At 40.9% G+C, this 288,358-nt stretch overlaps 1 protein-coding gene across 1 annotated transcript; it reads right to left on the bottom strand.

Annotated features, from left to right (window-relative positions):
* Positions 1-46,810: 46,810 nt before the first annotated feature.
* On the bottom strand, positions 46,811-268,661 carry antxr2a (ANTXR cell adhesion molecule 2a). The gene is given in 18 exon segments (XM_059988717.1): positions 46,811-49,657; positions 127,602-127,682; positions 128,096-128,260; positions 136,675-136,770; positions 137,316-137,357; positions 141,006-141,101; positions 151,268-151,346; positions 177,684-177,753; positions 182,046-182,144; positions 189,269-189,329; positions 204,948-205,028; positions 214,025-214,093; positions 215,040-215,147; positions 227,674-227,755; positions 267,454-267,525; positions 267,752-267,823; positions 268,088-268,295; positions 268,298-268,661. Coding segments are annotated over 18 exon segments (1,548 nt in total). The 5' UTR covers positions 268,326-268,661; the 3' UTR covers positions 46,811-49,618.
* Positions 268,662-288,358: the final 19,697 nt, after the last annotated feature.

Raw genomic sequence — 288,358 nt, 5'->3', positions numbered from 1 at the left:
GCCCAACAAGCTAGTACCTTCTGTACAGATCTGGCCCAAAGCCCTCGAAACCTCAACTATCGATCTACTTTTCTAGATGGCTCTGAAATGCTGTCACTATGCCAACCTCAACCACAATTTCTGGTAGCTCGTTCCAAATATGCACCTGACTTTGTATGAGGAAGCTTCTTCTGATGTTGCCTGTAAATCTAACATCAGTGACATTAAACCCATGTTCTCTTGTTGATGGAAAACAGCTGACATTCATGGGGAATTACACTACCACTATCTACATTAGGATCTGATCTTGGTTTCAAGGCTTCTGCATGCATGCGCAGTCTGCAGGTGCTCTAGTGGAGTGCTTTGGCACTGGGTATCGAGGTATCTACTGATATAAACTTTCATGGTTTGGGAACTTTTCCACATTGGAGCTGGAAATATTTGAAGTATCCTCCAGTGAACTATCTATTGTTTCAAAAGCATGCTCTCTGGTTCTGTCACACACCCCACCACCCTTCCCACACACACACAAGGCTGCTCCAAGCAGGTTGATATTTTGATGAGAACATGACCACAGTATTCTTTTGAGCTGAATCTCTAGTACAAGCCCATCACAGTGGTGGCTGTACTCACTGCCCTGGCTGTAGGTCACTCATACCCTGTTACTCATCAATGTTGATCCACCGTTAAGCTAACAACTACACAGAGGGGCTAAGGGGTTCGTTAGAAATTTTATCATCCGGGGCAGTGATCCCGAGTCTTCATACTTCCGGCTCTTTAACCTAGCCTGATTTTATACCTGAGCTATTAATAGGAAGCTTGAGATAAATCATTGTGTTAGTTGCACATGTCTGAACTCTGCAACACTTCATCTTCTAAGATAGTGATCCTTGAACAGTGTCCTGCACGCGTTTGGAAGATGTGCCTGTCATGGCTGACCAGGGACATGCTGACAGCCAGAGCTCTGTGCCATTGACCTAGAGGCAGAAGTTCAAATCTCATCAGAACAACTATGGATTTTAATTTCAAATTATTAAATAAATCTGGAATTGAAAAGAAGCTAGACTAGGCAACTGTTAAATAATTAGGTGTAGGTATAATTAGGTATCCATGTGGTTCACAATTGGCCTTCAGGGAGGGGAATTTGCCAGCCCATCCATACGTGACTCCAGACTTGCAATGTGTTTGACTCTTGACTGACCTCAGTCCAGAAGCAATGAGGAATGAACAATGAATGATCATGTTACTACTTCTGTTCATGTACATGATCAAGTAACTGCATAGTCTGTGTATGACTAGACTAGTTCCTGGTTGATGTTGATATCTGGCAGCAATTGATGTAGGTGGGCACACAAGGCCAATAGTGCAGTTGATATGTTATTTGGAATGTATTCACTGGCCTTTATTATCCATGTCCATTATTAATATGTCCATTATCCATTATTGAATGTTACATAACACAGCATCCATGCCCTCAGGGCCTGATCTCCTTAACCATTTCCTCTCCTTATTTTTCTAAAGATCCTGTTGCTTACAGTAGAGACAAGCCATTAACTCCTCCTGCACAAAGGCCATCATTGTGGCATCAGAAAGTATTGTAGGTCCCTCTGTTTTACATTAGATGATTTTGGAATGGGGCATGAAGAGATGAAAATATTCAATTAAAGCGCAGAGAATTATGTTTCATTCTTTTCACAACTGCTTGACCTTCAGTCAGACACCAAGAATGGGAGGTGGCTCTTTGTAATACGATGCAAATTTCAGTGGGACCTTTAGTTGGATATTTTCTCTTCCAATCTCATATATTCACAAGCCCTGCCTGTTGCAGGAAAGATCACGTTAAGTATCAACCAAAATTTGGAAAGGATGGATCTGAGTAATGTGCGTTATCCCCGATCTTGATACCATACCATAGTTGATAGTTGATCCACCTGCATCAAACTTTACAACTCCCCCCTCGGAGTGTCAGACACCCTGAGCCAATAGGCTGGTCCTGGACTTATTTCCACTTGGCATGATTAACTTATTATTATTTAATTATTTATGGTTTTATATTGCTATATTTCTTCACTATTCTTGGTTGGTGCGGCTGTAATGAAACCCAGTTTCCCTCGGGATCAATAAAGTCTGTCTGTCTGTCTGTTAGGAGAAGATGAAACATTACATATAGAACATAGACGAGTACAGCACAGGAATGAGTCCTTTAGCCCACAGTGTTGTGCCGAACCAGCGAAAAAGTAAATCAAGAACCATCCCTCCTGCCTATACAAAGTTTATATCCCTCCATCTTCCTTCAATCCATATGCCTAACCAAGCGTCTCTTAAAAGCCTCTAATAGATTTACCTCCACCACCATACCAGGCAGCGTGTTCCAAATATCCCCCTCTCTCCGAGTAAAGAGCTTACCCCTCACAACCCCTTTGAACCCATCCTCTCTCACCTTCAAAGCATGCACTCTGCTATTAGACATTTCAGTTTTGGGTAAAAGATACTCCTTGTCTACTCAGACTGTGCCTCTCATAATCCTATAAACTTCTACCAGATCTCCCCTCAGCCTCCGCTGCTCCGGAGATAACAACCCAATGTTAGCAGGACCAGAATTAGCACTTAGGAACTCAAATTTCTAGAAAATGTCTTGCTGTGCATCAGCCAAGGAATAGAGTAAAATGCAACAAATTCCTTGATTGTGGGGATGCAAGAGAGACTGCAGATGTTGGAAATCTGGATCAACACACACAAAACCCTGATAGAATATAGCAAGTCAAGCAGTATCATTGGAGGAAATAAACGTTTGACATTTCTGGTAAAGATCTTCTATCAGGACAGGAAAGGAAAAAGGGCAGAATCCAGAATTAAAGGGTAGGGGAGATGGAGGGGCATAAACTGGCAGGTGACAGGTGAATCCAGGTGGGACTGGCTTAGGTTGTAGTTTTTGCCTCCAAGACTAAGTGTCCTTTAGAAGTCAACAAAATGTTTGCAGCAGGAATTCTTGAAGTATTTTGATAAGTTTTTTGAGGATGAGGGGGCTCATTTTCCTCTAATAATTGCTTTCTGGTTAAAATGCTAAGGCTGCTATACAGTCCTAAGTGACTTTGGTCCAGTTCCATCTGGGTTGCTGCAGGGGTTTTCAGTAATGTGAGTCAATATGAAATTTGCGCTTGCTTTCTGCAAACAATCAGTGCCATCTGAAGTCGAGCAAGCATTTCCTTTGGTTCCCCTTGAATAATCTGAATACTTGAAATTAGGCTAACATCAACAGATTGTAAGACTCCAAGAGCCCCCCCCCCCCCCCAAGTGCAGGGCCTCACTGAGCGCACATGTAGAGTGCTTCACTCTACCCCTCCTTCCTTGTGAATGGCAACAGCCAAGTTCTGCAGAAACTCTGGGAGTTCAGCTTTACTTCACCAAATTCCCAGCTGTCCGAACTATACAGTCCCATTTCTTAGCGTGGGGTATGGTTAGGACACAGATGTGCTGCAGTCCTGAGAGAACTGCACATTCTAGCCTGCAACTAACTCCAATAACAGCCTTTGGTTCAGAGGCCAACAGATTGTATAGTGGTATCTCAGCCTTTCAAGGGAGGTGGACCTGAGGTCACCCATTGCCTATTGACATGATTTCACACTCCATAGTTAGAGAGCTTTGTGTTAATGTCTTTCACTGCTTAATTCACATCAGGCTACATTGCCTAATATATCAGTAATATTTGCAGTCAGTCCTATCAAGGCTGTTCCTGTGTCTGCATCTCTGACCTCTTCAGTATAGTTTGGACGGAGGCTCTAGTGAAACATTTTTTGGGCTGACCCACCTACCTATACATACTCCCGTACAATCGTGCTTGGTGAATTATCCGTTATAGATCTCACCAATTGTAACACACAGATGGTCAGCTTTGAAATTCCTACTTCAAATGTGATGGCAGAATATAGTATTAATGGTAAGACTCTTGGCAGTGTGGAGGATCAGAGGGATCTTGGGGTCCGAGTCAATAGGACACTCAAAGCTGCTGCGCAGGTTGACTCTGTGGTTAAGAAAGCATTCGGTGCATTTGCCTTCATCAATTGTGGGATTGAGTTTAAGAGCTGAGAGGTAATATTGCAGCTATATAGGACCTTGGTCAGACCCTACTTGGATTACTGTGTTCAACTCTGGTTGTCTCACTATAGGAAGGACGTGGAAACAATAGAAAGGGTGCAGAGGAGATTTATAAGGATGTTGCCTGGATTGAGGAGCATGCCTTATGAGAATAGGTTGAGTGAACTTGGCCTTTCCTCCTTGGAGTGACAAAGGATGAGAGGTGACCTGACAGAGGTGTACAAGATGATGAGAGGCATTGATCATGTGGATAGTCAGAGGCTTTTTCCCAGGGCTGAATTGGTTAACATGAGAGGGCATAGTTTTAAGGTGCTTGGAAGTAGGTACAGAAGAGATGTCAGGGGTAAGTTTTTTACACAGAGAGTGGTGAGTGCGTGGAATGGGCTGCCGGTGGCGGTGGTGGAGGTGGAAATGATAGGGTCTTTTAAGAGACTCCTGGATGGCTACATGGAGCTTAGAAAAATAAAGGGCTATGGGTAAAGCCTAGGTAGTCTAAGGTAGGGACATGTTTGGCACAGCTTTGTGGGCCAAAGGGCCTGTATTGTGCTGTAGGTTTTCTATGTTTCCTCTGTTTCTGTGTTACTTAGAAGGTTAAAAACATGCAAAGGAACTCCATCTTCCCTGTCGATAGGAGTACCAGCTCCACCACATGCGACAACATTATTGAGTTCAAAAGTCAGCAGGTTGAAGATGATACTAAGGTAAGGTAGGAGGCATTGTGGATAATGAAGCAGGTTTTCAAAGCTTGCAGGGAGATTTAGGCCCGTTAGAAGAGTGGGCTGAACGATGGCAGATGGAGTTTAATGCTGAAAAGTGTAAGGTGCTACATTTGGTAGGAATAATCCAAATAGGACATACATCGTAAATGGTAGGGCATTGAAGAATGCAGTAGAACAGAGTGATCTAGGAATAATGGTGCATAGTTCCCTGAAGGTGGAATTTCATGTGGATAGGGTGGTGAAGAAAGCTTTTGGTATGCTGGCCTTTATAAATCAGAGCATTGAGTATAGGAGTTGGGATGTAATGTTAAAATTGTACAAGGCGTTGGTGAGGCCGAATTTGGAGCATTGTGTACAATTCTGGTCACCAAATTTTAGGAAAGATGTCAACAAAATAGAGTACAGAGAAGATTTACTAGAACGTTACCTGGGTTTCAGCACCTAAGTTACAGAGAAAGGTTGAACAAGTTAGGTCTTTATTCTTTGGAGCGTAGAAGGTTAAGGGGGGACTTAATAGAGTATTTAAAATTATGAGGGAGATAGATAGAGTTGACGTGGATAGGCTTTTTCCACCGAGAGTAGGGGAGATTGAAACAAGAGGACATGAGTTGAGAGTTAGGGGGCAAGAGTTTAAGAGTAATACAAGGGGGAATTTCTTTACTCAGAGAGTGTTAGCTGGGTGGAACGAGCTTCCAGTAGAAGTGGTAGAGGCAGGTTCGATGTTGTCATTTAAAAAAAATTGGATAGGTATGTGGATAGGAAAGGAATGGAGGGTTATGGGCTGAGTGTGGGTCAGTGGGTCTAGGTGAGAGTAAGCGTTCGGCACGGACTAGAAGGGCTGAGATGGCCTGATTCCGTGCTGTAATTGTTATATGGTTATATTACAAACTTATAGAACTCTGATTAGGCCACATCTGGAGAATTGCATACATTTCCAGTTGCCCCACTTTTGGAAAGATGTTGAGGCTTTGGAGAAGGTGCAGACGGGGTTCACTCAGAAGCTACCTGCTATCCTGAGAGGCTGGATGAACTTGGGTTGTTTTTCTCTGGAGCATCAGAGGATGAGGGGAGATCTGATAGAAACTTACAAGATTACGAGAGGCACAGAGAGTGGTCAGAGAGAATGTGTTTCCGAGATTTGAAATGTCTAATACCAGAGGGCATGCATTGCACGTGAGAAGGGGTAGGTTCAAGGGGGATGAGAGGGATAAGTTTTCACTCAGGAAGTTGTGGATCCATGGAATGTGCTGCCTGCTATGGTGGTAGTGGTAAACACATTAGAGGACATTTGGATGGGCACACGGATATAAAGAAGATGGAGGGATATGGACATGCTGTAGGTAGGAGCGATTCTAGATGGGGGTTTTGATTGACTTTTTAGCTGGTTCAGCACAACATTGTGGGCTGAATGGCCTGTTCCTGTGCTGTACTCTTTTGTGTTCTGAAATAGCTGAAGACTTATAAAACAATCGGAGGGGTGTGAAGGACAAGCTGAGTAACATCACACGGCAATGATTGAAGAGTAATGCAGCCTATCCTCCCCCTCTGCAATAAGATGTAACAGAGTATTATTTCCAGTCCTATTGATCTCCTTGGGTTCAGCTGTTGCACGTGCATATGAAATGCAGTGAGATGAACGATGACTGACTTGTGCTCATACCTTCACTCTCACTCTTTCCAGCAAATTGGCTTCTCTTGGATTGAAAGCTGCGGAGATCATCCTCAGTTACACTGAAGGATGTTGAAGTGAAAGACTCCTGCTGAGAGACATAGAGGAGTCTTTAAAGTTATTTCCATTCATTTGGGGGATCTGGGCATCACTGCTAAATGTGATGAGAAATGAAATCAGATCTCCGAATTGTTCACCCAGGCCTTTGGTTAACTAGTTTAGTAGTTTAACCACTCTACCTCCTCCAGTTTGTTCAATCAAATTTTTCTGCAGCAGATTTTGAAATCAGAAGTAAAAGCAAAGCAAAGTCTAATAAAGACTCTGATTGTGCCTGGAGACGAGGAATGGGAAGTGGGAGGAGGAAGTAGAAACAGTGTTCAAGGGATTTATAAAGAGAGAAGTGGGATCTTTGCCATGACTGTTCGGATGAGGTTATATATCTGTTGGCGCACTAGTGCTCCCTAGCGCACTGATTCACAACAATGTTCTCATTATTGTGAATGAATGAGAAACCGATCAGTTGTTGGAACTTTACTGGTACCCAGCAGGGTACCGTCACCGTTCCCATTCTGCCTTCCCCTACAACTTACTTTCTCTCAAGTGCTCATTGATCTTTTTTCGGTCCTTTTACGAACTACCTGAATGAAGAGTAGTTTACTGTAATCAGTTAAGCTACGAGCCAGTCTCTGAGATGTGAGAGGAAAGCAGAATAGCTGGCAGAAACCCACATGGACACAAATGCAGAACAGGCAAACGACATCCACAGCATCCAAGGTCACAATATTGCAGTTGACTCTCCAGTTCAAACCCTTACAGACACGTGCAGCCCTCTACTTTACAAACAGCATCTTCTCAAGCTGCACACAGCTGTATTGGGAACTGCACTCACTCTGCTGGAACTCCCATAGCAATGAATGGTCCAAGACTTAGGATGGTGAGGATGCTGCAGATGCTGGCGTTGGGCAGCAGTGCCGCTACTCAATGCTGGGGTGGAAGAGCAGCATGATGTTGGATGTGGTGGGATCTGCTGCTTCTTCTTCTGTTTGTTTAATGACAATAGATGCCATAGATCTGGTGGAACAGCTGCTGTCCATTTCCAGCACCACTGCTTTGACCATAAGCTAATAGATTTGATGGGGTTTAGGTTGGAGAAAGAGCAAATTCTGTCATCGCTCATTAATAAGCTCTGTAAGGCAGACTATCGATCTGCTTACAAAGAATGGCTGGTGTATCACAGTGAACAGGGACACACTGGGAACTCAAGCCACTATTTAAAAAGCTGATGTAAACAACCATCATTGAGATGCTTGGGGAGAATGTAGTACTCTGTTGCTGAATAATGACAGGATATGGCTTGCTTAGCTGCCCAATTTAACCCCAGGTCAGGGCAGCTCCCTGCTCTCAGATATTTGCATGTTAATTTCCTGGTGCAGTAAGATCCCCCCTGAGACGATGTCCTTCCTGGCACAGACTTACTCTGTGAGGACCTGTGTGACTGCGTACTGAATGATGGAGCAGGGAGGAGTGGTCCATGCTCCAATAACTCCTTCCTCACTCTCACTGTTAATAGGGAGCAGGATGACTTTAACCGTCCCATTTGACTATTCCCCCCACAACTGGCGAGCTGCCGATAAAGAATGTGATTAGTGCTGGCTCCTTGCCAGTTCAATTTAAATTATGCCTGGCCCTGAAAATTGTTTGGGACTCCCGCCAATTGCATTGGGCGGATAGACAGATGTCATGGCTATTGCCTGTTCGATGTATGCTCACAACGTAAAAAATTCCTCTATGGAGCATCTGTTATACTGTGGGAATGCTAGGTTGAAGCCAGTGTGAGTTCTGTGCTGAAGGAAGTCTGGCTGACCTCAACAGAGAGACTCCTTACGCAAGGTTCCAATTCGATTTTGCAGCAAAGCACACAGTTCATGTAAAGCCAATCCATTAGATGATGTGCGTCATAACCACAGCATTCATGCTCAATGGACATTACTGACACAAATATCCTTCCATATTACAAGATCAGCAGTCTTCTCATGACTGCTTTATAGTTTCCAGTTTGTAGCTTTTGATCACGTATGCCTGAAATTGACTGGCAGACCAAACCATATACATTGAAACACACCACATGAGTGATCAGATTGAATTTGTCCTGGTGCTGTTAGTGTGCAACTTGTAAAAGTGTGAAATATTATGTTTATCCACCAGGTCATGTTAAGTAATTCCAGCGGTCCCATGCACCAGCTGAAACTAAACTTCACCAGCTCACACCGAGCCTAAACCTCTTAGAGGGGAAATGAGCCATGAATCCAAGCACCGCTGGAAGCTGGATTCAGAGTACAAATTAGGAAAATGAAAAGATTGGCAGCCCTGGCATTTCTAAAGCCCATCACAGGTTTGGGGCTGGATAAGCTGGCCAAAGAGGGGGATGGCACCAAGGACTGAATGAAGCACCAGAGAGGAAGTGGTAGCTCTGTGTCTTGAGTACCTGTTCACAATGCTTCAACCCAGAGAAAGGTCAGCGGAAAGAGACTCAACTTTCATCTGGTAATAACTTCAGTTTCCAGACATATATCTCCAACAGGCAACATGCACATTCAGCACTTCACACACAGATTCTGTACGTGCACACGCATACACGCCTATGTATATTTACATATGTGTACATTCACTTATATGCTAGACATTGATATAGCTCCACTAGTCTGACGTCTTAGACTGGTGGGACTATACCAAATTCTTAGGCTGGGTTTCCCTGAGGCCATTGTGCTGGTGATTGTACCACAGAAGCCAAGGCCAGAAGAGGATCAAAGTCCAGTGATGATAATTGTAAGTTCCTTCTCGCAACCCAACTGCCTTGTGCAATGGAGTTGGTTTAAGCACCCCTCTCATTTTCTCTAGTCCTCCCTTAGGATAGTTCAGATGCCTTGCTGGACCCCTTCACAGTTGCCTGTATCTTCTTCTTTTGCAGCAGGGAGGCCATTGATTTGCGCAGATATATACACCAAGAGAGCAGTGCGGAGAAAGAGTTAACATCCAACTCACCTCAGTGAGCAAATTTCAAAGTAAATTTTATTATCAGAGCACATTTGTGTCACCACATACAACCCCGAGATTCTTTTCCCTACGGCCATACTCAGCAAATATATAGAATAGGTGCAGGTTCAATGAAAGATCAAGTTGAGTATCGAAGACAAAAAACTACATAAATACAAATATAAATGAATGCCAATAAGTAATGAGAACATGAAATAACAAGATAAAGAGTTCTTAAAGTGGCATCCTTGGTTGTGGGAACATCTCAATAGATAAGTGCAGTTACCCCTTTTGTTCAAGAGCCTGATGGTTGAGGGGTAGTAACCATTCTTGAGCCTGGTGGTGTGAGTCCTGAGGCTCTTGTACCTTCTACCTGATGGCAGCAGCATGGCCTGGGCGGTGGGCATCTCTGTTGATGGTTGCTGCTATTCCACAATAGCATTTCATGTAGATGTGCTCAATAGTTGGGAGGTCTTTACCTGTGATGTACTGAGTCGAATCTACTACCTTTTGTAGGATTTTCCATTCAAGGGAATTGGTGTTCCTGTACCAGGTTGAGATGCAGCCAGTCAATGCACTCCCACTACATAGCCCGTGAAAATAAATATGTGAGCTATATACATAGTGCTCTATAAAATGTCCATAACACCCAAATGCAACAGTCACCTGCCCTTTCATGGTCAGAGCCATTCATGAACAAGAATATTCCTGGAACTCTATCAGTAGAAAATAAAACATGTTGGTCACCTAGTAAATTTTATCTCCAGATGCATTTAGCTTAGAACAGAAAGCAGTACAGCACAATATGGGCCCTTTTGGTCCATGATGTACCAACCAAGATAAATCTACTCTATGATTAGTAACCTTTCCCTCCTGCACAACCTATAGCCCTTCATTTATCTTCCACGCACATGCTTATCTTATTGTAGCAGTCCCTACCACCACCCCTGACTGTACAGTCCAGGCATCCACCACTCAGTGGAAAAATACCTACCCCATCGTCTCCTCCACTGAAGATTAGCACACCATACATCTTCTGTATCAACTTGCTTGGCAGTGAGAGATCAATGTATGTGGACCACAAGATCCCTCTGTTTCTCCACACAGCCAAGAACCTTGTCATTAACCCTGCACTCTGTCTTCAACTTTGATCTTCCAAAATGTATTACTTCATTCTTTTCTGAATTTAACTCCATCTGCTACTTCTCTGTCCAGCTTTGATCTTGTCTATATCCACTTTAAGCCAAGACAACCTTCCACACTATCCAGACCTTCCAACCTTCATGCCATCTACACACTCAATAATCCATCCCTCCATTTTCTCGTGTGTCATTTATAAAAATTACAAGAAGGAGAGGTCCGAGACATCGATCAGACGGGATATGGTAGAACTGCAGCACGGGAAAATACTCAGATGACAAACTTACTGAGCTAGTTTTACTCCTCCATCTTTGGCCTCACTTAGAAGGGAGTTCTTGCATATGGTTTCTGTTCTTGGAAAAGAAAGTGAAGACACTTTCAGAGATTCCAGAGGGACAGCAGCTCCAAAGCTGACTTCAACATGAGACCTTTCAGTAAGTTATGAACCTCTTGAAACAGAGCGGTGCAGGGAAAGAAACTCAATTTCATCGGGTAGCTCTCAATTGCATTGCTAAATGATTGACTGCAGTCTGCCCCCTTCCTTTCCAGTCACAACAAAGGGACTCGGTCCAAAGCATCATCTGTTTATTCCCCTCCATAGACGCTGCCTGACTTGCTGAGTTCCTACAGAATTTTTTGTGTGCATTGCACAATGTTTCCAGCATCTGCAGACACTCTTGTGTTTGCGAACGACTTGATGATACTTTTCACCAGCTATGAGTTGCATTCTAAGGTCGGCTTACACTGCATGAGCACTTTTATGTTGCAATTCATTCTTATAGTTGTTAAGAAATAGGTGCCGACTGAATTTCAAATACATATGAACAATTAGAACTCTAACTTCATAATATGTCAGCAGCTAACCTCTGAAAATCATTCCACAGACCTCTATCTGAACATGAATATCTACTTCATTTTGTTAATATATACAAACCCCATTTCCAGAAAAGTTAGGATATTTTCCAAAATGCAAGAAAAACAAAAATCTGTGATATATTAATTCATGTGAACCTTTATTTAACTGACAAAAGTACAAAGAAAAGTTTTTCAATAGTTTTACTGACCAACTAAATTGTATTTTGTAAATATACACAAATTTAGTATTTGATGGCTGCAACACACTCAACAAAAGTTGGGACAGAGGCATGTTTACCACTGTGTTACATCACTTTTCCTTTTAATAGCACCTTTTTAATTGTTTTGGAACTGAGGATACTAATTGTAGTAGATTTGCAATTGGAAATTTTGTCCATTCTTGCTTGATATAAGACTTCAGCTGCTCAACAGTCCGTGGTCTCCGTTGTCTGATTCTCCTCTTCATGATGCGCCATACATTTTCAATAGGAGATAGATCTGGACTGGCAGCAGGCCAGTCAACACACGCACTCTGTGTCTACAAAGCCAGGCTGTTGTAGCCCATGTAGAATGTGGTCTGGCATTGTCCTGCTGAAATAAGCATGGACGTCCCGGGAAGACACGTGGCCTTGATGGCAACATACATCTCTCTAAAATCCTAATATATGCCTCAGAGTCAATGGTACCTTCGCATACATGTAACTCACCCATGCCATGGGCACTGATGCACTCCTATACCATCACAGATGCTGGCTTTTGCACCTTTTGCTGATAACAATCAGGATGGTCATTTTCATCTTTGGCACGGAGAGCTCGACACCCGTTTTTTCCGAAAACTAGCTGAAATGTGGACTCATCTGACCACAGCACTCGGTTCCACAGTCTTTCGAACCATCTGAGATGAACTCGGGCCCAGAGAACTCGCCGGTGTTTCTGCATAGAGTTGATGTATGGCTTCCTCCTTGCGTAATACAGTTTCAAGTTGCATTTCTGGATGCAGTGACGTACTGTGTTAAGTTACAATGGTTTTCTGAAGTACTCCTGAGCCCAGGTGGCTATAATTGTCACAGTACCATGACGGTTTCTTAGGCAGTGCTGCCTGAGGGCTTGAAGATCACACGCATTCAACAGTGGTTTCCAACCTTGCCCTTTACGCACTGAGATGTCTCTGAATTCTCTGAAGCTTTTCACAATATTATGTACTGTAGATGTTGAAAGTCCTAAATTCTCTGCAATCTTGCATTGGGAAATGTTCCTTTTGAACTGACTAACAATTCTCTCATGAATTTTAGCACAAAAGTGTGAGCCATGACCAATCCTTGCTTGCAAAGACTGAGCTTTTGATGGACACTACTTTTATACCCAGTCATGATACCTCACCTGCTACCAATTAGTCTGCTTAATGTGGAGTCTTCCAAATCTTATTTTAATTTTATTTTAACTCTGTCCCAACTTTTGTTGAGTGTGTTGCAGCCATCAAATTCTAAATTTGTGTATATTTATATAATACAATTAAGTTGGTCAGTAAAACTATTGAAAATCTTTTCTTTATACTTCTGTCAGTTAAGTAAAGGTTCACGTGAATTAACATAGCACAGATTTTTGTTTTTATTGCATTTTGGAAAATATCCCAACTTTTCTGGAAATGGGGTTGTACATGTTCTGTTATTTCCTTCCTCCTCCCAAAACCTGAAATGCTCGAGCAGCAATAGCACCAATTTGTGCTTGGTTTCACTTCAAAACCTCTGTCAAAGAGACAGTCAGATAGACTTCGCTGCACTGCTTGGAATGGATACCTACTATCAATATTTGAAAATTCGATTACTCAAGCCTTAGTGATAAGTCTGTAATTATAAGCCTAGTGAATCACCCCCAAAACAACCTTGCAATATGTTATTGCCAGGAAATTAAAGCATTCTCAGCCTTTTAAGAGTGTCATATCTGAAGGGAGTTTCTTAATCCTAAATCTCAACTGAGAGCTGATGAACAGTTCTAACTACACACAAAGCAGACCAAAGTAATTTTGTAATTTTCATTGTACCAGATGCACTTCTAGTCCTTCCAAGATCATACAAAGATAAAACAAACTGAATGAAATGTCTCATTTCCTTCTATCATTTTGTTACAAGAATGCTTCTCTGGCAGTGTGTGTTGAAGGCTGGTTTTGATCCATATGATAGTGCTTTGATTGCATTTTAGGCTTATGTTGTATAATCTTCTCCAGCTGTCATATTTATGCAATACCAGATTGTACTATAACATACTGAGAAGTAGCTCGAAGAGGGTTGGAGAACTACCCTGGCTCATAAGTTTTCCTAAAAAGTTTATAAATGCTTACATGTGTGTTTTGTTGTGCATTTCCTCTTGAATTCTACATCTAGAGATGTATCTTTATTAATATCTTTATCTTTATTAATGTGTGCAAGAAAACAATATAACAAATCTCATAATTCCATCTACACTTACATATATTACAACTAGAATACTGTATATTTCTTTGTATAAGTATTCTATTGTTTACTTCCTGATGATAATTACAACACACCAAATCAAAATCCCTTGATGATTTTGTATTGCCTGAACCCTTGCAACTTTATGATTAAAATGTCTAATATTAGGGGGCATTTGATGGGTGAGAGTCTAAGTTCAAAGGAGGTGTGCTAGACGTTTTTTAACATAGAGAGTTTTGTGTGACTAGAAAGGGTTGCCAGCGGTGGTGGTGGAGGAAATATGATAGAGACATTAAAGAGGCACTGAGACAAGCACACTAGTGGGCAGAGAATGAAGAAGTATGGGTGTTGTGTAAGCAGAAAACATTAATAACTAGCTAAATTAGTTTGGCATAGCACGATGGGCTGAAGAGCATATTCCAGTGCTGTACTGATCTAAGTTCCATATTCTATTAATAACAAAGATGAGGAGGAATTTATTTAGCCAGTAAGTGGTTATTCTGTGGAATTCATTGCCATAGATGGCTGTGGAGGCCAAATCATTGGGTATAGTTAAAATGGACGTTGTTATATTCTTGATTTGTGAGGGTATTAAAGATTACAGGGAGAAGGCAGGAGAAGAGGGTTGAGAGTGAAAATAAACCAGCCACAATGGAATAATGGAGCAGACTTGATGGGCCAAATGGCCTGATTCTGTTCCTATGTCTTATGGTCTTATTGTTTTAATGTACAGTAAAATATTAACTGTAAATCAATAAAAGTATTCTCAAATGTTTTAACTAAATAACAAAAGAAATTTGCAAGCATTATCCACAAGTATAGTTGTTTCTTTCTTTTGAAGTGTTCAAAGGATTCAAAGTACATTTACAATCAAAGTATGAATACAGTATACAACCCTGAGATTTGCCTTCCCTCTAGACAGGAAAAAAAGAACAGTGGAACCCATTGCTTTGTGAACCGTCTTGTGGGCAACACTCTTGATAGTATTGTTTGCTGGTGCCATCTTCCTTCATAATCTTAAAGAATATTTTTCTTCTTCCTTGTTATTACTCATGACGAGTAGGAATTGAACATGGAGAGTGATCAGTTTGCTTCATCCAGGGGCTGTTTGTAAAAAAAAAATTATCTGCATCATCTCCTCAAATAAACATTTTTTATATCTTTTCTTAAAAATACCTGCTCTGACTTTAAAAGAATGACTTTTATGAATCAGTGTTAATAGCATTGGCTTCACTAGTGGTTGGACAAGGCTTTTTAATATTAAACAACTAAATGAAATCCCTGACAGAACTTCAATATTATCAATGAAGCCTCACCAACCGGAAGCACCTAGGACTCATCAGTGGTAAACTCTGGAATTGCAGAAGGTAGGTTCATTCTGGAAGGCTTGTTAACGGACTTTCAGCTTTAGTGTCTCTGAGAACCTGAATCCCAGAGCTGTGATGACATTATACTGACTGGAAAGTGCTGCCAATTGACTTCAAAGAAGGTTTGGTGCTGTGGTGCAAGAAATTCTGAACAGAAATTCCTTAATTTTGCTTTATGCCATGGCTGATGAACCTCACAAGAACTGTGCACCAAAAACATATCAACTTCCACTTTGCTTTTATTCCCATATAAGCCTGCTCATTAACAGATGGGCAAAAAAGTCACAAGGAAAGTGAAAAAATATTTAGTGCTTTCCTGACATATATGACAAATAAACTCTTCTTGGTCTTCCAGTAGGGTACAGGCATTGACTATTACCAATGCTTCAACGACAAATTCTGGCATCCTCCTGGAAGAAGATGGTAGGGCTTGTCATCGAAACGTTGGTTATAGTTAATAACTGTACTCAGCTAGAAGCCCAAGAAGAGGTTATTCATCACAAGGATAGTATTGACAAAGGCCATGCTATAGACATTAAAAAAGAGGAGGACCTGGAGCTTTTGGAAAGCATCAAGTTGGATAAGTCACCAGGACTGGACGAGATGTACCCCAGGCTACTGTGGGAGGTGAGGGAGGAGATTGCTGAGCCTCTGGCAATGATCTTTGCATTATCAGTGGGGACGGGAGAGGTTCCGGAGGATTTGAGGGTTGCAGATGTTGTTCCCTTATTCAAGAAAGGGAGGAGAGATAGCCCTGGAAATTATAGACCAGTGAGTCTTACTTCAGTATTTAGTAAGTTGATGGAGAAGGTCTTGAGAGGCAGAATTGATGAACATTTGGAAAGGTATAATATGATTAGGAATCGTCAGCATGGCTCTGTCAAAGGTAGCTCATGATTTACGAGCCTGATTGAATTTTTTGAGGATGTGACTAAACACATTGATGAAGGTAGAGCAGTAGATGTAGTGTATATGGATTTCAGCAAGACATTTGATAAGATACCCCATGCAAGGCTTATTGAGAAAGTAAGGAAGCATGGGATCCAAGGGGACATTGCTTTATGCATCCAGGATCTGCTTGCCCACAGAAGGCAAAGAGTGGTTGTAGATGGGTCATATTCTGCATGGAGGTCAGTGACCAGTGGTGTGCCTCAGTGATCTGTTGTGGGACCCCTTCTCTTTGTGATTTTTATGAATGACCTGGCTGAGGAAGTGAAGGGATGGGTTAGTAAATTTGCTGATGACTCAAAGGTTAGGGGTGTTGTGGATAGTGTGGAGGCTGTCAGAGGTTACAGCGGGACATTGATAGAATACAAAACTGGGCTGAGGAGTGCCATGTAGAATTCAACCCAGATAAGTATGAGGTGGTTAATATTGTGTTGGCGCGTGGCCGAGTGGTTAAGGCATTGCTGCGGTGATCTAAAGGTCGCTAGTTCGAGCCTCGGCTAAGGCAGCGTGTTGTATCCTTGAGCAAGGCACTTAACCACACATTACTCTGTGACGACACTGATGCCAAGCTGTATCAGCCCTTGCCCTTCCCTTGGACAACATTGGTGGTGTGGAGAGGGGAGACTTGCAGCATGGGCAACTGTCGGTCTCCCATGCAACCATGCCCAGGCCTGGGCCCTGGAAATTTTCCAAGGCGCAAATCCATGGTCACTCAAGACCAACGGATGCATATGATGATTAATTTTGGTAGGTCAAATATGATGGCAAAATATAGTATTAATGGTAAGACTCTTGGCAGTTTGGAGGATCAAAGGGATCTTGGGGTCCGAGTCCAGAGGACGCTCAAAACAGCTGCACAGGTTGACTCTGTGGTTAAGAAGGAAATGGTGTATTGGCCTTCATCAATCGTGAGATTGAGTTTAAGAGCTGAGAGGTAATGTTACAGCTATGTAGGACCCTGATCAGACCCCACTTGGAGTACTGTCCTCAGTTCTGGTTACCTCACTACAGGAAGGATGTGGAAACTATAGAAAGGGTGCAGAGGAGATTTATAAGGATGTTGCCTGGATTGGGGAACATGCCTTATGCGAATAGGTTGAGTTAACTTGGACTTTTCTCCTTGGAGCAACGGAGGATGAGAGGTGACCTGATAGAGGTGTATAAGATAATGAGAGGCATTGATCGTGTGGATAGTCAGAGGCTTTTCCCACTGAAATTTAGTTTCAATATAATTATGGAGAAGGATAGGACTGGACCCAGGGTTGAGATTTTTGATTGGAGAAAGGTTAACTTTGAGGAGATGTGAAAGGATTTAGAAGGAGTGGATTGTTTTATGGGAAGTATGTAATAGAGAAATGGAGGTCATTTAAAGGTGAAATTTTGAGGGTACAGAATCTTTATGTTCCTGTTAGGTTGAAAGGAAAGGTTAAAAGTTTGAGAGAACCATGATTTTCAAGGGATATTGGAAACTTGGTTCAGAAAAAGAGGGAGATCTATAATAAATATAGGCTGCATGGAGTAAATGAGGTCCTCGAGGAATATAAAGAATGTAAGAAGAATCTTAAGAAATAAATTAGAAAAGCTAAAAGAAGATACAAGGTTGCTTTGGCAAGTAAGGTGAAAATAAATCCGAAGGGTTTCTACAGTTATATTAATAGCAAAAGGATAGTGAGGGATAAAATTGGTCCCTTAGAGAATCAGAGTGGACAGCTATGTGTGGAGCCGAAAGAGATGGGGAAGATTTTGAACAATTTCTTTTCTTCGGTATTCACTAAGGAGAAGGGTATTGAATTGTGTAAGGTAAGGGAAACAAGTAGGGAAGTTATGGAAACTATGACGATTAAAGAGGAGGAAGTACTGGTGCTTTTAAGGAATATAAAAGTGGATAAATCTCCAGATCCTAACAGGATATTCCCAAGGACCTTGAGGGAGTTTAGTGTAGAAATAGCAGGTGCTCTGACAGAAATATTTCAAATGTCATTAGAAATGGGGATGGTGCCGAAGGATTGGTGTATTGCTCATGCGGTTCCATTGTTTAAAAAGGGTTCTAAGAGTAAACCTAGCAATTAAAGGCTTGTCAGTTTGACATCAGTGGTGGGTAAATTAATGGAAAGTATTCTTAGAGATGGTATATATAATTATCTGGATAGACAGGGTCTGATTAGGAACAGTCAACATAGATTTGTGCGTGGAAGGTCATGTTTAACAAATCTTATTGAATTTTTTGAATAGGTTATGAGGAAAGTTGATGAGGGAAAAGCAGTGGGTGTTGTCTATATGGACTTCAGTAAGGCCTTTGACAAGGTTCTGCACGGAAGGTTAGTTAAGAAGGTTCAATCGTTAGGTATTAATATTGAAGTAGTAAAATGGATTCAACAGTGGCTGGATGGGAGATGCCAGGGAATAGTGGTGGATAACTGTTTGTCAGATTGGAGGTGATGTGCCCCAGGGATCTGTACTGGGTCCAATGTTGTTTGTCATATACATTAATGATCTGGATGATGGAATGGTAAATTGGATTAGTAAGTAGGCAGATGATACTAAGGTAGGTGGTGTTGTGGATAATTAAGTAGGTTTTCAAAGTTTGCAGAGAGATTTAGGCCAGTTAGAAGAGTGGGCTGAACGATGGCAGATGGAGTTTAATGCTGGTAAGTGTGAGGTGCTACATTTTGGTAGGAATAATCCAAATAGGACATGCATGGTAAATGGTAGGGCATTGAAGAATGCAGTAGAACAGAGTGATCTAGGAATAATGGTGCATAGTTCCCTGAAGGTGCAATCTCATGTGGATAGGGTGGTGAAGAAAGCTTTTGGTATGCCGGCCTTTATAAATCAGAGCATTGAGTATAGGAGTTGGGATGTAATGTTAAAATTGTACAAGGAATTGGTAAGGCCGAATTTGGAGTATTGTGTATAGTTCTGATCACTGAATTATAGGAAAGATGTCAACAAAATAGAAAGAGTACAGAGAAGATTTACTAGAATGTTACCTGGATTTCAGCACCTAAGTTACAGGGAAAGATTGAACAAGTTAGGTCTTTATTCTTTGGAGCGTTGAAGGTTGAGGGGGAACTTAATAGAGTATTTAAAATTATGAGGGAGATAGATAGAGTTGATGTGGATAGGCTTTTTCCACCGAGAGTAGGGGAGATTCAAAGAGGACATGAGTTGAGAGTTAGAGGGCAAAAGTTTAAGGGTAACACGAGGGAGAATTTCTTTACTCAGAGAGTGGTAGCTGTGTGGAACGAGCTTCCAGTAGATGTGGTAGAGGCAGGTTCAGTATTGTCATTTAAAGTAAAATTGGATAGGTATTTGGACAGGAAAGGAATGGAGGGTAATGGGCTGAGTGCAGGTCATTGGGACTAGGTGAGAGTAAGTCTTTGGCACTGACTAGAAAGGCCAAGGTGGCCTGTTTCCATGCTGTAATTGTTATATGGTTATATGGAAATTGCTAACATGAGAGGGCATAGTGTTAGGGTGCTTGGAAGTAGGTACAGAGGAGATCTCAGGGGTAAATTTTTTATGCAAAGAGTGGTGCATGCGTGGAATGGGCTGCCAGTGACTGTGGTGGAGGCAGATACAATAGGGACTCCTGGATAGGTACATGGAGCTTAGAAAAATAGAGGGCTATGGGTAACCCTAGGTAATTTCTAAAGTAAGTACATGTTTGGCACAGCATTGTAGACCGAAGGGCCTGTATTGTACTATAGGTGTTCTATGTTTCTACCTGTTTTTATTGAAAGGTTGCTTCCTGCCCACGTTAGGGCCACCTGTACAGATATAGTTGTTGCAGTAGCAGCTCTTTTATAAGCAGGGCCACTTGTATCTTTTCTTTTGAGTCAGCTTGAACAATTACTCAGTCTTCCTGCGAGCATAACTTCTCCTTAAACAGCAGATCATAAACACAAGAGATTCTGCAGATGCCCGGAACACACACAAATTCATCAGCCCTTAGGTTCCTGAATAAAAGCAGATAACTACACTTACTTGCCCCATCATTGAGATGTTTCTCACTTAAACAACTATCTCATTATCTCCTGTTTTCATTATTTATTGCTATTTCAGAATCAGAATCAGGTTTAATAACATCAGCATATGTCACAAAATTTGTTGCTTTGTGGCAGCAGTATATGATAAATTTAGAAAACAAACTATATTACAGTAAATATATATATATATAAATGTGTTGGTGCATGGCCAAGTAGTTAAGGCATTTGTCTAGTTATCTGAAGTTCGCTAGTTTGAGCCTTGGCTGAGGCTTGGCTTACGTGTGTGTCCTTGAGCAAGGCACTTAACCACACATTGCTCTGCGATGACACCAGTGCCAAGCTGTATGGGTCCTAATACCCTTCCTTTGGACATTGGTGGTGTGGAGAGGGGAGATTTGCAACTGCCGGTCTTCCTTATAAATAGCCTTGCCCAGGCTTGCGCCCTGGAAACTTTCCAAGGTGCAAATCCATGGCCTACACACTACACACATATCTATAAATAGTTAAATTAAGTCATTTATAAACAGAAATTAAACAAAAATTATTTTATTTATTTATATTTTCATTTATATTTTGTCTTCTGCACTCTGGTTGATCTTTCATTGAGCCAGTTGTAATTACTATTTTATAGATTTTCTGAGCATGCTCACAAGAAAATGAATCTCAGGGCTGTATATGGACAAATATAAGGATTTGATATTAACATTTACTTTGAAATTTGAACTTTGATTTCCAGGAAGTGATATGCGATATGTGAAGCGCAATGGTCAATACATTTAAAGTCAAAATTTGTAAATACAGTGATTAGATGACAGTGACAATTATATTTTGGATGCATTCCATAATCATGTTCAATACCATTCCATTATGTTTATGAAAATGCTTCTGGAATTGAAAGGCTTAACATATGAGGGGTGTTTGACGGCTGGAATTCCGAAGAATGGGGATAGAATCTCACTGAAACTTATCAAATGTTGGAAGGCCTCAAAAGAGTGGATGAGGAGAGGATATTTCCTATGGTAGGGGAGTCTAAGACCAGAGGACACAGCCTCAGAGTAGAGGGACATCTATTTAGAATGGAGGTGAGAAGGAATTTCTTTAGCCAGAGAGTGGTGAATCTGTGAAATTCATTGCCACATGCGGCTGTGGAGGCCAAGTCATTATGTATAGCTAAGACAGAAGCTGATAGATTATTGATTAGTCAGGGCATGAAGGGATACAGGGAGAAGGGAGGAGATTGGGGCTGAGAGGGAAATGGATCAGCCGTGATGAAATGGTAGAGCAGACTCAGTGGGCCAAATGGCCAGTTCTGCTTCTAAATCTTATGGTTTTATTTTCTTTTTAGCCAATTATGCCAAAATTGAATATTTGGCCGTGTTTCTCACCAAGAATGAAGCGCATTATGATCTACCGTTCATTTCTATTACAGCAGTGAAGTGATCCAGCAAGCTCAAGTCAAGTCAAGTCACTTTTTATTGTCCTTTCGACCATAACTGCTGGTACAGCACACAGTAAAAAACGAGACAGCGTACTTCAGGACCATGGTGCTACATGAAACAGTACAAAACCTACATTGAACTACGTAAAACAACACAAAAAAAACTACACTAGACTACAGACCTACCCAGGACTGCATAAAGTGCACAAAACAGTGCAGGCATTACAATAAATAATAAACAAGACAATAGGCACAGTAGAGGGCAGTAAGTTGGTGTCAGTCCAGACTCTGGGTATTAAGGCTTGGGGGAAGTAACTGTTACGTAGTCTGGTCGTGACAGTCCCAATGCTTTGGTGCCTTTTCCCAGATGGCAGGAGGGAGAAGAGTTTGTTTGAGGGGTGTTTGGGGTCCTTCATAACGCTGTTTGCTTTGCAAATGCAGAGGAAGCTCCTCATCAGTCAGGTCACCCGCTTCTTCCAGAGCTCCCAAAGCCCTTTTGAGAAGCAGCAGATTTTAAATCCTGTCTTCCACTAGTAGGGGAGCCTAGTAGTGACATTTGCTAATGTCCTTTAATCAAATACCCTCATTGATTGGACTGAGGAGAGGATTATGTCAGAGTGGATGTCCACGAGGTTTTTTCCTCTGATCTAAGGAGTCAGGGCCAGGCATCAAAATCACATTACAGTATTATAATCCTGATGGTTTGTGGCCTTGACAGCTACTGTTGATCGAAGAGAAGATTTGACCTCTGTCATTGATTCACGCAGCTCATGCTCTAATCAATTGATCTTAAAGCGTGATCATGCTGTGGCTGTGAAACAATTTCATATTCACATCACAGAACTCAGCGATGGGCTTGTGGCAGAAAAGCAGGTGTTATGATTATTAACCACCAGCTACATCCGATAGGCTAGTTGGTGTTATGATTATTGCATCCGATAGGCTGGCTGCCCCACTTCATTAATTGGAGTGAGTGGTAGATTTCATTCATTTTGTTAATGTCAGATTTTTTAAAAATGACTATCACCCTCATTGATAGCAAGCAAACCACACAAGACAATACCATTATGTTAACAGTTGTGTAAATTTCATACAGCAATCGAGCGAACTATCCAACTGAGTAAGCTCAAGGCTGACAACAGACAGCTAGGGTTGTTTATAATGAGGAATTCTTCAATGAGAAAGAATAATTAGATTCTGCACACTCACTGCTCAGTATTCTCTGTAAATTCAAGTGATCTCCTAAACATTACAGAAATTAAACTATGATTAGAGGCATAACTGTTATCAGAATTCTGCTTCATATTGCAAGCAGAGGTTTTTACGATCTGGCAGAAAATGCTGAAATTATTCATCAGAAAATTATTCATCAAACCTGATCCACCAAGTTACCTGTGAACAATTATCGTCTCTTTCATAAACCTAAGACCAGGTTTAAATTGCTCTTTAACTATAGTTTACTATTTGCCTCAACTACCAGCATTTAAACTAAGCAGATGCCAAGCACCAGTTTCTGCTATCCCACATCCTGACAGTATACAGCATTACACATTGGATGGCCAGTGAAAATGCTTATGGCTCTGAATAATCAGACCTTGAACAGCAAGGTCTCACTCCCTGTACACCAGGATGATTTGGGTTGTGCAACCATTGTCACCCATGCTCTCAACTGGCTGCATGTATCAGCTCAGGGCACAAAATCATTACTTCATTGTCTCCAAACAATTGATACTAGAGCGTACAATCATCACAGCGATATTTGATTCTGTGCTTCATGCTCTCTGGAGAACAAATCAAAGTAAATATAATAAAAATTTAAATTATAAATCCTAATTAGAAAATAGAAAATGGAAAGTAAGGTAGTGCAAGTCAGGTCCGGATATTTGGAAGGTACAGCCCAGATCCGGGTCAGGATCCGTTCAGCAGTAAAGAAGCTGTTCCCAAATCTGGCCATACGAATCTTCAAGCTCCTGAACGTTCTCCCGAAGGGAAGAGGGACAAAAAGTGTGTTGGCTGGGTGGGTCGTGTCCTTGATTATCCTGGCAGCACTGCTCTGACAGCGTGTGGTGTAAATTGAGTCCAAGGATGGAAGATTGGTTTGTGTGATGTACTGGGCTATGTTCACGATCTTCTGCAGCTTCTTCCGGTCTTGGACAGGACAATTTCCATACCAGGTTGTGATGCACCCTAGAAGAATGCTTTCTACAGTGCATCTATAAAAATTAGTGAGGGTTTTAGAGGACAGGCCAAATTTCTTCAGCTTTCTCAGGAAGTAAAGGTGCTGGTGGGCCTTCTTGGCAGTGGACTCTGCTTGGTTAGACCAAGTCAGGTCATTTGTGATATTCACCCCAAGGAACTTAAAGCTTTTAACCTGTTCCACCTGCGCACCACCGACGTAGATGGGTTGTGCGGTCTGCTACTCCTTCTGAAGTCAACAACCAATTCCTTCATCTTCCTTTGTCTTTTTCATTACTTTCTGGGGGTATAATTATATTGTGGCTGAAATAGGTGCTGACCTAGTAATGGGACAACATGGGCAAGTGGTGCAGGCGGAGGGCTGTGGACATGACCTGCACCCATGGGAGCTGCGGGATCTTCAGATATGCTGAGCTGCCAGTGTAACACTGTATCTGTGGATGCAGTGGGTGACGTCTGTCTCCAAGGACTCGGACGCAGTGTTAAAGTGATGGAGTGGGCTTTTCCTTGTGCTGCACTGGACCCAGAGTAACAATTATTTTGCTTTCCTTATGAAATGAAATAACGATCTTGAATCTTAACAGTTGAAGGTCGTTCTCCCAACAGCACCACTGTTCAAAATGCCCTGTCACTCACTAAAGTCTATCAGCTACGACTCACACTCGTCACCCCCACCCCACAGCTTTTCACTGCTGCACACCCATGTCAGCGACATCACTCAGACAGATACTGCAACTGCATAGCCTGCCCTGATGGATGAACTGGTACCAAGGTGCGTGTGTGGTGGGGTGGGGTGGTGTTGGTTCCTGAGGTGCAGGAAGTTTTGATAAACAGTGGTATCAGTGTGCTTCAACCCCTATCTTCTGCAGAATGGCAGTGGTGTCCAGTGGTGGGGCTGTGTCGTACCTTTTCACTTCCACTTTTGCTTCATCTCCAAATCCCTCTCATTTAAAAACTAGGGAAAGCACAATGATGAAGCCCTTCCTTTGGCCCCCTTCTCCCTTTGTAATATTGTCATTTCTCTCTTCCAGCACTGAGAATACAGCCTCCCCACCATTCCATCTAACCCTCCAGTCATCAGCTCAGGTCATAACCATGTGCACACGAGGGGTGATTGATAAGTTTGTGGCCTAAGGTTGAAGAAAAGGAGTCCATTTTAGTCAATAGAGAACAGAAAATGGCACTGAGTCAATGTGACAGATGCATCATAGGGCAGTCTGTTATTAAACCTGTGATGTCAAGGAGCTTCTTTGCACAAGTTTCGAGCCTGTTATTTCCAGCACAGAAATGCTTACCAAACCATTACAAAATGCTATTCATTCTGACACTGAATGTTGAGGCTGATGTCATCATGTTCGGGGTCTAGGGGGAAAAATGGACTTACTTGTTTCATTGCCATTAAACAATATTTTCCAACGCACTCAGTTCGAAAGGAGGTTCAAGAAAATTATTCCAGGATTGAAAGTCTTATCATATGAGGAGCGTTTTATGGTTCTGGGCATCTACCCACTAGAATTCAGAAGAATGAGAGGTGACCTCATTGAAACCTATTGAATATTGAGAGGCCTCGATAGAGTGGATGTGGAGAGGATGTTTCCTATGGTGGGAGTCTAAGACCAGAGGACAAAGCCTCAGAATAGAAGGATGTCCTTTTAGAATGGAGATGAGGAGTAATTGCTATAACCAGAGAGTGATGCAATGTGTGGAATTAGTTGCCCAAGGCTGCTGTGAAGGCTAGGTCATTGGGTAGTTTTAAGGCAGAGGTTGATAGATTCTTGATTAGTCAGGGCATGAAGGGACATGGGGAGAAGGCATGAGATTAGGACTGAGAGGAAAAATAAATCGGCCATAATTAAATGGCGGAGCAGTCTCAATGAGCCAAATGCCATATTCTGCTCCTAAATCTTTTGGTCTTACAGGATTGCAAGAATGCTACCCTCGGTAAACAGCAGTAGTTTTCTGGACCAGAATCTAGCGTTCTCTTTTTTTAGCATTGTCATTCTCTCTGTGCCCTTGATACCAACCCATCTCTGCACATGTGGAGATACAGAACATATCGGGGCATTTCAGGAATAGAACTAGATGAGGTCACTCTCCAGAGTCATCTCCAGCCTCCTCTGCTGCGAAGGGCACCAGCAAAGTATGTAGAACTGGAGCAAGGTGAACAGGAAACAGTGAGATACTCAGAGTAACTAAGTGACAGCTTTAGGGGGTTACTTTACAGTTGTTGGACTATGGCAGAACAGTTTAGTTTTACTCTGTACTCAAGACTTTGAACTGTTGGCTGGTATTGGCAGGGAGGAAAGGAGTGCCACCGTTATCCCATCATTGAAATGTTCCCACAACCAATGGACTAATTTTTAAGGACTCTTCATCTCATGTTCTCAATACTATTGCTTATTTGTTTATATTATTGTTGCTACTTTTCACATTTGCACAGTCTGTTGTCTTCTGCACTCTGGTTGAATGCCCTAGTTGGGCAGTCGTTCATTGATTCTGCTATAGTTATCATTCTATAGATTTGCTGAGTATGCCCACAAGAAAAAGTATCTCAGTGCTTTTTTAAATCAAAATATGCTTTACTCAAAAATAAAATTATGTACAATAAACCATTCAGTGACTCTCAGTCCTTTACAAATGATTCCATTACAGTCTTTACATTCCCATACTTTTGCCACCCACGTGGCACTCTGTTATTCCATATTTACGTACACTTGTTCAGGGGTATACACCCCGCCCCCCTACCCTTCAACTCCCGCGGGAGAAGAACCCTAGTCCTTCCCCACCAGGCCCTTGCAGTGGCTGCACCAAGTTTGATTCCGTCCCTCAGCACGTACTCCTGCAGCCGAGAATGTACCAGTCGGCAGCATTCCCCCACGGACATCTCCGTGTGCTGGTAGACCATCACGTTTCGGGACGACCAAAGACCGTCTTTGACCGAGTTGATGATCTGCCAGCAGCACCGGATGTTGGTCTTGGTGTGCGTCCCCGGGAACAGCCCGTAGATCAGAGAGTCCTCTGTTACGCAGCTGCTGGGGATAAACCTCGACACAGCCCCTTCCATTCTCCTCCACACCTTCTCCGCGAACCCACAGTGTGCAAAGAGGTGGGTCACCGACTCCTCCTCACTGCAGTCCTCCCGTGGGCAGAGGGGTGTGGAGGCGACGTTCCGGGCGTACAGGAGGGATCGGACTCGGAGGGCCCCTCTCACCACCAGCCAGGCGAGGTCGTGGTGCCTGTTGGTGAGGTCTGGCGATGAGGCATTTTGCCAGATGAACTGGACAGTCTGCTCAGGGAGCCACCCCACTGTGTCCATCACATCCTTCTCCTGCAGTGTCTGCAGGACCTTACGTGCTGACCACTGCCTGATGGCCCTGTGGGCAAAGGCGTTGACCTGAAAGAACTTCTCTACGAAGGACAGGTATGGCGGCAACGACCAGCTGACAGGGTGTTGTGCGGGAAAGGGGCCAGACCCATCCTTCGTAGCCAGGGCAACAGGTAGAACCTTGGCACATAGTGGTACTTGGTGCCCATGTACCTGGGATCCACACACAACCTGATGCAGCCACACACGAAGCTGGCCATCAGGGTGAGGGCGACATTGGGGATGTTTTTGCCCCCGTTGTCCAGGGACTTGTGCATGGTGGTCCGTCTGACCCGCTCCATCTTGGATCCCCAGACGAATCTGAAGACGGCTCGGGTGATTTCCGAGCTGAAGGAGCGGGGGACTGGCCACACCTGCGCCAAGTACAGCAGCCCTGAGATCACCTCACACCTGATGACCAGGTTCTTGCCCGCTATCGATAGGGAGCACCCTCCCCACAGCCCCAGTTTCTGTTTGACCTTGGCAGTCCGCTCCTGCCGGTTCTTGTTGCACGCCTCGGCCCCTCCGAACCAGATCCCCAACACCTTCAGGTGATCAGACCAGATGGTGAAGGGGACGCTGGATCGGTCGGGCCAGTTGCCGAAATGCATGGCTTCGCTCTTCGTGTGGTTGACCCTGGCCCCCGATGCCTGCTCGAACTGTTCGCAGATGCCAATCAGCCTGCGAATTGACCTTGGATCAGAGCAGAAGACGGTGACGTCGTCCATGTACAGGGAGGTTTTGACTTGTGTCCCTCCGCTGCCTGGCAGTGTCACCCCTCTTATGCCCTCATCCCTCCTGATGGCTTCGGCAAAGGGTTCTACACGAACAAGACAGGGGAGAGGGGGCAGCCCTGCCTGACTCCAGACCTGATTGGGAAACTGTCTGTTTCCCACCCGTTGACCTGGACTGCGCTACAGATGTCCGTGTAGAGCAGTTTGATCCAATTCTGGATTCCCTCCCCAAATCCCATTTTGGAGAGTACATCCGCCATGTACGTGTGCGATATCCTGTCGAAGGCTTTCTCCTGGTCCAAGCTGACCAGGCAGGCGTCCACCCCCCACCCCCGTCCTGCAAGTAGGCGATGGTGTCCCTCAGCAGCGCGAGGCTGTCTGAGATCTTCCTGCCCGGTACAGCACAGGTTTGGTCCGGGTGGATCACCTGCTCCAGTGCAGACTTGACCCTGTTGGTGATAGCCTTGGACAGAATCTTGTAGTCCACATTCAGGAGTGAGATGGGCTTCCAATTTCTAATGTCTTCCCTCTCCCCCTTCTGCTTGTAGATGAGGGTGATGATGCTCTTCCTCATGGGTTCTGACATGCTGCCGGCCAGGAGCGTAGCGTTGTACACTTCCAACAGGTCAGGGCCCATCCAGTTCCACAGAGCCGAATACAACTCGACCGATAAGCCGTCGCTTCCGGGAGTCCTACCCGACTCAAAGGAACGGACGGAGCCAGTCAGCCCGTCCAGGGTCAGCGGCTGCTCCAGACTCTCCCGTCGCTTCCGGGAGTCCTACCCGACTCAAAGGAACGGACAGAGTCTGTCAGCTCATCCAGGGTCAGCGGCTGCTCCAGACTCTCCCGTCACTTCCGGGAGTCCTACCCGACTCAAAGGAATGGACAGAGCCGGGCAGCTCGTCCAGGGTCAGTGACTCGTCCAGGGTCAGTCAGCTCGTCCAGGGTCAGTGGCTCGTCCAGGGTCAGTGGATCGTCCAGGGCCAGTCAGCTCGTCCAGGGTCAGTGGCTGCTCCAGACTCTCCCGCTTGCCGTCGTCTAAGACCTGCGTGATAGACGACGGGAAGTTGGGGGAGGCTGTGGAGTCTGTGGCCTTTTCTCCAAACAGACCGGCATAGAAGGACCTGCAGATCCTCAGTATGTCTGTCTGTGAGGACGCGACTGAGCCGTCCTCTTCCTTAACGTTGTGGATCACAGAGCTCCCCCGTGCACCTCTTGGAAGAAGAATCGTGAGCACGTCTCATCCTGCTCCACGGTTTGGACCCTCGATCAGAAGATGATCTTGGAGGACTCGGCGGCAAAGTGGTGAGCTTGCCACCTCCCACAGTTCCTCCCTGACATCTACCCCCCTCGACTGCAGAAGGAGGAGTTGCTGCAACTCTGTCTGGAGTTTACGCAGTTCCCTCTGCCCCTGCCCTGCTCTCTGGATGCCCTTGCGTATGAAGAACCTCTTGGTGGCTTCCCACCAGTGAACCAGGGAATCAAAGACGGCTTTCAAGGTTCTCCAACCTGTGTACTCCTTCTCTAGTTCCCTGATGTTCTCTGGGGTCAGCAGCTTGACGTTCAGCTTCCACGTCCCCCTCCCTGCCTTCCGGTCCTCCCATAGGTGGCAGGTGGCTCACAGGAGGCAGTGGTCAGAGAGGAACACCGGCGTGACGTCGGTGGTTCTGACCGTGAGGGGCTCTGACAGGAAGAGGAAGTCGACCCGGGAATGGGCTGAGCCATCCGATCGTGTCCAGGTGGCTCGCAGGAGGCAGTGGTCAGAGAGGAACACCGGCGTGACGTCGGTGGTTCTGACCGTGAGGGGCTCTGACAGGAAGAAGAAGTCGACCCGGGAACGGGCTGAGCCATCCGATCGTGTCCAGGTGGCTTGCGGCTGAGCTGCCCCTGTGGGGGCACCAAAGGCATCGTGCAGCTTGGCCGTCTTTACCGTATCCATCAGGAGTCTGGAGGTACTGTCCAGCCTGCCGTCGGCGCTACCGGATTGTCCAGCTGCACCAATGGTGCAGTTGAAGTCTCTCAGCATTGTACTTGGAGATATATATGTACTTCTGATAATAACATTTACTTTGAACTTTGAACGTTGAGTGTAGGACAATTCGTAAATGCCAAATGGAGCTGTGGGTAATGATTCTTTAGCTGCCGGCTTTTCAAGTAGAGTGAAAGGGGTTATCATTTCTTTCCTCTGTCTCTTATCAGCCAGCCCTGCTCTGCGTGGTCTGCACTTACCTTCCAGTCACGTTGTATTCCAAAGGAATTTCTATTGAGTGACACTATCAATTTGTCCAAAGGCCCTGAAGTCAATGCATATTCCATTAGCACCTGTCATTCAACTCCCTGTGGATTTTTGCAACTTCAACTGGTCGTGTACTATTGCTTCTAGAATTGCAATAATGGCCTAAAGGAAACAACCAGAGACATACACAGAAGCAAATACTGATCCCATTAAATAGCACAGGTTGAGTGGAATTGTTAGTGGCTGAAGTGGAGGGGGGGGAGGGCAGCGTAGGTTACGTTGTTTCTTTGAGGTGCTTAATACTTGTTGAAAGTGAAGAGAGAGTGTGAACTGGAAAACTAATCTCCAGAGTAGCAGGAATTGGCTGCTGTGATACTTCGTCTACATTGGCAGAAGGAGAGCACAATCTTTCAAACTACCCTCTCATCTAAATCGGCATCTCCAGCACACCTTTGAAATAATGTGTGGTTCTGGCTCTGGCCTCGTCAGTCCAATGAGATGGATTACAAGCAGGTCATGCCAGATCCTGAGGACCTTCTTAAAGAGAAAAGGCAATTCCAGCAGCCAGTAACTGGATGCACATTAATGACAAGAAGATCAATTCAGCTACGATAAAGCCATTGTTCCAATTCTAGGCGCAATAGTACACAACTTGCTGAAGTTGCAGAAGTCCACAGGGAGTTGAATGACCGGTGCTGAAGGAATATGTCTTGACTTCAATGCCTTTCGCCAAATTGATTCATGGCTAATATTGCAGACTTCATTTGAGTCCTCAAAAAGGATACCCATGGTACCCTATCCGCATTTTCAAACTGGTGTCTGATGTACATGATATTTAGAGAATAATGTGAAAGAAATCCAACTCTTCTTGCATTTCTATGGATGAATACTGTTTCCATTAATTGCCAAGAACTTGGGCTATAGTTTCACTGCTCACTCACTCCCAGTCTTTATGTGTAACTATTTTTTCCTGATTTGTATATTGAAAGGATCCGGTGCTTGTATCAGGTCTTCATTCAGGTGATTCTAAGACTGGAGCATCTATAGTGATGGTAAGTATGCAAAGATGTCACTCCCTAGCATTACGCACCTGCCAAGTGATCACCTATGAAACCTTTGACTTGGATAGGCTGAGTGAGTGGGCAGATACTTGGCAGATGACGTTTAATGTGAATAAGTGTGAGGTTATCCACTTTGGGAGTAAGAACAGGAAGGCAGATTATTATCTGAACAGTGTAGAGTTAGGTAAGGGAGAAATACAAAGAGATCTAGGAGTCCTTGTTCATCAGTCACTGAAGGTGAATGAGCAAGTGCAGCAGGCAGTGAAGAAGGCTAATGGAATGTTGGCCTTTATTACAAAGGGAATTGAGTACAAGAGCAAGGAGATCCTTTTGCATTTGTACAGGGCCCTGGTGAGACCACACCTGGTGTATTGTGTACAGTTTTGGTCTCCAGGGTTAAGGAAGGACATCCTGGCTGTAGAGGAAGGGCAGCGTAGATTCACAAGGTTAATTCCTGGGATGTCCGGACTGTCTTACGCAGAGAGGTTAGAGAGACTGGGCTTGTATATGCTGGAATTAAGGAGATTGAGAGGAGATTGAGAGAGATTGCAACATACAAGATTATTAAGGGATTGGACAAGATAGAGGCTGGAAATATGTTCCAGATGCTGGGAGAGTCCAGTACCAGAAGGCATGGTTTAAGAATAAGGGGTAGGTCATTTAGGACAGAGTTAAGGAAAAACTTCTTCTCCCAGAGAGTTGTGGGGGGTCTGGAATGCACTGCCTTGGAAGGCAGTGGAGGCCAATTCTCTGGATGCTTTCAAGAAGGAGCTAGATAGGTATCTTATGGATAGGGGAATCAAGGAATATGGGGACAAGGCAGGAACCGGGTATTGATAGTAGATGATCAGCCATGATCTCACGAATGGCGGTGCAGGCTCAAAGGGCCGAACGGTCTACTTCTGCACCTATTGTCTATTGTCTATTGTCTATCTATGCCCCTTGATTTCTCCATTGTTGAGGCCATTTTTAAATGCTGTGGCTGAGAACTATTTAAATGGACAGTTCATCTTGAAAACCATAACTTTAGACATTCCTACAATGACCCCACTATTCTTTAAAATGGATATCAATTCTTCCTTCCAAGTAAAAAAAAATCCTATTAAATGGTTATTGATTAGGATTGAGACTATCGCAATACTGAAGAAAGTATTGGTACTCTGAATTCTAATCTGTTCCATGATACAGAATGACCATTGTTTTGATTATTATGCCTCTAATTTGGTAACCACAGTCACTGGTTCCCAGAATAATGTGCTGCCTCTGCAGTTTCTGTTTTTAAGATCACATGGACCCAACATGCTGCTAATAAGCTTGGCCTGTTTGAAAGTCTGTCTTATCATGTTGTCTTGGCAATAATTGCTGAATACCTCTGAATCCTGAACTATATATTTAAAACTTGAGCATTGGTTAGAGACAATATCTCGCAGTCGTATCCAAGCCTTCTTCTGGAATAGTATGCCATTAGTCTATCTATTCCTAAAGAAATTGATTCTTTTCGTGCAGGCTTATGTATCCCAGAGTGAATCTTTCAAAGCCTTATCTTAGCTAACTTGATCTTCTTGTCTTGCTTTAGTTTTTTCTCAATAACCTACCAATATGGAACATTCCTATGTAAAAGGTACATACCTCAGGATTATTCTAAAATAAATGCTTTATTGGGTGTTTCAGCAGAATCTGATTTAACACTGGCATTCCCAGGCAACTGAGTTTAATACTCCAGTTTCCATTCTTAATTGCCAATGAAAACAAAGCCAGGCTTGTTAATAAAGGTCAAGTGGCTTTTATTATATGCAGCACATTACTAGATCTTTATCTAATTTATTAGAAGATTGGCAAAGTTATTGCTGACTGCAAATTTGTATGGGAAACTCTTTATTGTTCAATAATTGCCAAAGAAGTGTACTTTATGCAAACCATGCACCAGGAAGTACACTTTAGTAGAATTAATACTGTAACATTCACTTGGACCAAACTTAAAGTGATTAGAGAACTTTCACTGACATTTAAAGTGTATAGCTGTTCACACATCAGTAGATTCTGATGAATACCACATCATCTATTGGGGTGATAAATAACCTCGCATCATTTAAAAAAATTAAATGTGCTGTTTCAATACACATTCTCAGGTTTACATTGAACATTGTGGTTAAGTTTTTATTCCAGACTAGCTTATGAATGTCCTGTATAAAGACTAAGATTAATGCTTTTATGCACCAGACGGAGAGACCTTATTAATGTATGTTGTTCTAAGCATCCTGTATCCTTTACTCTTATGTAATAGATGGACTACATCTTTCACCATTTAATTTAAAAGCCCATGACAGGTCTTTTCCTCATATAGATGTGTTTTTACATATTTATTCTAAAGGCTTTAAAATATTCTTTTAAAAATGTAATTTCCATTAACCTCCCTTGTGGATTCTACTTCCATTTATAACAACAGAGGAATTATGCTTATGCTAATTTAGAGAAAGTGAAATGCAAATCATTTGTTGGAACTCTACACATGTTAGGTGTGTGACCAAATTAGTGCATCCAATATTATCTGTATCATACCTTCTCCTGCACTATCGTATTTTTCAACAGATGCTCTACTGACAAAAGGACAAAACATTTTAGTTTAAAGATTGAGTGGTTACCTTTTCTTTTAGTATCTCTTTTGAGGACATGCATTATATTAGTGTGTAGAGATTGGCAGTGCAAAATACTGTCACATTAAAGTGGCGAGCTTTTTTTTTGCATTTGTACTCAGGCCATATTTAGCTTGCTGACCAAAAATGAGAGCAAAAGAACTGGATGCCCTACCTTGCTGCCCCATTCAGCAAGGATCATAACCCCAGAAGCTCCAGGTTTTAGTTGTGAATAAACAGCTTGGGCCCATCAGCAAATTGTGTTGACATATGGTATAGGTTTATGATTAATCTTGCACATGCTTAGCGATCATCCTTCAGCAAACACCCTTTAAAAATAGCCGTGAATATGCAGTTACATTGACTAGTTTTCCGATGCAGACACTGTTGCTTTTGTCTAGGTTCAATAATCCAAGTTCCTCTTGCTTTGGATTAATATTCTTAAAGGTAACGTTCACTGAGCTAGTTTATATTCAGTTTAATCATAACAACTGCTTAGTTTTTCTAATCTACTTTCTTGCAATCTTTGTTCAATGGGCCTAATATAATGGGCAAGAAATGACTGATGATTGTGCCATGCAATTAGTTAATTAATCTAAAAGGCAGATTTAAATTTGGTTCACAATTCAGATATTGCCAAATCACAATTTAAAGTTCATTTGTGTGGTAGTGAGAGATCTAGTGATTAATGCAGAAACACTCTTATTCCATCACAGATCTTGGTTAGCCAAAAAGAAATCAAATCCCATTTCATCCCATCATTCAGTAAGGAATTTCTGAGGGCAACATATACAAGCACCAACATCACTGACTACTTTCAAGTATGATGGGCCTTGGAAGTGGTGGAGGATAGAACCAGACTAAGGGTGGTCCACTGGTCCTCCAGGTTCAGGAGTTCCATCAAACACATGAAATAAATGTATCTTCCTAAACAGTGCTATCACTGTATTTAGTTATGGCTGTAAATTTTTTTGCAGAAAAATCAATATTTTCCCCATAGGAATAAAGAAAGTGTCAACTTTTTTTTGTATTTAAATCGTACAGCGCTCCTGTAACTGAAAGGCAAGTCAATGCATTTTTGGGGGTTAATACTATTTGGCCCATAAAGTCTGTTTAAGTTCAATTTTTCACTTCAGCAAACTTTATAAAACATGTAAGAAATCTCTCAAAGTGGTACTTAAACTGGTCACAAAGGATTCCAAGGGACAAAATTGGTCCTCTGAAAGATCAGAGTGGTAATCCATGTGTGGAGCCAATAGAGGTGGCAGAGATCCTAAATAGATTTTTGCCTCTATATTGACTCAAGAGACGGACACAGAGTCTATAGAAGGGAGGCAAAGCAGTATTGATTTCATGAACCATGTATAGATTAGAGACCAGGTGGTATTTACTGTCCTGAGGCAAATTAGGGTGGATAAATCTCCAGGGCCTAACAAGTTGCTTCTTTGGACCCTGCGGGAGGCAAGTGCAGAAATTACTGGGGCCCTGGCAGAGATACTTAAATCATCCTTAGCAACAGTGTGATATCCACCCGGAACTTGTCTGACTGACAATGGTTAAAACTAAGCTACTGACAAGATGAAGGAAGCCCTGGACATCGCCAGAGATGGGGGGCCTTCATTGTTGCCCTAAACACCAGTGGGGTAATGGGCAGTAGAGAGGTAGGGCACTGAGGAGTGTGGTAGAACAAAAGGGCCTGGAAATCTGGGTCTGTAATTTGTAGAAAATGGAGCCACAATTAAATAGGGTCATCAAGAAAACTTTTGGCACATTGGCCTTCATGGAACATAGAAGAGTACAGCACAGGAACAGGCCATTCAGCCCACAATTTTAAGCTGAACCAGCTAAAATATAAATCAAAAACATCCAAACACTAATCCTCCTTCTCTATTAATCCTTCTCCAGTGCTGGGGAAAATGCTAGAGTCGGTTATCAAAGATGTGATAACAGCACATTTGGAAAGCGGTGAAATCATCGGACAAAGTCAGCATGGATTTGTGAAAGGAAAATCATGTCTGACGAATCTTATAGAATTTTTTGAGGATGTAACTAGCAGTGGATAGGGGAGAGCCAGTGCATGTGGTATATTTAGATTTTCAAAAGGCTTTTGACAAGGTCCCACACAGGAGATTAGTGTGCAAACTTAAAGCACACAGTATTGGGGGTATGGTATTAATGTGGATAGAGAATTGGTTGGCAGACAGGAAGCAAAGAGTGGGAGTAAACGGGACCTTTTCAGAATGGTAGGCAGTGGCTAGTGGGGTACCGCAAGGCTCAGTGCTGGGACCCCAGTTGTTTACAATATATATTAATGATTTAGACGAGGGCATTAAATGCAGCATCTCCAAGTTTGCAGATGACACGAAGCTGGGCGGCGGTGTTAGCTGTGAGGAGGATGCTAAGAGGATGCAAGGTGACTTGGATAGATTAGGTGAGTGGGCAAATTCACGTCAGATGCAATTTAATGTGGATAAATGTGAGGTTATCCACTTTGGGTGCAAGAACAGGAAAACAGATTATTATCTGAACGGTGGCTGATTAGGAAAAGGGGAGGTGCAACGAGACCTGGGTGTCATTGTACACCAGTCATTGAAGGTGGGCATGCAGGTACAGCAGGCGGTGAAAAAGGCGAATGATATGTTGGCATTCATAGCAAGAGGATTTGAGTACAGGAGCAGGGAGGTTCTACTGCAGTTGTACAAGGCCCTGGTGAGACCACACCTGGAGTATTGTGTGCAGTTTTGATCCCCTAATCTGAGGAAAGACATTCTTGCCATAGAGGGAGTACAAAGAAGGTTCACCAGATTGATTCCTGGAATGGCAGGACTTTCATATGAAGAAAGATTGGATCGACTGGGCTTATACTCACTGGAATTTAGAAGATTGAGGGGGGATTTTATTGAAACATATAAAATTCTAAAGGGATTAGACAGGCTAGATGCAGGAAGATTGTTTCTGATGTTGGGGAAGTCCAGAATGAGGTGTCACAGTTTAAGGATAAAGGGGAAGCCTTTTATGACCGAGATGAGGAAAAACTTCTTCACACAAAGAGTGGTGAATCTGTGGAATTCTCTGCCACAGGAAACAGTTGAGGCCGGTTCATTGGCTATATTTAAGAGGGAGTTAGATATGGCCCTTGTGGCTAAAGGGATCAGGGGGTATGGAGAGAAAGCAGGTACAGGGTTCTGAGTTGGATAATCAGCCATGATCGTACTGAATGGCGGTGCAGGTTTGAAGGGCCAAATGGCCTACTCCTGCACCTATTTTCTATGTTTCTATGTTTCTACACTATGTCTATATCTCTCCATCTTCCTTACATCCATGTGACTATCCAACTGTCTATGTATTTGCCTCAACCACCATACCAGGCAGTGCACTCCAGCATTCACAACTCTCTGAGTAGCCGATGTGCCTCTCACACCCCCTTTGAATGCACTCCCCCTCAACTTCACCTTAGGAAGCAGGTACTCTCTGTCCACTCTATCTATGCCTCTTGTAAATCTCTATCAGATCTCCGCTCAGCCTCCGACGCTCCCCAGAAAACAACCCAAGTTTATTCAGCCTCTCATGATAGCACATGCCCTCTGAACCAGGCAGCATCCTGTGGTAAACCTATTCTGCACCCTCTCCAAAGCTCCAGCATCATTGCTACAGTCGGGTGACCAGCAATGAGTACTCAATATGTGGCTAAGCCAGACCTTTATAAAGTTGCAGCGTAAATCCAAGTACTGAGTACAGGAGATGGGATGTGTAAGACATTGGTGAGGCCTAGTTTGGAGTATCACAGTTTTGGTCATCTACCTACAGGAAAGATTGAAATAAGGTTTAGAGTACAGAGAAAGTCTACAAGGATGCTGCCAGGGCTGGAGAGCCTGTTATAAGGAAAGATTAAATAGGTTTGAACTTTATTCCTTGGAATGCAGAAGATTTGGGGAAGATTTGATAGAGGTATACAAAATTATGAGAGTAAATGCAAGCAGGCTTTTTCCACTGAGTTTGGGTAGGATTTGCAGATGTCATTCCACTCTTTGAGAAGGGAGGAAGGCAAAAGAAAGGAAATTATAGGCCAGTTAGCCTATCTCAGTGGTTGGGAAAGTGTTGGAGCCTAATAATAAAGATGTTGTTTCAGAGTATTTGGAGACTAACGATAAAATAAGTCAAAGTCAGCATGGTTTCCTCAGGGGAGTCAATATCGGGACTGCTGCTTTCAACGCTGTTTGTCAATGATTTGGATAATGAACTTGATGGCTCTGTGGCAGTGTTTGCAAATGATATGAAGATAGGAGGAAGTAATGCGAATGCAGCATGATTAAATAAATTGGAAGATCGGGCTAAAAAGAGGCATATGGAATATAGTGTTGGGAAATATACGATTATGCATTTTGGCAAAAGGTGTAATAGTGCAGAGTATTATCTAAATGAAGAGAAAAATCAAACATCAGAGGTGCAAAGGGATTTAGAAGTGCTCATGCAAGACTCCCAGTGGATTGATTTACAGGTTTACAAGATTTATAAGATTAGGATACAGGTATGGATGTTAAATACAATGTTGGCATTTATTTCAGGGGGAATAAAGCCTCAGCAAGGAGATCATTCTGAGACTTTATAAGACACTAGTCAGGCCGCACTTGGAGTATTGCCGACTGTTTTGGGCCCCAGGTCTCAGAAAGAATGTGTTGTCATTAGGGAGAATCCAGAGGAGGTTCACGAAGATGATTCTGGGAATGAAGAGTTTAACATATGAGGAGCAGTTGGCAGCTTTGGCCTACAGTCTCTGGAATTTAGCAGAGAGTGGGGGTGATCTCATTGAAACCTACTAAGTGTTGAAAGGACTAGGTAGGGTGGATGTTTTCTCTGGTGGGGGTGTCCAGAACTAGAGGGCATGGCCTCAAAATTGAGGAGTGACCTTTTAGAACAGAGGTAAGGAGGAATTTTTTTAGCTACCGAGTAGTGAATCTGTGGAATGCTCTACTACAGACAGTGGTGGAGGCCAATCTTGTGGTAATATTTAAAGTGGAAGTTGGTGGTTTCCTGATTGGTCAGGGCATCAGAGGTTATGGCGAGATGGCACGTATGGGGTTGACTGGGACCCAGGGTCAGCCATGAAGGAATGACAGAACAGATTCAATGGGCTGAATTGCCTAATTCTGCTCCTATGTGTTATTGTGTTATGGACTGCAACTAGTGGTTCTGGGCTGTGGATGAAAGGTAAGATGTTTAAGGGAAACGTGGTGGTGGGATCCTTTAGAGATGGTGGAAGTTGTGGAGAATTATGTGTTGCGCGTGGAGCTTGGTCGGGTGGTAGGTGAGGACATGAGGAACCCGGTCCCTGGTAGTGTGGTGGGAGGATGGGGTGAGAGCAGATGTGTGCGAAATGGAAGAGCTGCCAGTTGAGGACAGCATTGATAGTGCAGGAAGGGAAGCCCCTTTCTTTGAAGAAGGAGGACATCTCCTTCGTTCTGGAATGAATAGTCTCATTCTGAGAGCAGATGCGGCAGAGACAGAGGAATTGAGAGAAGGGGATGGTGCTTTACAAGTAGCAGGGTGGGAGGTGGTATAGTCTAGGTAGCTGTGAGACTCTGTGGGTTTCTAATAGACATCAGTAGATAAGCTGTCTATAATAGAAATAGAGGCAGAGATCAAGAAAGCGGAGGGGGATGTCGGAAAAGGACCGGGTAAATTAGAGGGCAGGGTGGATGTTGGAGACAAAGTGGATGAAGTCAACAAGTTCAGCACTGTTGCAGGAAGCAGCACCAATGCAGTCATTGATGTAGTGTAGGAAATGTGTGGGACGGTCACTTGGAACATAGACTTTTCCACACAGCCAACAACTGGCTGTGGTGCTTCACTCCCAGATGAGCTCAGTACCTTTTGTGCACACTTTGAAAGGGAGAATAAAGCTACACCTGTGTGAATCTCTGCAGTATCTGGTGACCCTGGACAATAGCAGTACCAATGTCAGACTGCTGTTTATTGCTTACAGCTCAGCACTGAAAATAATCGTACCCTCAGTTCTAATCAACAAGCTCCAAATCCTGGGCGTCAGTACAATAACTCCCTCTGCAACTGGATCCTAGACTTCCTCACTAGGCAATCAGAGTCAGTGCAGATCGGAAACACTATCTTCTCCTTGCTGACAATCAACACTGGCACACCTCAGGATGTGTGCTTAGCCCACTGCTCTACTCACTCTAACCCATGACTGTGCGGTTAGGCACAGCACAAACACCATCTATCAATGTGCCAATGACACAACTACTGTTGGCAGAATTTCAGATTGTGATGAGGAGGCACACAGGACCCACACAGATCTGCTGATGCAATAGTGTCATGACAACCTTGTACTTAATGTCAGTAAGACCAAGGAATTGAGTGTGGACTTCAGGAAGAGGAAGACAAGGAAACACACAACAGTCCTCATCAAGGGTTGGACAGTGGAAACGGTGAGCAGTTTCAAGTTCCTGGGTGTCAACATCTTCGAAGATCTATCCTGGGTCCAATATATTGATTACAAAGAAGGCACGACAGCAGCTATATTTCATTAGGAGTTTGAGGAGACTTGGCATGTTATCAAATACCTTTGCAAATATCTACAGATGTACTGCAGGGAGCATTCTAACTTGTTTGCATCACCATCTGCTATGGATGGACCACTGCAGGAAATTAAAAACTCAGCCAGCTCCATCATGAGCACTAGCCTTCCCGGCATCAAAGACACCTTCAATAGGCAATGCCTCAAAAAGGCAGCATCCACCATTAATGACCCCATCACCCAGGAGATGCCCTCTTCTCATCTCTGCCATTGGGAAGGAGGTACAGGAGCCTGAAGACACAGACTCAACACTTTCTTCCCCTGCGCCACCAGATTTCCGAACGGACAATGAACACATGAACACTGCCTCACTATTTTTGCACTACTTATTTTATGTAATTTTTATATATAGCTTACAGGTATTGTATAGTTTTTTTAATTATTATTACGTATTGCAATTTACTGCTGCCACAAAACAATAAATTTCACTTCATGTGCTGATGATATTAGATCCATCGGAATCAAAATCAGAATCAGGTTTAATATCCCCAGCATACGTTTTAAGATTTGCTACTGTGACAGCAGTAATGTAGAAAAAACTGAATTTGCAGTTTTTTATATAGAGTTAAGTTAAATAAGTAGTGCAAAAAAAAAAATGAGGTAGTATCCAAGGGTTCAATGTCCATACAGAAATCTGCTGGCAGAGGGGAAGAAGCTGTTCCTGAATCATTGTGTGTGTGCCTTTAGGCTTCTGTACCTCCTTCCTGATGGTAACAGTGAGAATAGGGCATGTCCTTGGTGATGGGAGTCCTTAATGATGGACACCATCTTTCTGAAGCACCCCCTCTTAAAGATGTCATGAATTCTACAGAGGCTAGTGCCCATGATGGAACTGACAAGTTTATAACCCTCTTCAATTCTGTTCAGTAGCGATCCCCCCACCCCCATACCAGACGGTGATGCATTCAGTTAGAATGGTCTCCACAGTACATCTGTAGAAATTTGCGAGTGTTTTAGTTGACATAGCAAATCTCCTCAGACCCCTAATTAAATACAGCTGCTGCCTTGCCTTCTTTATAGCTACATCAATTTGTCACATTCAGGTTAGATCCTCAGAGATATTAACACTCAGGAGCTTGAAACTGCTCACTCTCTCCACTTCTGATCCCTCTATGGGGACTGGTGTCTGCTCCCACATCCTACCCTTTCTGAAGTCCACAATCAGCTCTTCCGTCTTACTGATGTTGAGTGCAAGGTTGTTGCTGCAACGCCACTCAACCAGCGTACAGTATATCTCACTCCTGCATGTCATCTGAGATTCTGTCAACAATGGTTATATAATCAGCAAATTTATAGATGGCATTTGAGTTGTGCCCTGCCACATGGACATCTGTGGAGAGAGTAGAGCAGTGGGCTAAGCTCACATCTCTGAGGCGCACCAGTGTTGATTATCAGCGAAGTGGAGATGTTACACCTCTATTGAATCTTCTGTGCTCCAGGGAATAAAGTACTAACCTGTTCAACCTTTCACTATAACTCAATCCTGGCGACGTCCTTGTGAAGTTCCTCTGTACACTTTATTGATATCTTTCCTATAGGTAGGTAGCCAGTACTAAACACAATACAGTACTCCAAAGTAGGCCATGCCAATGTCTTTTACAACTTCAACATCCTAACTCCTGCATGCAAAACTTTGATTTATGAAGGTCAATGTGCCTATGCCTCTCTTTACGACTCTATGTATCTGTGAAACCACTTTCAAGGTATTGTAGCAACAGGCACAAAATGCTGGAGGAACTCAGTAGGCCAGGCAGCAGCTATGGAAAAGAGTACAGTCGATTTTTTGGGCAGAGACTCCTCATCAAGACTGAAGAAAAGACGATGAGAAGTCAGAGTTAGAAGGTGGGGGGTGTGAGGGAAGGAAGAAACACAAGGTGATATATGAAACCCAGAGGGGGAGGGGTGAACTAAAGAGCTGGGAAGTTGATTGGTGAAAGAGATACAGGGCTGGAGAAGGGGGGAGTCTGATGGGAGAGGACAGAAGGCCATGGAAGAAAGTTAAAGGGGGAGGAGCACCAGAGGAAGGTGATGGGCAGGTAAGGAGATAAGATGAGAGAGGAAAAAGGTAAATGCAGCTGGGGGGGAAGGGTGTTGGTGGAATTACTGAAAGCTCGGGCAACATAAATCTGTTTTCCCAGATCCCTCTGTTCTTCTGCACTCCTCAGTACCCTAACTTTCACTGTGTAAGTCCTATCCCGGTTTGTGTGCCCAAAATGCAAAATCTCACACTTGTCTGCATTAGATTCCATTTTTAGCCCATTTTTTTTCAGCTGGTCCAGATCCCCACTACAAGCTATGATAGACTTCCTTGCTGTCCACTACACTCCCAATTTTGGTATGGTCTGCAAATTTGCTGATGCAGTCTCCTACATTGATCTAGATGGCAAACAACAATGGTCCCAGCACCGATCCTTGTAGCATACCACTATTATACCTTTCTGGTTGATTCAAATCCAACAAATAATTATCTATTGATATCTCAGGAAAATGTCTTATACAACTTCAACATAACATCCCAATTCCTGTATGCAAAACTTTGATTTATGAAGGTCAATTTGCCAAAACCTTTCTTTATGACTCTATGTATCTGTGAAACCACTTTCAAGGTATTATAGCAAAACACACAAAATGGTGGAGGAACTCAGCAGCCAGGCAGCATCTATGGGAAAGAGTATAGTCAACTTTTTGGGCTGAGATCTTTTCTTAAAAAATCAAATTTCACTTTTCACAATTTATTTTTAATTCTTTCTTTTTCAGAAGATATAATGGCCACAAGAAGATGGCATATTTTTGCAGGGGAAAATGCAGACTTTTAATGTCACTGTCCAAGATCATTCAGCAGCAAAAGAGTTAAATTATATAAATTTTGAAAACATGCGAACAAAATGAATACACTTTTTATAAATTAATAAGTTTCAAGTAAACTGCATAAACATTGGGTCACTTTTGTCCCTGCTTCCGGATGAATGAATCCTGTTACAATGTTGGACATTCATTGTTTTCCAATGGATGCTTTCTTCCAAATAGTTGTAAAATATACACCAACATTAGAAGGCATTTTTCAAGGAATGTATATTGAATTTGCAAAAAAATCATGGCAGTTTATTTTTATAATTGGGCAAATGCTCAATATAAAAAGTCTCACTTGATTATTGATGCTTAGGCTTCGGTAAGTCACTTTTCAGGAATGCTGAACTATTAATACAAGAGACATGCAACATGCACAAGGTACAACCTCAACTGAACGGCTCCTAGGAAGGCAAGTGAAAAAAAAAGACTGATGTTTCTCCTGGCTCTATTACAATGCGATTGATCTATCTTGTCTTTTCATTTGTGAGCTCAGTTTGGAAAACCAAAAGGCTGGAGATATTGTCAGATTGGACAAATGCCCTATTTCTGACAAGGCAGAATTTTTACATATTTAAAGATCCTATCAAAGAGAACTACTCTGTGTGAATTACATGTATAAACATGGGAGAGAAAACCTCTCAGTAGAGGCAGGTTTACGGTAGTGAATATCAAAGTTAGCAATTTAGATGTGAAATTAGCAACTTCAGGTTTTTAAGATTTTAAAAGGCAAACCGATTTAGACAGTTGGCTTCTAAGTACCTCCACCCTTCCACTTAAATTGAAATGATGAGTGAAACTGCATGAGTCTTGTAAAGTGCTAAATCAATATTTGCAAATTGTTGATTAGGATGCTAACAAGTAGAATTTTGTAATCTACAGTATAAAGGAATAGAGCATCTTGCTATTATTAAAGATTTAAATGGTTACTGATCAAGAGAATACAATTTTTAAAGCAATGAGATCACCTGAAGTATATCAAATTTTTTAAGTTGCTACAATATATAGACAAACATAAATGTTCAGCTTTAATTATGGTAATGGTGAAAAACGACAAAGAATATACAAGGTATCAGATTTTTAAAATAAGTTTTTAAAGATTTGACCCATGCTTCTATTAAGGGATATTTTAATTGTAGTATCTACCACAAAACACACAATAAGTTAAAAGGGGTGACAAGTTAAACAAGTTAACATGTTACAATATCAATTTTACATTAGTTTTGCCTTTTTTTTTGCTTTTGGTGTATATGCTTGTAAGTAAAAATAATCTAAATTAAGATATTGTAAAATATTATCACTATGTTCATTTCAAAACTGGTTGTGTAATTTCATTTGCTAACAACTCACAACATAAGGAAAAACGTACTGGAAAACAGCAGAAGTTTTCTCAATTTTTTACTAATTTTCAGAAGCATCAAGTTAACACTGACAACTAGGGAAAAATTGGAAAAATAGAATAAAATATTTAATCAAATGTTTACTAACAGTTGTTTGTGGTCAATACCTATAACAAAATAATCTGATCATTTAATCCCAGTGATTCCTACATTTTAGTTCGTAGTCAATTAATGCATCACCAAGTACAAGCTGTTAAACAACAAGGAGATAATGAGAATTCTAAAATTAACAAATAATTTTCATTTAAGTATTATGTTTACACATGCATGTAAATTCTTATTATTTCATTTTAGGATGAATTATTCTTAAAACCTGAAAATGTGTAGTCCTTCATATGTACTGATAGTGATCAGAAGCCTAGGAAAACATATTTTCTGACATTATGTAATGGATTCTGTTGTATCTAATAAAAACTGCATGTGAATTACATTGCACCAGTGCCTACAGCTATCTCGGTTGATGTTCTAGACCCTCTCCTTTACTTACTTAATGTTTGATCGTACATCTGAAATAGGAAGAAGATAAATTAAACTGATGTGCGATGTTTCCAAATATTTCACTGAAAATTAGATATTTGGAGAAATATTTTATTAACTTCATACCAGGACATTTATCTTTATCTGCTAAAAAAGTAATTTTCCTTTTAGCATGTTGGATAGATTGTTTTAATTTCGTTGGAGAAAATGCTGCTACTACTAAAGCAAAAGCTACTGCTATTACTGGTACAAACTCAATTTTTATTCAGATCTTTTCTTTGTAGTCTGAAATTGCATTCTGCTGTGTTGGTAATGAACACTGAAATACTTTTCTACAATACTGTTGCTTTTGAAGGTTGGTGTTAACCTGCTCAAAAATATATGACATTGGTATTAAAAGAATGAATGTATGATATTTGATATAAAATGATTTATATCACATCACTCGTATCAATAGTTATAGTCAACAATATTTGATAAACAAAGGTCCATGAGCATTTTATCTCTTTGCTAAATATCAATGGTTCCATTTAATATCAGAGAATGATTACAATGTACAACCTGAAATTCTTACTCTCTGCAGACATCCACAAAAACAGAAGAAAAAACCCCAAAGAGTGATTGATAGAAAAAAGACATAAGAACCCCAAGACTCCCCCCCCATGCACGAGCAGTGACACAAAAGTGTCAACCCTCCCCCTACTTATTCCAGCAGGAAGCATCAGCACCCGCCACCCACCAAGCAAGTAACAGCAAAGTCCCCAAAGAGAGACTATGATCTGCAGGCCAACAAAAACTATTGTTCACCCAACAATTCAACAAGTCTTCTCTCTCCCTCTCTCTCTCTCACTAACAAGGTAATATTAATAACTATTTCCTTAAAATGACTATAAAATAACAAATTGAGGACTTTAAAAAAATGAATGATCTTTAAATTTTAGTTATTTGATTATATCTCCACCATCTCCTTCTCCGATGCTCTACCAGTACTAACTGCAAACCCTCATTGTAGAGTACTAACACCAAAACCTAGAATTCAAATTTGTATTATGGTAGCATGAATGACCTATTTGCAATTTTGGTAACATCCCAGGCTGATTACTGAGTGTATTTTTATGAATTAAGAAGATAAATCATTCTGAATTCAAAGCATCCTGTAATTATAACAGAAGCTTTCTTTAAGCAATGTATTGTAAAAAAAAAATGAGCAAAATGTACAATTCTTCAGTACATGAAGTTGTTAAGTAAAACAGACCACACCAATTTGAGGTGCAAAACAATTTTTGCTGGTAACTGAAGGAATGGATGTTTATATTTTATTTACAGTGTTTTAGAAGAGTGTTTGAGCCAGAAAGAGCTTGGTATTTCTGTTAAGGTGATATTCTTAATAATAAAACCACAGTCACTAATATCTTTGTAAATGAATTTAGAACTTTTCTTTGTGTCCTGGTTTACCTTAACTAGTGGTAGATAAACTACATCCAAAAGTAAGCACACACAAGTCAATTTGAAAATAAACCTACAAACAAAATTTTGACCATACTGAAAAAAGCTCAGAGAACCCAAGTTATAAATCATAAACAAAATCTCCGTGATCACATTCATTTTTATTATTATAGATTTCTCTTGTATGCAAATGATTTGAACATTTAGTCTAAAAGCAAAAAAAACAGTCAGAAATTACTGATATATCAGTATCTGTTGAATATATTCCTAAACACTCCAAATTAAGCTTGGGAAATTGGACAAACATGTATTTTGTAATTCATAGATTTATAACAAATATATAAAACCTAACAACATGTGAATATTTCACTTTTGTATTTCCCAATTGTTAATCAGCTTTACATTTTCTTTTTAGTATGGTTTGAGCATCTATACATTTTGATCAGTTTGCTATGATGGGGTATCACCTTAAATTGTCACAGAACAATACTATAAATTAAATTTTGGTACTGCTGCAAAAGAACTTAAATAAATAAATTACTCCTCAATATCTTTGAAGGGATGTTTAATAATCTAAATTACATTTTGTAGAATAATGTACAGTGGATTTATAATGAACCTACTTAACTCTAGTAGTTTCCTGATTTGGCATTATGCAGTACCATTCTGTATATATGTACAAATGATTTGGAATTGTATTTAAGTAATTTTGACCACATGATATATGGACATAATAAAGGATGATAACAAGGCACAGATCTTGTTCACAATGATTTAAATCTAATCTTTATAATTGCTCAGTTTCAGAGTTTGCACAATGCACTATATTGTATCCAGCAATGTGGCAAGCAAACAGGCGTCAGTGGAGACTCTTTTGCTTTAAGTTTACTGACATATATATTAAAGAAATTAACACTTGAATTTTTGAAGCAACTTCTAAAAATACATTTCTAATGATAATACAGATCTGTACAACAATAAACTGGTTCATTTCATACTAAACTGGTGTAAACACAAGTGTGCACAAAGCTTTGGCTAAATGGAGACAATTCTCGTTGTATGGGGGGGACTTTGGAAAATAGTGTAATTCCACAATTAAAAATACAGATAGTGAATCCAGCGCAACAGATTTTGAAAATCATCTCTTTTAAAAAAATTTCTTATAAAAATCAGGCAAATTTAAAAATTCTAGTTAAATTTATTTTGCAATATACCAAAAGGCTGTACTTAAAATTTTGCCATTACTGTAAATAATAATGTGCAATAGATTAAGCAAGAGCTGCTTTTGGCAACATCACACATTTTGCACGTAAACCAAAGGAAATACTCATGTCCCATGTGATTTTGATGAGCAGCTCAAAAGCATAATTAGACCAGGACTATTCACTATTGCTCTTCCCATCTCGCGCACTTGCTCGCCCACCAAATGTGAAATGTTCGCCTGTTCTCTCAAATGTGATGGTTGTTGAACTTATTTTTAGTGTCACTTGATAAGCTTCCCTGCTTGCAGAGAGACATCCCACTGACCCAGCCACTGGTCATTGTCTATACCAGTTCACGTCAAAGCAGGCGCGCTTTGTCAGGTTTCGACTCGAATATCCATTTTACATTTCATGTACAGTATCGAAAGTGACTGCATCATTCGAGCTTTTCTCAGCTGCTGCTTTCTTCTCCCCCACAGTGTTTCTGCTCATACTGACATCATTTGGGATTGTTTTCTTGACAAAGTGGTTGAGGGAAAAATATTATTAAATGTATTTTTCCTCAACATTTAGGAAGGGGGCTGCAGAAGGAAAACATAACTTGATTGTTTGGTTACCATTGAGGGTACTTTTCCCTCTCTCATACCTAACCAATGCAAAGTACATTTGAAAAATCCAAGCAAAGCTTAAATAGCAATAGGTCATTCAATGTCAAAAAGCATTAAAAAAAAATATGAGGAAAATCTTCACAGGCTGCTGCTTGCTGTTGCCTTTAATTATATTAATTAAACTTTGAAATTCTCATGCAAAGAGAGTTGCTGGCTTGTGACACTGCAAAGTCCTTGGAGATTTGAAAAACGAGGGAATACCAGTTTATGCAACCTTAGTTTGTAAAAGGATTGCTCTATTTTCTCTTATTTATTTATTTAATCGAAATAAACAGATCAATGAGTATACTTTAAGATGGTGATGGGTTATGCCCTACTGAACACAGGATTAGAGCAACTGCAAAGCACCGGACACTATATCAAGCCTCAGAGCACCAATGTCTCAATTTCTGCAGAAGATCTATTAATTTTTTTTCTCAGTACATAATGAAAGAAAGGTGTCTTCAAAAACTAAAGGGCAAAGTCTAGCTGATTCCCATACCTTGAGGCACCCTGTCTACAATTTGTCATGCGTGTGCGCTTTTCAGTGGAAAATGACAAGATTTTCAGTCAGACGGCTCCCGTAAGGCATTGTAAAGTGGTGAAGTTGGAAAGATCTTCTGATGTGACATCGCCGAAAGGCAATGAACCTATGCACCGGGTAGGTCTGGTGAGATTGCTGCTCTGCCTGTGGCTAATAGGTTCTATTTTGACAATACACTCTGTCTATAAAATTTGATTATCCGAAACAGCACATTACAGTCAAAATATATTCAGAGTGGAAAAAAATGTCAAAGTGACTTCAACTGCCAAGAATCAATGGATTTTAGTGGGGAATGGGAAGAGTGCACATGTGGTGATTCTGTTTCACTGGCATTACCAAGGACTAGTGATCAGAGAACTAACTCAGCTGTTAAGTTTTCTTTGCAAATATCTTGACACATGGGTCTTAATGCAGTTCTGTCACAAGAATTAACAACATGCACTGCAAAGTTGCTGTCTTTTTAATGGAAGGCCACTGATGTCCGTTGAAAGCAGAAAATGTTCCGTCATTCCTTGATAGGCAGAAGAGAAAATCAAGCACCTCTAGCTTCATTTTGCTTACTGATTCTGGACGCGGCTGAAATTGATACAGCGACCCTGGAAATTGAAAGAAAAGTAAAGTAAATAACCTGAGATACAAGTTATGATAATTTTACAGTAATTAGTACACTTATGGGATGACAGTTGTTACAATCTTTTAGATATGCATATTTCCTCATAAATGCTTTTAAATATTACCATAATTGCACTGACTAATTCAGTCACACTCGGGATCCTGAACAATATAAATTTATCTCATTAACTAATACTTTATAGTGTTGTCATTACATGGAATTAGAATCTCCACAAATTATTCTGATGCTTTTGATGAGTAATACAGTTGGCATCATATTTTGTGCAATGTAAGTGAACAGAATTGCACAAAACGTATACATCATTCCAGAGAAGACAGCTCTAAAGGATGAATATTACAGCACACTCCTCTTCAACTCTGAGACCCGACTTTAAATTCAGTCCAGACTTGGCTAAAAGAGTTAGCACTGGCTTAGGACTTGCACAGCCAAGTCTCAATTTAGGTTTTCATGGAGGTACGCATACGACGATAAAATTGTGCTACAAAAAATAATTAGGAAGACTAAAAGTGCACAGGAAGAAACGTGAAGATTACACAGCCTACAGTCAGGTCATTTATGTATTTTCCAAACTTCCTCTCTCATTTATTAGCATAACCCACTACTTCCTCAAATGCTTAGCCTGCCTCTCCTTAAATACATTTTTAATATTCACCTCACCCACTTCTTGGGATTACAAATTCTATATTTTCACTACTGCATGGGCAAAAACTTCCTTCTAAATTTCTATTGGATTTCTTCATGATCCTCTTCTATTAATGGTCTTTAGCTCTGCTCTTACCCAGGAGCTGGAAAACACTGGAGCTGGAGTAGATATTGATGATCATTTGTCCCACATATAATGGGACCATGTTTCAGGAACTGAGCGCAATGCAGGGCCATTACTGCAATATGTGGCATGGCTACAGAATTTTTATTACCATCTGATCAGTACTATATCTAATAAAAATTCAATAGGGAAACCATAATTTGTTATTTAAAATACATTATTAAGTAAAATTAATTTTTATTCAACTTCCCAGCTCTTTACTTCACCCTTCCCTCTCTAGTGGTTTCACTTATCATCTCGTACTTCTTCCTCCCCTCTCCGACCTTCTTACACTGACTTTTCATCTCTTTTTTTTCCAGCCCTGATGAAGGGTCTCACCCCAAAGTGTCGACTGTTTACTCTTTTCCATACATGGTGCCTGGCCTGCTGAGTACCTCCAGCATTTTGCGTGTGTCGATTGTTTTGTATCTGAATTCTTGAACATTTTTGAGAAGGTATACAGTTAGTCTTGTATAAATTTGCCATAAACACAAGTCTGTTTAGAGGAAAACGTTCTGGGTTAGCAGCTGAATTTATCCTATCCGTTAACTGAAATGTAAACTTGCCTCGTCCACCCATTCCTCTGAAAATTTTTATTTTCTATTGAAAGAAGTAGAAAAACAATTCAAACTCAATGCAAAATAAATCTGATATATACAGTTTGCTGATGACTTTGAAAGATGAGTATATACAGACTTATAACTGCACAATTTTATAACTGTTGCTAATGAAGAACATAATTTTTGATCTCTCAAAAACCTTACTGCAGACAATAATTTTTAACATGCCAGTTGATTGGAACAGCTTAAAAAACACAATTTCAATAAGCTAAATGAGTATTGAAATTAGACAGACTTTTCTTCTATGTAAGATACACATGGGAGGTAAATGTTCTTCCCTACTTTTAGAGTAGATTGGGCAATTTTAATGATGGACCTTTACTGGCCATGTGATGGAGATACAGATCTACCTAATGGAGAATGTACTCAACAGTAACAAATGAACTCTTCTCGGGCTTCCAGCTGGGTACTGGCATCAATTATTACCGATGTTTTGATGACAAACTTTGGCAGAGCTTGTCATCGAAATGTGGGTAATAATTGATACCTGTACCCGGCTGGAAGTCCGAGGTTTTATTCTTCATATACGCCAGGAAAGCACAAGATCCTTTTTTACTCAATAGTTCCAATGATAGCAAGATTCAAAGTACATTTATTATCAAAGTGTGTATGCAGTATACAACCCTGAGATTCATCCTCCCACAGACAGCCAGGAAGCTCAGAAAACCATGGACTCTGGTCAGAGAAAAGTATCAAACCCCCAATGCGCAAAATTAAATTGTGTGAACAGCACAAAAAGACAAGCGAAAAACTCGGCACATAAAACACCAAACAACAAGCCATTGTAAATTGTCCAGGAATATTCAGCTCAGCTCAGTTTGGTTGAAGCCAGCACCATGCCATTTGTTGATTGCAGGCTGCAGTGCCAATTCACCCTAAATAAAACTGCAGAACCTTGCAACAAAAAAGAGAAATCAGAAACCAGAGGCACATCATAGTGTGAATCACAGAGCCCAACGCATAGTATAATGAATAAAGACACCAATTTATTTTCTTAGGAAATGCAGTATCTTCACAGATGTTATGTATCAAACATCTTGAAACATTTAGTATTAAATATAGAAACTGAAGGATTAATATCTACCGAAGGCTTTGGCATTTCACTCCTCACCCAGATCCTCAAGTATAAAGTCACATTTCAGGTCTTAGAGTCACCATTCATTACTTTCGTGACTGTTATATCCCACTTTTTGTTGAATAAGTAAGGCAGAGGAATGAAATAAACTAATGATCCTTAATACCAATAATTTAGGGGTTTATTTACCTATGAATTGTCATGTAAATGCCTCAGCAACTCGTAATGCTTATTATTACACCTAGCAGAATACTAATCCTTTCAATAGGATGAAATTAAATGACCACCTAAGTTTCATGGCTATATACCAGGTTTTATATTAATTATAAAGGAGCTCTTAGCTGAACAACTAAACAAGCTACTAGCTAGAACACAACAGCTGAAAACTGTACCTCAGCAATGATTTCTTTGATATTTATTATGAACATTATGGTCCAGCTACATGCTACACCAAGAGGGATTTTCCCACAGGAGTACCTGGAGAAAACAGAATATCAATTGTCAGAGAAAAAAAATCTGGTTGTGGAGCCACAGGCAAAATTTCTTGACAAAGAGGGATCAGAGTTCAGGCTACATGAGGAAATCCAGCTTTGGAATTCAAAATCAACAAATTAAGGTGAATTCATCAATTGCTATTGACTATTCCCATGCCTTCGACCTTGCAAAACATTTATATAATAGCATTTTCCCTCTTAGATTGGATATCTCTCAATATTTGTAAACACATCATTTTTTTCCCTCACTTAGACAAATAACATCAGCCTAGGAAGAAACTTGCATCTACCTGGCCAAGTGTGTAAAATGGACTGTCCAGCTATCCCAACTTTCTTTGTTCATTGAAAACATAAACATTAAAAAATAATTAGCAATGTTAAGTAAACTTTCTGGACATTAGTATCCCCAGAAAGTTCAAAGAACTTTTGAACAATCCTGAGACAGCCAGTCTTGATCTTTTGGTCATCGATCACATTGAATGAGTTTTTCTACCTATAATTGACAGTAAATGTGGCTCCCTTAGCATTCAATTCAGCACGTGCTAGATAAAGTATCGGACAAATGTTTACTGAGGGTAATCAGGGCAGTCAGCTCCCAAAATAGCAAAGGAAAGTACTAGCCAATGGAAATCACTGATGCTGTTTTTGTTAATTCAGAACACCAGGAGGAGGTGTGCCAGTAAATTGGTTACGAAAAAGATGCAGAAGAGCGAGCTAAAGGGAATACTGCAAGGCTGTGTACACCTAAACAACCAACACTGGCAGGCAGGGCAAGGTAGAAACAGATCAGAGTATCGCAGCATGGAAAGAAGCCAGCTTCACTCCCCTACCCTCTCCTTTCAGTCCTGCAAATTCTCTCTTTTCAGGTACCTATCCAGCTTCTCTTTGAATATCACAATTAAATCTGCCTCCATTTCTATACTTAGCAACGCACTGCAGACTCTCACCTCTTGCTGTGATTTTTGCTCAACTTCTTTGACAATGAGTTCGGGAGACGACAAGGGTGCAAAATTTGAATATTTTCTGGACAGTGGTAGGGAGGCAAGTAACTGATAGAAAAGGAAACAAAATTCATGTATAAATGAGTGTGTGCATTCGCCTTTTGCCCTAGTCCCTGTAGCAATGCATGCATGCTCTTACTGGCTGGTGGCAATACCCTGAAACCTCTCAACTGAGAATAGCATTTATAAACTGTTACTATATTCTGGCCAAACAGCAAATGTATCATAATAACTGACATTCTAACAATATTATAATTGAGCACTACCGTAGCTTGATATAATATAATGGAAGATTTTAATATAGAGCTGCTCTTGACATTGTTGAATGCCTGCTCACTTTGGCTGGGTTGCAAGAAGAAGGTTCAGTGCAACTCCCACTCCAGTTATGCCATGGTCAGTGCTTTGCAGTCTTGCATGTGAAATGTTGTGGTGTGCATTAGAGAAATGCTAAGGACATCAATAACACATATAGGTATTGCTTTTGTCAGATTTCTATTTCTTTCAGCGATGGGTAATGCAGCGAAATGGTTATGGATACCGGCTGGCACATTAACTTAGCTTAAAAACCTGTGAAAGAACTGCACAGGAGATGACCAGCAGGTAATAATTGTTGCCTGAAAAAGCATCATGTCAGAAAGCTTGGCTATAGCAGGCAGAAGTAATTGAGCACATGTATGCCAGGGATCTCGCGTCACACACATAGGCCAGCAAGAGGAAATTCAGTATCTTAATTGAAGCAATGAAGAACAGTGTACCTCTAACCCGAGAATCTGTACAAAACTGAACACTGGCTGGGTGAGGTCATCATGGTAACTGCCAAAGCACCAGCAAACGTCTGTAATTGCTACATACCAGATGCAAATTTACCTCCTCACCCTATGCTCCCGATGTGCTGTATTGAGGCATGCAAGACCATATGTGTGCAATTAATGATGCTCCCTATCTACGAGCCCGGTGCTCTGCCTTCTTGCACTGTACCCTCACGAAAGGAAAGACAGGAAGTCAATAGCTCCAGTGGACAATGCACCTGGTCCTTAACCACTGACCTGAGAAGGAATCTGAGCAATTACTTACAGATTCACCCTTCAATTGCCGAATGCAACAGGAACACTTTGACTTTGCTCATTTCAGTGAGGCCATTCCTTTCCACAACATTTTATTGTGTTTTGATCTGAGGAGCTCAGAGCATACTAAATATGAATAAACTATTGGTTCCATCTTCCACATTTCATTCATTTTCTTTGAGATTTATAATCGGATGATTAAATTTCCATTATCTTTTGCTAAGGAAATTGAACACAAAAGTAGATAGGTTATGCTTCAGTTATGTAGGCCGCTAGTGGGGCCACATCTGGAGTATCAGGTTCAGTAATGATCTCCTCATTTGAGGATATAAATGTGTTGGAAGCAGAGCAGAAAAAAATTACTAGACTGATTCCTGGAATGGATGGGCTGCCATAACATGAAAGGTTGAGCAGGCTAGGCTTGTACCTGTTAAAGAATGAGAAGTGACTTGATTAAATCAAGTCACTGGGAGAGAAGTGGAGTAGATATTTCCATGTGTGGAAGAATGTAGGTTTTCCACTTAAGATAGTGACAATTGTGATTTTCTTTGAGAAGGTTTTATGAGACTTTGAAAGTTTTATTAAGATGGACATGGAAATAAGTTCTTTAAATATTTTTAAGGTTCTTGACAAATGGGGAGGGGGGTTTTAAGAAGTTACTGCAAGTAGAAGGGAATACACAGTTTAGGTTACAATCAGATCAACAATAATCTAATTGAGAGATAAAGCAGACTCAAAGGGCAGAGTATCCTCCTCATGTCCGTAATTTGTACTCAATTGTTTTTCTGAAATGTAAATCATTCTGAAATACCATCAATTGATTACTCCACTCAACCTGCCACAATCATCAAAAGGGTAATATAACCCACATTAACCAATAAAAAGTACAACTTTTTACCTCAGTAAATTATGTTGCATTGTATCATGAAATACTTTGAGTATGACCAGAGTTTACATTGATATTTATTGTATTCCAGGGTAGATTAAATATTACAACAGGTTAATAGCTAATGGATTATGAGTTCCATTTTCCATCATATTGAATCACAGTTATCATACTACACTTACTAGTGGTGATCTCATTTTGACAAGCACCTGTTCCCCAGAGAATATGCAAAGGGTTACACTAGGGCCCAAAACATAACTATTAAAATTTCTAGATATGATATTTCTATAAATACTATACATACATGTAGTAAATATTATCATCATCTATAACAATGACTGAATTTTAGAAATATGAGGTTTTAATTAGAGTTGGAAACATTCGGTGTTTAATTTGGTGGTGATCAAATTTGCTCTCAGTAGCCATTTTATTTTTGTGACTTAAATAGTGCTAAGATTTCAAGCAATTCAAGATGGGTCTAATCAGAGAAAAATGATAAACAGACTTTATTTAAATGAACAAAGCCTTGCTCTGGGTAGTTAATTGTGACAGAAGTTCCTTAGCATTGCTGCAAAGAAAGACAGGATGTGGCTTTTAATTGAATCAGGATTGTCAGTGCCAGCAGAGGTTTATTAACCTTCTCTGGTCTGTAATAAACCTCTTAAAAACTCCGGGCACAATGCTATCTTTGTACTCTGAATATTTCAATCATACAAAGATTCCTATTATGATTTTGCAGCAAGAACTAAAAAATAAAATGATCATGTTGTTTGGAATGCAAATACATTGGGCTTCTCGGACTGCAGATAACTGGAAAATGTGAGCTGCAGATGTTCCCTGTTTGATGAACTGCTGTGAATCTTAACTGCTCCTCCTCAATTTCACTGAAGCAAAGGGATGTAGCAGCTCTGGGCATAGGCCCTTGCTGTTTCAAACCTATTTTCAGATAGCTGCCAGTTGATTGGCTACAGCCACATCACAGAAGGTCCAGCAGGCGCAGATGGCATTAATGCATGAATGTGATCGAGGCAGATTTTCAGCATAGGGAGCTCAGATCCAATAGTTCTAAATGACTGCTGCGAACTCTATTCTTTCCAAGGAATGCCAAGGTTAAAATAATAATAAGCATAATATCTTGTCCGGGGCAAGAAAAAAAAACAGGAATGAACAATGTTTTGAGCTCTTTGCTAAAGCTACTGCTCACCAGAAGACAAATTATTCAAACAGTATGTGGACAGATCTATGTATCAAGTTTCTTGTGTGAGGGCAAGAGTGCAGTTGTAACTTTATGGTACCAAAAATGTATTTACTTTAAACACAAGTGTTTACAGCATTCAACCTCAAAGCTCAAGGTACAATTATTATCAAAATATGCATGCTGTAATCAACTCTGAGATTCATCTTCTCCAGATAGCCACAAAAGAAAGAAAGCCATGGAGGCCATTCAAAGAAAAATGCCAACACCCCACATACAGAACAAAAACAAATTGCGCCAACAGCAATAAGAACATCAACCCCCCCCCCCCCGCACAAGATAAATTGTGCAAACAACAAAAACATCAACCCCCTCACCATGTGCAAAAGAAAAATCATGCTAATGACAAGAACATCCTATTGTTGTAAGAAGCAACATTTTGTTTTGTAGTGATTCTGGTTTCTCCTGTTGTTCACTTCCCTTTTCTCATCTATCTGGCACATTGTGTGAGTTTTCACGTAGATACTAATGACTCAGGAAATTAATAAGTAAGACAAATCCACATCACAAAATGAAGTTAAGTTAGCAAACACTGAGTTGTGGAAAGCAGGAACTGACAAAGGGATACAAAATAAACTAAGTGACCATGCAAAGCATGAAACTCTATGAGGGGAAGAATGATGTCTGTGGATCTGAGGAAAATCAAGTTATAAAATGGATATTGTACTGTGCAAATCAAAGCTGGTGGACAAGTAAAATAAATCAAGTAAGTAATTAAAATGATGGCACCAGTGAAATCAAAAAGAAACTTTGCATACCATAACATTGCCCAGATCTGGAAGTTGTGTCTTCTAAAGATGACGTGGTATCAATTGAAGTGTGAGTGGAGAAGGGGGGAGTGTTAATTGCTCCATTTGCTGAGGCTGGTCATTCCAATTGCAAATGTGTTGCCCTTCCTCACAAGGCATTTGCAAACATGCCCTACCTAGGAAGATTTACCTAAAAGCTTCACCTTTATATATTTCTTAGTTTTTTGAAATAAGTTAGAATATACTGTACATTCATGATGCCACAAAATAAGTCTGATAATCAGGAGCAATCAAAATAATCTTCACAGTTACAGAAACAAACCTGCTACGACATTCTAATTCAAATTTAGAAATGACAACTTTGTTTTGATTTTTCTCTTTTTACAGCATTGTGGGAAGAATAATAACCACATTCATCTGAACAGAACAACCAAGCAGAAAGTAATAATTAATTATGAGATGGATTAGCTGGACAAGAATGACTTAGTGAGTTGTGTCAATATTATCTGGCAGTGGGCGAGAGTCTGTAATTCATTTAAAGAACACTTTGAACTGAAAAATCTTCTGAGGGTTACTAACCTCTTGAATTCTACACTGGACTTCTGATTAGCCATGGATGTGAAGAATTATTTTGATAATTATTACTTGGTTCTCCTTTTAAAATACTTAGCTTTTGTTCTTTCAAAGGTCTTTCATTGTGTTTGCAGAGCTAGGATAAATAAACTAAAATGGGTAATCTCAGGAGGCAAACAACACACAACTAAATGTTATCTTGTGAGAGTTTAGGGTAATGTGAGAAATAGGGCACAAAAGGGGTGCAGAGAATATAGAAGCCTGGCTGAAATTCATCACAAAATTTTCAGGCTCATTGACAATTTTCGTAATTTAAATGCATAGGCCGGCAGTGAATCTGGCACCTGCAGGTCTAATACTTAAATGTTAATTCAATTTAATATTCCTGGAGCTTTAATACAGCCAACAATCACCTACATTAAAGAGGGTTGTACAATGACTGGAAATGGAAAGGTCCCTCAATGAGTAAGAGAAATGCTGGACAGGTTCTTTGACAGGAGGAGGCCTGAGGTAAGGAAGAGAGCAGAGGAATGTTCAGCATTAAGTCAGTATAAAGATTCCACCTCACAAAGGCACTGCCAAAACCCTACTACTATTAATAACATTACAACCTCAGCACTCAACTATGACTTGTACTTGTACTGAAGCCCCAACATTTTCATCCAATCTAAACCCCAACACCCTTCAGAGGCATGGATCACATTCCAAATACATCATATAGATGATGTATTTATAGATGAGAGAATAATTTTTCATACATTTACAGGATGCAGACATTACTGCACAATCAGGACATGCTGCTCTTTCCAAACTATCCTTGAGAAGATGGTGGTAGGATGCTTCCTTGAACTGCTGCAGTATTCCTGCTAACAGTAGCCCCAAGGATTGTTGAGTAGGAAGCTGTAGGGTAAAGACTTAACAATTAAATAATGGCATAAGGCCACTTGCAAATTAAAATGGAAGGAAGCCCATAAGTGATGGTGCCCTTTGTCCACTGGTTGGAGGATGTGGGGACTCTGCAAGCGGCTGAAGTATTCTCGGCAAGTGAGTGCAGGGCACTGTGTCAGACAGAACGGTAAGCTATTTTGTTGCAGCTGTGGTAGAGGGATTGAACATTTCAGATGGTGGATAGGGCACTAATTAACTGGGTTGTTTTATGTTGGGTGCTTTCTCATTCTTGGAGCAGCACCCATCCAGGCAATGGGAGAGAATCACTTCATGCTCCTGATAGACGCGTTGGAGTTGATGGAAAGCGTTTCAAGTGTGAGGAGATTAGTGACCAACATCCCCATTAGTTGAAGCTCGCAGGAAATGGCGAGCTATTGCAACAGAGGTACAGTCAGGCTTTGGGCTCCTCAACTAAAAAGAACTTGATAATTGTCCTCTGTGTCAAAGCAATCCTCCTGGGAGCTGAGAAGAAACCCCTTGGTAATGCTGTGGGAAACATGAAGCAGGAACTGACTGGCATCTCTCTTGATAGGAAGAAGCCTGCTTTCTACTTTTCTCACAAGTAATAGAGTTTGAGTTGCTGTCAGTCAAGGCATCTCATTTGGTGAAGCCCATACTGAACAAAGGTTCTCCACTTATCAAGACTGCATCTAAACTGCCCTCCAAAGATTGTCAGCAGCTATTAATCTCGCTTTGTGCTGCCTCTGAGCTTGCACATAGTGGAAACAGTAATATTCATGGAAAAGAACCACCCGAAAGTGCAAGTCTTGGCAATGCCCTGTGATTATCTGCCCTGGTCCCTCTTCAACCTCTCCTACATGAACGTCTGCTGCCTGGGACTCATCGCCATCATCTTCTCGGTCAAATCTAGAGATCGGAAAGTTGTGGGTGACGTTGAAGGAGCTCAGCACTATGGATCTACAGCACGGTCACTCAATATTGCAGCCACTGTGATTGGTGTTCTTCTCTTCATAATCATCATTATACTGGTAGCTACAGGGACATTTGCCATGAACAGTTTCCTCAAGAGTGATTGATGGAGATACGTAGGAGGAGACGTGATGGTCTCAGCAGTTTATTGTCAATGGAATTTATTATTTTTTATTGTGTACAGTTCTGGTCACCGAATTATAGGAAAGATATCAATAAATTAAAGAGAGTGCAGAGACAATTTACTAGGATGTTACCTGGGTTTCAGCAATTAAGTTACAGAGAAAGGTTGAACAAGTTAGGTCTCTATTCATTGGAGCGTAGAAGGTTGAGGGGGGATTTGATCGAGGTATTTAAAATTTTGAGAGGGATAGATAGAGTTGACGTGAATAGGCTGTTTCCATTGAGAGTAGGGGAGATTCAAACGAGAGGACATGATTTGAGAGTTAGGGGGCAGAAGTTTAAGGGAAACATGAGGGGGTATTTCTTTACTCAGAGAGTGATAGCTGTGTGGAATGAGCTTCCTGTAGAAGTGGTAGAGGCCAGTTCAGTTGTGTCATTTAAGGTAAAATTGGATAGGTATATGGACAGGAAAGGAGTGGAGGGTTATGGGCTGAGTGCAGGTAGGTGGGACTAGGTGAGATTAAGAGTTCGGCATGGACTAGGAGGGCCGAGATGGCCTGTTTCCGTGCTGTGATTGTTATATGGTTTGAAAACAGATGAACTGCTTCAAGAATCTTGTTGTGGAAGGTACACAAAGAGATGTCGGAACATCACCGAAGCTCCACTGAATTAAACAATAGTGATCATCCTTTTGTGTGTGGTCACCTTAATGTGTGCTCTCTACACCCACACTCCCCTCTTCATCCTCCACTTCAGGCTCCTGTTTTTTTGTGCAAACTAAGATCTTGCCTGACAATTCTGCTAGAATTCTTTAAGGAAATAATAAACAGGATAGACAAAGGATAGTCAGTGGATGTTGTTTATCGTTTCCAGAGAATGAAACACGTGGCAAATCACAGTAAATGTTTATACTTCTTCAGGACTCCTTCTGCCTAGTCCATAAGAACAAAAGAGATAGGAGCAGAATTAGGCTCTTCAGCCCATCAAGTCTGCTCCATCATTCATGGCTGATCCGCTTTCACTCTCAACCTCATTCTCTTGCCTTTTCCAATAGCCTTTCACAGCCTGGCTAATCAAGAACTTATCTACCTCCACCTTAAATACACCCAATGACCCAGCCTCTGCAAACACCTTTGGCAAAGAAATCAACTGAATCACCACCCTCTGGCTAAAGAAATTCTTCTTTGTCTCTAAATAGTTGTCCCTCTATTCTGAGGTTATGCCCTGTGGTCCAAGACTTTCTCACTATATGAAACATCCTCTTCCAATCCACTTTATCTAGGCCTTTCAACATTCAATAGGCTTCAATGAGATCCCCCCTCATTCTTTTAAATTCCAGACACTTCTCATCCAATGACCCTTTCATTTCCAGAATCATTCCCATAAATCTCCTCTGGACTCCCTCAAATGTCAGCACAATATTTCTTAGAGAAGGTGCCCAAAACTGCTCCCAATACTCCAAAAGAAGCCTCACCAGTGCCTTATAAATCCTCACCATTACACCCTTATGAAATAATATTGCATTTAGATTCTTCAGCAGCAACTCGGTCTGCAAGTTAACTTTTAAGGAATCCTGCACAAGAGCTCTCTAAACAACATCCACTGACTATCCTTTGTCTATCCTGTTTATTATTTCCTTAAAGAATTCTAGCAGATTTGTCAGGCAAGATCTTAGTTTGCACAAAAAAACACATTAATTATTTGGATTACAAATAGGAAATGCCAGAAACATTCCATAGGTCAGGCAGCATCTGTGGAAAGAAAATGAGAGTTACCAATGAATGCTGAAGGCCTTCCTTCATGCCTTCAAGCAAGATGGTACATTTAAATTGTTTCCTCTCTTTCCTAGATCTTACAAAGTATCTTCAACTTGAAACATTACTCTCATTCTCTTGTCACAGATGTCACCTCAGCTGCTAAGTGTTTCCAATACTTTCTGCTTTGGTGTCAGATTCCCAGTATCTACTCTTTTCTTTTGATTTTCATTATATAGATGTTGCAACGAAAAAACACTATTTCTAAATTTGCTTCTGGCACCAAGTTGTAGGACAAGAAGCAGGGTTGATAGTGCTGCAAGGATAATAGCCAAGACTGAGCATGAATTAATTACAAATTCAAATTTAGGGATTTAATTAGCAAGTGCAGATCACAATAAGTATGAAAGAATCAGTAATTTTATTTAAAAATTATAAGTTCACATACTACTTGAAAAATAAACATCCAAGAAAATAGAGAAACACAATTATTGTGCAATAGAATTATTCCAACCACTAAATGGAGGCTAATAAGGCAACAAAAAGCCAACCAAAAAGTTTATTTATAGAGGAAAAGCAGACTTGCAAATCTAGGCACAATTCTGCTCCTGTTAAAATGACAATAATAAAAATGTCATAAAGAGGATTCAAAAAAGATTTACAAGGAAGTTTCCAGAAATTCCTCAAATATATATTACAGACATGAGTAATTCTGGCAGTGAGATAATCTTTTCATTGAATATGGAACCAAGAAACCACTTCTTTCTTATGAAAGCGATGATCAATAATAAGTACGATCTCTGAGAAGCTGGACATGCATAAGAGGAAGTAAAATCAATAACACAAACAGACAAAGAGAGCCAGTTGCAGGCTTGTGTAGTGCATTCTACTTGAGACAGACTGTTTGAACAGAATAGGCTATTTTAATGTTGCCTATTTTATTTCATTTTAATAATGGTACTGTTATTAAAGTGTAAATTGGACAACAGCTGTAAATGGACAGTTGAGCATGGAGTTCAGGGCTGTTACCATGCTGTCCCAGAAATAGAGCTGGATCAACATTCTGCCAGTGGATTCAGTCTTAAAGCACATGGAAGGGCGTGATGTTTGGTGCCTGTTCTAGAATAGATATACACTAAACATTGTGGAGAGTATTCGGGCTTGTCTGTTCTAATGTAAGTAAGCCAAAAATGGTATGCTGTTTAATTAATGCCAAACAATAAATAACATACGTTTTTGCAAATAGTGGTCACACTTAAGTATGTTTGGACATAACAAAAATACACACATTTTTTAAAATCTCTTCTAACTCTTGCTTTTAATTCATTCTTTTTTTTGCTCTCATTATTTAGCTGTCTGTACCAGATGTGACATTGAATTAAATATTCTAATTTATACTTCATAGTTTGGAGTCCCTTGGGTAGAAAGTCAATGGAACAGATTTCAGAAGCTAAGTTTGACACGCATACATTGCTCCCTCATGTGTTTAGCAGATAAGATCAACTACAAACTTTTATCCTATCATTTTGAAAAGTTTTGAATGAATCAAATATCTACATTATCAATTTAGCAGTGATATTTAAAATGGTGTTTAGTTTTAGCATATTGTAACAAATTAAAAGATCTCTTGAATGCATTACTATAAGAAATGAAGAAATGTAATAAATAATAATTAAAATTCAATAATTTGTAGCATACCTAAAAAAATATGGCAATAATATTCACTGGGTTTACTGGGAGATGAAACAAAAGTAAAAAGAATCCATGAAGAAAGTAGATCCAACTTCAATCTAAGGGCCTACAAAACAAAGTTAGTCTCATTTCCTTTAAGAGTATTAAGATTTATAACTCTCAACACAATAACTTCTATACCATCATTGAAGTTAGTGAAAGTGTGAAAATCAACACATTAGATCGATATGTTAATTATAAACAAATGTATTTACACTTGTCCCTATGCTGACAAAAAAAATCAGATTACTTCTTGAGAAAAACAAGACAGAATACTATAGAACAATCTACATTTTATAGATAGAAGGTGCCAGGGTGGTGGTAGAGAGGGAGGTGCAGATGGTAAAGGAGATAGTTTCAAAGAGTTCATAACTTTATTAAAAGGACAATATCAGGCTATCTTTCAAATAGCAGATTGTTCACTGAAAACTGTTATATAGCTACTTTGGAGCTAACATTTTATTTTGAAACAGCCAAGTATGCTGATGGATAACAATGCAGTAAAATCTACTCAAGTCAGGTCCAAAATGTGAAATGGACACTCACTTTAATGTCTTCAAGTGGGCTGTTGTCAACTTGCCTTGACAAGCTAGCTTTCTGCCTTCCCCGACAAAAGACAGAAGTGCACATGACTTGTCAGGCAGTGGTTCATTAAATACATTCTCTAAGGCTGATGGCTGTTGTTCAATAATTGGATAGCTCTAATCATCATCAGTGTCCCCGGTACTGTTACACAACTTTTTTCCAAAAAGCACAGAGTTGCCACGACATAGTAGGCGTTGTATGCTGTGTGCTCTTCCTCTGCACTGGGGATTCTTTTTTGAACATTCAGATAACAACATGACTTAGAAGAATATAATCACAAAAATTCCTCAAATGCATATGAAATAAAAAGTAGTAAATTCAATCAAAACTGAATATGAAAAATAAGTATCCTAATGTCAATCAACAAACATCTGTGTCAGTAATTCTCCAAATTGACGACTATAATTGAAACATACCTGTGGTCCCACCCTATCCAGGTAAATTGCCAATACCATTTAAAACACACAGCAAATCAAATTGTGTGTATTGCATAAAGTAAAAGAAAACAATTTCTGAGCTATGAGTTTAACAACATAAATTATAAATGGGAATATAATGAACAAAAACATCATCATCTTTGAATAAAACAGTCATGCCATTTACATATTCTTACAATTAAATTAAGTATTTTGTTATGATACAATAACCCTTGAGAAATGCAGTCATCACTGTGGTAGAGTGAGCACAAGCTGCAGCAGATAAATTCAAAATGTTAAGGGTTGCATGGAAGGATGTGGAAATGTTGTGCCAAGAGAAAGAAGTCTGCAGAAAGTTACCAACATCTGTTGTGCTTCCAGGACATTAATACACTATTAAATCATGCAATCGTGGGACCACTTTCTGCCTCTTCACCATGATTTCTGTCAATGGATAAATATCACTTCCACAGAACGATAATTACTGTGTGTGCTTCACTTACAAAGGGCATATCTGAACCCTTGGTGCAATAGTAAACTATGCCACCACTCTAAACCTGTCTATCAGTTCAGTATTTGCTTATCCTACAACCAACACCTTCATTTATCACCCCTCTAAGCAACACTTGCTTCATCAGCTCTCCTATAATTTAGCATTCTTTTCTGATTGGGGAATTAAGTTTGCATATAATAGTGAACCAGTATCAATGCATATGAAGTGGACTATAAGTTTATAGTACCATCTGAAATTTAACACAGCGGATTCCAGTTAATTGGCTCATCAGTTGATCGGGGCAGCTGTTCATTTGGGACAACACTAAGTATAAAAGTGAATAGAGAAAATAGCTGGGATTCCTTCTGTTTATTTGGGACACTATGCTGCTTAATTGGAGCAGGAAACTGTTGCGGAACAGTCACTAACTAGTGTGAGTCATGTCCATTTGCCAGTTAGACAATTCACCGCACTTTGCGTGAACAGTTTTTAAATAGTATCAGCTGTATGTGGTTGCGGTCAGTGGTTTTTGTCACTGATAGTGACGAGAAATAAGCAGTAAGACAACTTAGAATTGTTTTGTTCACTGTGGTTTCAAGCATTCAAGCTTGGAGATGCCAGAAATGGCCAGCGTGAAAATTAAATGATTTCAGTACTTCAATAGGTTAGGAACTATGAAACATTTAAAATTATTGACCATCTTGAATGTTACAATGAAAATGAAGATTTGAAGAATGTAATCCTCGAAAGTATTGTATGAGAGCAGTTCATTATCTACACCAGGTCTAATTATGTTCATTACAGTCAATCAGGAGAACACGGCAGTGTATTGACTGTCCAACGTATCTGACGATGCCAGTGAAACCTGTGCGTGAGAGTTCTCAAAGTGGGGAAGTTTTTCCATTGGGACAGCTCCACTCTCTCAACCACAGAAATCCAGGTCCAGCGGTATGAATAAACATCACAGCTGGGGTCTTCCTTGGTTACAGTGGATATCCATGACTTCTGTGCCTCTCCAGGGAGCACTGCAAGCCACCTTCTTGACCATTGAATCTCACTGTACATCTCATCTGCTGAGTCCACGAGCTGACTTAGCATGCTTGGACAGATATGTCCCCGATTCACCGGGGTATGAGGACACCAGCTACCCTCCGCTGGTTTAGCTCACCTGTTGATGCGGTCTACTGGGCTGTAGTCGCTGTGGCATGCAAATAGCTACTTGGAGCCACAGGTGAGAGCAGAGTGTCTGGTGAGGATCAAAGGTGAGAGAGTAGAGATGCTACTCAGCCCTGGACACCCCATACATGGCAGCTTACACTGGATGAATTCCTTGCTGACAACTATTAGGAACTAATACACATTTTTATAGTACTGTAGTAGCATTGGAGTGTTCCAATTTATTCTGTATTTCAGTAGCATTGGAGTGTTCCAATTTATTCTGTATTTCATTTAAATACATAAGTTCTTAATCAGTTTGTCTTTTTAAACCTTTTTAACTACTTCCATGAAACTTTGGCTAATTGGGGCAATTAGCTGATGTGGCTGACAAGGGAAGTCAAGGGCAGTATAAAAATAAAAGAGAAGAAGTATAACATAGCAAAGATGAGCGGGAAACTGGAGGACTGAGAAGCTTTTAAAGAGCAACAGAAAATAACAAAAAAGGCAATACGCCAAGAAAAAATGAGGTACGAAGGTAAACTAGCCAAGAATATAAAGGAGGATAGTAAAAGCTTCTTTAGATATGTGAATAGCAAAAAAATACTTAAGACCAAAATTGGGCCACTGAAGACAGAAACGGATGAATTTATTATGAGGAACAAGGAAATGGCAGATGAGTTGAACAGGTACTTTGGATCTGTCTTCACTAGGGAAGACACAAACAATCTCCCAGATGTAATAGTGGCCAAAGGAACTAGGGTAAAGAATAAACTGATGGAAATTTATATTGGGCAAGAAATGGTGTTGGATAGACTGTTGAGTCTGAAGGCTGATAAGTCCCTGGGACCTGATGGTCTGCATCCCAGGGTATTTAAAGAGGTGGCTCTAGAAATCGTGGATGCATTGGTAATCATTTTCCAATGTTCTATAGATTCAGGAACAGTTCCTGCTGATTGGAGGTTGGCTAATGTTGTCCCACTTTTCAAGAAAGGAGGGAGAGAGAAAACAGGGAATTATAGACCGGTTAGCCTGACGTCAGTGGTGGGAAAGATGCTGGAGTCAATTATAAAAGAGGAAATTACGACACATTTGGATAGCAGTAGAAGTATCAGTCTGAGTCAGCATGGATTTATGAAGGGAAAATCATGTTTGACTAATCTTCTGAAGTTTTTTGAGGATGTAACTATGAAAATGGACAAGGGAGAGCCAGTGGATATAGTGTACATGGACTTCCAGAAAGCTTTTGATAAAGTCCCACGTAGGAGATTAGTGGGCAAAATTAGGGCACATGGTATTGGGGGCAGAGTACTGACATGGATTGAAAATTTGCTGGCTGACAGGAAACAAAGATTAACGGGTCCCTTTCTGAATGGCAGGCTGTGACCAGTGGGGTACCGCAAGGTTCGGTGCTGGGACCACAGCTGTTTACAATATACATTAATGATTTAGATGAAGGGATTAAAAGTAACATTAGCAAATTTGCTGATGACACAAAGCTGGGTGGCAGTGTGAAATGTCAGGAGGATGTTATGAGAATGCAGGGTGACTTGGACAAGTTGGGTGAGTGGGCAAATGTATGGCAGATGCAGTTTAATGAGGATAAATGTGAGGTTATCCACTTTGGTGGCAAGAACAGGAAGGCAGATTACTATCTAAATGGAGTCAAATTAGGAAAAGGGGATGTACAACGAGATCGAGGTGTTCTTGTACATCAGTCAATGAAAGCAAGCATGCAGGTACAGCAGGCAGTGAAGAAAGCTAATGGCATGCTGGCCTTTATAACAAGAGGATTTGAGTATAGGTGTAAAGAGGTCCTTCTGCAGCCGTACAGGGCCCTGGTGAGACCCCACCTGGAGTACTGTGTGCAGTTTTGGTCTCCAAATTTCAGGAAGGACATTCTTGCTATTGAGGGAGTGCAGCATAGGTTCACAAGGTTAATTCCCGGAATGGCGGGACTGTCATATGTTGAAAGATTGGAGCGACTGGGCTTGTATACACTGGAATTTAGAAGAATGAGAGGGGATCTGATTGAAACATATAAGATTATTAAGGGATTGGACATGCTGGGGGCAGGAAGCATGTTCCCACTGATGGGTGAGTCCAGAACTAGAGGCCACAGTTTAAGAGTAAGGGGTAGGCCATTTAGAACAGAGATGCAGAAAATTTTTTTCACCCAGAGGGTGGTGGATATGTGGAATGCTCTGCCCCAGAAGGCAGTGGAGGCCAAGTCTCTGGATGCATTCAAGAGAGAGTTAGATAGAGCTCTTATAGATAGCGGGGTCAAGGGATATGGGGAGAGGGCAGGAACGGGGTTCTGATTGTGTATGATCAGCCATGATCACAGTGAATGGCGGTGCTGGCTAGAAGGGCTGAATGGCCTACTCCTGCACCTACTGTCTATTGTCTAATGCTTAATTGAGCCAAAATGTATCGGTCCCAATGTGTCCCAATTAACCAGAGTCCACTGCATGTCAATATATACCATACACTATTATTGTAATTGCTGGAAAACATGTCTAACACACTACACTACCTTCGATTTTAAGATCGTAAAATCTAAGCAGAAGATAAGCCAGTACAAAACCATACATGTCTTCCTTATATTTATTTCCTGCATTAATTTCCCTAAAAATAGAAACATTTGACTGTACTCTTCAAACTGCTGAGAAATTGTTGCTTTCCCTAAACAACAGGTATTGAGGTCTGGGTGCATCTTTAATAAAAACACACTTGCCGAGAAGTTCACATCCATCTGCTTGTGCTATGCATCCACATATTCTAAACACAGCCCAGCATTTTACTTCAGCTCTTTAGTTCTGGGCACTTTACTTCAGAAAGGATGCTATGCCCATCACAGAGTTCAGCTGAGTTTTATCTGATCAAAAATCTTCAGCTGTCAGAAAAGCACAGAGCTGATTATTGATGATGGGAGGAGGTAGTCGGAGGCCCATGAGGATGCGAGGTGGACAGAGTCATCACTTTAACATTCCCGGCATTATCACTTTAAAGGATCTGTCCTGGGTCTTCAATGCAAGTGCTATTACAACGAAAGAATGGCACCACCTCCATTTTCTAAATTTGGCATGTCACCTAAAACTTTGGCAAACTTCTTCATAGAACCCTCAGGTCATGTGCTCTTCTCGCTGCTGCTGTCAGGAAGGTAGGTAAAGGAACCTCAAGTCCCACACCACTAAATTCGGGAACAGTTATTACCCTTCAGGCTCTTGAACCAGAGAAGATAACTTCACTAACCCCAACACTGAATTGATTCCACAACCTATGGACTCACCTTTAAGGACTCTAAAGCTCGTGTTCTCAATATTAATTGCTTATTTAATTGTTATCTTTTTATTATTATTTTTCACAGGGTGGTGTATGGTGTTATGTATGTACTTTGATAATGAGTTTACTTTGAGGTGACTGGGGAATCTGGGGATGTTCTTTAATCTAAGATAGTACAGGAAAGATTTGAAAGGTATTTAAAACTAAGAAAAGCTTTATTAAAACATTGAAGACAATTTCTAGTTGCAGAAGGTGGCCAAAGAAAATACCTTTAAATGATACCTTTGTGATCCACTGTGTACTTTCTGAAGAAACAGATTCAAAAGTAATATTCAAAAGAGAATCGGATTAACCATTGAAATGGGTAAAATTGTTCAAGTTATTGTAAATAATTGGCATTGAATCAAAGTGGATAACTCTCCCAAAAACTAACATGGGATGCAATGTGCTGAATGACCTCCTTCGGTGGCTATACTTTATTCAGAGTTTGAAGCGATTTGGCATGTCAACAAATAATATCAAAAACTTCTATAGTTGTACCGTGGAGAGCATTCTGACAGGCTGCATCACTGTCTGGTATGGAGGGGCTACTGCACAGGACTGAAAGAAGCTGCAGAAGGTTGTAAATCTAGTCAGCTCCATCTTGGGCACTAACACACAAAGTATCCAGGAGATCTTTAAGGAGCAGTGTCTCAAAAGGCTGCACCCATTATTAAGGACCTCCAGCATGACCTTTTCTTCCCCTCTGCCATCCAACTCCTAAATGGTCATTGAAGCTTTGGGCACTACCTCACTTTTTTAATATACAGTATTTCTGTTTTTGCACATTAAAAAAAATCTATTCAATATACATAATTGATTTACTTGTTTATATTTATTATGTTTTATTTTATTTATTTTTTCTCTCTCTGCTATATTGTGTATTACATTGAACTGATGCTGCTAAATTAACAAATTTCATGTCACATTCCGGTGATAATAAACCTGATTTTGATTCATGACGTGAAAATCTACACAAAGCAATCATATGTTCACTCTCAAGATATTATCACTTCAGTATCACTTTAATGTAGCGTTTTTCAGAATGTTGGAACATCCCAAAGATAAAAACTGAGAAGAGGAATCGTGGGCATGACTGATTGGAGGGAGGGAGAAAGATGATGAGTGTTCAGTTTCAGTTTACTGTACTTTAGAAACCACAAATGCAATGCAGTTAAAAAATGAGACAACATTCCTTCAGAAAGATATTACAAAAGCATATGACAAAACAGACTACACCAGAAAATCCACATAATGTTTGGCAATCCCCAATCCAGAGTCTGGGGAGGCTGCTGCATATTAATACTGTGCTATCATCTTAGTGCGTTTCCCGGAAAGGAGCTCCAAATCCACCAGACAAAACAAGACCAAAAACTAAAGCTACAAGGCCTGCACAAAACCACATAGTTACAAAATATAGTTAAAAAAAAGACCATGGGCACAGTAAAAATATGTTAAAAGACTATAAGATGTTATAAAAGACTTTAAGACTATAGCCAAAGATGTTAAAAGACTATAAGAAAGAAACCACCACACAGTTTCCACAAGTCCTCAGGGTCCCGATAGACTCATCATCCCACATAGGCGACAGAAGGGAATACCCCGCTATGGACTTCCATGGCGCCACCGGACTCAGCCTCGCAGATGCAGCACACACTGAAAGCGCCCCGACTGCAGCGGACTCCGAATCCGTCAAACCTCCGAGCCTCCGACCATCCCCTCCGGCACAGCCTCTCCGAGCACCATCCTCTGACGAGCGCACTACAATGCCCCTGCCACTGGCCACCGGCAATGCGACCCCGAGGACTGGGGACCTGTTCTTCTCAGCAGAGACCCAGACCTCACAGCAGCAACAGTAATGAAGAGGGCCTTCCTGGAGATTTCCAGATGTTTCTCCGTGCTCCCATGTCCGTTCTTCATCAGATTAGGATTCCACACAGCACCCCGCTTAACAAATAACAGATATCGACTCCGGAGTGGCCGCTGCAAGTTGTGTCAAGCCGCCATCTTGGCTGGACTCAGTGTGATGGGATGAGAGGAGGACAGAAAGGTAGGAGAGTGAAGAGATGAAAGAACAAAAAGGTGGAGGGGATGAGAGAGGGAGAGTGGTGTTGGGGAATGGAAAGGCCGATGTATTAATGGAATGTGGGTGACGGAGCTGGGCAGAGAAAGGTGACAAGCAAGCAGAGTGAGATGGGCTGTTGTGAAGAATGATCCATGAAAAGGGAAGAGGCAAAGCAGAGTGAATAGAGCTGTAAGTGAGTAAGCTTTGATCTCATTCTGTCTCTGCCTATTTTCCCTTCCTCACCTCCATCCTTCTTTCTTCTCACCTCTACCCTTCCTTATCATTCTCTCTTCCTTCCCCCCTTCCCTCCACCTCTCAAACCACAGCTGGGCCCACTTATCTGACTTACTGCAATTTTTGTGCACGCATTTGCCCAGGTTGCATACATTCCTGCTGTCTCATTTGTGAAGGTATATAGTACTTAACTCATCTGTCACTGTCCATGGGCAATCAGATAAGCTTTGGTATTGTCACATGTACTGAGCCACAATGAAAAACATGTCTTGTAACCATATATATTTTCAATTCATTACAACAGTACAAGGTAAAACATTAAGTCTTATGGTCAGCACGACATTGTGGGCCAAAGGGCCTGTACTGTCCGATGTTCTATCTAATAACAGGGTACAAAATAAAGAGCGGCCCTTTGCTTTCTGAACTTTTCAAAAAACTTTGTAACCTTAGTAGCAGGTTTTCCAATATTACTTCCAAAGTGAAAAAAGCTTGAAACTGCTAACCATTACCACCGATCTTTCAATGAGGACTGGATTTAGCTTGCCTGACTGCGTGTGGAGAGTGTTTGTGACAAGGTGCTGGGGATATCTGAAGTTTCAAAATATTCAGGTGTAACTCATATACTGAAATTTATAGTCTCATTTTTGAACTGCCATTTATAGCACAAAAAATAATAATTTCATTTATTCTGTGGATTTGTTTCTCATTTTATCACATTTAATAATTTGTTTTGGCAACGTAATATGACAAGGATTACACATGCCATTTCCTTTTCTGCTTTTAAAATGGAATAGAAATAAAGAAATCTATCAACCATATAATTATTGCTACTATCCTGTCACTTAGCTGAAAATTTTCCAATTATTTGAACTTTTAAATCTTCCTGCTGCCAGTTAGTTAACAGTAAACTTAACATGGATATTCTCTCCACTTGCATTAAAGCATAAAAATTATCATCTTATCACATTCAAACATTTAAGTCTGATGATATAGATTCCGTTCTCTCTCTCTCTCTCTCCGTCTCTAATAGCATTACCCTCTATTGGGTACGTTTACATTTTCATACTGAGTATGATGTCACAGTCAGTAACCACAAGGCTGGAGATCTGTGTTTCGTTTGCCACAGCCAATAAATCTTTACAGTCTTCACTGATTCGCATCATTCCATTTCATCTCAAGAGGCAGTGCTCTCGATCTCTCCATCTAACATTCACTTTTCCTTTACAAGGTCACTCTCTGGTGGCTATACGTTCCCTAGGATTTCTTTATATGGAATAATTAACACCAAATGCAGACACTTTATAAAGCAGTAATTAGAGACTCCAATATGAAATGCAGTGGCATTTTCTGAATGAACAATTCAATCCACTAAGGGATACTTCCAAGTTATTTGGAGGTTTTATGCAATAGACGTGGCTAGGATGTTATTGGTGGGCCACATATAAACCACTAAGATTAATTTGACTGGATCTTAGCTGCAAAAAATCTAAGGTTAAAACAGTTTAGGCGTATTCACAGTTGACCCACTTTAATTACATATTTCTAAGGTTGAGCGAACAGCCTCAAATTAGTATTTCAATTAGATTTGATCTAAACTGAACCAAACCCTGTTGGATTCAAAACCAAATGAAAATTATTGCTCCTGGTCCAGTGTAATCGGAGCTTGTGTTAACTCACTACATGGGAATGATTTTGAACCTAAACCAACAAATTTTTGCTTTGGGCATCATCCAGTGGATCTATCAAGATTCTGGCAGATTCAGATACAACATTCACTGCTATTTTGTGTAATCTGCATCCATCATTATATCAAAATATGCTGCTTGTTTTTATGAAATGGATAGAACTTTAAACTTGCAGCGAGAAAGAAAATCAGCCTTTGCTATGATACTTTAAACTATATTGTATAAATTATATTTTTGCCACACATAAAATTATTCAGGTTTAATGCTTGAAAATATTTTGTTACCATTTGTTAAACATATAAATAATTTATTGTCATTTGTAATGTCTCTAAAAGTGAGTAAGTTGAACTCTCGGTATAGGTGGAAGGGAATTAAATAGGATTCTTCAGTGCCATAGAAACCTTACTCATTAGTTATCTAAGCAGAATAATAAATTTCAGTGTTACTATAAGGGCATTTTGAATGGGCTTTGATAAGTTAAATATAATAATCTGAACCAAATTATTGTGCTTAACAATTCCAGCTGGTATTATTACTTCAGACAAATTCAGGTGCATGCATTATTTATTTACCTGCATCTGTTTACTTTTGACCTCACTATATTTTAATCCTTATGTATGCTTCAATACAGTATTGTGAACTATATAAATAGTTGTCATACTCTATCTGACCGAATAGATTGAAACATGAACATACATAAAATAAAAGCATTTTAATAGGACATGAAGTTTCATTGAATTAAATTAAATAAATACTCTGGTCTTGTCTAACAACCCTGGAAATATAATTTTTTAAAAGTTTGTGAAAAAAATTGTTATAAGTAACTGGCTGTTATTCTGGTTTTGTGCTCCTTTACGTGTCAATAGCATGTATCATGTATCCATGTAGATTGTACGTGAATTCAAACCATTAATCTAAAGGTTGGAATGGTGTGCAAACCTATGCTCGAATTTACAGTACCTGTTTCCAGTAGGCGAGGCACAATACTGGGAGCATAAAGAGAGAAAACTGCTCCTATCCTTATGCTAACTGCACCTTTCAACTGCAGGGATAAGGAAGTGCATTGATTTTGCTGATTGGTGCATGAACAATATGACTTTTGCCTAACCTTGCTGCTAATAGCAAAACTATCACTTCATATAGTAAGGATAATTATAATGTTTAGCCCAAAAATTCAATATTGATGAATCAACAATAGATTTTACATCTAAACCAGTTAAATGAGGCGGTAGATATGCTATGATTCACTTCAATCTATGACTTCAGAACTGTAAGACGAAATTCACAATATATTGCCTAGTTACACCATAATAATTACCTTCTTAATCTGCAAAGTACATTATGCTTTCTGTTCTGTTATGAATGTGCCACAACTCTGAGGGGCCAAAGGGTACATAGTCACCCCCTCCTTTTTGAGAATTGCCAGATCGTTATTAATTCGGGTCTGGGACCCAGGAAATGAGAGAGAATCCTCAGGGTTTTGGAATGTGTCCTGGCCTCAGCAAGACAAAGCCACGGATAACGGCCATTGTCTCTTGGAGATGGAATTGTGTATTGAGTACTGTACTATTCATTGAAGCCCTCAGGGGATGACCAGAGTGGGCTGGTTGAGGGATTGCAGCATCCCAACCTGATTGACATCTGCGACCCCGTGAGTAAGGATAAAAGAGGGTCTGGGGAACAACCCCTTTAGACGCACCAGGAGAAACGCTAGAAATCCCGTGACAGCGTTTAATAGCGACAGCCGGTGGGGGGCTCGCGTGCGTCCTTTCTCTTTGCCTGGGATTGGGGCCTTACCACGGAAGAACGGCTTAGCTAAAGGAAAGGGCACAAGGGAACGGCCACGATAACGAGACTCTGAAGGATCGAAATCATAAAAAGGAAAAGCTGGCAAGTTTCTAAAAATCTCTCTCTTGACTCCAACCAAAGGCTGCAGCCTGAATGAAATGAGTGACTTTTATATTTCCATCGGACAACACATTATCCCCTAGACAACGATAGAGCTATTTCTTATTGATTATTATTATATCCGCACTTTTAGATTTAGTATTGACGACGTATATTATCTGTATGTTTGCATTGATATTATTTTTGTGTAATTTTACTAATAAATACTGTTAAAAATAGTAGCATCAGACTTCAACAGACCTCTCTATCTTTGCTGGTAAGTGACCCAGTTACGGGGTTCGTAACAGTTCAAAAAGATATAATTCTCCATATTTTTTCTGTCATTTGCTTGGAAATAGCATTTGCTGGATAGTATTTAGCAGGAATTTCCAGTTTGGAAATGCTGCTGGAATTTCCACCCACAAACCTGTTTCACAATGACACACATGTGCCTCCTGACAGGATGGCATTCAACAGAACACAGCTTCTGAAGTTCTGAAGCACTGACCACTTTCCTTTCGACAAACAAACGCGACAGCCAGAGTGAGAACACACACGCTGGGGCAGCATGGAGGTAAGAGAGTGACAGGAAGAGACTCCAGATAAAGAGACCTGGGCATTCTCATCAGTGCGATAAATCCAGGTTGAGGATAATGTGAAACCAGGAGACCTACTAGAGTCAACATACCCTGACTAAAGGTAAAATGGGTTGCCTCTTCAATGTGTTAGAATACCAACACAAGTGAGCAGTGCATAAGTAAATTTCATGTTGTCACAAAACATGCCAGAGTGACTTACAAATGAACATAAACAGTTGCAACAAGTCATTTAAGTGAAAGGAGCAAGGACTCCTGTACTGATGTGTTATAACCTGTGCAGGAGAAGCTCCAAAGCAGAGTTTGATGGGTTATTTAGAGATTTCAGTGCTCCCTCATCTGACTGATGACGTGCTGTTGGAGTGAGGTATTTATTATGTTTGCTTGAGGGACAAAGATCCCAGGTTTGCAACAAGGGACGGCAGGGCAACATAGTGGTCTACAGCTCAGGGAACGGCACTTTACAGTACAGGCGATCTGGGTTCAATCCCCTTTGCTGCCTGATCACGTGGGTTTCCTCCAGCTGCTCTGGTTTCCTCCCACAGTCCCAAGATGTACCGGTTGGTAGGTTAATTGGTCATTGTAAATTCTCCTGTGATTAGGCTAGGGATAAATTGGAGAATTGCTAGGCGGTACAGTTCAAAAACGTGGAAGGGCCTGCTCCATTCTGTATCTCGATAAATAAATATAAAAGAGAAGAGTCTGCACCAAGGAATCAGAATATTCCTCGAGGACAGTGCTGGTTTAGTTAGTTTAGCTGTGATGAGAGTCTCTGCAAGCACATTCTCTGGGAACATACCTTCTTCCTCCTGCCCCCATGGTTCTTCAGGGAACGTCCGGGTCCAAGTTTCTCCGTATCTCCTTCTGCCCCCATGGTTCTTCAGGGCATGTCTGGGTCCAAGTTTCTCTGGATCTCCTTCTGCCCCCATGGTTCTTCAGGGCACGTCCGGGTCCAAGTTTCTCTGGATCTCCTCCTGCCCCCATGGTTCTTCAGGGAACGTCCGGGTCCAAGTTTCTCTGGATCTCCTTCTGCCCCCATGGTTCTTCAGGGCATGTCCGGGTCCAAGTTTCTCTGGATCTCCTTCTGCCCCCATGGTTCTTCAGGGAACGTCCGGGTCCAAGTTTCTCCGTATCTCCTTCTGCCCCCATGGTTCTTCAGGGCACGTCTGGGTCCAAGTTTCTCTGGATCTCCTTCTGCCCCCATGGTTCTTCAGGGAACGTCCGGGTCCAAGTTTCTCTGGATCTCCTTCTGCCCCAATGGTTCTTCAGGGCACGACCGGGTCCAAGTTTCTCCGGATCTCCTCCTGCCCCCATGGTTCTTCAGGGAACGTCCAGGTCCAAGTTTCTCCGGATCTCCTTCTGCCCCCATGGTTCTTCAGGGCATGTCCGGGTCCAAGTTTCTCCGGATCTCCTTCTGCCCCCATGGTTCTTCAGGGCATGTCCGGGTCCAAGTTTCTCTGGATCTCCAGCCCCCATAGTTCTTCAGGGCATGTCTGGGTCTAAGTTTCTCCGGATCTCCTTCTGCCCCTGTTCCAGCAGTGGTTGCTTTCTTCTTTTGGCTAGATTGCTCAGCATGCAGCAGATCACAGTGACATCTCTGCTTCCGACTCTCAAATCTTGCGAGTGTTCTGCAGTCTGAAGCGTATGATAAAACCTAATCTTCAGGTGCCAATGACATTTTCCTTGGGCTGTTCTTAGTGGCTCCTGTTGCATCTGCTTTTAGACACTGTTCCAGGAGTCTGATTTGTTGTGAAAATACTCCATCCGATTTCACTTGGAAATGATTGTAAGTGCAATGCACTCCTGATGAAACTAACCTTTATGTGATTACCAGAAAATAAATGGGCACTAGTTTTTCTATTGGTTTCACACAAATAGAAGACAGAAAATAGAAGCAGGCATAAGCCAACTGGTTCTTCAAACCTAAACAAGGTGGATCTCAATTTCTCTAGCTTACTATCAATAATGGATCACTGGTCGAGATAATTAAGCGAGCCTAAGGATACAATGTCATGTTGGTCCAAACTAGTTGAGCCTGTGAAGTTGAAGATGGCTATCAGTGAGTCAGATTGTGCAAACAAAGGCTGACAGGTGGCAATTATTTTAATGAAATATATCCTGGACTAAACAAGGGCAGCAAGATGGAGGTGTCAGATACCAGTCATTAACGCTGATAAGAAGTGGTTTCAGTTGTGACAGCTGTCCTGCTCTCAGGTGGGGGCTACAACCTATCTTGATCTGTCTCAAACATACAAAAATGCAAAGGACTGAATCTTCGGTTGTCAGTGGGAAATATAGAGTCCACACTACCATGACATGAGCAAACCAAAAGAGGAAAGGGAACATTCCAAAGACCGATGATTCAACGAACATGTGCAGCTTGTAGTTGCATATTTAATCTGAGTTTATAGCAAAACTGTATTAAGTAGTATTTTTCACTGTTATAGAAATGGACATCGGTTACTTTTTTTTAATCTAAAATAATTGGTTGTGCTTTAGCCTAATTTTAATAGCACCAATTATTTTAAATTCTGCATTGTCTGAATAGCTTCATTGTACTGCCAGTATTTTATAGCTCAGTGAGAGTAACAATGTCATAAAAGAATTTTACTTTTAAGTATTTAACTACAAGGTCAACTTTTGATACAGTCGTTTTACAAAAAAAAAGTGCATTTGATTCAGTCAAATTTGATAAATATTTTGCATTAAAGGATTACAAATGTGTTAGTAAGCTGTGAAGAAAATTAATTTCAGTTAGAGATCCATTTTGTTTTTTTCAGTTTACATTTAATGTATTTATTCAAAAATTACCTTATTTTCTACGTCATGAACAATTTGTACTTGTCCAACATTTCTAGGGGTAATATGATGAGGTTGAGAAATTACAGAAGAAAAAACACTTTTTGATGATAATGTTCCTTTGAAATACAATCCTATGATACTGCTTTAGATTCTTGCACATTAATTATGAAAACAATATGGGTGGAAAATATATGACCTGAACATATGAGGGTATTTGATAAGTTTGTGGCCTCTGGTAAAAGGAGATGAGTTATACAGCTCTCGTTACATGCACGTGCAGTTCAAATCTTTGAGTGATTATGCAGAAAGTTTGAAGTTAATAACTCATCTTCTTCTACATTGGGGCACGAACTTATCAATCACCCTGATAAACGAGGTGAGAAGACTGCAACTAGCGGGGCACTGTCTATGCCACCCCGAGCTACCTGCCAGCCTAGTCATCACATGGGAGCCCAAGCATGGGAGGATGAACCCTGGGCGTCCTCCTAAGACTATGGTCAACACGCTCCTAGAAGATAGCGGCGCGGCTAATGTAGATGAACTGAACACACTGATGAGGGCGAGGAACGAGTGGAGAGTCCATCATCGTGCCAGACGCCGACCCCCTAGGCCTGAGTCGATGTAGTAACAGTAGTAGTAGTAGCATTATGTTGAAAAATAAATGTGCTAGGTTTTCTAAAATTGACTCTATCTTAGGCCACAAACTTATCAATCACCCCTCATACAATGAATATGACTTCAAATAGTAATCAAAAATAATGAAGGTAGAGGAAATCTGAAATGAAGACAGAAAATTCTGAAAACAGCAGTCAGAGATACAGAGTTTATGTTTGAGGTCGAAGATCCTTCAGATACTGAAGTATTTCAAAGTTCAAAACAAATTTATTATCAAAGTATATATATATGTCACCATGTGCAACCCCGAGACTCATTTTCTGGAGGGAATACTCAGAGAATCCTATAACACAATGGAATCAATAAAAGACCATACCCAACAGGATGGACAAGCAACCGTTGTACAAAAGGGGAATTATAGGCTGCAGACTGCAGTGAGAATAATTACGAACAGCTATATATTTAGAAGTTTTGCTAGCAGCCGGCAATATATTGCCATGGTTCACCAGTGCCATTTTGACATTTTGGACCCAAAACAACTGTTTGATGCTCCCCGATCACTGAGTAGTTTCTGGTTTTATGAGGGTTTTATTATCATGTTGACTGTTGCCCCGTAGCCCTTCCCATGGCTGGAATCTTCCTTCAATTAAATTCCTGCTGTAATTCTTCACCTCTCAAATGCTGAACTTACGCAAGTGCCGATCATGTGGGCTGCCTTAATCATGAGGTCGGCATAAGTGTGAACTTATTGTGCATGTTATGAATTTAGCTCTACAGATTATTCACCATATCAACATGGCATCTGAGAACAGGGATAAATTAATTTTGAAACCAAGGAATGAGGTGCAAAATACCTTCAAAGAAAAAAGTAAAGAAAACTTAAATCACTTTTATTCATACAGGTCAATTTTAATGATTATTTTAACATTTTCCTGTGACCATTTGGATTAGCATTCAGGTGGTTCTCTCCAATTTGCTAGTTGATGGCATATCGGATGACTTTCTACTGATCAGAATTATGGCACGGCATCAGCTTAATGCAGTGCACACTCATTGGCTGTGACAAAAATGCAGCAGGTTGCATTGAGGGATATGTCCTTTTCACAATAAATTATTTTCAGTAATGCAAATGCAGGCAAAAAAATCTAACATTTCACAATCTGAAGGTCACATTAAAGTAAGCTTTTAATACATATTAGCCTGGAGTTAATTTTTTTCAGTTTAAATTATCATTTAGTATTAATGAAGTTAAATACTAACATGTATGCTGAGAAATTAACATTTGTAATACTGGTGGTCAACATGTTAATGTACTTATATGTCATTCCTCTGGCTATTTCCAAAATGTACTCCAGCTGTTTATTACAAATTCACAAAAATTGCATTCACCAAAGGAATGATGAAGAACATCACTGACTATTTGCCAACAAATATTGTCAATGAGTATGTCTGGGAAATTACATCTAAAGTCTGTCTTCTAATGTAGTTTCTTATGTTTTATAAAATTGTTATTTTTCCAACAATTGTTATTCAATAATTACCAAAAAAATAAATAAAACTCTCTCTATTTATTCTTTAATAATAATATATAGCCAGTGCCAATGAAGTTCTGTAAAAAATTACCTCTAAGGAATGATAATTAATTTGCATGTTGGAGTTTATATTTTTATTGTAACTGAAGGAATACAGCACCAAACAGTGACTAACAGCATTCTTTTGTCAAGGAAGACACTCCACAGATTTGTATTCCATGTACATTTTTAAATGCTCAGGACAAATAATACCATATTTTGTTTCTTTTATCATGCAACAGCATGAACGCTAATGAATTTAAGGTCATTTTAGCGATTTCTTTTGCTACTTTCAGTTTATTGTAAAATGGTAAAATTTGAAATATTAAGTCATGCTTTCAGTTCACAGAAACAGTTATTTTACCAGCACTATTGCCTTATCAAAACCAGCTTTTGAAAGGGAAAATAATAAATATCTCCAGTTTAAAAGGCTAGCAGGTACAGCTTACATACAGCACACATTTGGGTTGATGACGTAATGAAATTATTTAATGTTAAAAATGTTACGTTACTCGATTCTAAATATTTTTATAACTGTTTGACATTGATAAAGTAAGATTTTATTGTACTCTGCACTGACCTGGAAAGCGAAAACTGCTGCTCTCAAAGCATTTCCGGAATAAAAAAAACAACTATGACGAATAGAAATGGTAGATCAATTTAATATTAATTTGATTTAAAACTGCCTACAGAATGAATGTCTACATTTGTTACAATGTAGTATTCAAGAGGAATAAATAGCAAGATGAAAAACTTTCTAAAAGAGTATAATAGATTTTTGGAAAGTAGCAAGCCACATCTTTTCAGAAATTCCAAGTCACAATATTGAATGTACTGAAAAATGATTCAAGTCCGCAAGGCACTTCAGAGCTTAAAGTCAGCAATCTCTGATCCATAGCAGCAGGTATCAGCAGCAAAGGCCCTCAAAGTAATTTTCCATTGGCCTGCGAGATGCAAAGAACATAAGGCTATTTGAAGTTATCTAAATTTATAAAGATAAGATACCAGTAGACTTTTAAGTGAACTGAATATCTCATGAGTGTTTTATTGATATTTGAAAAAGATCAACATTATGATGGTATAAAGACCCTGCATTGATGAACTCCTACACCAGACATGAAAGCAATCATTTCATTCAGAGATAACAGTTTCTAACACCACACAGAGAGAGATGGAGCAGCAGTTTCATTGTGCCTAGCTCTGCAATGATTTTGATTTAAATCAATTTGCCTAAACCTGACAAGATTTTAAACTAGCTTTGAGCAGGTGCAGCTAAAGCATCTTTCTGAACTCTTGAATTCAGTAATTATAGAGATTACTTACACAATTTAATGTATGGTCTTTTTTCCCCTCAAGAATGTGGTGCAAATCCAGGCAAATGGGCCTTGCTCAGAAAGGCACCTTGAATAGGGTGGGCAAGCTGGGTTGAAGGTGATGTATAACTCTAATTTTTCCTCATGGGACTAGGAGGAGCATCAGGGTTTCAGCAGAATGTACGAGGATAGATTAGTCCGCAAGTGTTCGGTGGCTTCCCCCCAGGCAGAAGAGTGGCACAGCTAGTCACTGGAGACCTGGGTTCAGGAACCTTTTGTCTTCCTGAGAAGCTGTGGGTTTCACCTGTGTGCTTCAGTTTCTAACCATATTCCAAAGTACGTGGCTTGGTCGGTTCACTGGCCATTGTATACTGTTCTGAGTATGCAGAATCAGGGTTGAGTAAATTTGATGAGAATGGGGGGGGGGGAGTTAAAACAGGATTAATGTAGGATTAGTGCAATTGGGTGGCTGATGGTGAGCACAGATACCAGTAGACCAAAAGGCCTGTCCACATGCCGCACTCTCACTTTTCCCACAATGCTTTTGAGGCTCCTGCCCCAGAAACATCCTCTGGACTATATGACTAAATTAATAGTCATGAGGTTCTCTCTCCAACCATAACCCATCAACCTGCAAGCTCTGGTTATTTTTCTGTTGTAAACTACAGGAAAAAAAATGATCTCATAAGAATGTGACAACAACAGAAGTTTATTTCCTCAATTAGCAAGAATTACAGATTGAGAGAAAAAACAAACTGAATGGGGAAGGAAATTAAAATCAAACCAGATATACTTTTAAATTGAATTGGATTAATAAAAAAAATATCTTAATGGAAAGATAAGGAAACACACAATTTTTCAATTCTCAAACTGTTTGAGTGAGATAAAGATTTTATCCGACCCTTTTCTGAGCCACCGAGGCTGACTGGTGATTCTTACACTAAAGATAATCAGCTAAACTTTGTGTTGACTGTGTTTGTTTTTTTGCAGCAGAAATCCAACAGTTTATGTCGCTCAAAGAGAATTCCACACCTGATTTCTATTTGGGGGAAATTAGCAGCAAAATCACACGTCTTCCAGTAATTTGTGATAATTCACATGTTGACAGGTTTGTCTTTGCCTTTAACTGTTGGGATTGCTTAATCGTTGTAACAATGGCACGAGTGATTAACTCATTGTAATTTTCTGAGAACGTGCAGTAATGAACTGACAAATTTATGTGAGAAAAATAGCAAAAACTGAAAACAAGTATGTTACTTCTAGACTGCCCTTAAACAATTCTTAAAAAGGAAAGAATGGTGGATTATTTGCACTAGTTATTTCAGTCATTGAGCCACAGCCACATTTTCACTGGACATCATACCTGAGAAGAATTAAAGTGCCCTGGGAATGGTTTCTTGACCCAGGAAATTGATGTCTGTTTTTAAGCTTACAAACCTCATACTGTGTTTATGTTTGATACTTTGAATATAACTCATGTGAACTTTGATACTGCGGCATCAAACAAAATTTGGACCTTGTCTGGATAACACAGCTCCTGCAGAGCAGTGAGACTTTGCTGTCAGTACCCTTCCCTGAGCTACATACATTCATTACATGCAGTTTGCATCATTCCAAATGAAAACGTCAAAAAACATCAGTGACTTCATTCTTTAACACTTCCTCACCAACACGACAGTCCCATAACCTCATAACCTATTGCCTCAAACCCTGTAACATAATTAACTTTCAATTGTTTTACTTTGATTACTAGAGCGATAATTACCTAGGTCTATAATAGATACATTGTAAATTACATGCAAAATTATTTTGGTATATTTTGCAGACATTATACAAAAACATGGATATATTTGACTCTGTTAGGTAAAGTTAAATGAATTAGATTATCATCATATCAATGCATTGCACTTTTCTTCAAATCGCTTAGGACTTCCAGTGAAATGCAGAGGATAAAGTGTCAACATGACTATACGTATAATGTGTTTAGGGTTACTGTCTGGGATTCAGTTTCTAGCTAATGGAGTTGAATGGTATCTAATCAAAACAGAGTCTAATAGGAAAGCTAATCATTGTATTGAAGTTTCTTTGCAATGTCATTTAAGCTCCCTGGAAGCAACAGAAAATCAGTGTGTCATTATCGAGCTCCTAATCAACTGGAGGTGGAATTGTCGTGTGAAGCATTACTACTGAATCTGGAGATGGAGTAACTTGGCTAACTGAAAATAGAGGAAAATCAGTCACCGTAAACAGGGCAACATATCTGTCAGAACTTATCTCTAAACTAAACATATTAAAGTTCAAAGAAATGAGATCAAGTTCAATCTTAATTTGATAAAAAATGATAAAGCCACTTATACCTTTTATTTCATTTTGGTGAATGAAATAGGAGGGATTCAGAATACATTCTCTAAATGGAAATAGCTGAGACTAATGCCTTCAAACTCCCACGAGTTAATTGGATTAGTCTTCAAATTTACTGTCAATAAATAAACTATTTCTCAATGACAGTGTTGTCATTTAGATTAAGCCCCTATTATTGACACCAAATTGAAGACATTTTCTACTGTACTTGAATTTACTGTATTGTATGGGGAGATTAACTGCATCAGATTTATGTAAAGACACCAGCAAACAGCCCTGTAATACAATGGTACTCACTGTCAAGGTGCACTGATTGCCATGGCTGTAAGAGACAGCTTGAGTGAAAATCATTGGAATTTTTGTCCATATGTTTAAATAAGAATTCCAGTCTCCTGTCTCAACAACGTATTTAAATTCAACGTATATAGCAACGTAAATAGCAACGTATAAGTATATCTAGATAATGGAGTTAAATATGTAAATTAATAAATAATTAATACTTCAGCAATATGCCATCTCTTATATGCAAGTTATTCAATGAATCCTACAGGCAGTCTGACTTGGAACTAAACCCGACTAAATCATATGGAACATTGGGGTGATGGGAATGTCCAGATTGTGATGCACTCTGAAAAAGTAACTTTCTGGAACATATTTTCAGCTTGATCGATACCCGCTACCTATCCACAGTGCAAGTTGACTGTAAATGGAATTAAACTGACTTCTTTCAAGAATGCTGTATCATACAATCTTAAAGAATCATATAATCTCAAAGCATCCATATCACATGCATATCTTCTTATAAATTCTCAGTTAAAAGCCACTTTCTGTGCTGTGTGACATAGAGTTAACAGCAAAATAATTTACCCGTCATCAATTGGGGGACCGCTTTATCCAACACCTCCACACCATCCGCCCAAAGCGGAACTTCCCAGTGGTCAAAAATATTAATTCCAATTCCTATTCCCATTCCGACATGTCAGTCCATGGCCCCCTGTTGTGCCAAGATGAGACCACCGTCAAAGTGGAGGACAACACCTTATATTTCATCTGGGTAGGCTCCAGCCTGATGGCACCAATATCAATTTCTCCTTCTGGTAAAAAGTTTTTTTTTCTCTCCCTCTGCCCTCTTCTTCTATTTCCCACTCTGGCCTTTTACCTCTCCTCACCTGCCTATCACTTACACTTGGTCCCCTCCTCATTCCCTTTCTCCTATGGCTAACTTTCCTCTTCTATTAGACTCCTTCTTCTTCAGCCCTTTACCTTTCCCACCAACTTGGTTTCACCTGTCACCTCCTAGCAATACCTCTTTCCCCTCCCCCCACCTTTTTAGTCCAGTGTCTTCCCCCTTCCTTTCCAGCTCTGATGAAGGGTCTCAGCCTGAAACGTTACCGTAGAAGCTGCCTGACCTGCTGAGTTCCTCCAGCTCTTTAGGTGCGTTGCTTTGGATTTCCAGCATCTTTAGACTTTTCTGTGTTGAAAATAAATTACTTTGGGTTTTCTTTTGCTATTTAAGCTCTTGTTTTCAGTTCCAACAATAGAGGGCCGAGATGGCCTGTTTCCGTGCTGTAATTGTTATATGGTTATAATCGTACTTCATACTTTAAATCTTTTAAATCTGCTTTGCACCATGCAGATCTATTGCTGTATAAATGGTTGTAAATATATATTCTGTACAACTGAATAAATTCAGTTGCAGAATGCTATTTGCACAGCTGCTAAATATTTTTACTTTCACACTATTTACCTAAGCAACTATGAAAGAAAGTAGTTGCATTATTCATCAGAATGGGTTTTGTTTGAACAAATAAAAAGAACTCAGTTCATACAGATGGTTATCTCATCAAACTTACTAGATTATTTCTATATTTACTTTTTGATAAAGATTCAAATAGAGAATTAATTACATTACCCTCAGATATATATAGTAGGTGCAGGGGGAGGAGGGGTAAAAGTAATTTGAAATGGTAGTGTAAAATATGTAATAATGAAACGGAGGTATATTTAATGCCCATCTGGATTTTGTGAAGGGCCCACCACGAGAAAATTCATTAGCTCTTTAAGCCCTAGATGTTCTGTATTATCTAATTGATATATGTCTACAAGTGAGATCAGTCCACAAAGTAGAGCAGATAGGGCACATACTGGCTTGGACGAGAAGACATCAGAGCAGAATTAGGACATTTGACTCATCGAGTCTGCTCCGCCATTTCATCATGGCTGATCCATTTTCTCTCAGCCCCAATCTCCTGCCTCCTCTCTGTATCCCTTCATGCCCTGGCCAATCAAGAACCTATCAACCTCTGTCTTAAATATGCATACACACTTGTCCTTGCAGCTGCCTGTGGCAAAGGATTCCACAGATTCACCACTCTCTGGCTGAAGAAATTCCTCCTCATCTGTATTCTAAAAGGACACCCCTCTATTCTGACGCTGTGCTCTCTGGTATCAGACTCTCCCTCCATCGGAAGCATCCTTTCCACATCCACTCTATCAAGGCCTTTTACCATTTGATATGTTTCAGTGAGGTCACTTCACATTCTTCTGAACTCTGGTGAATACAGGCCCAGAGCCAACAAACACTCTTCATATGACAACCATTCAATCCTGGAATCATTTTCATGAACCTTCTTTGAACCCTTTCCAGTGTCAGCACATTCCTTCTAAGATAAGGGGCCCAAACCTGCTCACAAAACTCCAAATGAGGCCTCACCAGTGCTTTATAAAGTTTCAACATTACATCCTTGCTTTTATATTCTAGTCCTCTAGAAGTGAATGCTAACATTGTATTTGACTTCCTCACCACAGACTCAGTCTGCAAATTAACCTTTAGGGAATCCTGCAAAAGGACTCCCAAATCCCTTTGCATCTTCAATTAGAAAATAGTCAGCCCTTTCATTTCTTCCACCAAAGTGCATGATTCCACACTTCCCAACGTGGTATTCCATCTGCCATTTCTTTGCCCATTCTCCTAATCTGTAAACTTTTCAAAACAACCATCAATTCCATCATTCGAATTATTAACATAAAACATAAGAATCAGTCCTGACACAGACCCGCATTTTGGGTTTTATGTTTGCTTTGACTTCTCTTGTTAACCACATCTGTGTCACCTTTCCTTTAGCCTGTTTCTTCCTCTTTGGGATGAATATATCCTGTGTCTTCTAAATTGCTTCCAGAAATTCCAGCTATTGCTGTCATCCCTGCCAGTGTTCTTTTCCAATCAGTTTTGGCCAACTACTCTCGCATGGCTCTGTAATTCCCTTTACTCCACTGTCATATTGGCATATCTGACTGTGCTTCTCCTTCTCAAATTTCAGAGTGAATGTGATCATGTTATGATCACTGTCTCCTAAGGGTTCTTCTTTATTAAGGTCTCTAATCATTGCACAACACCCAATTCAAAGATTCCTCTAGTGGGCTCAAACATGAGCTGCTCTAAAAAGCATTCTTGGAACATTCTAGAAATTCCCCCTCCTGGAATCCAGCACTAACCTGATTTTCCCAATCTACCTGCATATTGAAGTCCCCCATGACTATTATAACACTCCCTTCTGGCATGCATTTTCTATCTCTTGTAATATGAAGGCCACATCCTTACTACTGTTTTGGGGTCCGAATGCAATTTCCATCAGGGTCTTTTTACCCTTTCAGTTCCTTACCTCTATACACAATGATTCAACACCTTCCGACACTATGTCACCTCTTTCTAATGATCTGATTTCATTTTTTACTAACAGGGTAACACTACCTTCCTGCCTATCCTTTCAATAAAATCTGCATTCTTGGACATTTTGCTTCCAGCTATAATCTTTCAGCTATAATTCAGTGATGCCTTCAGCGTCATTCTTGCCAATCTGCAATTGTGCTGCAAGTTCATCTACTTTACTCCATATACAGTGCACATTCATATATAACACTTTCAGACCTGTATTCACCCTTATCGATCTTGTCCACGCTTTATGTTGCAATTCAACCTGTTGCCTACAATTTTGCCATTTCAACAGCCCAGCCTCTCCTCACAATACATTGCCCCTCTACAAGCTACCTCATCTTCAGCACTATTATCTGTCTTTTCTATGATACTTCTTGTATTGAAATATTTGAAGCTCAGAACACCAGTTGTTTCCCTGCTCAACCCTGATTCCTAACTCTGTGTGCAGTCTTTCAATATCTGCCTCAACAACCTCTCCACAAATGGTAATAGCACTCTGGTTCCCATTCCCCTACAACTCTAGTTTAAACTCCACCGTTTTAGGATATTAAACCCCTCCAGTTCAGGTGCAAACTGTCCCTTCTGTAAGGATCCTACCTTCCCTAGAAGAGAGCCAATTATCCCCTCTCTCCTACACCAACTCTTCAGTCACATATTAAAATGCGTAATTTTCCTAGTTCTAGCCTCACTAGCATGTGGAATGGGTAGCAATCCGGAGATCACAACCCTGGAGGCCCTGTCCTTTAACTTGGCACTTAACTCCCAGAACCCCCTATGCAGAACCTCTTCACTCATCCTACCCATGTCATTGGAACCTATCTGGACCACAACTTCTGACTGTTCACCCTCCTACTTAAGAATGCTGAGGACTTGATCCAAGATATCTCGGATGCTGGCACCTTGGAGCCAACATACCAACCTGGAATCTCGTTCTCGCCCACCAAACCTCCTGTCCGCTCCCCTAACTAATGAGCCCCCTACCATCACAGTGTGCCTATTCTTCCCACTTCCCTTCTGACTCACAGAGGCAGACTCAGTGTCAGACACCTAAACCACACTCCCCCCACCCGATTACCCAAAGTGATATACCTGTTGTTGAGGGGGGAGAGCCACATGAGTACTCTGCACTGGCACCTTAACAAGTTTCCTCTTTCTGACTGTCACCCAGTTTCCTCTGTTCTGCACCTTGGGTGTAACATCCTCTCTATATGTCCTAACTATCACCCCATCAGCCTCCTGAATGATCCGGAGTTCATCCAGTTCCAGCTCCAACCTCTAAACATGGATTGCTAGAAACTGCAGCAGGGTGCACTTCTTGCAGCTGTAGTTGTCATGGACAGATATAAAGAGAGGGAAAATAACCTTGAGCTCTCCTTTCCTTTGCTTTCTCTGACTGAAGCCTCGAAGAGCTAAAGCTTCCTGATCACCACTCTGACTCTGTCCACTCAGGTGCAGGCCGCTGGACTTGCCACTGCCTTCCTTTAATTTGCTCTGACCAATCAAACCCAAATGCCGATTGGTCGCTGGTCAACCTCTATTACACTGCCATGTCCTGGTTCTGCCTTGGCAGCGGACCTGATTGAAGACCCCTCCTCTCCCAACTCCTGATCTCCTAACTGGCCTCTGGTTTCCCAGTCTCAATGTTAGCTTTCAATGTTGTTTTCGGGAAGGTAGAGTGGAAGGTGTGGAGACATGGGGCTGTGCCTGCCGATGACAGCAAATAGTGTAGGGGGGGTGCATGGGGCGGTATATTTGGTAGTCATTCGGTGAACATGGGTAAGGCAGGAGTCAAGCAATCACTAAACAATTTTAGCACCAAACTTACTAGTGCAGGTCATGAAAGAAGAACTTTTGAAGCTCTTTCACTAGCTGGTGTGCTATCACATAAACTTGAGGTATCACACAACCAAGGAACCTGGGAGCACCCGTGCTATCAATGGCACAAGATAATCTTTTCAAAAATTACTACCACATGTAATCCAGGTTAAAATGTTGGTTGTGTTTTATTTCTGTTGGAGAAAATGGTGTCTTTTGTCGGATACCATTTCTTCTATCAGATCTAACTTTTCAATGTAATAGAGTATCTGCTTCCTCTAGATCAGGGGCTCTCCATCTTCTTTATGCCAATGAGCCTTAACATTAACCAAGGAGTCTGTTCAGAACCCCTAATCTATATTGAAAAAGGACAACTTCCCCCAGTGAATAAGTTTGCACAGATATGGATGATAATAGATAAACTTATTCTAGAGGAACAGGGGGCATACAAGCAATCAAAGAGGAATACAAAAGTAGTTACGCAGATTGGAGTATGAAAAACAGAAAATGTTGAAAAGTTAGCTTTTCAGATTTGCAGCAGTTTAGTTGTATAGGTGAAATATTCTATCTTTGAAGCAGCGAATCTGTTACTAATTTCAATATTACTGAACTTGCAGAGAATTTCCCTCATTTTGTACTTCGTGTTTCAAAGTTTTACATCTGCTCATAAACAACAAAGCAGATTCTTGCAATCATGAGAAGGTACTTGGTGTAGTTTTCAAATAGTTTGCTAAAACAAGCATGAAAAGTATTTCCATTTACCTGCACCCAACTTGAATGTGGTATCATTATCAGAAAGGACTACTAATACTTTCAGTCTGTACCGAGTAACGGAAAGGGCTTAAAACAGAAATTAGGCCGTCATGTTAAGTAAATGCAACTAAAAATGAAACCCCAGTGGCTCAGGGTTTTCTGTTACTCGTTTCAAGTATATAAAGTAAACTTCCCTCAAGTTGTTTTAAATGAGCTAACAGCCTTTGTTGGTTCGAAATGAAAAAGGTCAGGCTGTCACTTTGTTGGCCTGACTGTTTCATTTGGCATTAAGGTGGAATATTTTTTAAATATAGCATAAGTGGTTATAATTGTCTTTGTTATCTACCAGTTGGTAGGTACCTAATTAGCCAGGGTGTCAAAGGTTGTGAGGAGAAAACAGGATAATGGGGGTTGAGATGGGTGGCATGGTAGAGCAGTGGTCAGCACAACGCTTTACAGTACCAGCAACCTGGGTTCAATTCCTGCTGCTGTCTGTAAGGGGTTTGTATCTTCTCCCCGTGACCGTGTGTGTTTCCTCTGGGGGCTTCAGTTTCCTCCCAAAGTCCAAAGAAGTAACAGTTGGTAGATTAATTGGTCATTGTAAATTGTCCCATGATTAGGCCAGGGTTAAATTAGGGATTGCTGGGTGGCAAGGCTCATGGCCAATTCCACGCTGAAGGTGAACAAATTAATGAGTAAATACCGCATGGCCTTCACAGGTTGATTTAACATGTGATATCCGTACAGACAGGTGATTTAAAACATTGGGGGTATTAGGAAGCAAACACAAGGAAATCTGCAGATGCTGGAAATTCAAACAACATATAATTCTGGTGGAACACAGCAGGCCAGGCAGCATCTATAGGGAAAAGTGCTGTCGACGTTTCAGGCCAAAACCCTTCGTCAGGACAGACGAAACGTCGACAGTGCTTCTCCTTATAGATGCTGCCTGGCCTGCCGTGTTCCACCAGCATTTTGTGTGTGATGGGTATTAGGAAATCCCCTCTTATGCAATCTTTTTAATTTTCTGAAATCGGCATTAGAAAGTCACAATCTTTCAACCCAACTGCTAATTATACTCTTAGCATGTATAGAGGCAATGTAATCAGATACAGGCAATAAAAGCTCCTCTTGGCCATGCATACTGTAGCCTGTACTATTCACTACTTATTATAGAACATGTGATCACAATGCCCATCGAAAAAGAAAATCAAGGCAAAAAATTACAAATAAAAATAAAGCTAAACATAATAAAAATGGTGACTGATCAAAAATTATCTGTACATTACAACTTAATGTATTGGTAAGTTTCATATTTTGACATATTATCCAAGCTGAGTCATTCTATACCGATATTCTTTCTATCCACTTTAGTTGTGAGCAGCAATCTGAATTTATTCAGAAAACATGCTTCCACTTATTCTGTGGTGCTGTAATGTAAAGTATATGTCTCAAAAGGAATGAAAACTTAATGCGGGGTGACACAGAATTAAACAACTCTCCACTGGACAGACAGCCATGGTGAAATTGAAACAAGCGTTAATTTGGTGTCATTCCCAATTAAGTCTTGTTGTCTAAATCGGACTACATAGACTGAGCTAAAATTATAAATTTTCACTCTTTACCAGTCACATGCACCATTAACTTCAAGGAAAGGATAATGTGTTCTTAAAAATGAAATCAAGATTTTTGTGGTTACATTTTTAAAGCTACGATATACTATGTGGGATTCTTTGAGATTTTTGTCAATACGTTCACTATAATAAATGTACATGATCACACATTTTCACACTAAAGTCAAAGAATTGAGATATTCTTCTGGAATGTTAACCCATTCAAATTAATATAATTAATAATTCAATGTTTCTCTCAAATTAGTTCTTAAGAGTTATCTGCTTGATTTAGCCCATTCAGTCTAATGTCATCATGTTTATGATTACATACAGTATCTTGCAACTATAGCATTTTCTAATGCCAATTAATTATGGTAGTGAATTCCTAAAATGTATTTTAATGTATCCAATTATTAGTCTAAATGAAATAATGCTATTTAGTTAATGAGCTGCATTGGCTCTGTCTACAATTTGAATATATTGCTGGTATCACTGTTCACACAAAGCCAATAATGATATTGTTGTTCTAGACTAGTGACTTGATGGGAACGGGAGTGAAGGGATTCAGCATAGGAAGGATAGCAAAAATATAAAAATTGTATGCAGCCAGACTGTCAGGAAGGGCAGGCAGATGATAGAACAAAACTGCAGCCAGCAGGGTGAGTATCAGTGTATCAGGGATGCAGAGACAAAAAGGGTAGCAAATCCAGCACTCAAAGTGTTGTATTTCAGTGAACAGAGTATGAGAAATAAGGCGGATGATCTTGTTGCACTATCACAGATTGTCAGGTATGATGTTGTGGCCATCACTGAATCGTGGCTGAAGGATGGTTGTAGTTGGGAGCTGAATATCCAAGGTTATACATTGCATAGGAGGGTTAGGAAGGTAGGCAGAGGGGGCATTGTGGCTCTGCAGGTAAAGAATAACATCAAATCAGAAGAAAGATGTGACATAGGATCAGAAGATGCTGAACTCTTGTGGGTTGAGCTTAGAAATTACAAGGGTAAAAGGACCCTGATGTGCAGGCCTCCCAACAGCAGCTGGGACGTGGACCACAGATTACAATGGGAATAGAAAAGGTGAGTCAAAAGGGCAATGTAATGATAGCCATGGGAGATTTTAACATGCAGCTCAGTTGGAAAGGTGCAGGACAGGTACATTCCAAAAACAAAGGAATATTCAAATGGCAAAGTAGTACAACCGTGGCTGACAAGGGAAGTCAAAGCTAATGTAAATGCAAAAGAGAGGGCATACTACAAAGCAAAAATTAGTGGGAAGATAGAGGATTGGGAAGCTTTTAAAGATCTACAGAAAGCAACTAAAAGAATCACAAACAAGAGAAAATCTGCCGATGCTGGAAATCCAAGCAACACACATAAGATGCTGGAGGAACTCAGCAGGCTCCAGGCAGCATCTATGGACAAGAGAATAGTCAATGCTTCATCAGAACTGGAGAAAAAAAGACGAGGAGTCGGAGTTAGGAGGTGGTGGGAGGGGCTAACCAAAAAAATCAATAGGATGGTAAAGTTGAAATATGAAAGCAAGCTAGAAAACATTATCAAGGTGGATAGAAAAAGCTTTTTCAAGTACAGTAAAGATAAAAGAGAGATGAATGTGTATATAGGACCACTAGAAAATAAGGCATGAGAAATAATAACGGGGGACAAGGAGATGCAGATGAACTAAATTAGTATTTTGTATCAGTCTTCACTGTGGAAGACACTAGTAGTGTGCCAAGTGTTGAAAAGGGTGTGAGGGAAGAGAAGTGTGTGCAGTTTCTATTACAAGGGAGAAGGTGCTCAAAAAGTGTAAGTCACCCGGACAAGATGAACTGCACCCCAGGGTTCTGAAAGAGGTGGCAGAAGAAACTGTGGAGGCATTAAAAATGATCTTTCAAGAATCATTGGATTCTGGCATGGTTCTAGAAGACTGGAAAATTGCAAATGTTACTCCACTCTTTAAGAAAGGATGGAGGCAGCAGAAAGGAAATTATAGACCAGTTAGCCTGACCTCAGTGGTTGGCAAGATGTTAGAGTCAATGTTAAGGATGAGGTGATGGAATACTTGGTGACACATGACAACACAGGACAAAGTCAGCATGGTTTCCTTAAGGGAAATCTTGCCTGACAAACCTGTTGGAATTCTTTGAAGAGATTACAAGTAGGATAGATAAAGGGGATGCACTGGATGTTGTATATTTCGATTTTCAGAAGGTCTTTGACAAGGTGCCACACTTGAGGCTGCTTACCAAAGTAAGACCCCATGGTATTACAGGAATGTTACTAGTATTGTTAGAGCATTGACTGATTGGTAGGAGGCAGCGAGTGAGAACAAAAGGATCCTTTTCTGGTTGGCTGCTAGTGACTAGTGGTGTTCTGCAGAGGTCAGCGCTGGGACTGCTTCTTTTTATGCTGTATATCAATGATTTGGATGATGGAATTGATGGCTTTGTTGCCAAGTTTGCAGTTGATACAAAGATTGGTGGAGGGTCAGGTAGATTGAAGGAACAGGAAGGCTGCAGAAGGATTTAGACAGATTAGGAGAACGGGAAGAAAGTGGCAAGCGAAATACGACGTTGGAAAATGCATGGTTTTGTACTTTGGTATAAGAAATAAATGTGGAGACTATTCTATAAATGGAGAGAATATATAAAAATCTGAGATGCAAAGGTAAATGCTTGTGCAGAACACTCTAAATGTTATCCTGCAGGATGAGTCAGTAGTGAGGAAGGCAAAGTTAGCATTAATTTCAAGAGGTCTAGAATATAAGAGCAGGGATGTGATGCTGAGGCTTTATAAGGCACTGGCGAGGCCTCACTTTGAGTATTGTGAAGAGTTTTTGGCTCCCTATCTAAGAGGGTTCAGAGGAGGTTCACAAGGATGATCCCAGGAATGAAAGTTTTATCATATGAGGATTGCCTAATGGATCTGGGTCTGTACTGAATGGAATTTAGAAAGATGAGGGGGTTATCATTGAAACATTTTAAATGTTGTAAGGCCTAGACAAAGTAGGCGTGGAAAGGATGTTTCCCATGATGGGGGAGTCTAGGACAAGAGGGCACAACAGGATAGAGGGGAGTCCATTTAAAACAGAGATGCAGAGTAATTTCTTTAGCCAGAGGGGTGGTGAATTTGTGGAAGCTGTTACCACAGGCAGCTGTGGAGGCCGGGCCATTGAATCTATTTAAGGCAGAGAGTGACAGGTTCCTGAAAGGCCATGGCATCAAAGGTTACGGAGAGAAGGCCGGGCAGTGGGGCTGAGGTGGGGAGAAAAGGATTGGCTGTGATTGAATGGTGGAGCAGAATGGATGTGCCAATTCACCTAATTCTGGTCCTATGTCTTATGGACTGAACAACTGGAACTGACAACTTGTGATATTAGTTTACTGAATATGCATCTTTTCTACCAACAATGACTACATAAATATCTGGAAAACTGGCTTGTTATAGTGTCAGTGATAAATTCTTAAGAAATACATTTTTGGTGGATATGAGACAAGCTCTACCTTATAATTATAGCATTAAAATACAAATTACTATACAATCAGCAAAACTGAAAGCCTTAATATATACCATGTGGATTTATCCAATTGCATTTAGATAAATAAGACAGAAAATGATCTGTAATGTCCCAGCTTTGAAACAAGTGGTCCAAATGTCTATCTTGATACTAGACCTATTTTTTGATTTCCATTCTACATTAATACCTATGCATCGCAGTACTCACATCTGGATAAACTTTTATTCAATCACCAAAGGGTTAACAATCACTTAGCTGTGCAATACCACCAACAAAATAATGGCCAACAGCCAGAATATTTAGCCCACATGAGTAAAATCCGATTAAATTACAGGAGCAAAACAGCCAGACTTCTCGTAAACTCTGCATTTAAAATAATTCATTTCAATATCGAAGATGTTCTTTACAATGATGTCATCAGTCAAGACACAGCACACTTCAGTCTGAAACAAGTTATATTTGAAACAAGTCTGAAGCAAGCCAGAGGGTGCTCGGCTGTTGAAATAAGTCTGAATTCTGGCCTTCCACACCCACTTTGTGAAACATAAAAGTGCAGGACCTCCATAATTTTAAACAGACCAACAGTGGCATGTTTAGCACTTACAAAAAAAAATCTTTGGAGATACATATTGGTTCAAGTGGACAAGAGCAGCAATCAATTAAATAAAAACAGCTCTGTCTTGACTAATTGTGTAATCCAGCCACTCCACAGTGCAATGTCATTCTGGACAGAACTGTTCAGTTTGGAAGAACATAACGAACCAACCAGAAGCTTGAATCTTTGTTTGTTCATTTCCTTTAATCTCACCACAGGAATGTCTAAGTCAATCATCTTTAAATCTAAACTGTTATGGTCAGTTCAACTGTGAGGGCCAGCCCTATCTGTTCTGGAGATGCTCCACTGTAACCAGACAGTACAGAGGTCCAGAATCAGAATCGGGCCAGATGGTAGCCATGTCCTGGGTGATGGGGTCATGGATGCTGCCATTTTGAGGCCTCACCTTTTGAAGATGTCCTGGATACTGGGGGCCTGGTGCCCAAGAAAGAACCAATTGAGTCCATGACCTTCTGCAGCTTATTTTGATCCTGTGCAGTGCACCCCCCCATTACTAGATGCAGCCAGTTAAAATGTTGTCCATGGTATATCTGTAGAAATTTCTGAGTATCATTGGTGACCTACCAAGTCGCCTCAAACTCCAAATGAAATACAGCCACTGCTGTGCTTCTTTTCTAACTGCATCGACATGTTGAGACCAGGTTAGATCCTCAGAGATGTTGACACCCAGGAACTTGAAACTGCTCACTCTTTCCACCTGTGATCCCTCTATGTGTGTTCCTTCGCCTTACCCTTTCTGAAGGCCACAATCAATTCTTTGGTCTTACTGATGTTGAGTGCTGGGTTGTTGCTGTGACACCACTCAACCAGCTGATCACTCTTGTTCATATACACCTTCTGAGATTCTGCCAAAATAGTTGTGTTCTCAGCAAATTTATCGACAGCATTTGAGATGTGCCTAGCCACACAGTTATGGGTGTAAAGAGAGCAGAGCGAGGGACTAAGCACATCTTTGAGATACGGCCGTGTTGATTATCAGTGAGGTGAAGATGCAGAGACTGTTGTCTTCCGGCGAGGAAGCTGAGCATTCAGTTGCAAAGGGAGGTACAGAGGCCCAGGTTTTGGAGCTTTTTGGTCAGAACTGTAGGAATGGTGGTGGTAAGTGCTGAGCTGTAGTCAATAAACAGTAGCTAATGCAAGTATTAGTATTATCCAAGTGATCCAATACCGTGTAAAAAGCCAATGAAATGGCATCCACTGTAGACCTATTGTGTCGATAGGCAAATTGCAGTGGTGCAGGTCTTTGTTGAGGCAGGAGTTGATTCTAGCTATAACCAACTTCTGAAAGCACTTCGTCACTGTGGATGTGATGCTGCTGGACGATAGCAACTGTCCCTGCTTTTCTAGATTTTTGACATTTTGGAGCAAGTGGGAAGTTACTATTGTAACAATGAAAGATTCAAAATACCTTTGAAAACTCTGCCAGTTGGTTGGCATAGGTTTTCAGAGCCCTACCAGGTCCACCATCAGGGCCTCTAGCCTTGCAAGGGTTCACTCACTTAAAAGATGTTCTGGTGTCAGCCTCTGAGATCAGAGGGTCACTGGGCGCTGCAGGAATCCTCATAGCTGTAGTTTTATTTTCCCTTCAAAGTGAGCATAAAAGGTGTTGAGTTCATCTAGGAGTGAAGCATCACTGCCATTCGCTATGTTAGGTTTCACTTTGTGGGAAGTAATGACCTGCAAACCCTGACAGAGTTGACGTGCTTCCGATTCCACCTCTAACCTCAATCTGAGTTGTTCTTTTGCTCTCAAGATAGCCCTCTGTAAGTCATACCTGTCCTTGTAATGCCCTGAAACATCAGACTTGAATGCCACAGATCTAGTCCTCAGCAGACCATGACTCTCCTGGTTCATCCACTGTTTTTGATTTCGGTATGTACGGTAATTTCTCGTAAGCACACACTTGACCACGCAGGTTTTACGGAAGTCAGTACACAACTGCGGTGTATTCATGGAGGCTCGAAGATGAATCCCTGAAAACAGTCCAATCCACCAACTCAAGGCTGTCCCATAAACAATCCTGCACCTCCCTTGTCCAAACTTTCTGGGTCCTCACAACTGGTGCTGCAGTCTTCAGTCTCTGCCTGTACTCAGGGAGTAGAAATACAACCAGGTGATCAGACTTTCCTAAGTGTGGACAAGGGATGGCACAGTAAGTGCTCTTGATGGTGCCATAACAGTGGTACAAGTTGACTCCTCTGGTTCCACAAGTTGGTGATAATTGTTTAGAGACTATACAATTTCAAGTTGTGCAATTGCTCATACATTCCATGTAAGGTCCCTTTCCGTTCACCTCTATCCATTTGCATTGAAGCAAGTTAGAACTATATTCCACCAGAGTGGTTTAACATAAAGAGTTTCTCTTCCAAGTGTGCTATCTACTGATGAACTCTGTCACCTTCTGGCTCTATTTACTTTTTACTTATGTAAAGGGGGTTTCGTCTTTTTCTTTGTTACTGTGTATGTTAATCAAAGTGGCTTCTTTGTTTTGTTAAAAGTAGGAATAATTCTTTGTTGCGAGAGAGTGCTGGAAGCTTGTTTGGGTTAAAATTTACTGATAACGAGAATTGTATTCCTTTGTAAACCAATTGGGATTAATGTTGTTCTTTCTTATGAGTCTGTAAGCTATTGTTGGCGGGCTTTTGGGGAGTCGGCGCGAGGGGGTGAGAGGGAGAGGACGCCATGCTGTAAGCTGGGCGATGGAATGGACCCCGAGTGGGGATCCGAGGCCGGGAGCTTCAGCGAGGAGAGGAGACGAAGACAGATTGGGGTGCTTGGTTGATCACTTCGGGTGGTCCTGAGCTGCGAGTCGAGGAGTTCAGAGGGGATCGAATGGTGGCCGGAAGACTTCGGTAATTGAGCTCCAACGGTTGTGCATGAAGTGGCTTGGACTTTGATAAGTTTGGTGCCTTTTCTTTATTTTCTTTTCCTTCATGTATACTGTATCATTATTAATCACTTAGTTATAGTAATCTTTATAAACTGTAATCATTTAATCGCATATGGTGTACTGTCTGTTTTTGGGCGAGGCGGGGACATCACACGGCATCCACACAAGCTGATTACCCAGTCTGGCGGGGCCGAAGGCTGCTCCCCCTAGACGAGAACGAGTTGAGCGAGCCTGAGGAGACCCAGGGGGTTACAATTATATAAAATGATGGGGATTTCGAGCCATTAAAATGCTAGTAATCATAGAAGTTTGAATGGTGGGTTGGAGGTGTAAGGTGCTCATTCCCTCAGCTAGTCTGAAAGTCATCCTTGGGCAAGGTGTAGTGCCTGCTTAGCCCCTGATGGGGCAGGTGGTAGAAAGTTGTATGAGCATATTACAACTCCTGGTTATGTGACCACTGTTGCCAGGCAGACAATCTCTGAAGAGTATTGATGATGGCTGGGGTCACCCATCTTGTAAAGACACTGCCCAGAAGAGGGCAATGGCAAACCACTTCTGTAGAAAACAGTCATAGTCATGGAAAAAGCACGATTGCCCATGTCATATGACAAAACACATAATGAACGAATGAATCACAGAATTATATGTACTGTCAAAAGATTCTTGCACTGCAACATTATCAATGGATATTTTTAAATGAACAATGTATTAGATTTTTAAAAATAATCTAATAATAATTAATGTATCATCTTAAAAAGACTAAGGCAATTATCAACTATTTATTCTGGTTCTAGAAAAAGCACAGGCAACATCAAAATGACCTTTTTATTACAAATGCATACTTTGTGAGTTTCATTTAATTATCTAAGTAGCTGAGAGTAATACATCACCTCTAAAAACTGAAGGTGTAACTTTTATACAGGATATTATATCTGACAAGAATTGAAATAAACTGTTGGCTAATATAGTTTGTCATCTCTTCTGAATAGTTCACTCAGCTAGTTTTGTTTTTATAATCCAAACTAAGAGGAAATATTCATATGAATAGGAGTATGAATATAATTTGAATATGAATATGATTTGAACTCAAAACAATATTTACACTAGGGTGGTCTAAAATGCATAACAATCTTTATTTATGTTCAGGTTAAACTGCAGATAGACACTCACACAGTTAGACTACTGTAGACAAAGTCATTGATTGTGTTACATTATTCAGAAGCTGCCTATAATTAGTCAATGAAAAAATGAATACAAATTCCCACTCAAAGACAACCTTTAACTGTCTTAGGAAAATCAAAGCAATCCAGTAAAATCCATAAAAACATAATTTCAAAATTCTCGATTGCAATTTTTCCAACAACAACCTTTGTACTTAATTTATGGACATCAACCGGAATGATGTATTTTACTTTGCAGCAACAACTACTTGTGTGTTCCTTGAACAATTTCTAACGTTGAGTACACAAGCTATAGAAATATAATAGGAAATGAAGCCAAACATGTTCATAGCTTATGAAAAGGTGTAATTTATATACTAAGAAATAATTTAAATTTATTGTTGTACTTACAATATAGAATTATGGTTGCAGTTCAAGAAAAATGAGAAACACTTAGCATATTGCCTAAGTTATACAATTGCTGTATTTTATTGAAATTTCTAGTCAATTTATGCATCAAAGAATTATGTTTTTCTTATACACTTTTCAGATTTTTTATACTTTATTCAAAAAGAGCTGAACTAAAATATCATTGCATGTCTCCTGGTAATTAACTTTAAAATAGAAACAGCAATTAAGTAAGCACGCATAATTCAAAACACATTACATTAGTGACTTTAAAGGGCCATTGATGGAATAAACTCATTAAAAATGTTTTCTTCATATTTTGCAATTATTTTGAATACTGAATTAAAATTGGAAAAGTATCTATTATATCGTCAAGTGCAAAATATAACTAGCTTATGTAAAATGCAAGAAAGCCGAGATGGAAATTGCACAAAAACAAAATTCCAAACCCATTAAAGGAACCTTACTTCTAAGATGTAAGAAACTTCAGAGGCCCACATGTGTAGAACAGTGATAGCAGCATCTTAATTAATAACATTGATGGAAACCTTTCAGCAATCATTTAACATTGCTGGCATGTCAATCTACCCACCCCCACAGTCCACAGTGACTGGCAGGGATCCTAAACGTAATCCTGTTATCTTTTTGCCTTCTATGCAGATTAACATGGCAGACATTATCAAATTTACAACCATCCATTCAGACATCTGCCCTACTTTTACCAGGGAGTTAATGTAAAAAGAACTAATCTCTTTAAGAGCAATGGGGGCATTTCATAAATGTGAATGCAAAGGACAGTTAAGGTTGTCATGTCTCTTTCGGAGGACAGCAGCTGAATACGAGTGTCAGCCATCCACTCACCACTCAGCACAGCAATTGCTGTTGGTGGGCAGCCTCTCTATCTTCCAGCTTTCTGCTTTAATGAGATGGCAATACGGATAATAAAACAGTAGGAGGAAGAGGTATAATTGGACTTTCTTTTAAAGCTACATCACTCCAAAGTATAGTATATATTATTGCTGTTCAATTTACTTATAAATCTTTATACTCAAAAAATTACAAAATTAATTTTATATGCTAATAATTATATTCAGCACATGTAACTTATTCCTACCTTTACCTCATTATTTCTCACTCATGGTTTAACCTGAACACAAACAGACTCCAGTCTCCCGGATAAACACATCTGCACCAGGTACACTGAGCTGCAGCTCCTGAGAGAAGGCTTTAAGGAACTGGAGCTGTAGCTTGATGACCTTAGACTCATACAGGAGAATGAGGAGGTGGGAGATAGGAGCTGCAGGGACACAGTCAGAAGATTGCAGGTTGCAGGAGAAAGGTAACTGGGTGACTGTCAGGAGAAGGAAGGGAAAAGTAACCCTGTTACTCTTTGTAGAGCTACACATTTGATAAATTTGTGGAAGCATGATGATTTCCTGACAGAATTGGACCACATGCACACTCTTACCACAAATCACATATCCACCAATCAGCTGATTTCCAGACTGGATGCATGCTATAATGATGTCATTCTCCATACGAGACCTTCTTCCACCACAGATTAGATCACTTGACTGACATGGTCCATCTCAGCAAAATCAGGTTTCAATTGTGCTGCTTGCTTTCTGGCACTGCCATTATAACAGGCCTCCATCGGCAAGTCCCAGCCAGGAGCTTCAAATCACGCTTTGTTAGAGCCCCTTTATGAGCTGGAGAGAAGCATTTGGGTTGGCACTGAGAACCATGAGACGCTTTTCTGGGAATTTATAGATACTCAGCATAAGTGGCTGAAAGAGAACACTACCACCCAAGTTGTCCATCCATCTGCTCCATCAAGCACCACTTGTTCTTCCTGTTGCAGACATCAAATTGGCGACAAAGGTAACCTCAGAATGCACAGAACTGGACTGACGGAAATTCCCTCACTCCTCTTATTACTGGCCATCTCCCCTCTTCACTCAGAGCCCTCATGCTGGATTTGGACCAGAAACACCAACAATTCCTTCCCCGCCCCCCACCCGACTCCACAGATGCTGCTTAACCCAATTAGTTCCTCCAGCAGATCATTTGTTGCTCCGGATTCTACCATTTGCATTCCCTGGTGTCGCCTTTGCTTTGGAGGTGGATAAGGAGGCCTTCACCACCCAATGGAAGGAGCTCCTTGAAGAGATCTCCAAACTGGACAGTTGTTCTCAAGAATGGTCCCACCCCTAATCTGTAAATATTTAGTGTAAGGCCTATTTTGTTGTCTATTTCAATAAAAAGTAAATTATGGAAGAAGCAAATAATGAAGACATTAAACAAATACTCTAAACCTATCTTTATGAAAGAAGAGGTACTAGTAAAAAACTGGCTTAAGTTAGTGAAGAACAGAAATGAATTTTCATTCATAAAAAGGAGGAATTGATGGGAAGTGTACTGAGGGCCCTGGTGAGACTACACTTAGAACACTTGGCATGGGTCTGGCCTCCCTACCTGTGATTGAAATGAAGATTCATTACTTTGATTCCTGTACTGGAAGAATTATCCCAGCTGAACAGATTATGAAACATGCACATGTATATGTTACGTATGTGTTGTGTGCATGTTTGTACAGGTGTGCACACGTATGTGTGTGCTGTGGTCTTAGAGAGTCTTGTGTAAAGAATGTGGTATGTAGAATATTGAGATTCAATTTCGTTGAGCTGTGCAAAATTCTTGCGGGGCTTGATGGGATAAATGCACAGAAGATGTTTCCTCTCATGCGGCTCTCCAGAACTGGGGGGTCATAGAAACAAAACGAAGGATCAGCTTTTAAGGACTAAGATGAGAAGAAACATCTTAACTCAAAAGATACTGGATCTTTGCAGCTCTCTCTGCAACAAGAGTGGGGGAGCCCAGTTGCTGATGATCAAGGTTACTAGATTGTTACCCATTAAATTACTAAGGAGTTTATATAGGAAAGTGGTGCCAAGTGAAAAGACCAGTCATTCTTGTAGAGAATGGTGAAGTGGATATGAAAAGTAGTTCTTCTACTTCTGAAGTTCAAAGTAAACTTTATTATCAGAGTACATACTGTATATGTCACCACATACAACCCTGGGATCCTTCTTCATCTTGCGGGCATACTCAGCAAGATGATAGAATAGTAACTATAACAAGGTTCAATGAAAGATCAAGTAGAGCTCAGAAGACAACAAGCTGTGCAAATGCAAATATAAATAAATAGCAATAAATAACGAGAACATAAAATAGCAAGATAGAGAGTCCTTAAAGTAAGATAATTGGTTGTATATCTCAGTGATGGGCAAGTGAGTGTAGTTATCCCTTTTTGTTCAAGAGCCTGATGGTTGAGGGGTAGGAACTGTTCTTGAACGTGGTGGCGTGAGTCCTGAGGCACTTGTACCTTCCAGCTGTTGGTAGCAGCAAGAAAGAACATAACCTGGGTGGTGAGGATCTTTGATGATGGATGCTGCTTTCCTATGACAACATTTCATGTATTTCTTATAAGTTTATGTTGAAGCAGATGGAAGCAGACATTTTAAAAATTCATAATGGATCTCTTGTGGTGCTGGTTTGGAGACAAAAAGACTGCTTAGCTCAGAAGCAGTGAATTTGAAAAGCCACTGACAGAAGTTGGACCTCAGGGCACAACCTAATACATTTTTCGATTGGAGCTTGGGAATTTTAAAGTAATATTTTTATTTATTCATCTATATATGTGTCATTCTTTAAACTGTTATTCAAATTTTGCTTTACTAATTAGCTCAAGTTCTTGAAATTTATTTCAAACATGAGGGAGGTAATTTCAAATAATCAAATAAAAATGAACCCAGAATTTTTCGAAGGCAAAAGGTACCAGTAAACAAAACAGTAAGTTATAAAATCATGACTTAATGTACTCAATTATTCAGCTTAATTTATTCCTATTAATTTTCCAAACATGAAAGCAGTTTGAAAAGGGATCTACTTTCCTGGCATATATGACAAATAAACTCCTCCTGGCCTTCCAGGTGGGTCCAGGTACTGACTATAACTGATGTTTCAATGACAAACTCTACCCTCTTCATTATGGATGATATTCAGGCATGTCTAGCCAGCGGTATTTACACCGCCATAGTCTGTCCCTCCTGACTGGTTAGTCCTCATCTAATCAGGTTTCTGTTCTGCCAGCTTGTTTACAATCAAATTCCAGTTCTTACTTAGAGCGAAACCTTCATCTTTGTTCAAATTCTTTTCTCTGGTTTTATATCAATGGCTTACTTTACCAGGTGGTGCCAAAACCACAGGCACAGCCCAGTAGTTTTGTGCCATCACAGTAATTCATGTGGCCATTGCGAATGTCACGGATTTCTCCGGGTAACCAAAATTATACACCTTTTGTGCTCCTTGATGCAGGTTTCCACTGTTGCTCCTGTCCGCTGCTCTGCATTCTCAGGGAATCCTGTAAATGTCAGCTGACCTGAGACTTGAATGGCTCCAAGATGAAGGATATCAATTGGGCCCTTAAAAGGGCCGACAAAAAAAAACAGGAAACCTAGCAACAAGGAGGAACCATGACTACCGCCTATCTTCCCTTTATTTCCACAGTTTCTGGAAGGATCTCCTGGATCCTGAAGAACTACTGGATTAATACCATTCACAAAGCTGTATCTGGGTTAAATCACAGTTTATCTGGGTTAAGATTACCTAGGACTTAAGCCGACTGGTGTTGACAGGATTCCCTGTGAGTGTGGAGCAGCATACATCAGCCAGAAGGGATGCATGGTGGAAACCCACATCACAGAGCACAGGAGGTGTATCCATCTGGGTTACCCGAAGAACTCAGTGGTAGCATAACACTGCATTCACAATGGCCATAGAACTGACTTCAACAGCACAAATCCACTTTGTCACACTAATGGCTTTTGGGACCAGCTGGTAAAAGAGGCCATTGAAATAAAACTAGAGGAAAAGAAATTTAACAAAGACGAAATTCTTTGTAAGGCCTGAAATAACAAATATCACTGTGACGATTGTACGCTCTAGTATCAATTGTTTGGTGACAATAAAGTATAATAATAATAATAATAATAATAATAATAATAATAATAATAATAATTTGATTGTAAACAAGGTGGGAAAGTTGGGTCCTGAATGGATGTGGACTAACCAATCAGGAATTAGACTAGCCTCGGCTTCATCCCGGATGAAGATGGCAGAGTTTGTCATCAAAGCATCGGTTATAATCGACACCTGTACCTGGCTGGAAGTCTGAGCAGTGTATTTATGAAAACAGGTTAATTTTGAAATATCACTGATTTCATATGTATACCTTAATCCACATTAACATCCTGCGACAGAATAACAGGGACAAAGTCCACAAAATAGATCATAAATAAACCAAAAAGCCCTTCATTTAGGAGAGAGATTACACAAAATGTCTTGCTTGCTTTGTCACTTGCATCCACTACATGAAAAATATCAGAGAAAATGGATGGGATCCAATCTCTACAGATGGCACAGAAATTCACTGGCAATGACTGTTAAATGCCTTCTATAAAATGAGCTCAAGAGGACCAAATGGAGGTACAGCAAAACTGCCCTCACTGCTAGGAATAACTAGTATTAACAAATTTCACTTGAAAAGCAATATAGCATGCTTCCTAGTTTTAATCACTAAATTGTCTCAAAAAGTTCCAAGGTCAATGTGAAGTTCAAAGTAAATTTTATTGTCCAAGTACATATATGTCACATATACAACCCTGAGGTTCATTTTCTTGTGGGCATATTTAAAAAATCTGTGGAATAATGACAGTAACAGAATCGATGAGAGATCGCCCAACTAGAGTGTTTAGCCAGAGTGCAGAAGGCAACAAACTGTGCAAATACAAAAGAAGAAACAATAATTAAATAATAAAGAAATTCGCATTAACTATAGAGAATATGAGATGAAGAGTCCTTGAAAGTGAGTCAATTGGTTGTGGGAACATTTCAATGATGGGGCAAGCGAAGTTCAGTGAAATCACCCCCTTTGATTCAGGAAGCTGATGTCTGAGGGTTTCACCACATGACGTGAGGTGCACTCGTGATGTATAACCGGCATTCAAGACAGACAACATGACTGGAGACCACAGTCATCAAGCCATATCTGGGTCTTGTACCAGGAAGATCAGCACATGAAACATATGTAACTGGAAAGTCCACCAGTGCATGACGTCTTTAATCAAGTCATTCTATACACTTGGCTGACCATTCTGGTTGGAGACATTTTTGGAATTTTCTCTATACTGACTTAGCTTCCTGTAGTTAGCTAGCTTATGAACGTGTGTTCTCAGAAGGAAGCTAAATGTGAGGAATCAGCCAAACAAGAAGAACCAGGAGACAGAAGGAAACAGGTTTGCAGCACTGAAATCAGAAGCAGTTCTATCCTATTTGTAATCAATGCAGGCTAGACACATTCTATCAAGTATCAATAACAGCTCTGCTATCACTTAAAATTTCTGTAACACCTTTCAGTATCGCACTTCCTGTTGTCTCCATGTACTTGGTAAGAATAACAGACTAAATTATGAAGGGAACATTGAGACAGGACAACTGCAGAGGGAGCAACTCTTCTCAGAATAGTGATTTTACCGGCAATGAGTCTTAACGGCTCACCCATTTAGTGACATATAAGAGAAAACCAGTTCAACTGGCATTTTAAAACTGGTGGGAATAATCAAATAATAATGAATTCCTTATTCCTCAATACAAACTTTGGCCCATTATTCAAGCTGTGCTGGAAGATGGATGGTAGTACTTGCAAAAGTTATTGTTGTGTCTTAATATACTACGTGCATCTAGTCATCCTATACCTCCCATTCAAGAAATGTCCGCCACAGTAATGCCAGGCTTCCCAGACAATGCCAGTTTTAGAAAATCCCATTGGTGTTCCCGTCTCTGTTTTCACTTCAACTCAGGCTCCATGTGAAAGTGAAAACTTAATCTGTATTTGGAATACATATAAGAAACAAAAACTGACCTGGACCAAAGTGAGAGTCTATTCAAAGACCAAAAACATTGCAGCGCTGGACTCTAGTTACAGAGTTGATAAATGCAAACAATTCGATAGCTTTAAACTCAGTAAACAAGTTTATATATAATGGTTGATATTACAGTCGTGTTGACACCACACCCCCTTCATTGGAGTCTCTATCTTCCATTTGTCATATTTATAGTGTACCCACTACTGCTGCAAGAAACTAACTTTCATGGTATTAATGCCCGGGCATGTGTGCATACGACAATAAATTTGAACTTGGCATTCCATGTTTGTGGTGTAGGTCGTTAGTGGTATAGGGTTAATGGTGTAAAACCAGCACTGCTACTTAAAAACCCTCCTGACCCTAAAACAAAACAAAACATGTTAGGTAAAGTGTTAATACCTCAGATAGTTATTTCATAATTTTGCAGTTCAAAAATGTTTATTTTAATCTTTGAAAAGCTCATGAAATTTCTGGCTCATGAAAAATAATTTGTCATTGTTTTTCATTATTTATTTCACACTTTGCAAAATATGTAAAGTTTGTTAAAAACTTTTATTTTGTACTTTAGTCATGTTCTGGGCGAGGATTGGTTTCTCAATTTGTTGATATGACTGTGGTTGCAGATTAGAATTGGAACAACTGAGTAGATGATGAGCACTTTCTTTATTGAAAATGCAGAACCTAGTAGTTTTCTATGGCTGGAACCAAGGTGGGTGGGTGTCAAACTTAAAATTAAAAGTCAAAGTCGAAATTATTGTCATATGCAAAAGTTCATAGATGCAAAAGTGCCTAGTGTTTGTACTGAATGCTGAACTGGGAAACATGGAAGTCCCATTTTAATGTTTGTTTCTGGTTGAAAGCCACCCTAACAATTTTTCACACTGGTTTCTGCCCAAATTCAAATTTTTTTTTGAAGGTGAACCTGATAGTGTATTAGTACTGACAGCAACAATGTTTTAGCACACCAAAAATATGTAATCTAATTTCTTGTCATAAATTGCTTAAACACCTGTAACAATGTTGTCTTTGTGTGGAACAGTTATAAAGATACAAGCAGTTACAATGCCTTAGTCATGTCTCCAACCAAAGTATAAGCAATCCACAATTATTTTAGGGCTTATTGGAAGACCTGCAAAATCAGTTTCCAAATATAAAGTGGAATTTTAATGAATTTAGATAAATCTTTCTCATGCTCGTGGTAGTAGGGGACTCCATAGTAAGAGGTACAGAAAGGGGTTTCTGCGGCAACAGGCGAGATTTAAGGATGGTGTGTTGCCTCCCTGGTGCTAGGATCCAGGACATCATGGACCGATTGCAGGGAATCCTCAAGGGTGAAGGTGAACAGCCGGAAGTGGTAGTGCATGTCGGCACAAATGACATTGGGAAGAAGAGGAAGGACATTCTGCAGTGGGACTTCCGAGAACTCGGAAGAAGGCTGAAAAGCAGGACTCGCCGGGTGGTTATCTCTGGTTTGCTTCCAGTTCCTCATGCTGGAGAGGGCAGGAACAGGGAGATAATGGATCTGAATGTGTGGCTGAGGAATTGGTGCAGGAAGCAAGGATTTACATTCATGGACCACTGGGATCTGTTTTGGGGTAGGGATGAATTGTACAAAAGGGACAGGTTGCACCTTAATAGGCGGGGGACCAGCATTCTGGCAGACAGGTTTGCCACCGCAACACGGATGTGTTTAAACTAAGTAGTGGGGGGAGGGGATGAACTGGAAATATAAGGATGGAGTTAAAGGGAAAGTGAAAATAAGAGAAGTTAAAAAGGACAACAGAATCAATGGAGTAGAAAGCTCAAGAAGAGATCATACAATATGGCCAAGTGAAATAGGAATTGATATGAAAGGAGAGGGGAGTAACGAACTAAAAGTATTATATATAAATGCACGAAGTATAAGGAATAAAGTAGATGAGCTTGAGGCTCAGTTGGAAATTGGCAAGTACAATATTGTAGGAATAACAGAGACATGGCTTCAAGTGTGCAGGGCCTGGGAAATGAATATTCAAAGATACACATCTTATCGAGAGGACAGACTGACTGGCAGAGGGGGTGGGGTGGCTCTGTTGGTGAGGAATGATATTCAGTCCCTTGCGAGAGGGGGCATAGAAACAGGGGATGTAGAGTCAGTATAGATAGAACTGAGAAATTCTAAGGGTAGAAAGACCCTAATGGGAGTTATCTACGGCCCCCAAACAGCAGTCTGGATGTAGGGTGTAAGTTGAATTAAGACTTAAAATTGGCATGTCGCAAAGGTAATGATACAGTTGTCATGGGGGATTTCAACACGCAGGTAAACTGGGAGAACCAGAATGGTACTGGACCCCAAGAAAGGGAGTTTGTGGAGTGCCTCCGAGATGGATTCTTAGAGCAGCTTGTACTGGAGCCTACCAGGGAGAAGGCAATTCTAGATTTAGTGTTGTGCAATGAACCAGATTTGATCAGGGATCTCGAGGTAAAGGAACCATTAGGAGGTAGTGACCATAATATGATATGTTTTAAACTACAATTTGAGAAGGAGAAGGGAAAATCGGATGTGTCAGTATTACAGTTGAACAAAGGGAACTATGGAGCTATGAGGGAGGAGCTGGCCAAAGTTCAATGGAACAATACCCTCGCAGGGAAGACAGTGGAACAACAATGGCAGGTATTTCTGGGAATAATGCAGAAGGTGCAGGGTCGGTTCATTTCAAAGAGGAAGAAAGATCCTAAGGGGAGTATGGGGCGGCCATGGCTGACAAGGGAAGTAAAGGGCAGTATAAAAATAAAAGAGAAGAAGTATAACATAGCAAAGATGAGCGGGAAACCGGAGGACTGGGAAGCTTTTAAAGAGCAACAGAAAATAACAAAAAAGGCAATACTCCAAGAAAAAATGAGGTACGAAGGTAAACTAGCCAAGAATATAAAGGAGGATAGTAAAAGCTTCTTTAGGTATGTGAATAGCAAAAAAAGTAGTTAAGACCAAAATTGGGCCATTGAAGACAGAAACGGGTGAATTTATTATGGGGAACAAGGAAATGGCAGATGAGTTGAACAGGTACTTTGGATCTGTCTTCCCTAGGGGAGACACAAACAATCTCCCAGATGTAATAGTGGCCAAAGGAACTAGGGTAAAGGATGAACTGAAGGAAATTTATATTAGGCAAGAAACGGTGTTGGATAGACGGTTGAGTCTGAAGGCTGCTAAGTCCACGGGACCTGATGGTCTGCATCCCAGGGTACTTAAAGAGGTGGCTCTAGAAATCGTGGACACATTGGTAATCATTTTCCAATGTTCTATAGATTCAGAAACAGTTCCTGCTGATTGGAGGTTGGCTAATATTGTCCCACTTTTCAAGAAAGGAGGGAGAGAGAAAACAGGGAATTATAGACCAGTTAGCCTGACGTCAGTGGTGGGAAAGGTGCTGGAGTCAATTATAAAAGAGGAAATTATGACACATTTGGATAGCAGTAGAAGTATCAGTCTGAGTCAGCATGGATTTATGAAGGGAAAACCATGCTTGACTAATCTTCTGGAGTTTTTTGAGGATGTAACTATGAAAATGGACAAGGGAGAGCCAGTGGATGTAGTGTACCTGGACTTCAGAAAGCTTTTGATAAAGTCCCACATAGGAGATTAGTGGGCAAAATTAGGGCACATGGTATTGGGGGCAGAGTACTGACATGGATTGAAAACTGGATGGCAGGCTGTGACCAGTGGGGTACCGCAAGGTTTGGTGCTGGGACCACAGCTGTTCACAATATACATTAATGATTTAGATGAAGGGATTAAAAGTAACATCAGCAAATTTGCCGATGACACAAAGCTGGGTGGCAGTGTGAAATGTCAGGAGGATGTTATGAGAATGCAGGGTGACTTGGACAAGTTGGGTGAGTGGGCAAATGTATGGCAGATGCAGTTTAATGTGGATAAATGTGAGGTTATCCTCTTTGGTGGCAAGAACAGAAAGGCAGATTACTATCTAAATGGAGTCAAGTTAGGAAAAGGGGATGTACAACGAGATCTAGGTGTTCTTGTACATCAGTCAATGAAAGCAAGCATGCAGGTACAGCAGGCAGTGAAGAAAGCTAATGGCATGCTGGCCTTTATAACAAGAGGAATTGAGTATAGGTGTAAAGAGGTCCTTCTGCAGCTGTACAGGGCCCTGGTGAGACCCCACCTGGAGTACTGTGTGCAGTTTTGGTCTCCAAATTTCAGGAAGGACATTCTTGCTAATGAGGGAGTGCAGCATAGGTTCACAAGGTTAATTCCCAGAATGGCGGGACTGTCATATGTTGAAAGATTGGAGTGACTGGGCTTGTATACACTGGAAATTAGAAGGATGAGAGGGGATCTGATTGAAACATATAAGATTATTAAGGGATTGGACACGCTGGAGGCAGGAAGCATGTTCCCGCTGATGGGTGAGTCCAGAACTAGAGGCCACAGTTTAAGAATAAGGGGTAGGCCACTTAGAACAGAGATGCAGAAAAACTTTTTCACCCAGAGAGTGGCGGATATGTGGAATGCTCTGCCCCAGAAGGCAGTGGAGGCCAAGTCTCTGGATGCATTCAAGAGAGAGTTAGATAGAGCTCTTATAGATAGCGGGGTCAAGGGATATGGGGAGAGGGCAGGAACGAGGTACTGATTGTTTATGATCAGCCATGATCACAGTGAATGGTGGTGCTGGCTAGAAGGGCCAAATGGCCTACTCCTGCACCTACTGTCTATTGTCTATTGTCTAATTTTTGTGCATCATCACCGGAACAACCAGGCTGTGCTTAGAATGTCCTGCAACCATTGGGATCACCGCAATATCTGTCTACTGTCTATTGCTGATTAGATATGCCAAAAATCGTCTGGCTGGCAAACTTTTGGTAGCATTTAATATCAAGTGGAGCTAAACTCCACTGTAACACCTATCAGGGACAACTGAAAATAGAAAATAATATGAGATTAGTCAAGTAATGATAATAGCAATTATTGTTGTGGATGACATATATCTTGATTTACATTTTTTTTCTCAACAGTAGGTCCTGGCTCTTGAGGTGGTATTTGCCACGTAATGATACAAGCTCTACATTCTCCTGACTAAATTTTCTGCCAATACTTTATCAACATCAGGAGCACAATTTACTAAAAGCTTAAACAGAAGGTACAAGGTTTTAATTTTGGCTGCAATACACAAGCCACGATGACCATGACTCACAATTTTCCTGAAGAGTCAGAAAATAATTTCCATGCAAATATAAGTTGGCCACACTAGTGAGCAGATGTTACTTAACCAATTGCCCTTAACTAGTATAAACAGGATCTCTGCCACAAAGCCTACAGCAGCAGAGTGGAAGAAATTCCAATAAAATTCTTAACCTACATCTTAGCAGATTTGCAGCTATTTTTAGTTTTGAAAGCCAGATTCATGATTCTTGGAATACAAATATTAAATCCACAGAAAGGAGCATTCAGTCTGGGAAAACCAGGGAAACAGATGGCAAGGAAATAGTGGTAAATTGGACTGAGATAGAGGTGAAATGAGAATCCATCAATGAAATAGAAAATGACTCGGAAGACAGGAAGGCTAGAGGGGAACAGGAAATCTATAACTTGATGGGTCTGCCACCTTATGCAACAAAAGGCAAACACATCTTTAATTCTGTTGCAAAGATTCTAATAAAAGCTCTAATTGTACAGATTACTCTTTTCCCCACAGTTCACCACAGGTAGTTCCAAAAGATTCACATTCCTGCTAATAACTACACCGCACATACATAGAGCATCTGTTCAACTGAATACATGGGTTTGAACCAACAGTTCACACATACTTTCAATAAATGGCCGTTCTGTAAATTTTCAACTTATTGGGAGCATGGGTCATTGGTTACCATCCCTTTGTCTCAGGAGGGCATAAAGCTGTATAGCTCTGGAAATAAAAGTCTGGACCAGCTGAGCTCGTCTCAGGACTGAACTGACTATGGCTGCAAACTCCTTTTTGGAAACTCTGCGATTCTTGCTCTCTGTGCTATTAATTTACTTTTTTTATTGTTTGCACTATTTGTTTTTTTTTACTTTGAATGTTTGTCGGTCTTTGCTGTGTGGGTTTCTTAGTGGATTCCATTGTGTATCTTTGTGTTGTAGCTGCCTGCAAGAAGGCAAATCTTAAAGTTGGATATGATATATTTGCTTCGATAATACGAGGGGTGATTGATAAGTTTGTGGCCTGAGGTAGAAGGAGATGAGTACAGCTCTCGTTACATGCACATGCAGTTCAACTCTTTGAGTGATTATGCAGAAAGTTTGAAGTTAATAACTCATCGGGGTGATTGATAAGTTCGTGGCCTGAGGTAGAAGGAGATGAGTTACTAACTTCAAACTTACTGCATAATCACTCAAAGAGTTGAACTGCATGTGCATGTAACAAGAGCTGTATAACTCATCTCCTTCTGCCTTAGGACACAAACTTATCAATCACCTCTGCTGTGGACATTTTCTGGAGGTCCAAGATCAGTATGCTCTACGACAGCTGGACTAAGTGTGTAAATGTAGAAGGGGACTATGTTGAAAAATAAATGTGCTAGGTTTTGTAAAATTGACTCCTTCTACCTTAGGCTATGAACATATCAATCACCCCTCGTAAATATGCTTTGAACTTTAAATCTCAGACACTGAACAAAAGAATTAAAAATAATTTTTTAAATGGTGGAAGCGCCCAAGAAGCCACATAGCATATGCAGAAAGAGAAACAATTAGTAAACGTCTAGTCCAAGTCTCTTCAGGACAGATAGAAACTGGAAGTAACTGCTTAATTTTATTTGGAAAGTGAAATGAAATATGCAAAGGCTTTGGGCTGAAATATAATTCCACCTGTAATGCTGAAGACGTGCACTTCCAAACCACCCAGTTAAATGGTTCCAACACTGACATCTACCCGACAGAGTACGAAACTAGGCAGATAGGCTGTATAATGACCACAAACTGAAGAATGCAATCTGGTTAATCAGCACCTGATCAGCCTAACCACAAGCATCAGGGAAGTGATAAGAGGTGTCATCCACAGTGCTTTACGGTGACACTTACTTACCAGTTCTCTATATATAATAAATGGGATAATATTAAGTGGTGGGTGGAAGAAAGGGACATTTGATGAAAGTCTCAAGATAAATATGGTAGTGAAAAAGGCAAATGGGTTGCTTTTCTTTATAAGCTGAAAAATAAGTATAAGAGCAGGGAATTTATGCTGGAACTCCATCCAATGCTACACCAGTTTGAGCATTTGATATGTTTCCGGTTAATGCACTTTTATAATAGAGAAGAGATTTGTGAGGGTAACTTCTCCACTGTGGCTCCCCTCTTACCTCTTCTCATCTCATCTGCCTAGCACCTACCCCAGTACTCTTCCTCCTTCCCTTTCTCCACTAATCCACTCTCCTCTCCTATCAGATTTCTTCTTCTCCATCCTTTCATCTCTTCCTCTCATCGCTTCCCAACACTTACTTCATCCCCTCCTCCCAATTCCACCTATCACATTCCAGCTTGTACTCCTTCCCCTCCCCCCACATTCTAATGCTGGCTTTTCCTCCGCCTTTTCTGCTCCTCATCAAGGGGTCTCAGTATGGAACATCGACTGTTTGTCTTTTCCACAGATGCTGCCTGACCTGCTGAGTACCTCCAGCATTTTATGTGTGTTGCACTAGATTACCAGCACCTGCAGAATCTCTTGTGTTTTTGAGGATGTTATCTGGACCATAAAATCACAGGAAAGATTGCGTATGATAGGGTGGTTTTCTTTGGAATACTGAAAGCCAAGGAGTGGAGTAATTGAGGTATATTAAATTATGAGAAGCTTTAATAGAATGAATCAGAGTGATTTCACTTCCCTAAGAGACGAATTAAAATTTAAAGTCAAGCGGCCAGATTTTGGTTTTTCCCTCCTCAAATCTTAAACATCTGAGCCTAAGATACAAATAAATTTGAACAAGATAAAAAAAAAGTGTTAAAAGACAAAATTCATCCACTGAAGAAAATTCCAAACATTTTGGTACAACAAAGAGTGAATTTTTTTGAGAGCAGTGACTCCTGTGAGGGAGCACATGACTCAGCTGATGTTGAATGACTTGCTCAAATACACTTGATAGCTCCTTTCAATTTCAGATGAATCTTCAAATTTATGAAGACTTGGAAACTGTTCTATCAGTTTGCTTTTTTTTCCAAATGATGAAAGCCATCTGGGACTTCTAAACAGCTTATCAATTAAGCAATATAACTGAGAAGGAATTATTAAACAAGAAAATTAGTTACAGTGTCATTCAACATAAAAATTATAAACTATTTTCTATAGGCCCTTAGCTAATCTTAGCAATAGTAATAACCATTCCAATTAATTTGTTTCATTCTGTTTAACAAGTGGAAAAGGCATTTGAAATGTCATATTTTCATGCATTGTGAAAATTCTATGAAAGCGCAATGTGCAAGAGTGGTTAAAATAATATTTTCCAGCAATATCGAAGCTTGTTCAGTGAGAAAGAAATAGCAATCGAGTCATGGGGCAATGTAGCACAGTATCAGGCTCTTTCCCCCGTCTAGTCCACACTGAACTGTTTCTCTGCCTCGTCCCATTGACCCACACCTGGATCATAGCCCTCCCTACTCCGTCTACTTATCCAAACTTCTTTTGGATGTTGCAGTTGAACCCCCATCCACTACTTCCACTGGCAACTTGTTCCACACTTTGAGTGAAGAAGTTCCTTCTTAGGTTCCTCTTAAATATTTCATTTTTCACTCTTAATCCATGATGTCTCGGTCTAATCTCTCCCAACCTCAGTGAAAAAGCCTGCTTGCTTTTACCCACCTATAACCCTCTTAATTGTGTAAACTTCTACCAAACCTTCTCGCATTCACTTACGCTCCAGGGAATAAAGTCCTAAACTATTCAAACTGTCCATATAATTCAGGCCTCAAGACGTGGCAACTTCCTTGTAAATTTTCCCTGTACCCTTTCAATCTTACTGGTGTCTTTCCTATAGGTTAGTGATCAGAGTTGCACACATTACCCTAAATTTGGCCTCAAAATAACATTATAACTCCTGTATTTGATATTCTGATGCATGGGAACTAGGGCTGAGGAGGAGAAAAAAAGGATCAGCCATGATTGTATGGTGCAGCAGACTCGATGGGCCAAATGGCCTAATTCTGCTCCTATGCCTTATGAGGCCAATGTGCCAAAAGCTCTCATTACAACCCTATTTACCTGTGACAACACTTCCATGGAATTCTGAATGTGTATTTCCAAATCCGTTTGTTCTACATTCGCAGATCTTTTTGATCTACAGCCCATACCATTCATATCAGTTCTTAGAGGACTTTGCCCTACATATTTCCTGTAATCTATCCTCCCTCACATGCCCATTGATGCCAGCAACCCTTACACCCATGATCTCTGTTCCCATCTTCTGGAGGTGTGAAACAGCAGCAGGAAATCTGCACCATTATACTGCTCAGAAGCCACACCTTTAACTAGCCATCAAGCCAAGTGAAAACAGTTTTCTGGACTTGGAAATATAACAGGAGTAATTTGAAACAGTGAACTTAAGAAATATTTCAGTAAAAAGACAAATGCACCACCAGGAAAGTGTAACGCTGACCTCCAGTTGGTAAGTACAGGAACATGCATCCACACAAAGGCTTGTTCACCTAAGCCCACGTGGATGTTCATTTGGCTCCTAAGGTGGAGCAACAAAGCGATGAAGTGATGAGGTGGGAGTCGGCAACCATTTTAGGTGTACATCTCCAGTGAAAATCATAATTTCTCCCAAGTCCCTGGGCACCTCCAACAGGGGAAAAATGTTGGGAGTGTGCAGAAGTCAGTCAAATCTTTGCTGTGATGCAGAGCAAGGCAATAGAAACCTGCAGACTGGAGAATGAGGCACAGAGGCTTTGGGAGACCATTATGTGACAGTTAGAAATCAGCTGGGGTAGGTGGAGCATGGAAGGGGTTCATGAGCTGACACACAGGGGAACTGGAGATCAGGATCAGCAGCAGCAGCTTGATGTGCAGAGAAATGCAAGGATTACTGGGGGTTAGAGACTGCCAAAACACAGGGATGACCTAAGCCAAAAGCAAGGTACTGGTAGTACCGTTCCTTATTAAGACTTGATCAAATTTCAATCCACCTTTGACAATATTTCAGTACATTTGAACTGTGTAAGCGTTGCTTTACCAACGTAAGGAAAAGGAATGGCACTTGCAAACCTCCTGGATGCTTAGATGATGCTGCTCTTCTCTGAATATCACAAAAGGGGACATTCACTCTCTCATTCACACACCAGAAGCTTTGTGAAGGCCAGTTAAAGGCTGTTATTATCAGAGAATAACAGTTTCTTCTTCTGAAAGTCTGGCTTACTGCCAATTAATTTTCCTTGGATAATTTTCAATTTTCTAATGACTCAACACTTCATAGATTTTACATTTTCAGAATAATATCCACTTAATGAATGGGCATTACAGAATAGATGGCTCTGTGTAACACAACCTGTTTTGTTCATAATTATAAGGAAAATATGCAACAGTGATAATGAATAGAAGTGGAAAACCTTTTAACAGGTCCAATATGGTTTAACAGGCTGTTCTTTGAACTGTCTTTAAAAATAATATGGAAATCGGATCTTATATGAATCTACTGGAAAAAAAATCAAAGGTCCAAAAATGTTTGAATTTGAAATAAAAGAATGCATAATTTAAAGTTCTAAAGGACAACTCTGGTGAGTGCTCTCTTCCCTATTTTGAAGAAAAATAAGCACGATATGCTAAACATCATTTACAGACACAATGCTCCTATAGTCAAAAAATAATGCCTCAAAAACAATATAGGATACTGCTGCGCACATTAACGAGACACAGATCATTAGAAGAATGTATGGCTAAATAAAAGTGTTTTCTCAGGGACTACCTAAGCTACCTGCTATCCCCAGCCGCTCCCAATGAAACTTTGTGGCAGATGTTGCTGTGTTAACTTCGCTCTGAAGTGGCTCATCTTCCCCTGGCTCCCCTCACAATAGAGTCAAAATACATTAGATCTCCTTATTTGTGCCCGAGGCCAGTTCAGGAGCACAGCTGTGTCCTTCCCTGCTCTACCTTTGGTGTTTAAGCCCCTCAGGCAGCAAATGTGAGACCAAAACTGTTCTGCCACTCTCAACTGCATCTGCTGACACTCCAGCAGACTTGCTGCAGGCTGGTAAGGACTACTGCCTCCCATCCTAACAGATGTCTGCAACAACCTGCTTACGTACACCTCTACTGGCACTTGTAACCTCACAGATCATTTGTTGAAAAATTCATCACTCACTCCCCTCTCTCAGGATTTACATCCAGAATCAAAGTCTCTGCTTTCACACCAGGCAAGCTCAAAGTGGCTCCACCATACATTAGTTGTTGGCACTGAAGAGCTTTTCTAGCTTTGATGCATCCTGCCTAAACTTCAATTACAACATCAAGGCACTGAAACCTATGGTGAATACTTGCTAAATGATAAACATTGGCCCACTGGGTCCGAGAAGGGTAATGTCTGAAACCAGCTGCTCATGCAAAAATGATTTTTTTGTTTACTAGAAATTAGGCCACAACTGAAGTAAACAGTTTTCTTTGTAATACTATTTTTCCACACATAAAGAATTATTCAAATCAAAGTTTAAATATTAGAATTTATTTTTCAAAAAGCTCTTAGAAACTAGTGAAAAGAACATAGTACCTTGTAGATTTTAAACTGCTACTATTTGGATTGCTCATCTGCTCAACACATCAGGCAACTTGGGATTGTTAACATCTTTGTGAAAAGATCATCCTCAATGCTTGTCAAGAGTCTGAACACAACAGGATTATTTTAGATGATTAAAGCTTTCAAATGAAACTTAAAATTAAGAAATGGAAAAGTACAACAGTCACCAGTTTATGTTGAATAAACCTTTCCCTGTGCTTTAGTGTTGTAGAATGCTTTATGTGTTATGTAATTTGTATGTCCTTTTGATAAACTTATTCCATCAGAACAGGAAGAACATCTTGTTTTTTATGTACATTATAAAGGCCTCTTGTGTCTGCTAATATCATGATGTAAGTGCACACAAAGAAAACACTTTCCCCGGAAGTATTTCTAACACATACAGTACCTCTTAGTCTTCAGTGGCTGATTAATTCTTTGCTCACTTATGAAAAGGCTCCACAACAAAAATGGTTAATACGTTATAATACTTTACTTCAAAATTGTTGGGGTGGGCCAAAGACATGTTAATAAAGAGATTTTTATTAATGGGAAATCTGGTCATATAATAGTATGTCCCTTCAGGTCTTGTGTCACTGTCATTTCTATTAGACCTTTCCTATGTCATATGGAATCAGGAGGGATGCATCCAGAGGGAGAGGTTTTTACTCATGAACTACAACTGAAAGACAAAATGTAACATTCTTTTATTTGACAGGATCTAGAGTATTTTGGACAAAACTGGCACCCAAGGTGATATAAACAAACATGAGGTGTTAAGTCTTACATTTTAAATTATATATTTTTGACTCACTCACCAGTAGTGTGAAGTTTTATATTAAACTCAGCAAGCAGTCGTTTCACAAGTAGGAGTTTGTAAGTAGGAGTTTCAAAACCAAATATTTTGTAAATAACTTGACACTTTATTTGAATGAAGTGTTTCAGTACCAGAATAAATAATGAGCATGGGTAGTTATATTGCATTCATCACCATCAAGGCAGTAACTACCCAAATTACAAGTACTTGATGAGTTAGACCTGCCAATTGGGTTTAAGCCACAGGCAGTTTTGAAAGAGTTTGCTTTGGCTTCAATTATATTAATCAATATAATCAGTTAGAAAAAATTTGAATTATGTTGTTTACTTAATATTGTAGCAAAGAGAGAAGGAAGAGACACTAGTCTTTAGTTGAGCTATTATATGTATAGCAGCTTTTAGAATAATTCATCACAACTCTCCAATTCTCTCATCACATTCTTTCACTCTATAATGCATCTAAACTACATCCATAAACTATTCTTCACCTGACATGCAGAAGGATAAGCAGATGCCACCATCCTTTGATAAAGGAAACTAGACAAGGGGCACACATACTAACAGTCAACTAGATTAGGGTTGTTAAGGGTGCTAGAAAATGTATGTCTTTTTTATATTATGGATTAAACAATATTTTAATACAGCGGTGGTTATGTTTCCTGATAGATTTAACTAAATGACACAAGAAGATCTTCAGCAGAATTAGATTTTTGTCCCTTTATAGGGATTTGTCATTATGCTAAATCCACAAACAACAGTTGTTCAATGTCATCTTGGCATTGAGATGCTTTGAAGCAAAATACAGGAAAGCATTAAATATGCTATACAACAATATGGTTTCAATCCACAGAGCTTTTTTATTGTAACACAGTGAAAACAGCATACTTTCACAGGAAAAGCCCCATTACCACAGAAAGCATTGCAACTTTACCGTTTAAATGAGGAAGTTAGCAATTTCACAAGAAATTAGTTAAAACATTCTGCAGCATAAACAAAAAAAGATCTGCAGATGCTAGAAATCCAAAGCAACACACACAAAATGCTGGAGGAATGCAGCAGACCAGGCAACATCTACGGAAAAGGGTAAACAGCTGACATTTCTGGCCAAGACACTTCTTCAGGACACAGTAGCTCTTTTATTTTATAAAGGCAGCTACTCCAATATTTGAAAAAGGAGTTAAAATGTGATTTTGTAAAGATCACTCTTTCTTTCTTTCTTTCTTTCTTTCTTTCTTTTCTTCCTTTCTTTCTTTTTTTTTCTATAGGGATACTAGGGGGGAGGGCTTAAGGGGAGGGGGGATGGGTAATATACATTTTTTTTCTCTACTTTTATTTTGTAACTACTTGAAATACAATTTAAAAAGTTTTAAAAAAAAAATGTAAATTATATCTTTGGAAACGTAAAATCCTAAGGAAAGCTGTATGCGCTGCAATGAAGATATGCTGACAGATTATTAAAATTACTTTTATTTTCTGTATTTAAAACAAAATTGGTGGACAAATCTTTTGCCTAAGTAGGTCCTTTCTACCTGTAGGTCCGGAACAGAAAGGGTTATTACCACCACAGCTTATCTAAAGCAGATACAATATCAGTGGCTTTCCACTCTGGTTTGCAGCACCCAGCCAACAGTAAAATTATGTCAGGTACTATTTATCGATTACAGTTCAGCATTCAAAACCATCAGCCCTTCAGTGTTAATCATCATGTTTCAAACCCTGGGCCTCTGTACCTCCCACTGCAACTTGACTCTTGACCTCCTCATAGGGAGTCAACAATCTGTGCAGATCAGTAATATCTCCCTCTCACTGATACATGTTTACTCCGCAGTTCTACCTCTCTACACTCATGCTCGTGTGGCCAAGCAGAGGTCAAATGACATCTCTAGGGAGATGATATTAGATTGGCTGGTTGAGTGATGTCACGACAAGCTTGAATTGACTGTGGACTTCAGGAGAACACATAGCAGTCTTCACTGAGTGGTCAGTAGCAGAAAGGGTAAACAACTGCAAGTACCTTGGCTCAACATCTCAGAAGATCTCTCCTGTGGCCAACACACTGATACATTCATAAATAAAGCATACCAATGGCTTTACTTCATTAGAAGGGTGAGAAAATTTGACCATTGTAATTTCTGTTGCTATATGGTGGAGAGCATTACGATAAATTGGATCACAGCCTGGCATGGAGTCTCTGATGCACAGAATTGCATGAAGCTGCAGAAGGTTGTAGGCTCAGCCAGTTCCATCACCAGTATAATTCTCCTCACTATCGAAGATATGTACTCGAAAAAGTGGCATCCATCACTAAGGAGCCTCACCATCTAGGACATGCGCTCTCCTCCGGGAGGAGGTACAAGGGCCTAAAGACCCACAATCTGAAACCCGCAACAGAATGCCAGCCACGAAAGATACCCTCTCCTAGGTGAGCTGCCACTGTCCGTAACAGCAGGGGACATAAGAAGGACTCTGCAGAGAGTCAGCCCATGTAAGGTGTCTGGTCCGGACAATATCCCAGGCCAAGTAGTCAGGAGATGTGCACACTAGCTCACCGATGTCTTCACAAACACCTTCAACACTTCACTCATCCGGCTGCTGACTCCACATGCGTCGAATCTACCACCATCATCCCTGTATCAAAGAACTCTACACCTTCTGAACAAAGCGACTACTAATCAGTGGCACTAACACCAATAAGCATGAAGTGCTTTGAATAGCTGGTGATGGAACATCAAAAACTCCATCCCTGCCACACTGGACACTCACCGACAGAACCAGCGTACAGCAGATGCCATGGCATCTCTCGTGCCCCTACCCTACCCCGATACACCTAGAAAACAAGGACAGTTATGTCAGAATGCTCTTTCTGGATCTCATTTCAGCATTCTACACTATTGTCCCACACACCTTGGTGAACAAATTCCTACTCCTCGGTCTAAACGTACCAGTGTGTAACAGTGTGTTGGATTTCCTAACCAACAGACCTCAGATAGTCAGGATACACAACCCCTCCTCCCTCCCCATCATCTACAACACAGGAGCCTCCCAGGGCAGTGTGCTGGGCCCACTGCAGTACACCCTGCTCACACATGACCGCATGGCCAAAACCCGAGTAATCACATTGTCAAGTTTACCAATGGCACGACAGCGGTGGGGCTCATCACCAACAGCGATGAGACAGGAAGAAGAAATGCTCAAAGACTGTTGCCAGGCAAATAAGATGGTATTTGACCAGGAGAACTTGCAGTACTCACACCCCTGCCTTTACATCAGGGGCAACTGGGAGTGTGCATCTCACACAACCTCTCCTGTTCCAGAAGACATCCCACACAGCCAGGAAAGCTCAGCAATGCCTCTACTTTGCGAGGAGGCTGAAGACAGCTGGACTGTGCATATCTATGCTCATGTTTTCCCACAGATGTGCAGCAGAGAGCAGGCCAACATGTGACATCACTGCAGGGTACGGCAACTGTACTGCAGCAGACAGGAAGGCTCAACAAAAACAATCAACACATCACTGGCACCAGCCTACCTGCCATCAAAGAGAAATAAACAGAAAGATGCCACAAAAGGGCCAGTAACATCATCTCAGCCACCCTGCTCAAGGACTCCCATCAAGGAGAAGGCATTCACACCATGACAGTTACTTTCCCCAATCAGTAAGGCTGATCAATCCTTCCACCCACTAACAAAGCTCTCTACATCCCCCCCACCACCACTACTATATCATCTCCTGTCAGGCACCTTAATTACACACACTCCTGTGCTTAGCATCACTTTACAGACATACAATCAATAATTGCACAATATATATACAGTATTATCTTATGCTTATTATGTTTAATAATACTTATTATACTTATTATGTTTTTTTCATTATTGTGTTCTTGATAAAGGATCCAGTGATTTCCTGGTGTAGACAACACAGAAACTGGTTGTGGACTACAGGAGGAATGGAAGTATCACACAAGGTATGGAAACACATTATTTTTGGCAAAACAGTGATAACCATTGTCTTATAGATAGTACAAAAATAGAGAAAGTACAAAAATATATCACCACCAAATATAATAATGGAATTATTACCTGGTCTATATATTTGAAGGTATTTGAAGACAATATATTTGAGAGTCAATCTTTGGGAACAATATTAGAGGTACTGTAATAGAGCCAAGATCTGGGTTTAGTTGGCAAAAGTATAATTTTTAAAAATGCCCTCTCAGCAGTATAATCCTTTCACTTGGTATATTGTAATGTAGTATCTGATTGTTTAATATTCATTCAGGCAGTGAAGAGATTGTAATAGGATTAAGGAGAACCCCAAGGAGTTCTATGCGTATGTGAAGATTAAGAGGATGATGAGAACGAAGGTGGGACTGCTAAAGGATAAAGAGGGCAACATGTGCCTGGAGGCAGAGGAGGTTGGGGAGGTCCTAAATGAATACTTTGCTTCAGTATTCACAAGTGAAAAGGATCTTGATCAGGATGAGGTCGAAGTTGAGCAGGCCTGTGTGCTGTACAATGTGGAGATTAAGGAAGAAGAAGAAGTGCTGGATCTTCTTAAAAACATTAAGACTGATAAATCCCCAGGGCTGGATATGATACACCCCAGGTTGTTGTGGGAATTGAGAGAAGAGATCGCAGGACCATTAGCTATGATCTTTGAATCCCCTTTGGCTGCAGGGGAAGTGCCGGAGGACTGGAGAATGGCAAATGTAGTTCCCTTGTTTAAAAAAGGTAAGAGGGCTAAACCTGGGAACTATAGACCAGTGAGTCTTACGTCAGTGGTCTGCAAACTATTGGAAAGGGATTCTTAAGGATAGGATCTACGAGCATTTGGAGAAGTACAGTCTGCTCATGGATAGTCAACATGGCTTTGTGAAGGGAAGATCGTGCCTCACGAGCCTGATTGAGTTTTTTGAAGAGGTAACAAAAGAAATTGATGAGGGTAGGGCAGTGGATGTGGTCTACATGGACTTTAGCAAAGCATTTGACAAGGTCCCTCATGACAGACTCATCCAGAAAGTCATGAGGCATGGGATAAGTGAAACTTTGGCTGCTTGGATAGAAAATTGGCTTAAAAGAAGAAAGCAGAGGGTAGTTGTGGAAGGAAAATATTCTGCCTGGAGACCGGTGACTAGTAGAGTGACCCCTGCTTTTTGTGATTTTTATAAATGACCTGGAAGTAGAGGCGGAAGGATGGGTGAGTAAGTTTGCGGATGACACGAAGATTGGAGGAGTTGTGGTTGGAGTTGTCGAAGGTTACAAGAGGATATAGACAGGCTGCAGAGTTGGGCAGAAAAATGGCAGATGGAGTTCAATCCGGACAAGTGTGAGGTGATGCATTTTGGAAGGACAAACCAGAAGACTGAGTACGGGATTAATTGTCAGTAACTTAAGAGTGTGGATGAACAAGGGGACCTTGGGATTCAAATCCATACATCCCTCAAGGTCGCTGCACAGGTTGATAGGGTAGTTAAGAAGGCCTATGGGTTGCTAGGCTTCATTAACGGGGGGATTGAGTTCAAGAGCAGAGAGGTCATGTTGCAACTCTACAAATCTCTGGTGAAACCGCACTTAGAGTATTGTGTTCAATTCTGGTCACCTCATTATAGGAAGGATGTGGAAGCTATGGAGAGGGTGCAGAGGAGATTTACCAGGATGTTGCCTGGTTTGGAGAACAAGTCATATGAAGCAAGGTTAGCAGAGCTGGGACTTTTCTCTTTGGAGCATAGAAGAATGAGAGGTGACTTGATAGAGGTCTACAAGATTATGAGAGGCATAGATAGGGTGGATAGTCAGTATCTGTTTCCCAGGGCACCAATAGCAAACACAAAAGGGTATATACACAAAATTAAGGGAGGGAAGTTTAGGGCAGACATAAGGGCAAGTCTTTTACACAAAGTGTTGTGAGTGCCTGGAATGACTTGCCAGGGATGGTGGTAAAGGCTAAAACATTAGGGGTATTTAAAAGCCTCTTGGACAGGCACATGGATGAAAGAAAAATGGAGGGTTATGGGGTAGTGTGGGTTTAGTACTTCTTTTTAAGGACTATATGGGTCAGCACAACATGGAGGGCTGAAGGGCCTGTACTGTGCTGTAGTGTTTTATGATTCTAATACTTTGATTTTCATACACACCCCGTTTTTCTTTTTTTCCTTATGATAAATTCCACTAAACTCCTGCCATTACTAAGATGTGATGCAGCCAGAGCCAAACTTGAATTTTTGGCTTCATATAAACACAATTCAAGTAAAACTGTAGACTACCTTTGCTGTTTAGATGGTAGTTAATTAACAAGGCAAGGTAGGGCAAATATATATTTCAAACACACCAAAGCATAACATGTGCCTTTGTAACAATATAGGTAAGTACTTTTCCATTGCACTGTATACGGAAATCTACTTAACACTTACCAGGGGACGGACTAAAAGCCTGCCAAACCTGAAAAGTGACCCATTTTTTTAAGTTCTTAAAATTTGGCATAGCTTGATGCAATATTGTTTTCAAAGAATAATCACAAAAGTTGGTTCTTGACTTATTTTAATGTTTTATGCAATCCTGAGCGAAGTGTTGATAAACATTTATATAATTTCAGAAGACATCGATATCAAAAGGACCACTCTAGAAGTTGACTTAAACAAATCAATTGGCTTAAATAAAATATAAATAGAAGTAAAGCAACAAATAGTATTGCATACTTTTATTCTATTTTATCTTCACTTTTCTTTGAAATGAACATTCCTGTCTCCCTAAAAAGAATTTGATCAGTACCTCATCGCCATTTTGCGGCCGCATCAAAGAAACTCGATCGTACTGCCGCCTCAACAGTGCCCACAACGCGTCAAGTCTGCCCTGTAATTTGAAAAGAAGCCAGAACACTAAAACAAAATGAGGCTTGGTTGATTTATTCTGGTTCAAAAAGCAACGTGTTCCAATGCTCCAAAGCTATCTAACTTGAAAGCTCACATTAATAACGTTTTTACGCAGATAAAAGCTGTATTTTGCCCTAATGCTTACTCTTCCTTTCACTAATCCATGGTACAAATATTATCAGAAACATCTATATCCCAATTTTCTTGTTGCTTAAACTCATAACCTTGTCTTGCATTGAAGATTAATGTTATTTTAGACATTGTCAAGAGGATAAATGAATATATACCTAGGAACTCAAGTCATGAAACTCAATGCATTTGATCTTCGAATTCTTAGTAATTTTATAATACCTAAGTGCAATATAGTTTATTATGAAATGGAACTTGAATTACCTTTATAGGATCATACCACTTCTGTGAAGTTGGAGCTGAAGGAGGAGGTTTGGGTGACCTTGGAGAAAGAAGTTCCTCTTCATATCCTGGGCTTGTAATAACTGCATTTTTGGCCTTTTCTAACCTTGCTCCTTCCTCAGTAGATCCCTTATCTCCCCATTTGACCTAGCAGGAACAAAAGCAGTAACAATCAATCAGCAATGTCAAATGTATTTGAGGAAACAATACAGAAAATGATAACTGCACACAGTGACATAACTGAATTGCTGGGAAGCAATGAAATTAATCAGAAAGTAGATATTGTCATTCAAAAGTACAACTACTTAAAGGGTGTTTACACAGAACTTAATATTAACAAATGCAAATGAGTGCTACATCATGTACTTCTATTAGTAACCCTTAGAATTCATTATTAGAGATGTTGGTAAACATGTACTTAACTTAAAACCAAAGTTAAATTTTTAACAAACTTTTGGGAAAAGTCAAGATAAATACCTAAGTTAAGATCTCTCCCAATATATAAAAGAATGAAATGGATAAAGATACCAAATAAGAAATGGTAAACAGCAACAATGCTACTTATTTATGCCCTGGGGCAGAGTCATTCCTATATAACGGGAGAGCAAAATGTTTGGTACAAACTCTGATTTCAGACATTCCTAGACAGAAACTTGCACTTTAGAGCTGAGTAATCAGTTTACAATCCTAATCTCAATGTCCCTGTCAAAGCCTTGTCTACAAGGAGCAGAGCTTGTGAACTTGATAAAGAATACCGTTATCAGTCTTCACCTCTGCACCATCCCATCAAGCTACTCACATACAAAATACAATACCAGGGGTGATTGATAAGTTCTTGGCCTAAGGTAGGAGTCAATTTTAGAAAATCTAGCACATTTATTTTTCAACATAGCCCCCTCCTACATTTACACACTTAGTCCAGTGGTTGTGGAACATACAGATCTTGGACCTCCAGAAAGTGTCCACAGCAGGGTGATTGATAATTTTGTGGTCTAAGGTAGAACGAGATGAGTTAAGCCTTTCTGGAGATCCAAGATCCGTATGCTCCACGACTGCTGGACTAAGTGTGTAAATGTAGGAGGGGACTATGTTGAAAAATAAATGTGCTAGGTTTTCTAAAATTGACTTCTTCTACCTTAGGCCACAAACTTATCAATCACCCCTTGTCTCTATTATGAAACTAAAACCATGATTGAGAAGGTACCAATATAAATTTCTTGTCTAGTCCTTCCTAGTACGTATGAAAAAGTATACTACCCCAAGAATGGACAATCAGAGCTGGTAATCAAAGGTCAGGCCCATTGACTTTGCCCTTCCAGCAGCAAATGGCCCAAGGTTTTCTATTATACTAACGCATCATAAAAGTATGAGGGCTAACATACAGTTTTTGTTCATCCTCCCCCTATCTCTTTAATGACCTCTCTTCAAATTCCAAATTTTCTTCTCTCTTTATGATGGATTGGTACATTCAAAACCATAATTCAAAATATATCGGTCACATTATTGATAATTCTTCTCTTACTTGATTTCCTCCTTACTCCTCAAATTATTTACACTCCCTGTTCCGCCCTTCAGGCAACTGATTATGTTTTTTTCCTCCTCTGTGATTAAGCACATCCAGTTTTTATATTGAAACAATCAGTGCTAGGTTATTTCCTGTGCAGTCAGGAAGTAGGAAGTAGGAAAGCACGCTGGCTGGCAGGAGACCAAATGTTTATGTCAGGAGCTAAAAAAGATTCTACCTAAAACCAACCTGTTCTTTCCCCAGTAGAAGGATTGCTTGTAAGTTGATGTTATATTGTTTAGAAGTTAAGCAAAAGGATAAGATTTTGCTGAAATATAATGTTATTTTTCAGTTTATTAGACACTAACCTAGATGTTAATCATTTACACATACTATTTATCTGTAGTACTACAATATCTACCTGCAGGAAACCTAACCAGGTTCTTACATGGTGGGTGTACTTACTTGTGTGAATGGATCAAAGTGGCAATTGCACTGTGATTTTTCGCTTTTCAACTTCACTCCTTATTCACTGTGCCGCGCCATTGTGATTGCAATAAACCCAAGGAGCTAGGAGTCTATACCCTGACTCACATGTCATTTTTGACTGGAGTTCAGCTGACTGGTTAATGTTACCAAGCCCCAGCAAGGGCAGTACTCTCCCCATTATGACCGTTAAGTTCTCTTTCTCATTCAAGTTAACCCCATCTTCCAATTCATACTTATCTGAAGTAGAATGATGCACCATTACCAATATGGATATGTAATGTGCTCCACATTCTTATGGCACGAATGTACGTCAGAAGATATCATCCACCCAAATGCCTCTGATGTTAATATGGAATTCAAACCGACATCACGTTTGTAGTTCATGAAATAACCGAAGTGAACAGGATTGGAGCAACAGATGGCAAGCCACTGCTCATGTTTAGTTTTGCTGATAAATGGCATTTTAGAAACAGAAAAATGGAAACATGGGAAATCTGCAGCACAATACAGGCCCTTCAGCCCTCAATGCTATGCCAAACATGAACTTGCTTTAGAAATTACCTTGGGTTACCCATAGCCCTTTTCTATTTTTCTAAGCTTCATGTACCTATCCAGGAGTCTCTTAAAAAGCCCTATCATATCTGCCTCCACCATGGTCGCCAGCAGCCCATTCCATGCATTCACCACTCTCTGCGTAAAAAACTTACTCCGACATCTCCTCTGTACCTTCTTCCAAGCATCTTAAAACTGTGCCCTCTCATGCTGGCCATTTCAGCCCTGGGAAAAAGCCTCTGGCTATCCACACAATCAATGCCTTATACACCTCTATCAGGTCACCTCTCATCCTTCATCACTCCAAGCGAAAAGGCCGAGTTCACTCAATCTATTCTCATAAGGTATGCTCCCCAATCCAGGCAACATCCTTGTAAATCTCCTCTGCACCCTTTCTATAGTTTCCACATCCTTCCTCTAGTGAGGTGACCAGAACTGAGCACAGTACTCCAAGTGGGGTCTGACAGGAGTCCTATATAGCTGTAATATTACCTCTTGACTCTTGAACTCGATCCCATGGCTGATGAAGGCCAATGCATGGTATGACTTCTTAACCAGAGTCAACCTACGTAGTAGCTTTAAGTGTCCTATGGCCTCGGACCCCAACATCCCTCTGATCTTCCACACTGCCAAGAGTCTTACCTTAATACAGTATTCTGCCATCAAATTTGGCCTACCAAAATGAACCACCTCACACTTATTTAGGTTGAACTCCATCTGCCACTTCTCAGCCCAGTTTTGCATCCTATCAGTGATCCGCTGTAACCTCTGACAGCCCTCCACACTATCCAGAACACCCCCAACCTTTGTGTCATCAGCAAAATTACTAACACATCCTACCACTTCCTCATTTGGGTCATTTCTCAAAATCACGAACAGTAACGGTCCCAGAACAGATCTCTGAAGCACACTGCTGGTCACCGACCTCCATGCAGAATATGACCTGTCTAAAACCACTCTTTGCCTTCTGTGGGCAAGCCAGTTCTGGATCCACAAAGCAAGGTCTCCTTGGATTCCATGCCTCCTCACTTTCTCAATAAGCCTTGCATGGAGTACTTTATCAAATGCCTCGCTGAAATCCATATACACTAATATACTGCTCTATCTACAACAATGTGTTTCGTCAGTGTACGATGTGCTTCCAAGCCCATCAAACCTGCACACATGGGGCAAAGCAGAGTCATCAGCGTGCCCACTGTGTTCCAAGCGAGGATCCCTGGAGCACATCCTCAGTGGCTGCACAAGGGCACTGGGTGAGGGACGGTACCGATGGAGGCATGATCAGGTCCCGAAGACCATCGCCGAAGCCATCAGTGTAGGAGTGGATTGGGTGAAACGGTCCCGACCCTCCAAGCAGACCATTGCCTTTGTCAGAGCTGGGGAGCAGCCAGTACCCGCCAAAAGAACATCTGCAGGTATCTTGACCTTTGAAAGGGACCGGCAGCTGTTGGTGGACTTCGAACGGCAGCTGAAATTCCCCAACCATATCGCAGCCACCAGCCGGTGACCAGACATTGTCCTTGTGTCTGAGTCTACCAAGTAGGTGGTGATGCTGGAGCTGACGGTCCCATGGGAAGATCGCTTGGAAGAGGCCTTCGAAAGGAAGCTATCGAAGTACGCAGGACTGGTCAGCAACTGCAAGCAGGCTGGATGGAGAGCGAGGTGTCTCCCAGTGGAAGTTGGTTGTAGGGAATTCACAGCCCGTTCCTTAGCCAGAGCCTTCAGCAATTTGGACAGTGAGGGAGAGAGGGAGAGAGGAAGAGGAGAGCCATCCGCAGTACCACCGATGCGGCAGAGAGGGCCTCAAGGTGGCTGTGGCTCAAGAGAGGGGAGCCATGGAGTCATGTGTAGCTAGCCATCTGGACACAAGCTGGGGTCTGATCAGCCCTGGCTGGGTCACCAGGAGAAGGGTGTATGATGTTGAAAGACCTGAAACACCCGATGATTCCAGGAACATCACTGATGACGTGTCCAGAAGCATCAGTAGATGTATGCACACAGCAGTCACATCCTCAAAAAATTCAGTCAGGCTCATTAGGCCTTTGACAAAACCATGCTGACTATTCCTAATCATATTATGCCTCTCCAAATGTTCATAAATACTTCCTGTCAGGATTTTTTCCATCAACTTACCAACCACTGAAGTAAGACTCACTGGTCTATAATTTCCTGGGCTATCTCTACTCCCTTTCTTGAATAAAGGAACAACATCTGCAACCCTCCAATCCTCCAAAACCTCTCATGTCCCCATTGATGATGTAAAGATCATCGCCAGAGGCTCAGCAATCTCCTCCCTCACCTGGGACATATCTCATTCGATCCTGGTGATTTATCCAACTTGATGTTTTCCAAAAGCTCCAGCACATCCTTTTTCTTAATGTCTATATGCTCAAGCTGTTCAGTCCGCTGTAAGTCATCCCTCCAATCACCAAGGTCCTTTTCAGTGAATACTGAAGCGAAGTATTCACTAAGTAACTCCGCTACTCCCCCGGTTCCATACACACTTTTCCACTGTCACACTTGATTGGTCCTATTCTCTCATGCCTTATTGTCTTATCCTCTTGCTCATAAGGACTTTAGGGACTTTTTATGCATAATGTGGCTCTGCTGCTTGCTGAGCTCATAACTTACGAGGCCATTTATGCGCTCACCCACCAGGAGTGGGGCACGGCTCCGTGTAGATAAGCATGACTGGGATTGGGAAGTGCAGTGTGATCAGCTACAGACTGACCTGAGAGACCAGCCCAAGAAATCGACAGGATAGTCATACGAATGACAAAGCAATACACACAGAATGCCAGAGGAACTCAGCAGGCCAGGCAGCATCGATGGAAAAGAGTACAGTTGATGTTTCAGGCCAAGACCCTTCATCGGAACTGGAGAAAAACATGAGATGTCAGAGCAAGGTGAAGGGACGGGTGGAAAAGTGCCAGGTGGTGATAGGTGTGTTACGAATCCCGTAACTGGAGAACCTACCAGCAAAGATAAAGAGGTCCGTTGAAGTCTGATGTCACTATTTTCAAACGTTTTTATTGATAAAGGGACACAATAGTAGGGTTAATACAAACATTCAGATAGTGCACATCGTCAACACTCAATCTAAAGCGCGGGTATAGTAATAATCATCATTAAGAAGTGAGCTCTGCTGGTGTCTAGGGGTTAATAGATTGTCCGTTGGAAATATAAAAGTCCCTCAAAGTCTGCAGGCCTCAGCCCTTTGAAAATCGCTGGGTTTTCTGTGGGGCAACCGAGAGAGAGAGATTGGGGGAGAAGAGAAAGAACTTGCCGAGTCTCGATGAATCTTCCGTGAAATCGGGGGAGCGTTGGTTTCCTCTCCCCGATGTTAGTTAAAAGCGGTTTTCTGTGATTCCAGCCACAGATTCCAATCCCGGAATCTAACGCACATGGCTTCCTTCAGAATGGCTTCCCGCTGCTGCGGGATCACTCTCTCGTGTCTTCTTGGTGCGTCTGAGGGGCTGTCCCCCTGAGACTCTCCTTTATACTTCCTCACGGGGTCGCAGGTGTCAATCAGGTTGGGATGATGCAATCTCTCTCTCAACCAGCCCACCTTGCCCAAGGGCTTTTCACGTGGTCTCCATGAGACAATAGTCACTGTTGTCTTTAATCTGTATCCCTGGTGGGACCTGCAATTTGGCACGTCTCTCTCTCTCTCTCCTACTGGGTCTACTGACCCCCCCCCCTTTCAATGGGTGCTCTTGCGATTCTCACAAAGGAGGGGGCTGGGATCATAACAGGTGACACCAGGAATCTGTTAGGAGAGGACAGAAAACCATGCAAGAAAGGGAAGGGGGAGGAAGACAAGAGGAAGGTGATGAGCAGCTAAGGAGATAGGTTGAGAGAGAAAAATGGAAATAGGGGAATGGTAAGGGGGGCAATCATTGGATGATTGAGAAATGGATGTTCATACCATCAGGTTGGAGGCTACCCAGAGGGAATATAAAGTATTGCTCCTCCAACCAGATTTAGCCCCAATCCCCCACCACAGCAACAGCACTAGATTCATTAATCAAGAGTTAGCTATTCAACCTTTACAGGGTGCTGGTTTATTTGCAAATACTGGTATGGGAAGTCACTTTCATTCATACAGACTTCACTGTTTTTAAAATGTACTACAGGCAGTCACCGGGTTACGAACGAGTTCCATTCCTGAGTTTGTCTTTAAGTCGGATTTGTGTGTAAGTCGAAAGAAGAACATCCGGTATTATTTAGCATCAGTTAGTCAAATGTTTGTCTTAGTATATAATATATATTTTACTTTTCTATGCAAATAAAACACTTAAGAAATGTATGTATTCCAATAATTAAATCACTGTGTTGCTTAATAATACAGTAGTTGTAGCTTTCGTCAGGGCAGGGCCTTCCACATGCTCCATTATTCTCACTTTATCCATTATCCTTTAAAATTGTTCCAATCGTTGACCGAATGTAGCCTAATGTTTCTCCAATAACCAATGACATTTCACCTCCTTTCAAACGCTTTGTGCTGTCTTTACGACAGTTATTTAGTTTATAATATTTTCGCTTAGTAATTCATTCAATAGTATTTTCTAGTTAGAATTAGAAGTGTTTAAAGTGTATTCATTGCATGTAAAATATATCGGCATGCGATGACGTCACATCCGGTTTCGCCGCGTCTTGTGGGAAAACACCGGTTTGAAATTAGCGCGAGGGTGGGGGCTTTCCACGAGGCTCACCTGAGCAGAAGCAGTTTTGCAGGCATGAGAAATCACAGTGAGAGCAACGCTGTAAGTTAATAGATAATCGATATATTGAACTAAGATGTTAATGCCGATCCTGTTAGAAGTAACGACGGTAGATAATGTTTATGCTTTCGTTAGTTAAAGAGTCGCGGATAGTTTGCATGGAAGTGTATTTAAAGTAGTCAATGGAGCAGGTAAACTCTCTCTGTATACTGCACCTTAGTGTAATGTAGTTATAGTCACCTTTGCAAGTATTTACACTTGAAATGTGATATTAAGGAAGGAACAAATACTGTATCAATCTTGTATTGTTTTATCAACAGTTTTCACCATATGTTAATGTGAAGAGTGAACAGTAAATGGTTAATCTTACTGCGATCTGGTTTGCATTGGCTGTGGTTTATCCGGACGTTAAATTCGGCGTTTTGTTACACCCGAAGGAGAACGTTACACGCTTTATTATTTCCATTTTATTTCAATTGCGATCGCTTCCCATCAACGGAACAGAAACACTGGGGGCGGCGGATCCCAACCTCCGCTGGCTCCCAAGGACCACCGCACTGAAATCCTCGGGTCCTAAAGTCCACCGCACTGAGACCAGTTAAATGGGACATGTGGGGACTGTGCTGGGTCTGTATGAATGAAAGCGACTTCCCATACCAGTATCTGATCCTCCTCAATATTCCGCGTGGGAATTTAAACAGGAGGTGGCAGTGGTTTTTTTTTACGAGATCGAGTTGCGAGCTCGACATCAACCTGTCGCGTTCGGGAGCGGTCTGTCACTGGATTGAACTTGGGAACCTCCGTTCTCAAGCCCAGAGCTGATCTCACTGATCCACCAGCCGGCCGGAAAAGGCTGGGGGGGTCGGGTCAGGGTGAATCTTGCTAAGAAAATTTTAAGCTAAATACAAAGTTACAACGTCAATGACTTAAAATGGCGGAAGGCGTCGTAATCTGACAAAATGGCGGACGGCGTTCTCCTTCCTTGGTTCGTAAGTACGAGTTGTTTGTAAGTCGGACATTTGTAACTCGAGGACTACCTGTTTGCCTCATTTAATTTATTTACATAGGTTAAAATTATGAGGTTTAGATTCAACTTCTATCATTCAATTACCACGTGTAGGAAGTACCTAAAAAAATGAAACCCATAATAAAATAAATCCTGACAAGAGTTTATATTTCAGTTCATCTGATCTTGTTACAGTCCAAGGCCCTTCCAGGAATTTCAAATCACTGTATGCAAGATATGTTTTCAATGTAAGTAAACAGCAATATGTAATAAATTTGTAAACTACCTCCATTCTTTTTATTCCACCAACACCTCTACCACCATAGTATGACGCATCAACAGTTGGCCACTTCTTCTTTCGCTCTGGATCAGGAATAATTTCCTGTATTAAATAGATTGATATAGCAAGTAATGATTCTGTTCGCATCAAATAACTGCACGCATAAATATTTACACAAATGATCTTACCGCTCTGTATTAAGCTTGTAATGATTGAAAAATATCACTGAAAGGGGTTACTTTTGAGTATTGGCAAAGAGTGGAATGCTAGACTGCACATCCCAACTAATTCCACAGAAGTTGAAAGGTAAACTTGAAGAGGATGCAGTAAGTGGCAAAGTTTTCACCTGTGACCAGCGTAAAATATTACCAATGAATATGAATTGTATGGTCCAGATCAGAATTATTTTATTCTTAACCATTGGTATAAACACAATTTATCATCAAATACCTCCCTGTGAAACAAATAAATACAATTCTTAAAAAATTCTGATAGCTCAATGTCTTCTTCCATCTTTTGTATTCTGTGACTTAACCTGCGAGACCTACTCAATGTTTTGATAATAAAGTAGTAAATTAATTTTACTCTTTCGCTATCTCCACTATTTTTCATTAACCCAACTTTCACATGTCCAAACATTTACATACCTCTTTTGGAGGAGGAGGAAGCGGAGGAGGATCTTTTATGACCTGCAACCAAATCATTAAAAATATGATTTGCATAACAGCAATAATATAAAGTTTTATCTTGAAATACTCAATTTCTATAACTGATCTTTAACAAAAATAAATGCCAGTCATAAGTAATAACCATTATCTCATACGACAGATGCAAACCCCAAACACACAGTTCATTAATGAAACAGATTTAAACTTTACCAAATATGTAAAAGACAAATAGCTTTCCTAAAGATTCCTCTGCTCAAACATTGTCACTTCCTCTCAAAATTAGTATTTTTATTCTATCGTCCATCTCCAAAAAGCACCATGGTGAAACAAATCAAAATATTATGACTGAACCTCTAACATGCTAAATCTCACATGACTATGTTTTGACTGAGATGATTAAAGTGATGTAGCATAGATAATCAAATCCTTGATTAAAGATGTAGGCTTTAAGGAGTGTCTTCTAGAATCAAAGTACGCATGGCTGCCAATTCTAAAAGGTGGAGATGATGAGGTTGCCAAAATTGGAACTGTGCTGATCACTTGAAGAATTATGGAGCTAAAAAATATTAGAAATGGGAAAGCTCCAGGTCACTGAGGAACTTGCAAAACAAAAGGAATGACAGCCAGAAGCCAATCTAGATCTGAAAGCAGGTTTCGACTTTGTGGTCAAGTTCAGTTTATTGTCGTTCAACCATACACTCGTATACTGCCAAATGAAACAACATTCATCAGGACTGAGCTACACAACCCAGCACATATAACTCACGCACATAACACCTACACTAAACACCTGAAGTATATTACCACAAATAAATTAACAAAGAATAAGGTGCATATACGACACTAGTTAATAAGTGGACAGTATGGCGCTATTGATGCTTCATACGTGATGAGACATAGGTGGTGGCAGGGAATTCAGTTGTCTGACAGCTGGGGGAAGATGCTGTTTTCCATTATAACAGTTCTTGTCCTAGTGCTAGTGCAGCTCCTAACTGATGATAAGGGGTCAAGGAATTTGTTGGACAGATGGGAGGGATCGTTGACAATGCAACACTCCTGATAAATATCTCTGATGGGTGGAAGAGAGATCCCAATGATCCTCTCAGCAGTTATCATGATCTTTTGGAGGGGCTTGTGGTCGGATGCTTTACATTTCCCATACTAGATAGAGCTGCAGCCGGTCAGGAAAACTATTGATGCTGCTCTTGTAAAAATTGGTTAAAATGGTGGAGAGGGTAGGGGGTTGTGGGGGAGGGAGCGGTCATACTCACCTCCGCCTCCACAGGAAGTGGAGATGTTGCTGTGCTTTCTTGACCAAAGAGGTGGTGTTAATGGACTAGGTAAGATCGTCCAATATGTGCACTCCCAGAAACTTGGTGTTCCTAACTCTCTTGACAGAGGGGCCATGTATCTACAGTGAGGAGCGCTTAACCCTAACATTCCTAAAGCCCCAATCATATATTTCATCGTGTCCCTGTTGAAACTCAAGTTGTTGTGCTAGCTGCTCTAACTCCTCTCTTTACGCCAAAGTATGGTATAACCTCAAACGGTTAGTGCAATGCTTGCCAGCTCAGAGTGTATTCAAATAATCAAGTCTAAAGCTCATGAAGAAGCAAGTGAGCTACAGCAGAGGCAGAAATTGTGATGATATTATGGTAAGCATAACTGATTTTAACAATGGAACAGTGCATGGTCCGAACACATCTCAGAGTCAAGAAATAAGAAACTTAGAATGTGCTGTCATGTCCATTTTCTGGTGAGTGGAAGGCATTGAGTGACGATGACTTTGAACAGGCATTCCACAGACCAGAGTAAGATAAGAAACCCATTAGAATGCTGGAGGAACTCAACAAGTCAAGCATAATCTCTTGAGGTAAATGAACAATCAACATTTTGGGCCGAGGCCTTTTATCAGTACTTGTCTAGAAATTAGTATATTTTCTCTTCAAGGATATAGAATATACATTCTCTTTCTAAGATCATGCCTGTCTACCTCAAAAGTCTGAACCCCACCAAATAGATGTTTGCTCTCCATAGCAGCAACACAGACATAAATAAAACTAAATACAACATTTACATGAACTCGCAGTAGTGCTTTATCCTTCCTGCTCTCATTAGTGACAGGAAGTGTTGACATCACCAGAATGAAATACTGAAATGGAGCTCTTCAGACCTCAAAGCAAACTTTGATAAACAAGAAGTTATGATCAAAAGCTCTTTCAGAATATATCTTCTTCTCTGGATGGAGTTGTGAGTAGTATTGGTGTACAGATTAAGAAAACAAAAGCTGTGAATCTCAGAAATAATTATTGTAGGAAACTGCTTCTCTACCCAGCTGCTGAAAGTGCAACTGAAAATATGCAGTTGTAAAAGACATTTTATTGCACTTCAGTAGATTTTGCTAAATGCTTTTAATCTCATCAATCAAGTGTGAACACAAACATAATTCTGAGCTTGATTTGGCCATTTATCTATAGAGATTTACCTAGAATTTACACCAGCTTCAAGATGTGCCATCTGATAAGAAACAGCAACAGAGATGCTTCTGGTAATACACTAGGGAAGAGATTTAGCTATACAGTACAATATAGCTGCACATATTGTATTCGGCTATATTCAGGCAAGGCTGAAATTTGAAAACAATTTGCAGACTCTGTTTAGATGGACAACCATATGCTTTTTGATAGCAAAGTTTAGTACTTTGTCTGTCACTCTGGCAGTCCCTCAGGAACAAAGATAACATTATTTCACTGTGGTTTTGTTTGAAGCTCAGCTGGCTGATAACGCTTAAGTGAGAGCAGAGGAAGAGTGGGTGGGAAGTTTGAGGTGGTGCTCTACTTGTGCTACTTAAGCAGGGCTATGATGATGTCACATCCACCTATGTTTATAAATACCTTCTGTCTGGATTATATTGTGTTAAATTATATTGCACCAATGCGGCATTGATGTATGGATTAACAATGTTTTTGAATCATTGAGCAAGCATGAGGCCTCAAACAGTCTATCCCTGCTTCTCCTATACTTTAAAAATAAGAATACAATTCTTAATTACACTGGTTAGACGTACTGCCCTGCTTTCACTGAAACCTTGCATGTTCTTCCTTTTCAGGTAAACTACTAAAAGTTGCAAATGAAATGGTTTCTATCAGGATAATAAGAATATTAAAGCCAAGCTTTATTAGTGAAGTTTCAGTAGACATTTCAAATAGTTCACAAACCATAGCCTGAAATTGGAAACATTCACTTAATGTTTCTTTTAAAGTTAGATAAAGTGTGCCAAAGATCTCCTGATCTTGGATAAGCAGTTTCTAAGCCATAATTATTTAGTTATAATATATTTGTGTAATGTATATCTATAAAATTTGCAAAATATTGATCTTAATAACCGAAGAATGGCATTTAATCCATTTAGAAATATTTTAGTTCATGCTAACTGATAGAGCTAAAAATAAAATTTCAAGTTTAAAGATAGATAGCTGGTACAAAAGTGCTAGTTTATAGATTGAAGTTCCAGCTGGAAACCATTTGTAGCTGTTGCACAAAAACAGCACTGATGAGGACTAAAAGCTTAATTGACATGCTTAGAACAGTTAAACACTGGCAACAGGAAGTATTTGAGTAGTACTGAGTGCGAGGTGTCTGGTATTGTATTCATTCACACACACTTACCACTTTGCAACAGAGAGGCCAGAACCACCAGAGCAGAACAAGCCCCAGCAGCAGCAACAAGCTGAAGATGGCGATGAATACCGCTGCTCCATCAGACTGCAAAGGACATCAATGCCATTAGACACCTCAACAATCCACTTACTAAATCTTACACACAATATTACTAGGATTGATTGTACGTTAATCCGCTTTTAAATCCAATTAATTATTTTGAGTTATCTAATGCTGGAATCAATAGCTCTATTTTTATTTCTTCTAATAAAACTCAGTAGTAAACTTTATCAAAAGTAAAGTAACAGCCAAAAGTAAAAAGGAAAAGCTAGCTGGTTCAGCCAAAGGGAGGGGGTGTTGTAATATCTCGCACAGGTAAGTGGGGCATGTCTAAGTATTTCCACTGTCACATGGCTCTGAAACATCTGTGCCTTCAGATACTTTTGGAGATACGGCCCAGGTGCCTTGAAAATAATTGTTATGTAGCGGTGTGCTACACGCAGCGCTAAAATTACGACACGGAGTCGGTAACTGCAGTCGAAGGAAAAAACTTTATTCGAAATCTTCAGCCTCACTTTTAAGCCTCCCTCAACCTGCCCCCCATGACGCAGAGGCTCCAAAGCTCTGTGCTCGCAAACCCCCGTAGGCTATCTAATTGTGAGTCGGTTCAGATGTGCCAGGAAATGGGTCGCCACAGTTATGACATACTTTCTGAAATGCCGTGTGAAAAGTTGTAATTGAACTGTATCTCTAAACAGTGAATCAAGTACTCAAAACAAATTTGTTCTTCCACTTCTGCTTCTGCTACAATTGAGATTGGGAATGATCGGGAACTCATCGGGGTGACTGATAAATTTGTGGCCTAAGGTAGAAGATGATGAGTTATTAAATACAAACTTTCTGCATAACCACTCATAGAGTTGAACTGCATGTGCATGTAACAAGAGCTGTATAATTCATCTCCTTCTACCTTAGGCCACAAATTTATCAATCACCTATCTGTGGACACTTTCTGTCGGTCCAAGTTCCGTGTGCTCAAGAGCCACTGGACTAAGTGTGTAAATGTAGGAGGGGACTATGTTGAAAAATAAATGTGCAAGGTTTTCTATTGTCAATCACCCCTCGTAGTACCATGGAAATATTGGTAGTGTTCTAATTTGTTCTGCATATCATTTAAATGCATAATTCGTTACTCAGTTAAAAGATAGTTAATCTTAACTATTTCCAAGAAACCAGCTAATTTGGCCAGCTGATTAATTGGGCCAAAATATACTGCTCCCAATGTATCCCAATTAACCAGAATCCACTGTATTGTAATTGCATCAACCTGCCAGCCGTATGAACATGGTCAGGCACGAAGAATTTCATATCACTGATGGTGCATCAGCAGGAAACCTTCCGGGAAGGAGTACAGCATTGATTTTACACTTAGTATTCACCAAACACTGAAATGAAAGTTTGCTTCCTGGGAAAGGCTAAAACTTGCAACATGACTTGTCTACCATCATTTCCCAAAATGTGAGTTATTAATATCCCTTAATGGCATAAATATTGTTTTAATAGAACATTGTACAACACAGCATAGGAGCCAGCCCTTTGACACACAACGTTGTGCTAAGCTAATGACACCTATTTATCCTTTCAGCCTACGTAATGTCCACATCCTTCCATTCTCTGCACATTCACATGGCTTCATCACATAACTTCCATCTGGCACTGCAATCCAGAGATCACCACTCTCCGTGTAAACATATCATTTGAACTTCACCCCTTCACTTTAAGTGCTTGCCCACTAGTATTAGGCATTTCATCTAGGGCCCCAGAGACTCCAGATATAGCATTACAATAATTTTATAAAGCTGCACATAACTTCCTGACCTTCGAATTCAATGCCCCAGTTAATAAATGCAAACTTGACATAAACCTTCTTAACCAACCTATCAACTTACGCAGCCACTTTCAGAGAGCTTTGGATTTCGACTACAAGTGCCCTGTGTACAGCACTTCCTTACCATTTTCTACCAATGCAAGGTGACCATTTGGCTAAGAACATCTTTTTTGGTACATTTTACTGATGATTGCCAGGAACTAGATCATGGCGTCATGTTTCTGTGCCATCCACAATCCAATTGGACTGTCAAACTACCATAAGATTCATATAAGGAATGACAGGAGTGTGATGGAACACAGGAACCTATATTCTGTAGCACAGTGGTTAGAGCAATGCTCTACAGTACCAGCAACCCAGGTTCAATTCCTGCTGCTGTCTATAAGGATTTTGTACGTTCTCCCTGTGACCACGTGTTTCCGCTGGGTACTCTGGTTTCCTCCTATAGTCCAATGACGTACTGGTAGGTTAACTGGTCACTGTAAGTTGCCCTGTGATTAGACTAGAGTTGTTGGGCAGCACAACTCAAAGGACTGCAAGGATCTACTCTGCATTGTACCTCAAAAAAATATTACAGATAAACAGCATGGTGGAAAAACGTGCATCAGTCATAGCTTTGAGTAAGGGAACATTATGGTGCAGTTGCATAACTCATCGATGAAGCTGCATTTGGAGTATTGAACACTGTTTGAGTCATCCTGCTATAGGAACGAGATAGTCAAACTGGAAAGAGGGCAGAAAAGATTCACAAGAGTATTTACAGGACGAGAGACTGAGTTTAAGGAGGGTCAGTGTTTATTCCTCGGAACATAGGAGAATGAGAGATGACCCTTTTGAAATGTTTAAAATGATGAGAGGCAGAGATAACGTGGATTGTATCAGTTTTTTCCAAGGTAAAGGAGTCCAAAACTAAGAGGCATAGATTTACGGAAGATAGCAAAGACTTGAAAGGGACCCGAGGAACACACTTTTCACACCTAGAGTGGAGAGTATATAGAATGAGCTGCCAGAAGAAGTGGTTGAAGCAAATATAACACTATCCAGAAGGGAGATCAGTGGGGAGGGATGAATGGACAAGGGAGTCTTGTCGGGAGTGATCCCTGTGGAAATCAGACAGTTGTTGGACAGGGGGAGAGGAAGTTGTGCTTGGTGGCGGGATTCTGTTGTAGATGGCAGAAGTTGTGGAGAATTATCTGCTGGATGTGGAGGCTGGTGGGGTAGTAAGTGAGGAACCCTATTCCTAATAGGGTGGCAGGAGGATGGGGTGAGGGCAGATGTTCACAAAATGGAAGATATGTGAAACCCTTGTCCATTTGTTCCTCCCCACTAATCTCCCTCCTGGTACTTACCCTTGCGAGTGGAACAAGTGCTACACCTGCCCCCTACACCTCCTCCCTCACTACCATTCAGGGCCCAAAACAGTCCCTCCAGGTGAAGCAACACTTCATCTGAGTTACATACTGTATCATGTGCTATCCGTGTGGCCTTCTACATAACATGTATTAGGAGGCCACTTCACCGAGCACCTACACTCTGTCCGCCAGAAAAAACAGCATCTCCCAGTGGCAACCATTTTAACTTCACTTCCCATTCCAACAAGTCAGTCCATGGCTTCCTCTACTGCTGCAATGAGGCCACACTCAGGTTGGAGAATTCCTTCTGGGTAGCCTCCAAACTGATGGCATGAGCACTGATTTCTCTAACTTCCGGTAATCCACCCCTCTTCTCCTTCACCATTCCCCATTCCTATTTCTTTACTTGTCCATCCACCCTCTGGTGCTCCTCCCCCTTCTCTTTTTCCATGACCTTCTGTCCTCTCCTATCAGATTCCCCCTTCTCCAGCCCTGTATCTCCTTCACCAATCAACCTCCCAGCTCTTTACTTCACCCCTCCCTCCTCCCCCCCCCCACTGGTTTCACCTTTCACCTTGTGCTTCTTCCTCCCCTCCCCACACTTTCTAATGCTGACTCCTCATCTATTTTTCTGATGAAGGGTCTTGGCTCAAAACGTTGACTGTGCTTTTTCATTGATGCTGCCCGGCCTGCTGAGTCCCTCCAGCATTTTGTGTGTGTTGCTTGGATTTCCAGCATCTGCAGATTTTACCTAGACTCAGCTGCTGAATGTTTCTGTATTTGCAGTTTTAAATTCAGATTTTTGGCACCTACAGTAACAATAACAGCAAAGAAATGTCCCTCAAGCCTGTGCTTGAGAAAGTGAACTTTGGAGTTAAACAAGTTTGGCAAAATACTTCAGAAATTATGACAAATGCTGTGGATAAATTGAAAACTGAAGAAAAACATTCTAAAGAAGTCAGCACTTTAATAAAAATTCAAAGACACAGTAAAACCTTAATAATTATAACATGTCATATTTTGTTTTAAATCACTTATAATGAGCACATCCTTGCATTTGCTTTGGACTGAGTTTAACATATATAGGATAACCTTTGGTTCATCTAGTCTGTGCTGAGCTGGTTTTCTGCCTAGTCCCATTGACCTGGACCCAGACCAAATCCCTCCAGGCCCCTTTCATTCATGTACTCATCCAAAATTCTCTTAAATGTCACGACTTAACCCCCATCGACCCCTTCCGCTGGCAGCTCGTTCCTCATTCCCACCATCCTCTGAGTGAAAAAGATCCCCATTCAGATTTAATAAAAAACACAAAACGCTGGCAGAACTCAGCAGGCCAGACAGCATCTATGGGAGGAGGTAGTGACGACGTTTCGGGCCAAAATCCTCCTGATGAAGAGTTTTGGTCCCAAACGTCGTTATTACTTCCTCCCATAGATGCTGTCTGGCCTGCTGAGTTCTGCCAGCATTTTGTGTTTTTTATTTATTTCCAGCATCTGCAGATTCACTGGTGTTGCCATTCAGATTTCACTCTTTAACCTAAACCTATAATCTTTAGTCCTAGTGTCAACCATCCTGTGGGGGGAAGAAGCCTACAGGCATTCATCTTGTACAACTCTATCAAGTCACCTTTCATCCTCTTCCACATTGAGCTCACTCCAAAGAGCCCTCACTCAAGTTGTGTGTTACAGGGAAAGGCTAAATTGGTCAGGACTTTGTTCACTGGAGTGCAGGAGAATGAGGAGAGATCTCACAAGGTATCATAGAGGAAAAGTCCCTCCGACTTCTCTTTCTTTCCAGTCCTGATAAAGGATCTCGGCCCAAAATATTGACTAGTTACTCATAGATGCTGCTTGGCCTGCTGAGTTCCTCCAGCATTTTGTGTGTGTTGTATAGGATAACCTTGATTTTTTTTTGTTTTGATGTTAAATCCTTCTATTAAACATCTCCACAGAAATCCCCATTCAAAGTATAGTTTTTAATTCTCACTCCCTTTCCTACATATTATAATGTTAAGTTCTATTTATCATCAAATTGATGATACAAGTCCAAATTCAATTTTAGTATTGGCCCTCCTCTTTACAGCACCAAATCAGTGTGTGTTTTTCATGTTCTTACTCTGGGAGCTGATGAACTTTTGTGACAGGAGTCCTAAGTAGTGCTAAAAACCAGCTCTTCTTACACTTCCATGGACTGGTAGAGCTAATGTGTCACTGTTCAATCTCTAGAATAAATTCTTGAGATTTCAAAGCCACTAAAATAGCCTTCATTTGGAATGAAGGAAAAGCAGTTCAGGATTGTTCTTTTAGTCTACCAAATTATACATTTAAACAACCTTTGCCACACGAAGTGTGAAGGAAATACAGGCAATTTTTGTACCAAAGGTTGTCATCTCCACTCCAATACTCTGTAAACATTTTCACAACTCTATCACGTAAAGCTATCTGTAGGAGAAACTCCATAATCCTGTCCAATGCACTCCCTCACACAATGCCTTCTTGCTTTCACCTTCCCTGTCAAAATCAAAACAGGTGTATCTATTGTTCTGTTATTTCCCAATGGTTGGTTGCAAAACTTCAAATTTTTGCCTTGAGAAGTTTTCTATCATATATTCAAATTATTGATATTATAACGATAAAAAGCATGTCAAAAACGTGTATCCATCACAAGTTTAACTTTCAAGTTTCTTAGTGCTGTGCATTGTAATTATGTCTAACCACTGCGGACTTAAGTTGATAGATGTAAAAGATCTTTGCTTACTCTCATAACGTCCAACAGTAAACAAGAAGCTTCTCTTGTTTGTAAAAGATCTTTATTCATCATGACAAGCAGACATTCTACACTGAGCAGAATCTCTCCAAATTCTATGTACATAAAGTTTTTATACTTTTAAGAACAAAGGTAACTGTAGGTGAATTATTACAATTTCAGTCGCTACTATCACATTGTTTATTTCAATATTTTACTGCCAACAAATTGGTCCACTGAAACATAAATTAATAATGGCAGTGCACTACAACTGACAAGGTATTTCTGAGTGTGCAAATACTTTTACTGGGACAAATTAGTTCATGTGGTTAGTCTTAAAGCTTCTGAGGACAGACAATCCTGGTGTGAAAGCTGACTCTCTGTGTGCACACGTCCAGATATTGATAGACAGAGCAAAAATGTCTATGATTGTGTTTGATGTGCTAAGTTACAAAATAGGTTTGGTCAGGAAGAATCCTTGACCTCAGACGCAATGCTGTAAAGTAACTTAGCCGAAGGGGCTGATGCCTGGTTTGACATAAGCCAGTTACCACACATTGTCTTATATTTGGTGGATGCACACAAGAACAACTCATTGTCGCGTCAGTTTACAAACCATATCTCCTGTGCTGGTTCCTGCAGTGGGCAGCAGCCTGTCACTGTAAACAGTACTGCTTTACAAAACTATCCTTTTAGTTTCAAAACTTGATTACTATTCACAATTTACATTAGAAAAGATTTCTTTCTTGAAGACTGGTTCTTATCTGTATTAATGCCTAATATCCAAAGAACTTCTGAAGATGTCTCAAATAATCCCCGGCATTGGGTAATGTTCAAAGTAATAATCAAATACAGAATTGCCAGACCAACATAAGACTGACAAATTCACAAATACATGGCTACTGTCTTTGGGGAAAAAAACAAATTTGGAATGCAAACTACCTATTCCATTCAGATTTGAAAGCTTTTGTTTTAATTTGGATGTAGTTGATCAATAAGGTGCAATGCAATTTGAAAGTCACTGGGAAATATCTGACACATTAATTTACCTTTCGGCCATTGAATGCCCACTATTGTTGTATACAAGTAAATGTGTTAAGACTCATTTATCTAAATGGGGAAGTTTTTGTAGACTGGGTACTTTTTGCAGATACTTACTAATGCAAAAAGAAATAAAGATTTAGTAGTGCATAAATTTGTACTGTTAACGTTTAATAAGGAAAATGCATTGTTATATCTGCTTAATATGACAGGTTTACTTCTCCATGTGTTTTCATTTATTTATTGATCCAATCTCTCATATCACATTAATCTTTGGCTCTAATGTACTGCAAATGCTTTGGTTGCCATGTTTACATTGAAGAATAAGGTCAAACAAGACTGATATATTTAAAGAAAAATGGAGCATTTTGTATTTCATTGCCAGCCAATAAGAGTCACTTCAATAATGTAGAAGTTGCTGTGGCAAAAGGAATGTACCACAAAAGACTTTCTGAAGTAAATCATAGTGTGAAACACACGTGAAAACTGCAAGGTACATTTTCTGAATAAGGAGTATCATTATAAAAATATCAGCTTCTGCAGAACTGTATGTCAAACGTTGCAGAAATGTTGTCTTGGAAAGGAACAAGTCTACAAATAACAGCATCCCAAACCACTGAATCAGCTGAAAATTTCAGGACGATTCAACATCCATTGCGATTGGTTAAAAAACAGAAATGGAGTTAATGGGGTCACATGGGTGTATTTATACACAGAACTGATAAAATCATTGTATCTTTGTAGAAATACAATTACAGCATATCTGTGATTTGGGAGGATACTTGCAAAAACAAGGTAGAGACAGGTAGCACTTCTACACTGTGATCAACATTTCTAAGTTAGGGTCACTAAAGCAGGTGGGTGGGGCTCACTTTCTCAGCCTGGTCTCCACCTTCGTTCGTATAGGATTGCAGAGAACTGACTTTGATGTAATCCGGAATAAACTTTGGCCAGCCGGTGGTGTAGTGGCATCAGCACCAGACTTTGAGGCGAATGATCCCAGCTTCAAATCTGGCTGGCTCCTTGCACGCTCTCCATCTCCACTGGGTTGAGCGTCGAGCTAGCAACTCAGCCTCATAAAAGTAATTGTTAAAAATGCTATGGAAATGGCAAAAATGACATCTGACATGCCACAAGGGCAAAAAGGCACAACAACAGAATAAACTTAGCATTAAACTGAACTGATTAGGGTATTATCACTGCCACCCCGACACTTCCCCTCTTCAGGAGTGCACCTGTTGATACTAATTCTCATCCACTACACACTTGAAGCCTTTTTTAACATAATCTGCAAATCTGTGACCCAAAAGCTACTGAACTGAAACCATTTTCACACAGTTTAAAGGGATTACTCATTCATAATGGATCGCCGCACAAGGCAGCTCCTACCTTCAAGCTGGGAAGTTTCTGGAGTGCTTTGTGGAGAACTGAGCAGCTGGGGGGGGGGGGGGGGCTCATTTAAATTCTTCATTGTACATGTGTTTTCCCAAATGTTATTTTGTTAAAATTATTTATTCAGGTACAATGCAGAATAGGCCCTTCTGGCCCTTCGAACCAGCAATGCTGATTTAATCCTAGCCTAATTATGGGACAACTTAGAGTGAACAGCTAACCTTCCAACCAGTACATCTTTGGGCTGTGGGAGGAAACCGGAGCACCCGGAGGAAACCCACGCAGTCACGGGGAGAACGTACAAACTCCTTACAGGGCCTACATTTCTAGACTCGACACTTAAGGACTGCTACTTCCTCTCTGCCATCAGATTTGTGAGCAGTCCATGAACACTACCTTATTACTTCTCTTCTGCACTATTTAATTTTGAGAGTGAAAGTAATTTTATGTCTTCCACTGTACTGCCGCCTCCAAACACCAAATTTCAGGATGAATGTCAGTGATAATATCGCTGGTTCTGATTCACTAGAATCTAATGTTTACTCAGAGGATATCTGTGCTCACTCCATGATCCTTCTGGCCTCTCACTGGTCTTTGTCTTTCTAGCATCTGACAGTCAGGAGCAGGATGCCTTTAAAGGATGACATCCCTCTCTGAATGGCATTGCAACTGCTCCCACTGGGGACAGGAGTTAACAAATGCAGTACACACGGCATCTCTGCATATGAAAAATGTAGCTTCTAGGGAACATTTATTGCAGTGTAGAATGCTTTGTTTTCCAGCTTCAGAAATAGGACACCAGCTGTGCAAGAGTCAAAGAGGAAGCACCTGTTCTTTTACAAATTTTATATTAGGAATTGCTATTTTGTTCCTATTTAATCATGCAAAATTTCCTGGTTTCAGACATTCAGAGTGCAAAGCATGGCTCAAAAACTATACACATCATACAGTCTCATTTTCAGAAAGCAATGAAAACACTGTGTTTTCAGATCAAAAAACTATGAAAATATCATAAATTTGGGGTAAAGTCTTGATACTAGCTTTCTTGAATTCCTATTGATTCAAACATAAACAAAATCAATTCCACATAATTTTTTATTGTAAACCTTGTTAACGAATTTACACAATTTTGAGTCAACTTTTTCACTTATGAATCAGATATTTGCTACAAGATTTAAAGGCAACAATTAAATTGTTGCCAAATTATTATTCATTAGAGTTTAAGCAATCTGCTTAACAATGTATAATATTCAATACTATGGTGATTTTTTTTTTTAAATGGGAAGGGTTGAGTTGAAGGCTGCTTGTTGGATTTGTGACTGTCTTCTTATGAAAGTGGTACATGCAAATTATCCTGATCATCTAATTAATAAATTGTGGAAAATTAATAATAGCGTTATGGTGATAATTCTCTATCCAAACACTGGTCAAATAAGGTATAAACCTTGAAGCTGTGTAGATTTGTGAACTTGCAGCATTTCCTGAGAAATACTTTATACAGGAAAACAGTCATTATACAATGCAATGCATGTCACAATATTTTCATGCTTGGAAACTCTGCAAATCTGCAGTGTGACTAAGGCAAATCTAAAGGCTAATTTGCAATTAGCTTTTTGTTAGCAGTTCAGTTGCATAAAATTGGTACAAGTATCTTTTATCTGCCAATAGCACATAAATTTTAATGCCTTTTTCTATAGATGAAGACAAGCAGAAAATTGTTTTGCTATAAGCATCATTCTAACACTAAAGTAAATTTCGAGATTGTATAACTAAAGCTCTACCACTTTAAGAGAACAGTATTTTATTTGAACAATGTAGCTTTCCACTGAGAATAATTTTAAGTTACTTACACAAGCTGTGGCAGTGATGGTAACTGAATTAGAGATGAATGACTGTCCATTATTCAAACTCACTGATACATCCATTGTTCTGAAATAGAAATAATAAAATGCACAATCAGAAATTATTTCAGAAATATTATAATCTTCTGAGGTATCTAATAACTGTACTCAATTACCATAGCACAGCACTGGGCAGATAGGCCTCATCAGCCATTGTCAGCAGCTCACCTAGAAGGGAAACTCTGATCTCAGACCTCCACTGCCTTGTGACAATACTCACTCATGGGGAAGGCTTCAGAAATAAACCCAGAGGAAAAACCAGGACTTGCAGTCCCTAAGGCAGTCCTTCGTTGAGATCAACACTGACTGGCAACTCCTGAGCTGCTGCTGGTGCCAAACTGTGTAGATCCCTGCCTTTGGATTCATCAGTGGAGGGAGGGAGGGAGCCTGATGCATGGGTAACGGTTAGCTTTCCATATCTACTGCTCTGCCTTGTGTACCGAACTGCATATCAACTTCGCCAGGTAGCACCTACTCCATTCAAAGGAAGACACTCCTGCTTCACTTCATGGCGTTGACACTCCTTGGGAAGCAGTAGGTACCAGTTATAAACTGGTAGGCCTGATTGACGTAGAGTATAGTGCCAGGGTTGTTTCCAATAGTGGAAGAGATTCTTGGATTTAACTAGATAGCTATTGCCTGCCTTAAGCTAGGCAGTCCCCAGTCAGAAAGGTGCTGAAACACCATGGCCTAATTATTTTCCTGTTGGGGGAGGGGAGAGAAGTTAGGTATTATCTGAACTGCAGACTGAAAACACTGCACCTGGTCAGACAACACAATGAAAAAGACCAGCTCTGAAGCTGGGATTTTGGAATGCTCAGATAACGTTGTCTGGCCTCTCTGACAGCCTGCGAGATATAAGCAAAGAGCTCAAAAGTATTGCGACACACACAAAGTGCTGGTGGAACGCAGCAGGCCAGGCAGCTTCTAAAGACTAACCGCCATCCAGGAGACCTGTCTGGCTGAAATGGGCACCCTAAATGAGAAAGAATACATACTCTACTGGCAACCAAAGGGCCCAAAGAGCAGGGAGTAAGTTCTACAGTGAGGAATGCCTTGTTGAAGGTGGTGGAGCCAAGCAGACAGACTTCTTACTCATTTTTTCAACACCTCCAAAGACCCAGTTACTCTTGTCAGTGTGTACACTCCCACAGTCTACTCCACAGCTGAGGCAAAGGATGAGTTTGATGAGAACCTTGCAGCCACCATCAGAAATAACACCAGCAAGGAACATCTTGTTCTCCTGGGTGACTTCAACGCCAGAGTGGGTGCAGATCATGACTCTCGGCCCTCCTGCCGAGGACACTCTGTTTTGGGCAAAGTGAACGAGAGCAGACAGCGATTGCAGGGGCTCTGCACTTATCAAAATCTAGGCATCACCAGCTTGTACTTCCAGACCAAGCTTCAGCACAATGTTTCCTGGAGATACCCTTGTTCCAGAACCTGATCCTAGTTAGGTGGTCCCTTGGCAGCGTGCTGTTCAAGCGCTCATATAATAGTGCAGACTGCGATATAGACCAACCGTGGTATGTTGCACGATGAGACCGCTTCCATCGCGCTGAACGAGAAGAGAACCCTCGCATCAATCTCAGGAAGGTATCTCGCTCAGAGCTGCTGCAACAGCTTGCTCAGTGAGAAAGAACTGAGCACTCAGCAGCCTGGAAACTCTGTCACCCAGAAACGAGATAACGTAACACACACAAAATGCTGGAGAAATTCAACAGGCCAGGCAGGATCTATGGAAAAGAGTAAACCGTAGGTGATTTGGGCCGAGACCCTTCATCAGGGCATCCTGCCTGAGTTCCTCAAGCATCTTGTGGGTATTTTTCCAGCATCCGCAGATTTTCTCTTGTTAGTGACAAAGAAATGGGAACTTCTGTGGAATGCCATCTGCAGCATTGCCTTAGCTACTTGTGGGAAGAAAAACTCAAAAACAAATGGCTGTTTAAAAGCCAAATCCAACAAGATGACACCCATCATTGAGGCCAACCATGCTGACCTGGCCAAGTATAAGCATTCATCATTGAGAGGAACTAATAGATCTTCAGAGCTGCTCAAAGTACAGTCCAGGGACTGCCAGGCGCTACACCCATGAGTAATGGAGGCAGCTCAGTGAAGACATCCACACCACAGTAATGACATGCAATCTGATGACATCACTCGGAGCTGCTCAGACCAAAATGGCTCTCGACAAATCCATTAATGGAGCAGCAATCACAGGCTGTGGTCGTATCACTGCAATTTTTGGTATACCAAATGAGGATGGTAGTCGACTTTCCCCTTCAATTAGACGAATGATTGCCTTTGTAACATTAATGGCCAGAAGGTCTATATTACAAAATTGGAAAGAAGTAAATCCTCCTACCACGTTTCAGTGGTTCTCTCAAACTATTTCTTGTTTGAGCTTAGAAAAAATTAGAAGTACTATTTTTGATCCATCAATTAAATTTGAAGAAACTTGGGGACCGTTCATTCGACACTTTCATGTGAATTAATTTGGCCTTTCCCAGACCTTCTTTCTGCTTATTCTTGTTCTGGTATGGAGTTCCAGAGTTCTTTGACACTATCATATACTTATAAACTGTTATTATTGCCCATGTTAGTTTAGGTTTAGTTTTTTTTTAATATACATTTTTTCTTGCATTTTTATTTTTTTTTCCTTTTTTTCTTTTGGTGATTATTCTTTTTCATGTATAATCAATATAGGTTTGATCGATTATTGTACGATGTTTTTTTTTGCTGATATTTTATTAAGATATTATTATCTTATTACTATTTTAATTTCAAGCCTAGTGTATTTATAACCTATTTAATATTATGTTATGTTTTTCTTTGTATATGAAATTTAATAAAAAGATTGAAAAAGAAAAGAATCACAGGCTGTGGTAAACAGATGGACAGATGGATAGAACATTCCTCTGACCTCGACTCCAGAGTGAAAACTGTCACCACCTCAGTCCTGGATGCAACTGAATGCTTGCCGACAATGAAAGAACTGGATGCAGAGCCATCAGCAGCTTGGCCTAAGGGAAGGAACTAGGTGCTGCTTGCCTACACAACTGTACCCACTGCATGAAGTCCTCTGTCAGTGCTGGCAGGAACAAGATCATTACCCTCTTCAAAAGCAAAGGTGAGAGAAGTGCCTGGAACAGCTACAGGTGCATTTCTCTCTTGGGTGTTGTTGCCAAAGTTTCAGTCTGAGTCTTCTTGTTCTGCCTCCAGAAGATAGTTGAAAGAGCCTACCGAGTTACAGAACGGCATCCGTGTTGACAGCTCCACTGCGGGCATGATTTTCCCTTTCCACCTACTCCAGGAATAGTGCAGGACACTCTCTATGTCATGTTTATTGACCTAACCAATGCATCTGACTTGGTCAGCAAAGATGGGCCCTTTCAGATCCTCCCCAAGGGTGGCTGCCTGGCAAGGCTGCAGATCACGATCAAGTCCTTCCTCAAGAACATGAAGGGGACTGTGCAGTACAACAGCAGCTCTTCGGAGCCCTTTGATGTTACGCAAGGCTGTGTTCTTGCCCCAATGTCCTTTGGAGTTTTCTTTGCCCTTCTGGCACTGCCACAGAGGGGATCATTTCCACCCTAGATCAGATGGCAGGTTTTTTAACCTCTCCCGCCTAAGAGTCAAAGTGCGTGAGGCTATGACTAGAAACATGCTGTTTACTGAGGATGCAGCAAATACAAGCCACACCCTGCAGCCCCCCCGGAGCTTGATGGATCACTTCTCACAGGTCTGCAAGGAACTTGGCCTGACTCTCAGCCTGAGAAAGATAGACGTATTATTGATAACTACAAACTGGACGTTGCTCATGAGTTTACATACCTGTGGTCCATCATCGGTGACAACCTGTTCTTGGATGCAAAATACAACAAGTGCATCAGGAAGGCTGCAACAACTCTTGCCTGTCTCACCGCATGAGTCTGGGATAACTCCAAACTCTCAGCCAAAACAAAGATGGAAGTGTGCATCACTTGAGTCACCAGCATACAGCAGTGAGACTTAGACAACCTCCATTAAGCAGGACAGAAGGCTCATACCTTCCAGTTAAGGTGCTTACGTTGCATCTTGGGCATCTGCTGGAGAGACACAGTGCTGAGGCTCTCTCTTCTGCCAGCCTCCAGGCCTGTACACCCTGCTCAGGAGGCACAGGTTGCACTGCCCAGGCCATGTCCACCACAGGTAAGACGGCTGCATCCCAAAAGACATCCTCTACATTGGCTTAAGGTAAGAGAACCACTGCGCTCAAACAAAAACGCTACATGGATTGAGCCAAACATTGGGAGAAACATGCAGCCAACCATACCAGGTGGAGAAGAATGCTGAAACAACACCTTAATTCAAGGGAAGAAAATTTCCTCTAAGTGGCAGAAGGAAAACGGGTTCTTAGAAAAGAACACTGCAGCTCAAGCAGAGTTAAGACTACTCATAGATGCAACTTTTGCAACAGAGACTGCCACTCTTATTGGTCTTGCCAAGCACAGACATCCATGGTCAACCTCGACCACTAGACAGAACATGGCACAAGAGGATACCATCCTGCTCATGATGAGTTTCAGAAAAAGTAATCCCATTAATACCTTTCCCCTCTTCCCCTATAGCTGTGCAACTTATCATCTCTCTGCCTGTCATGTCCCTCAGTTTCTTTCACTTAGTCCTTGTATTAAGAGCCAGTGTATCTCTAAATTACTTATTTAGAGTTACAACATGGAATAGGTCCTTCCAGCTCTCAGAGCTCTCGTCATGCTCTCACAACCCCCAAGACCAATTTAACCCTAACTTGATCACGGACCATTTTCAATGCCCAATTACCCTACCGTGTCTGTCTTTAGACTATGGAAGAAACCATGCAGCATTCCTTAGGGAGGGTGTACAGAGACTCCTGACAGAGGACCCTGGGATAGAACTTCGAACTCCAACACCCCAATAACCGTTTGCAGAAAACAGTGACCTAACAGCACATCTCTGAGATGTAGGTGGAATCTGCAGCAACCAAAGGAAATGCACAGCACACAGAAGGAGTACCTATCCCACAGAGACTGCCCTCGAGGCAGGATCAAACCCAGATTCTTTGACCTCTGGGGAAACAGCATTAACTACGCTAGGGATAGCATCTCAATAAACCCGTATGCTGCTAAATAAGTATATTTTTATTCATTCACACATCAGTTGCACATGGAATAACTTCATCCCTCAAGTTTGAAGAATTAAATATACAGTTTAAAAGTGTACCTGTGGTGGGGCTCCTTCCAGTAGAACCATGTTTTCAACGCAGTACTAGCAGTACTATCTAAAGAAAACTTCCCCATACATGTTGTACTTAATTTGTTTTTAAACTTACACACTCTCCTCAGGCTCTCACTCCCACGATGTCCACTGCCCTCAACCCGAAGCTCACACCCACCTTGCAGCTGCCTTGCTCCTAAGGCACACTCTCACCCAAAGGCACTGATCCCCACTATGGCCCGAATCTCCAGAACTTTCATTCCAAGCATACCCCAAATCTAAGGCTTTGATCTTTGGCTGTATCCCCATTCCGAACCCACTCCTAATGGGGTCTCCAACCATCGGCTCTTTTCTTTATTTTCTGCCCTTCCCAAATTACCAGAAGCCCCAATTCTGCTGTATCAGTCCCCTGTATCAAGTAGTAGATATCATAAAGGAACAGAAGGACTATAATAGCATCAATACAATGCACCACCACAGATAGGTGCAAATAGGTAAAGACACACCGCATTGTAAATTGATTACACTGAGCTACAAGAACATAACTTAGTAAAAATGATATGTTAATCACAATCAAAAATATTTTCAGCTATTGCATAGACCTAGTCATACTGTATGAAGTTTGGTGATGTTAAATTAAAGGTATGAGCTGAGAATACCTTTAGTCCATTCTGCTTGAAGCAACACAGAATGAGAGGTGACATGATAGAGGAGTATAAGATGATGAGAGGCACTGATCATGTGGACAGCCAGCGGCTGAAATGGCTAACACGAAGGGGCATAGAAGGCTATGAGGTAGGGAAAGTCTAGGCAGTTTCTACAGTAGGTTACATGGTCGGAACAATATTGTAGGCCGAAACGCCTGCAATGTGCTGTAGATATCTATGTTCTATATTCTAAATATGTTCGTGTTTCAGAATCAGAGGACATTCTGGCACAAAGACATTACGGATAGAGTTCAACAATCACTGCAACTTCACTCCGTAGCCACTATGCATTATTTTGCCAACTAGGGCCTCCTCTGTAGAACTTTCACTTAAAACCTTTCTTTCTTGACATCTCTATTCCCATCTTAAAATCTCCTAAAATTGGACTTCTTTGGTTTATTTCTTCTATAATTTACCCATTCTACCTTTGTGATGTAGGTTGTAACTATACTGTTGTCAAATACTGAACCTATTGCACTGCAATTGGAAAATGTGTCAATACCAGCCTGGTTCTAAATTCACTGAAGCTCTAAGTGCATCTCCCCATCATTCATTTACCCTGAATTCAGCCTGCAGGCCGATGAAAATAGAGTACCTTGCTCCACTGCATGAAAGACCCATCCTATACAATAACATCCTCTCAGCCCACCCAACCCAGAGCACAATAAGTCCCTTCAAGATGAAAAAAGAAGTCTGAGGTTGAATCAACTCAGCCTCCACAAACAGCTGCTGTGATGGAATTATGAACCTCAGATTAAGGAAACACTGTCTTCTTGTAAACAGAGTATTGGTCAGGTAATGTAATCTGATAGAAAAAAAACTTCTTACAACACCCATCACAAACTGGGGGACCACCTTGCTGAGCACCGCTCCACCATCTGCCACAAGCAGGACTTCCCAGTGGCAAAGCTTTTGAATTCCCATTCCAACATGTCAATCCATGGCCTCTTCTTGTGTCAAGAAGCCACCTTCAGGGTGCAAGTCCAACACCCTGTATTCTGTCTGGATAGCCTCCAATCTGATGGCATGAATGTAGATTTTTCTTTCCAGTGAACAAATTTCCCACCCCCCACCCTTCCTCTATTCTCCACTCTAACTTTTCTCTTCTTCTCACTTGCCTATTACTTCCCCAGGTCTTCTCCTTCCTCCCTTTCTCCTATTGCCCACACTCCTTTCCTATCAGATCCTTTCTTTTCCAACCCTTTATTCTTCCCACCTACCTGGTTTCACCTATCACCTTCCAACTAGCCTCTTACGCCTCCCCCACCTTTTTAATCCCACCATCTTCTCCTTCCCTTCTCAGTCCGCAAGAGGAGTCATGGTCACAAAATAGATTCAGTCTGACCCACCGAGTTCCTCCATAGTTCTTCCATAGATTCAGTCTGACCCACCGAGTTCCTCCAGCAACTTCTGTGTTGCCAAAAACTTCTGCTACTTTATTTGAGATTTAGAACACTGTTTTCCATCCTTGGTAGATTATAAATTTTAGTTCCTGTAATAATTATTCAGAGAAAATTGCATGGAAGGCATTCAAGGAGGTTGCTGAAATTTTTCTTGGCAACTACAGAGCACCAAACAACGTGCAGCTGTTTGACAACATGCTTCATGCATATAAAACCATGAAATGCAACATGTCACTAAAGATTCATTTTCTGCATTCCCATTTAGACTTCTTCCCTGCAAACCTTGGTGCTGTTAGTGACGAGCATGGTGAAAGATTTCTCCAGGACATTGCAGTCATGGAGAAACGGTATCAGGGCAACTGGAATCCATCAATGCTGGCCGGTTATCGTCTGACACTTAAGTGAAAAGCCGCAGACACTGAGTACAAATGAAAATTATTGACAAAACATTTTTAGCTTTGTTGAACAATTGCAAAGCATCAGCACTGTTATGCAAGTAGACACATTATATCCAATAAAAGTTAAGTTCTTGTTTCTCCAAATTCCTACATGATGGCAAGTAGTCTGAAATTATATTGTTTTTTAGCTTCTAGCACTTCCGGAAAAAATTCTGCCCATTGCTATGAGCAAACATTGAATATTGTGTTACAGTCTAAACTTGACAGTGAGAGAGTAAAGGTAATCCTTATACTTTCAGCCCTTATCCACCTTGATAGCAGAGAAAGTAGAATCAAATTCCAGATCTGCACAGGCGCCACATCTATTTCTCAGCATGGACAGTTTCTGTTTGTAGATAGATGCCAATCAAGCAAAATATTTTATCTTAAATTATGTCATATTGGACTCAAACAAGCAAGAAATGTGCATTTCATTGGAAGATGTTTTGCCAAAGAGTTCAGCATATTACCATGGATTATTAGCTTCTCACCTACCCTTACGGACACAGTAAAATTAGGTTTTGTTTTAAATCACTGTTGACCCCAGATGTTAATGATGGTTAATTTGATGAAGGTAATGTTGAATATCAAAGAGAAGCAACTATATACAGCATTCTATTGTTAAGGATAAGTCATTGCTGGAATATGTTCTATTCCAGCAATCAGAATTCGCTCTCTCAAGTTGCATTTATCAGTTTGTTTCAGGCCCCCTATGGAAAGTATTTTTATTATCACTTATGTGAGCAAAGGCAATAAGGAATGTCACATAGTAGAATAAAAGATTAAACAAGACTCGTCTATTGATTTTGTCGTAGGAGTTCAGAGTCTCAAGAGTCAATATACTTAGAATGACTAAGATACTTCTTTCCATTATGTTGTCAAAATGTCAAAGCTAATAACTTCAACTAATACATCAATGCCAAAGAGAGGGGCCATTTATGAAGAAAGGTATTGTTTCATATAGAAAATAAATTCTGTCCTCCAAAAATCTGGAATTAATATTGCAATAAGTTTATACTTTGGGGATAAATCCGTTAACAGTAAATGAAGTTTCTTCCAAAAATATGTACTAAATATGTAGAGTTAAGTAGCAGGACAAAATAAGCCGTCATGAAACAAAAGAATGGTAAATATAAAAGAGGAACTATTAGAAAATATGCAGCAGAATGCCAAATACACTATGTGAAAATTAAATATGAAAGCAAAACAGATTACAGAGTATTGTGTCACCAACGAGAGAAAATCTGCAGGTGTTGGAAATCCAGGAAACACACCCAAAATGCTAGTGGATCACAGCAGGCTAAGCAGCATCTATGGAAAAAGTACAGTCGACGTTTCAGGCTGGGACACTTCAGCAGGAGTATTGTGTGCAGTTTTGGTCACCTACCTACAGGAAAGAAGCAAATAGGGTTGAAAGAGTGGAGAGTACATTTATAAGGATATTGCTGGGTCTGGAGGACCTGAGTTATAAGGAAAGATTGAATAGGTTGGGTCTGCATTCTTTGGAACTTAGAAGATTGATGTTGATTTGAGAGAGGTATACAAAATTATGTGGGGTAAAGATAGGGTAAATGCAAGCAGGCCTTTTCCAGTGAGGTTGGGTGGGACTACAACTACAGGTCAAGAGTTAAGAGCAAAAAAGTGCAAAGTTTAAGGGGTACATGAGAAGAAACTTGAGAGTGTGGACTGAGCAGCCAGCACAAGTGGTGCATGAAAACTTGATTTCAATGTTTAAGAGAAGTTTGGGTAGGTACATGGATGGTAGGGGTATGGAGGGCTAAGGTCGATGGTTCAGCCTGAATTAGATTGGCCAAAGGGATTGTTTCTGTGCTGTACTTTTCTATTCTGTAAGTACCAAGAATGAAGAGAAACAGATTCAAAGCACACCACAAAATAAATCTTCTAATACAAAATAGAAAAGAAGCATCTGGGAAAGGATTTATAACATTATGGATTTATCTGAAGTAGAAAGGACAAACATCCTAAATGACACACCCATTGGCTATTAACAAATCTGGTACTATTAGGTAACAAATAAGTGGTTCAGAATTTTGATGAAACAACAATAATTTCAGGGAATCAATGTCCCAAAATAATATGAGGAATAAGGGAGGAACCTAGTGATACAACAGCAGTCATTTTCACTAAATCAACAAACAGACCGGAAAAGAAGCAAATACCTTTCCTGCCCTTGAGAATTAGCCAGAATTCACTGACTGCAAAACATATGGTCAATAATCAGAAGAAAAGTTATGAAAGTGCTGTGACGACGATTTCAGCTGTTTCGGATTATGTTAAACCAACTTGTCAGCCAAACTCCATTCAGAAATGACATAGCCTCCCATCTCCTTGGGTTTATTACAGACTCAATGGCATGACAGAATGAATAGGGAGTGAAAAAGTAATGCTTCTACTGGGGAAACAGGATGGCTTAAGACTGAAACAGCTTTAACTCCTAACATAAACCTCTAGCATTCTGCCAGCCAATTACTTTCCTACTTACTAACACCTGACTACACAAGTGACCTAATACGGATCTGAAACTGCTCATTTCAAAATAAGAGCTGAATGTACTTAATCACATAGAAGAAACAAACACTTGCCAGAAGGGCAGCACAGGCAGCAAGAGCTGAATGAGGTGAAAGACTGGAGCTTAACGAAGGATATGTATCAAAAGGTCAGGACACTGCAATGCAGAGAGTTCCTTATCTGATAGTGACAATGCCAAAAACTCTAGTAAATATGATATTTGAACACTGTGTAGAAATGAAAGGTGAAGCAGGAGAGCACAACAGTCTACACAGTTGGAGTTATCTCATATATTTGGGTAAACAGAGGATAATGTATGTTAGAAATCAAAAAGAGCGTAGGTATTGCAGTGGTAGAGTATCTATGGTATAAAGTACAGAATGTAAATGAGACCATCCAGGGCTTTATAGCCTGGGTTCCTAACCTGGGGTCGATGGGGCCCTCGGTTAATGGTAAGGCTGCATGGCATAAAAAAGGTTGAAAACCTCTGCTTTATAGTAAGACAAGTTCAAATTATTCAGGAACTGTGTTAAAGCCATGAAGTCACAAACAAGAGAAAATCTGCAGATGCTGGAAATCGAAGTAACACATACAAAGTGCTGGAGGAACAGAGTACAGAGTAGGGAAAAGAATACAGTCGACACTTCCGGCCATGACTGAGTCCTGCTGAAGGGTCTCAGCCTGAAACGTCAACTGTACTTTTTTTCATAGATGCTGCCTGACCTGCTGAGTTCCTGCAGCATTTAGTATGTGTTGCTTAAAGCTGTGAAGTGGTTAGACAGACAAACTAATGATAGTGAATTTACAACTATAACTCGGGGACATCATTCAGGCCTTGTAAGTACTGCAGAGAATATAAAGCAGCTGGGTCCTGAAAGAGATAAACTCTGATCAGTCACTAACGAGGTTGTTTCTCTTCAGCCAAAGAAAGAAATTGCAGGGAACAGAGCAGTATGAATTACTTCCATTAAAATAAGCCAATCATAGAGACTAGAGAAGAAACAAAATACATTAGAAAGTATAATAGGGAATTTCGAGAAAAAATGGCAAAGGGCATAAAAGATAACACAGGTTCAGTACACCTTGTCTGAAATTCTTGGGGCCAGAAGTGTTTTGGAGTTTGTATTTTTTTTGGAATTAGTAATGTATAATGAGAAACCTTTGGATCATTCCCAACTCTGAATTTATGTGACTGGTATGCAGTCTTTGTTCATCGCACATTTGTGACGATCTTAGAAAGCTCATCAATAAATTTCTCTGCTGCTTCATGATCAGCAGATGCTTTATCACCACAAGTCTTTAAAAATGTGATGTGTTTTCTTACATTTCTGCAACAAGCTTGCTGAATATTCACAATTACCTTCAATTTTCAGCTCCTCATGATAGACCTTTCGTTTTTCCATGATTAGTATACCATTAAGTGGCATATTTTCACTCCTATGCTAATGAGTCCACTCTTTCAATACTAGTTCAAGATATTCATTTTTCACTTTATGCAGTGTTTTTCTATTTTGTATTAACTTCAGACTACCACGCTTGTAAGGTCACCTCTCAGAACTGTCTGTGGTCTGCAGAGACCTTCCCAGTGTCTTGTGGTATTTTCCATTTGTGAGGTTATGTGAGTAACATGAAAAAAAACTGGATTTCAGAGGCTTTCTGATTTTAGAATTTCAGATAAGAGGTCCTCAACTTGTAGTGGAAAGTAGCTTTATGGGCATAAGCAGAAACACAGGTCGATCAAACCACGGTAAATGGAGTTCAAAGTGCAAGGTTATCGACTGAAAAAAATCTGAATATTCTCTAATGGGACTTGAGGGAAAAAAGGAAAAAAAAAGTATTGTAGTTGCCCAAGTTGTAAATAATAAGCCTATGACTTTTAGATATAAAAAGTAATTAAAGGGGCATTTATTGCTCACGAGCATCTGCTTCCCCTCTGCTATCCCATTCCTAAATGGACATTGAACCTGTGAATACTACCTCACTTTTTTAATACATGTTATTTCTGTTTTTGCACGATTTTTAATCTAGTCAATATACATACACTGTAACTGATATACTATTTATTTATTATCTTCTTCTAGATTATGTATAGCATTGAACTGCTGCTGCTAAATTAACAAATTTTACTCCACATGCCAGTAATAATAAACCTGATTCTGATTCTTCTACTGATAGAAGTTAAATGTTCATCTCACAACTCCTTGACAGAAATCATCTGGAGTACAACAATAAGCTTTATGCAATACAGATTTACAGTATTAGCCTTTAATGGGAAAAAGTACAGATTCACTAATATTATGCTTGATTTGAGGGTTAACTACTGTATGTATAAATACTTCTTATGTCATACAGAAAGTGCAATGCCTGAACTTCTATTTGCTTCTTATCAACTATACAAAGTTCCACACACACCTGTCACTGCAGTTTTCATGCTCAGTCAGTGGAGTCCAAATATTGTGGTCATCACTGAATCGTGGCTGAAGGATGGTTGTAGTTGAATATCCAAGGTTACATGTTATATCGGAGGGATAGGAAAGTAGGCAGAAGGGGTGGTGTAGCTCTACTGGCATCAAGTCAGTAGAAGGATGTGACATAGAATCGGAAGATGTTGAATCCTTGTGGGTTGAGTTAAGAAACTGCAAGGGTAAAAGGACGTTGATGGCAGTTATATACAGGTCTCCCAACAGTGGCTGGGAGGTGGACCACAGGTTATAAGAGGAAATAGAAAAGGTGAGTCAAAAGGGCAATGTTATGGTAGTCATGGGAGATTTTAACATGCAGGTCAACTGGGAAAATCAGGTTGGAAATGGATCTCAAGAGGGTGAGTTTGTTGAATGCCCAAGAGATGGCTTGTTAGAGCAGTTTGTCATTGAACCTACTATGGGATCAGCTATACTGGATTGGGTGTTATGTAATGAACCAGAGGTGGGTAGAGAGCTGAAGGTGAAAGAACCCTTAGGAACCAGTGATCACAATATGACTGTGTTCAACTTGAAATTTGACAGGGAGAAAGTAAAGTCTGATGTAGCAGTGTTTCAGTGGAGTAAGGGAAATTACAGTGGGATGAGAGAGGAGTTGGCCAAAGTAAACTGGAAGGAGCTGCTGGCAGGGATCTCAGCAGAGCAGCAATGGTGTGCATTTCTGGGAAAAACAAGTAAGATGCAGGACATGTGTATTCCAAAAATGAAGAAATACTCAAATGATAAAATAGTACAACCGTGGCTGACAAGGGAAATCAAAGCTAATGTAAAAGCAAAAGAAAGGGCATACACCAAAGCAAAAATTAGTGGGAAGATAATTGGGAAGATTTTAAAAACCTATAGAGAGCAACTAAAAAATCACTAGAAGGGAAAAGATGAAATATGAAAGCAAGCTAGCAAATAATATCAAAGAAGATAGTAGAAGTTTTGCCAAGTATGTTAAAATAAAAGCGAAATGAGAGTGGATATAGGACTGCAAGAAAATGAGGCAAGAAAAATAACAACAGGGGACAAGGAGACGGCTGATGAACTAAATGAACTAAAAGATCAACTGTTTATTCTCCTCCACAGATGCTGACTGACTTCCTGAGTTCCTCCCGCATTTTGTGTATTTCCAGCATCTGCAGAATCTCATGTGTTGAATTGTTCTGTTATTCCTATTTGCACTCCTTCCAAATTCATCTGATTTTGTTACTTTACCTATTGCTACCAATTATCACCTACGTTTCTTTAATTATTTATCTCCACTGTCATCCTTTTAGTCATCGACCTTACTTCCCTTTTTTATGCAAACTCTTTTCTCTAGGTCTTAAAACTTGTGTTTATACTGTACTAATTTTGATGAGAAGTCACAGATCTGAAATATAATAATTGCTTCCTGCCATTGATGTTGATTCACACTGAATTTACAAGAATTTAATTGCCCTCATTGTACTTTTAGATTCAGCAGTTTATCTACTCATTTAGTTCAGCTGCAAATCGCAGGGTTAATATCACCCTATTGCAAAGTACAATAAGGCAATAGGAACAAAATAAACAGGGGCAATTTTATGACAGATGTCAGTAGCCAGTTTATTCCAGTATAATTTTGATTGATTGTATTATCCTTTAAGACATTGCCTGTCAAAATTAGAGGCAGAAATTGAGTCAATGAGAGCATATAAAGTCAATAAATATTTAAAGAATAAATGATTGTAAAGCATGTCAGAGGAAATGGATCGTAATAACACTTACAGAGTTGGCAAGCAAAAATATAGATTGAACACTCATTCCTCTACCATAACGTTCTATGGTTTGGACTTCGTTGAGTGCTGTGGTACCCAATCCGATACTTGAGCTCCTCCAGTGAAAACAGAACTCACTGAGAGGCACAAGGGGCTTATGCTATAAATGACTTATGAGTATAAGCCTTGACCTCAAAACACAGAATGGCTTCAAAGTGGTCCTAGCTCTGTCATTTTCAAAGCATTTAGAAGTAAATATAAAAATAATGCACAATTAAAAATAGAAAAATATTTAAAAAGTCATCCAAGTAATTAAAAACACTGCAGCAAACACAAAAAAAGTTTTTAAAAGTTACTTTCATTTCTTCTTTACAACTGCAAGGTCTCTATTTAACCAATGGACTTGCATATCCTGCACCCAGACACGAGGGCAGATTGCACAGATTGCAGAGTTCACACAGAGGATTGTGACAGAAGCACCAGCAACTCTGACATTGTGCTGTTCGGATAGACATCTACCAGACTCCTGAACCTTCTTGTACTGAAAAATGCTAGCAGATTGCCAAAGAACTGCCAACAATATTCAGCAAAATCCAGACCAATAATCCTGTCACCGACAATGAATGAACTGTTGCAATGATTTTACATAGTTTGGTGAGTTGCACTGGTCAGCATGCTTTCCGGAGGGGTTAGTTTATTCTGTCTGAAGGACTGAGTGCAATATTGGTCAGAAGAGTAATGAAATATTTGTCAAAGATGATTCAGATGCAAGTCTCGGGGAGCTCTATGTGAATACCCTTGCTGCTGACTTGGTCAGTTGCACTAAGAATGTTATAGGTCATCTTTTTCAAATCTCTGCACCACCCTGGAAGTGACACCTTTTTTGCAACTCAGAAATATACATTTTAAAGCTCTGCAAAATATGTAGTTTCCTTAAGAAAACTCTATATTTTCAACAAACCTTAAATTGCTAAGGTTATTCACACAATATAGAGTAACGTTAACCTTTGGGTTGGAACTATTAGAAAATTTAAATTGCATGAAACTTCTTTGTAAATAATTACATTGACATGCAACATAATAACAAGTGGTTTCTCTTCTGCAGGATGTGAAATTCAATGTTAGTAAATAAACTAGAACAAGTAGACAGAATCATTGAAATGCAGGGTGCTTACTTCACTAAGAGAATGCATTCACCCCACCCATATCTGTGCCAGTTGAAAAGAACAACAGCCTAAAGTCACCTTTGAGTACAAAATCCATAGTCTGCAGATCAATGTTTATCAAACGGATATTCATGTATGTATGTTTTCTGTCTCTCCTGCCTTATCAGATGGTGTGCCTGTTCCAGACCCTACTGGCTTTTGAATGAAAAAGATTTTTCTCAAATTTATCCCTCATTGAATTAAATGTATGGCCCCTAGTTCTGCCACTCGGTAAATTCAGCAGGTCTTTCATCTTCATTCTATCTTGGGCTTTGTGCATTGACACAGCTCGATAAAATCTCCCTTCTCTCTACAGTTTTAGCTTATACAGTGTTTGCTTCACAAATCAAAATTTCCAAACTTGACAAACATTTCTGTAAGCCTCATTTCCCCCCAGCCATCACATCTCATCTGTAAGAATTCTCAAGTTGTGATTAAATACCATCAGAGACACAGAGAGATACATGTCCTTCTCCCCACCAAGTCCAGACTGACAATCACACACCTACTTTCACACTAATCCTAATATAATCCACCATATTCTCTCCACATACTCATCTGTTCTCCCCAGGTGCTACCACTCATTGATATAGGAGGGGCAATTTACAGCAATTAGTTAACTGCCAACTCACACACTTTAAGAGTTCCTATGCACCACAGGTAACATTCCACCACCTTTCCTCAATGTACCAAATTAATTCACAGAACAGAAATAAGGTAGCAAATATCACCTCTTTACTTAACTGCACATTGTCCCCTCACTCACAGAATCAATCCATTTCACCATAATGCTCAACTAATTGCAACCCACAATAGAAGTAGTTAAATGAAGGGACTGGATATACTGTAGGCATATTTTCTGAAGGTTTGGAGATGTGGGTAAGCATTTTTCAGGAAGATTCACAGAATCTTAAAGGAGATACTGGACTTGTTAAGTATTTGGATAAATATTTGGCAAATGGAGGAGAATTAGGGGAAACAATCTTCCTACTCTGGCTGGGAGAACAAAGAAGGGGAATATTGCTTTAAGTGAAAAGAGATTACAAAGTACTAAATAAAAAACAGAACAGACTAGAAATACTCGGAATCACCACAAAGTCCGTAGGGAGAGAATTCCAGTTAACACATTAGTTTGAGTAGCCTTCAAAAAGGGATAAGTGACAAAAAAACAAATGGGTTTAAATTGAAGGGAAAGAGGTGTAGCTGGAAAGGACAAAGGAAGTGTCTGCAATAAATCATATGGGGGTTGCAAATATTTATGAAATGGAGAAAAATCAGAGTACTGTGAGCTTTTTCACTTCAGTTACAAGGTGAAAATGTGGAATATTACTTAAATGGAAAGAAAGTTAAATTTAAAAATAAAAACAAAACATGCTGGAAATACACAGCATGTCAGACATTATCTAAGCAAGTAAAGGCAAGATTAAATCGTTGACACATTGCTCTTGTTGTTATCAATTATTCGATAAGTGACTGCAAGATGTGGTATACAATGTTTGCTAGAAATCTGTGGTGAACTATGTGCCTGTCGGGACACGCCCCTGCTGACTGCTCCTGTGGCTCCTCCCACAGGCCCCTGTATAAAGGAGACCTGCGGCCTGAAGATCGGCCTCAGTCTCCAGGACCTTGTATGATAGACACTCACTCCTGGTTCCTTCTTCCAGTCAATAAAAGCCGATATCTCGCCTACGTCTCAGTGTGAGTTATTGATGGTGCATCAAAATCTGAAAGTAATGACCAGCACCATCTATGGAGAATATATTATAGGTGGTTGGCCTTACGCCAGAACTGACTAGTTCTGACACAAACAAAAAAGCTTAGTTCTCTGAAATTGTTGAATTCAATACTGTATCCTGAGAGCTGTAACATACCGAGGCGGAAGATGAGTTGCTGTTTCACAACCATACACAGGGTTACAACTAGAGGTCACGGGTTAAGGATGAAAAGTTTAAGAGGAACACGAGGGGAAATTTCTTCAATCAGAGGGTCGTGAGAGTGTGTGGAAGTGGTGAATGCAATCTCGATTTTGCCATTTAAGAGAAGTGTGGATAGATACATGGATAGTAGAGGTATGGAGGGCTATGGTGTGGTTGCAGGTCAATGGGTGTAGGCAGCTTAAATAGTTCAGCGCAGACTATATGTGACAAAGGGCCGGTTTCTATGCTGTACTTTTCTATAACTCTATGAACTTGACTGCAATCATACAGGAGGCCAAAGGCGGAGAACTCAGATTGAGAATGAGGAAGAGAATGGAAGCCTTGAACTGATCCTTGACGACTAATGGAAGGTGCTCTGTGAAGCAGTCACCCACTCTGCTTTTGGTTTCCCCAGCACAACGATGAGCGCTAAACGCAGTACCCTGGTTTTGAAAACAGCTGCAGTTGCTTTGCTACTTCATCTGAAGGCACTGTTTAGTTCGCTGGGATGTCCAGATGAGCTGCAGTGGAGATGGGGAGAAGTTGATAGAGCCAGAAACAAGTTACAAAGGAATGTTCCATTGTTTTCTTTGAAATTTTTATCATTATGAAACTAGCTGAGGTCATTTTTTTAAAAATTTGTGATAGCATAAGAAGTGATTTAGAATGTAAAAAGCAAAAAAAAAGCAAGTTTAAATTCTCTTGGCAACTGCAAATTAGATCAAAACCTAGCTTTGCATCTAATGCCATTGTGACATTAATATGCTCGTTGGTTACCTGTTAAAGGAAACACAAGCCTTCAAGGCTGTCCACCATGAAATATGGAATTATCATGGTAACACAACCAGTGCAACTCCCCTACAGCGAGACACTATAACTAGAGCGTTCAGGTAAAAGTAATTAACATCTGATGCAAGCACATTCCTCAGAGTACCCATTGGTTAAAACACTGAGCATCTGTTGGATAAGAGCCTGAGGGTCTACTGGAGCATGCCTGAAGCAACATTCCCAAAGGTCTGGATGATACATTTGGGGAAGCCCAAAGCATCATTTTAAGAGGCCTGAAGTGACTGTTAGAGGAAATTCCAGACATCTGCCAGCAGAGCTGGAATCAGTCAGTCATCAGAGAAAACCGTACCTGCAAGTATAATGGCAAATGGGCCAGCTAAAATTAGGAAAGGCTTATGTACGTATTTACTTAATTGAAATAATTTGATTTATTAGTCTCTGTCATTAATTGCAGCATTAATTATTTCAAATCTTACAGATTTGGTAAATAACTTTGATCCAATATGCTTCTGAATTATAATTTAGCAAGATATTAACTGTTTGAAATAAAGAGTTACACTTGCACAACAAACCATGATTTCAGATCAAACTGTTTAGTCTAATAGCATTTCTCAATAACACCTGATCTGATCTTGATACTAGATAAGAACTTAGCTTCTGTCTTTTGGTCACCTATTTGGTTCCTTTCAATCTGATGCAACTTCCTTTGTTTGAGAGATATTAGAAGTTGAGCTTTCTTTATTATGATAACAAACGGACAAAATATTATTTTCCAACAAGAGGTCTATGTTTAAAGAGGATAGGTAAAACAATACAATTGCATTGGATTGCTTTCAAACTGATAGCATGTGATCATTTAGTCTGTGTGATTAAACAGCCTCTTAATCCAACAGTGAGACACCTTACAGTGGTATGAGATTAACTTCACAACCAATTATGTAGTAAAATTTCTACCATCTTTATGCTGCTTTTAGTCAATAGATCAGTTTCATTTAGAGAATTTTAGACTATTAATACACATGGGATCAGAGTTTCTGGCATTATGCTGGAAGCACAGGGTTAATTATCTCTTCAAACTCATTCTGCTTTAGTTTAATTTTCAAGTAATTTGTGTAGTTTTTTATAATTTACTTCAATTTTAGTTGTATTAATTTATTTGTCAGTATGAAATACAATTAATTAGTTAAAACTAATGGCAGTTCTAATAATAGACAAGACCTCATCCCAAGCTTTGCCTTTAATTTGGGGTCATTGTTGTCACTTCGACCTTGCTCCTGGACTCAAAGGTGTGCAGAACCAACAAACGTATGTCCTCTGAACCCATCCACTTAAGTAAGGATCTGCTGGGACAACAGACAGCAAATCAACATAATGGGCCTAGTTCACCAAAATAGGGTTCCTCTTTAATCTACCTATATATCAGAATTACAATTAGTACCAATTATCTACTACTTTCTAAGGAGAGAAACTAAGTCAGAGACTACATGCTAAACAAAGCTGCTGCTGGTATAATTCAGCTATCAATGTAATTTTGACCCTATAAGCTAAAAGAGTAAAACTCAAACTGGGATTTCAATGTTGTTCAACCATTAAGTGTTCTACATTCTCTGATCATTTCTGAAAGCATATATTTATTCAGAACATTTGCGGAGATGTAGAAAGGAGCAACAATACAGAAGTACAGTGAAGAGTGAACACTAAACAAAGATCTATACAACTGACAAGCTGCAGTAACTGATTTCTCACCATTGGTTATTCAAGTTGTTTATACAAATATATAAACTTTTTTATTCATTATTTTCCTTTAAACATCTTCCTCCTCATCAACCTTCCACAGCAGAATCTCATGGATAGCACAGTTGCTGAATACTATTTCTTAGTCTCACTTTGTCCACCCCATTAGCCCTTTGTTTTCCTGTCTGAGAAAACGAGACTACATTTGTATGGCCATGTTTTCAAAGCTACTCATTACTCCAAACAGCATCCAGCTAGACAGAAGGAGAAAAAGATGCAAGCACTAATGAAATGACAATTTCAATTAAGTTCCTGAAGTTTAATTAATGCTGCAAGCTTTCAAAAATATTGGCATATTTTTCAGTGTCATTAAAGTATGACATGAACCTTTTGAGGAAGAAATAGGTTTCAAATAATAGCATTTTGATCACAACGCTTAGTTTACAGGACCTCAGTGGCACCAACTTGGTTTTTAACCTAGAACGGGGGTCGGCAACCTGCGGCTCCCGAGCCATTTGTGGCTCTTTCACCTCTGTGCTGCGGCTCCCTGTGGCTTTGGGAAATAATTGGTCAGTATTTAATTAAAATGTATTTTATGTTAGTTTGTTAGCTTTTGAAATGTAATTCTAAATTTGAAGATTATGGTGATCTTGTACAATCTAAGTGTGGCGACACATTTCCTCACAATTAGCCAGCATTCCGGCTAAGGGAGATAGCCTACGGGGGTTTGTGAGTACGCGTCTTTTGCAGCATCTGCGTCCATGGGGGCTGGGTTGAGGGAGGCTTAAAAGCAAGGCTGTTTAGTTCGAATAAAGTTATTCGACTGCAGTTTACTGACTGCGTGAGCACACCACTACAACGTGTTTTTATCGCTATTAATATACGTCACCACTGCCAATACCTGACACCCGCCAGTGCGCGATTTCTTTAATTTTTCGATCCAAGGTAATCCAACTATGGAGAATTCTAAAAAAAGAAAAGTGACTGAAGAAAACAGAACGTTTAATGATACGTGGACAGATTCATTTGCTTTCACTGTTGACGAGACTGGTTTACCGGTATGCTTAATATGCAATGAGAAACTAGCAAACAACAAAAAGTCAAATGTCGCAAGGCATTTCCAGAATAAACACGCAGCCTTTGCTCAAAAATATCCGGATGGAGATGAGAGAAAAAAAGCCGTTTCGGAACTGATGCGGAAGGTTGATCTGAGCAAAAATCATTTCAAGCAATGGATGAAGTCCGGAAAACCAACGACATACGCTAGTTATATTGCCGCTCAGGAAATAGTCAGGCACGGGAAGCAGTTTACAGATGGTGAATATATAAAAGAATCTTTCATTAAGATTTCAGAACATCTATTCACGGACTTTAAAAACAAGAGTGAAATTGTGCAGAAAATCAGGGATATGCCCCTCTCTGCAAAGACTGTCAAAGACAGAACCATAAAAATGGCAGAAGACATCACAAGACAGCAAATTAAAGACATCAATTCAGCTGTGGCCTACTCGATTGCCTATGACGAGTCTAAAGACAAAGGTGATATTGAACAAATAGCGTTGTTCTGCCGGTATGTAAACTCTGCCGGGCCACAGGAAGAACTGATTGAGTTGATACCTCTAAAAGACCAAACACGGGGGGAGGACATCTGTGAGGCTGTCTTGAATTGTTTAAGAGCCAAAGGAATAAAGACCACCCATCTGGTGTCAGTAGCTACTGATGGGGCGCCGAATATGACGGGAACGCACAAGGGATTTGTGGCTTTACTGCAGAAGTCGCTGGACAGAAAGCTGCTGACTTTTCACTGCATCTTGCACCAAGAGGCACTGTGCGCTCAAACATTTCCTCCGGAATGCACAGAAGTAATGGATGTTGTCATTCAGACTGTCAATAAAATAATGGCAAAAAGTTTAAATCACCGTCAATTCCGTTTGTTACTGGACTAGCTGGAAAGCGCATATTCTGATCTCCTGCTGCACAACAAAGTCCGGTGGCTGTCCAAAGGGGAGGTGCTGAAACGCTTTGTCGCGTGTCTGGAAGAAGTGAAAACTTTCCTGGGCAGCAAAGGGCTCACCTTTCCTGAGCTGGAACAGCCAGAGTGGCTGGAAAAGCTACACTTCATGGTAGACATGACAGCACACCTAAACACGCTGAACACAGCTCTTCAGGGGTAAGGACGCACAGCCCTGCACATGTTGGAGGATGTTTTGGCATTCGAGCGCAAGTTGACAGTGCTTGCCAGAGATTTACAGAAAGGCACATTGTCTCACTTCCCCAATTTGACAAGAGTTCAAACAAGGTCACGACATGATAATTTCGGAGTATTTACATTCTGCAATCATCGCAATGCAAACATCGTTTGGGAAACGCTTCTGTGAGTTCAGAGAGGAAAAAAACACATTATCCTTCCCGGTCACTCCCTTAAGCATCGATCCTTCCCTACTGAATACGACTGCATTGGCAGGTGTGAGTCAACCTGATCTTGAGATGGAACTGGCCGACATAGCCGACAAAGACATATGGGTGTCCAAGTTTAGACGCTTGACAGCAGACCTTGAAGATGTTGCCCGTCAGAAGGCCGTTCTTGCTCAGAATCACAAATGGAGTGATATTGAAAACCTTCCAAAACCGGACAAACTTGTGTTCGAAACATGGAATGCTATGCCCGACATTTATGTAAACATGAAAAAGTATGCGCTTGGAGTCCTGTCGATCTTTGGATCCACATATGTAAGTGAGCAGGTGTTCTCCAACATGAACTTTATTAAAAACAAACATCGCGCACGCCTCACAGATGACAGCTTGCGATCCTGTGTAAAGATGAAGGTGACATCATACAGCCCTGATGTGCAGACGCTGTGCGCTGAGGTCCAGGAGCAGAAATCCCATTAACCAAGTATGATAAATATTTTAATTGCCTATTATTTTACGTATATTCATATTTTTTCATTGTTCAGTGAAATAGTCCTTTAATTTTTCAGGCTGACAGCTGGCTGATGTTATTTTTGGTTTGCTGCTGGCGGAAAATTTAAGTTCGGCGTTTTTCATAAATACAAGAAGGACTCAAATAGACATTGAGTATTTTACTTAAAAGTAACCTTCAACCCAACGTCTTTTTTTCGGAGTTCAAAATGTTTTTGTTGCATGCAGAAATGTAATTTCGTTTTCTCTGCAGGAGTTCATCAATTTCATAAATGCAACACATTATAGTTTGTTTATACATAGCATAAAGGCAAAAAAAAACGTTGTATGCAGTGTTATTTCATTTTAAATGTCAAACGGGTTTTGCGGCTCCCAGTGTTTTCTTTTCTGTGGGAAACGGGTCCAAGTGGCTCTTTCAGTGGTAAAGGTTGCTGACCCCTGACCTAGAAGAATATTTCAACAAGGAAACCTGCACATTCAAAATTCAGATATAGAAACCCCATTATAAAACACAAGTATAGCAAGAAGGATTTATTTTTGTATTGGATTCAGAAATAAAGTTTATTCGTTTAAAGTGAATCTGCAACTTTACCTGTTGACAATTCAAATTTTGTAGTTCCAAATATAATCCTAACCTAGCCTGGAAACTATAGAATAAAACAATGAAAAATATAATAAAAATCTTTAAAGAGGTTGAAAAGCTGTTGTTCACTTTATTCCTCAGAAAAACAGTTTTAGAGTCATGGAACGATATAGCACAGACACTGACCCATCTAGTCTGTGCGAAACTATTAATCTGCCTAGTCCCATTGACCTGCACCCGGACCGTAGCCTTCCACATCCCCCATCCATGTACTTATCCAAATTTCTCCTGAACATTGAAATCAAATCCGCACCCAGCACTTCCACTGGCATCTCGTTCCACAATCTCACTAGGTGAAGAAGCTCCACCTCATGTTCCCCTTAAACATTCCATCTTTTACCCTTAATCAGTTGTAGTCTCACCCAACCTGTGTGTAAAAAGCCTACTTGCATTGACCCTTCCAAATTCTTCATAATTTTGTATACTTCTATCAAGTCTCCCCTCATTCTACACTCTGGGAAATAAAGTCCTAAGCTCTTCAACCTTTCCCTATAACTCAGGTCCTCAAGTCTTGACAATATCCTTGTAAATTTTCTCTGAACTCTTTCAGTCTTATTGACATCCTTCCTGTAGGTGACCAAAACTGCAGACAATACTTCAAATTAGGCCTCACCGATGCCTTATACAACTTCAACATAACATCCCAACTCCTGTGCTTAATTCTTTGATTTACAAATGCCAATGTGTCAAAACTTTACTGTGACTCTACCTTCAAGGAATTATGGATCTGTATTCCCAGATCCCTCTGGTGTACCGCACTCCTCAGTGCCCTACTACTCACCATGTAAGTCCCACCCTGGTTTGTCCTCCCAAACTGCAACATCTTACACTTGTTTGCATTACATTCCATTTGGTCTTTTTGTATTGATTTTTCTAGCTGGTCCAGATCCCACTGCAAGTTTTGATAGCCTTCCTCACTGTCCATTACACCCCCACTCTTAATATCATCTGCAAATTTGTAATTCCGTCCAGATTAACAATAATTCCATCGAGTGAAGATTAATGGGGCAATTTGTAATGCCCCACACAAGCCTCAAACCTAACAGTCCCGAACTAAATTAATCCGTTTGTCCAATTAATGGGAAAACTTAATAGCTGCTTACGAAGCCTTATAAATTTGTCAACTTGTTATACTGGCAGTTATATGACAAAACAGAAAATTGCGCAGGTATTGCTGTCCAAAAAAAAAAGAACCAATACGATCATCTACAACCCACAAACCTGTTTCCAGTTATTAGGGAAGTGGCAGAAGTTGTCTTTGGCAATACTGCTTTTTTGTTCACCACAGCTCAGTGTGGATTTCAAGTCAACAAAGTTCTAAATACCACAGTAGCCTCAGGGTTGTATGCAAGTGAGTCTGGTATCAGGGATCCTTCATGAAATTGGAATCAAGGGAAAGAGCTCATTACTTGCCAGTACAAAGGAGAATGGCTAGTTTTCCATAGTGCCCATTATTTCAGCACTTGTTACAGCACCTCTTCAACTTAGGGTCTTAGGTCCAGGTGTCTTCATCAATGATCTTCCTTCCACCATTAAGGTTTTATGTGAAGTAGTTGTTGCAAAACTTGGGTGACAAATGGAAGGTAACACCTACAACCTCAAGGTACCAGCAATCTTCAACAAGATAGATCAAATCTACCCCCTTGTCATTTAATGATAGTTCATCACCATAACATTGCCAAACACTCACAGCCAACATCCTCCAAGTCTCCACTGCCAAGTAGCCACAAAATTGTTCAGTTTACAAAAGCAGATCAGAGTTTCAATCTTCTGTGTACAATGGCTTACCTCATGATTTCTCAACTATTTACAAGGCACAACTCAAGAGGGCAACCAAATATTCTCCAGTTGCCTGGAGTTCCATCAACATTCAAGAAGCCAGCAGGATTCTGGTCAAGCAACACACTTGATTGTTACCCATTCCCACTTTAAATATTATTCCTTTCTCTCATCCATCCAACCAATATACAGACATGGTTCCACAATACTCTGCTGTAATTTGTCATGTCCTCTTCAAAACTACCTTCATAAGTTCCAGTCACCACCACTTAGATGGCAAAGGAAAAAGGTGCATTGAATGCACCCCCCCCCCCCCAATGCACTGCACGCCATCCTGATGCGAGTCTTGGTCAAAATACTGGAAGCTCTGAACTAACAGGACTGCAGGAGCACCTTCCTACATGAACTAAAAATGACACATTGTCACCTTCTCAAATTCAATTAGAAACGAGCAATGAATGTAGAAATGCTTTTCTATTTCTATCAGTTCTCTGAGGTGACACCCTTCAGGACTGATGCGTCCTTCATCTTTAAAGTACTGGCAAAACAGAAAATTGCATTAGGTCAATTAGAGTGAAGACTGCTACAAAATAGTCACTTACTAGTTCTGACATGTCCCGGAAGTTCACCTGAATAGGTTGGAGAAAACTGCATTATCCTTTATTGTCTTCTAGCTTGAATTTTTCACATGTTAAATACAGCAGATATATTCGGATTCAGACAGAAGACAGCAAATTGTGAGGAACTGAACAATAATGAAATGGTAAGCAGTGCAGTACAGGGTGAAGCCAGAGATTTGATAATATCCTGTCAAATACCTGGTTTATTTATAATTAGAGATCTAAACTAATTGAATACTTACTGCCCCACTTCTTGCAATGTAGGTGCTGGGCACAGCAGGTAATTATCCATCACGTTGGTACTTCTCTCATCTGGAAAATAAATCATTGGATGAGCTCCTTAGACTGAACTGTTTAATGAACTGGTGAAAAAACTTGCTTCCAAAGATATTAAATTTAACATTTATTTTCAGAAGCCCATTAAACTTTGAAGCAAGAATGACATGGATGCACATCAAAATTACACATACATTCCGGAAAATTAACCTCTATGAATTCATGTATAACAAAACAGGGAGTAAATTTGATGGGGCCAAGATAAAGAAAAATAAAGCATATTTGATCATCTGAAAGAAATTTACATTTTATCAGAATAAAATTCAAAACTATGAACTTCTGTGTCCCCTAAGTTAGAAAATATTCTCCAATTTTCTTTCTGCGTCATAAAGAGTTTCTAGATAGTAAGCATCACGTTAGGACATCCGTAACATAACTAACACCTTTCCAAAAGACTAAAAATCAGTATCACCATTTACTATCCAACATCAGGAACATAATGAACAAACCGTAAGATGCATAAAGGTTTCCAAAATAATATCTGCATATTCAGAAAATTATCACACATCTCTGCACCACATGACTTCCTTGTACCATAATTCTTTGCATCCCTGTATCTATTGTTACCATAGCTAATTCTTATCTTCACATCTGTAACAAAGAGTTCTCGCGTTATGATATGATAAAAGGAAAATCAAGCAGCTACCTGTGTAAAAAGATTCCCTAAAGCTTTGCTGGATTAATTTTCCTGAGGCAAGAATGTTCAAATATTTATGAACTCACAAGTAAATTTTAATTCTAAAATTGAAATTTCAAATTACTTAATACTGGAGTGAGTCTGATATTCCTTCATTTTTAATGCTTTTAGTAGTTATTTTGCAAGCTACACTTTTGTTCTATCCCACTTCCAACCCATGCTCTTTGAATAGCTCCTGAACTACCTGCGGCCATCACTGGACACATCGGCATTCTTCCACACCAACGTTACCTGCAGTTGACTACTTCAGATCTGGATAGACTACTTCCACAAACATCCAAAAGTGAAGCATGTGTTTTATTTTGGTCAGAGCTTAGGGAGGAAATTTGGAGGCATTTTTTTCCCTTGCTTCAATGCGCTTCCTTCTCCAGTTTCTACAATTCTCTTATGTCCCTCCCCTTCTGCCTCCTATCCGTTCATTATTCTTCTTCATCAGCTCCCTTTATCCATTTTGTTTCCCTAGACACCTTCACTGCATTGTCTCCATTATCTTCCATCCACTCCTTCTTCAGTAAACTCCTTCTATTCCATTGTCTACAGCTGCACGCCCTTTCCTAAAGGCTCTTCTTCCCTCTTCTCTCTGTCATAATAAAATCGCCTAATATAGATAATGGACTGCCTTCATATATCGTTTTCAATAATTGCATCCTCCAAATTTTCATTTTCATTGTAACATTCAAGGTGATTGTTGATACCTTCAAAGTCTTTGTAGTCCCAATCATGGTAAAATCGTTTCATATTTACTCCTGGCTGTTTCTGTCATCTCCAAGCCTGAATGCTTGAAACTACAGTGAGCAAAACCATTCTAAATTGTCTCACTGCTTATTACTCACTAATCATCAGTGTCAAAACTCACTGCTTATGGAACACAAACACACACAACTGACACTATTATAAAAACGTTTGCTCTAAGCATGGTGTAGTGTCTAACAGCCAATCAAGTTCACATGACTGGTGCTAGTTAGAAACTGTTCGACAAAAGCTTCCTATCTTCATTAAGCAACATAGTGTCACAAATAAATGAAGGGGACCCTGGCTATTTTGTTAATTACTTTTTGTTCTTTAAGAATTATCCAAAATCAGTGGCTGCCTTGATTCACCAATGTTCCAATTAACCAGAATCAGGCAAAATATTTAAAGGGAACATGAGGGGGGACTTCTTCAGTCAGAGGGATGTGAGAGTGTGAAATGAGCGGCCAGAAAAAGTGGTGGAGTGGGTTCAATTATAAAACTTAACAGATGCTTTGCTAAGTGCACAAATGGGAGAAATATGGACGGCTAAGGTCCAGGTGCAAGTCGATGGTACTGAACAGTATAAGCCTGGTCAAGATGTAATGCTCTATGTCTCTATATTTCGAGAACAGCAGTCATGCCTTAAAGCTATGAGCAAAAAATCAAACTGCTAGAGAAACTCAATGGGTCAGACAGCATCAGCATCATGATGCAGGGATTTGATCCGAAACAACATCTCCTTCACAGAAGGAGATGGGAGAGATTTTGAATGATTTCTTCTCTTCGGTATTCACTAAGGAGAAGGATATTGAATTGTGTAAGGTGTGGGAAACAAGTAAGGAAGTTATGGAACCTATGACAATTAAAGAGGTGGAGGTACTGGCGCTTTTAAGAAATTTAAAAGTGGATAAATCTCTGGGTCCTGACAGGATATTCCCCAGGACCTTAAGGGAAGTTTGTGTAGAAATAGCAGGAGCTCTGACGGAGATCTTTACTATGTCATTAGAAACGGGGATTGTGCCGGAGGATTGGCGTATTGCTCATGTGGTTCCATTGTTTAAAAAGGGTTCTAGAAGGAAGCCTAGCAATTATAGACCTGTCAGTTTGACATCAGTGGTGGGTAAATTAATGGAAAGTATTCTTAGAGATAGTATTTATAATTATCTGGATAGACGGGATCTGATTAGAAGTAGCCAGCATGGATTTGTGCGTGGAAGGTCATGTTTGACAAACCTTATTGAATTTTTTGAAGAAGTTACGAGGAATGTTGACGAGGGTAAGGCAGTGGATGTAGTCTATATGGACTTCAGCAAAGCCTTTGACAAAGTTCCACATGGAAGGTTAGTTAAGAAGGTTCAGTCGTTAGGTATTAATGCTGGAGTAATAAAATGGATTCAACAGTGGCTAGATGGGAGATGCCAGAGAGTAGTGGTGGATAATTGTTTATCGGGATGGAGGCCGGTGACTAGCGGGGTGCCTCAGGGATCTGTTTTGGGCCCAATGTTGTTTGTAATATACATAAATGATCTGGATGATGGGGTGGTAAATTGGATTAGTAAGTATGCCGATGATACTAAGGTAGGAGGTGTTGTGGATAATGAGGTGGGTTTTCAAAGCTTGCAGGGAGATTTATGCCGGTTAGAAGAATGGGCTGAACGTTGGCAGATGGAGTTTAATGCTGAGAAGTGTGAGGTTCTACATTTTGGCAGGAATAATCCAAATAGAACATACAGAGTAAATGGTAGGGCATTGAGGAATGCAGAGGAACAGAGAGATCTAGGAATAACTGTGCATAGTTCCCTGAAAGTGGAGTCTCATGTAGGTAGGGTGGTGAAGAGGGCTTTTGGAATGCTGGCCTTTATAAATCAAAGCATTGAGTACAGAAGTTGGGATGTAATGCTAAAGTTGTACAAGGCATTGGTAAGGCCAAATTTGGAATATTGTGTGCAGTTCTGGTCATCGAATTATAGGAAAGATATCAATAAATTAGAGAGAGTGCAGAGACGATTTACTAGGATGTTACCTGGGTTTCAGCAATTAAGTTACAGAGAAAGGTTGAACAAGTTAGGTCTCTATTCATTGGAGCGTAGAAGGTTGAGGGGGGATTTGATCGAGGTATTTAAAATTTTGAGAGGGATAGATAGAGTTGACGTGAACAGGCTGTTTCCATTGAGAGTAGGGGAGATTCAAACTAGAGGACATGATTTGAGAGTTAGGGGGCAGAAGTTTAAGGGGGTATTTCTTTACTCAAAGAGTGACAGCTGTGTGGAATGAGCTTCCTGTATAAGTAGTAGAGGCCAGTTCAGTTGTGTCATTTAAGGTAAAATTGGATAGGTATATGGACAGGAAAGGAATGGAGGGTTATGGGCTGAGTGCGGGTAGGTGGGACTAGGTGAGATTAAGGGTTCGGCACGGACTAGGAGGGCCAAGATGGCCTGTTTCCGTGCTGTGATTGTTATATGGTTATATGCTGCCAGACCTTCTGAGTTTCTGCAGCAGACTGGTTTTTGTTCCAGACTGCAGCATCTGCACATTCTTATGTCTCTCTTAAAGCTTTGAAATTATTGATAGCACTCAGCAGCGGAAACTCCTACAAATTTCATCTATACATAGTGAAATTATCGTTTTTTGTTTGGTGCCTGACATTTCTGCTAATTTTGTCCAGCAGTTTACGTTAATTGAACTTGTAAATTAAACAATGCAGTGCAGGGATGGGACTTCCACTCTATTAAATGGATTATTGTTAATCCCGAAGAGCACAGATGTTCCGCAAACTGAAGATTGCAACTATAAATCTATATTGATGCAGAAATAATGATAAATTTATTGATATACTTACTTATAATGGTGGAGGCATTTATGTAATAGCGGCATATAATCGAATCTTCCTGTCTGCCGGCTCTAAAGCCATTTCCCCTCAGTACAATCTCAAAATTTTCTGTAAATATGAACATGACAACTCATAATTAGACAAGAGCAATTTGGAAAATACTGCATCAGTCGTGATTAAAATTATGATAATCGTCAAATTACAAATAAGATATTCTGTTACAGATTGAAAAAAGTAAATAATACAATTACATGAAGTGATACCAGTTACTGGTTGGGGGAAGGAACACTGGTGGTGTGATAATGATATCTGGTCTTCCTTGAGAGCTGCACTCTCTTTTTTTTAAATCAATGTATCAATCCACAAATTGTATATTTTCAATGATATTTCCCATAATTGAGTAATATGCAACTAAAAGGTTGGAAATCTTATTAACTCTCTTGCCAGATAGATTTTCATTTCAAATTTACAGGTCAGGTAATTCTATAAAAAAAGGATTATAGAAGACAAATTCTAATTCTGAAAACTTTTGTAAACAAAAAAATTCCATTTGAGAAGATACTCAAATTTTTAACATTGAATCAGGATAAAATTAAACTTGAAACTATCATCATTATGTTCCGTGACATATGACATGGACAATCATGGTCTCTCCATGACTGTGATTGTCCCTGGCAAATTTTTCTACAGAAGTGATTTGCCATTGCCTTCTTCATTACAAGATGGGTGACCCTAGCCAATATCCACACTCTTCAGAGATTGTCTGCCTGGCGTCAGTGGTCACATCAGAATCAGGTTTATCATCACTGGCATGTGTCGTGAAATTTGTTAACTTAGCAGCAGCAGTTCAATCCAATACATAATATAAAAGAAAAAAAGCAAAACAAAATAATAATAAGTAAATCAATTACAGTACACGTATATTGAATAGATTAAAAATCATGCAAAAAACAGAAATAATATTTTTAAAAAGTGAGGTAGTACTCATGAGTTCAATGTCCATTTAGGAATTGGATGGCAGAGGGGAAGAAGCTGTTCCTGAATCACTGAGTGTGTGCCTTCAGGCTTCTGTATCTCCTACCTGATGGTAACAGTGAGAAAAGGGCATGCCCTGGGTGCTGGAGGTCCTTAATAATGGATACTGCCTTTGAGACACCGCTCCTTGAAGATGCCCTGGGTACTTAGTAGGTTAGTACCCAAGATGGAGCCAACTAAATTTACAACCTTCTGCAGCCTTTTCCAGTCCTGTGCAGCAGCTTTTCCATACCAGACAGTGACGCAGCCTGTCAGAATGCTCCCCACAGTACACCTTTAGAAGTCGTTGAGTGTATTTGTTGACATGCCAAATCTCTTCAAGCTGTCTTGCAATCTTTATAACTACATCGATATGTTGGGACAAAACCAGGATTTGTGATGGGCACCAACTTCTCACATGACCCCATCTGCTCCCATGGCTTCACAACCCCGATGGGTGGGGCAGATGACCTGCAGTCTAGCAGGAGGAAGTAGTGCCTTACCCCTCCTTTGGTAGAGATGTATCTCCACCCCAACACCCGTTTAAACAAAAATAAAATAATATACCAGAATATAGGCGAATGATAACCAAGAATGCTTATATTCCAGAAATAACTTTTATTTTTATTTTTATTGAGATATAACGCAGAAGGTCCTTCCAGTCCTTCGAGCTGCGCCACCTGGCAACCCCAGATTTAACCTTAGCGTAATCATGGGACAATTTACAGTGACCGATTAACCTAACAACAGGTATGTCTTTAGACTTCGAGAGGACACAGAACACCTGGAGGAAATCCACGAGGTCACAGGGAGAACATGCAAACTCCTCACAGACAGCAGCGGGAATTGAACCCGTTTGAAAGTAAAATGAATATCCAAATTGTAATCAGGCTGCTGAACAGTCTAATACATGACTGGAATGTCTGACCTCCTCTCTCTCTCAACAGAAACCTGCATATACACATCCTCCTCCAAGTTCACATACCATTAGTGATATTTTTTAAAGACCTCGATTCATACACTACAGAAATAGACACTTTTTGCCCACTCTGCCCATATCAACCATCAATTACCCATCCATACTAATCCTATTTACCAGCATTTGGTCCTTAGCCTTCAATGCTTTGGTAAATGAAGTGCACAACCAGGTTCAAAGTAAGTTTTATTATAAAAGTTCATATACGTCACCACTAAGATTCATTTTCCTGCAGGCACAGTCAGCAAAATCTATAAAATTAGTAATTATAACAGGATCAATGAAAGGGATCAACCAAAGTGTAGAAGACAACAAACTGTGCAAATGCAAATATAAATAAATAGCAATAAATAACAATAACATGAGATAAAGAGTCCTTAAAGTGAGATTATTGGTTGTGGGAACATCTCAATTGATGAGAAAGTGAGTGTAGTTACCTCCTTTGTTCAAGAGCCTGATGACTGAGGGAACTTCTTACGGTGTGAGAAAATCTGCCTCCACCATCCAGTGAGGCAGGTCCTCCAGATTACAACCACCCTTTCAGTGGAAGGGTTCTTCTTCCAATCATTTACTGCAAACTATGCTCCCTAGTTTTAGATACCTCTTCTATAGGGAAGGCCTCCTACATTCTATCCTATATTAGCCCTCATAATTTTGTATGTCTCTACCAGGTCTCTCCCTAGCCTCCATTGCTCCACGGAGGACAAATATCTCACAGACTGACTGAGGCAGCCAACATGATCAAGCATCTTATCCACCCTGGACGTTCTCTCTTCTTCGCCCTTCCACTGGACAGGAAATACAGACATGCAACATCAGACTCTAGGGCAGTTTTCATCCCACCGTCATAAGTTCACTGTAGGATGAAAAGATGGCTTCTTGGGCTCACATTATGGCCCTGCACCTTACTGTCTGCCTGCAATACACCTTGTTCTGTAAGACTTCATTCTGCATTCTGTTGTTGTTTTACTTTGTACTATTTCAATGCACTGCACTGTAGTCATGAAATGCTCTGTATGGATGACATGCAAGAAAGTTGTTCTGTGTTCCTCAGTAGATGTGACAATTGTGAACCAATTCACCAATGGTCTCTCTCCCTGGCAAAATCAGGTAGAATTAAAGCAAATCTCAATCATTCATACCACACACCCTCCCAGCCCTTGCAGCCTCCCTCCACTCTGGCAAGTGCTTGTGGTCCAAACATCCCCTCTCCAGAGCATCCTGCCTCCATGGGGAAGACCACCCTACCCCACCTGACTGTGACTGCAGGGAGACAGCTGGAGCAACTACATCAAGGCAAGGCTGTTGGCCCGGACGGTATCAGCCCCAGGATACTGACAGCCTGTGCGAGCCAACTGTCTGGTATTTTGCAGCAGCTTTACAATCTGATCCTGAGTCAGGAAAAGATACTGGTACGATCAAAGACTTCCAGTTTGGTTCCTGTACTCAAGGAGTTGACTCCATCTGAACTTAATGATCACAAACCAATTGCCTTCACACCTCATGTCCTGACTTACCACAGAGTGAAGATGAGATCTTCATTAGACCCTTTACAGTTTGCCTACCAACCTCACGTGGGAGTGGACGATGCCATCACCTACCCGTTGTCCGTGAGCTCACTCCCACTACGGTGATGCTGGAGAATCACAGTTTTTGATTTCTCTTGTGCCTTCAATACAATCCAGCCACTTCTTCTGAGCGAGAAGCTACAAAGGGTGGGTGTAGACAAAATCCACTATCTCCTAGATTGCTGACTACTGGACTGATAGACCCTGTTTGTACAGCTGGGTAGTTCTCTGTTTGAGATGGTGGTGCGTGGTAAAGGACTGTTTCTGTTCACACTGTACACCTCAGGCTTTCAGTACAAATCAGAGTCCTGTCACTTGCAGAAGTTCTCTGTGACTCTGCGGTGGTCGGTTGTATCAGACGGGCAGAGTCGGAGTACAGAGGACTGGTGGACAAGTTTGTGGAGTGGTGTGGGAGGAATCACCTGCTCCTGAATGTGGCCAAAACCAGGGAGACGGTGATTGATTTTAGGAGGAGGACTGTGACGAGTCCTGTATACATTCTGGGAGAAGAATTGCGGTGAAGAGGAGTATAAATACTCGGATGTTCACTTCACCAACAGACTTGACTGGAAAGCCATTACCAAGGCTGTTTACGAGAAAGGGATGCGCAGGCTCCATTTTCTAAAGAAGCTGAGATCCTTCAATGTGTACAGCAGGATGTTGGAGATCTTTTACCAGTCTGTTCATCCTTTTACCACCTTCTGCACAAAGTGGGCAGCACTCTCACCTGATTTCGCTGACACTGACCTGCTCAACATCAACCAAACAACACTAGAGTGGCTGGCTGTCTGGTGTGACGAGCTATGATGATGACCAGTCTGTTGTAGCGAGAGCAGTCTTCTTTGTGTTTTTTTTTTGGGGTGGGAGCAGCATCGGTGTTGGTGAAGCAAAAAGACTAAATAAACTCATCAAAAAGGCTTGGTTTGTCCTTGGCTAAAACCCAGACTCTTTTGAGTTAGTTGTGGAGAGGTCACTAAACTAACTTTTCCATTATGGACAATCTGTCACATCCTCTCCATGACCGACTGAATAAGCAACAGAGCACCCTTTTAAACAGACTCATTCAGCTCTGGTGTCACAAGGTTTGTTACGGAAAATCTTTCCTACCAAATGCAATAAGCATATACGACAGTTCATCTCTGTGTGACAAAAGAGCACCCATCATAGTAAAATAGTCTCTGTTTTCTTATTTTGTACATTATTATTGCACAGTATTGCACATGGGTAAATTATGGTGTATATTATTACTCTGTACTTTATTAGTTAAGTCTGCACACTGTTAACAATGTTTTCAAAAGTTGCTGCTGTAACAAAAGAATTTCCCACTCAGGATCAATAAAATACTTATTATTAATAATATTTTATTGCTATTATTTATATCACATATTTAAATTCATAACACACTTATATGGATTTTTAAGCAAAATAAAACATAACATACAAGTTAAATACCGAAAGTTCAGTTCAGTGAAAACATTTAAACAAGTGTCTTACAGGAGGAAAGAGAGGTAGATGTTTTGGAAGGGAAGTTTTGAATTTGGCATTTGAGGTTATAGTTGCTAATGGCACAGGACTTAAATTCAAGAATATTTAGAAGTCTAGTATTATTGGAGTGCTGATACCTGGCTATAAGTGTGGACGATTACAGAGACAAAGGCATGGCAAGACCATGGAGGGAGTTAACAAAATGAATAAAAATACTGCTTTTCCAGTATAGCTCAGAAATCAATAGGTGAGTGGGCTTGGCATGTTAGATTACGGCTCAAAATATGACGAGGGCATCAGTAGCAACTGTGCAGAGGCTGGGACACACAAGTGATCCTACAGCGATAAAACTGAGGAGACACCAATATTAAATACAATTATATAGAATAAACTGCTCTGAAGCAGAACATCAGCCTGATCTGTCTAAGCCAGCGTTTAAGTTCCCTGAAACCTCTTCAGAGACTCTGTATCCCATTTTTAATATGGCAACCAGAAATATAAACAGTACTCTAACTGTGGACCACAAAAGACTTTATACTGGTTTAGCATTACCATCCTATTTTTCAATTCACCCACTACAATTAAATTATAGTGTCTGCAAACCTCTGGTGTATTTAAATTCAAATATTCCACCACCCTCAGGATTTTGCTGGCACTAAAATGACAGTATTTTGGGACTAGTGGATGTGACTCCAATTAATATACCTATGAGGTAGTGCAAGGAACTTCCCAGTGAAGATGACTTTAAAAGGAACGTGAGCCTTGGTGACTTTAAAGAAGACCAGGAGCTCGGCCCTCTGTGGTTAAAGGAAACCGAGGCCTGAAGGATTTGAAGGGAATGTGGACATCAGGACCCCAGAGTGTTTAAAGGAGCATTGAAACAGGGTCTGTGTGTTTTAAAGGAAACAAGATGCCAGTGTGTTTAATAGGAGCATGGGAATACATAATAAATCCATAATAATGATAATAGAATCAATAAAAGACCACATCAACATGGGCATTCAACCAGTGCGCAAAAGACAACAAACTGTGCAAATAATAAATAAATGAGCAATAAATATCGAGAACATGAGATGAAAAGTACTTGAAAGAGAGTCTATAGGTTGTGGGAGCATTTCAATAACGGGGCAAGTGAAGATGAGTGAAACTATCCCCTTTGGTTCAAGAGCCTGATGATTGAGGGGTAATAACTGTTCCTAAACCTGGTGTAATGAGGCCTGAAGCTCCTGTACCTCTTTCCTGATGGCATCAGTGAGAAGAGAGGACGTGCTTGGTGGTGGGGGTTCCCGATGACTGATGCTTCATGTAGGTGTGCTCAATAGTGGGGAGGGCTTTAGCTGGTGGTGGACTGAGCTGTTTCTACTGCTTTTTATAGGATTTTCCATTCAAGAGCATTGGTGGTTCTATATCAGGCTGTGATGCAGCCTGTCAATATACTCCCCACTACACATCTATAGAAGTTTGTCAAAGTTTTAGATGTCATGCTGAATCTCCACAAACTCCTAAAGAAGCAGAGGTGCTGCTGTGCTTTCTTCATAATGGCACTTATGTGCTGAGCCCAGGACAGATCCTCCGAAATAATAACACCAAGGAATTTAAAATTGCTGACCCTCTCCACCTCTCATCCTCCGATGAGGACTGGCTCAAGGATCTCTGGTTTCGTCGTTCTGCAGTAAGTAATTTATTTACTGCCTGCTAAACTTCCGCTTGCACTTTTCCCATTTAAGCCTTTCAAAATGTACTGTAGAGCGGCAGGAAGTACATTCATTCCTCAAACAATGAAGTACACTGAATCTGTCTGCCCCAGTTCATGCTCCGTTCATCCAAAGCATCTTCTGGGTGGAGACCTACTCAATGATTTCAAATGCCAGAGGTCCAAAGTGAAAAAGCAGCCCTTATCCAATTAGTGGGCAGAATTGGGTACTTGATAGCAGCAATTGCTTTGGATGAACGGAGCATGAACTGGGGCAGACAGATTCAGTGTACTTCATTGTTTGAGGAACGACTGTACTTCCTGCCACTCAAACATGCTTTTTCTTTGTTATATGACTGTGAATCTTAGGTAATGCTTTTAAGTACTCTTTAGGCATCGAATATTGGTCCTGGCTCATCCATGTGCAATTTCTCTCCCATATAATCTAAATCTAGCCTCTCAATTCCCATAATACACTTTGAAAAATATTACTTACGCCCAACACATGCAGATGATGGCTCCACAGTCAAGATTTCAGTACATGATTTCTTTAATATCTGCAATTTAAATTAAAGAAAATAGTCAATAAAGAATCAATCAACACAAGAAAATCTGCAGATGCTGGAAATCCAAAGCAACACGCACGAAATGCTGGAGGAATTCAGCAGGGCAGGCAGCACCTATGTTAAAGAGTAAAGAGTCGATGTTTCAGGCTGAAACCCTTCACCAGGCCTCATAAAGGGCCAGAACCCTTCATGAGTTCCAATGACGGGTTTTGGCCCAAAACATCGACTGCACTCTTTTCCACAGATGCTGCCTGGTCTGCTGAGTTCCAAACCAATCAACATAGTCACACATTACCACTGATTCTTTAAAGATAATTTCTTTATTTTCAATCAGCATAGATTAATGTCACCATTAATTGTTTCAAAATTATTCAGATTTATGTTAAAACATTCATGTACAGAAACATATATAGCATACAAGAATTTACTGGAGAGAAAGAAAAATCGAGGGAAAGTTGTATAACTTAGTTCCATATTGAATATTTAATGACCCAATATACTTCTGAAGAATATATGTTGCTTTCATTTGTTTAACCGATAACCGGTTGCCAGAGTTCCTTTGCCTTTGTCATATTTCACACTGTGGATTATTTTAATGATTATAAAAGGGTAAATACTGAATTAGTCACTCATTATATTTCTCTCCAAACTTCTGTTTCTATTTAATTAAAAGCAGTATTTGAAAGAAGAAACAGTTATAAAAATCCATCTCAAGTTATTTCAAAGGTCTTTTTTTCCCAATTTATCTTTATTTCCCCTTTGAGCTGGGCTGTAAATCAAATTAATTTTATTTTTAATTTAATTGTTGGCTGAATTACACATTCATACCCAACTAATATCTTTATCTATTTTTCTTAAGATCCCAACAGAAGAAGATAAGTCTGCAAAGATTTTGGGGTGCAACAGTAGCGTAGCAGTTAGCACAACATTTCCACAGCTTGGGAGATTGGAATTTGGATTTCAACTGCAATGCTTTCCTTACGAGTTTGCATCGTAACTGAGTGAGTTTTCTCCAGGTGCTCTGGTTTCTTCCCACTGTCGAAGGGTGTTGGGGTTAGTAGATTCATTGGTCATTGTAAATAACTCTGTGATCTGGTTAGGATTCAATATGGATGTGCTGCTGGGTGACAGGGCTGGAAGGGCCTGTTCTGCATTCTAACTCTAAATAAATAAATAACTAAAACCCATGAAAGAAGTATTTCAAATGCACAAGTAAGAATGCCTCTGCAGCTACTCTCAACTGCCCAGCAAATCACTTCAAGATAACACTGGAAGAGCTTTCAGGTATTTGAAAGGTTTAATCAGCATAAGCCAAACAAGAAAAGATAGTCATACTGATTTTGTTTTACCTATATTATTACACTTTACAGACTGGTTTGATTGCAGCAAAAGTGATCAAAACCAGAATTGAGAATCAGGTTTAGTGTCACTGGCGTATGTCATGAAGTTTGTTGTTTTGCAGCAGAAGTACACTGCAATGCACAATTATAATGGAAAGACTATGAATTACAATAATTACACATAAAAAATTAAATATGTAATGCAAAAAGAGAGCAAAAAATAGTGAGGTAGTGTTCATGGATTCATTGTCCATTCAGAAATCTGATGGTGGAGGGGAAGGTGGTGTACCTGAAACAATGTGAGTGTGTCTTGAGGCTCCTGTATCTCCTCCTTGATGGTAGCAATGAGAAGAGGGCATGTCCTGTGTGATGGGGGGGAGGGGGTCCTTAATAATGGATGCCGTCTTTTTGAGGCATTGCTTTTTGAAAGTTTCCTCAGTGCTGGGGAGGCTAGTGCCCATGATGGAGCTGACTGAGTTTACAACTATCTGATGTTTTTCCAATTCTGTGCAATGTCCAGTCCACACAAAAGAGTAATGCATTCAGTTAAAAGGCTCTACATGGTACATCTCTGGTGACATACCAAATCTCCTCAAACTCCTAAGAAATACTGCTGCTGTCATGCCTTCTTTGTATTTGCATCAATACATTGGGCCCAGGATAGATCTTCAGAAATGAGGACACCCAGGAGATTAAAACTGCTCAGCTTTCCACTGCTGATCCCTCGATGAGCATTATTATTGTGAATTCCCTTGACTTCCCCTTCCTGAAATCCACAATCAAATCCTTGGTCTTACTGACATTGAATGCAAGTTGTTATTGTTGTGACACCACTCAACTAGCTGATCTATCTTGTTCCTGAATACCTCCTCGTCACCATCTGAAATTCTGCAACCAGTAGAAGTCTCATTGGCAAATTTATAGATGCCATTTATGCTGTGCCTAGCCACAGGTGTAAAGAGAATAAAACGGTTGGTTAAGTTTGAATGCATCTTTGAGGTTGGATGGGCCGGTGCTGGTGGTTAGCGAGGAGGAAATGCTTTTTCCAATCAGCACTGACTGTGGTCTCCCAGTGAGCAAGTCAAGGGTCCAGTTACAGAGGGAGGTCCAGAGGCCCAGCTTTTGGAACTTGTTGATTAGAACTGAGGGTATGATTGTGTTGAACACTGAGTTGTAATCAATCTGACTGGTATCAGACGAAGGTACTGTTATTGTCCAGATGATCCAAGGCTGAGTGAAGAGTGGGTGAGACTGCATCCTCTGTTGACCTATTGTGGCGACAGGCAAATTGCAGTGGGCCCAGGTCCTTGCTTAGGCAGGAGTTGATTCTGGTCATGACCACGCGCTTGGCAAAAATCCCCCGACAAAATAATAAATAAAGGAGATTATACTTTAAAGCAGTTTGGTCTTGCTCAATGGAGCACCTAGAGGAACTTGATTACAATAGATCTGATTTAAAACAAAAGCAAATACTTGTGATAAAGTAGCAGTCCTACAATTGCTGCCCTGCTCACAATTGGGCCAAGAGAACATACACTTTTCTTGGCACTCCACTGGTTGGACCTGCCTAAAAGCAGGCAAGAATCTCACTTACTCCAAGCACACTATGCTCCAATGATAGAAGCAAGTTACAACTGTGAGCAATAAAACGAGGAACAAATTCCACTCTGCCTACGATGCACCAGGTGGTGAAACTGAAAATCCCAAAAAGGTTATCACATGCAACTATTTTTGTGAGGACCAGGGAAATGCTGCACCTGACTCTTCTGCAGGACCACAGTATTCTGCAAACCACAAAGGTAATGCATACCTAGCTCATCCCTGGAACTTAATTTGCTCAGACCTTGTTTCAGTTTGCAACTCACTGCCCCACCCCACGATTCTACAATTAAAATCTGCACTCTTATTACTTACACAGTTGTTATATTTAGCTGTGTCTTGAAGGAAAACTCCAAAACAAAACCTATTTTAAATACTGGTTTACCAAGTTGGCTGGGATGACATCAAAGTGAAGAAAAAGAATTTCAGAATGTATATTCTATACATTTCTCTGACATTAAATGTACCTATTGAAACCTATTGAAAATAACTTTTGCCAAAATGTTTATAACATGCATTGAAATCCTCAAATTTCTTCCCATTTCCTTCCATATCATACTAATTTTGACAAAGTAATACAATCTGAAAATATTCTGTATGTCAAGCAGTAGTGAAGAAACAGGGCTAATATCTCAATGATTTTTAATTGAATTTGATTTATTCTACTTCCGTGCCACTTTATCTATTCATTGGATGTAGGGATCACGGGCAAAGCTAACACGTATTGTCAGTGGACTTGTTGGAGAACTATGATTTAACCACAATACAGAGAATCTGAAGCTACCTAGATGCTATACCAAGTAAGAACAGCAGCTTTCCTAGCCTGAAGGACATAAGAACAAAAGAAACTGATGCAAGAGTAGCTATTTGGTCCCTCATGATCCCTCTGACATTCAATAAGGTCTGGGATGATCCTTTCTTCATTACCATTTCCCTGCACTAACCCCATTTTCCTGATTGTCTTATAATCTAGGGAAACCAGACGGATGTCTTTCTCAAATCCATACCTTCAAAGCTCCCAGTACTGACGATTGACTGACTAGCTATCAGTCATACCTGACACTGATAGTTGTGCAGTTCTGTTGTGCATCAGAACGTGGCTGTTGAGTCCAAGTTGTGCATGACATGAAGGTCCACAGTAAGAACAGGGATACTGGATCTGGTTGTGGAGCCACTGCTACACCTTACCTCTTTCTGGGCAGTGACTATTTCTGCTCAGTGCCTCTCCTCTACATTGTAGTGAGCGATTCTAACCGCAGTTCACTAGACAGAAGGCACCTCAAAATGCTAGTGCTCTTCCACATGTACAGTCTGAGATCAATCCCTGCATCCAAGTCGCAAAGCTGCCTGTACTGGTAATTACCTTTTAATTCTAGTGTGTTTAATCTGCTACTGTATATGCCTGCATATTTTCTGTTTTCATGAACCAGAGATTAAATGTGTTAACTGTTTTCAATTGTGAATATACTAACGAGCATCAATATTCAATTTTCTACTTTATATGCTTTGACGATTGCTTGTGGTGCCCCACTTCACATGACTTAACGGAAGGCAGCAAAGTGGAGCAAAGAAGGAAGCCGTCAATGTGAGAGATGAGAGGTATTCATCCATTTTGCTGTCTGTCCCATGAGATTGTGAATGCATGCCATGGAGTCAAATTATGTCAGTTCAAAATCCATTTAACATTACAGTGTGGCAAGAACCTCAGTAAGAAATTAGGAAGCATGCATATGGCATGTCAATGTCTGTGGAAGTGTCATAAATTGGAGAATTGTGGAATAGTCATAGGGCCATATGGCATACTTCTTTAGCCTGGCTGCATGGAATAAGAAAGGTTTGCTTTGACAACTTTCTGCAAGTCTGCTCTTTCCAAGTGCATGTCTAGCTGTTGATAAAAACATCCATAACATCCTGGACTTCCTGTCAGATTGCCGGCTGGTGGTAAGAGTGGGCTCCCTCACCTCTGCCCCTGAGCCTCAACACAGGTGCCCCTCAGGGCTGTGTTCTAAGCCCCCTCCTTTACTCCCTGTAAAGCCATGACTGTGATGCCACCCACAATCCAACATATCTGTAGATGTGAACTTCCCACTATTGAGGATATTTACAGAGACAGGTGTGTAAAAAGGGCACATTGCACATTTGAACGGAGACATAACGCAAAGATTTTTACTCCTCATGTATATCAAGGATGTAAGTAATGAAGTCAATTCAATTCAATTCATTATAATAATTCCTATAACAGGAATTCCCACTTCCGTGAATGAATCATTAATTGCAGAAGTCAATAGCCCTGTCTTTCACTTTCTACAATCAGAGTTCCCAAACAGGTTAGATTCTGCAGTGCATAACAATGAAGTCCTCGTTGTCCATATATCTTACATTTATACCCCTTCTTTCACATTGTATGTTGATCTTAAGGAGCATTTAAATGTGCGTTTTATGACAGCTCAGTTTGCCCAATGTACACAAGTGATATCTGTTAATCCTAGACATCAGAACAAATATAGGAAACACCAGAACTGCAAGGTTTGTTCCCCAACTCAACACAAGCAAGAGATTCAGCAGATGAGAAAATGAGGCTTGCCCCAGAGTGTTCCTGTTCTACTGTCACAATATGCTAGACCTCAGCAGAACTCCTGAACAGACGGGAACAAAAACTATTAACTTACACCCTATGCATGGTGTTGCACTAATGTCCTACTGAAATTACCCAGGCAAAAGTTGAGTGGTGGATGGGTAGTGGCATGAGGAAAATCTGTTCCAATCTCATTGTGGCAGACAGATACTACAAGGGGATCACATATCTCCACCAAAAGTAACAGGAATACAAGATAAAGCAGTCACTAGGCACATTGTTTACTTAGAACCAACATGTTATAACATGATACAGATAACAAAGGAAAATATTCAGCTCTGAAAAGAAGATTTATATCAATACACAATAATAATCAAAACTGAATAATAGTCATGCTGACTTGCAAATTTAGAGCAGACAGTAAAATACTGACAGTATTAAGCTCTATTCCAAAGCTAAAGAATTACTTATATTTCAATTAGGGGAGAATGAGATGGACAATTATTTTAAACATGCAACCAGATAACATCTTAGAACCTACAGTTGCGAGGCTGCCATAAAATGAATAAATCTGAGCTTTAAGGCTAAAGGCAGCTAGGACAGCATCTGACGGCTACGTAGCTACAACATAGAAAGAATTTTGAAAGAGTAGTGATGTCCGATATCTACTAAAGTTAATGCTGCTTCTACAAGATTGACAATGGTGGTGCTTGCATCTGATGATGGAAGCATTCAAAGGCAAATTTTATTTAAATTAGCAGCCCACCTTGCTTGCATGGCATGGTCTGCCACTTTCCCAGTATTTCATTTGCCACATCCTGAACAGCACAAATGAAAACTGGGGCTAACATCCAGCAAAGCTATCATTGTGAAAGCTGAGAAGGGCCTCCTGATCTGGTATTGAAAAATATACAAGGATTTCCCCAGCCCTCTTCTCAGCAGAATGGTACAGCAGGTAGAACTGCTACTTCACAGTCCAATGACCTGATCTCTGGTGCTGTCTGTGGGATTCCTCCCACTTGCCGTATGCACAGTGGCTGGTGGATTAATTGGCTTCTGTAAGTTGACTCAAGGGTAGGTGGTTATGAAGAGGATCGGGCAGTTAATAAATATGTGAGGGAGATCAAGCTACAGGGAAAGAAACCAAATAAATCATCAATGAGATTACTCTGAGAGCTAGCATTGACCTAAAGGACCCAATGGCCTCCAATGTTGCAAGAGGAATGTAGGCAAAGAATCATAAAGAGACAACAGAAACATACTGAGCTGAGATCCTCGATGCACTTGATTTCTGACTCCTCAGCTTTATACAATCCAGTGAAAAGATGAAAGGGAAGTGTTTTGTATTTTCACTTTACCTCTCCAATTAATTATTTGTTAAATAAGGACGTCAGAGGTGTTTGCAATTCACCAGGTTCAGACTCCCCTGCCCCTGTATAATTATAACAATACTTTGCTTAATGATGTTGTCCATCACTCAGATCATACCTTGTTCTCATTGTTGCCGTTAGGGAGGAGGTACAGGAGCCTGGAAACACACACTCAATAATTCAGGCACAGATTCTTCCCCTCCGCCGTCCAATTTCAGAATGAACAATGCACCCATGAACAGTACCTTTCTATTTTTTTATTTCTATTTTTGGCACTACTTATTTAATTTTATATATAAATGCACCTACCATAATTTACAGGTTTTTCCCTCTATTATTACGTATTGCATTGTACTGCAACTACAAAGGCAAATTTCCCAACATATGCCAGTGATATTAAACCTGATTTTGATCCTAATTTTAAAGTCCAACCCTCATGCAATAAAAGTCTGCTAACATGTGAGATTGATGGACAAGAACTGCAGTTGGCTCATGTACTATATCCACAGATTCAGCAGAAGCCGGACTGAACAGGCAGTGGGAAGGCAAGAAGATACTCTCCTTATACTGCCCTTTCATGTTTACCATACTCATAATTCCAGTGGCATTCACACTGCTGTTCTCTACTTTCTGCAGTTGTGATTCCCTGGAGACAGTGGAAATGCTCTATTTTTTTAAAGGAGCTTTGAGAACATCCTTAAATCTTTCCCTCTGCTCATTGATAACCTCTTCCCACAACAGAGCTCAGGAATCTAGTGCTGGCCATGCAATTGAAATGACTGTGTAATCAGGAAATCGATGCTGATGACTGTGGTCTTCGAAAAGACACTCACTGATTCACTCATTCTTCTAAGTGATTCTGAGGATTTTACCAAGGTAGTGTTTGTGGTATTTTCCCAATTGCCTGCTCTAGGTAATCCAAGTCTCAGAAACATAGAGGTAGGCAGAGACCACTGGCACTCAGTGGTCCATGAGCTTTGTGCCAAGTATGAGGTTGTGATCATCAATCACCCTTTTCCTCGTTCAGCTAGTTAGTGCTGAATTATATCTACAATTACTCGATTTGCTGAATTATGGCTCCTAAGATGAGGAGTCTCTTTCTTGATAAACTGTTCTTGAATTCACCACCAACACACACTGGAAAATGTCATCTGCCAAGTGAATGAGATGGCCCTCAAATGCAGAGAGTAAAATTTACTGGTAAAGAACTTCAATCACAAATATCTAAAGGCAGGATCTGGCTGGGGAACTCAGATATATAATAATATTGATCATTTATGAAAAAGGAGACAAATCTGATGCGAGTAACTACAAAAGGGTGTCTGCTGTTCACTGCCAATAACCTCCTCAGACGCATCCATTTTATGAGCAAAATGATTTTCCCCGAATAGTAATCAATTCAACAGCACGGTGTTCATGATCATCTCTGTGTAGCAATTTCTGGAGAAAAGCAGGGAGCAACATGGACTACTAGATATAGCCTTTCTCAGCTTCACTAAAGCCAATGACTCTATCAATCAGGAGAATTTTATTACACCTTTCTGATGGCATACAATCATGGACCAACCAATATATCCACTACACAGGCAATCTCAGCGAAGCTGTATCACTGCCCTGATAATTGTTTCAATTTTTCTCACTAGAATGCTGCTCTTTACATCCCCCCCCCCCCCCACGAGTTTCCTTCTGCCGCCATATCTCATCTCGGTGAAGAATTAGAAACTGTTCAAACTAGTGCACCTAGAGGCAAAGTGCACCGCAACCTCAGTACGGCATGCACACTCCACCGACATATGCAAGGATTTTAGAGGCTTTATCAACACTTACACTGAAGCAAACAAGAAGACAGGTTTTACACTATATCTTCGTGAAAAAGGTCCAATACTAACCTGTTCTGACTGACACTACTGTCAATAAAGGTCCACTGCAACACCTGGGAATACGCATGCACCCTACTTTCAGACAATTCAATTGTTGTAGCAGTCATATATTTGCACTATGTCAATACTTGAAATTAAAATGAAAACATTATAAAAATCTCTCTTATTGCAGATTCTGCAACTTAATTATGTTCAGATTATTCTTGAAATTAAACTCAAATTTCTGTGATCAAAGACGACCTTCAGTAGCTTGCTTATGTAGGTGGAGTGTGCATGCCGTACTGAGGTTGCGAAGAACTTTGCCTCTAGGTGCATTAGTTTGAACAGTTTCTAATTCTTCCCTGAGATGAGACATGCAGCAGAAGGAACTTTAGACAAATTATAACAAATGACTCATACTGAATGAGGAACAACCAATCTCATAAGCAAGGGAAAGGAAATATATTCACAACATCAGTAATCTTATCTGAAATGTCCTCTATTTTACTGCACTCATAAAAATTAGATCACCTAGAACACCATGATTTTGTTCATTGCAAGACTTAATTTCAATTTTTTTTTAAAGCTCAGTAGCGGAGGAGAACTGGGAAAACTGCCATACAGTTTCCTCTGAGGCACGCAGTCAAGGAGAAGCCCAGAAACAGTGGCATCCAAGAGCAGGCAACATGTCTGAATGAAGATTCTCTCATTGTTGACCATGGATAGCGGAGACCACTCACATGAAAGCAAGCTTTCACAATGATCATGCTGTGCAATTGCTTAAAGAGGAGTTATTGAAGGAGCTTCCAAGCAAACAACATTGGTAATATTGCCCAGGAAGGTTGCTTGCCATACCATCTGGTCACAGTAGCTCAGCTTTGGGACCTCTTGTTAAATTACAATACCATGTGACCCTACCTCCTGATCAGAACCCTCACTCATCTCCAAAGGCACCCACCCACACCAAACCGTTGCCTGACACTTAATCTGTCTCCAATCACATTCAACAATCCACTGCCAAGCCAACTTACCATCACTGTGGTCACCCAACTTCCAACCGATACTTTCACCAATCCATCCATCAAACCCTATCTCCATAGTCCTGCGATCCCATATTAATCACGGTGATCTCTGGTCTGACACTTGCCTTATATCCGCACTGCTGTACTGTATGACCACTTGTCCCCTAATCTACTGGAAAAATTCCTTGCCTAACCTGCTCCCTTTCAAATACTTCCCACATTCTCTAAACAATCTACCACCCTGCCCATACTCCCACTAATCTGATACTTCTCAACTGCCAAACCCCACTATCCATCACGTCTTTTTTCCCATTACTCATCCAAACATGCTCTGATCTACTAATCCCATGTATGCCCTTCCTACCATGCATCTTCCAGCTGAGTCCCTGCCCAAGCAAACATCACTCTCAGACAATTCTACCACCATGCTGTCCTGCTATGCATTGCCTGCACAATATTACCCCAAAGATTTGTCTCCCAACATCACTTCACCTATTCAAATACCTTCTGATCTTTTCCAGACTTACAGCATCAATCTGTTATTTATGCCTAGCCAGAACCTCCTTCGATGGGCTGAAGGACTATCTTTCATTATCTCCCAATCAAGACCATTCAGTCCCTTCCTCCACAGCCAGGATGTAACTGGTGTACTTGTGCAACAAGCACAATTGACATATTGAACTTCATGTACCAGTGAATCTCGCACACCTTGCATACTCTGGTCATTAGTCCATCACTCTGCCCATTTATACGACATCAGAGGCAGTTGCCAACTTTAGGGAAAAAACTTTTCCACAATGCTACTTTGGTGCACTTTTAGCTCAGTTCAGTTTAATTCCATTGCCACGGTGATGATGCACAAAAATTAGACAATAGACAGTATATGCAGGAGTAGGCCATTTGGCCCTTCTAGCCAGCACCACCAATCATTGTGATCATGGCTGATCATACACAATCAGTACCCTGTTCCTGCCCTCTCCCCATATCCCTTGACCCCGCTATCTATAAGAGCTCTATCTAACTCTCTCTTGAATGCATACAGAGGCTTGGCCTCCACTGCCTTCTGGGGCAGAGCATTCCACATATCCACCACTCTCTGGGTGAAAAAGTTTTTCCGCATCTCTGTTATAAATGGCCTACCCCTTATTCTTAAACTGTGGCCTCTAGTTCTGGACTCACCCATCAGCGGGAACATGCTTCCTGCCTCCAGTGTGTCCAATCCCTTAATAATCTTATATGTTTCAATCAGATCCCCTCCCATCCTTCTAAATTCCAGTGTATACAAGCACAGTCACTCCAGTCTTTCGACATATGACATTCCCGCCATTCCGGGAATTAACCTTGTGAACCTACGCTGCACTCCCTCAATAGCAAGAATGTCCTTCCTCAAATTTGGAGACCAAAACTGCACACAATACTCCAGGTGGGGTCTCACCAGGGCCCTGTACAGCTGCAGAAGGACCTCTTTACTCCTATACTCAATTCCTCTTGTTATAAAGGCCAGCATGCTTCATTGCCTGCTGTACCTGCATGCCTGCTTTCATTGACTGATGTACAAGAATACCTAGATCTCGTTGTACTTCCCTTTTTCCGAACTTGACTCCATTTAGATAGTAATCTGCCTTCCTGTTCTTGCCACCGAAGTAGATAACCTCACATTTATCCACATTAAACTGCATCTGCCATACATTTGCCCACTCACCCAACCTGTCCAAGTCACCCTGCATCCTGACATTTCACACTGCCACCCAGCTTTGTGTCATCAGCAAATTTGCTAATGTTACTTTTAATCCCTTCATCTAAATAATTAATGAATATTGTGAACAGCTGCGGTCCCAGCACCGAACCTTGCGGTACCCCACTGGTCACAGCCTGCCATCCAATTTTCAATCCATGTCAGTACTTTGCCCCCAATACCATGTGCCCTAATTTTGCCCACTAATCTCCTATGTGGGACTTTATCAAAAGCTTTCTGGAAGTCCCGGTACACTACATCCACTGGCTCTCCCTTGTCCATTTTCATAGTTACATCCTCAAAAAACTCCAGAAGATTAGTCAAGCATGGTTTTCCCTTCATAAATCCATGCTGACTCGGATTGATACTTCTACTGCTATCCAAATGTGTCGTAATTTCCTCTTTTATAATTGACTCCAGCACCTTTCCCACCACTGACGTCAGGCTAACCGGTCTATAATTCCCTGTTTTCTCTCTCCCTCCTTTCTTGAAAAGTGGGACAACATTAGCCACCCTCCAATCAGCAGGAGCTGTTCCTGAATCTATAGAACATTGGAAAATGATTACCAATGCGTCCACGATTTCTAGAGCCACCTCTTTAAGTACCCTGGGATGCAGACCATCAGGTTCCGGGGACTTATCAGCCTTCAGACTCAACAGTCTATCCAACACCGTTTCTTGCCTAATATAAATTTCCTTCAGTTCATCCTTTACCCTAGTTCCTTTGGCCACTATTACATCTGGGAGATTGTTTGTGTCTTCCCTAGTGAAGACAGATCCAAAGTACCTGTTCAACTCGTCTGCCATTTCCTTGTTCCCCATAATAAATTCACCCGTTTCTGTCTTCAATGGCTCAATTTTGGTCTTAACTATTTTTTGCTATTCACATACCTACTTTTACTATCCTCCTTTATATTCTTGGCTAATTTACCTTCGTACTTCATTTTTTTCTTGGCGTATTGCCTTTTTTGTTATCTTCTGTTGCTCTTTAAAAGCTTCCCAGCCCTCCGGTTTCCCGCTCATCTTTGCTATGTTATATTTCTTCTCTTTTATTTTTATACTGCCCTTTACTTCCCTCGTCAGCCATGGCCGCCCCTTACTCCCCTTAGGATCTTTCTTCCTCTTTTGGAATGAACTGATCCTGCACCTTCTGCATTATTCCCAGAAATACCTGCCATTGTTGTTCCACTGTCTTCCCTGCGAGGGTATTGTTCCATTGAACTTTGGCCAGCTCCTCCCTCATAGCTCCATAGTTCCCTTTGTTCAACTGTAATACTGACACATCTGACTTTCCTTTCTTCTTCTCAAATTGTAGGTTAAAACATATCATATTATGGTCACTACCTCCTAATGGTTCCTTTACCTCGAGGTCCCTGATCAAATCCGGTTCATTGCACAACACTAAATCTAGAATTGCCTTCTCCCTGGTAGGCTCCAGTACAAGCTGTTCTAAGAATCCATCTCGGAGGCACTTCACAAACTCCCTTTCTTGGGGTCCAGTACCATTCTGGTTCTCCCAGTCTACCTGCGTGTTGAAATCCCCATGACAACTGTATCATTACCTTTGCAACATGCCAATTTTAAGTCTTAATTCAACTTACACCCTACATCCAGACTGCTGTTTGGGGGCCTGTAGATAACTCCCATTAGGGTCTTTCTACCCTTAGAATTTCTCAGTTCTATCCATACTGACTCTACATCCCCTGATTTTATGTCCCCCCCTCGCAAGGGACTGAATATCATTCCTCACCAACAGAGCCACCCCACCCCCTCTGCCAGTCAGTCTGTCCTTTCAATAAGATGTATATCCTTGAATATTCATTTCCCAGGCTCTGTCTGCTTGAAGCCACGTCTCTGTTATTCCCACAACATCGTTCTTGCCAATTTCCAACTGAGCCTCAAGCTCATCTACTTTATTCCTTATACTTCGTGCATTCATATATAATACTTTTAATTCGGTATTCTCCTCTCCTTTCATATCAATTCCTATTTCACTTGGCCATACTGTATGATCTCTTCTTTTCTACTCCATTGATTCTGTTGTCCTTTTTAACTTTTCTTATTTTCACTTTCCCTTTAACTCCATCCTTATATTTCCAGTTCATTCCCTCCCCCCCACTACTTAGTTTAAACACATCCGTGTTGCAGTGGCAAACCTGTCTGCCAGAATGCTGGTCCCCTGTCTATTAAGGTGCAACCCGTCCCTTTTGTACAATTCATCCCTACCCCAAAACAGATCCCAGTGGTCCAAGAATGTATATCCTTGCTTCCGGCACCAGTTCCTCAGCCACACATGCAGATCCATGATCTCCCTGTTCCTGCCCTCTCCAGCACGAGGAACTGGAAGCAAACCAGAGATAACCACCCTGGAAGTCCTGCTTTTCAGCCTTCTTCCAAGTTCTCTGAAGTCCCGCTGCAGAATGTCCTTCCTCTTCTTCCCGATGTCATTTGTGCCGACATGCACTACCACTTACGGCTGTTCACCTTCACCCTTGAGGATTCCCTGCAATCGGTCCGTGATGTCCTGGATCCTAGCACCAGGGAGGCAACACACCATCCTTAAATCTCGCCTGTTGCCACAGAAACCCCTTTCTGTACCTCTTACTATGGAGTCCCCTACTGCCACGGCTCTTCCTGATGTCTGACTCCTCGGCTCTGCTTCTGCACCAATTCTCAGCTCGCAGACCTGTCTGCCTCTCAGACTGACAGTATCTTCTGTCCTGACAGCTTCCAAGAGGGTGAACCTGTTTACGAGAGGTACATCCCCTGGGGTCTCCTGTACTTCAAGCATCCTTTCCTTCCTCATCGTCACCCCCTTTCTCTCTTCCAGTTTCCTCGGTGTAACGACCTCACTGTAGGTCCTGTCCAGGAAACTCTCGTTTTCGCGGATAAACCTGAGGTCATCCAGTTCTTTCTTCAGTGCTGCAACATGCTCCTTCAGGAGCTGAATCTGGACACACTTTCCACAGCTGTAGCAGCCGGGGGCACCATCAGTGTCCCTGATCTCTCATATCATGCACGTAGCACACTGAATCAGCTTAACGGTCATGTCTTCACCCTCTCCAATTGTGCCTGGCGTAGTCTCCTCCCTCAGCCTCCTTGCTGAAGACTCTCGAGCCAAAGACTAGCACTTTTCACACCAGGCACTTCCCTCAACCAGGCCACTTCCTGACAGTCACAAACTTTGTCACAAAATATTAATAATTTTATGCCAAATCAATGGTCATATGTGTTGTGGTGTATTAGAATTTTGTGAAATATTGGATAAAATTCTGAACAGCTCTGTGATAGTTTAACTCCTTGTAAGCTCGCAGCATGAAAGTTGTCATAGTATCTGTACAAGTTAAACACCATTAAACATTGTTAATGTCTAATGTTTGCTAACAGCAGCTGCAGTCTTCCTGGTCCTCAAGCTATAAGTAGCATCGGGATATCTGTCAACGAACACAACGAAAGAAACCATGTTGAGTTACTGGCCCGAAAGCAAAAGACCAAAGAGTTTATCTGACTCTGCGTGTCTCAATGCTTGTGGATTCAGGCACCTTTCCCTGAGTTATCGGATTTCACCTAAACCAAAGGATCGCAATCGATGGGTGCCTAGAATGGACAAAGGGTGATTTCACAGGTCAGAATTCTGTGTTCCCCCGGCAACAGCGGCAATCAAGTCGCAGCTCAGAACGTTGAGCCCTGAAGTCTCTGTGGAAATCTTTGGAACTTACTAAATAGTATTTATCTCCAACATCTGTAGATTCACTCGTGTTGCCTTTAAATAGTATTTGGTGTGGTTTATTTGTGCTTTCCATTTTATGATACTAAGTTATGCTTAAGTTGCTTTGTTCTGCTTGTACTCCTATTGCCATGTCTTCTGAACACTGGGATTGGTGTGGGCCTTTTGGGTCTGATCAATTACACCATATTACTACATGGCAGATACTGTACATGATGTAGTTTATTTCAAACGTATTTCCATTGGTAGAAGTAATCTAAATAAGCAACAGCAAATTTTATTCATTATTTTGATTGTCATTTAGAGTGTTAATAACTATATACCATTTGATACTGGTTATTAGAACCTTACTGTAACATTAATAATGAGACCAAATACTTACCAAATCAATTATGCCTTTTAGAGCATGAAATCCCCCATTAACAGGGAAGACGTGATCTGCTGAATTGGCAACACGTTCCAGCTTTTAAAATAAAGAAAAATAAGAGATATTTTAAACAACTTGTTTAACATTGTTCCTTTAATATTTTAATGTTATGAAATCATTAGTCAATCATGTACTGTTAAATATGAAACCTTTTCATTTTTTCCAGAGTACTCCTGAGATGAAAGAAACAGAACTTTATTACATAAACACCTAATTTCCATATCGTGAGACTATCAAGAAACTATTGATGGTCCAGATTTTCCATGGAATTGGCTCCTTGTGGAGCCCAGTGGCAAAGTGATGCAAATTGTAATGTGTTTTTGCATCATTGGCACCATTCATTTCAATGGGAAGCATTGAGATAAGGAGTAGAGGCAAGTATCCTGTAATTTGCACCTTTTGATTTGATTGTCCTGTTTACAATATATCTCAATTGCTTTCGGTGTGATTTATTTTTAAATCTTTTATCATCTTTACAATTTTAACAGTGTGATTAATAATCAGAATGTCTGTGACAAGTCTATTCATTCCTGGCGTAGCACACAGAGCTGTTAAAATACTTGTGTGGCATTTACGATCCCAAGCTTCCAGCTACAGAAGGGGGGCTTGCTTCAGTGTTGCTGATAGGGGGTTCACTCAAGATAAGAGAATTAGCTGGGAGCTTAGACGTGGTGAACCCTGAATTCCCAGGAAATACTCGACCACCTGTCTTCTCAACTGTAATTGCTAACAGCAGTTTCTCTGCAGTCACACCTATCCAATCTGGATGCAGACTGCCAAAAACGCTAACTGATGCGTCCAAGAATCCAATGGCATTGCACAAGCAGCAACAAGACTTTCAGGAGCACAGTTAAAGGAGGCCTCGCATTCCCAAAAGCTTTGAGATTCAACAAAGCTCTATGTCCTCTGAAATATCTCTGATTTAAAAGCTATTAAAATATAAACAATTAAACAAAACTGGAAAAAGGTAAATACATAAATTATTTTAGAAATAAATACTACAAAATGATTTAAGAAGTTATTTCACCCTCTCTTCCCCTAATTCTTTGCTTTAGAATCCCATTCAAAGTAACAGGATCTCTGATTCTCTAGAACAATGTAAGTAGGGAAAGCAGTTGACCAGCATAGTGCTGGACAACTAGGAAGACCCAGCAAGGCTAGAATCCATTACTGGAGAAATGCAGAGGATGAATTGACCAATTATGATGACTGTCTTTTAAACAGCTAAATACTGACAGATGGTCCAATCTGTATGTTTGAACTTTGAGTGATAACATTCTCATACAATGCTATTTTGCCTGAAAAAAATAAAGCACAATACAATGATAATAACAGACAAACATAAGAACCTATAAAAACAGGCCAAGAAACAGGCACTCAGCCCCTTGTGTCTTTTCTGTTAGTGATCAAAATCATGACCTATCTGACCTTGGAACTCAGTTCCATTTTCTTGCCCAACCTACATGTCTAGGTTTCCTTATATTCCAATAATCAAACTATCCAACCCAAACTTGTCCATACTCAGTTAATTGGCATCCCTAGCTATAATGGAGCAGTAAAAAAACTCAAAGTTCGAAGTTTATTTATCACCAAAGTACATATACCAAAGTGCTTCTCTGAGAGGAGGCCTGTGACTAGTGGTGTGCCACAGGGATCAGTGCTGGGTCCATTGTTACTTGTCATCTATATCAATGATTTGGATGATAATGTGGTAAATTGGATCAGCAAATTTGCTGATCATACAAAAATTGGAGGTGTAGTGGACAGTGAGGAAGGTTTTCAAAGCTTGCAGAGGGATTTGGACCAGCCGGAACAATGGGCTGAAAAGTGGCAGATGGAGCTCAATACAGACAAGTGTGAGGCATTGCACTTTGGAAGGACAAACCAAGGTAGAATACACAAGGTAAATGGTAGGACTCTGAGGAGTGCAGTAGAACAGAGGGATCTGGGAATACAGATACATAGTTCCCTAAAAGTGGCGTCACAGGTAGATAGGATCGTAAGGAGAACTTTTGCTACATTAGCCTTTATAAAGCAAAGTATTGAGTATGGAACGTTATGGTGAGGCTGTATAAGACATTGATGAGGCCGAATTTGGAGTATTGTGAGCAGTTTTGGTCACCTTAATTACAGGAAGGATATTAATAAGGTTGAAAGAGTGCAGAGAAGGTTTACAAGGATGTTGCCGGGACTTGAGAAACTGAGTTATAGAGAAAGGTTGAATAGGTCAGGACTTTATTCCCTGGAGCACAGAAGAATGAAGGGAGATTTGATAGAGGTATATAAAGTTATGATGGGTATAGATAGAGTGCATGCAAGCAGGTTTTTTCCACTAGGGGAGAAAAAAAAGAGGTCATGGGTTAAGGGTGAAGGGGGAAAAGTTTAAAGGGAATATTGGGGGGGGGCTTCTTCACACAGAGAGTGGTGGGAGTGTGGAATGAGCTGCCAGATGAAGTGGTAAATGCGGGCTCACTTTGAACATTTAAGAAAAACTTGGACAGGTATATGGATGAGAGGGGTATGGAGGGTCCAGGTGCAGGTCAGTAGGACTAGGCAGGAAAATGGTTCAGCACAGCCAAGAAGGGCCAAAGGGCCTGTTTCTATGCTGTAATGTTCTATGGTTCTATATGACACCATATACAACCCTGAGATTTATTTTCTTGTGGGCATACTCAACAAATCCACAATAGAATACTAACCATAATAAAATCAACGAAAGGCCACCCAACTTGGGCATTCAACCAGCATGCAGAAGACAATAAAATGTTTTAATACAAAAAGAAAGAAATAATAATAATAAAGAAATAAGCATTAAGTATTGAAAATATGAGATGAAGAGTCCTTTAAACTAAGTCCATTGGTTGTGGGAACAGTTCAATGATGGGGCAAGTGAGGTTGAGTGATTATCCCTTTTGGTTCAAGAGCTTGATGGTTGAGGGGTAATAACTGTTTGTGAACCTGGTAGTGTGAGTCTTAATGTTCCTGTACCTTCTTCCTGATGGCAGCAGAGCGAAAAAAGCATCTCCTAGGTGATGGAGGTCCCTGGTAATGGACACGGCTTTCTTGTTTCATGTAGATATGCTCAGTGGTGGGGAGGGCTTTACCGATGATGGACTAGGCCATATCACTACCTACTCTGAGAAGAAATTCTTCCTCCTTTTATTACATGGCTGGTTCCTTATTGTGAGACAATGTCTCCCTGTTTTGGACTCATCCACCAGAAGAAGCATTGTCAAAGCACAGATCAAACCCATTCAGAATTTTTAACAAAAAACACTTTTTGTTCTTCAAATTTACCATCAATATTAGCCCACTCGGCTTAGTTCTTCATTCAGGATAACTTAGTTTTATCAGAGAAACCTTCACTGTATGACATTCAATACCCTACCTACAATGAGATCTAAACGGTATGTTGTATTCTAGGTGCAGTTTTAGAGATGTCTACTGCATCCTTTCAGTTCTCATTTTGATAAGCTTCTTATCAATCTTAAGTTTCAGTAAGATTATCTTTCATCCTTCTAGCAGAGCTTGAAAGTAAGAGCATAGAGAAAAAAGTAGAAGGGAAAGGGGAGTGGAGGGATGAGGACTGGAAGATGGGTGCTTCTTTTGACAAATGACTCCAGTGAGGAAACTGATAAAGAATGGTTCAGCTGATGTATCTCTTCTCCCTCAACAAATCATGAAGTGGACTTCATTTTATCCTTCGCTAACAGTCACTCTAACTTACGTGCAGCCCTGTTGTGTCACTTCCCTCCTTTCAAACTGATTTACTTCCCTATTTCATCCACTGGAACTTCCTTGGAATTATTTTGTCATTTTTATTTAAACACATTTCCTTTCTGTCATGGACCTTTAAGCTCACCATGCATCACTTTTTCTCAAGAAATATACTATTTTTCTTTCCTGTTCTTTGAGCCTCCTGGCTCCATTTCTTTCCCACCTTACCTTCTATTTTTTGTAACTGCTGCCTCAAGCTAAAATCCTTCTTTAAGCTTAAATCTTCTGCGTACCAAGCCAAATGTCTCCAAATGACACGTTGATACTTCCACAGATTTCTGAAATCATCTTGCATGAAAAGTTGTTCAGGGGTCAATTTCTCCCCAATGCCGTTTAGCAATTCAATCCTACCTAGGTTGTTAAGACCAGTGAATCATAAAACCCATTCTACCATTCGTCTATCAAGAATGTCAGTCTCACGAATAAGAATTTGTTCATATACATTTTCCCAGCCGATGATCCAGTTAGTACAGATGCACTTCACTGAAACATGGTTCACCTTCAATTACACTCGTGTTACAGAACACTCCGTTGTCACTGTATACGGTATCCTGTTATCACTTCAACATACTGACCACTCATTCTAAGTCACTGGCTGTCCCGTTAACACTAACAACAATCTTTAAATCATTCACTCTTTTAGTATCATATACATCACTCACAGGATCAAAGTTCTACAGCAGAGACAACTTATTACTTGGTATCTCTTGCTGCCATTTTAAGCTCAGGGTCTTCTTTAACATCTGAAGCAAATTCTTCCCCCTTACTCTATATTTGGTATGTTCTTCTCGAATGCAATTTTTTTACATAGCATCTAAATTACTCCGGACAAACCCAATAAACTTAATATCCTACCCCATCAACCTGCATTTTATGAATCAAATCTATGTGCTCCAGTGGCATGTTGTGCTTTCCAGTACTGTCAACTTCGGAAGATCCCAGAGGCAAAGGCCTCTTTGTTTAATCTACATGTTATTGCTGTCATCAACATTCAGGGGTACATGCATGTTCATACATGTAAAGGTTCAATGATTCAATGTTAGCAAGGTCAAAATCATAAATTTAGCCCTAAACCTTATGGCTAGTTGATTATCTTCCCCATTAATCCTTTTTTTAAATTGAATTAGATAACCATAGACTAATCATGCCTTTAGCCATGAACTGAGTTTTAAATTGGTATCCTATCACTGAGAGCATTTACCTCACTGAGGAATGCACTTAGTCATTCTGCGAACCAGACCTATACTGTGGTTGACTATTAAATGTTCCTGGACTTCATTCTCATTCACCACTTTCAAAAACTATTGGCAAGATATATGTATATCATATTTCAAAGTACTTCAGGATTTATTTTTATGTTAGAAGAAGTTAGTTTTCAGAAATTGTAGATTACAGAAATATTACAGCTTTCTACTGTGGAACATTATTTTTCTAACAATTCTTAGAAGTTCTAAAAAACTTAAGAAAAGATCCAGTAGGTTTGATATAATTTTAAGCTGAGCTACTGTAAAATTTAGACATAACCTGGAATCTGCAGCCTTCGAGGGTGGAACTAATTTTGCTTTGGAATTCATCATTCACATACCTTGCACAAAAGGCACAACTTTTATATTAACAACATTTCATTTTGACAGTGCTTCCGTTTGGTAAATTGAATCTTTACAAGAGAACTCTAATTAGTGATCTTATGATTAATCTCATCATAATTTCTATCTAGGATATTTCCACTGAGAAATTGTATGATTATGATCTTTTGAAGAGAATGAAGCACAGTGGGAAATGCATTGTGGAAACCTTCATATAAATTGTCTCACACAAACTGGGCTCAGATTCAGGCCACACAATTACTGCAACATTAACCTAGTTTCAACATAACATACCAAACTGAATTCTAAATTTGCCACTTGGTATCCTCTTGCTTTATTTTGTGAACCAAACCTATAGTTTGGTTCAATTTTAGAATGCATATGGAAGCTAAAATTAGCACAGGCCAACACTCCAGCTACAAATTAACTATGCATTTAGTTTGAGTAATGGCTTATCAGAATTAAAATTTCTGACATTTCCAGAAATTACGAAGTACTCTGAAAATATTTTGGTCATTGCAGAATTCATTTCTCAATGGATTTGCAACTGCAAGAGTGTAAACCACTTCAAACTTGAACGTGGCTTTAGGCCCTTTCACATATTCTCATCATTTGGATCTTTATAAGTAAGGACTTGTAAACTTCCTTGATTAATCCTGCAAGAGATATAACCTAATACCTTAAGACTGACAAAGTTATGAATGAGTCATGATTGTCTCTGCAAGCAAGTTAGAGGAGTCCCATGGCTCCTCATTATATATTCTGTTTATAGCGTGATAACTATTGAAAATTCTTACAAACTCAACATAAAAATAATTAACCATAAATTCATTGAACCACAAACTGTAAACTAGTTGGGTTACGTCAACAGAGGAATTCCGCTTTTCCCCACCTGACTTGGATTTCCCATGACATCACCATGAAACATTACGGTATTGTAGTTATACTTCATTCTCTGTGGTATAAACTGAATCAGAGATTCTTAATAGAATCTTTAATAGGAACTATTAAATATTGTTTAAATCTTACACTACATTGCCAAATGTATTTTTATTACAAGTTACATTTTGTCGTAACTTAAAGAACTCGCAAAGAGTAATGGAATAGCATAGAGACATTCAGTAGAGCATGTATTGTATACACAGTGATGAGAGATGGAGCCCTGCCCAATCCAAAGTGAGATAAGCAAATGTAATTACTGCTGAGGATGTTTGTTTTTAACTACAATATATAATAAATGTAAGAATAATAAAAAAAAAGAGATTGAATTGATTTTAGTAACCCAACAATTCAGCAGTTGGAAAAAGACAGAGAGAAAAGAGACGAGTGGATGAAAAATGCACCATATGCAAAATTATCAATGTTCTTAAATTATTACTTGTTGATTTATTTGTGGTAATATTTCCTTCACGTGTTGTGTGTGAGTTACATGCACTGTGCTGTGCACCTTGGTTCGGAGGAATATTGTTTCCTGATGGTATACATGTACGTGGTTGAATGACTATAAATGAAGTTCCACCCCTATGGCAGCATGTGGATTGGAACCACACTGTATCTAACCTCCCCTCCAAGTTATACATGTTCAAAGTAAATTTTATTATCATACAACCCTGAGATTCATTTTCCTGCGGGCATACTCAACAAATCTATAGAGCAGTAACTTTAACAGGATCTTTGAAGCTCAACCATATACAGAAGTCAACAAGCTGTGCAAATACAAGTATAAATTAACAGCTATAAATAACAAGAACATGAAAGAACAAGATAACGAGTTCTTAAAGTGAGATCATTGGTTGTGGGAATATCAGAATGGATTGGCAAGTGAGTGTAGTTATCCCCTTTTGATCAAGAGCCTGATGGTTGAGGAACTGTTCTTAAACCTGGTAGAGTCCTGAGGCTCTTGTCCCTACTATCTAATGACAGGAGCAAGAGAAGAGCGTGACCTAGGAAGTGAGGGCATGGACCTCACTTAGACATATAACACCATCCCTTCAGTGTTGTTGCATCAAAAACTGTAACCTCCACCTCTTTGCCAACCCCTCTACCCGCTAAATATATTGGATGCCTTCATTACAGTAATTCAAGGGGTAGTCCATTGCCATCATCATAATGCAATGATGTGCTTGCCAATGATTTATCAGCTCTTGACGAATGAGAGAGAAATGATATTCTAGTGTAGTTCCTAGTGTAAAACAAAAAAAAACCGAGAGCCATTTTGTGCTGGGTTCTGTGAACAACATTATTCAAAGTTTGGACTGGGAAGTTTGAATATGTTAAGTCCATATTCACTGGATGTTAGAAGAATGAGAGGCAATACTAATGAAACATAAAAGATTCATAGAAATATTGACAAAAATGCTGGAGTTTTGACTAACAACATGCAGGATTCTGGAGTAACAGAGCAGAGTCTTAAAATAAAGGGGTGCCCAATAAGACTGAGGAAGAACATTTTCCTCTCATTGGGAATCTTTGAAATTCCTTGCCTCAGAAAGCCACGAAGCCTTGAATATACTCAGAGCAAAGTTAGATTTATAATCGTGATAGAAACAAGAGTTATGCCTACACGGCAGGAAAGTGGACAAGGAAAGGTGCACATTATCTTACTCAAAATTCAAATTCAAATTCGATTTATAATCAAAGTATGTAAGAGAATACAACTCTGTATTCCTGCAGGCCACCATGGAACAAGGAAACTGTTCAAGAAAATATCAATACCCAATACATGAGAAAAGAACAAATTGTGCAAACAGCAACAAGCAAGCGGACAATACTTAGACTATCAAACACCAAACTAGGAGCTCAGTAGTATTCAATTTAGTGCAGTTCAGTGTCATGCTGCTGGACCAGTGCAGGCCACAGGGCAAAGCATTCTTCACTGAAGACCCTAGACTGCATCAATCACCTCAATCAAACTGCTCAAAAACAGCCGTAAAAAGAGTAACTTGAATACAGGAACACATGTAACATGAACCCTAAATTCCCTCAAACAAGTCCGCTGACTCTGATCAATCCTTGCAACGAGGACCACAAGACCCTTGCACTTTCCTCCGACAGCAGCTATTGAGACGGAGAGGAATACCAGTCAAACCAGGCAGAGAGCACCAAACACCCACCAGCCCTCTACTCCAATACTCATCAGCTTCAACCTTACTGGAACACCGTAATCGGAGAAAAGCAATGGAGTCAATCGTGGGCTCATGCCATTGACATCTCAAACAGAGAGGGGTAATGGAGTCAGTTATGGGCTCGTGCCCAGTCTCCAGGCTGTCAGACCTTCAGGCCACATATTCTCATCCAAACCACCGAATTCCCTCGAAGACAGCAAAGCACCAGATCACTCAATCGGTCCAAAGACACACCATTAAAATGTAACTTAAAGATTCCAATCGCACACAGCTTAGTTGTAGAATCATATTTGAAAGAAGAAGTAGTTTCATGAACCGTCTGTAGGATGTCGCTGGTCGCATTGTTTGCTGGTGCCATCTTGAAGCCATTGAACGGCAAAGCAAAACTGATTGGCCAAATGGCCTATTTTGTATTTCCTTATGTTTTGCGTATTTTTTGTGAATTAAACCAATGCACTATTTTTGTAACTTTAATCGCATCTCTATCTCCTGACTTAACACTGAATGCAGTATTAGGCAATGGAGTAACACTGTAGATTCTCACCTGCTGTTTCTTAAAATCTTTGACTCCAACACAGTAAATGATTGCTCCAAGAGTCCTTGACCTGTCAGCCTATAATGAAAAGCATATCAAATTAGAGCCTGGTTAATCCAACAGTACCCTTGAAAATTGCAGATGACACCTGATTTGGCAGAATAGTAGACAGTGAAGACGGTTGTTTAAAACAGGATCTAGTTCAATGGATAAGTGGGCCAAGGGAATGATAGGAGAAATTTATCTCATATCTATCTATATAGAATTGATTGCAAAGTGATGCATATTGGGAAAAAAACAGGATAGGGCATGCACCATAAATGCCAGCTCTTGGTAGTGATGTTAAACAGGCTCAACCTTGGCTAGTTCCTTGAAAAGTGGAACGCAGGTGGAAGGGTGGTGAGGAAGGCAAATCATCGGCTGAGGCATTAATAAGAGATGGGACACCTTGTTACAACTATGTAAGATGTTGTGGCGTTTTGGTTGCCTCTCTGTATGAAGGACCTTACTCAGCCAGAGATGGTGCAGAAAAGGTTGTGAAGGATGTTGACCAGATTGGATTGAGTTACCTGATGAAAAGTATACACTGCTGTTTATTTTTCCCTTGAAGACATAGATAGGTAGGATGCCAGTGTCTGCTTCCACTTTTACCTTGGGAGGAGTGTCCAGATAAGTTGAGAGGTAGGGTGTTGAAAAAAGGTCTGAGAGGAAAATCTGCAAAACAAATCGTAGTTGGCATCTGGAATGAGCTGCCAGAAGAGGTGGCAGAGGTAGAAGGCATCTAGACAGTTACTTGAATGAAGAATGCACACAGCAGAGGCTCCCAACATAGGGTCCACAGACTTCTTGCTTAATGGTATTGGTCCATGGCATAAAAAGTTTGGGAACTGCTGGCATACAGGGATGTGGAATTACTATAGACAAATGGGATTAATATAAGATAGATGTGGTGGTCAGCATTAACACAGAAGGTCAAGGGACCTGACTCTATGCTGAATAACTATACTCAGAATTTTACACTTACCTCTTTAAGTGTGTATGTCAACACATGCTCCCTCAGTTCTCCATCAGTTAGAACAATAATAGCACTTGCAGTCTTCAAAGCTGTCTGTTCCAGTATTTGGTCATTAGCCTAACAAACAGAAATAAATCATATTTTCAGTCTCAGTTTTAATTTTTAAATATATTACTGAGCATTTTTTTAAAATCACATGCATCCACTTCTCTGAAGAATTGAATGAAGTTTTACAAGCTCTGGCTTATGATGACAGACTCCATCATCTAGCACAAATTATATCCTTGAATATCCAGCTGTCATGAACTATTTGCAAACAAACCCACAAGCTGATGTTGGACATTCCACACTGAAACCAACTCCTTGCAGATGAGATTATAGCCAAATTAATTCTCAGACTTTTTTATCACGTTTGAAAGCACCTGGCCATTATCCATTTATTTAGAGATACAGCATGGAACAGTCCCTTCCAGCCCGCCAAGCTGCACCACCCAGCAACCCAACCACTTAACCCTAGCCTAATCACAGGACAATTTACTATGGCCAATTAACCTCCTAACCTGCATGTCTTTGGGCTGTGGGAGGAAACCAGCACCCACACTGGACAGGCAAACTTGCTGACAGAAGGTGCCGGATTTGAACTTTCAACTGCAACATCTTTAGCTGTAATAGCATCGCACTAACTGCTACTCTACCATGGAGCTGTTATATTCTGTGTCTCTAAGATGACACAAAGTTAATGGATTTGACATTACATGAAACCCTGTCTAACTGCAGTGTTCAAGCAAACAAGCAGTAAAAGATTAACAGATTTGCAAGGTCACATTCTTAAATTTTCATTAGTTGTACAAAATGTGTGTACAATAAACCATGCACACTTTTGGAGGTGAAAATTAAATAAATTATTTAAATGCACCAACATGAATTTTTGATAATCATCAATGCATTTCTCAAAATATTTTGGCTCATTCATATACAATCTTCAGCAATTCTCCCAAAAACAGCAATCCCTCCTTTTAACAGTATTAATCAGGAGGAAACTAAACAGAGAGACTTTCAAATACTGAGGAAGGATTTTGGTCCTCACGGTAACATTCTTTCGAATTTTTTAAGACATTGGAAAAACTTGTTTTTGCTGAACTCCCAACAATGTTACAGTTGAACATTGAGAGAAACTCTACAAAAGTTCTGCAGTTAAATTTACTGCAAGTGAAACTGACTTTGTGTATTTAGTTTAACAGAACTAACAAAAGCAAACTGAGGCAAAGCAAAGATGGTTCACTCTGGTCAGCCACAAGTAGGTATAACAGTAAAGAAGGATTGGCATTATCTAACAGTGATCCGTTGCGATTTAGTGATAGGACTGCTGTCATACAACCTTACAGGACTTTTAACATAATTTTTTTCCTCTTATACTTTAGATGTACTGTACTGCATTTCAATAGGAGTATTCTCAGATCAATGTTTCCAACCTCAAGCAAAATCTAAGCCAAGGCTCCAGTACAGAACTGCAATTGTTTCAAGATTTGTCTAGACCAGGCTTACAGAGACGCATTCTAAATCTGGGATATATGCATTACAGGTGTAACAGTTACCCTACTCTTTCACTGCACATGGAGGCTAATCATCCAACCTGAATTTAACACAACTCTTCATTAATGTATCTCCACAATTTTACATCAGGCAGCCGTAGCCTAATAACAGAGTTCCTATTCATCTGAACATTTTAATTATTTCTTAGCACTTCAATATGTTTCAACACTTTAAGCAATTTGCATCCATTGTAATAGATTACAGTATAAATATCTCTTAAGATTACAGATATTTGAACTACCAGCTCAGTGTTTACAATTCCAACCAGCTACCTTCTGCCAGTGTGTTCCAAAGGCTCACTTCCACAGTGTGCTGAGGGGTCTTGAAACAAAATTTTGTTTTATTTTCGGTTAATTAATTCAGTAATCATAATAAGGCACTCAATGAACACAAATTGAATAGGTATGCTGCAGAAACAATACCACTTTCTCTCCCTATAGATGCTTGTTGACTTGTTGAGTAACCCTGACATATCTTTTTCTTTGCTTTTCAACAACTGGAATTACCTCTTTGTTCAGTGCTGTGAGAAGACTTCATTCACTTATACATATCTGCCTAATAAGCCAAGCATAATTATAAATAAGTATAATAATAATAGTTTCTGGTTGTTCTTCTTTTAAAAAGAGTTTAGTTCAAGTGGAAAAAAGGTTTGGCTTTAAACTGCTAGTACAAACCATTCTGTCTTTCTTTATAATATGCACCATTAGGTTGATGAAGGAGCATGCAGAGTATTTTCCCAAATGGCCTAATTATCTGTTAATATGACTGCAGATATTTTTAAAACACACTAAAGGTTGATATTTAATCAGCAGGAAGGCACAGCAAATGCTGAATTATTAAAATAGTATCAGATTGCCCTGCGACCAAGGGTCTTCAGAAGAGTGGGAAAATTAGCTTTTATTTTGAACCACAAAGAGACTGGTAAACTTGAGCAGCACCAAACCAAGTTACTGAGAAGCTCAAAAAGAATTCCATCTTTGCCAACAGAGTACGATTCATTATAAAAACTTAGGCAGTGGTTGGTAAGGTCAATGTAACTGTATTTCATAATTTGTCCAGGTAAAATCACGCCAGTAATCTTGGCAGGATATTGATACACTCAGCAATGCCTACAAAGCCAGGATTCCCCCCCCCCACACAGCAATACATTGCTATATAATTATAAAAGGTAAAAATTACAATAGGAATTATATATTCAAAAATAAATTAAGTAAGTAATGCAAAAAGAGGGGGAAAAGTGAGGCAGTGTTCATTGGTTCATCTTTCATTCAGCAACCTGATATCGGAGGGGAAGAGGCTGCTCCTGCAACATTGAGTGTGTGTTTTTGGGCTCTCGTACCTCCTCCACGGTGATAGCCATGAGAAGAGGGCATGTCCTGGGTGATGGGCATCCTTAATGATGGGTGCCACTTTTTTGAGGCATTGCCTTTTGAAGGTTTCCTCGATGCTGGGGAGGCTAGTGCCCATGATGGAGCTGGCTGAGCTTAATACTTCCTGCACCTATTTCCAATCCTGTGCAACCAATTAGAATGCTCTCCATGGTAGATTTGTAGAAGTTTGCGAGAAATTTGGAGACATACCAAGTCTCCTCATACCTCTAATGAAATAAAGCCACTGCATGCCTTCTTTGTAATTGCATCAATACATTGGATGCAGGATAAATTTTCAGAGATGTTGACACCTATGTTACATACCCCGTGGGTACCTTGTGACTGTCTTATGACCATGATGTAATTGAGTATCTTGTGAGCATGACATAGTTGTCTTGTGATGGTGGGGTGATGTAATTTTCCCACCAGTGTGAGGTCACATGGTGTAATGGTCCAACAGGTATATAAGGGGAAACCCCTGTTGTGACACAGGTTAGTTCGATAGTCAGGTCGTTAGTTAGTTTTGCTGCGTATTTGTCTCATGACACAGTTTCATTTTTAAAGTGGAGCTTTTACTTTCTGTTGTAAGGAGAAAAGAACCGTTGTGCCTGCAGTTTCGCCAGTCGCTGCCGGTTCTGGTTTGTTGCATCTTTGATTTACCTTTACAGTCGAGTTGGAGAGTGAAGACTTTACCGAAGTAAGGGAACCCTAATGACTGAGTAAAGTTGGTGTCGTTCGACGGTTTTATGAAGGATTGTCCTTATTGGATCTTCATTCAGGAATAGTGACCTGCATCTGAGATAATCGCTGCAAGATCAGGAAGGTTTGTGCAGTGTTCACCCTCCAGCAGCAAAAAGGTCAGTTCTTTTAAGCCGTTTTATCTCCTTCGTTGTGAATCCTTTGAACAAGGCACCTCTCGACTGTGATCAGCAGATTCATCGTTTTCTTCAGAGGAATTGTTGTTGCAGTAAAGTCTCTCCTTACTGACTGTATAAATCACTTGGACTTTCAAATTTACCACTTTGAAACTGTGTTCGAATTTACCACTTTAAGAACTATCCCAGAGTTTGGCTGTTTGTTAAATTGCCGTATAGCAGTTAATCCCAGTTAAGTTAGTTGTTTGTTTACTTTTCACTTTTGTTGAGCAGAATTTAATCAATGTTTATGTTTGTTTAATAAACCTAACGATTCTATATTCATTGTTGCCAGCCACATAACACCCAGGAAATTCAAAATGCTCACCCTTTCGACTGATTTGTTGAAGAGGACTGGTGTGTGTTTTCTTGGCCCAAGTCCACAATCAATTCCTTAATCTCACTGACATTGAGTGCACTCTGCCAGCTGTACTCCGCCTCTTCGCCATCCAAAAATCTGCTAACGGTAACTGTGGCATCGGAGAATGTATAGACGGTGCTTAAGCTGTGCCTTGCCAAACAATCGAGGGTGTATAGAGAGCAGGCTAAGCACGCCTGTGTTGATTGCCAGTGAGGAGGCGATGTTATTTCCCATCCACACTGACTGTGGTCTCCTGGAGAGCAGGTCAGGATCTAGTTGCAGAGGAGGTACAGAGGCCCAGGGTTTGGAATGTGTTGATTAGCACTGAGGGCATGATTGCATTGAATGCTAAGATGTACTCAATAAACAGCTGCCTGACATAGGTATTGCTGTTGTCCAGATTATTATGTTCTGTGACTCCAAAACATTAAACTAATTAAAAGGAAAGCACGGAGCCAGGACTATACATTAGTTTTGTTTTTACTTTTACTGAGGTGCCTACATATGACATGGCAACACAATGATGTATGCTTTTCACGTTCGATACATAATGCATTTTGGGTTACATGTAAAACAATGAATGCTTAATGAAACAATAGCATATTTACATTATTACTCAAATATTACTAAATTACTAAATACACAACACTTCTCCCTGCTTAGCTATAAACTTCAACTCAATACAGAATGCATCTCAACTGTCCACACAGTATTCTATACAATACAACTACTATGTACAGGCATCCACAACATGGTAAATTTTAAATTGTCTCAAGATTTATCGCCAAGAGGATTTCTTACTTTCCTGACAAGGGGTTCAGCTAATACTTGTGGCTGTGAAATAATCTCATGTTCTGAGGCCTCCTCCACGGTGGCTACAGGAGCCGACTCTAGAACTGCAGGAACTGGCTCGATACGTTTCTTCCGGATGTGTCAGCATCCCAAACGGAACTTGGCAAGCATCACTAAATGATGTGGATCACATGTGAAGACAGTGTCTGATGTCCTTTACCTTTTGGGAAAGCACCTAACACAGCTTTGTCCATTGCCATCTCTTCCTGATCTGTATTAATGAGTTCACAAGGTGGAGAACGGTAGCCAGGTTTGGCATGAACCTGTTATAATAATTAATCAATCCTAAAATGGACCGCATCAGTGGCTTGTCCTTTGGCCTTGGGGCATCCACCACTGCTGGAATCTTCTCGGCACCCTTGTGTAATCCTTGCTCCATCTCCATCTGTAGATAAGCCTCACCCATGTCCACTTTGCTGAAGTGTTTCCCTCCAGAAAGGTTTGCAAGGAGATCCTCTATGCCAGGCAGAGGCTGTTGATGTACTTTTAGTACTGGGTTGATGGCTACCTTAAAATCATCACAGATTTTGACACATTCTTCTTGGCTACTGGGACCACTGGTATTGCAACTGAGCTCCACTCAACCTCAGAAAGAATTCCTTCAGCCTCCATACAATCAGGTTACTGGCTAATTTATCACGGATGGTGTAGGGAACTCCATGGGCTTTGTAAAGCTTGGGTGTAGCGTTTTCATTTCACACTATTTTGCCCTTGATATGTTTACGTTTTCAAATGCCATCTTTGAACACAGCTCTGCTATCATCCAGTACCTTTCTTAATTTCATTTCAGTTAACTCTTTTGCAGGTGATGTGGCATGCAAATTGTGGATGGATCTCCAATCAATTTGTAGTTGTCTCAGCCAATCATAACTCCACAATATGGGCCCTCCTGGTTTTACCACAAACAAATTCAATGTACCTTGGGCATTGCTGTATTTCATCGTTACAGATGTCATTCCCACAGGAGTTATCTTTTCTCCAGGGTATATTCTTAATTGGATATCTACAGGCTTCAGTTCAGCATCTTTGAAATGCTCTTCACTTTGTGCAATGAAATAACCGAGCCAGTGTCCAATTTCATTTAAGTTAATTTGCCATTAACTTCTGGTGTAAGCTATATTATTATTCTCACATCGTAAATTTCAAAGCTACCAAGTCTCATCATTATCAATTTTTTCAGCAACAGCATGCGGATTAGAGCTCTTTTTGAAACTGCAGCCTGACTTTTTAGCTTTTCCTCTTCCCTGTGCAGTCATCTGCCTGACATGCTCTTTGTATGCATCCCACTTCATTGCATTTTCTGCAAGTTTTGACTTTATACCTGCACTGGTCTGGTTTATGTCAGCCCCTGCCACAAAAATAACACAATTTGTTTAATCAGGTAGTTTTCTGTTGAGTCACTGCAATTTAGAACACGTTCACTTTCATTCCTGATTGCAACTCAATTGCATCTCTGTCTGCTGTTTCTGTTGATACAATTATTTCAACTGTTCTTTTAAATGTAAGTAGTACTTCAGTTAGGAGCCATTTTTGAATGTTTACTTGTAAGATTCCACAAACCAAACAATCCCTCAGATAAGGCCCATCACGAAACTGACAATGCTCAGACAACTACTTCAATTCAGCCACATATGTTGCATTTGTTTTAAGAATACCTCATCACCACTGTTAAGATTAGAAATTCTAAACTATTAAACTAATTAAAATAAAAGCACAGAGCCAAGATAACTTGTGTATGTTAGTTTCATTTTTACTTTTCGTGAGATGTGCATGTTTGATGTGCTGGCATGACGACGTATCCCTTTCACGCACTTTTACATTTAACCTGCAATGCATTGTGTAAACAACAAAGAATGCTTAATCAAACAAGGTATTTACAATATTTCTCAAATATTACTGAATACTAAATAAACAATAAAGGTGGCCAAAACTGAGTGGGGAGCCAGTTAGATTGCATCCACCTTCTGCGGCATTAGGCAAATTGCAGTGCGCCCAGATCCTTGTTGATTCTGGCCATGAGTCACCTCTCAAACTTCTTCATTCATCACAGAAGACGTGTGTCACTGAGTCATTGTGTTCTCAGGAATACCATAAACATTGCTGACTCCAGTATATTTTTACTAAATTAACCAAAGTGGGTTTATTGATTTCTAAACAACACACACAAAATGCTGGAGGAACTTAGCAGGCCAGGTAGCATCTACGGAAATGAGTAAACAGTCGACATTTCAGGCTGAGACCCTTCATCAGGGCTCATAAGGTCTTACAACACTGGCGAGTATTGTGAGCAGTTTTGTGCCTCTTATCTTAGAAAGGATGTGCTGAAACTGGAGAGGGTTCAAGGGAGATTAACGAAAATGATCCCAGGATTAAATGACTTGTCATATGAAGAGCATTTGATGCCTCTGGGCCTACATTCATTAAATTCAGAAGTATGAGGGGTGACCTCATTGAAATCTATCGAATGGTGAAAGGCTTGATGGAATGAATGTGTAGAGTATGATTTCTATGGTGGGGAATCTAAGACCAGGGGACACAGCCTCAGAATAGAGGGGTGGCTTTTTAGAATAGAGATGAGGGGAAGTTTCTTTAGCCAGAGAATAGTGAATCTGTGGAATTCTTTGCCACAGGCAACTGTGGAGGCCAAGTCTTTGTGTATATTTAAGGCAGATGCTGATAGATACTTGATTGGTCAGGGCATGAAGGGATATGGGAAGAAGGCAGGAGATTGGGGCTGAGAGGAAAATGGGAACAGCCATAATGAAATGGTGGAGCAGACTCAATGGGCCAAATGGCCTAAATCTGCTCCGAAATCTTATGGTCTTATGCAAACTTTAATTGCAACAGGGCTTAAGGCTGCTGGCACCATTGAAGGCTGTTCCACTCTTCACTTAAGGCTCAGACATAGGAAAATAAGCTGAGTAGGGGATTAGAGCAGATATAATGCTAAGGTATTCATTCGAGTCTTGCAATAGGAAGAGGACTGGGCTGACGGGAGATCACCACTTCGCTGTGGTCTGGATGCTCAGGTTAATCCAGAAGTAAGGTGCGCGTGGGAGTTGGCCAGGATTGAGCACCTTACTGTTCCTGGTGCAGATGCAGCAATGCTCGCAGAGGACCCAAGAGTTATTAAGTTGGAGTGCTGGTGGGAGTGGTGGGGAGAGGGGAGTAGGGTTTGACAACTGGGCCAGACAATGAATGAGATCAGAAGGTCAGTGGTGTAGTACAATATGGTAGGCTGAATGTTCAGAAAACTTACCCAAAGCAGTAAGCTTGTTACCCCAGGAGTGATCAGCAAGCACTCCACAGACAACGTGTACCCACTGTCCTATTAACTCTCCTGCTCAGCAGATGCTATTTAACATGCATCAGAGACAGACATTACCAGATGCACTAAGACTATTCTCAACCCAAAGTTCTCGGTCAGATTACTGGAGAGTGATAACTTGATTCAGAAATTGTTCTATAACATTCCACTCTGGTGGGGGAGGGGGGGGAGTTCTCAAGTGTATTGCACTAACAAAAGAAAACTCCACATGCCTGAATTCTGAGGAGCCTTCTCACTGGGACATAGTATCTCAGATATTCAACATCCTGTAGCGGTGTGCTACACGCAGCGCTAAAATTACGACACGGAGTCGGTAACTGCAGTCGAAGGAAAAAACTTTATTCGAAAACTTCAGCCTCACTTTTAAGCCTCTGTCAACCGGCCCCCCATCGTGCAGAGGCTCCAAAGCTCTGTGCTCGCAAACCCCCTTAGGCTATCTAATTGTGAGTCGGTTCGGATACGCTAGGAAATGGGTCGCCACAATCCACTATTTTGTCCAATTGACCATTTTCTAGATAACTGTCAATAAGCAATCTTAACTATTTATAATGAAGCATTCGGGAAACAAACTTCATAATTAAAACAGTCTTAAAATACTTAAGCCTTCCTTAATTTACATTAGTATATTAAATAGTTAATAAAGAGTGGTTTTCTGCTTGGTTCCACAAAATAGTGTTGATCGGAATTCCACAATAATCAATAAATTGCACACTCCCTTGGAGCCTTAATGGCCTTCCTGTCTGTATTTATATTGGTGAATATTAACTTCTTTTTTCAACATTATTGTGACTCATAAAAAATCATGATATTGAACCTACTGAGCAGTTTTGTTCAACAGAAGCTAATGACCCTAATTGGACATTGCTGTGGGGTATTTCCCTTCCAATCCATTGCATTTCAAACTTGAAACAGCATGCAAGAACAAGAGGTAGACATCTGTAGTTTGCTCACAATGAGTATTCATGTTGCATAATCACCATTAAAATTAAGTCACATACTCATTTAATTCCACCATTACATCATTTCACAAGTCCACATTGTGGGATTTCCAAATCTTTTAAAACTGAACAACTTGTCCACTTTCTTTATTTTGCACAATTTCTGTTGCCATCCTTTTTTTTTATTATTTTAAAGCTCAGTAAATAAGATTGGAGTTGGGATTGTATAGTCTAAAATTTTCAATCCATAACACCACTTTTATGATGTCACAATATACACTCAGTGGCCACTTTATTAAATACCTAATGTACCTAATAAAGTGGCCACTGAGTAAATGTTATTTATGAATTTGTAATCAATAATAATGTTTTTCAGGTCAAATGGTGCCTTTCTATAAATTCAACCAAGCACTTCCTGCTGTAAATCATGATTTTCATGCTAGATACAGCTGGAATGATCTGTTCAGCAATCCTTTAGATCGCTGCCCAAAAATGAAATTACACTGCTCTAAAATTAGCCTGTCTCAGATTAACCCTATTTTACTTGTGCTGTTCCAGAACCTAGTTGCAGACTGAGCTAGGACTCTCACCAAAAATGCTTTCTTTACGTCCTTCTCTCCTTTGAGTCTCTTGCTATCAAATATGGTACCAATCTTCACCACAGAGCATACTTGCCCAGTTGTCCCCACAATTCTTGTTCTGACAGCACAATTCTCCAAATGACTTCTAATTCTGTGTCTCAGGCTCATGCATCTCTAATCACCCCCACTCTCATCTTTACAACTAATTATACCCTCTCTAATTTTATAATTACACCCCATCTCGGGACCCAAATGCCAAACTCCTTGCTTGCCTGCATCTGCCATAACCAAAGCCTAACAATACCTCAAGTATGATCCCAATCAAGGCTTTGACTTGATCTGCAACATTCAATCATCATCCCCTTCAGCCCTGGCCTTCGAAGCATACTGATTTCACACTTATTCAGTGTGATTCACCAAGGCACAACACCAGAGGAAGGACTGCAAATACAGTAAATAGCACAAGTCAAGAGGGGTACTGCTGAATTCTCTCAAACAAAACAACCAATTTTTGTACTGTGCCTTGACCATCACCACGTTATCCCCTGGAGTCCATAAACTCTAAGACATGGAGCTTAGGACGTGTGAACAGAACTTTTTCCCAAACACAAGTTCTTCAGAGAGGCACTTAGAACCTGGTAGCATGGGAAGACCAAATGGGCAATGTTATGTGTGCTCCCTTGATCCATCTTCCAGTCTCTCTGGAAAAAAGTTGTAGGGAATTCCAGCACCACAGATGAGGGAAAGGAAGGTGGCCATATCACTACCATGCAAAACACCTTGAAGTGGCATGAACGTGGTGAGAATGCACTGAGAATAGAAAGTTTCAAGTTGTGATGTCATTGGAGAGAACCACTAAATCCTGCAATATTAAGAGTCAACTGACAAATAGCAAGAAAGGTGAGGTAGGCAGATCTGTGGCTTTGATATATCCCATCTACCCAAAAACCTGGTTGCTGAGCCTGCTTTGAGTATTATTATACTGCAATAGTTGTCTACATGGCTGTGGTGCTGAATATTAGTTCAATGTCAAGGAGGAATCAGCAGGAATATGGCGATAGAAACTGATGATAATATGCTGGATGCAAGAGCCCTTGGATGAGCTATAAAACTGCAAAATGATCAGCAAGAGCATAGCAGCCAAGGACATGATTTAACAATATACCGTTTCCTTATTTTGCTTTAGCTCAATATTGAGGACATTTAAAAACTTTTACAAAGCCTCATACATTCATAGGAAACCAAGCCCAGCCACAACCTTGCCTCCTTCTCATACTCTGGGAGAGCATCCTTGGGGTAAGACCCTGTATGCACCCTGTCTGTAGCCTAGCCACTGTCCAGGCCTTCACATGTAACATACAGCTCACGTAACAGGAAAACTGGAGCCACGTAACCGTGCAAGAACTAAGGGTGAATCAGAACAGCAGCCAAACTGAACAAGCCAAATGTAGCTTTGTGTTTGCATTTCTACATGACATACTATCTTTATTTATGTGAAGTGATGAAAATATATCAACATACTGTAAATTATTTATGTAAACATTAAATGGGTCCATCAATTGGTTTACCCTATCAGCTCAAAAATCTGCATATAAAAATCTCATAATTAGTAAGCTTTCATATTAGCAAATCACATGAAAATAATCTGCAACTCAGCTGAAAGCTTCAGCAGAGCAAAGGGGAGATGAGCCAAATGAGTAATACATATTAAAGACCATGCCCATTCACAATGTTTTGTTTGGAATAAGCAAGGGAGCTCTCCCTGCCACGAGTCATCATTGTGACCACAACATAGTATTTGTGTCAGGGACGCATAACTTATGTCGTTCTGCATGCAATAACTTTTTTCAAGAGAAAATTGGATCAGACTGTCCTGGAATGCCTGCTCTGGAGACTCAGAATGAGTGAGTTTAGCAGTGCAGTGCGGAACAGAGAGACTGAAAACTTGCCCTCCTTCCCACAGAACACGTACTCCCACAAGCATGTACCCATCTTAATCCACGACTTTCATCCCCAGCCAATCTCCTGGACCTCCACCCCCACCTCCAACATCAATATCAGCCCCGTACCTGCTTCCCTCCCCTCCTCACCACATCCACACCAGAGAAGTCCCAATCTTTTCATCCACTATACACCAGTGCGAGTCTAATTCTTTTCCATGCATCAGACCAGTGCCAATTAAGTCCCCAGCCCTTTCCTCAATTCACATCAGTAGCAAGGGCCCCAATCTCATCCCTCACTTCCCGCAATACTGGTGCTGGAGCAGAAACAGTGTAATCCAGGGGCAGGTGAGAAGCAAACTCAAGGTCAGTTGTACATCTGATCCTGATGGTGAGTAAATACAAGTCACATTTTTTAAATTATTATATTAACACACAGCAAAATACTGGAACTGCATGTACATAGAGCTAGATTCCAACTACCAAGATATAGAATTAATTCCCACAACAAAATTGAAGCAAATTTTAGAATGGCCTTCAGATGAATTTCAATAGATATTTCATTTTCATCAAGTAACTTATACAGAATTTCAAAATTACCATGCAATAACCTTAAGGGCTATATATGATGCAATGGCAATATCTAAGCTCACCATTAAGCTGCCATCATTACATTTGTTTGGAAAAGAACATTCAATGTACTTGCCATGCAAACATGTTTTTACAATTCCACAGGTCTACCAAGTAACTGAAAACTACAACTTACCATTTTAATCCCCAAATGCATGTAGGTATCCCCCACAGGAGTTACTTGTTTGAGATCATTAAGACCCTTTTTGATCTGATTCCTATTTGGGGGAGAGAAAAAACACAGTGAATGTATATGCTAATAAATGATTTTTGAGAAAATTCCCAAAGTCTCGGTCTATTTTGGGAAGAACAGAAATCCTACAGAGCTTTTAATTCCTGGAACACAGAATCATACATGATCCAAAAATACTGGATTAATGTTTTCTCTTGGCCAGCCAGATCAGCGGTATTTGAAATTAATTACTTTTCACAAATCCAAATAGTTCCCTGGAGTAATCCTGTTAGTTACCAGTCAAAGGTAATTTTCTGAATAATGTGTAAAAAACAACAAACAATGACCAATATTATGCTTCATTCGTGGGAAAATCAACTAAATTTAAAGTCATAGGAAGAAACAGCAAGGAAGCAAGTCTTTTACCCCAGTAAGTCCATGTTGGGCATCAACCACCTATTCATACCAATTCTACCTGAACCCTGATATTCCCAACTACTTCCCCCATTCCAGTCAAGCTCCACCATTCATAAACACACTTGGGGTAACTTGCAGAAGTCTATGAACCTAACAAACCCACATAATTTTGGGATGTGAGAGGAAACCAGGTGGCCCTGAGAGAGCCTACATAATCACAGAGTAAATCAGAATCAGGTTTAGTATAGAAACATAGAAAACCCTTTGGCTCACAAAGCTGTGCCAAACATGTCCCTAACTTTGAACTACCTAGGCTTTACCCATAGCCCTCTATTTTACTAAGCTCCATGTAGCCATCCAGGTCTCTCTTAAAAGACCCTATTGTTTCTGCCTCCACCACCGTCACTGGCAGCCCATTCCACGCACTTACCACTCTGCATAAAAAGCTTACCCCTGACATCTCCTCTGTGCCTATTTCCAAGCACCTTAAAATTATGCCCTCTCCTGCTAGCCCTTTCAGCCCTGGGGAAAAACCTCTGACTATCCATTTGTTCAATGCGTCTCAATATCTTGTACACCTCCACCAGGTCACCTCTCATCCTCCATCGCTCCAAGGAGAAAAGGCCGAGTTCACTCAACCTATTCTCATAAGGCACGCTCCCCAATCCAGACAGATGTCATAAAATTTGTTAACTATGCAATGCCATACATAATAATTGAAAAGGAACTGTGAATTTCTGTAAATATGTATTTTAAATAGTTAAATTAAATAATTAATGCAAAAATATAAATAAAAATGTAGTGAGGTAGTGTTCACGGGTTCAATGTCCATTTAGGAATCGGATGGCAGAGGGGAAGAAGCTGTTCCTGAATCGCTGAGTGCGTGCCTTCAGGCTTCTGTATCTCCTTGTTCATGGTAGCAATGAGAAAAGGGCATGTCTTTTGGTGATGGAGGTCCTTAAAGGTTGACGCCACCTTATTTAAATATTGCTCCTGAAGATGTCCTGGATTCTTTGGAGGCTAGAGCCCATGACAGAGATGACTAATTTTACAACTGTCTGCAGCTTACTTTGATCCTATGCAGTAGGTGATGCGTACCAGACACTGATGCAGCCAATTAAAATGCTCTCAGTGTTTTTGGTGATGTTCCAAATCTCCTCAAACTCGTAATGAAATATACCTGTTGCTGTGCCTTCTTTGTAGCTGCATCAATATGCTGGGACCAAAATAGATCCTCAGAGATATTGACACCCAGAAACTTGAACTTGCTTACTCTCTCCATTTCTGATCCCTCTATGAGGATTGGGGTGTTTTCCCTCATCTTACCCTTCTTGAAGTCCAGAAAAAATCTGGACTTCATGTGCAAACCCTACAAACACTGCACCAGGCATCATGGTAAACTCAGGCCACTGGAACTATCAGAAGGCATCTTTATCATTGTGTTGCCCTGATTGAAGGGGGAGAAAATACAGATGTATTGTTGCAAGTTACTAATTCTTTACATTCTCTTTTTTGAAGATATATTACAACATACGAGGGGTGATTGATAAGTTTGTGGCCTAAAGTAGAAGGAAATGAGTTATACTGCTCTCATTACATGCACATGCAGTTCAACTCTTTGAGTGATTATGCAGAAAGTTTGAAGTTAATAACTCATCTCCTTCTACCTTAGGGCACAAACTTATCAATCACGCCTGATGAGTTATTAACATCAAACTTTCTGCATAATCACTCAAAGAGATGAACTGCATGTGCATGTAACAAGAGCTGTATAGCTCATCTCCTTCCACCTTAAGCCATGAACTTATCAATCACCCCTACTGTGGACACTTTCTGGGGGTCCAAGATCCATATGCTCCACGACTGCTGGACTAAGTGTGTAAATGTAGGCGTGGACTATCTTAAAAAATAAATGTGCTAGGTTTTCTAAAATTAACTCCTTCTACCTTAGGCCACAAACTTATCAATGGCCCCTTGTAAAATGGTAGTATGGTTTGCATGGTGGTTTGAAATATTTCATTTGAAAGAAAACAGGGATACAGAAGAGCAGCTATTAGAGGTATTGTCTCACAGGTCTAGTGACTTGGGCCTGGGTTCAGTCCAATGCAGTCTGTGTGTGAAAGATCACAGGGATTTCCAGATACGGGAAACACAAAGTTCATGCTAGTACAGATAAATAGATGTTGATATGAAGGTAGATTATTCTGGATAAGAATACCTCAAAAGTACATCTGGTTTTGGTGCGCACTGCCAGAGAAGGCTGTGTTCCATTCTTCAACATCTTTTCCCACCATTCGTTATAAATATCATTATGTGCCGTGTTGTATGAAGTAGGTGATCACCATCTCATGACCATGACTCTTCTTGGCAAATTTTCCTACTACAGTCGGCCCTCCTTAATCACGGGTTCCACATGCGCGGATTCAACTAACTGCGGATTGGGAAGTTGAGCATCATTCGCCTCGCATCTCAATCGTTCACTACTTGTGTTGTGAGCAAGACGAAAAAGTTTACATCTAGTAAGGGACGGCTGGCTGGCTATGTAAAGCGCTACAGCCTCAAGAACTTAAAGATCATCAGAGGTGGCATCAGCATTCCCAGAAGAGCTACGATGGTTGGGTCTGTACTGAACATGAACAGACTTTTTTTTCTTGTCATTATTCCCTAAACAATACAGTAGTGGTCGCCAACCGGTAGATCTATGAGACTTTCCCAATAGATCCCGAAAGAAAATGAAAAATGCAGAAAAGACTGGAAGCAAAACCCCACAACCCGGACACAACTTCTCCCCACAAACAGCTCTCTGCAGAGGGAGCACCACTACTTCACCAGTATCCTCATTGGCATCAACCTATCTTTATAATGCTCACATTACAACACTTCTCCCCCTTTAAATTCCAACATTCCCCAAATGTAAAAGAACTGGGAAACAAAAACAGTGGTGTCATTAGCTTGCGTACCTCTGAAACATGTACTAGTGTCTCAGTAACAGTTTACCAATACGAAACACCTGAAAAACAGAGCAGGTTCACCATTCACTCTAACAAAGGAAACTGTCCATTCGAATATTCAGTCTGTCAGGAGGTTTGCGAGGGTGCTGTGCTGCAACAGATGAAAATTATTAAATCTAAGTACAGGAGCTGTCTTACTCATACACACCTCACAGACTGTCTCAGACTGGCTGTCTAGAGTTATGAGCCAAATTTCAGGGAACTAGCAGAAAATATTCGGCCCCAGTCATCACAGTCAATTCATATTCATTTATTTTTCGTGTTGAAATAAAATTACGTAATGAAACTTAGAATTAAAGGTGTTGTAATGTGAGCATTATAAAAATAAGTAGTATCAATTAAGATAATGGTAACATAGCAACACTCCCGCTACGGAAAGCCGCCTGCTTTCAGAGCTGCAGGGTTCCACTTCCATTCCCTTCTGCCTGGTGTGCATGTGTGTGTCTGAACAATTTAATAGGTTGATCTTGCCTTTCACTAAGGCCGAGACGGGGGATCTTCAGCTTAAAAAGGTTGACGACCACTACAATACAGTATAACAACTATTTACATTACATTTACATTGTATTAGGTATTATAAGTAATCTAGAGATGATTTAAAGTAGACGGGAGGATGTGCATAGGTTATATGCAAATACTATGCCATCTTATATAAGGGACTTGAGCATCCGCACTTTTTTGGTATCCACGGGAGGGTCCCGGAACCAATCCCCTGTTGATAAGGAGGGCCAACTGTATTACCTTCTTCTGGACAGTGATTTTACATGACAAATGACCCCCGCCATTAACAATACTCTCCAGAAATTATCTGCCTGGCATCAGGGCATGCTAAGCACCAGCAGCTCATACGACTACCCACCATCTGCTCCCATGGCTTCACATGACCCTGACTGGGGGGGGTCTAAGCAGGTACTACACCTGGCCTAAGGGTGCCCTGCAGGCTAATGGACGAAAGCCGTGCCTTACACCTGCTTTGGTAGAGACATATCTCTACCCCACCACCATTACACTGTTTTTCCCAGAGTTTAACTCTATATATATATTTTCACATATCCTTATATAATTTCAGCCAATTAAGTCTTTGCCAACCACAAGAAGAAAGCACATTTTCCCATTAATTTTCAATGCAATATGCTCTCCACCCATTCATATTGACACGTTCACCAACACTTTAAGGGCAATGAACCTATCACCCTGCACGTCTTTGGGACGTGGGAAGAACCAGAGCACCTGTGGGATAATCACCTGGCCACAGGGAGAAAGTCCAAACTGCACTCAGAGAGCACCTGAAGTGGTATCTTCACTGTGTCATATAGCATTGAAACAGATTTGTCAACCCAACCGTTCCACTCCAACCACGATTCCCATTTAAGCAAGTCCCATTTGACCTGTATCCCCCTAACTTTCCTATCGAAGTATCCCTGCCTCAACTACTTCCTGTGGCAGCTCTTTCAATATAAGCCCATAAGACACAGGAACATAATTTAAGCCATTCAGTTCATTGAGTCAGCTCTGCCACTCTATCATGGCTGATGTATTATTCCTCTCACCCCCATTCTCCTGCCTTCTTCCCCAAAGCTTTTGAGGCCCTTATTAATCAGGAACCCATCAACCTCTGCTTTAAATATACCCAATATCTTGGCCTCTGCAGGAATGAATTCCGCAGATTCACCATCCTATTGCTAAAGAAATTCCTCTTCATTTCCATTCTAGAGACTGCCTTCTATTCTGAGGTTGTGCGCTCTGGTCCAAAACCTTCCTCACCCCGTCCACTCAATCTAGACTTTTCAATATTTGATAGGTTTCAATTAGATCCCCCCTCACTTATCTAAATTCCAGTGAGTACAAGCCTAAATCCATCACTCATATTTTAACCCTTTCATTCCTGGGATCATTCTCGTGAACTTCCTCTGGATGGTCACCAATGCCTGCAGATATCTCCTGAGATAAAAGGCCCAAAACTACTCAAAGTACTCTAAGTGTGATCTGACCAATGCCTTATAAAGCCTCAGCATTACATCCTTACTATAATATAATCCTTACTATATTCTAGTCCTCTTGAAATGGACACTAACATTCCATCTGCTTTCCTTACCACCAACTCAACTTGCAAGTTAACCTATGAGCAAACACGAGGAAATCTGCAGATGCTGGAAATTCAAATAACAACACACACAAAATGCTGGTGGAACACAGCAGGCCAGGCAGCATCTATAGGTAGAAGCGCTGTCGACGTTTTGGGCCAAGACCCTTTGACAGCGCTTCTCCCTATAGATGCTGCCTGGCCTGCTGTGTTTCACCAGCATTTTGTGTGTGTTGTTAGTTAACCTATGAAGTAGGTCTCCCAAGTCCCTTTGCACTTTTGAATACTAAATTTTCTCCCCGTTTAATAATCTCTGCCCTTATACCTTTTACCAAAGCATATGACCATACACTTCCCTGCATATATTCTATCAGCTACTTCTTTGTCGATTCTCTTAATCTGCCGAAGTCCCACTGCAGACTCCCTGATTCTTCAACACTACCTGCTTCTTCATCTATCTTCATATCAACCACAAACTTGGCCAAAAAGGCATCAATACCGTGATCCAAATCATTGACATATAACATGAAAATACTGTAAATGATCCCAAAAACTGATCCCTGAGGAACACCACTAGAAACCAACAGCCAAGCACCCCTTTATTCCCACTCATTACCTCCTCCCAGTCAGTCACTCTTCTGTCCATGCTAGTGTCTTTCCTATAATACCACGATTGTCTCATCCTTCCTTTAGAATACTTGCTCATCTTTCAGACCCATCTATCATTTACCTTCCAAATCGCTCACAGCAACTCCAGCCATTGCTGCTCTACCATTATCCCTGCTAGGGTCTGCTTCCACTCAACTGTGGCCAGCTCCTCCTTCATGCCTCCGTAGTTCCCTTTACTCCGTGATAATACTGATATGTCTGGTTTTAGCTTCTTCCTCTCAAACTGCAATGTGTATTCTACCATATTACAATCATTCTCTCCTAAGGTTTCTTTTCTTTCTTTCTAAATCTTTTTATTATTATTAGTAATATGGACAGAATACAAATGATATATTGATAAAGAAATTACAAACATACAAATTCCATTACATATAAAAAAACATACATAATAGTTACAATATAAATGAGTTTACCAAGACATAAGCCATAAAATATATGTATGAACATGGTAAATCTAAATATTTCATAATATATGATATAAAGAAAACAGAAAAAAGAAAAAAAATTTAAAAAATATATATAATGCAAAACTAGCTAATCTACTAATCTAATAACTAATATAGAAGAAAAAAGAAACAAAAAAAAGAGAGAGAAAAAAAGGGGGGCTGTTTATAATATCTCACAAAAATAAGTATTCATCAATGCCGTCACTTCCGGTCCTCTCAACATACATAAGCTAAAAGCTGGGAAATCAAATGAACTTGGCACAGGGTCATATTACATCATATGAAAATGTTGAATAAATGGTCTCCATAACTTTTCAAATTTAATATGTCTCAAAAGTACCACTTCTAAATTTTTCTAAATTTAAACATAACATTCCTTTTACTTTAGCATTCGAATTTGCGTGATACTGTTGACCCCGCCAAAATCTAAAAAAACGAAATTTGTCCTCCTTCCTCACATGAGTTTCTTGTACAAAAATGATATGAGCATTAAGTCTTTGGAATACTTTGAAAATCTTCTTTCGTTTAATTGGTGATTTAAACCATTAGTATTCCAAGACACAAAATTAATGGTCTGAGCCATAATTCTAAAATCAACCCTTTGGTATAGCAAGGGTTAACCAACTTATAAACTCATGTACCCGGAAGAGGAACAACAGTAATGAGAAAACCCGGAAGTGACGACAACACAGACATATTTGAAGTTCAAAAACAGCCCAAATAAAAAAACTAACACAAACTGGTGTAAAAAAAATAGAATTAGAAAACAGACCATCCCCCCACCCCCCAAGAGAAAGAGAAAGAGCCAAAATATGACTTAAAAAGGGAAAAAGTAAGACTAATCCTACCCCCATGTCAGCTGAAGAACACTCCATATATAAAGGATATATATAAAAGAATCACCCCAACTTTAAAAATTAAAATCGCTATAATAAAAACCATATTTCTAAGTATAGTTAGTTGTAAAAAAAATAAAAATATAATCACTAAAAAAAACTTATAAATCGGGCTCTAGCCCAGACAAAACAAAAAATATTTAAGCTATGATAAGCGATGCATTGTAGGAAAAAGACGAAAAAAAGAAAAAAAATAACGCCATCTTAAGCAAAACCAAAAATCTTTTTCAAAAAACCACCATCTTAATCAAAGAAAAATTCATCTTCAAAGAATTAAAAATATACCTTCGAAGGAACAAAGTTAATGGACAAGGATGTAGTATAATGGTTAAAGTGTATAAGGCAGAACAATTAATATGGAAAACACACTTTAACTTAAGTATAAAGTATAGGATGAACCTACACCAATAACCAGATATTAATTCTGGTTTAAGAAATCGAGAACCATCTTACATGATCAGAATTGTTCATTTATTAGAGACTGGTGTCTGTAGCAGTAGGGAAGTTCTCCTCCATATATTTTCTCACTTCTGAAGTTGAAAGGAAAACCTGTCGCGGAGCATTCGACGGAGAAATTTGGAGCTTCGCAGGGTATAGGAGCGCAGGTTTCAGATTTTTCTCATAACATTCAGCCATCAACAGTTTAAAAAGAAGCCTTCTTTTTAAAAGGTCAGGGCTAAAGTCTTCGACCAGGAGGAAGCAGAATTCTTTGAATTTACTCATTCCTGCCCGACGAGCTGCTCGTATAAGTTGTTCTTTGTCATGTACATAATGGAACCGGACAATTACCACCAAAGGTTTGTCTGTAACACTCGGTGATCGACGCCAAATTCTATGTGCCCGATCCAATAAAGGGGGGTTATTCGGGAAAATCGTCGGAAACGCTTCTTTTAAAAGTTGAGCAAAATATTTCGAAGGGTCATCTTTTTCAATGCCGTCTGGAAGACCAAGTATACGTAAGTTCTGTCTTCTGGACCGATTCTCAAAATCGTCACTCTTAGCTTTAAGGGCTTCCATCAGCTTAATGGTCAAAATTAAATCCTGTTGCAGTTTTTCAATAGTCAAATCTCGCTTCCGAGCATCTTCTTGCAGAGACGCAATAAGAGCTTGTTGCTGCTTAATTACTGAATCCGTCTTAACCATGTTCTCTTGAAAAGCCTTTATGTCTTCTTTAAAAAATTGTTGTAGTTCAGCAAATTTTTTATCCAAAACCTCCATAAACACTTCAAAAATTAATTGAGTTTGTTGTGGCGGAGCCTGCTTTTTTCTGTTACCGTTCTGATTGCGTCCGGGTCCCTTAGACCTAAGAGACATTTCTGTTTGCATATCTTCAAAAGTTCACAACAAACTCTTCGCAGTAAATTCAAAAAAAATTAACAGAGTAACTTTCGGTATAGGTAAAAATAAGCTGAATAAGGGTGATCAAAAGTTAAAAAAAGTAAAGGTTATGGAGCGAATCCAAAACAGTACTCACTCCATGAGCGTCTCCAGCTGATCCCCAGGTTTCTTTTACTTTCAAAGTTCAAACATTCAGAGTAAATTTATTATCAAATACATATACTGTGTGTCACCATTACATCCCAGAACACCACCCCAAGTATACTGAGGAGCATACAGGCCGGGATAATGTAAGAAATCGGATCAATACAACGATGGAGAACTCAACAAGATGCAGCCTAGAATTATATAGAAGTATAAAAGAGCTAGGACATAATTAAAAAGGAAATTGGGAAAAATATTGATAGCTAAAATTAAGAAAAGTCCTAAGATGCTTTATAAATATGTAAAGGAAAAGAGGATTATAAAGAGTCAGTATAATTAGAGAGCAAGTATGAAGACAGTAAAGTCAAAACTGAGTTCTGAATAAATTCTTGGCATTTGTCTTCATTTAGAAGAGGCAATATAAACAGTGAATTTATGGAAGAATCGTGTTAAGCATTTAGAAATTATGAACAGAGCAAGAGGAAAACTGAAGCAGTTAAGCAGGTTTAAAGGCGAATGCACTATCAATCGCAGTTAAAATACATACATAACCTGGCCAGGAAAAGAGGAGGGAGATGGGGAAGTATGGAAGCAAAGAGTCTAATGTTTTGACTCAAGCAGAGAAGCACAGTTGCTAATACAGACCCATTGTTTATATAAAGATGTGGAACAGACTGGGCAACATAGACCAGTCAATCTGACATTAGTAATAGACAAATTCCTGGAAATAAATTCTAAAGGGTGACGTTTATCAGCATTTATGAGAAATGCAAGTTATTCAAGGGTAGAAATTGTTAAGGTAGGTTCATGTCTGACTAATTTAACTGAATTTTCTGCAGAAGTATCGAGATATGTTAATTAATACATCATTTGTGCAGTAATACAATCAGGTTCCAACACAGCCCTCGATGAAAACACTAAAATTCAGGTGTGTTCTTTTTTTAAAAAGACAATGCAATTGCCAGAATGATCATGAAAATAAAAGTCTATAGGGTCAGAGGAAACCGTCAAATCGGATTTAAAATTGACTGCAAAAATGCAAATGGTAGCAGTCAACAGAAATTTTCATGATTGGACCACTCTATGCATTGGGACACTGCAGAACTCTGTACAGTCACTGCACTTTGTGGTTTAAAAATTATTTAGCTTAAAATGCAGGAACCACAATTAAGAGGTTTACAATCACATCATGATTAATAATGTTTAATATTGAGAGAAAAAATTCTGAACTATACAATGGTGTCAATAGATTGATTAGATGGTAAAGAACTATTCCAGAGAGCAGGTAAATACATCTTCTGTCAGGTCACCCATCAGCCTCCTGTACTGCAGCTTATTGTATCTCAACCTGTAACTGAAATCCTCAAAACGAGGCACCATCTTTTCTAACTTCTCTGCACCGCAATCACATCACTGACGGCGGATGAGGAGGTAGGCAAGATTCATTCATTCTCTCTCTCACTCTCTCTCCCTCTCCCTCTTCCCCCCCCCCCCACCCCACACACACACACACACCCTCTCCCATTCCCAGCTGCCCACCTCCCACCCACCCTCATCTGGCAGCTTGGAGTAGCAACACATAAGATTGTAACACTGGAATAGCAAGTTGCTTGTCTCCACACGTTCATGTAGATCAATAGAGAGAGAGAGCTCGTCTGAGACACTGACGTGCTGGATTACGGACTGTAGTTTTTGATGGACCTGCTACTGCTTGGACGGTGGAGGGGTATAGTGCTTCTGCTGGGGCAAGAAGGGGAGAGTCGATGCTCTGGCTGCTGTGTGTTCGATGGGGAGAGGGGGCTTTGGAGTCTCTATTGTTCATTCTATGGGGTTTCTTGTTTCGTGAATGTATGTGAGGAGTAGGAATTTGAGGTTGCATTCTGTATGGTTTCTCTGATATTAAATTGAACCATTTACACCTGTGTTCTGTACAGTTAACATACACTCTATTCTCCGACTTACAGTATGAAGGCAAGCATGCCATTTGCCTTCAATCAGAGAAAAGTAAACAACTCAATCCCTAGGTCTTTTTGTTCATCTGTACAGGTCCTATCTTAGCAACACACACAAAATGCCGGTGGAACACAGCAGGCCAGGCAGCTTCTATAGGAGAAGCGCTGTCGACGTTTCAGGCTGAGACTCTTCGCCAGGACTAACTGAAAGGAGCCGAGACCCTTCGTCCTATCTTATTTGATTTCCCAAGACACATTACTTTGAACATATCAACATTGTACATATATGCTGATATGTCTGACAATATAATTCTTGCTCAGTCTTGCTATAATTGCCCCCAGTTTTAAAGCATTTTAATTGTTACTTGACGGATCTATCACATGCAATAGAATATTACATCTCCAATTAGTTGACTTGGCTGCAATCATCATTCCCTGTAATGATTTGGTTATGTCCTAGAGAGATCTGAATGATATCGTGCCCTTCGGCCCATTTTCCACTTCCACTTTAATACTTATGATCTTAGCAATGCTGGCTCCTATAGAAATTATACTCAATTCTGCTGATGTTACTAATACCGCAGCGGATATTTTCTGTTTTGTCAGCTCTGGTGTGGGTCGAACATATACTTGTTTTATTTGCCAACACAGTCCTGGTCCTGACAAAGTACAGTCTCAATGTTTTTAACTTGGTTTTGACTTTTCATAATTTAATCTTGTACATGCATTACTTATCCTCTCCACAATGCAAGAAAGGATACACCTTTTAACATGGTGAGTGAAATGCTGGATTCCTTTTGTATGTCATCAACAAGTTGTCTTATTCCTTGCTGGTCCTGTGAAGGATATAAGCTACATATCTTTCCATTCAACCCTGTGGATGGCAATGTCTTATCAGCCCTGACACCAGAGCTTAGAGTAACAACTGATCAAGATTTGGGTGTCCCTTTATCTCTCTGCTGTTGATAGGGCTTCAATATGTGTCTTCATTAACATGTCTTCCTGGATAGTATTAAGATTACAATTGTAATTCTGCTTCACACCTAGATCTCTCACAATTACATCCACAATGGACAAGTGAGATAGTACATCTATTCATTTCCTGGTTACGTTTGAAATCATAACTCTGAAGCTTCAAGAGTCATCTTTCCAACATTATTCATGTCCTATATAGGGCATTCCTGTGGCTTTGGTCTAATAAGTGGTGAAAATCTCCGTGAAATTCCCTTCTTAGAGATAGAGTCAGAATCAGAATCAGGTTTACGACCACCAGCGTGTGACGTGAAATTTGTTAACTTAGCAGCAGCAGTTCAATACATAATCTAGCAGAGAAAAAACAAATAAACTAAAAATAATAATAAATAAACAAGGAAATCAATTATGCATATTGAATAGATCTTTTAAAATGAGCAAAAAACAGAAATACTGTATATTAAAAGAAGTGAAGTAGTGTCCAAAGCTTCAATGTCCATTTAGGGATCGGATGGCAGAGGGGAAGAAGCTGTTGATGAATCGCTGAGTGTGTGCCTTCAGGCTTCTGTACCTCCTACCTGATGGTAACAGTGATGGTAACCCCTCCTGGGTGCTGGAGGTCCTTCATAATGGACGCTCCCTTTCTGAGACACTGCTCCCTAAAGATGTCCTGGATACTTTGTGTGTTAGTGCCCAAGATGGAGCTGACTAGATTTACAACCTTCTGCAGCTTCTTTTGGTCCTGTGCAGTAGCCCCTCCACACCAGACAGTGATGCAACCTGTCAGAATGCTCTCCACGGTGCATAATTTACCATACACATACAGTACAACTGCTGATAAGGCTTTTGTACTTCTGTTTATGCTACTGTTGAGTACCTTGGATGCAAATGCTATTAGCTCATCACATTAGCCCAATTACCATCAGCATATAACCTGTAGCACCAGAGATCCCAACACAAGAGACCACTGTTACACTAAGATGGAATGCCTATCGCTCTATGCCCACAGTGCATTTTGGTAAATCAATTAACTTGATTGTCCTTCCCCTACCTGCATACAGGCAGAGGCTAAAGAGCAAAGCTCCAGGGATTAGGACAACAAAGAGGCGGTCGCAAGAGGCAGAGGAGTGGCCACGGAATTGCTTTGAGTCGATTGACTGGGCACTGTTCCACACTCACTATGTTCATTTGAAAGAGTTCACCTTTCACCTTTATCATGTGACCTTCAGTTCTAGTCTCACCCAACCTCAGTGGAAAAAGCCTGCTTGCATTTACCCTGTCTACATCTCCCATAATTCTGTACACCTCTATCAAAACTCCCCTCATTCTCCTGTGCTCTAGAGAATAAAGTCATAAACTATTCCAATAACTCAGGTACTCAAAGTTCTGGCAACAACCTTGGAAATTTTCTCTGCACTCTTTTAATCTTATTGATGACTTTCTTGTAGGTAGGAGGCCACAATACTGCACAGAATATTCCAAATTAGGTCTCACCAATGTCTTACACAACTTCAACATGACATCCCATCTCCTGGACTCGGTACTTTGATTTATGAAGGCCAATGTGCCAAAAACTCTTTGACATCTCTACTTGAAATTATGAATCTGGATTCCCAGATCCTTCTGTTCCACCACACTCCTCAGTGTCCTACCACTCACCATGTAAGACCTACCTTGACTTTTCCTCCCCATATGTAACACCTCACACTTGTTTCCATTAAATTCCATCTGCCATTTTTCAGGCCAGTTTTCCAGCTGGTCCAGATCCTGCTGCAAGCTTTCATAGCCCTCCTCGCTGTCTACTATGTCCCCAATCTTCTTGTCAACTGCAAATTTGCTGGTCCAGTTAACCACATTAGCATCCAGATAGTTGATACAGATGACAAACAAGAAAAGAACCAGCACTGATCCTTGAGATACAACAGTACTCAAAGGCCTCCAGTCAGAGAGGCAACCATCTAGTAACACTCTCTGGCTTCTCCCACAAAGCTAATGTCTAATCCAATTTACTAGCTCATCCAGAATGAATGATGAGTGACTGAAACTTCTTGACCATCCTCTCACGTGGGACCTTGTGAAATGCCTTGCCTTCATGTAGATGACATCCACTAACTTGCCTTCATCAACTTTTCTGGTAATTTCCTTGAAAAACTCAGTAAGCTTGGTTAGGCACGACCTACCACATACAAAGACATGCTGACTATCCCTAACCAGTCCTTGTCTATCCAAATACTTACATATCCATCCCCTTCAAATACCTTCCGATAACTTAGCCACTGCTGACATCAGGCTCACCAGCCTAGAATTCCCCCAGCGTATTCCTAGGGTTCTTTCTTAATCAAAGGGACATCAGCTATCTCTGCAAGGGCTCCTCCAATTTCTGCTCTAGCCTCGCACGAGGTCCAAGGGAACACCCTGTCAAGCCCTAGGGATTTATCTATTCTAATTTGCCTCAAGACAGCAAACACATCCTCTTCTCTAAACTGCACAGGCAAACTTCACTGCTGTTTTGCCTCACTTCTACAAACTCTGCGTCTCTCCCTACAGTAAACTCCATTTAAAATCTCCCCCGTCTCTTTCAGCTCCATGATCACTCTGATCTTCAAGAGGACCAATTTTGTCCCGTGCAATCCTTTTGCTCTTAACATATCTGCAGAAGCCCTTGGGATTCTCCTTCACTTCGTCTGCTAGAGCAGGATTCACCAACTTTTTTAGCACTGCGGACCGGTTTAATATTGACAATATTCATGCAGACCAGCCAACCACTGCTGGAACACAGCAATACTCAAAGGGTGTTCCTTACGTCCAGTCTATTTTAGTTTTCGTGACTCTCAGCACTTGCTTCTGTCACACTTACTCACGTTTTTTCTGCTGAGAAAACTCAGCGGGTTTGTATTGAAGTGCAGGGTGCTTGGACTCAGGGTACCGAAGCAGTTTTGAGGGCTTCATTGCCTCATTAGACAGCCTCCCAGCCCGAACTCCAGCCTCCAGCCTGCCCACCACCAGACGCCTTGGCCAGGTGCGGCTGGTCGTGGGTGGGGTGAGAGGACAAGGTCAGGCCTGGAGGTCCCCGTGCCGGGGCCGCGGCGGTCGCTGTCTGGACAGAGCGACCGTCCGAGCAAGGAGGTGTGCGACAGGGCGCACGCCCGCCCCCCCCCCCCCCCCCCCGTAGGATCTATCGGCCGACAAAAGTTTGGCTCGAGGGATGACTGTCAGTAGATCGCAGCGAGGTAGCTGCTCTGCTACTTATGAAACCCTGAGCCCGAATTAGGTCGTCTGCGAATATTTTAGCACCGGGTTCCCCACGAACATTCGGTGTGATAAACAGGTTTAGAGGTGGCACCCATCTGTCCGCGCTCCAGGCCGGTAGCAACGGCACTTCTTGCCAGCTGCACGAGGCAGCCGGTTACCCGAGGCCAACCAGTGATCACTGGCGCGAGGGTATCACTGCGTTTAGGCAACTGATGATCTCGCGTGCATTCAAGTTCCACAGTGGGCATGACAGGGAATGAGGAAAGGTGCAGCTGATTCATATCATTTCATATCGCCAAATCATATCGTTTCCTCGTGGCCCAGTAGCACGTGCTTTGCGGCCCGGTGCCAGTCCACGGCCCAGTGGTTGGGGACCACTGTACTAGAGCAACCTTATGCCTTCTTTTTGCCCTCTGGATTTTCTTCTTAACTGTTCTCTTGCATTTCTTACACTCCTCGAGTACCTTGTATGTTTGTTTTTTTTTAATCTCTTTTCAGATCGGTATGGTGGCACAGAGTTGAACTGTCTGAAAACTGCCACATCCAATAACTCCATGCAGATGTGTAATTCCAATATCTAACATGTCTTCATGTTCTCCGTCATCTTCCTTGACACAGATCCTTCTATTTTAATTCATTTGCTTCAATCTTTTAATTTTTGTTTCTTGATGTTCTCTTTATTGAACGAGACAGAAGTGTAGACTGTGGAATGGAGCCTAGTTTCCATGATGTGCTGAGCGGTGTCCAAAACGTGCTGCAAATTCCTTAAAGAGTATTTGTCACACCAAGCTGCAATGCATCCAGATAAGGTGCTCGCTATGGGGCATTGATAAAAATTAATGATGGTCAAATATGCCAAATTTCTTTATCATCCTGAGGAATTAGAGGCACTGGTGAGCTTTCTTGACCATAGTGCCCGTACGTTTGGAACACAACAGGCTACAGGTGATGTTCATTCCCAGGAACTTTTCGTAGTGCTCAACTTGCTGCCGTTTAACCTGTATTCAGTATATATTTTTTCAGACAAAGTGGCAAGTCCTTCAGTTCCAGTGGAAATGGAGAAAATGACAGGAAAGGCATTCAAGGGTGTTGTTGAAAATTTTCTTGGCAACTACAGAGCACCAAACTACGTGAAGCTGGTTAACATGTTTCAAGCACACAAAACCATGAAGTGCAACATGTCATTAAAGATTCATTCTCTGGATTTCCATTTAGAATTCCTCCCTGCAAATCTTGGTACTGTCAGTAACGAGCGTGGTGAAAGGTTTCACCAGGACATTGTGGTCATGGAGAAACAGCATCAGGGCAAATGGAATCAATCAATGCTGACTGATTATTGTTCGACACGCAAGCGAGTACACTGAGTACAAACAAAATTCATACACAAAGCATTCTAGCTTAGTTGAACTATTGCATAGTGTCAGCACTGTTATGCAATTAAACACATTATTTTCAATAAAGGTCAATTTCTTGTTTCTCCAAATTCCTACATGATACAAGTAGTGTGAAATGATATTTCTGTTCAGCTTCAAGCAGTCTATCATAAACACAAAAATAATTCTCAGAAAGCAACATTTTTGAAAATCAAACCTAAAATAATGCCCACTATATTATGGATCTTCATTTGCAAGTCAGCCCAGGCAATAACAGTGGGGTTCATTCCCAGGCAGAGTTCACAAGCAACAGTTCTCCTTGTAGTAGAGGACAGTAAGTTAATGCTTGGTTCTGTAGTACAGAGATGGGGGTGGTGGTGAGCATGTGGTAAAAAAATAAAGTGAGCCCCTATGGTGTTGGTACCAAGAAGTGAAAGTCTGTAACAGGTTCAAGCTGTAGATTAAAGTGAACTGTAGTAAATTCTTAAACCAGAGAAAATCTGCATATGCTGGAAATACAAGCAACACACACAAGATGCTGGAGTAACTCAGCAGGCCAGGCAGCATCTATGGAAAAAAGTACAGTTGATGTTTCAGGCCCAAATCCTTCAGCAGGACTGGAGAGAAGAAGCTGTGGAGGAGATTTAAAAGGTGGGGGGAGGGGGGAGAGAAACACCAGGTGACAGGTGAAACCTGGAGGGGGAGGGATGAAGTAAAGAGCTGGGAAGTTGATCAGGGACAGAAGGCCACGGAAGAAAAAAGGGAGGCAATAGGTGTTGTTCCGCCAACCTAAGTGTGGCCTCATCACGACAGTGGAGGAGGCCATGAATGGACATAACAGAATGGGAATGAGAAGTGGAATTAAAATCGGAGGCCACTAGGAGATCTCACTTACTCTGGCAGAAGGATTGTAGATGCTCGGCGAAGCGGTCTCCCAATCTATGTCGGGTCTCGCTGAAACACAGGAGGCCACACCGGGAGCACTGGACACAGTACATGACCCCAACAGACTCACAGGTGAAGTGCCACCTCACCTGGAAGGCCCTGAATGATAGTGAGGAAGGAGGTGTAGGGGCAGATGTACCACTTGTTCCACTTGCAAGGGTAAGTGCCAGGAGGGAGATCAGTGGGGAGGGAGTCAATGGACAAGGGAGTCATGTAAGGAGCAATCCCTGTGAAAAGCAGAAAGTAGGGGTGGGAGGGAGAGATGTGTTTGGTGCTGCGATCCCATTGGAGGTGGCGGAAGTTTTGGAGAACTATGTGCTGGATGTGGAGGCTGGTGGGGTGGTAGGTGAGGACAAGAGGAACCCTATCCTTGGAGGAATGGCGGGAGGATGGGGTGAGGGCAGACATGCAGGAAACAGAAGAGATGTGGTTGAGGGCAGCATTGATGGTGGTGGAAGGGAAGCCCCTTTCTTTCAAAAGGGAGGACATCTCCTACGTTCTAAAATGAAAAGCCTTGTCCTGAGAGCAGATGCAGTGGACATGGAGGAACTGAGAGAAGGGGATGGTGTTTTTACAAGTAGCAGGGTGGGAAGCGTTATAGTCCAGGTAACTGTGAGAGTCTGTAGGTTTGTGATAGATTTTGGTGCATCGGAGTTCAGCATGTATGCAGGAAGCAGCACCAATGCAGCTGTTGATGCAGTGAATGAAAAGTGCGTGACAGTCACCAGTGTAGGCTTGAAACATAGACTGTTCCACGTAGCTGACAAACAAGCAGGCACAGCTGGGACCCACGCGAGCGCCCATGGCTACTCCTTTTATAGTAATCTCATGCCCAGTTACTAGCCTAGCAGCAGCTTCACAAAACTCAAGGACAGAAGCTTTCACTGTATATATTGTATAATAGTGGTCACCAACCTTTTGAAGCCCAAGATCCCCTACCTCGGCCCAAGTGAAAGGCAAGATCGACTCCAAATCGATTAGTCACATGCATGTGCAGCAGGGCAGAAAAGACCAGAAGTAAAACCCCGCAACCCGGAAGTAGAAATAATGTATGAACACCAGGGGTCACCATCCTTGTTTTGCACCACGGACCGGTTTAATATTGACAATATTCTTGCAGACCAGCCGACCGAGGGGCGGGGGGTTAAACACGACCAGAATACAGCAATACTCAAAGCAGGTTCCTTATGTCCAGTCTATTCCGCAATTTAGTTAGCGGCCCCACTTGCTCACGTTTTAAACGCAGGAAAAAAACTCAGCGGGTTTGTATTGAAGTGCAGGGTGCTTGGACTCAGGGTACTGAAGCAGTTTTGAGGGCTTTATTGCCTCATTAGACAGCCTCCCGCCAGAGCAACTGACCAACTGCCCACCGCCTTGGCCAGGAGCGTCTGTTCCCATAACGGGGCCGCGGCGGTCGTAGTCCAGAGAGGGCGACCAAGCGAGCGAGGAGTGGGACAGGCCCACGCCTGCCTCCCTTGTAGGATCTACCAGCCAACAAAAGTTCATCTCAGTAGATCGCAGCGCAGTAGCTGCTCCGCTACTTACGGAACGCTGAGCTCGAATTAGGTCGTCTGCGAATATTTTAGTACGGGGCTCCCCACGAACATTCGGTGTGGTAAACAGGTTCAGAGGCGACGCCCGTCTGTCTGTGCTCTAGGCCGGTAGCAATGGCACCTCTCACTGGCCGCACAAAGCTGCCGGTTACATGAGGCCAACCAGTGATCCCTGACGCACTTGGGTAATGACCTCGCGTGGGTTCAAGTTCAACAGTCGGCGTGACAGGGAATGAGGAAAGGTGCAGCTGACTCATATTGCTTCTTTGCGGCCCGGTGGTTGGGGACCAGCTCATGGCGGTGGAGCTACACGCATGCGCACTGGGCAGAAAGAACGGAACTAAAACCCCGCAACCCGGAAACAATCTCTCAACAGTAGTTGTGTATTTATTTTTCTTTTTTTTTGTTGGGATCTACTGGGAAAGTCTCAAAGATCGACCAGTCGATTACGATCGACGGGTTGGCGACCACTAGAGTATAAGGTATTAAGGATCTCCAGCACCCAGGGCATGACCTTTTCTCACTGTTACCATCAGGTAGGAGATACAGAAGCCTGAAGGCACACACTCAGAGATTCAGGAACAGCTTCTTCCCCTCTGCCATCCGATTTCTAAATGGACATTGAACATTTGGACACCACCTCATTTTTTTAATATATAGTACTCCTGTTTTTTGCACAATTTTAATCTATTCAATATATGTATACTGTAATTGATTTACTTATTTATTATTATTTTATTTTGTTTTCTCTTCTAGATTATGCATTGCACTGAACTGCAGCCGCTAAATTAACAAATTTCACATCACACGTTGGTGATAATAAACCTGATTCTGATTCTGAAATGGCACAGTAGGTATAGTGGTTCACACAACACTTTATAGTACCGGTGACCCAGGTTCAGTTCCCTCCGCTGCCTTTAAGAAGTTTGTACGTTCTCCCCGTAACCATGTGGGTTTCCTCCGCGTGCTCCGGCTTCTCCCACGGTTAGTTGGTCACTGTAAATTGGTCATTGTGGCTGAATTCTGTGATTAGGCTGGAATTAAACCATAGCTTTGCTGGGCAGCATGGCTCCAATGCTAATCGCTGATGAATGCTAAAATAATTTCTGCCATTAATTACCTTAGTTCCATGATATTATCAATTTTCTTGATTATCAATACAGAGAAATGTTTGCAAATACAAACGTTTCAACAACATTGTTGTTTTTTTTTCTGAGCAATGTTGTGAACTGATGACTGACAATGCCAACAGATTTATTCTAACTCAGTCACCACAAAACACTCAAAATAGTTGCAGCTTGGTAATTTGTAAAGCTCCCAGATCTCAGCAGATAAAGAAACAGCCAAACATTTAGTAAGGAATGGGTCCATTAGACAGACGCAGCATGGATTCAGAAGGGGCAGGTCCTGTTTGACAAAATTACTGGAGTTCTTTGAGGACTTTGAGTGCAGTGGACAGAGGGGAACAGGTGGATGTCATGTACTTGGATTTCCAGAAGGCGTTTGATAAGATGCCGCACAAGAGACTTATAAATAAGATACGGATGCATGGAGTCGGAGGAAGTGTATAGGCATGGATAGTGGATTGGTTAACCAATAGAAGGCAGAGAGTTGGTATAAATAGGTGTTGCTCCAGTTGGCAGTCTGTGGTGAGTGGGTGCCGCAGGGGTCAGTGCTGGGCCCTCAGCTGTTTACCATTTACGTTGATGATTTGGAAGACGGGACTGAGTGTAGCAAAATTTGCTGATGACACTAAACTGAGTGGAAAAGCAAATTGTACAGAGGATGTGGAGAGTCTGCAGAGGGATATGGATAGGTTAAGTGAGAGCGCAGGGGTCTGGCAGATGGAATACAACGTTGGTAAATGCGAGGTCATCCACTTTGGAAGGAAAAATGAAAGAGCAGATGATTATTTAAATGGTGAAAGATTGCAGCATGCTGTTGTGCAGAGGGACTTGGGAGTGCTTGTGCATAAATCACAAAAAGTTGGCTTGCAGGTACAACAGGTTATTAAGAAGGCAAACGGAATGTTGGCCTTCATTGCTAGAGGGATTGAATTCAAGAGCAGGGAGGTCATGCTGCAACTATACAGGGTACTGGTGAGGCCGCACCTGGAGTACTGTGTGCAGTTCTGGTCTCCATACTTGAGGAAGGATATACTGGCTTTGGAGGCAGTGCAGAGGAGGTTCACCAGGTTGATTCCAGAGACAAATGGGTTAACCTATGAGGAGAGATTGAGTCACCTGGGACTATACTCTCTGGAGTTCAGAAGAATGAGAGGGGATCTTATAGAAATGTAAAGAGGGTTTCTTCTTTTTGTTAACTAGCAGGAATGCTAATTTACTGATAACGAGAATGGTATTCCTTTGTAAACCAAATGGGGATTAATGTTCTTTCTTCTGAGTCTGTAAGCTTTTGTTGACGGGCTTTTGGGCAGATCGGCGCGAGGGGGTCGAGAGAGAGGACGCAATGCTCTAAGCTGGGCGAGGATCGGACCCCAAAGGGGGGTCCGAGGCCGGGAGATTCTCCGAGGAGGGGGGGGATGAAGCTAGATGTGCTTGGTTGACCACTCGGAGGGTCCTGAGCTGTTTGGAGAGTCGAGGAGTTCGGAGGGTCCTGAGCTGTGAGTCGAGGAGTTCGGAGGGGAGCAAATGGTGGCCTGAAGACTTCAGTAATTGAGCTCCAACGGCTGTGCACGAGGTGGTTTGGACTTTGATAAGTTTGGCGCCTTTTCTTTAATTTTCTCTTCATATATACTGTATCGTTATTAATCACTTAGTTATAGTAACCTTTATAAATTGTACTCATTTAATCGCATATGGTGTACTGTCTGTTTTTGGGCGAGGCGGGGACATCACACAGCATCCACACCAGCTGATTACCCAGTTTGGCGGGGCCGAAGGCTGCTCCCCCTAGACAAGAACGAGCTGAGCGAGCCTGAGGCGACCCAGGGAGTTACAGAAACATACAAAATTTTGAAAGGGATAGATAAGATAGAAGTAGGAAAGTTATTTGCATTGATAAGTGAGATTAAAACTAGGGGACATTGCCTCAAGATTCAGGGGAGAAGATTTAGGATGGAGATGAGGAGAAACTGTTTTTCCCAGAGAGTGGTGAATCTGTGGAATTCTCTGCCCAGGGAAGCAGTTGAGGCTTCCTTAGTAAATATATTTAAGAAACAGTTAGATAGGCTTTTACATATTAAGGGAATTAAGGGTTGTGGGGAAAAGGCAGGTAGATGGAGCTGAGTTTACGGACAGATCAGCCATGATCTTATTGAATGGCAGGGCAGGCTCGATGGGCCGGATGGCCCACTCCTGCTCCTGTTTATTACGTAAATAATGGAAAACTTGCCTTCTCATTTTTTGCATTGTTTTCCTTTCCCCACACTGACAGCCTGAGGTCTTTTGCTCATATTTTCAACTTACATCAACAATTGCTGAATGAGAAGCTTTTTATCTTTTCCTATGAACTCTTGCCCAGTGTAATTTTCTTTGGAATGGTTATTTCAGAAATAAATGCAGTGCTCTCCAGAATTAATTGTTTACCTCTGTTTGAGCACTGTTATTAACAGAAGTTCACTGCAAAGTTTCAACCAAATGTATTACAATCAAATTTTCAGAGCTTTTGGGAGTCACATTAGTATTGAGAAAAGCCAGTATTTAAACAGTGTGCTGTCTATTTAAACACGACACTGCCAGGGCAAACCAGAAGCCATGGCTGACTGCAGAGGGTTGTGCACTGCTTAGGATGTGGGACACTGCTTCAGATTGGGGATAGGTTTGACTCCAAGGTCAGCAATAGCCACACTTTCCCAAGCCCAGAGGAGAGCACTCAGAAAATTCACAGCCACTTTTGTTGCACCAGGTATGCACGGCACATGTGACAAGGTATACGAACTATAGCATTACAAGTCCAGCCTGTGAGAAAATGACAGCAACATCTCCCTTCCTGTTAGGCTGAATGCCTTTGACACAATGAATGATGTGACATCGAGGAAAGCCCCCAGTCTGGTCGTAGCTGAGCTGAGCTGGATCCCAGCCACAGTAAATCCACACAAAAGAGTGCAGGTGCTGAAGGATTGTATGGCCCGGCTCATAGAGGTATTAACAGACATCTTTATTATCTCTTTGCAATAGTCCACTGTCCCTGCAGGCTTCAAGACAGCCAGCATCATTCCATCACCTAAGACAGCGACAGTAACTAGCCTAGGCAATAACCACCCAGTGGCACTCAGCTCAACAATTATTAAGCGCTTTGAGCAGCTGATCAGATAAAATCCCACCTTCCAGCTATGTTGGACCCCTTCCAGTTTGCCTACCAGTCAAACCAGTCCACTGATGATGCCGTAGCCTCGGCCCTCCACTCCATCCTGTCTCGCTTAGAAAATGATGCCTCGTACACTGGGATGTTGTTCATGGTCTTCAGCTTGGCACTTAACACAAACATCCCTCAGAGGCTGGTGAGTAAACTGTCATTGTTGGGACTCAGCGCCCTTCTCTGTAACTGGATCTTGGACTTCTTGACGGAAAGACCCCAGTCAGTCTGCAGCATCTCAAGCTCCATCACGTTGAGCACTGGTGCCCCTGTTCATGCTATTGACTCCCAACTGCAGTGCCAGATCCAGCTCAATCCTCCTCTAATTCACTGATGACATGACAGTGGCTGGCCTCATTAGCATCAGTGATGAGTTGGCAAACAGCAAGGAGGTGGAGAGGCTTCTCAAATGGTGTGAGAGTAACAACCTAAGTGTTTACGTGGACAGAAGAGAGGACTGTGGACTTCAAAAAGGTGCAGGGCAATCACTCTCCTTTGCTCATCCATGGAGAGACCGAAGAGCACGAAGTTCCTCGATGTGCACAAATGGAAGATCTAACCTGGACCCACAACAGCTGCTCATTGGTCAAGATGGCACAGCATTTGTCTGTACTTTGTGGTACGGAAGCTACAAGGCATTGGACCTATGGAGGAGAGTAAAATCTGCCCAGAGGATCACCAGGGTTTTCCTCCCCCACGCCGCCATTTATTAACAGTGTACATGAAGCATTGCTGAGGATCCCTACCACCTATCCCACTATATCTTTAACCGCTACCTTCAGGAAAAAGATACAGAAACATCAGGACTCGGACCACCAGACTGGGTAACAGCCTCTTCCCTCAGGCTGTCAGACTAATGGATACCCTGCCACCACAAGGTCTCATCACAAGACGTTTTCTGTTTCGTTTACTGTTTACCTGTGCTGTGCACTAAATGCACTTTGTATTATATTTTATTATCTTCCTTGTGGTAATATTTTATACTTAAGTGCTGAGTGCGATATATGTATTGTGGGTGCACTAAGGTCTGGAGGAACGTTACTTCATTTGGTCAACTATATATGTTCAGGTAACAATAAATTTGAACTTGAGCTGTGGTATTGAGTGTTAAATCAGTCAGATTTCTAATGTGTAAACAAATCAACTGTGAAATTTAAAATCCAATTAAATCAAGGAGAAATTGTATTACAACAAGTAATGTTGGTAATAATTACAACAAAAACTAGCTGACTGTTTGAAAAAACAGCAGAAAACATCTGCTATTCTTGCCGATCTGTCCTATCTGCGACACCACTCAACAAGCCACTCAATTGTGTTATTACAACTGCATTTAAAAAAGAGTGGAGCTCTCAAATAGGGCTGGCACTGAAAACAATACCCAAATCCCCTCAAAACACAAACCACTACCTTCAATAACCTACTTTCACCAACATACCAGCCTGGTACACAAGTACTGCTAAACACTTAAATCCTCACTACACATTAACCTACAGTCATCTACATGTCGTAGCACATCCACTCGTCAACACTGCACACAGTGCCAACTTCATTCACACCTCAAGCTGTAAACACACACACACTTACTGTAAATTCAATTTTTTTCTCTATTATTACGTATTGCAATGTATTGTTGCCATAAAGACAACAAATTTCACAACGTATGGCGGTGATATTAAACACGATTCTTATCTTCCCCAAACATCACTAACCTGCAACACACACAAACACACAGTAATAGTTTATAAAAATCTCAGTGCTGTCTCGGAAATGCATATTGGCTCTGCAGTTCAGGCACAGTGTTAATCAACAGGAAAATTCCCCAGGACAGTGGGTTCTCTCGTGGTCATCACCTCACACAAATGGTGGAGAGGGTACTTTCCTCCTCATAGCCACAGGATGACACAGGTCCAAAACGAGCTTGTAAATTTCCCTGCTAAATATATCTCCCATGTCCCCGGTTCTATTCTTCAAGCTACCTTGATAAATTAGGTCACTCAGGTAACTTTTATAGAACTACTAAGAAAAACTCAAAAATGCTGTAATCATTGAAATTATATTGACATTTACAATTAAAATTTTATTGATTTATAATTGAAACTGATTATTTTACTGGTTCTCTTAATAATATTGTTATTAATTTAAAATAATGTTAAGAAATGCTTTCTACCAAAATCTATTTCCAGTTACAACATCTTCCGAGTTAAATTACAATGCTGTACATGATCTGGTGATTAATTATCATAGAGTGCTTATGCACATCGGTTAGAAATTGACCCCAGATGCATATGGAAATTTGGAAATTGTGCAGTATATCCAAGTCCAAAGTATTTATATTAAATAAAACTGTAGGTCTAATACTGATCCCAGGGAGTATCCCACCACCCTGGAGTCTGTAAAACAGCTTTTCACTATTACTAACAGGAGAAAATCTGCAGATGCTAGAAATCCAAACAGTACACACAAAATGCTGGAGGAACTCAGCAGGTCAGGCAGCATCTGTGGAAAGGGGCACAATTGTTGTTTCGGGCTGAGATCCCTCATCAGGACTGGAGAAAAAAAGATGAGGAGTCACAGTAAAAAGGCGGGGGGAGGGGAGGAAGAAAGACAAGGTGAAAGGTGAAACTGGGAGGGGGAAGGGGTGAAATAAAGAGCTGGGAAGTTGATTGGTAAAAGGGGGAATCTGACAGGAGAGGACAGAAGGCTGCGGAATAAAGAAAAGGGCGAGGAGCACCAGAGGGAGGTGATGGGCAGGGAATGATAAGGTGAGAGGGGGAAAAAGAGAATAGGGAATGAAGGGGGGGGGTGGGGGCTAACCAGAAGTTTGAGAGATCAGTGCTCATGCCATCAGGTTGGAGGCTATGCCTGTCTAGTTAGTACCGAAGTCCCACTATTCCAACACGTTCAATCTTGTTGGCATTATGTGATACCATATCATAGCCCCCTTGGAAGTATCCCAATGCATTTATCTCACTGCCTCTCTCAGCTACTTTGTTAAATAACAAGTTCCTAAAACAGCAAACACTGGAAGTTGTTAACTGGTGCTCTTTCCACAGACACCGCCTGACCTGCACAGCATTCTTCAGCCTTTACTAATTTTGCTTCAGATTTCCAACATATGCATTTTTACTCTCATCAGTCATGTTAGTCAGGCGTGATACACCTTTAGCAAATCTATGCAAGATCTTTTACAACTAATTATTTTACACTTTTCCAAGTGACTGCTAATTCTATTTCTGATTTTTGCTTCTAGAGCTTTCCCCAATACTGAGACTGACTGGCTGGTTATATCCATACATCTTTCAATTAAACAAGTGATTCAGTATTTGCAGTTTGAGTTTTCAAGCACCACTTCCAAATCTATAGATTTTTTGAAGAGTATGCCCCAAGCCTCTACATTTTCACTTCATATTTTCCCACAAACTCAGGACACATCCCATCTACACCAGGTAATTTATCCTCTCCAATTCCAGTTGAACTTTCCAGTGTCTCCTATTTATTAATTTTTGGCCCATCCATAGTCTCAATTATGTTACAACTCCAGCAGGATCTTCAAGCTCGTTAAGACAGATGTCAAATATTTGACATCTTCCATGAGTAGCTTTCCATGGCAGCTTCCATGAGTAAATTTCCTAATTTGCCTCTGGGTGGCCCTATCTAGCCTCCTGCAATTTAACAACTTTCACTATGATTCCCCTTCTGTCATGTGAAAAATTATTCTTAATGTCTTAAAAATGTCATATTTAAAAAGTTTCAAATGATGTCTTCCAGCACTTCCTTTATGTTTTTGTCCCACTCAATACAATTTTTACCTTTCCATCGCTGTTCTGACTCAAACTTGCCCATTTCCTTCCCTCCCTGTTTGCTCAGTGCAGAAATCTCATTGGTTAAGAAAATAATGGGGTGGCAGAGTGAAGATAGATCAACACCAAAGGAGGTGTTATATGCTGTACCCTCCGTTAACCTTCAGGTCACCCTTGAGCAAGGTGTGATTCCTGTTTAGCCCCCAGCCCACCCCTGAAGCCACAGGAGCTTGGATAGTCGTGTGAGCAGTTGGTGCATATCACAAGTCGGGGTTATACGACCACTGACACAAGCAGACAATCTCTGAAGACTACTGATAGTGGCTGGGGTGACCATGATCGCCCACAACACATGACATGGCACATAACAAAAAAATGACAAAGAAAATGAACTGTGACATACGTAAAATAGTTTCATGTGGATCAACAAGAAATTATGCGCTTTGGGAGATGCAGCATAGATATCTCGAAGTGGGAAGGAGAACAGCCAGCGGTCATGTACAAACGACAGAGATAGTAAAAGGGAGGAGGTCCTGAAAACAGACTACAGGGAGTTAGGAAGAAGTTGAGAAGCAGGACCTCAAAGGTAGTAATCTCAGGATTACTGCCTGTGCCACGTGACAGTGAATATAGGAATAGAATGAGGTGGAGGATAAACGTGTGGTTGAGGGATTGGAGCAGGGGACAGGGATTCAGATTTCTGGATCATTGGGACCTCTTCTGGGGCAGGTGTGATCTGTACAAAAAGGACGGGTCGCACTTGAATCCCGGGGGGCCAATATCCTGGCGGGGAGGTTTGCTAAGGCTGTTGGGGAGAGTTTAAACTAGAATTGCTGGGGGGTGGGAACCGAACTGAAGAGACGGAGGAAAGGGAGGTTGGCTCACAAATAGAGAAAGCTTGGAGACAGTGTGTGAGGGAGGATAGGTGGGTGATAGAGAAGGGGTGCGCTCAGTCCGATGGTTTGAGATGTGTCTATTTTAATGTGAGGAGTATCATGAATAAAGCGGATGAGCTTAGAGCGTGGATCAGCACTGGGAGCTATGATGTTGTGGCCATTATAGAGACTTGGATGGTACAGGGGCAGGAATGGCTACTTCAAGTGCCAGGTTTTAGATGTTTCAGAAAGGACAGGGAGGGAGGCAAAAGAGGTGGGGGTGTGTCACTGTTGATCAGGGATAATGTCATGGCTGCAGAAAAGGAGGAAGTCATGGAGGGGTTGTCTATGGAGTCTCTGTGGGTGGAAGTTAGGAACAGGAAGGGGTCAATAACTCTACTGGGTGTTTTTTATAGACCACCCAGTAGGAACAGGGACATTGAGGAGCAGATAGGGAGACAGATTCTGCAAAGGAGTAATAATAATAGGGTTGTTATGGTGGGAGATTTTAATTTCCCAAATACTGATTGGCATCTCCATAGAGTGAGGGGTTTAAATGGGGTAGAGGTTGTTCGGTGTGTTCAGGAAGGTTTCTTGACATAATAAATTCCTGTGGAAAGTGGCCAGTGAGTGAGTGAACCAGTGAAGGAGAGGAGATTTGACTCGAGAGATTCTGGCAGTTTTGGCAGTTGGACTGTGCAATCAAGTCAATCAAGATTTGAATAGCTCAGACTCAGCAGAAAGCAGCTGAGTGGGCAATCGAGGTCAGGTGACCAAGCAATTTGAAAAGAAACAAATAAAAAAATAGAGGGTTACCTCTAGCAGAGCGGCCTGTAGAAAGTGGCCAGTGAGTGAGTGGGCCAGTGAAGGAGTAGAGATTTGAGGCTTTGACAAGAAAAGGCGGAGAACAAACTTGTTCCCAGTTAGTCTTTACAATGCCTCCTGAGATGGTGATCTGCCTCTCCTGTGATAAGTGGCAGTCTTGGGGGAACTCCCCTCTCCCGCAGAGTCACATCTGCCAGAAGTGCTTGCGGCTGGGTGATCTGGAAGACCGTGTGAGGAATCTGGAGCAGCAGCTGGATGACCTTCGACTCATAAGGGCAGGGGTGTCAAACTCGTTTTAGGTCACGGGCCGGATTGGGCAAAATGCAGCTTCATACGGGCCGGATCAGTCAGGCGCGTGCGAACGCAGCTTTCATTGCCTCCGTTTTTGCAGCCTGTTCTCATGTGTCTCAGTCTCTGCTATAACTACAAAGTGTTTCACTTCACAAGTTCCATTTCTTATGAAGAAGACTGCTGAGCAAGCATTATTTTTATGATTGGTATTAACTTACAATCATAGGCTTCATATCACCTGGCCATTAATAATTAAAATAATAGATCTATCTAAAATGATCTCGCGGGCCGGATATAATTGTACGCCGGGCCGGATATGGCCCGCGGGCCTTGAGTTTGACACCTATGCATAAGGGAGAATGAGGCAGTCATAGATGAGAGCTACAGGGAGGTAGTCACACCTAGGCTGCTGGAAGCAGGTCGTTGGATGACAGTCCGAGGCGGGAAAGTGAAGGAGAGTAGACAGGTAGTGCAGAACACCCGTGTAGCCATTCCCCTGAATAATAAGTTTACCGTCCTGGATGCTGTTGGCGAGGACGACCGACCAGGGGTGAGCCACGGTGGCAGGGCCTCTGGCACTGAGTCTGACCCTGTGGTGCAGAAGGATGGGACGGGGAAGAGGAGAGCTGTCGTCATTGGAGACTCTATAGTCAGGGGAGCAGACAGGAGATTTTGTGGACGTGAGAAGGAAACCCGCATGGTTTGTTGCCTCCCGGGTGCCAGGGTCCGGGATGTCTCTGACCGGGTGCATGACATCCTGGTACAAGAGGGAAAGCAACCAGAGGTCGTGATACATGTTGGTACCAACGACATAGGCAGGAAGAGGGATGAGGTCCTGAAGTGTGAGTTTTGGGAACTAGGCAGAAGGCTGAAGAACAGGACCTCAAGGGTGGCGTTCTCAGGGTTGCTGCCAGTGCTACGTGATAGTGATGGTAAGAATTGGAGGAGATGGCAGTTGAGTGTGTGTTGCAGGGGACATGGTTTTAGATTTTTGGAGCATTGGGATCTCTTCTGGGGAAGGTGGGACCTGTACAGATTGGATGGGTTGCACCTGAACTCGAGGGGAAGCAATATCCTTGCTGGTAGATTTGCTAGCATGGGTCGGGAGGGTTTAAACTAATTTGCAAGGGGGGTGGGACCCGGAGCGATAGAGCAGTGAAAGAAGTGCATGCAGTAAAGCCAAATCTAACATATAGAGAGGCTTTGAGGAAAGAGAAGCAGAATAAAGGGTATAAAGGTAGTAAGGTAGAAGGGCTAAAGTGTGTGTACTTCAATGCAAGAAGCATCAGGAACAAAGGTGATGAACTGAGAGCTTGGATACTTAAATGGAATTATGATGTAGTTGCCATTACGGAGACTTGGCTGGCACCAGGGCAGGAATGGATTCTCAATATTCCTAGATTTGAGTGCTTTTAAAGGGATAGAGATGGAGGGAAGCGGAGGAGGGGGGCATTACTGGTCAGGGTTACTATTACAGCTACAGAAAGGGTGGGTCATGTATCAGGATCCTCTTTTGAGTCAGTATGGGTGGAAGTCAGGAACAGGAAGGGAGCAGTTACTCTACTGGGGGTATTCTATAGCCCCCCTGGTAGCAGCAGAGATACCAAGGAGCAGATTGGGAGGCAGGTTTTGGAAAGGTGCAAAAATAATAGGGTTGTTATCATGGGTGACTTTAATTTCCCTAATATTGATTGGCACTTGATTAGTTCCAATGGTTTAGATGGGGCAGAGTTTGTTAAGTGTGTCCAGGATGGATTCCTGTCACAGAATGTTGACAGGCCGACTAGGGGGAAAGCCATACTAGATCTAGTATTAGGTAACGAACCAGGTCAGGTCACAGATCTGTCAGTGGGTCAGCATGTGGGGGACAGTGACCACCGCTCCCTGGCCTTTAGCATTATTATGGAAAAGGATAGAATCAGAGAGGACAGCAAAATTTTAAGTTGGGGAAGGGCAAATTATGAGGCTATAAGGCTAGAACTTGCGGGTGTGAATTGGGATGATGTTTTTGCAGGGAAATGTACTATGGACATGTGGTCGATGTTTAGGGATCTCTTGCAGGATGTTAGGGATAAATTTGTCCCAGTGAGGAAGATAAAGAATGGTAGGGTGAAGGAACCATGGGTGACAAGTGAAGTGGAAAATCTAGTCAGGTGGAAGAAGGCAGCATACATGAGGTTCAGGAAGCAAGGATCAGATGGGTCTATTGAGGAATATAGGGTAGCAAGAAAGGAGCTTAAGAAGGGGCTGAGAAGAGCAAGAAGGGGGCATGAGAAGGCCTTGGCGAGTAGGGTAAAGGAAAACCCCAGGGCATTCTTCAATTATGTGAAGAACAAAAGGACGATAAGAGTGAAGGTAGGACTGATTGAGATAAAAGTGGGAAGATGTGCCTGGAGGCTGTGGAAGTGAGCGAGGTCCTCAATGAATACTTCTCTTCAGTATTCATCACTGAGAGGGAACTTGATGACGGTGAGGACAATATGAGTGAGGTTGGGGTTCTGGAGCATGTTGATATTAAGGGAGAAGAGGTGCTGGAGTTGTTAAAATACATTAGGACGTATAAGTCCCCGGGGCCTGACAGAATATTCCCCAGGCTGCTCCACAAGGTGAGGGAAGAGATTGCTGAACCTCTGGCTAGGATCTTTATGTCCTCGTTGTCCACGGGAATGGTACCGGAGGATTGGAGGGAGGCGAATGTTGTCCCCTTGTTCAAAAAAGGTAGTAGGGATAGTCTGGGTAATTATAGACTACTGAGCCTTACACCTGTGGTGGGAAAGCTGTTGGAAAAGATTCTTAGAGATAGGATCTATGGGCATTTAAAGAATCACAGTCTGATCAGGGACAGTCAGCATGGCTTTGTGAAGGGCAGATCGTGCCTAACAAGCCTGATAGAGTTCTTTGAGGAGGTGACCAGACATATAGATGAGGGTAGTGCAGTGGATGTGATCAACATGGGTTTTAGTAAGGCATTTGACAAGGTTCCACACGGTAGGCTTATTCAGAAAGTCAGAAGGCATGGAATCCAGGGAAGTTTGGCCAGGTGGATTCAGAATTAGCTTGCCTGCAGAGGGCAGAGGGTCATGGTGGAGGAAGTACATTCAGATTGGAGGGTTGTGTCCAGTGGTGTCCACAAGGATCTGTTCTGGGACCTCTATTTTTTGTGATTTTTATTAATGACCTGGATGTGGGGGTAGAAGGGTGGGTTGACAAGTTTGCAGACGACACAAAGGTTGGTGATGTTGTAGATAGTGTAAAGGATTGTCGAAGATTGCAGAGAGACATCGATAGGATGCAGAAGTGGGCTGAGAAGTGGCAGATGGAGTTCAACCCGGAGAAGTGTGAGGTGGTACACCTTGGAAGGACAAACTCCAAGGCACAGTAAATGGCAGGATACTTGATAGTGTGGAGGAGCAGAGGGATCTGGGGGTACGTGTCCACAGATCCCTGAAAGTTGCCTCACAGGTAGATAGGGTAGTTAAGAAAGCTTATGGGGTGTTAGCTTTCATAAGTCGAGTGATAGAGTTTAAGAGATGTGATGTAATGATGCAGTTCTATAAAACTCTAGTTAGGCCACACTTGGAGTACTGTGTCCAGTTCTGGTCGCCTCACTATAGGAAGGATGTAGAAGCATTGGAAAGGGTACAGAGGAAATTTACCAGGCTGCTGCCTGGTTTAGAGAGCATGGATTATGATCAGAGATTAAGGGAGCTAGGCTTTTACTCTTTGGAGAGAAGGAAGATGAGAGGAGACATGATAGAAGTGTACAAGATATTAAGAGGAATAGATAGAGTGGACAGTCAGCGCCTCTTCCCCAGGGCACCACTGCTCAATACAAGAGGATATGGGTTTAAGGTAAGGGGAGGGAAGTTCAAGGGGGATTTAGAGGAAGGTTTTTCACTCAGAGAGTGGTTAGTGCATGGAATGCACTGCCTGAGTCAGTGGTGGAGGCAGATACACTAGTGAAGTTTAAGAGAATACTAGACAGGTATATGGAGGAACTTAAGGTGGGAGTTATATGGGAGGCAGGGTTTGAGGGTCAGCACAATATTGTGGGCTGAAGAGCCTATAATGTGCTGTACTATTCTATGTTCTATGTTCTGATATGAAAATAAGCCTACAAGAGGAGAGGCTATATGTGATCTGGTATTGGGAAATGAACCTGGTCAGGTGTCAGATCTCTTAGTGGGACAGCATTTTGGAGATAGTGATCACAATTCTATCTTCTTTACCATAGCATTGGAGAGGGATAGGGAAAGACAAGTTAGGGAATTATTTATTTGAAATAAGGTGAAATATGAGGCTATCAGGCAGGAACTTGGAAGCATGGATTGGAAACAGATGTTCTCAGGGAAACGTATGGAAGAAATATGGCAAATTTTCAAGGGATTTTTGTGTGGAGTTCTGCATAGGTACATTCCAATGAGACAGGGAAGTTATGGTAGGGTATAAGATCCGTGGTTGACAAAGGCTGTTGTAAATCTAGTCAAGAAGAAGAGCTTACGAAATGTTCAGAAAACTAGGTAACGATAGGAATCTAGAAGACTATAAGGCTAGCAGGACGGAGCTTAAGAATGAAATTAGGAGAACCAGAAGGGGCCATGAGAAGGCACTGGTGGACAGGATTAAGGAAAACCCCAAGGCCTTCTATAAGTATGTGAAGAGCAAGAGGATAAGACCTCAGAGAATAGGACCAATCAAGTGTGACCATGGAAAAGTGTGCATGGAACTGGAGGAAATAGCGGAGGAGCTTAATGAATACTTTGCTTCTATATTCACTATGGAAAAGGATCTTGGAGATTTTGGTGATGATTTACAACGGACTGAAAAGCTTGAGAATGTAGATATTAAGGAAAGGCTGCTTAATTTTTGAAGCTGGCAAGCCAAGTTCAGAAAGGAAGTATGATAACAGGCTACAAGAGTGGAGACCATGATCTAAAGAAAAAGAGCAAGCTTTACAAAATTGTTATAAATTGCTAGTTAGAACACAGGCAGAGTATCATCTACAGATCTGGACACCAGACCTCAGGAAGGGTGTCAAAGCCTTGGCAATATTACAGAGGAGATCAACATGATAAACTCGAGTGAGGAAATCACGCATGTGCAGAGATTAGAAAAACTGGAATTGTTCTCCCTAGCAGGGAAGGGCAAATAGAATTATTCAAAATTACAAATGTTTGTATGTGCTTTTCACAAATTGGGAGATACAGCATAATTTCTTTAAACAAACATTTCAAAATCTGGATTGCACACCCTGAAAGAAACTTCGAAATCCAAAATCTGAGAAGTCTTCAGGGACTTCCATTAGGAAAGTGGACACGTGGATGAGAAGCAGTGATTTATGCAATGTAAAAGGGAAAACAGGCCACCACAGGTGTGACATATCAAATGGTTTTCTTCTGCTCTCTAAACTTCAATAATCCAATTAAATTGCTGCATATCCCACTATCAACTCAGATCTCAGATCATCTGGCCATGTGCTGACTTCTAGCAAGTCCCATGTCAAAATTAGCTCAAGAATGCAGAATAATTTTTAACGTGGTGTCCACAACATTCAATGAAATGTTTTTAAGCAAACTTATGTTTGCTCCAGATAATTATCAGGGATGCATAATGAGTGCCTGAACCAATTATGGTTACATCAAATGAGACTGTGCAACACATGGACTTGGCAAATTCGCAAAATGCATAACAACTTTTAGCCCAATAGCTCTAACTAACAAACTAATCCAAGTGCAGCCACGATGGGGCAAATGTGCGATAAATTTAATGATTGCTTCAAAAAGATTATGACTAGTCCTCATAGATTAATCGTTATATATCCCATGTACCTCAGACCAATCAGTGCACTCCATAACATGCAAGTCACTGAAATGAAAACAATTAATTACTTTAAGCCCCTTTGTTAAAATTATCACATTTTTGAAGCATGTAAATGTGAAAGAGTACACAAATATATATACACAAATATACATATGTACAGTTTTTTTCCCTTCACCTATGGTTCACCGCATGACCAAATAAATTTCTCAGGATATTGAAGCATCTTTAAACAATGTTTGTCAAGAATAATAACTATTGGAAATCATATAAAATGTATTATTTAATAGAGTGAAACCTGTTTTCAAAAGGGCACACTACCATAATACATTTCATCTATTCTATTATCAATTTCAATATATTTTGCATACTGGTGGCAAATTAATTAGATTATTTTCTCAACCAGTGGAATGCTGGAGTAGAATTTCAAACAGCTTAACTAATTGAATGTGCATAAAAATCTAATAAGTCATAACTATCGTTAATGCTATAGTAAATATATTTGAAAACTGTTACGTGCTTAAGGGCTGTTGATGAAATTATGATTTGCCAATCAAAACATGAACAAATTAGAAACTATGTCATAAAACTGCTTGGTTTTGAAGTCTTGGATTGGGATGATTATGAGTCAAGAGTCATAAAAAAAACAATAATCCTGCCTTCTACTTGCTTTACGCATATTTCTACTATATATGAACATAAAGAGCAGGTATGCATTGGAAGATTCAGTTCCAAACATAAATAGATTTCTTCTATTTATCAAGAAATATCAAGCAACATACATATCAAGCAACTAAAAAAATTACTTTTTACTTCTAACAGCATATGCTGCCAAATTACACAAGCATAACTAGACTTGAAATTGGCTGATAACTGTCACATGTACTGAAGACCCCCTTCTCACTGCTGCCATCAAGGAGGAAGTACAGCAGCCTGAAGACACACATTCAACATTTTAGGAATAGATTCTTACCCTCCACAATCAGATTGCTGAATTAACTATGAACCCACAAACTCTACCTCACGTTTTGCATTCTGTATTTATTTTGCTAAATTTCTTATTGCAACTGTACTGCCGCTGCAAAACAACAAATTTCACAGCATATGTCAGTAATAGCAAACCTGACTCCAATTCTGATACAATGAAAAGCTTGTCTTAAGACCAATTCATTACACAGTGCATTGAGGTAGTCCACAGAAAATAATGGATCAGAACTACAAGGAAATAACACTGCTTAATATGCATAACATTATTACCACATCAATAATGAAGCAATTTGTGGTGAGAAAGACATATGGTGCAAATTGCACCTCGTCATAATTTGTGCCACTCCATCATTAGCTTTGAAAAAAACACTGGCTAATCTACAGGATGAATAGAAAATTGTTTGATGTCTTTCACCAAGAGAGTCACATTCACTGAGTTGCTGTATGCAGATGAGTCCGTGTGTTGTTCACTCAAAGGCTCAGCTCCAAGTTAATCTTGACTTACTCAGTGAAGTTTGTGTGAGAGTTGTAATCAGCATCTTAACATAGGAATGAGTTTTGTGAAATTACTCCACTCATTCTTTATAATCACCATGGGAAGTTAAAGTATATAAATTTAAATTGTATTTACAAATGTTAAAACTGTCAGATATATTAACCAATGACCTAGCATTTAAAATAAATCCTCAAAAATGTGACTGTTCCTCTCTTCAGATACTTTAAATATAAAGAAATTAAACTCTTCTATGATGTTTTTCTTACTTTTCCTTCAGCTGTCTTTCTTTTTCTCTCAATGAAGTCCTCCAGTCTCTTTCCCAGACTTTACCTTTCTTTGTTTAATTAATTTGATCTTTAGTCAGCCTATTTCCTGCCCCATTGTTTCTGATCTTCCCTGATCCTTTAATCTCATTTGGATGAAATGGATAGTTTGCTCTATCAATTCATCCCCAGTGTCCAATTGATCCTGCATTATCTTCTTATGCCTCCAGTAATTTAAGGTTGCACAGCACAGCTCCTGAAGAATACCATTTGTCACATCTGGCCATTCAGAGAATAGACGTTTCTCCATTATACTCCACTGTACAAACTCATACTCCATTAGCTTCTTTCTCAGCAGCACACCTTCCCCCCACCCCCACCTCTCGCCTGAACATAACTTCCTTTCACTCCAGGTCAATGGGTTCTGAGATAGATTTACAAGTTCACAGTGTGATCTACACTCTACTTCAGTTGTTGAGGCATGAGGTGCTTTTAGGCAAGTGGAAACGTCCCTCCACAGTTTTACCAGTTATCTTAGTAATCTTCCGCCACTGACAGTATCTCTTCATTGTTTTGGTTTGTTTGCTGTAGGTAGTTGGTGTTTCTCTGAAATACAGGAGAGGCTAGTGATCACTGCAGCCCAGCAGACATCGCCAGTGCAATGTCCTGAGATTTTAATTACTGCACACACTCTGTCTGAGATGGGCAGACAGGAGACAGGGATCATTTTCTTCACTTTACTTGACATATAGCTCCCAAAATGTTTATGTTTTCCATAGTTTGCTATGGAATTTAATTGTTGGAGGGAGGGTCAGTAAAGGACCTTAGCTTTTAGAATGAGTATTGCAACCACACCTGCTCTCATGCAATTCAGTGTAAGAGTCAACAGCGGCTTGGAGTGCAACCAAGGAGGGAGGTTATTCACAGGCACCGCCTGCTTACTGCAGCTCAGTGACTGTGGTGCTGGAGAGCAGGTAATTAACAGCTTCTCATTCATTCTCTGCAGTGGGCCAGTTACGCCACAGGTGTCATCAAACAACACACATTTCTGAGGACAGCCAAACTTGACAAGGAATCCCTACAATCATTATTGCTTGATAGAGCTTGGAAAAATAAAAAAAAAATCAGTCCAGCACCATGATCTCAATGGTAGTACCAATATTCCCCTGAAACTGCTGACAACCAGAAAAGATCTGCCTCCAACTTAGCTGGCTGTAAAAGCAGTGGAAAATTCTTCCAACCACCGATAATATTCCAGGATATTAAAGACTTTTAAATTGAAGCATTTCAGTGTTAAAAATAAGTTGAATGAAAAATATTGACAAACTACTGAAAATATTGAAGCGAAACATTTTTTGTTTTAAATTAACCCAGGCTGAGTGCTGAGTCCCAGGAGCTGCCTGTGAGGAGAATGCTCATTTCCCTCTGACTGTATGCGTGCTCCGCTCTTCACCCACATCTCAAAACACATGGGTTCCCAGGCCAATTGGCAACTGTAAAATGATCCTAGTGCACCTGGCAGTTGATGAAAATGTGGGATTAATCTAAGATTATTTGAGCACTACCGTAGCAGAGCCATTAACGCCACACTAAAACAGCTTGGGACATTTGAATTCAGAGTTCAATTCCAGCGCTGTCTATAAGAAGTCTCTGTACATCCCCCCCCCCCCACCCCCGTGTGGGTTTTCTCCAGGTGTCCTGCCTTCTTCCCACAGTCCAAAGACATACTGGGTAGGTTAATTGGTCACTGTAAATTGTCCCATGATTAAGTAAGGGTTAATTGGGGTTTTTCACGGGTTGCTGGGCATGGTGTGACTCAAAGGGCTGGAAAGGCCTGATCTGAGCTGTATTGCTAAATGAATAAATAAGATTAACATATGCACTCGCTAGATAGTTGAGTTGGACTCAATAGCTCAACGCCCTGTTTCAGTTTCAGTCAGCCTGTGACTAAAGTCTCATATCTAACATGGAATACTATACTGAATTCAGCACATCTCAATTCATGGCCACTAGCATGCTAAGGCTATTAATAAATCCAAAACCCTGCATCTGGAAATTTAGGACATAATGCCATTTTTCAAATGGATTTGCTGCTCAGACTTGATGGCATTGAGCAATGAGATCAGCCCTATGAAATTTCTCAATGAATTTCATTTCAATGGATCACGTCACATGATTTACATTGAAGGAAAATTCCCATCATCTTACAAAATGCACTGAATTATGTTTATAGAAGGATTAGTATACAGCTGCCAATGACAAGTTAAAAGGAATAGCCAGAGCAGAAGATGCCAGTCGAACTGGAGAAGACAACATATGGGAAAGAGTAAGAAACTAACGAGACCTGAGCACCACAGTTTGAGAGCTTAAATCACGGCGGCTGAAATACCAAAAGCAGAAGTGCATCACTGAGGGTTTCAATGGCTGAGGCAAAGATACCAATGAAAGTGGCTGTTACTCCAAATGGTACGGGGATCATTGCATCTTCAGATCATCCCCCTGAACTTCCACCCAAGGAATAGATGGGAATTAAGACAATGTAGCTTCAGACTTCTTAGTATGCCAAGGAAGGAAATGCTCCTCATCCAAGAATGCCCAAGGAGTATGCCAACAGCATGGGTAGGAGGAGCTCAGGTAAACCTACCAGGAAACATCACCAAATCTTAAATATTGTGTGATTCTGCAGCCAACATAAAATGGATGGGAAAGCATGAGGTATGACAAGTTGTATGGCCTCCCTGATCTAGGCCGTCCTCTTTTTTTTTGGTGTTAAGCCTCCCAGATATGAAAATAATGGGCCGAATACTGTTTCTGCATTTTTTAAACAAGAGTATCAATATTATGATAAGGCAGGGAACCCAATGAAAAAAGATGGAATTTGGATCAAGAAGTGGCAACACTTTTAGGAGGGCAGGGAGGGATGAAAGTTTCAGAAAGAAAAATTACGAATGGGTATTTCATGAAAGGTTTGACAACAGTTTCTGCAATTCCCGACTGTGAAAACAAGGCATTCTGCACTGACCTGTCAGCAGTTATCGGCATCTTCACATCAGCACGAGAAGAAAACACGATGAAAGATAATCTCATTTGCGGACTGTAAATAAAAACACAGAAATCATCAGCTGCTGGATAACACTAAATATAATTTATCTTTCATTATTTTCTAATTTTCAAACTTGGATTCGTTTTTGGCCTAGGAACGATTATTTATTCAGTGAGCTGGGCGTCCTGCCTCCCCCATGCGGCGACAAACTAATGTGAACATAACTTTCCACCAAGGACCAAAAAAAGTTTGTGGGACGTGTTACTGAAGGTATTACCTGACGAATCGCTGGACCAGTGATTCCACAAAATCATAAATCTCGCCCCAGTTGTTAGCAACACTCCCGGATCTGTAAAAGTAACAGACGTTCAATTCGATCAAGTAAAAACTAAATCAAGCAATTACAGTTCCACTGGGCTCTCCTCCCGTCACTTTCCTGTTGCTAGTTCATGGCCAGAAACAGTTTGACAAGTTTTTACTGTGGCTCTCCCCCCCCCCCCCCCCACACACACTCTGTAATTACAATTCATTTTATCGCTTCACCCTCCAAACTGCAGATACAGATATGAACAAAACAAAACCGAGGCACGACCGGGCACCACCAAACTCTTACCTGTCAAGTACCATGTAAAGATCAAACGCTCCGTGGCACGATTTCTCTTCACTTTGCACAACTCCGAACGTGTTCATGCTCAGAAACACTGCTACAAGGAGCATGAAATTCCATCGCCCAGAGCAAAAGCTCTTGCAAACACCAACAGTCCGCCACGGCTTCATTATCCTGCAATTAATCTCGCTGCAAAACCCAAAAAAGGTAGCTCAAACTCGGAAGAGAAAGCTCCAGCAAACATGAAAGCAGTCACAGCCGGATTCCTACAAAAATAAAATCACTCAAACGCCCTACAGGTATCTGAGAAAGAAAAATCAGAGCGATTTCGTTAAACCGCACATTGCAACAGCACAAGAAAGCTCACGGCCACTGCCACAAAGTCGCTCGTACAGTTGCAAGCGGAAACTTCCCAGAGGAGGTCGGCGTTACAGCGGGGGATGAACTGTGCCCTTCAGCCAGTTTGTCGCAAGCGCAGCGCAGCACACACCCGCCCGCACTGCATTCAGATTGCCGGCGCTTTGTGGGTCTGAGGAACCTCAACAGGGCGTGTCTGAGGCGCCCCTCCGCGGGACAGCTGGTGCCCTTTGAACAAGCAGGAAGATATTGCTGCACACAAATCATCATTTGCGTGATATCATTTCCTGTGTTAGGAAGGCTTCTAACAAAAATATCAATCAATGTTTGCGTTATGGTTTTTTTCTCGGCGCTGTTAATGCCAGAGAGAAGCCACGCAACTTAAGCTAATGATTAAAGTTCTGTATCGACGTACAAATGTGCCAGAATCTTAGTTTCCAAATTACAATTCGACGAGGCTTTGTTGTTACTCTTCTCGAACTTAGATATTTATTTCAATAAGCTAACCACATTGTAACTAAATTATTATTACAATAGTATAGGATTGAGGGAACTGCACACCAAAGATCTGAGGTAAGGGCAATCAGTTGTCATGTCCACATTCAAACAGGGCCTTTGTTCTCTCTGCAGTGGACAGTAGCGGAGAGTCCCTGCTCTTACAAACTTAGGAAGAGCCAGATACTTATCCCTACAGCCTGGTCCAATATTTATTCCTCAGCGTTGCTCAAAGCAAACTGGTTGACATCCAATTTTTGGGAGCTTGCAGTCCAAATTGGCTACCTTATTTCCAATGTTACAACAGAAATCACACACTTCAAAGGTTTTTAACTGCCTGTAGACTAAATGCTTTGGAATATTCTGTGATAATGAAAGGTGCTGAGTAAATATGTCTTAATTTAATTAGCACCACGTTTGCTCTGTAACGATTGGTGATCAAAGTGGAAAGAGTGCATGTGCAGTAAGTCATGGAAACATAGAAGCGCTACAGGGCAATACAGGCCCTTCAGCCCACAAAGCTGTGCCGAACATGTCCCTACCTTAGAACTACCTAGGCTTACCAGTAGCCCACTACTTTTCTAAGCTCCATGTATCCATTCAGGAGTCTCTTAAAAGACCCTATTGTTTCTGCCTCCACCACCGTCGCCGGCAGCCCATTCCACACTCTCACCACTCTCTGCGTAAAAAAAAATCATCCCTGACATCTCCTCTGTACCTACTTCCAAGCACCTTAAAACTGTGCCCTCTTGTGCTAGCCATTTCAGCCCTGAAAAAAAAGCCATTGATCAATACATCTCATCATCTTGTACTCTTCTATCAGGTCACCTCTCACCCTCTGTCGCTCCAAGGAGAAAAGACCGAGTTCACTCAACCTATTCTTGTAAGGAAGGCATGCTCCCCAATCCAGGCAACACCCTTGTAAATCTCCTCTGCACCCTTTCTATGGTTTCCACATCCTTCCTACAGTGAGGCAACCAGAACTGAGCACACTCCAAGTGGGGTCTGTGCAGGGTCCAATATAGCTGCAACATTACCTCTCGATTACAACATACTTTGCTACTGTAGAATAAGACATAAAAGCAGAAACATCAGCAGCACAGAGTCAGGGGGAAAGTAAGTGCTGGAATCTGGAGCAACCCATGAAATAGGAGGAACTCAGCAGATCTGGCAACATCTGTGGAGGCAGACAGACAGTCAGCACTTCAAGTTGAATCCATCCATGTGGACGGAGGGGAGGAAGTCAGTATAAAGATGTGAGGGAGGGGGTGGAGCAAGAGGCAGCTCAAGTTAACAACTATTAAACACTTTCGCTCTATCTTCTAAAAGCCGAATTTCCCCATTCCCAACCATTGTAGTTCTAATCCCCATTCCCATTCTGACATGTCAGTCCACGGCCTCCTCTTCTACCACAATGAAGCCTCTCTTAGGGTGGAGGAGCAACACCTCGAATTCCATCTACATAGCCTCCAACCTGAGAACATTTATTTCTCCTTCTAGTATCTTTTTCTTTTCCCCTCTCCCATCCCTTTTCTTCTATTCACCAGTCTGCCCTCCTACCTCTTCTCCTCACTTGCCTATCACCTCGCCCGGTGCCCCTATTTCCTCCCCTTCTCCAATGGTTCACTCTCAGATTGTATTACTTCTTCTCCAGCCCTTTACTCTTCCCTCTCACCTGGCTTCACCCTTCACCTTTGATCTTGTCCTCCTTTGCCTGCCCCCACCTTTATCCCCCCCACCATCCTTTCCAGTCCCGATGGAGGACTGCGGCTCAAGATGTCGACTGTTTATTCATTTTCATAGATGCTGCCTGATCCACTGAGTTCCTCTAGCAGTTTGTGTGTGTTACTCTGGGTTTCCAGCATCTGCAGTCCCTTGAGTTTGATAACAATTTCTGCCTCCGTCACCAGCGCCACAGTCTACACAGTTTAAGTAATCTGTTCCAAAAATGTATTTAAGAACTTGTACAATTTTAATTCAGCCCATTCTAAAATGCTATCTGATGTAAGCCCACGTGCATTTTTTTTCTTTGATAGCTTTTCCTCTCAATCTTAAGTGTTAGTGGATGTGGTTTGTGAGCATCATTGAACTGCTGAGACAGCTCAGTTACCTTCCCTCATGCACTGCTCAAGCTGCTGAACCTTTTACCTTAACAGAAGCCTGCCTCCTTGCAGCTGGTGCACCGAATATCATTAATCCTTAGCAGTAGCACATGACAATGGAAATTATGGAAACTACATGGGTACCTTACCTCTTTGGAACAGATAAAACACGGTGAACAAACTATCAACTTTTTACTACTTTTCAATTATTTAGTGCAATCGTTGTTATAAACTATGTGGCTCACACTAATGGGAAGGATGAAATAACTCCAGGGGTTTCCAGCCAGTTAATGGTAGGGGTCCATGGCATGAAAAAGGTTAGGAACACTTGAACTTAATGGAATAAATGAGCTGACTCATTTGCAACATCAGATCTTCATGGCCACATAGCACTACAGTGTGATCAAGCTGCCAATACTTTCCAAATTCCTTGAAGAACTAATAAAATTACCATGTGCTGCATCTGTAGTTGACAGGATCTTATGGACTAAAGTACACTATGCAAACTATAAAGGATGATGACAGGTATAAACAAAATTGGGAGCTTCTCACCCAAAGCAAGAAAAGTAGTAGCAGCTGTATGACCTAGCAAAGGCATAATGCTGAAAGACACCCTGAGCCCGGAATCCATTTGTACATCTCCAACTGGACTTTATGCAGTTACCTAAATGCACATGTTGTGATTCTGCACTTGGCATTTTGTTCATTACCTCCATGGGTAAAAGCTCAACCAATTCCAGAGAAATGATGCTGTAGCTGTTGATGATGAGAATTTTTTCCCAGGTTTGGGATCTCTGAGAAAATCTGAAGTGATAATGGTCCTCACTTTAGGAGTAAAGTTGTATTGGAATTAACAAAAGCCTTACAGCATAAGCATCATTTCACCTGCCCTTATCCTCTGCCAATTTTACAGTGTAGCTGAAAGACAGAGCAGGGCCCTGAAAAACAGGTTAGCTAAATTGTATGATGAAATCAAGCTAAAGTGGCCAGAGGCACTTTCACTGGCCCTCATGACAATGTGCTGTGCTCCAAACTGCATAACAGGTCTACCTCCGCATGAGATAGTCTTGGGACATCCCATGCACTTGCCAATCACCCTTCCCTTTCCTAGTTAAACAGATAGACATCCACATTAAGAGTGAAGTATGTTGCAGTATTGTACAACACTAACATAAGCTCTTAAAGGTTCCCATCAATAGATATTTGAAGCCCAGAAGATGGTGCTGGCTGCTGAGTGTCAGACCAACCAGCTGGAAGATTGGATAGTGGTGACAGCCCACAATGAAAGAACTGCCTGGAACCCTGCTGGGAATGTCTATTACAAACGTTGCTGACCACATATAGTGATTTCAAGTTCCAATGAAAGCCTGCCTGGATGGATATATGCTTCAGACATTAAGCCAGCAATGTCATCTGACTAGGAAACAGGCAGTCAGAACATTGATGAGAACTAATGGACTCAACTGTTGATCTGTGCTATTAAGTGATCACTTTGCGTTATAGATTTTGGGTAATCTGGACATCTGTTTTCTACCCAAATTCAGAAGTATCTCACACTATTACTCCTAACACTTTTCTTCACCTTAGTTATGCATCTGGTACCAGCCCTTCCGATTGTTGGGTGTGCTCCAGAAAGCATCTATACCTTTAGAAGGCAGCTTGCCAAAGTGGTTATACCCCTGGATCACAGTGAGTTTGATTCTGTTTTTACTTTGATAGCAAAACTAGAACTGTAAGGTGCACGTGACTACATTCAGGGCCGGATTAAGCTAGTGTGGGCCCTGTAGCATATGTTATAAAGGGGCACTAAATTTAAAAAAAAAACTTAAGTATTAAAACATAAATTATTTACTTACATAGTAAAGTAATTCATTTTTTTTTCATTTGCTGTACAGCTAAATACTACGCAAATATCTGACACTTCAGTAATAGTATTACTTACATGTTGGTATCAATTTCAAATGTCAAAAGTAACTACAATTTAGAAGTTACATTTTCCAGATTTAGCACGAGCAAGTTTGTTGATGATACTGGAAATGTCTATTTCACGCAGAGTTCATGTCCTTCTGAACGCGGTGGACTCTGAGTGTCCGGTCCCTGAAGTACTTTACCCAGAAGGTGCAGAGGAAACTGGATAGTTCACTTTGTTTGGATTTATTTACCCTCACTGTCTTTTATGAAAAGTAGAACATTAGAAAATTGGAAGCAGGCTTTTAAATTCTAACAGCCCGGAATTAACACTGGTACAAGCGCGGATTATTTGTTTCACAGTAATTGGATTTATCGGTGTCCCGGGTAAATAGGTTACTTGTATGGAGGTTGCGACATCTCACTCTCAGCAACTGCTGATGCGATTTTAGTCCATGTTAATGAAAATGCGTTCACACCACAGTTTTCTATACGAGATGATGTTCCGGTTCCAACTCACATTCCACGTTAGAACCGTTGTGTACACGGGCCTCTTTCAAACTGGTTGCTCGCAAATCATCTGATGCCTTGAAACAATTAGCGCAACCAGAGGTGTTTACTGATAACCTGATCTATCAGCACCCCCTTTCAGATTTTCAGCTCGTTTTCCTGACAGTCCCTAGAGTGCCGTCTCGTCCCTCTCAGTCTCATTTCGTGTATGAATACTACATGGACTATTTAACCTGTGTCGTGCAGACTTGTCACTGGAACTGTTCGTAGTTTTTTTCATTTGTGACGTGAGACATCGAACTGCACAGAAACAACACACACAATCCATGTCTATCAAAACGTCCTGTCATTAGTGGACCTCATTCATTACAACTTTCTTTCACATGAGTAATCGATTAAGATATTCTATCTCAGGGCAAAAAAACTTCGATTTCAACTTGTGAAAAAGCTTTCCGCTTTTTTCTCCGGGTTCTCAGGATGTGAGCATCGCCGGCAATTCGGATATTATTATCCCCCTCCAACTCCCGCGATTACAGGATTAAGGTAGCAATTCACAAGACCCTTGGATATACAACACGTAAAATCCAGCAAGGCCGATTATTCTCCTTCCCGGAAGGTCATTGATGAAACAAATGAGGCTTTGCACTTATAATCTATACTACATTATTTCGTATGTTATGTGCTAACATAGAGGACAATTCATATTCAAAAAGCATAGATATGGTGTCTTCGCAACTACCTATAAATTTAGCATTCTTGTCTCAGAGGCGCCAGGGATGCATTGAAACTGGGTTCTCAGTTTTTAGGAAATGCATTGTTATGAACTCAATCCACAGTACTTTGTCAAAGAACAGAAGACTGATGGCTGAAGTCACTTACTTAAGTGTAAATGAATCGTCTACCCAAAGCTCACTCGAACGGTCGTGAGAAAACGGTGAGAATACCGATTTGACCAGACTGCAGTTTGCAAGCAGTTAGTGAGGGCGGGAGCTGGAAAATGTGGGGCCCTAGCATATGCTACTTTTGCTACTAGGTTAATCTGGCCCTGACTACATTGCCCATAGGATGACTTTTGCCAATACAATTGCTTTGAAGGATAGTATCAACCTTTATTCAACAAAACCATAAACACTCTGCTCCAAAGCTGCTTCATGGGTATAGTAGACATGTTTGCTAATCCAAACATCAAGGGATGTAGCTAGTTTTGAGTAACAGTATGAGCAATGTCAAAATTACTGGCGACCTTCCGAATCCTGTTAGCAGTACTTACCGTATGGCCAATAGACCTATCACTGGCTGCCAGTGATACCCCTTTTAAAATAGGATCTCTGGTCTGAACCAAAGCCATGGAAGGATCGTTGTTATCTGGCCTACATAGTACCATAGATATACCGCCTTCCTACTCCCTCCCTACATCCTAGTGTGTTGGACTGCCACTGCATACTATGGAGACTGAGTGTTTCTGGATTGTAGTGTTACTGTTCCGAGATCCTACCAGACTGGCTCATGAATGCATCAACATGGCCTCAGCACTGCTGGAGAAACTGGCTACTAACACAGCCTTAGTGCTTCAGGAAGGAGCCAGGCCTCAATGACATTACAGCCAACATGCTGGCAATCCACACCGTGGCCCCCACAACTGACCTGCACTAGACTTTCTGCTGTCTCCGAGAGGTGATACTAGTGCCATTATTAGCCGGGAGTTTTGCATGTTTTACTGAAGAAAATCTACAAGCTATCTGATGGGGAGTTCTTAATTTATTACATGCCTGGAATCGTGAGAATATGCCAAATGAGTTATAGAATTATACTGCACGTGTTCCCACCATGCCCATGCTAATCATCAATTACCCATCTTGCCTCATTATTGAAGGTTCGTTGGCATTGCCAGCAGCAAGGCGGTGGGGGGGGGGGGGGGGGACCAAGCCAGTCTGAAACACAGAGGATTGAGCCTGCTCCACCGAGTCCTTCAGAAGATCGTGATATCTGTAGATGATTAAGTTGTTTTAAAATTACATTGCTTAAAGAGAAATTATGTGCTGTAGATTGCATTGAGATTAGTTCACAAGAGGTATGTTTAGAAGTATTGTACGTAGAGGAATGGCTATGGGATTGCTTTGAGTCAGTGGACTAGGCGTGTTCAATGACTCCTCTATGGTTCGGAATGAATACATCATGGTTGTGACAGACTATATTAAAACAGTTCTAAATGAGTATATCCCCACAAAACCAATCAGAATCTTCCCCAACCAGAAGCCCTGGATGAACCACAAGATACAAAATCTGCTGAAGAAAGTTCCAAGAGGTACAGATGCAATCATGTCAACAAATACACTCAAAAACTTTTATAGCTGTACCGTGGAGAGCATTCTGACAGGCTGCATCACTGTCTGGTATGGGGGGGCTGCTGCACAGGACCGAAAGAAGCTGCAGAGGGTTGTAAATCTAGTCAGCTCCATCTTGGGTACTAGCCTACAAAGTACCCAGGACATCTTCAGGGAGCAGTGTCTCAGAAAGGCAGCATCTATTATTAAGGACCTCCAGCACCCAGGGCATGCCCTTTTCTCACTGTTACCATCAGGTAGGAGATACAGAAGCCTGAAAGTACACACTCAGCGATTCAGGAACAGCTTCTTCCCCTCTGCCATCCGATTCCTAAACAGACATTGAAGCTTTGGACACTACCTCACTTTTTAAAAAATATACAGTATTTCTGTTTTTGCATGGTTTTTTTACATTCTATTCAATATATGTAATTGATCACTTGTTTATTATTATTATTTTTGTTTTATTTGTTACTTATTTTTCTCTGCTATATTATGCATTGCATTGAACTGCTGCTGCTAAGTTGACAAATTTCATGTTACAAGCCGGTGATAATAAACCTGATTCTGATCACTGGAAAACCATCACAAGCAAAATAGCAATTTCGGACTAAACTTGAAACAGTGAAGTATGCCCGACAGTTGTGGCAGGGCCTGAATACAATCACCACTTAGAAAGTTAAATCATGTGACCTAGGTGATAACAGGGATTCACTTCTGGGTGTTAACTTTGACCTTGGAGCAAGTAACCCATGGCCTCCGATGGTCCTGTGATTTTAGTCTCTGAGGCCAACATGCAAGTGGCCTTCAGGACTGTAACGTTCTCCTTTGCGTGTAACGAAACGCCGAATTAAACGTCAAGATAAACCACAGTCAATAAGAACCAGATCGCAGTAAGATTAACCATTTACTGTTCACTCTTCACATTAACATATGGTGAAAACTGTTGATAAAACAATACAAGATTGATACAGTATTTGTTCCTTCCTTAATATCACATTTCAATTGTAAATACTTGCAAAGGTGACTATAACTACATTACACTAAGGTGCAGTATACAGGGAGAGTCTACCTGCTCCATTGACTACTTTAAATACACTTCCATGCAAACTATCCGCAACTCTTTAACTAACGAAAGCATAAACATTATCGACCGTCGTTACTTCTAACAGGATCGGCATTAACATCTTAGTTCAATATATCGATTATCTATTAACTTACAGCGTTGCTCTCACTGTGATTTCTCATGCCTGCAAAACAACTTCTGCTCAGGTGTGCCTCGTGGTGAGCCCCCACCCTCGCGCTAATTTCAAACCGGTACTTTCCCACAAGACGCGGCGAAACCGGATGTGACGTCATCGCATGCCGATATATTTTACATGCAATGAATATACTTTAAACACTTCTAATTCTAACTAGAAAATACTATTGAATGAATTACTAAGCGAAAATATTATAAACTAAATAACTGTCATAAAGACAGCACACTCCCCGCTTGACCTTCGTAAGGTCACAATGAGCAGAGTACAAAACTTAGTCTCTTAATCAGTCATTGGGTAGAAGTAGAATAACTTCTGTAACTGGCCTTTGGTAAATTTTCACATCGCCTTGGTCGGTAGTCTTCAATTCGATCTTCCTGACATGTCCATCCTCGCTAGGGAATGTAGCAGTGATTCTGGCCATTGGCCAGCTGTTGCCGGTGATCTGCTTGTCCCTGAGCAGGACTAAGTCTCCAACTTGAAGATTCCTGTGGGGTTCTGTCCACTTTCGTCTCTGTTGCAACGAGGGTAGATATTCCTGTCTCCAGCGGGACCAGAACTGATTTGCCAGAGCCTGGACTTGTCTCCATTGCTTTGTGTACAAATCCTTGTCTGAAAAGTCTCCTGGTGGAGGAGGTGCTCCTGCCTTCTGTGTAAGGAGCATTGATGGCGAAAGGATGAAGGGGTTTTCTGGGTCAGAGGACACAGGCAGGAGTGGTCGTGAGTTCATAATGGCTGTGACCTCTGCCATTAGGGTGCACAGTACCTCGTGGGTCAATCGGGTGCGTTGCTGCAGAAACATTGAATCCAGAATTCTTCTGGCGATCCCAATCATCCGCTCCCATGCGCCTCCCATGTGGGAGGCGTGTGGTGTGTTGAACTCCCAGTTGCATCCCTGTTGACTAAGGTACCTTTGCACTGCTCTGTCCATCCCCAGCTCCTTCGATGCTCCTACAAAGTTCGTTCTGCAATCAGATCTTAACTGTTTTGCAGGGCCTCTTATCGCAAAGAACCGCCTGAGAGCGTTGATGCAGCTGGATGTATCCAAAGATTCGATGACCTCAATGTGTACCGCTCTTGAACTCATGCAGCTAAACATGATGGCCCACCGCTTGCTCTCTGCTTGTCCTCCTCTGGTGCGTCTCGGGTTTCCGGTTCAGGGTTTTTTGTAAGGACGTGAACCGCTTGACCGCTTGCTCTTTGTTATTTGGCAACTGCTGGCGTGGTTCTCTGAAGGGTAGTGGGGCGACCCAATTATTTGCTTCATCCCTGAAGACTTTGGTGTCCATCATTTTTAAGAAGAAGACGTCTTGAGCTGATGGAGCAAGTATATTGTCATACTTCGTTTGAGCGAAGACTGACTGGCCCAGCGACTCGTCGCTTGCCTCGCGCTTGTTAACGCCTTGTTGTGCTTCCTTGATATACATGGAACTTGTGCAGGGTTGAAAAATCGAATGGCGGCCACTCTCTAGCACATTGGTCTTGAGTGTGTCAACCGTCGGTTTGTGTACGTCACCGAGACACACCTGTCTTATCACCACCCAGCCCAGATCCAGACGTTGCGCGAAGGGGGCGTCGAGCGGTCCATTGACCTGCTGCCTAACCTTGTGTACCTGGATAACATCTCTTCCTAATAGCAGGAGTATTTCCGCTTTTGGATCCAGTTCTGGGATGTGTTTGGCGATGTGGTGGAGACGCGGCTGGTGTAGCACCGCACTTGGTGTCGGGATCTCAGTGCGGTTATTCATGATTTCATTGCACTCTGAGCGGAGGGAGACAGATGACGACTTTACCATCCAGGGACTCGATCTGGATGCCTTCTGCCTTCCTTCCTTGGGTTTCCATGTTGCCTGAGCAAGTTTTGAGGTAGTATGGGAACCGCTCACTCTCAATGTTGAACAATTTAAAGAACTCTGGACTGACTAGTGAGCGATTGCTCTGATCGTCCAGAATCACATAGGCTTTGATGGCCTTGTCTTTGGCTCCTTTAGGGTACACCTTAGTGAGACAGATCTTGGAACAAGAACGACTTGACTGAGCTTGACCGCAAACTTCTGTACAGTTCGTGCTGACAACTGTTGACCTAGAGTGAGCCTCTCCCTCCCCGCCGTCCTGTTGTGGGTGTGAAGGAGCGCTGTCGGTTTGCGGTGACAGGTTGGGATGCATGGCCCCGACATGATCTGGGCTGCCACATTCCGGACACTTCACGGCGATCGTACACTCTCTGGCGAGGTGAGAGGTTGAGGAACAGCATCTAAAACATATTCTTTTCTCCTTGAGAAGAGCCGTCCTCTCTTCAAGGGGTTTTTCCCTAAACATTCTGCATGCTTTCAGGGGGTGAGGTTTGTTATGCAATGGTCAATACTTGCTAGGGTTGTTGCTAGTTGTAAGGGCTTCGGTCTTGAGCACTGAGATGGGTTTATCAATGTTGAAAACATTCGAAGAGGATCTATTTGGCTTGGTGTAAATCGTACTGCTTCTTGGACCCGCGAGGCTAGGGTCATTTCGCTTCTTCGCCTCCCTGCACACAAACCTAGCGAGCAGCTCAAAGGGAGGTGGTTGATCATTGTGCTCTTCCTTGTAATCTAAAGCAATGGACAGCCACCTGTCCTGCAGCCCAAAAGGAAGTTTGTCCACGACTTGTCTAATCCCGAATGGAGTATCTAGGTATACTAGACCAGCTGAGTGGCCATCTTCTTTGGCGCCTTTGATCTCCATGAGTAAATCTCCGAATTCTCTTAACTTAATGTGATCTTTGGCTGACACCTCAGGAAAGTTTCCCAGACGTCGATATAGCGCCGCTTCAATAGCTTCGGGGGACCCATAGTCCTCCCGAATTCTCTCCCACGCTTTGCTTAAGGCTAGTTCGGGTTCGTTGATGTACACTGAACGTATGCGTCTCACCTGGTCGCGTGATTCTTTCCCCAGCCATTTCGCCATAAGGTCCAACCTTTGGGTTGCACTGAGCTGGACTCCGTCGATCGCGTTGGTGAATGTGGAGTACCATGCACGGTAATTTTCAGGTTTATCGTCAAACTGGTACAGTCCCGAAGTGACGAGATCCCGTCGTGCTAAATACTGCATCGTGGGATCGGCTGTAAGCGGCATGCGGGCTGGAGAAGTACGTTGGCGCCTATATGACTGAGAGCGCACATTTCTCATGGAATTTGCCATCCTGGATTCGACCTCCGCGTCTCTTCGCATCGAACTTTGTAAGTGTGGTGTCAAGAAGTATCGGTTGTCAGCTCTTTCATTCTTGACTTTATCACGGAGCCGCGAGGGTAAATTTTCTTCCTCGTATGGATGTGATGCAATCGTGACTCTCTGAGGTTCCTCGTAGCTGGGGAAGTTATCGAATACGTATGGAGAGGGGAGACGAGCCTGCCTGTCTGTTTGAGATTGTACATAGTCGCTTGTGCGTTCCAGTCTGGTCCTTTCTAAAGTAGATCTTACTTCGGTCAGATCACGCGACCCTTCAGGTTCGTCTATGTACTCTGCTTCCGCCATGGCAGCTTCTTCTTCTCTTTCTAGCTGCAGCACTTGCAACTCTGTCGATATTTTTGCCATTTCCAACTGGGTTTCGGCTTCTCTGGCGGCCCATTCCAACTGGGTTTTGGCTTCTCTGGCGGCCTCTGCTCTTTGTCTGGTGGCCCTTTCTTTCTGGATTTCGGCTTTTCTGGCAGCCTTTTCTTTCTGGAATTCGGCTTCTCTGGTGGCCTGTTTCATTTTCAAAACTGCTTCTTGTCTGGCGTAACGCAGTCGCACATTGGCGGCTTCTGCCTTGGCTCTTGCCTGGGTGGACTTACTTGATGTCGCTCTACTGCCCTTGTCGCTGGGCGCCATCGACTTGATGCTGGATCAAGCTGACATTGCAGCACTTGAAACACCTGATAATGCCGCTTTTTCACTGTAACGTTCTCCTTCGCGTGTAACGAAACGCCGAATTAAACGTCAAGATAAACCACAGTCAATAAGAACCAGATCGCAGTAAGATTAACCATTTACTGTTCACTCTTCACATTAACATATGGTGAAAACTGTTGATAAAACAATACAAGATTGATACAGTATTTGTTCCTTCCTTAATATCACATTTCAATTGTAAATACTTGCAAAGGTGACTATAACTACATTACACTAAGGTGCAGTATACAGGGAGAGTCTACCTGCTCCATTGACTACTTTAAATACACTTCCATGCAAACTATCCGCAACTCTTTAACTAACGAAAGCATAAACATTATCGACCGTCGTTACTTCTAACAGGATCGGCATTAACATCTTAGTTCAATATATCGATTATCTATTAACTTACAGCGTTGCTCTCACTGTGATTTCTCATGCCTGCAAAACAACTTCTGCTCAGGTGTGCCTCGTGGTGAGCCCCCACCCTCGCGCTAATTTCAAACCGGTACTTTCCCACAAGACGCGGCGAAACCGGATGTGACGTCATCGCATGCCGATATATTTTACATGCAATGAATATACTTTAAACACTTCTAATTCTAACTAGAAAATACTATTGAATGAATTACTAAGCGAAAATATTATAAACTAAATAACTGTCGTAAAGACAGCACAAGGACAGTGAACTGATGAAAACTTCTGGCCCAGATGGGGTACCCGGCCAAATACTAAAAACCTGTGCAGATCAACTGGCTGGAGTGTTCTCTGCAATCTTTAACCCTCGCTTTAACCATAACCATATAACAATCACAGCACGGAAACAGGCCATCTCTGCCCTCCTAGTCCGTGCCGAACTCTTAATCTCACCTAGTCCCACCTACCCGCACTCAGCCCATAACCCTCCACTCCTTTCCTGTCCATATACCTATCCAATTTTACCTTAAATGACACAACTGAACTGGCCTCTACTACTTCTACAGGAAGCTCATTCCACACAGCTATCACTCTCTGAGTAAAGAAATATCCCCTCGTGTTTCCCTTAAACTTCTGCCCCCTAACTCTCAAATCATGTCCTCTCGTTTGAATCTCCCCTACTCTCAATGGAAACAGCCTATTCACGTCAACTCTATCTATCCCTCTCAAAATTTTAAATACCTCGATCAAATCCCCCCTCAACCTTCTACGCTCCAATGAATAGAGACCTAACTTGTTCAACCTTTCTCTGTAACTTAAGTGCTGAAACCCAGGTAACATCCTAGTAAATCATCTCTGCACTCTCTCTAATTTATTGATATCTTTCCTATAATTCGGTGACCAGAACTGCACACAATATTCCAAATTTGGCCTTACCAATGCCTTGTACAATTTTAGCTTTGGCAGTCTGAGGCACCTGCCTGCTTTAAGCAGGCTTCAATTACACCAATGCCTAAGAATAACATGGTAATCTGTCACAATGGTCATCATCCAGTAGCACTTACATCCACAATGATGATGTGTTTTGAGAGGTTGGTGAAAAAAGATATAAACTCCTGCCTGAGAAGCAACTTGGATCTGCTCCAATTTGCCTAACGAAACAAGAAGTCCACAGCAGATGCCATCTTATTGGCTCTTCACTCAATCCTGGAACATGTCAACAAATACATTCAAAAACTTCTATAAATAAACGGTGGAAAGCATTCTGACAGGTAGCATGTGGTGGGTGGGGTGGGTGGTGGGTGGGGCTACTGCACAGGACCGAAAGAAGCTGCAGAGGGTTGTAAGTTTAGTGGGTTCCACCTTGGGTATAGCCTACAAAGTACCCAGGACAATTTCAAGGAATGGTGTCTCAGAAAGGCAGCATGAATTATTAAGGATCTCCAGCACCCAGGGCATGGCCTTTTCACACTGCTAGGAGGTACAGAAGCCTTAAGGCACACACTCAGCGATTCAGGAACAGCTTCTTCCCCTCTGCCATCCAATTCCTAAATGGACATTGAACCCTTAGACACTACCTCACTTTTTTAATATATAATATTTCTACTTTTGCACAATTTTAAAATTTATTCACTATACATATACTGTAATTTAGTTACTTCTTTATCATTTTTTTTATTTTGTGTTTTTTTTCTATATTATGTATTGCTAAGTTAAATTGTTAAATTTGTTAAATTTGCTAAGTTAACAAATTTCACATCACATGCCGGTGAGAATAAACCAGATTCTGATTTTGATATCGACTACAGCTTGGCATTCAGTATCTGAGGAAGAGATCCATGGTCCAGTCCTCATCAGAGGATCAGAGGTGGAGAGGATTATAAACTTGAAATTCCTTGGAGTTATTACTTTGGAGGACCTGTCCAGGGCCCAGAACATAATTGCAATTATGAAGAAAGTGCAGCAACACTTCTACTTCCTTCGGAGTTTGCAAAAATTTGGCATGGCCTCTAAAATTTTGACAAACTTCAGTCGATGTATGGTGGAGAGCACATTGACTGGCTGAATCACAGCCTGGTATGGAAACACCAATGTCCTTGAACGGATAATCCTACAAAAAGTAATGGATATGGCCCAGCCATCAATGGTAAAGTCCTCCCCACCACTGAGCACATCTGCTTTCTTGCAGCAGTGCTTTTTGTAGATGTGCTCAATGGTGTGGAAGGATATTCTGGTGATGGAGTGGTCTGCATCCACCTCTTTCTGTAGGTCTTTCCATTCTTCGACATTGCTGCTTCCTTACCAGACAGGATACTGTCCACTGTGCATCTACAGAAATCTGTCAAAGTTTTAGATGACATGCCGAATCTGCACAAACTTCTAAGAAAGTAGAGGCGCTGTCATGCCTTCTTTATAATGACACTTATGTGCTAATCTGAGAAGAGATCCTTTGAAATGATAACACCAAGGATTTTAAAGTTGCCAACCCTCACCACTTCCAATCCTCAAATGAGGACTGGCTCATAAATCTTCGGTTTTCTCCTCCTGTAGTCAATTATCGGATGTTTGGTTTTGCTGACATTAAGTGAAATGGTTATTGTTGTGACACCATTATACCAGATTTCCACTCTCCCTCCTATATGCCAAATCATCACCGCCTTTGATTCAGCCAACAACAGTGGCATCATCATCAAACTGAAATATCACATTGAATCTATACGTACCTTCACAGTCATATATAAAGCAAGTAGAGTAAGGGATTCAGCACTCATCTGTGCTGATTTTTATTGCAGAGGAGATATTGTTGCCAATTTGTATTGCCAGAGGTCTGCATATAAGGAAATTAAAGGCCCAGTTGCACAAAGAGATAGCAAGGCTTAGGTCTTGAAGCTTATTGATTAATTTCGAGGCGATGGTGGTGTTGAATGCTGAACTGTAATCAGTGAGAAGCATCCTGATAAATGGACCTTCACTGACCAAATGTTCCAAAGCTGAGTGGAAAGCCAGTGAAATTGCACCTGCTGTTGAGGTTGGCAAGTTGGGGTGGAGTGACAGGAGTTGATATACATCATGAACAACCTCCCAAAGCATTTCATCACAGTGGATGCAAGTATTATTGGACAAAAGTCACTGAGGCAGGTTAGCTCATTCTTCTTGGGCTTTGCTGTGATTGAAGCTTGCTTGAAGCAGAGGGGTAGTTTAGACAGCTGAAGCAAGAGAATAAAGATATCAATAAATACCCCAGCCAGTTGTTCAGCACAGCTCTTCCATACTCAGCTACGTACACCATCTGATCCAGTTGCTTTCCTTCTGTTCATCTTCCTGAAGGATGCTCTCATGTCGGCTACAGAGACTGAAATCACAGCTTAAAGCAAACATAAAAGGCATAGAACTCATCTCTATGAATAAAACCTTGTTGTTATATATATTGCTTGTTTTTATTTTGTAGAAGCTGATAGCCACAGTCAAGCATTTTTCTGTGATTCATCTTTGGTCTGGAATTGCAACTTTGCATGTGAGATGGACTTCTTGTACTTTTCTAGGTCACCATTCTTTGCCCTCTAAATAATTTTTTAAGTACCCTCCTTCTTCAGCTTCTCTATTTCTGTATGTTCTTTCCTGTTTTCAGTTTACAGCTGCAAACAATCTGCTGGAAGAACTCAGCATCTCAAGCAAATCCATGGTGGTGGGAGGGGGGGAAGGAATTATCAACATTTTGGACCAAAACCCTGCATCAGGACAGTTACAAGCTACCTTTTATTTCCTTATTGCAACTCTTAATATATCTTGATGTCTGGAATTCCTTGGAAATATTCATCATGTCTTTATGTAAACATGATGGCTCAGAACTCTCACTCTTTCATTTTTGAATGACTTCCATGTATTACGAACTGCAGTGCCTAGTCAACTTCTGTTCTCTTTTCTTATTATATTGAAGTCTGCCTTTCCCTGGTTCAGTGTCTTGATTTTGAGTTCTCATTATTATGAAAGAGGTATGTTAGGGAGTATTCTGGAGTTATGAGATAATAGCAGATATTATTGCACACAAGGACCAGTCTTTAGTTCATGTTGTTTTGTAACTCCAAAACATACAAACGAATTGAAAGGAAAAGACGAGAGCCCAGGAGAACTTGTCTTAGTTTTATTTTTACTCTTTTAGCAAGGCACACATGTATGATGTGGGGACGTGATGGGGTATTCCATTTACATTCTTTTACATATAACCCATGATAATTTGTCAAAACTCTCTGGACTTTAGGCAGGTTCTGGCAGATTGAAAAACAATGAATGTCATAGTGATTTAAAAAATACAGTAGTCAAAAGGCACATACTCTAATAATGTGCCAGTTAGCTCAACAAACATAGTATGGAAAATGCTTGAAGCTATCATTGAGGAAGAAATTCTGAAATATTTACATAAGAGCAATTACTTCAGGAAGATGCAGCATGCATTCAAGAAGAGCAGGTCCTGTTTGATAAATCTCCTGGATCTTTTAGAGAGGAACAGGTGAATAGTGTGTACTTGGATTTCCAGAAGGCATTCGATAAGGTACTGCATCCATTAGCTAAGGATGCATGAGTTGGGGGAATGCAAAAGCATGGATGGAGGATTGGTTAACCAAAGGAAGCCAGAGAAATAGGATGTTTATGTGGTTGGCTGTCAGTGGTGAGTCGACGCTGCTGTGGTCAGTGCTGGGCATGCAACTGTTCAGGATATTCATTAATAGTATGGAATTGTAGAATAACTATGTTTGCTGATGACACTAAATTAAGCGAATAGCAAGTTGCGCAAAGAATGCAGAGTCTGCAGAGAGATGTGACTGGATGACTGGGAACGTGTCTGGCAATTGGAGTACAATGTTGATAAATGCAAGGTCATTCACAGCAAGAAAAATAAATCAGATTTTTATTTAAATAGTGAAAGATTGCCGCCAGCTGTTGTACAGAGGCGCTTGGGAGTGTTTTGTATAAATTGCAAAAAGGTTATTTTGTAGGAGCAACAGGTTATCGTGAAGGCAAATTGAATGTTGGCTGTCATTGCTACAGGGACTAAATTTAAGAGCAGGAAGGATATTCTGCAAATGTATTAGTGAAGCCGCACCTGGAGAACACTATTTGTGGTCTCGTTAGCTGAGAAAAGGTAACTGGCTATGGAGGCGTTGCAGAGGAGATTCACCAGGTTGATTCCGGAGATGAGGAGATTAGTCTTTGAGGTGAGATTGAATTGCCTGGAACTATACTGCCTGGAATTCAGAAGAATGAAGAGGGTCTTGCAGAAACATAAAATAATTAAAAGGACAGATATAGATAAAGCCAGGAAAGTCATTTCTTTTGGTGGGGGGACTAGATCTAAGGGAACAAGCCTCAAGATTTGGGGAGCAGATTTTGAGTGGAGATGAGGGGGGAACTGCATTTCCCAGATTAGAAGATCTATGGAATTCTCTGCCCAATGAAGCTACCTCATTAACCCTTTTAAGATATAGTTAAGTAGATATTTTTGTAGTAGGAATGAAGGGTTATGGAAGAAAGGTAGTTAGGTGGAGCCAAATCCTTTAGCTAGCTCAACTGTGATCCTATGAATGGCAGAGCAGGCTCCATACACCAGATGGGCTACTCCAATCCTATTTCTTATGTCCTTATGAGTTTACCCTTCTTGGTCTCCATAATAAGCTCTTGACTTACAAAGAGTTATAGTGACTATCACAAAAGTATTCTCCCATTGACATTCCTTCCTCTTGCCTGACTACATTCCAACATTAGGTCTGTTACCACTCTATTCAAGTAGGGCTATTTATATATCGGCTTAAAAAGCTCTCCTGGACACACTTCAAAAATTCCACTCTTTAAAACTTCATGCTAAAGTGATCCTGGTTAATATTTGGGAAGCTGAAGTGTTCTCTGTTTGGATCACTTTGTGACTTGCCACAGTGGCACAGATCCAACAATCTAAGTTCGATCCTGACCCCTGGTGCTCATCACGTACCTACTGACTTAGTTACTGCCAATACACTGCTTGCGTTTCAGACAGCAATGAAGGTCCTCCATCTCTGTCTGTCAAGGACAGACAGATGTAGAAGGATTCTTAATTGCTGTTTCCATAACAGTTCTGTCTGACCAGTCAGGGTTGTCAGCCCGGAGCCAAATCCCTGAAGCTGGAGGACCGGTGGACCACTCTTAGCCTGGCCTCTACTCCTTGACCTGTTTGGCATGGGTGACCCTACAAAGAGCCAAAGGCTAAAGCCGTGACTCCAGCCAACATAGCTCTTGAGGTCACTGAGGCAAGCAAGCCTCCAAACCATGGCTCACAGTATGGAGTATGCATATACTCTGCATAAGCATATGGGTTTACTCTGGTGCTCCAGCTTCCTCACTCATCCCAAGGTCATGCAGAATGGTGGGCTAATCAGCTTATGTAAATCGTCCCTGGTGCAGATGAGTGATAAAATCCCAGGCAGGGAAAATAAAATGGATTAGAGATTAGTGTAAATGAAATTGTTAGGCCAAAGAAACTATTTCTATGCTATACTTTTATATGACTGTTTAAGCCCTTGTCTCCATCAATATAGTCCTAGTTGAAGAGACTTGTGAAATATTTGCTTGCTTGCAACAGTAGTGGATTCAGTGATTTATGTTGCAAAACAACCTTCACTTTTGTATCCGCAGTGTCTTGTCTGAAGATTGTATACCTTGAAATGTTGAATTGCTGCCTAACCAACTTTTAACCACATCCCTCTAGTAACAATATAAATTTCCTACGTGTTAATAATGTCTCCCCACCCTGTTCGTAGACTGCCTGTGTTAAAATTGATGTAATCCATCTTTGTATTCCTCCCATGTGCCTTATTAGGTCTCTGTACGCTCTGCCTGCTGGACTGAATTTTCCTGTTGTGTGTGTCTGTTTCTCACACCCTGAATTATTCCTATTCTCGGCCCCATTTGCCTGTTGAATTTATTTAAACATTCCATAAAAAACATCAGTTCATCCCCAGCAAGGATAGGAAA

The sequence above is a fragment of the Hypanus sabinus genome, chromosome 14 (genome assembly GCF_030144855.1).
Source record: "Hypanus sabinus isolate sHypSab1 chromosome 14, sHypSab1.hap1, whole genome shotgun sequence".
NCBI classification, from domain to species: domain Eukaryota; kingdom Metazoa; phylum Chordata; class Chondrichthyes; order Myliobatiformes; family Dasyatidae; genus Hypanus; species Hypanus sabinus.
This window is presented reverse-complemented; position numbering and strand designations above follow the sequence as displayed.